The 288358-nt window shown below is 37.7% G+C and overlaps 15 protein-coding genes across 23 annotated transcripts; 6 read left to right on the top strand and 9 right to left on the bottom strand.

Annotated features, from left to right (window-relative positions):
* Positions 1-25994: 25994 nt before the first annotated feature.
* Positions 25995-48211, bottom strand: LOC131979820 (SUN domain-containing ossification factor-like). Of its 2 annotated transcripts, XM_059343860.1 has the most exons (24): positions 47987-48211; positions 43748-43862; positions 43290-43403; positions 42760-42992; positions 42413-42526; positions 40434-40581; positions 40227-40344; positions 38588-38712; positions 38426-38493; positions 38229-38336; positions 37076-37181; positions 36630-36650; positions 35371-35426; positions 34781-34863; positions 33652-33717; positions 33474-33539; positions 33266-33350; positions 30711-32048; positions 29775-29862; positions 28851-28955; positions 27973-28130; positions 27517-27593; positions 27317-27372; positions 25995-26685 (listed from the first exon to the last, which is right to left on the bottom strand). In XM_059343860.1, exons 1-24 carry the CDS (start codon positions 48049-48051, stop codon positions 26218-26220), a joined length of 3981 nt encoding a protein of 1326 aa, XP_059199843.1. In that variant the 5' UTR covers positions 48052-48211; the 3' UTR covers positions 25995-26217. The 2 variants fall into 2 exon arrangements, with proteins under 2 accessions (XP_059199843.1, XP_059199844.1); XM_059343861.1 differs by lacking the exon at positions 36630-36650.
* Positions 48212-51208: 2997 nt separating this feature from the next.
* Positions 51209-81160, bottom strand: dnm3b (dynamin 3b). Its single transcript, XM_059343862.1, has 21 exons — positions 80885-81160; positions 80155-80487; positions 77800-77873; positions 77449-77598; positions 75773-75976; positions 71916-72014; positions 70827-70987; positions 69739-69881; positions 69429-69564; positions 68292-68359; positions 67239-67377; positions 66928-67014; positions 65733-65803; positions 65473-65527; positions 63839-63952; positions 59573-59682; positions 58684-58798; positions 56319-56483; positions 55912-56144; positions 53860-54033; positions 51209-52875 (listed from the first exon to the last, which is right to left on the bottom strand). Exons 2-21 carry the CDS (start codon positions 80313-80315, stop codon positions 52833-52835), a joined length of 2502 nt encoding a protein of 833 aa, XP_059199845.1. The 5' UTR covers positions 80316-80487; positions 80885-81160; the 3' UTR covers positions 51209-52832.
* Positions 81161-96747: 15587 nt separating this feature from the next.
* On the top strand, positions 96748-101236 carry LOC131979822 (myocilin-like). Its single transcript, XM_059343863.1, has 3 exons — positions 96748-97355; positions 99613-99714; positions 100440-101236. Exons 1-3 carry the CDS (start codon positions 96869-96871, stop codon positions 101234-101236), a joined length of 1386 nt encoding a protein of 461 aa, XP_059199846.1. The 5' UTR covers positions 96748-96868.
* A 6573-nt stretch (positions 101237-107809) lies between these two features.
* On the bottom strand, positions 107810-112410 carry LOC131979741 (polyisoprenoid diphosphate/phosphate phosphohydrolase PLPP6-like). The gene is made up of 2 exons (XM_059343740.1): positions 111738-112410; positions 107810-108688 (listed from the first exon to the last, which is right to left on the bottom strand). The coding sequence occupies exons 1-2, from the start codon at positions 112114-112116 to the stop codon at positions 108267-108269; spliced, it is 801 nt and encodes a 266-aa protein (XP_059199723.1). The 5' UTR covers positions 112117-112410; the 3' UTR covers positions 107810-108266.
* A 179-nt stretch (positions 112411-112589) lies between these two features.
* LOC131979742 (peroxiredoxin-6-like) lies at positions 112590-119902 on the top strand. 2 transcript variants are annotated; one of them, XM_059343742.1, is made up of 5 exons: positions 112590-112833; positions 115208-115364; positions 116534-116683; positions 118507-118653; positions 118788-119902. In XM_059343742.1, exons 1-5 carry the CDS (start codon positions 112742-112744, stop codon positions 118926-118928), a joined length of 687 nt encoding a protein of 228 aa, XP_059199725.1. In that variant the 5' UTR covers positions 112590-112741; the 3' UTR covers positions 118929-119902. The 2 variants fall into 2 exon arrangements, with proteins under 2 accessions (XP_059199725.1, XP_059199724.1); XM_059343741.1 differs by having other exon boundaries at positions 112596-112833; positions 118507-118921.
* Positions 119903-123903: 4001 nt separating this feature from the next.
* Positions 123904-151527, bottom strand: fggy (FGGY carbohydrate kinase domain containing). Of its 4 annotated transcripts, none has more exons than XM_059345233.1 (16): positions 151401-151527; positions 150837-151030; positions 148269-148380; positions 144838-144989; positions 142524-142612; positions 140197-140312; positions 139950-140078; positions 136711-136814; positions 135366-135473; positions 132864-132925; positions 131194-131356; positions 130135-130209; positions 129252-129372; positions 128455-128549; positions 126111-126172; positions 123904-124389 (listed from the first exon to the last, which is right to left on the bottom strand). In XM_059345233.1, exons 1-16 carry the CDS (start codon positions 151501-151503, stop codon positions 124308-124310), a joined length of 1767 nt encoding a protein of 588 aa, XP_059201216.1. In that variant the 5' UTR covers positions 151504-151527; the 3' UTR covers positions 123904-124307. The 4 variants fall into 4 exon arrangements, with proteins under 4 accessions (XP_059201216.1, XP_059201217.1, XP_059201218.1 ...); XM_059345234.1 differs by having other exon boundaries at positions 151332-151450; XM_059345235.1 differs by having other exon boundaries at positions 150837-151087; positions 151332-151428.
* A 6589-nt stretch (positions 151528-158116) lies between these two features.
* LOC131981055 (transcription factor Jun-like) lies at positions 158117-160516 on the top strand. The gene has a single exon (XM_059345344.1). The coding sequence runs from the start codon at positions 158783-158785 to the stop codon at positions 159743-159745; it is 963 nt and encodes a 320-aa protein (XP_059201327.1). The 5' UTR covers positions 158117-158782; the 3' UTR covers positions 159746-160516.
* Positions 160517-161496: 980 nt separating this feature from the next.
* tada1 (transcriptional adaptor 1) lies at positions 161497-173731 on the bottom strand. Of its 2 annotated transcripts, none has more exons than XM_059345126.1 (8): positions 173609-173731; positions 171240-171331; positions 170509-170574; positions 169368-169462; positions 168967-169179; positions 166477-166628; positions 165374-165530; positions 161497-164193 (listed from the first exon to the last, which is right to left on the bottom strand). In XM_059345126.1, exons 1-8 carry the CDS (start codon positions 173680-173682, stop codon positions 164041-164043), a joined length of 1002 nt encoding a protein of 333 aa, XP_059201109.1. In that variant the 5' UTR covers positions 173683-173731; the 3' UTR covers positions 161497-164040. The 2 variants fall into 2 exon arrangements, with proteins under 2 accessions (XP_059201109.1, XP_059201110.1); XM_059345127.1 differs by lacking the exon at positions 173609-173731 and adding an exon at positions 171974-172075.
* A 7572-nt stretch (positions 173732-181303) lies between these two features.
* Positions 181304-192252, bottom strand: LOC131980557 (angiopoietin-related protein 1-like). Its single transcript, XM_059344812.1, has 5 exons — positions 192111-192252; positions 187502-188340; positions 184859-185052; positions 183477-183747; positions 181304-182453 (listed from the first exon to the last, which is right to left on the bottom strand). The coding sequence occupies exons 2-5, from the start codon at positions 188301-188303 to the stop codon at positions 182266-182268; spliced, it is 1455 nt and encodes a 484-aa protein (XP_059200795.1). The 5' UTR covers positions 188304-188340; positions 192111-192252; the 3' UTR covers positions 181304-182265.
* A 4694-nt stretch (positions 192253-196946) lies between these two features.
* LOC131979772 (protein zyg-11 homolog) lies at positions 196947-212591 on the top strand. The gene is made up of 14 exons (XM_059343787.1): positions 196947-197168; positions 198230-198395; positions 199296-200095; positions 200282-200422; positions 204227-204403; positions 205420-205484; positions 205765-205864; positions 206122-206172; positions 206916-207077; positions 207178-207225; positions 209213-209413; positions 209518-209570; positions 210444-210541; positions 211901-212591. Exons 1-14 carry the CDS (start codon positions 197166-197168, stop codon positions 212074-212076), a joined length of 2241 nt encoding a protein of 746 aa, XP_059199770.1. The 5' UTR covers positions 196947-197165; the 3' UTR covers positions 212077-212591.
* A 10470-nt stretch (positions 212592-223061) lies between these two features.
* LOC131981081 (leucine-rich repeat-containing protein 52-like) lies at positions 223062-232867 on the bottom strand. The gene is made up of 2 exons (XM_059345378.1): positions 231874-232867; positions 223062-224506 (listed from the first exon to the last, which is right to left on the bottom strand). The coding sequence occupies exons 1-2, from the start codon at positions 232520-232522 to the stop codon at positions 224178-224180; spliced, it is 978 nt and encodes a 325-aa protein (XP_059201361.1). The 5' UTR covers positions 232523-232867; the 3' UTR covers positions 223062-224177.
* Positions 232868-237014: 4147 nt separating this feature from the next.
* Positions 237015-244750, top strand: mgst3a (microsomal glutathione S-transferase 3a). Of its 3 annotated transcripts, none has more exons than XM_059345407.1 (6): positions 237015-237119; positions 241911-242037; positions 242814-242887; positions 243020-243077; positions 243855-243927; positions 244018-244750. In XM_059345407.1, the coding sequence occupies exons 2-6, from the start codon at positions 241921-241923 to the stop codon at positions 244158-244160; spliced, it is 465 nt and encodes a 154-aa protein (XP_059201390.1). In that variant the 5' UTR covers positions 237015-237119; positions 241911-241920; the 3' UTR covers positions 244161-244750. The 3 variants fall into 3 exon arrangements, with proteins under 3 accessions (XP_059201390.1, XP_059201391.1, XP_059201389.1); XM_059345408.1 differs by lacking the exon at positions 237015-237119 and adding an exon at positions 241159-241475 and having other exon boundaries at positions 241921-242037; XM_059345406.1 differs by lacking the exon at positions 237015-237119 and adding an exon at positions 241165-241475.
* A 3568-nt stretch (positions 244751-248318) lies between these two features.
* On the bottom strand, positions 248319-258418 carry LOC131980487 (polycystin-1-like protein 3). Its single transcript, XM_059344732.1, has 5 exons — positions 258250-258418; positions 256411-256713; positions 253449-253760; positions 250468-250631; positions 248319-248474 (listed from the first exon to the last, which is right to left on the bottom strand). The coding sequence occupies exons 1-5, from the start codon at positions 258320-258322 to the stop codon at positions 248430-248432; spliced, it is 897 nt and encodes a 298-aa protein (XP_059200715.1). The 5' UTR covers positions 258323-258418; the 3' UTR covers positions 248319-248429.
* A 163-nt stretch (positions 258419-258581) lies between these two features.
* On the top strand, positions 258582-275086 carry LOC131980805 (importin-13-like). Its single transcript, XM_059345110.1, has 21 exons — positions 258582-259164; positions 259745-259870; positions 260795-261435; positions 262862-263002; positions 263098-263239; positions 263923-264089; positions 264734-264854; positions 265486-265633; positions 267355-267536; positions 268213-268239; positions 268365-268499; positions 269839-269985; positions 270238-270318; positions 270929-271066; positions 271161-271257; positions 272084-272136; positions 272216-272282; positions 272854-272912; positions 273012-273101; positions 274048-274229; positions 274663-275086. Exons 1-21 carry the CDS (start codon positions 259096-259098, stop codon positions 274754-274756), a joined length of 2907 nt encoding a protein of 968 aa, XP_059201093.1. The 5' UTR covers positions 258582-259095; the 3' UTR covers positions 274757-275086.
* Positions 275087-275153: 67 nt separating this feature from the next.
* Positions 275154-287915, bottom strand: fzr1b (fizzy/cell division cycle 20 related 1b). The gene is made up of 14 exons (XM_059345109.1): positions 287725-287915; positions 284819-285001; positions 283889-283990; positions 283730-283793; positions 282634-282761; positions 281563-281645; positions 281280-281463; positions 280133-280198; positions 279945-280047; positions 279062-279243; positions 278034-278267; positions 277308-277412; positions 276422-276514; positions 275154-275652 (listed from the first exon to the last, which is right to left on the bottom strand). Exons 2-14 carry the CDS (start codon positions 284894-284896, stop codon positions 275611-275613), a joined length of 1464 nt encoding a protein of 487 aa, XP_059201092.1. The 5' UTR covers positions 284897-285001; positions 287725-287915; the 3' UTR covers positions 275154-275610.
* Between the last annotated feature and the right edge of the window lie 443 nt (positions 287916-288358).

Genomic DNA, 288358 nt, shown 5'->3' with positions numbered 1-288358 from the left:
GAGAAACTGCAGGCATTCAGGAACACAGAAAACGGTTAAGATCAAACAGCAAGGAAGATTTTACAATATCTCTCTGACTTCTAAAGGAAACTTGGCTGGTATGATTTTTGACAGAGCAAGTCTTTTGCTGTGGGGCTTGAATCACACAATATACGTTGACATACACATCATGAACTACACGGTAATTAATTACACTGAACTGTTCGTCTTATATAACCTCCAGACCTCCTCACAACCTATTTAACACCCTGTCAGCGCCGAGCACCACCCCGTCTGCTCGCCCGGGCAGCCATCGTACGGTCGAGACTAAAGAGAAAATAAATAGTCTAAAAAATGAAGGGCGACTTAAGAGACGTGGAGGCTTTTCTCTCATATGTACAGCTCATGTAATGAGGGTCATAGTGCCCTGGGCTACTCAACTGTACAGACAGGAAAAATAATTTAATTCATGAAGGAGGGAGGGAGGAGTAGTAGCTTTCCATATCAAAGAGGGTTGGCAGCATTTTGTTTGAGAGGCACATTTTGAAATTCTACAAACTCAATATTCTCTTTTTGATTAAAATTCCAAGCGTCTGCCCTGCCTCTTTGCCTGATTGGTGTGTCAAGGGGGTTTCCAGACAAAGGTACTGGATTCAACTCCTTGAGGCAATTGCCGGCTTCGAGTGTTAAGTGCAGTGGGAATCTGTGGGGGTGCACTGTGCAACAAAAAAAAATCTTCAGACAGCAAATCCCAAATGCATTGTGGGGTTCGTGTTCCTTGTACGGCAGAGAGACATAACGGTGTTAGACAGAAGGCTTGTGTTTCAAGTTTGATCCTTTTTGTGTCACGATGCCAGCTTCATAGGCTGTAACGGCCTTAGCGTGGCAGCGCTCACTCCTCCACAGGATTTCCACTCACCAGAGCAAACGTCTATCAGATCAGACACATTAAGAAGCTAATTGTCCCCCTTGGGTTGGACTGTTCATTATCTGAGCCAGTGCACAGAATTCAGTGAAGCAGGAGCAGGAATAGAGGCCACGGCAGGCTGACACATACAAGCATGGTCAGTGGCTGCGTAAACCACAAACAGGCAACAACATAGACAGCCTGTGGTTGTATTGAGCCTCCACTCTGCGCCTTGTATCACTCTGTAAACAGGAAATCACTCTGTGAAATGACCGACCACAGTTTGTTTCTCTGAGCACAGGAAATATTTGTTCCTCTTGAATATTATAATCCACTTTTTGTCCGTCTCTTCAATAATACATTTTGAAAAAGGCATAGATTTAAAGATATAAAGCTACTTCACCCAGCAATGGAGGTTCTAAAGGGGGGCCATTGCTCCTAAGTCTGAACCGTAGCAGACTCAGTTTAAACACTATAGAGTGAATATACTGTCATATGAAACCAGAGGACTTATTGAACTGAGTTCAATATTTTATGTTTTAGCCCCCAAGAGGCCTGAAGTTAGTTTTCACAGTAATCTTCATATTTAAGTGTGTTTTGTGTTTAAATAAGTTTTGGATCAAATTAAACCTAGTAATTCATGCAAGCAAGGTTTGACACATAAGCTAGTTTTGCTCAAATAAATACTGTTTTATAATTGTTATTGCAACTTTCAGTTTCAGCAACTTAATTCTCAGCTCATTGGCTTATTGACGTACGGCCACAGAACTGAACGATCGGCCGTGTTTCAGTTCAGTGATACTGATACGCAGTCATAGTTAAAATTCAAAAATACACAGATCGATTAAAAATTCCACGTGATCGATGAAATTCTTAACGACCATTAATCGATCATTGATTATTATTCCCATCCCTAGTCCAAAGTTAGGATAAATTTTACCTCTGAATGAAATGAAATTCAAAAAGTATTTGAGAGCTTATACCTGTGGCTTTCATGAGAAGTTGAGTTTATTTGTCCAAACCTTCAAAAAGTTTTTTTTTTTTTTTTTTTTAAATCAACATGATGCATTGCGACACTCCCACATGTATTCTGATGCATTTCATTGGCCTAGAGACCGAAAATAGGTGGAAAAAACAACAAAATGACATATCCGCTTTCACAGGTTTAATGGTAGAATAACGCAATTGCGCCCCCGATTTTAATGGTAGAAATGCGGTAATGCTTTCCCGGGCTAAATGGGTTAATGTTGTAGGCTACTTTGGGAGGATTTTGACCATTTTTTATAGACTCTCTTGGTGCTCAAACAGTAAAATTATTTACAAAAAATGGAGGAATGGCCATCATGTTTGTCTATCATAATTTTTTTAATAGGCTTAACGTTCAACATTTGAGTTGGCGGATATTTGGTTCCCCTAAAATTGCATGTGGCCCCAGCCTGGCCCATTTGAAATAGTCTCGAAGCGCCTGAGGAACGACATGTGAGGTGTATTGTTAACCCTACACCATGTGCATTAGTCTGTATTATCCAGCAACACAAGTTCCTTGAAAAGAATGACATCCTCTTTTCATGAGGAAAAAGCCTTTCCTACTCCTCTGGGTAGCAGCAGGAGCCACACTGGACCCCATCCAAGTAGAGTCATATTGGCAGGTGAACATTTAATACCGTTCACCCTTCCCCGGTGAACGAACAACAACAGTCCCTGCCCCCTTTGAGCTCTAACAAATAACTCCTCTTCATGGCCAACGTGTGTCTTTATTTCCGCACACAATTGAGTCATGATGGGATTACCCATTGTGTGTACAGCTGCAGTCACAGGATTAGGGATGACTAGGGATGATGGCAGAGAGAACACCGTTCTAACCAACTGCACAACACCAGGCACTGGCTCCACAAATGCCAGCTTAGAAAGCCTCCCCAAGACCTGAGATCGCACCAATCACAGACCTGCAAGCTGTAGAGGAGTGAAATAAGTGACAAGACACGTAATGTGTGTAATATGGATTAATATGTGAATAATTTTTTGTTTTGTTTTATTTATTTTTTTTATTATGTTTTGTGTTTTTAATTGTATATTTGATACTGTTGGACCCCAGGAAGAATAGCTGTGGCTTTGCTGCAGCTAATGGGGATCTTAATAATAAACTAAGCTAAACTAAACTAAACACTAAATTAAAATCAGTTAAAAAAAAATGTTTAGTGATTTAAAAGTACAAATTATACCTTCTGGAGCATTTTGAGATTAGAATTAAATGAGGAAATGTAGTATTTCGATAAATAGGTTTACCTGCATAATAATATATTTATAGTATTTGGATAGATTTAGTGATGCATTAATGTGTTTATTGTTACTCTGCCCGGGATAGCATTTAAGTGATATGATTGGCCAGGTATTGGTACCTGAAACCAGCTAATGCATGCTAGATTAGCTAGCTAACATTATATATTAGGATGGTGACTTTAATCAGTCTGCAATGTTATTAACATTGCATTGTTGCTCGCTTTTATTTGCTCAGGCTGCGGGTAATCAACCGTGACTCACAGCAATAGACAATAATTTCGGTGTAATACATTTTAGTCACCCTGTAGCTTCCAAACATAACAACAGATTCAATGTCACACAGATGAATGGTTGACACTAAAGATGACAATTGTTGCAGGAAGGCGACAATAGACGATAACATTTCATTCTGTCCTGTGAAAGACGTACTCAACTTTTTTCATGCCAAGGACCCCTGAATTGATACAGATTAGGTCACTGACCCACATTTGATAGTATTTTTCTTCAGGGATCTTTTCATCTGAAAAGATTTTGGTTGGATTCTATAGCTGTCTGCTTCAGTTGAGGAGATGATCAGAAGAATTAATGTTAAGACTCTTGCTCAAATTGTGAACTATTATAAACTAGGGATGGGATGATACCACTTTTTGAGGTTTGATACCGATACAGCAACCTTAAGTATCTGATATCCGATGCAGTCTTTTTCCCTTTAACAACTAAGCTGTTAAAATAAAAAATAAAAAATCAGAATCCACTTTAAACCTGACCATCTAAAAACATTATACTCAAAATATGAAAGAACTACTCCCCTAAAGGAAGAAATACATTTCCCACAACAATACCTGTGTTCATGTAACACATGCTGCTCCCCTCGCTCTACGGCAGGTCACCCAAAGTTGAGTGATGTGTCTACGTAATAGTTTAGGCTTATGGATTGGATTATAACTTTTTTTTCTTCCAATATTCGATTTAGTGATTTTGGCCAATATCGGCCAAATACTGCAACAAGTTCAACATAAAAGGCAGAAGAGGTCAAGTGTACTACAAATTACAGTATATAGGTATGTATCGCGGCTCGCAGTACAACGGCGCATTCTAAATATAGCACACACGTATGGTCGGCGGTTGTAAAAAAGGCTGCAGTTTCTGTGGATTCATGTTGTCAAACCACTGACTTAGGTTTAGGCCAAAAAACTTCTGGTAAGGCGTGATAAAAGACAGTTTAAACAGTAAATAAATGTATGTAAATGCCGGAAGAGAAGTAGTTACAAGGGTCACGCGACTACCGCAAGTTACGTTGTTTATGTAAGTTACGTTAAAAACGGTAAACAAAGTAACTTAAGTTAAAAATTGTTTGGTTATGTTTGGTTATGAAAGTCCGCCACCTGTTCGACCCATCCCAAACTTCGCTTGGCTCTTAATTAATACTAGGTCAGCAGGACGATGGCGGATGCATAGCAGCGGAAGGTGAAATACGCAGATATAGCTTGTTTTTTGCTGCATGGTCACAAGATCTATATTGACGTTTTTTACGGGAGAACAGGCTGGATACCGATACTGAATATTGGATTGGCGCATTTCTATTAGAAACTATTCCCCATTCTTTGGGGAACCCCCTGGAAATTCCTAAATGGGACCCTGCTCTAATGATATCAGGCTAGAAAAGAGACATAAACATTTTTTCTGAATGTGGCTACAATATGTTCCAGATACTCCTAAATATCTGAACAGCATGTGCCTGTGAGTTTTGTGGCTTGTGTGAGAAGACACATTTCCTCATCACAACCTGTCAGCCTCCTCCTTTCTGTTGTTCATACCTTTGTGACAACAATCACATATTTGTGACGCTGGGTGCATGTATGTCTCTGTGTGCCAGCAGAGGAGGCGAGCAATGACTGTCAGAAGTGACACGTGATGACTGGGTTTGCAAGACACACCATTATCACGACTCTCACACCTCAGGCAAGTGTGTGTGTGTGTGTGTGTGTGAGCGAGGCGTGATAACAGGGTACACCTCATGTTCACGTGTGCCTTGTAAGACAGAGCTGCACATCTCTGCAGGCAGGCAGATGGGCCTCATATGAGTGGAGCAGCGCAGACAGCGTCATGGGAACAATGACTAGCAATGCTGTTATTACACCTCACTACAAACTGGTAATTTACTGTAATTCTAGTCAGTGTCACAACAAAGACGATGTGCATTTCAAGCGCTGTCATATATTTTTTTTTTTTTCAGAGGCTGCAAGCTGGAGGATCTACAGCTGAGGAGACACTCCGTTTTTGGGTGATGCGCTCGTATGACACCCCCCCGACCCCTGTGAGCTCGATTCCCGCTGAGAGGCAGAGATGTCAGACGTGGTGGGTGATCAGCGGGGACAGTGTCCAGCCGTCCCGTGCCAGCACAAAACTGTCATTGGTACGTGTGTGTGTATGTGTGTGTGTGTGTCTACATCCTCTCTGGAGAGTGGACAGGGGGCGCCAAGGGAGACACAATGACTCACACTGTAGATGGGAAGGGGAGTGAGGGAGAGAGAAGGATTGAAAGTCACTCATCATCACACATGTGCCCACATCCTCCCCCTCCTTCATTACAGCCCACACCACCCACAGCACTAAGAGCGTGTTCATACCGAGTTTACGCGCACACACACACACACACATACACACGCACACATGACAGAATATGAAAGAAGTAGCCTCTACATCAGTGTGTCAGAGGAGCTTATCCATAATGGGCAAAGCAGGCTGTAGCAGAGAATCAAGCACTTATTCAGAGCAGCCATCCTGTATAATACAGTGCTCACAATTAGAGCAGACATTTAGAGAAAGTGGTTAAAAGCTTGTGCAAATTATCATGTTTCAGTGTCGACATACTGATTCCTGCTTTCTCGCTGCGACAGATCACAGCGCACAATATTCTACAATCTGGATTTCACATGATGAATAGAAAATGCCTGATTTTTCATTGGGTCATTTAGTGATTTGCCCATGCATGAGGTGTTATCAGCGGGCTACTGTAATATTGATGCCAAAACCGTAATAATTAGCCTGTGTTGCAGAGTGAACATAACCGCAGTTTTTCCAAACATCTAACCTTTCTGCAGTATAGCAGCAGTGTGATGCAACTCATCTTCCACACAGACAGAAAAAAAAAAGCTTTGGCGTGCAATTACTAAATTAGTCGAGAAATTAATTTCAACCCAGTGAACTGACACAGAAACGCACTGAACTGCTAATCTGGGAGCAGGAGGGCTAAAAATCCTCTGGAATTTAAAGTTTAATGGATTAATGATGTCAAGGCTCTCAAGTGGATAGGACTGTAGCACAAAGTAACTCTGGAGGAATTAAATTGCTTATGGTGTATGTCAGAAAGGAAGCCTAAGGAGTCTGTTCATACAGTGGCTGCTTCAGTGTGGAGCAAACCCACTTCTATGAAGCCTTAACTACCCATGATGCATCAGCGCTATTCACTCGCCTGGCTTTCTCTTCCACACAGGGTCAGTGCAATGTGTTTTTCATCAACCTATGACACGGCCTATTGTTTTCTAATAGCCCACCCAGGGACACAGCATCATGTAAGGGTGCATACAACATTACTGATCACCCAGTCAGCGCGCAGTGATTAGTCATAGCAAAAGAGTCTAAATCCAAAATAAGTCATATGCTTATTTCTGATTGGCCCCCACACAAGAAGATTAACGCAGCGTTTTAATGAACTTGGACCCGAAGGCAAAAGAGTGAATTAATCATTTTGGCAGCAGAAAGTTTATTAGACAGCCCATTGTCTTTTTCTTCAAGCACAGTTCACATGTAAACTTTAGCATAAATGTCTCTTTGTGCAAACGGCTGTAAAGTATAAGGCCTGAATGTGGGATAAAAAAAACCAAGAGCACTTGGCCCTATGGACTAAAGTTCTCTGTGGGAGCAAATGCATGCACATGTGTATTCAGACACATACACACACACATACCAATGTTAATATCCATACTGTTACATGCACAAAGAGGAGACCATGTGGTTCTCTACAGTATGCGTCTCCAGAGACCAGATAAGAGTTTATCAAATGGCATAGGTTCAGATGCATGCATACTGAGGGACTTTCATAGGCTAGAGAACAAGAATGAATTAAGAGTTTAAATGCTAGAAAGTCTGTGTTCATGTTATCTAACTACAATGGAAGAAGTCTGTATGTCCTTCGATATTATTAGCAACCATCTGATCGGTTTCTCACTTGGCGAGTGTTTTGCTGAGGACCCAAGGAAGTAAGCTCTTGAGTTCTAGGGGACATATTTGTAATGTTTCTGTGTGGGAATGGGATAATTTGCAACGAAGACAATATATTTCATTTTGGGGTTTTTTTGTAAATATGTATTATTTAAATATGTATGTTTAGGGGGGGGGGGGGGGAGTGTTAATTGAGTAGTGGAGAAGGGGTAGGTTTAAATCAACCTGGTCTCACAGAAATCCGTGAAATAGCCACCGATTTCGCTTAACTCAAAATCCGTGGAATAGCCACGGAATCACTCAAATTTCCGTGAAACTGACACGGATTTCGCTACAATGCAAGTTAAAGACAGTCATATCCCGTGGCTATTCCATGGATATTTTTTCCTATTGGTTTGTTCCAAGTCACGTGACTTTCAAGGTTCCGGAGGTCAGAACAAAAAACATGGCGGACAGTTCTCTCATTTTTAGTGAAAAAATTAATATTTTGACTTAGTTTCTGCATAAAAATGGATTTTGATCACATTTCTAGCGAGAAATATATGTTTTATTTTCTAAATATTCACTCAGTGAATGTTCATAATCACTTTGTGGTGAAGATCTCGCCAGAAAAATATGACTGTCATTAATTGCATTGTAGCGAAATCCGTGTCAGTTTCAAGGAAATTTGAGTTATTCCGTGGCTATTCCACGGATTTTGAGTTAAGCGAAATCCGTGGCTATTTCACGGATTTCTGTGAGACCATGTTGGTTTAAATAAGCATATGCTTCATCCTACTCCTTTTTGGACATGTTGCGTTCACATTACAGCGTTTGTTTTGACTATTGCTATTTTTTTTTTTTTTATTATTCTCATTGGATGTATTTGTTTTTGTGTTTACTTTGTTGTGTTACTCGCACATGTTCGAAATAAAAGCTGAACTGAACATTGTCCCAACTTTTTTGGAATCAGGGTTGTAGAGCTGTATCAGTCTGGACCAAAGGTGAGCCTGCAGGGACTAATTCTCCTCTACCTCCGTCTTGTTATAGCCTTAAACCAAATAACTACCCTTCATTACACTATGTATGAGCCGGGGGCCGACATGGCATCAACATGACCCGATACAAGACTAGTGGATATGAACCTGAGTAACAACATCCTTTTGCATATCCCAAAACTAAAGAGGAAGGGAGAGAGGTTTAATTAAGACGGTCTCAGCCAGCACTGAGGGGCTGTTTCACTCTAGATACATATCAATTAAGGTATTTTTTTTGTCAGATTGCTGCTTTTCAACACAATTTTCTCTCTTTTGTAACCTTGAAAGAGGAAAAAAGGATTCATTCGGTGTGTTTTTGTGATCCTGAAAATTTTACTTCTAATATATGCACATTAACATCTCTCACTCAAAGACAGAAAATAGCGAGCCAGAATGGTGATGGGCCATCACAGGAAAGTCTTGGACTTGTTCCACCAATATGGGAGTCTGCCAGCACGGATATGAGGTGTTCCAAGGTGACTTCCTGAGCAAGTTTTCTGGTTCATAACAATTAGTACTAGGATAATATATTCTTTGGTTAGAGAAACTCGACAGGTTTTTCCAAAGTGGAGTTGAAAAAGGTTTAATAAAAAAACCCTTTAATCTTAACAATGAGTCAAATGACAACAAAGATGTTGCTTGTAGTGATGTACCCTTGGATAATTATAACCCAACTGTGTGGTTAACCTCACATTTTCCAGCATCTTTCAGCTTTTTATTTTGGTTTTACAGAATGTAGCTTAACTGTTTTGGTTCACTCATACAGCTTTCACCCACCTCATTTCCTCGATCTTGCTCTCATTGGGATCCAACAGCCATACTGGCTCACATTGTTTGGACTTCAGCGAGGCGTGGACAGTAGGGATGGGCGTTCGGAAGAAACCTCAATTAATCAACTAATCACTATGTTTTAAAAACATGCATACATGGGCAAAATAAAAGACATATATAAAGTATTACGCAAAAGCCTATTTTGATAACATACGCTTTTATTTTGAAACTCAAGTGAGATTAAACTGTAAAGATAACGTCAAGGAGTTCAATGTTTTATGTTTTAGCCCCCGAAGAGGCATGAGGTAGTTTTCACAGTAATCTTCATATTTAAGTGTGTTTTGTGTTTAAATAAGTTTTGGAGGAAAATTAAACCTAGTAATTCATGCTAGCAAGGTTTGATACAGTAAGCTAGTTTTGCTCAAATTAACACTCCTGTATTTCTGTGTGTATTATAATTGTTTTTGCAACTCTCAGTTTGCAAACTGAAGCTTTATCCAACTTAATTCTCAGCTCATTGGCTTATTGATGTACGGCCGCAGAACTGAATGTTCGGCCGTGTTTCAGTTCAGTGAGCACTAAAGTGAGTATTAAAATTAGAAAATGCACAGATCGATTAAAAATTCCACGTGATCGACCAAATTCTTAACGACCAACAATCGATTCATTATTTTCATTATTCCCATCCCTGGTGGACAGCATGTCGGCAAAATCCGGACAATTTATGAAACATAGTTCTTGCACCATTTTCCCGCCACATTTGAGTTCCTTTGCTAAACGAGAGTAAAGGGGAGAGATTCAGGAGAAGCAGGGCTGGAAGACAGCTGAGACCATGGATGTATTATAGAATAGTTCTCATAATACATCCATGGCTGAGTCCTGCTGTCGTATACCACTGTGGTCTGACAGCACTGTGTGTGCAAGCTAAACTCGACAGAAGTAGCATCGTTAATGGCTCGTCTCCACCGCTCTCTCCAAAGATTGTATCCTGTAGGGGCCTGCTATTACAAAATGAAACGACTTATCAAGAAAAGACGAAGGCTCTCACTTGTACCAGTGCTATTTTTGATGCACTTATTGCGCCGGGATATATATCCAGTCACTTTCCTATCAGGCAGTGTCATATGTGGACACACATGAGTTCTGATCTGGTGCATCCGACCACAAAAACCGCAGACAGCTGCTCCATCTCCGGAGCTGCTGTCTGCTCTCCTCACGATGAAGTCGTCTACCAGCGAGAGAAGAGGTGGATCACACAACAATTCTATACTGCCACTACTGGAATCTACTTTATGAAATGTGCAGAAATAGTTGTCTTAAACAGAATGAACAGATCTCCATCCATCCATCCAGAATGCTTGGAGTGAACAGATCTGCAAATCTGAAAAAAATTGGAGTGACATTTACTTAAAAAAAAAAAGCTTTTTTTTTCCACACAGAAAGTGTTTGTAATCTTTACTCCGGCTGTTTCTAAGTAATATTTTTTTAATAGAACCACTTTTTTTTTTTCTGAAAATGCACAAGTAAATTGCAGATTCACTGATGTCACTCAATTACATTTCACTTGGAAATATCAACTCATTAAGCCAATGAACTGGTTTAGTGAATATTACTTGGAATGAATGATTCAATTTACATACAAAACTGAGGACACATAATAACAAACAATCACTAAGTAATGCACTACATGAAAAACTGCTATTTTAAAGTAAAAGCACTGAATTCGTATTACTTTGTAGAATTTATATAGATGATTGAAATAATAATTACAGGGTCAAAAAATCTTTTTTTTTCTGTGTAGAATTAAGTGGATTTAGAATTTGAATGGCAATGTTATGAATGAAGCTTCAAACTATTTGACACAGCCAATTAAAATCAATGGCAAACAGCTGAGATGTCTTCAGAACTATTTCAATTAAACTAATTAAATTTAGATTTGAGTCCCTGAAAACTGAAAAAAAGGTACTTTTCTATAATATTAAAAAGTCATGAATAAGCTAGGATGAGCTTTAGGTATTATTACTAAAAGTTTACTTGAACACTTGATAGAGACGCCAATTCATATGTTGGTCAAACCAGATTTGTGCACATAAGTATGATGATTGCTGTGCAGCAACCTGAAGTCAAGACAAGAACTTAACAAGATCCACCTCACTCAAAACAGAGCTGCTCGCTTTCCTCTTCACTGGTGGGTGGAAGAAAGGCTAGCATACAGTCTCGTAGTCCAGTAAGAAATATATGTGTGAGAAAGTCTATATTTATAGGCTTTATTTTTCACAGTTAACACACACACATTTTTGACATTACCATGACACCAGACAAGCCTTCATCAGCGATAATCAAAGCTTGTAAGAAAGCTGCAATTTATAGAGAAATGTTAAACTGGAACAAACTACCTCTGTATGTAACCCAGACATCCAGTAAAATCTGTTTAAAAAGAAAGAAAGAACAGCAATTACTCATAGAACTATTTGTTTTAGGCTAAATATGACTTTAAGGGCTCCCAAGGACAGAAAAAAAGGTATCGTTTGCTTTATTATTTTAGGCTTGCCTGTTTAGTTTACAAAAATGTGAGAGAACTACTTAGTTTCTACTAGTTTAATTTCTGATTATATTTATTTTGCTGTGGTTTGTATTAAATGTGATGCAATATGTTAATTGAATGTCTTGTCTTGTGTTTTGAAGACCCCAGGAAGAATAGTTGTTACTGAGGTAATAACTAACAGGGAATTCAAAATAAAGAACAAAGAATAAAAGTATGTGATGTGATTTTTTTTTTTTACCACAAGCCCCGTCCACTTGAACTGAGTGAGAGGAGCACAGAGGAAAAGAGAAGAAATACAGAAATCTGTATTGGATACCATCACTCATAGTAAAAAAACTGATTGAGAAAACAACTTTTCAGGGCCATGAAAGTTATTGGACTGTGATAAATGTGAGTGTTCCCTTGTAAATAGTGTAAAAACTGTCTCATACAATCACTAAAACAAATGCATCACTCCCTGAAAACAACAAAATAAGCTTGAAATTGAAGTTTACTCAAGATGAGACAGTAAAATCTCATCACTCAGAGCGACTCTGCTAGTTTCATATCAGCTAGTGTACCCTCTTTCCTGGTTTTGTTGGAAGAAAATAACCTGCCTTGTTTGTATAAAATAAGCGAAAAGGACAGACATATCAGCCAAACACAACCTTGCTCGGGGGAGCGCACATACAGTCGACCCGGTCCTTCTAATTCCTGTTGCGTGCTTTTCTCACCTGGCAAGTGTCTCCCCAGGGTAGGTGACAGAGGTCATGATGCAGAGGATGGTGGGCCTAATGCGAAAGCAGAGGCCCTGGGGACAAACTGTGACAACTTATACCATCATCACCATCTTCATAATCATCCCATCTTCATCTGTACGACCCCCCCCGCCCCCTGTTGTGTATAACCATGGCGACAATCTGAACGAGGGAGGGGCTTCACTAGCCCTCGAGGTTTGTGCAGTGTCAGGGTCAGCACGGTGGTCTTAAAACTACCTCTATTCACCGCTGTGTAAGGACAGATTTTGCTCATCCTTTTCCACATTGTGTGTTTTTCACAGCTATTTACCACTTGTAGAATGAATCATCAGTCTAGGATTGAATGACATACATGACACACAGACGCTTCTGTGTAGGAAGCTTTGCATTTCTATTCTCGAGTGGAAAAGAATGATTATAGATGGTCCATTTAGATCTACAAAAGGTGAAAAAACATCAGAAAAGCACACGATTTCTTTGCAAGTGCAGTTTTTTTCTGCCTTGACACACAGTATGTGTCACTGTACATGCCATTTTTTAGGCTGTTCCCCCAGGCACGTTACATAATATTGCAGTGTTTGTTCAAAGCACTATAAATCACAATTTCAAAAGGCAGCTACACGAGAGACTCATATTAATTTAAATACTAATTAGCACATTACAGAGACACATGAGACTATGCAGTCATTGTCTATATTTCTGGTGAATTGGGTTTGCCTAGCAACAATGCAATGTCAAGAATGATAATGTAGTTGAATCAGTTTCAACACAGAGCAATGATTTGTGCTTCAATAAAATTGCATTTGCTGCAGGGCTTTTTACTGTATATTGTTTTGTGAGGTGTTGTTTTATCAACATTGTTTTGTCCTATGTGTACTTTTCATTTTACTCAAGTCTGTGGTCCCTGAACAACTCTGGAACAAGGATTACGCTGTAGACTAAGGTAACTAAAGATTATTTATATGATATCCATGCATCTACAAACAAACCTAATCTTTAGTGCTAGTGATGTACTTTACTGTGGAAATGGAGAACTGGACTTTCCAACAGGTCATTAGCCACCCAGCTGAGTGGACCCTTCCAGTTTTTATACTCCGTTTCCTCACTTCCGCCTTAACTTCCATCATAGTAACTATGGCCACTAGAGGGCGATGCCTAACAATTTATATTCAGGGTCCGTACACTTTAGCAGCGGTCAAATTCAAGCATTTTTCAAGGACTATCAAGGTCAATTTTCAAGCTTTTCCAGTATCTTACACCTGTTGTAAATTGCATGTTTTAGATGACTACTTGCACACTAAAAGTGGGAGATTTCATTTAACCATACCAACAGCGATGGTTTTACACTTTTAGGAGGAACGGTCTTCATTTCAGATAGGCTACTCATTATTTTTAACATTGAACATGTGATTATCTATAGTCTATAGATGGATATAGTCAGATTGCAAGAGAAATACAGTAAGAATTTCAAGCATTTACAAGCACTTTATCCAAAATCCAAGCACTTTTTAAACCTTGAAAATACAACATTTAAATTCAAGCATTTTCAAGGATTTCAAGCACCCGTACGAACCCTGAATATAAATATGGGTCGTAATAAGCTGTACAGTAAGACAGGCCTTATAGCGGTTGTGTAGCACTAGAGCCACCTGCAAGTTACATGAAAACTAATCAATTATGTATTACTCTATCAATTAGTAGAAACAGCAAAGTGTTATGTTACTGGTTAGTAGTTACATTTGTTACTCAGGCGAGCTCCGCTCCAAATCCTCCACACCCACACTTCACATCACAGAAGCCCAGACCTGAGCTGTGCTGTTCACACTCACTCAAATAAAATTAGGTGAGGTCTGAATTAGGGATAGGAATAACTAATCGATTATCAAATAATGGTCGTTAAGAATTTGGTCGATCATGTGGAATTTTTAATCAATCTGTGTTTTGTTTTTGTTTTTTGATCTCAGACTGTGTATCAGTATCACTGAACTGGAACACGGCCGAGCGTTCAGTTCTGCGGTCGTACGTCAATAAGCAAATGAGCTGAGAATTAAGTTGGATAAAGCTACAGTTTGAAAACTGAAAGTTGCAATAACAATTATAAATCACACAGAAATACAAGAGTATTAATTTGAGCAAAACTACAACTTGAACTCACTTAAATATGAAGATTACTGTGAAAACTGCCTCTTCGTGGGCTAAAACATAAAACATTGAACTCCTTGACGTTGAGTTTCAGTTCAGTTGAGTTTTACGATTGACAGGACCAAGTCTCTTTTTTGTCCTTTTAAAATAAAAGCATCCGTTATCAAAAACAGCCTCTTGCATAGTTCTGTATACATATCTTTTATTTTGGCCATGTATGCATGCAGCGATTAATCGATTAATTGATCGTCAACTTTATAGTAGGGATGCAAATTATCGAGTAATTCATTAATCGATAGTTGTTTCATCTTATCGATCGATGATCGATTAATTGATAAGCGGCAATTTTTCTGAGAACCTGAATTTCCCTACTGTATACATGACATAAAATGCTATCTTCCTTATGATATAAAGAAAAATGCAAATCATATTCCTTAATCAAAGATTTATTCTGGGCTCACTTGAGGGCAGGGAATAACATTTTGATAGAATATCAAACATATTCTGAATAGAAAATATCAGAATCATCAATATCAGAAAAGTAAATACAGTGTCACATGTGGACGACTAGCAGCATTTATAATCCCCCTTAAACTGGGAAATGTGACAATATCACAATAACATTAGTAGACCAGGACTGGATTGTCGTAGCTCTATTTAACTGGCGCCATATCCTCCATCAATTGCCAATATTCATCTCGCAGCTCCAGCGTCCTCGCGTCTGTGAGTTTGGTCACTGTGCAGTCTGAGAGTACGGCAGACGCGGCCCACCGCTGCTCCGTCAGTCTGTTAAACATGTCGCTGACTGAATTCCACCTGTTTTACAGGATTGGATGAGTTTATGAGACGGCAGCTGCATTTGTAACTGTTTTGCTGCGAGCGCTTTGTTTGCTGGATTGCTGTGATTGAAGTGTTGTACGAGTCTGCTAGCAGCTACAATGACACGGTTAATGTAGGTAACGAAGCCGTCGTTAATGGCCGGCTGCAGTGTGTAGGCGAAACATGGAACTGAGTGCCAGTTGACTCGCGTAGGACTGTTTGCCGAGACGATGTTCCGTGCATTGTCGTGTACACAAGCAACCACACCCCATGTTTCCACAGCCTGTTTTAACTTCTCAGCTAAATTGTTAGCCGTATGCCTCACTGACATGCTCTCTGTGAGTAGGACTGCTGACAAGTACGTCTAGCGTCAAGCGCGCACTCACACGGACTAGCGGGGAATTACGGGTTCAAAACGCAATTAATTGCAAGTAATTTATTTTAATCGAGTAATTTCTTATCAATAATTAATCGATAATCGATTAATTGTTTGCACCCCTACTTTATAGATCATTGAGTTGGCAGTTTTCTTCCAAACAACAATCCCTAATCTGAATGCAAGCGTACCCGTGGCTAACGGACACAAAAACAATCCTGTATGTAGTTTGTACAGCAGCTTATTACAATCCATTTTTACATTTATTGCTAGGCGGCATCCTCTTGTGGTCGTAGTAATTATGAATTAATTTTCATAAAGTGAAAGGGTCCATTAAAGGCGGATGGTATGGAGACACACTCACTGTTTGTCTACAAAAATTTCCCCATACATGAAGTGTCATTTATTTACTTTTAAAGATTAATATTTATCTTGCATGTTGAGGACATAGTCTAGAATTGTTACAAGCAATGAATCTTTATTTCATGATTACTTTAACATTACCTAATGTTTTTTCACCTTCATGTTAAGTGGAACAGTATTTTAAACTTTGGCTCCACTATTAATTCATGAATGACATAAGGCATTAACATTAATATTTAATTCTATATTGCGTTATATAATTAGAAAACACTCACTGGGAAGTGTGTTAAATGTTGCAGTTGACATATGGAGATTGAGTGTGCTCCAATACGTACACTTTTCTTTCTTTCTTTCTTTTCTCTTATCTTTTTTAAAAATGTAACAAATTGGTTTAAAAGTGCCTACATGAATGGGATTGGCAAACAATAATGTGAGATTACGGTTTAAAAGTCTGGAGACGTGGTGCTGAAGACAGGTTTCAGCTACAGTCTGAGGAACACGCAACTCACATAAACTGAGTAAGGTCACCTTTGGCATCTGGGTTGTGATTCATTCATCAGCAGAGGAAAGGTTAGGCTACACGCTTCTGTGAAAGTGCACGTCATGCATGATCATTCTTTACTCTAGGCTGAATGGTGTGCATCCTATCCTGTATTTAGTCAACATGTCACATCTCATCTGTGTGTGTGTGTGTGTCTCAGCTGTGTCTCACCCATGTGGGCTTCGCATGAGAACACAGTGTGACCCAGTGAATGTGGACTCAATATTGTATGTCCACGTCTGCAGTCGTGCCGCATGAACGCAGGACGTACGGGTGTGTATGTGAAAGTATATCCATTATTAAACCTCGCGCACCTCGGGCTTTTGTGTCAGATGATCATGGGGTACACCTCATGTTTCTGTGTGTCGCATCAGACAGCAGCAAATCTCAGATGACAGAGAGGCGCAGGGGAAATAAGTCCATGAAACATTAAGCAGAAGCTTCCCTGGAGGAGACTGTTATTCATATACATACATCTTCAACCAAAGGCTTATCCAATGTGGCATGTCTGCTGCAGCTTTTTGAATGTCTACTTCAGCCCTACGTACGGGGCTTAATCACAAGCACATGGGAATGGGACTCCTGCGACAGTGGGCTTACTGAGGGTAAGGCATGGCCGAATTGATTCCAAGTGGCTGCCAACGTCTTATCGGCCCTCTTGCTAAGCACCCTGCTAAACGGCCCTGTCAGAATGCCATTGTAGCTCAACCATGAAGAAGATTTAACTGCTCCTAAATCACAACTACAAGTGTGTTTATTGTGATGTCCGACACTGGAAAGGAAGTGCGGGAAATTGGGTCGTAGAAATATAATGAGCCGGGGCAATTTAGAGAAAAAAGAAGGAAATGAGCAATAACACTCATGAAGACGGCGAAGGGAATGGATGGGAGAATCTATGACAGAAGTTGTAAATCCGCATTTAATGCCGCGGTCTCAAATGGTATCCGCAGAACATCAAAGAACCCCCCACCCCACTCTCTTCTCACAAAAAAACCTAAGAAAGCAAAGCACTCAGAGGATTATTCTCCTCCAATCGCATACGTTCACACTGACGGGATCCTCCACTCCTCACTAACACACCCCCTCCCTCCCACACCGAGAGAGAGAAGAAAAGGAGAGCTAAAGGACGGTAAGAGCATTGGGATAAGATATATCTAAAAGGTGCATCGATCCATACAGGGATGTAAGGATATGTGGAGAAGAAGTAAAGCAATGAGGAAAATAGATACATGGAAAAAGAAAGTGAGGGTTAGAGTGTTGCCCTTTTAAAGGACAGATGAGCATTCAGGCCCAATGAAAAGTGGCTCTTGAAAAGCTTTACCTACCTACACATACTACACATACACACACACACACTCACACACTCACACACTCACGTGGGTGAACCTTACACAAGTAGGTGAACCTTATAGTCTTATCTTCATGGTGACCAGTTCTGTCTTACATCATCAGAAAAAATGTTTCATTGTTAAGATTCAGTTAAGCAGAAAAGGAAGGTAAGAGCTTTACGAAACCATGGCCATCTATACAATATTTCATGGCAATACAACAATAGATGTTGAGTTCTTTTAATCTGGATCACAGTGGTGGAGCAAACGACAAGCTGACATTGCCGTCCTTGGCAAACATCCCTGGCAAAAATGATCATATAAGCACTGATTTAAGGCATGCTCCAACATTTTACTTTTGCACCATAATGTAAAAGGAACTCATGAGATACAGATTTTCTAAAAGAAAGCAACATAAATCAAAGCAGAGGCCAAGATATCCTGAATTTTAGTCCAGGTCAAGCTTTAAAAACACTAAATTCCCATGGTGCAACAAACAAAATAATTTTGTTTCCTGTCTGGTTAAGGCCCACATATTTCCATGCCCTTATGGTCCCAGTTCCTACTGTTGGTTCTCTGATGGTTATATAGAAGTATAGATTTGAGCCCAAACAACACATCCCCTAACGCAGTGGTTTTCAAACTGGGGGGCGTGCGCCCTAGGGGGGCCTGGAGTCATGACAGGGATGGCACGGTGAGGCTAAATATAAATGATGCATTTTTCTTCTTCACTGCCAGCTAGCAAATTACGAAAAAGTTTGTGTAGGACTGCCAGGTAAACGTAAAGCAGAAGATGAATCCACACCAAATGTCACAACTATCAAAACAAAGACAAGAAAATATGATGAGGCATATCTCACCCCTTGGCTTCACCAGTACAACGATGGGTAATGAAGAGAGACCGCAGTGTGTTGTGTGTCTCAAAATATTAGCTTCTGACAGGATGAAGCAGAACAAGTTAAGACGCCACTTAGAGAGTTCACGTCCCGAACACAAAGACACAAAGACAAGCCCATTGATTTCCTCAGAAAAAAATAGTCAACTGTCATGCACAACAGAGTTGCTGAACTAAAGCAACTTCTGTGCCTGCAAATGTTCAACTCACCTCCTACAAGGTAGCGTACAGAGTTGCTTACTGTAAAAAGCAGCACACAATAGCATAGGAATTAATACTACTTTCAGTTATTGATATGGTTCCAACTATGATAGATGAAGCAACAGCCAGCAAACTAAAGACTATTCCGCTGTCAGACAATACTATCGTGAGGTGCATTTATAACATGTCAAAAGACATAGAGGTTTTTTTATGGTTCACTCTAAAAGGTGACTTGTTCCTATTTCAATTTTTTTAATAACATGTCACATACTGAAGTTGTGGTTCTGTATTTACAGACAATGTTGGGCTGGGGGGGCCTTGATATTTTTTTATCTACAAAAGTGGGGCCCAGCTGAAAAAGTTTGGGAACCACTGCCCTAACCTAACCAAAAGAATATGGTAAACCTTGTACAACTGGACTACTGAGTTAGGTTTCGGGAAGAAAGGTACTTGGTTAGGTTTCGGAAAATATCATGGTTTGGATTAAACTTAGTATTTAACAACGTAAAGTAACCTACGTTACTACGTCAAGTAAGTTACGAGTGGTGGGTGAAAGTCAGGAGATTGAGTGACCCATCCATCCATCACCTGCTTGTGTCATAACTACCATGGCCACCAGAGGTCATCACTAAACAACTAACAGAAATATGGGTTGTTATATGTGGACGATCTACAGTATATGACAATTTTTGGGGGGGCAAGGACTAGAACTGGGGGATTTGATAATATATGCTATCAAAATGATATAAAACATCCATTATATATTTTTGGTCTATATTGTTTCCATCATGACGTCGAAAATCCACTCATTTTGACGACGCTTTGTTCTCTGCACCATCCTCACTCCCTTGTGCAAGGATCAAACCTTAGAGTTGTTGTCTTACTATGGAGTATGGTATATATAAACATAATCTTAACTATGTGGTTATTTCATATAGACTAGTTATTCACTGAATTACAAGATATATGTGTATAGTTCATATCAGGATGTAAAATTCTGGCCCTTCTGCCCACCACTGCTGAGGACGATCTGAGCCCAAAAGAAGGTTATTTTCTTTTGCCATGTTCAGACAGAACACAAGGAGAATTTAGAAGACTGTGTCTGTGTAACTGAGTAGGCGCGAAAAGACCACAATTTGCCCACAGAAGTTAAAACTCAGGCAAAGATGTGTTAGTGCCAGCTGAAATTGACTTGAGAAAAACAACTGCACTTTTGCTGGGGCTATGTGAATGCAGTGTTACATCATAAATGTACAGACTCTATAGAGAATAGAGAAAAGGAGACCGGTGAATATGACAGCATGAGTCAGTTCAGAGCTAATAAACACAGACTGGAGAAATGGTCCAGTGGACGAATTTGAAGCAAATAACCTAAGGCGAAATTTTGCTTCACTTTCTGTCTGAACACACCTTCAGCCTTTCAAAGCTCTGTTCAGAGAAACCGGAGATATTACACAACTGTTTTTATGGGTTAAGTAGCATTTCTCACGACATTAAAGTCACTTTTATGTGTAAAATTGGCAGGATATCTTTTAAATAAGTATTTAGAGTGTTATTAAGCCAGTATCAGGACTTAATTTCTTCAATATCTGGCAGGAATCAGGTACAAAAGAGAGCAAGCTAACAAAATATAAAGCAGACACCTGTATGCCAAAATAAAAAACATACAGATACAACAGCACACTGAGGATATTCAGTCCATAACAGACCTTAGGATAAAGTGCCCGGGAAAAGAGGATTGCAGCCCTGCATTTACAGATAATCTTTGGAACGAGGCAGGGCAAAGAGAAACCTAGGAATTCTGTTAACAAAATGACGGGGGGAAAAAAGAGCATCAGGCACGCTTATCTCTGAAAGGCTCCTGCTACCCAACCGGGTCAGATGAATAAAGAGGTTTTAACCTAATTTCTCACATCCACCACCGCTCTGACCGTGCCTGACCGCAGCGAGCAAGAGACAGTGTGTGTAAAAGTAATGGAATTAATCTAGTTTTTCGACTTGAAATACACAGCTGGAGCCATACCAGGAATGCTTTTGGTTGAGGCTGCACATCAAAAGATGGTGTCTTCAAACACGGTTTCAGCCAGTGTTCTGCTTTCCACGAAACACTTCAAAATGTACACTACAAAACAGAGGGAACATCTAGTCTGGATAGTCCTTGTTTCAGAGTCTAGCAAGTACATTTTAATAAAAGAACACAAGTATGAGAATAAGGAGAGCCGTTTTTAGTGGCTCCATGGTGGAAAAGACAAAAGCAAATGAATATGCATGGCAGAGAGCACTATAAGCCCTTGAACTAATTTACTTCCATCCTGAGTAATGACTCATCACATGGAAAATGATGGTGATGGTAGGATCAGAAATCATACACAGAAGGTTTATCAAAAGATTACACTGCCCCCTGCTGGAAAAAGCAACAAAACACTTACATAAGAGAGGTTATAGTCGTTCAGTTTCCTGTTACCTACAGGCCTGGGTCAAATAAATATATAATATTATTATTTATTTGTTTGCTTTAATTGTTTTTTTTATCAAAACAGCTTTCTGATTAATAAATAAGCTCCCAATGATGCAACCAGGTCCAAATATATATGTGTGTTTTTTATTTTTGTTAGAGGTCATACAGTATGTTCGGTTTTGTAAAAACAGTGCACTGTGTTATATGAGCATGTTGTCTACCTGTGTATGTGTGTGTGTGTGTGTGTGTGTGTGTGTGTGTGTTTTCTCAGTGTGTATAGCTTCAACTGTAAGACATTTTAACCTCTTTAAAGAACGAGAGGATCAGCTTAAAAACTAAAATTTGTGCAATGTCACTTTTTATGTCAGTACAATATAAAAAGATGCAACAATTTATGTGACCCATTAAATAATTTCATATTTCTTGTCTTTTTGTCTACATGGTTGACCCTGTGGTAAAGGCTGGCCAATTAATCAGCATCACCGGCACTCAGCCATAAATGCACAGCAGTCATTTTTCTATTGAGACTACATCAGAGATTTCTTTTCAGAAAGCATTTTCCACGTCATGAAAAATGTTAAACCCACTATAACCTGTAGTGTCCCAGAGTTTTATGTAACGCCTCTCCCTCTCCCTTTACTTTGCTGCTCATATTCCTGTAAACTAAACCTAAATGCATCTGCTATTAAACTACACACAAACAGCACAAGCACAAAATATCAGGAAAACACTTTGTGACTCACACTCGCAAGCAACAAGCACAAGCTGTTACCTCTCAGTAACACTGTGTTATCTCAATGAGGAAATTGTCTCTGGGAACTGAAAGGAGAGCATTATTCTCCTCCAGTGCTCAGGGCTCAGGGTCAGCTGCAGAACATTGGCTGGGAGGGGGGGCTCATTCACCTGTTCACAGCACCTCAGTGAGGTGAATGCTCACAGCTACTGAAAGAGGCCTCATTTGTAATTTTCCCTTGGTAGAATCTGATAGATTTAAGCTTCATTCTTCTGCAGAAAACAGTCAGATTTCGTGTGTGTAAATTTCTAGTACAATGACTGTCATTGTCCCTGACCAATCATGCTTCAGAATATTGAGCAAAGCAACAACTTGAGACAGGAATTTGGATCTCAAAGACAATGCAGAGAAGCAGAAATAACGTTTTTTTTTGCTGACACACAACTTTAAACTTCTAAAGCCCCGAAACCAGTTCTCAGGTTTTAATGACCATAATTTGAGCACATAAGGTGCAAAGCAGCTCACTGTAAACTAACATTTTGATCCATAACTTGGATGATGGATAGATGTACAGTTTGCTGTCTCTTAGCCACCACAAAAAGGGTTTCACTTTAATCCAACACGATGCAAAAACAGTGTATTATTATATTGCATAAAACCATTTCATTTGGCCGTACGGCAATCAACAACATCTTAAAACCTCACAAATTTGCAGGGACCATGGCGTAGTATTCATCCCAACTACCCAGCCTTACGTTCACACAATTTTTTTAGAACATGGGTCAGTGACGTGATCTAATCCATTGTCAGTTGGTGTAAGCAGTATTTCTTTTTTTTTTTTTGCATAAAAATCTGATATCTATATACAGGAAAACAAAAGTGAACTAAAATGAGAAAAAATATAACCCACGTTTACACTGCAACATTATGGTATAACAAATTTTACATAATTTGTCAAAACTTTAGAAAAAAAATGGTTGTTTTAAGAATATATTCTGCTCAATATTGATGAAATGTGTAAATGTAGAAATAGTAAAAAATTCATGAATTCATTATATGTATAAGTCCATTTAAATACACTGTAGGTGGAAAAAGTTTAATATATATATTTTTAAAATTGTTTTTAAATTATTTTGTGGTTACACCATTTGCCATCTTCCCAATCCCTATTTGTCACTGACCCACATACATTACTGTGTAACCTGCAGTGGTGTTGAGGGGTGAACAAAAAAGGCAGGAAAACAACTGGACAGACAAAAAAACAACAACCAAATGACACAATTGTAGAATTTGTCAGAATGAGGCATTTCAAACTTCCCATACAGTTTAAAAATATATATCCAGCTAGCTAGCACATACCTGTTTCTACTCTACTTGCTGCTGTTTGCGCTTTCTGTTTGGATGACACTAGTTTTCCTGCTGCTTCCATGTTTGGTAATCCTCTCAGAAACATTCTGGAAAAGCTAAAAGTTTTTACCTCACCAGGCAGGTACCAGACGCTCCGACTAACACGTAACGGAAACCAAGAAACGTCTTCTCTGTCAAGCTAGCAGTTAGCCTTTTGGATTTTTTTTTTTTTTTAAACCAGCGGGTTAGTTTATATGGAAGAGGATTAGGGCCACACAAGAAAAAATATTTGAGTTCTGACCGACTTTATTCTCAGAATTCTGACTTTAAACCATGCTTTAAACTCAGAATTCTGAGAAAGTCAGAATTCTGAGTTTAACGTCAAAATTCTGAGAATAAAGTCGGAACCTATTTTATACAGTCTATGGTCAGAACTCAAATATTTTTTTTCTTGTGTGGTCCTTATCCTCTTCCGTAAGTTTAAGTCGCGGCTGGTAGGTTTTCTTCCAGAGCAAGACTTCTACAATCATTTTCTGTTGTAAAAGATAATACACACCGTTCAGTGACAGCATTTACGTTACCTCTTGTTTAAAAGAAAGACAACTACGAACTGATGACGTACTTGGCGAACACCCAATCAAGTTGGATGGGACGGCTGTGGCTCAGTTGGTAGAGTGGTCGCCCACTGATCAGAAGGTCGGTGGTTCGATCCCAGACCATGGCAGCCTACATGTCGAAGTATCCTTGGGCAAGATACTGAACCCCAAAGGCCCACCGATGCTGCGTCCATCGATGTATTAATGAATTCCGGTTTGGATTTTACCAAATTGCAGAAAGGCAACAGGCAGTTAGCTCCATGTGGTATTTATTACATTTGTGGTGTTTTTCATTCACTGCCAAAGGTTTTTTGCTATCTTACACCTGCTGTTGCCGTACATTGTGCACATATTGTCTTGTTATAGTATTATTTATTTATTTATTTATTTATTTATTTAGGTACTGACATTTATATTTTTATATATAGAAAACATATATATTTATTTTCTATTTCAATCTTAGTAACTGAGACCTGGGAAACTATATTTGGTTCTTCAATGCTGTGTTTTGGTTTGAATGACAATAAAACTGTCTGAGTCTGTAGTTTTGCCACACTCTGGGCACTTGACATGTGAGCAGTTGCTATCCCCACATAGCAGCCTCCCAAGGCCATTTAAAAATATATATATATTTTACTCCACAGCATCTGACACTGACTGGTCGAATCATGGTAAATAACAGCAGCAACACATAAAAGAAATAAAAGAATGATTTATGTCATGCAATCACAAATAGCATTCGTTTCTAAATTACTTAACACAAATCCACTTTTCTGCTGCCAGCAGGTACGCCTTGCTGCAAATGATAGTAGGCGCAAATTTGTAAAAAAAAAATTACAAAAAGTGTCAAAATACCATTCTTATTCATTCCAATGCAAATGATGACTTAGTTGCACAAATGATCCTTCAATCCTTGCAACTGCAATATCAGTTAAAAAAATATCAGTAGACATTTTTTTCCTCATAATGGAGCCCTAGTCATAAATGTTCATTTACTCACAGCTTGCCTCCTGTGATTTTGCCCCTGAGCAAAGCAAGTCGAGTATCCCTGCCAAAGACTGCATGCTAATATCCTGCACTAGTGTTGTGGTCTGCATTGTGTAAACACACCAATGAAATATATCTTGAATATTTTCACTTTAGGAAACCACAAGAATGCACTAAGACTTCCTGTTTTTCTTTTCTCTCCAACAACTACATGACTCACTTTGCAGTAGTAGCTTTTTAGAAATATTTGAAGAATGGTTTTGTAGTAGAATGTACCATGCATTTAAGCTCACTCCAGCAACAGTTTCTGTATACAATATCACTAAAATAGTTGTACTTTTATGTTGTGTGCAAAACCAGTTCACTGAATCAAAAACATGACAGTTTCTTCCCTTATTTTGTGTTTTGTAGCTCCATTTTACCAATATAAAAAAATCCCAAATATGATGTCACATGTGATGTCTTCTGTGCTTAATGCCCATACTACATTTTCACTTCTTTTATTTTGAAGAACTGAATACAGAAACCCCCTGTACTTGTTTGAGGCAATGTCCCGACCGCAGATTTATTGAGAAGTCTGAACTGAATTCTTATTAAATAAAAAGGTACTGATGGGAAACTGAGATTGGTTTTTGAAAAACAAAAACAAAACAGTAACTTCTTCAAAATAGAGGTCAGGGTGCAGCATGTCGACAATAAAACTTGATTGAATCTTTCCGTTAGTGTGTAGGGTCAACAGTCACAGTCGATTGTTCCAAACAAAAGAGAAAAGCTTTAATGGAAAGCTGGGAAGACATTTCTTGATTTGAAGAATAACAAATATAAACATCTGACACGAACATGAACAGAAAAGAAAAATAAGAGTGAAGGGATTGTCTCATATCGAAGCTTCAAGCTGCCTGTGGCTACAGAAATGAATGACCATCCTCTTTTTTAAGAGTTAAGCAGTCTGTGTGAAGGAGTGGAGTCCTGTCAAACAGGACCTGAGAGGGCAACATTTACCCCAAATGTCCCAGAGCTTTGCTCCGATTTCCTGTTCATCAAGTCCTGTATGGTAGAGATGGGCAACGGTTGGCTCCTGTCCCTCCGTGGGGCCTGATGCAAGTCCACCACTGCACAACTGGGCTTGGGACGCCTGCGTCTTAATGCCCGTTTCTCCGCCCGGGTCTTGGGCTGGGGGAGCCCCTCACAGATTCGGCTGCAGGCTGTGGTGATGCCGCAGAAGGAGGGGTCATCTGAGTGTGAAGATGCCTCAGAGCTGCCCTCTGACGGAGAGTCTCTAAACAGAGGCTGAAGAAACCTTTTTGTAAAGGGCATGGGGTTTGTGGTGACAGGTACACCGTTCATTATAATGGCTCCATTACACAGTTCTGGAGCAGAATTAAAAGAGGGTTTCAGAGTCTCCACTTTCTCCATGGGTTTCATCTTACGACGTCTCCTCTGTGTGGGGAAAGGTAAGGGGAAAAGACAGTTAACACTACTTGCAACCAGTATTTTAAACTTCAAACTGCACTGCAATAAACGAACCTGGTCTCACAGAAATCCGTGAAATAGCCACGGATTTCGCTTAACTCAAAATCCGTGGAATAGCCACGGAATCGCTGAAAATTTTGTGAAACTGACACGGATTTCGCTACAATGCAAGTTAATGACAGTCATATCCCGTGGCTATTCCATGGATATTTGTTCCTATTGGTTTGTTCCAAGTCACGTGACTTTCAAGGTCCCGGCGGTCAGAACAAAAAACATGGCGGACAGTTTTCTCATTTTTAGTGAAAAATCAATATTTTGACTTAATTTCTGCATAAAAATGGATTTTGATCACATTTCTAGCAAGAAATATATGTTTTATTTTCTAAATATTCACTCAGTGAATGTACATAATCACTTTGTATGTTGGAATAGCCACGGGATATGACTGTCATTAACTTGCATTGTAGCGAAATCCGTGTCAGTTTCACGGAAATTTGAGCGATTCCGTGGCTATTCCACGGATTTTGAGTTAAGCGAAATCCGTGGCTATTTCACGGATTTCTGTGAAACCATGTTGAATAAACTCATCTGAACTCACCTTTCTGTTAGCTTGACAAAGACTCTGTGTCTCCTCTAAGTGCAGCATTTCTGGGCCTGTGAGCCAAGAATTGAGGTTAATTTCTACCAAGACAAGGAATGGTGCAATCCTGGATTGATTAGCTATTCAAGATATACGAGAAAGCACTTGAAACAGATTAGTATTATTACCCTGATAGCACTTATGTAGTGGAACCGTACCTTCAGTGGTGGCGAGTGAGTGTATGAGTGGATAGGATGCACTCCTCTTCAAGCCCGTCTCATCACAGGAGAACTGCCTATTAAAGTAACAGTAATGGTTGAGCAAAAACACTGCATGTAGCACCTTTATTAAGACATGAGTCACGGATGTGTCATCGCTTAAGATTCCAGCTGCGATGCTCTTGATGATTAATTGTATCAATAAACTGGCGTAATGAGTAGAAGCCGTTCAAGGCACAGTAACCTCTGCCCATTAGCTGTTATAGCCTATTTGGAGGTGGCACTCAGTGCTAATTAACACTTACCCTCTCCACTAGAGCTTTCTCTTTGCAACATCTGAGCATTTTCATATTTACTCCACTGAATCTTGTTACTAAGATAGTATTTGTGCACGGTAGTTTCTGTCATTCTACATATTTTTCAGCAGAAAGTGAAACTGTACGGTTGTCTTGCTACCTCTCAGGACAGCAGTAGGTGTAGCTCTTAGGGATAGGTGGTTCTGGTTCTGTGTTTGGAGGAATACTGGAGATGCGGCAGTGGTTGGCACAATACAGCACACCGAGACACAGACACATCACCAGAGACAACAGCAGGTAGTTCTGCCTGTCTGACACCTAGGAGACACATCATTGATTACATCATTAGAAAAACAGCAGCAATGTGACAATGAGACAAAAAAAATACATTGAAGAAAAACTAACAATTCCATGTGTACAAGTTTAAAAATTGTTTCTTCCTCCTTCCTATTCACATTGGCTCAGAGACATGATATCCTGCATGAATTTAGAAAAGATTAGATACACTATTCGGGGATCAGAGAATAAATTCTACAAAATATGGTGCCCCTTTTTGGTATTTTATGAGAAACCTTCAACAATAATTTCTGAGTAGATTTATTTTTAGTATTATTATTTATTTATTCTCCTCAATTACTATTTTTTATTAATCCTTTATATATTTCTCCTTTCTCTCTAAGCATTGTTGTTAATTAATTTGTTATCTTTATTCTGTCTATTTACAATCTTTTGCCAGTGGCTGTATATGTATGTCTATGTTCGGATGTTTGGTCAAGTTGTGTCATGGGTATATGTTGTACAAAAAAATCAAAAATCTTCTCCCTGTACAGTGATTGTTTTATACATACTTTGTCATCAATAAAAAGACCATTGAAAAAAAAAAAATAATAAATTGTTTCTTAAATGATTTGTCTGGACCCATGTGTCATCCTAATAACTTGGTCCCAGACAAAGACTGCATTTATTTCATTTGATATGAGGCTGAAAAAAACCTCCTGATTACAGATGAAGGCTTTGTGCCTGGAGCGTTGGATCTACCTCATTCTGCAGCTGGCTGACTCTGACAGACAGGTTGAGAACCAGCTGAGTCACATTCTCCAGCTGGCCCTGCAGCAGCTGAATGGACTCAGTCTGACGCTGGTCCTGTGGGAGGAAAAGGACAGCAAATCAAGCAATCACAATCATAGAATTAACGAGGTGTGTGGAAGCAAATATTCAAAGGTACAGTGTTGTTTTTGCCTGTGAGTTTTGCCTTCGAGTGACCCTTTTCACGCTACAGATTGACTAATAGAAAAATATTTTGTGATTGGTGCAGGACCTTTTAAATAAAATCAATAATAAAAAAAGATTTGGGGAAAACTCAAGCATTTCTACAGGCATGGAAAAGAATATTAGACCACCCTTTTACTTAAATTTCCTCAACAAAAAAAGGTGACATCTAGCCATTTTCCATGGTTTTCTTGATTTTTTTGTAAATTTTTCTTTCCCAGTTTGTATTTTTGTGTTCTATTTTTCTAGACATTTTCCATGGTTTTCTTGATAATGATTTTGGTTATTATCAAGAAAACCATGGAAAATGTCTAGATATCAGCTCTTAAATTAAACTCTTATGAGCTATTTTTGTTGTTATCATTATATTTGCCCAAACAAATGTACTTTTAGTTGTACCAGGCATTAAAATGAACAAGAAATTGAAGAAAACTCGGGTGGTCCAATCATTTTTTCCATGACTGTACATGGTGACTGTCTGGACTAATGTTTGTGTTCCATTCAAGCGGCTTAAAGTTATGCATAATTAAGGATATGGCCATTTGGAGTGACAAGCAGGTGGCATGTTTCGGCCACCAGGTTTTATTCAGCCCGCCTCAGCACCACCCACGCTCCACCTTTTTGCCAAGATGGTGACAGCCGGAGCCGCCACACCTCAGAAACCTAATTAAGGTCTCTGGTTTCATTGCTCACCTGCTCCTCTGCTATTCTAGAGGTGTTCTGGAGTTTAATGATGGTTTTGTTGAAAGCCTTCTGCATCTCCTCCATCTGCTTTCGATACCTTCAACCAAAACATAGAAGAAAAACACTTAATATCAGCCACTACTTCCTTTCTGTTCAAAACAATAGTGTGTGTCCCCGTTCCTCACCTCTGACTAGGGTTGTCAGAAGTATCGAAACTCAAAAAAGTATTGATACTAAAACTTTGTATCCGGATACGATACTCATTTTCAAAAGTATCGATACCCCCCAAACAGCAACACACACAGCCAAAAATATTGTTCCAATTGTTATTGTTTATCGTATTTATTTATTTTTTGCACTACCTCAGACCTGAAGCTTGTTTTCATTGTTGCAGTTTCTTTTTGCACAACTGTTTTTTATTATAAATAAACCTGTGGTTCTGTTAATTTTTACATGTTGCATTTTTCTTGTTAATAAAAATATTTCTGTTAAATTTTGGGGTCTTTGTTTTTATCCTGGTGGTATCGAAAATGGTATAGAGCAGGGGTGTCAAACTCTGGCCCACGGGCCAAATTTGGCCCGCAGTGTAATTTTATTTGGCCCGCGAGGCAATCACAAATTATTATATTATTATTGTAAATGAATGACATTGATGTGTTTTTTATTTGAAATAAAAGCACGTGCACTATAAAAATAGTGCATGTCTGCACTATTTAGTTATATATTGTATGTTTATAAGCGTTGCTGGTTCCATATTTAATGTTAAAGCAAAACATGTTTGGTATATATTAAAAGGTTTATTTATTCAATATGGCCCGCGATTTTATTCAAGTTTTAAATTTTGGCCCATTGTGTATTTGAGTTTGAGACCCCTGATATAGAGTATCAAATATTTTCCTGAGTATCGGTATCGAGTTGAAAATTTTAGTATGGTGACAACCCTACCTCTGGCTTAGCTGTTCCAGGTAGCGTCCGCTGAGTGACATGTTCATCTCCAGGGCCTTGATGCGGTTGTTGAGCCTCATGAACACGGACTCCTTCTGGCTGGAGCCGTGCACCAGGTTCCCGTTCTGCTCTGTGCCATTGGGTGGATCTGCATAGATATCTGAGAGGGACGGTGAGGTAGGAGAGGAAGGCTTGCCGCCTGACGACGCAGAGATGTCTTCTGGGAAATCCTCCGTTTTAGTTTCTGTGATGACTGAGTGGCCGCCGGAGGGCTCGAGCTCTGTGATGGAGTCTGGAGCCGGGTGGGGCGGCTCAGTGGGAGCAGAACCGCTGTCAGGAGCAGCTGATGGGTCAGGCTGAGGTTCTAGATGAGGGGAGGCGGTTAGATGGATGACTTCGGATTCGTCTGTCTTATCTGGGGTTTGGATGGGGGCGTTTAATTCTGGTTTAAAAACTGCAATGTCAGACTTTTCTTCTGTTGGTGCCACTGAGGCATCATCCACTGTGGCACTTACGCTGGGTTTCACATAGACGGAGCTACTAAGAGAGACTGAAGGCTCAATGTGTTTCTCTTCAAACTGCACGTCCTGGCTCTTTTCTGGCTTCATCTCCCTGGCTGATTCCACAGAAGACAGCTGTGGCGTCTCCACAATAGGGGTAGGTTTGGCAGGGGATGAGTCAGCTGCACTGGGTGCGGGGAGGTTGGAGGTTTGACTGGGCTCCAGCAGAGGAGGTTCGGACATCGACTCTTTATGAGACTCTGCCGCGTTCCCTGGAGGCGGAGGCTCTTCTGACGGGCTGGCTCCGCTCTCTGGCTCCTGTTCAGAAGCTTGTTCCTGTTCATGGGGCTGATGTACCTCTCCGTGGTGCTGCGGAGGTTCAGGGCAAGCAGAGGGCAGCAGGGGAGGTTGCCAAGCGGGTGTTTGGATGGGAGGAATCATTTGCTTTCTGCTCATCGTTTGGCATTTTCGTTTTTTGGACAGCAGGGCTGAACACTGCCAAAGGAGATACTCCTGGAGGGAAGCTGCGCAAGAGCAGGAGGAAGAAACTGAAGGAAGTAATGAACAGTAGTGCTGGATGTCTTGTTGTAGCTCATGCTGAAAGCTTTTCTCTTTCTCTTCATCCAGCTCCTCCTCCTTATCCAAAAGAATGATTGTAGAGCCGATTGGTTCTTCCTCATCTTTCTCTAAAGGAGTGATAATTCTTTCCTCCACTGGGGGGAGCTCTTGTCTGCTTGTATCAGTGGTGGCTGTTTCTGACTCAGAGGACTCTGAGGAGGGAGCTACAGCTGCAGGGATATTGGGCTCTGGTAAAATTTCTTCCACTTCAGAGTCTGGACTAGAGAGGGAGAAGAACATAGAGCATATTGAAGTATAGTCAGAAAAAGACAAAAAAAGTGCTTCAGGCTCATTACAAAAGATCTAAAGAGAGTCGAGTACAGCAACCTTATCCATTATTTCACAAAGAACTAGCTAATGAAGAAGCAGATTTCCAGTTATGAGAAACTAATAAAAGCTTTTTTTATATACCATAATGTACTAGCATTGGTTTTTTGGGCAGTATTACTCAATTTACATCAATTTGGGTGAAATCTGGCCTGAGACAGAGTGCTGGGTGGCCTGCCAACCATTTTCTAATTCACAATCAAAATAAATTGATTCACACTGGGAATGTTGTTTGTACTTCTAATCTAAATAAGGTGCCAGGGTGTATTAAAAAAGCATCGTAACAGATTTGGTTTATCGGAAAATAAAATAAGAGCCAGGGAAGGTTCCCCTGGACGCCCTGACAGAGGTCTGATGGTCTGATCCCATAAATAAAAGAGCTTAAATAAACTATTCATCCTGTCCCTGGTGTATTTTTATGAATCATACAAACATTTGAGTGATTTCATGATGGAAGAGGTTATTGTTTTGTCTAATAACTGGCCCCTAGCTTCCTGTCATTTTGCAAAAGTGGTTCCTCTGCAATGCAAGTCAAGCATCCCTGTTGTACAGTTTGTACAGTAGGGGATTTTACTGGATTTTTCGAGGACTTTCCAGCGCCCAATTCCCTCAAATTCAAGGACCCAACACAACATAGTCTGCAACAGTTTAAGGTTAATTACTTTTACAACACTAAGAACTTTTATAATGAGGACAAGCAGGCTTTAAAGAAGCTCAAAGATAAATAAATGAATAAATATCCAAACAACTTCAAATTCTGATTTTGCACAAAAGATATCCATTCAAGCCCTTTCAATGACCCATGGCTATTTATGTCTATTTTCAAAAGCTTTCAAGGCCTAGAGGAATAAAGGAAAGTCTAATTATACTTCAGTAAAAACACATTTAAAACAATTTTTCATGGGTTTTCATGTGAAGTCATATAGGTCAAAAGGCATTCATAACGCCAACACTTTTCCTCCATTCAATCAATATAAATAACATTTCAAATCAGGCAATAACCTGCATTTAAGTTGTTGGGGTTTTTTTGTTGTTTTTTTTACTCTGAAAGACAATACCAGCATTTAAGTTTTGTTGAATCAATATTAACGACTCATGACATGTACTCACACTGAAGTGAGCTCCGTAGTTTGAGAGGCGGTTTCGAGTTGGTCTGATGACTCAGTCATGTTCACTTCCTGTAATGAAAGGTTGCCTACAAAACAAGAAAAACAACACTGAGAATAAACACACAAATAATTATATTTTTTTAAAAACAGATGTGAGACTGAACTGGAGCTACAGGGCAGAACTGTGAACCTGACTGTGATGGTCGTACCTTGCATCTCTGGGCCTCCGCCGAGAACGTTGACAGCGATATTATTTACCATGTTCAAAATGACATCTGAAGAGAAAATGTAAACAACACAGTGATAAGTCAATGTAGCACTGTAATCCAGGTTTGGGATCATAGTTGTCATTTTTAGGAAGTAGAAATCCATGTTTGCTACACTTACCCTTTGCTGATCCAATCAGATTCTTGGATAACTTGACTTCACCAGGTGCATAACCAGGAGGATAATCTGTAGGAGAAGTGCACTTAATAAACCACATCACTCTCATGAGCAAACATTAAAAGAGCAACGATAAATGTGACTGTAAAACCACTTTGACTTTGATGCAGTAGCTTAAAACATAATGTCTAAACCCACAGATGAATGGGGGAATTTCAATGTAATAAGTTGACAATATACAGGGTTCGTACACTTTAGCAGTGGTCAAATTCAAGCATTTTTCAAGGTCAATTTTTACGCTTTTCCAGTATCTTACACCTGTTGTAAATTGCATGTTTTAGATGAGTACTTACATACTAAAAGGGGGAGATTTCACTGAACCATACCAACAGTGATGGTATTACACTTTTAGGAGTACTAAACTATTACTAAAAAAAGACACAAAATGACCCAAAAAAAAAGACACAAAAATACTAAAAATAAGACACAAAATGACCAAAGAAGACAAAAAATTACCAAAAAAAAAAAAAAAGACACAAAATGACCAAAAAATACACAGAATTACTAAAAAGACACAAAAAAAAGGGATGAGTTCTTACATACTAAAAGGGGGAGATTTCACTGAACCATTCCAACAGCGATGGTATTACACTTTTAGGAGTACTAAACTATTACTAAAAAAAGACACAAAATGACAAAAAAAAACCCCACAAAATTACTTTAAAAAGAAACAAAATGACCAAAAAAGACACAAAATTATTTTTAAAAAAAAGACACAAAATGACCCAAAAAAACCCACAAAATGACCCCCCAAAAAAAAGATGGTATTACACTTTTAGGAGGAACGGTCTTCATTTCAGAAAGGCTACTCATTATTTTTTACATTGAACATGTGATTATCTATAGTCTATAGATGGATATAGTCAGATTGCAAGAGAAATACAGTAAGAATTTCAAGCATTTACAAGCACTTTCTCCAAAAGCACTTTTTAAACCTTGAAAATACAACATTTAAATTCAAGCATTTTCAAGGATTTCAAGCACCCTTACGAACCCTGAATATTATCCTCAGAAGTGATATGCTGAGATAATTTTCAACTTTATTAAAAAACATGATGTTCTCAGTTCTTACCCAAGTCATCATCCTGATCATCTGGTCTTTCTGCAGGATCGGCTATCTCCTCGTACTCTTCCACCATGCTCGTCCCAAACACCCTGGCAAAACAAGTACATCAAAATAATTCCAAACGCAAGTTCAGTGCAATCTAATCTGTCTTTTCTAGCCAATTTAAAGTTGTCCATTGTCACATATTTGACAGCCTGTAGGAGGCAGAAAACTACACTAAAAGCCTCCAAAACACACACATCATATATGTAATATAGTCATGTATGAGTCCTCCAACAGTTGGTCCTGTTATCTCAACGTAAGACCGTTTCAGTTTGTACAACATGTTTTGTGTGCAAGCTTTAGCCACATTTATCGACATGTTGCAGAAGTGGAAATAACAGCTGCAATAGCTCTCCTTGTTCCCACCACAGGTTTGATAGTGTGCTAAGAGGTGGGGGTGAGCTGACCATAACCACATGCTAAATATTACATAATATCACTTGACACCACGAGAGGCTCACACAGTATCCAACAGTCTATTATTGATTGGAAAATGCATTATCAACTAAAAAGTATGCTAAAAAATGTCACATACATACATGAATATAACATACCTTATGAGACTGAGGGGACAGAAGTGCTCCGAGCCAAAGTGAGAGACCAGCTCTACCTAAAATAGATGAAGAATTACTCAGATATTATCATGGAAATGTTGGCTGTATTGTTCCCTGCGCAAATAAACACTTTCAGCACTGGTTGTATTACTTGCAACAGCAAAGCCATGATTGTATTTTGTTGTAAAATCAATATGAAATGCTGCAATGTGAGTAATTCAAAGGAACAATTCAGATGATAGGTACATTTGATCATTTTACACACTATGTTTTATTTTTTAAATGACAGCTGGTGGGTTTAGTGGGTTATCAAATGTTCATTATTATGTGCCATGATTGTAGTAGTATTTATTCAAGTTACAATGGGTTAGCAGCTAGCATAGCCAGTTTGATTTAGGGCTGTACCAAATGTCTTTTTCTTTTTTTACATTAGAAGCTTTTACTGAGGTTTTGAATGAAGCTTTGAATGTTCGTCATCAATTAACCCTCCTGTTATGTTTTTTTCAGGAACAGTGTTAGAAACTTTTTTTTAAACAACAAACATTGTTTATATTTCATTGATAACTCCATCATTAACCATTTAAATCAATATTTAGTGCAATGGTGTTCTTTACCTCTCACAGATCATGGTTCAATGAGGATAATTCTCTTTTTTCAGAAAAAAAAGCATGTTAAACCTTTTTTTATGTACATAGGAAATACTAATATATAAAATACAATGGATTAACATGACATTGATTTTTTTTCCTTTTATGAAAAAATACTTTTAACAATTTTATTTTATTTTTTTAAACTTTGAACTAAAATGAATATAACTCATCAGTTTTTGACTGCAGTGAAAATGTTGTTTTCATATGATTACATTTTCTGCTTCAATCCGTAGTTGTTGGCCTTTAGCCTTTAAAAAACATCTTGTGAAATTATTACATCCACTTGTATTCAATGCATTTTGACTTTCAGACTTTTCAGTCTTTATTAGTTATTGTGGCCTAGTCTTTATCTGCAACTGCACAGACGCTCTTACTATAAACAAAATAAAATGGACATGAAAAGGAAAAAATTAAAATGTTGATTTAGAAAACGAATGTCAACATCATGAGCGAAGCTTCAGACTATTCAGTACAGCCCTAGTTAGATCTGAATGTGTGTTTAGAGTTGATCACAGCACTTTGACAAAAGAAAGCCACAAAATACATCCCCCTCCACGTTTACTATTCAGCTCACATCACCACAGACCTCTACAAGAAAAGCAGGCTAACCTTTATGTACTTGGTGAACATCTGAAGCATGAGAGAAAGAAAAAAGAGAAAAGAATTAAAGAGACGTATACATGCATTTAAAACAGGACCAACGAGTGTTTGTTGGTTTTCATTTGAGTCACTGCAGACGCAAAATGGCCAAACGTCCGAAGTCTAGAATGTAAATCACTGTCCAAAACGTGCCTGGTTACATTTTACATTTCAGAAATTTACTTCTTCTCTTATCCAGAATGATGTATGTATATTATAGACTGGATGTATAACACTGAATGTTAAATAAAGAAGGTCAAGACTTAATCATTCCACAGACAAAAACTTCCATTCAAAGAGATTCAGAGAGAGTGTAGAGAAACAGATACAGTTAAATGCTCTCCTACAGTAAGAGGTGACAGCAACTCCTCTGCACTACTTCACAACAGAACAGAGAACAGACGCAAAAAACTCACCTTCACATATTTAGCATAAAGATGCTCATCTAATGGGAAGCTCTGGACTGTGCGTTCATCCCTGGCGTGAAAGGTCCCCAGCTTTAGCCACTTGTTTGTTGGATATCTACAAAGAAGATTTGCACAATAGATTTGGAGTTTATGATTAGAGTTTGGAGTCACTGAAAGTTATGATATTTACAAGGTTCATACACTTTTTGAGTGGCCAAATTCAAGCACTTTTCAAGGACTTTCAAGGTCCATTTTCAAGCTTTTCCAGTATCTTACACCTGTTGTAAATTGCATGTTTTAGATGAGTACTTACATGCTAAAAGGGGGAGATTTCACTGAACCAACAGTGTTAAGTGTAATACCAACAGCGATGGGATTACACTCTTAGGAGGAACGGTCTCATTTTAGATAGGCTACTCATTATTTTTTACATTGAACATGTGATTATCTATAGCAGGGATGGGCAACTGGAGGCCCGGGGGCTTCAAACGGCCCGCACTCTCACTTGAAGTGGCCCTCAGTCCAACTACATGCATTTGAGCATTAAATCTTAAAAGTGCAGTGTAAAAATGCACAAAATGACTTCTTGCAATTAATGTTGGTTATTTTTTTATTTGCTTCAAACCTTTTGTATTCCTATGTATACTGTTATACACTGCAAGTTATTTGGTTCTTTAGATAAATCAAACTTAGATTTAGAAGTGTTAGATAATTGATCTTGTTTTAAGAGTTAATTTCTTATTTTAAGTGTTCAACAATGCTTATTTCTAGATTTAACAACCTTAATTCAAGACATGCTGTCAAGTGAAATTATCTGTCCATGCAGCAAGATCATTTCACTCATATTTAGTGTTTTTACACACACCTTTTTTGCAGTGTATATGCATTTGAGCATGAAATATGGCCCCCTCCAGCATTTAAGTTGCCCATCTCTGATCTAAAGTCTATAGATGGATATAGTCAGATTGCAAGAGAAATACAGTAAGAATTTCAAGCATTTACAAGCACTTTATCCAAAATCCAAACACTTTTTAAACCTTGAAATTCAACATTAAAATTCAAGAATTTTAAGGATCTCAAGCACCCGTACGAACCCTGAATTTAAAGAATTCAGGTGTTCTAGTATGGTAGGTGCTGTATGTGTGGTAGCTGCGCTGCATACCTGTCACTGATGGAGACAAGAAAGTCTTTGGGAGTGGAAGAGAAAAGCTCAAAGTTAGCGATGTCCAGCTGCTTCACCTGGATGGGCTCACAGAGCTCGATGATGAACCTGGGAATGAGAAACGAGGCTTGAAAAATGTTTGGTTAAGGTGGAGGTGAAGGTGGATAAAAAGCAGCAGGTGCATGCCTACTACATACCAGATTTTATTACTGCAGGGGTTCAGCATGTACAGGTCCATGTTCTCCTTCAGTATGGCTGAAGTGCTCTGTACGGAACACATTCACAAATCAATACGTGTGCTTTTTAAATATTTATCTAACAGAATATTCTTCAGTAGGATCGTATCATATTTACAGTACCTTTGCCTCGGAGTTAGCGCCAAGAATCTTGGCTCCACACTCCACTGAGGCGTAGTTATTGAAGTTCTTCTGCACCTTCTTCACCGTATGAGCTGCCCCGTTGTTAGTAGTGTGAGTAGACTGAGCTGTTGACGACAAACTATGAATTATGGAGGAATTTTGAAATTCAGTCTTTGGTTTCCCACATACGTTGTGTTCTGGATCATCAATCTTAACACAGTTTATACGGATAGTTTGGATTTGTTTAAAGTGGGTTTTTAGGAGGTACCGCTGTGTAAAGCATAAAAAAGCCCAAATGCAACAAATCCAGAATGAGTTTTCCAGTTTGAACATAAAGTATCTTGTCTATGTACGTGTAGGTCGCAAAGGATTTCGCAAATCACTGCATTCAGTTTTTATTATGTTCAGGCACAGAAGCTAAGCAATACACTGCTGTGTACAGAGGAGCAGCAAATCACAGCAACTTAACAAAAAATCAAGTTTAAGTGTATGCTATTTTTTAGAAAACTTTAACTGATTTACTGTTTTCTAAAGAAATTCCATCCATGTATGCTATCTCCAACACCACCAGACTCCATTGAAAAAAATAATTTAACCTTTCAGAGAGTGTCTGGTCTACTTCTGCCTCAATTGGACAGTTTTTTGTGTTATTAATCAGAATTATTAATTCCCTGTGTTCTGCAAGAAAAAAAATACTGGAGGTCTGGTGGCTTTGTAAAGAGCATAGAACAGCCTCAGTTCCCCCTGGATGAACTTTAACAGGTTACCTGACTGCAAGGCAAAGCAGCAAATATATTAGAATTAAAGCATCATTTAAAACTGCTATTTTTGTGCATGTGTACAATACATTGTGCGGCTGCCACCGTCCTCACAGTGGTGAATGCTTAGCTTCTGTGTCTGTACTCCTGCCTGCCTCTCCAAACTGGAAGTGTCTCCTGTAGGCAATACACTGACTATAGATAAATACCTCATACAACTCCACAAATTAGGGATGCACGATATTGGATTTTTTGCCGATATCCGATATGCCGAATTTTTGCAACTCATTTAGCCGATTATCAATATCGATACAGATATTTTTTCCCACACAACTAATTGCAGAGATCTTCATCTCTCTTCTGTAGTGGAATTAACATACAGTATTATGGTGCGTACTCTTATCACATTTGTTATGTAATATTCATTCCTTGTGCAAAATAAGAACAATACTTGATGCTTAAAACTGCATACTTATTCTTGACAACTGCTTTCAAATAAAATACAAAAAGATAAATCCTTCTTAAAACTTGGATGATGCTCTCCCTGAGATAATCAATAACAATACCCACAGTCAGGGCAAATTTGGCCAATTTCATAATTGACATAATAAGTAAACATGTGGTGAAGGTGCAACAGAGAGGTGATGTGCAAACAATAAAAAATTTCCGAACATATGACAGACATAGGCGCCGAGGTTGTGCATTTAATCAAGTAAGCAGCACCACATTATTTAATCGGTTTATTATATCGGCATGTTGGCAGATGTCTGATAGTTAATTTTTAAGCCAATATCAGCTGATACCGATAACGTGCCAATAATATCGTGCATCTCTACCACAAATCCAAACTATCCCTTCAAAAGATACACTTTTTATCTTACTCTTTTCATTCTCGACTTCCATCATCTTCCGCGTCCACTCATCAAAAGTGGGGATGTCCTCGGGGTCTTTGCTGCTCACGCTGGAATCTGTGCCTGTGGTAGCAGGGGAGCTCGGGTCCTGTCGAAAAGATAATGAGAAAATGAGAGCTGGGGCACCTCCTTTGGTAGAGAGAGGAAAATAGTTCACAGGGTATCCGAGTTCCTTACTTTCTCTTTCTCTTTCAGCATCTGTGATGTGTTGGTCTCCAGATGCGGTGTGCTGTGGTCAGGTTGAGAGCTCAGAGGAGGGTCAGTGAGGGGTTTAGTACCTGCAGTGTGAACGTTGGAAGTGTTCTCCAGAACAATTGGAGGATTGCTGTGGAAACAAAAAATGTTCAGAGTCCTGTTTATTTGTGCTTGAAGTTGAACTACAGTATAACCTGATTCTGTGGTGGTCACACATACAGTACAGGCCAAAAGTTTGGACACACCTTCTCATTCAATGTGTTTCCTTTATTTTCATGACTATTGACATTGTAAATTCATCAAAACTATTAATGAACACATATGGAATTATGTACTTAACAAAAAAGTGTGAAATAACTGAAAACATGTCTTATATTCTAGTAAGCAAAGGGTGGTTACTTTGAGGAATCTAAAATACAAGACATGTTTTCAGTTATTTCACATTTTTTTTGTTAAGTACATAATTCCATATGTGTTCATTCATAGTTTTGATGCCTTCAGTGAGAATCTACAATGTAAATAGTCATGAAAATAAAGAAAAACGCATTGAATGAGAAGGTGTGTCCAAACGTTTGGCCTGTACTGTACAACTAACTGCCAAAGCCAAATAGACAATTCAGTAGAGATATTGTAGTAGTTAAAGCCCAGAAGACCTTGGTTTTACATGTGTTAAGTTACTTGACGAGGAAAAAACTTCCACAGTATACAATAACAAAAAGCTTTATTCCACAGTTCTGTTCTTATAAGAGTTTTTAATGTTTATTTTCCCTAATCAATAACTATAACTGAGGTAAGGAAATCATGTGAGCCTCAACAAATAGAACTTCAAAGCCCATGGCCCAAAAAAACAAACAAACAAACAACTTTTTCTCTTAAAGTCACAGTAACCTGCCTTACTGCTCATAACAAAAGGTACAAAAATAACATCTCTATACAAATATTATTCTTATAGTAACATGAATTCACTGTGGCGTATGTTGTTGTCATGGTCATGATGTGTTGGTTTATGTTGGGTTGATTATGTGTATGATCTTGCACTATATTATTGTGTAAGATGTTGTGCTGTATCGCATCAAGCTATATTGCATGATGATGTCTCCTGTCCCCTTGTGTTATTATATTATATATTGTTTATTTTTTATATCTTTTAATTTTTAATATTTATTTACTTTTTTTTTATTTTATTATCTTTTTATTTATTTACTTTATTTATTTTCATTGTGTTATACATACAGTACAGGCCAAAAGTTTGGACACACCTTCTCATTCAATGCGTTTCCTTTATTTTCATGACTATTGACATTGTAAATTCATCAAAACTATTAATGAACACATGTGGAATTATGTACTTAACAAAAAAGTGTGAAATAACTGAAAACATGTCTTATATTCTAGTAAGCAAAGGGTGGTTACTTTGAGGAATCTAAAATACAAGACATGTTTTCAGTTATTTCACACTTTTTTTGTTAAGTACATAATTCCATATGTGTTCATTCATAGTTTTGATGCCTTCAGTGAGAATCTACAATGTAAATAGTCATGAAAATAAAGAAAAACGCATTGAATGAGAAGGTGTGTCCAAACTTTTGGCCTGTACTGTATATGTGAGCCATGTTATACATATTTATATATGTTATATCATCTGCCTCTCATCCACATACACACACACACACACTCGTGATGCCTCTGTGCACATCATTGTACATTTGTGTTTTTCTTTGTTGTTGTCGGCGCTGAATGTCTGCTGTCTTTACTTGTGTTCCACATGGTGTAGCATATTTGTCCCTCATGTCACCTTGAATTATATTTATTATGTTTATCTGGCTGATTTTAACTTAACATAAAACACACTGAAATTGTTCCTATTTATTAACTTATACTTCTACAAATATAACTTGGCTCCCACAGATATGTAGATATTTTTAGCTCACTATGTAGGGCACAAGATTCGCTGTACCCACCTATCATTGTCATATGGGTTCTTCTCTTCTTGTTCTTCTTCTTCACAGTCAGCTGGAGGAAGGTCAGAATCGATGACCTCAGGTGCAGCTACGTCAGCTGCATCATCCGAAACACTGCAATTAAACAACAACCATGTTACCCTTTTGCAGGCCTTTCATTTGCAGAGAAATATCAAAGAAAAAAAATCTGTATTTTGCTTGCTTTCATGCAACACTGTAACCTGAAGCAATATACATTTTCTAAAACACCAAAAGAAGATACAGCGAAGCAAGCATCTTTCTAGATAACTGACGGATTAAATTAACAGTACAGCTCTTTTGGAGAGAAAAAAGTGATGATATCTTGCCTCTCTGGGATGTTGTCTTGAAGCTTAATGATGTTGGAGTTGTCTTCAAGTTCAGCAGCAATATAAGAGACAGGGTCAGAGACAGGCAGCAGGGAGGCTGAGTCCTGGTCTTGAGTGATGGAGGTTTCAGGGTGATGATTTTCTAAGTTTTGCTCAGGTTCTGGCTCAGTTTGTGAAATGTCTTTGTCTGCCTCCAACTCTTCCTCCACAGCAGGCTCCTCTGCTTCAAAGGCCTAATGGATAAACAGAAGAGATATTTGAGCGGTGGAGGGAAATGTTAAAACGGCTGGACCATTAGCCAGAGTTAGATCTATCAACCAAACACTTAGAGCTTCAGATGTGCCAGGCAGAAGGATCAATAAAAAAGGACTGGATGGTACGCTGCATATAAATGCTTATCCAGGTCTAAAACCAGGTCTGTTGTGCTGCTCTGGAGGAAACCAAACAGTAAATCCTTTGGAGGGCTTAGTTTAAACGTGTATTTGGAAAATGATGTTGTTATTTACAGAAATAATAAATCTATACTGTACCTTTAAATATTGCTTTGTGTCCACTTCTTGTGTTGTCTGCTCCTGTTTTTGCCAATCATCCTCTATCACTTGCTCAGTTTCAGATAGGGCAGATAATGCCCCGCTTTCCTCAACCTAGAGAAGAAAAAAAATCACACACAAATCAATATACACAGATATCTCTGACACTATGAAAGGCTCAGTTCAGTCACAGAAGCCAAATGATCCTGATATCTGCAGCATAATGTTTTTTTTACTAGTTCATCTACTCAGATACTGTTGCTATTACTAATATTCTGACAGGAGTCACATTTAGCTTTGACTTTGACTTAACATTTGCTTCACTTTGCGATAAAAATATCGGGATATATATCGTACATCAATATTCAGCCTAAATATAACAGAATATGACTTTTGGTCCACATCGCACAGACCTACGTGAGGTGCATTATACTATGGTAGTATACAGCTGATGCTACCTTGTGATGATGATTCTGTTCCCCCGACTCTTCCTCCGAACCGACGTCCTGTGAGGACACGGGCCTCTGGGCCTCTTGGAGCGACTCTTGGCAACCGACATAGTAACTAGGGTACCTGTGAAAAAAGGGAGAGAATAACAGTGTCATAATTTGTCTGAATGTAGGTCATTTGTTAATGCATTAGAGAACAATGTCCTGGTATCTGGGAAGGAAGTAAAAGTACTGTATAGGGGTACTCATAAACTCTTACTAAACATTTTATTTGACTGCAGTGAGTGAGTCATAATACACAGTGGGAGCTGCAGCCCAATGTCACAGTGTGATGCACTGACAAAGTCCCGGCGGACTGTTGTACCCCAATGCAGACAGTTTATCTTATCTGTATGCAGTCAGGGGAAGAGACACACCACAAACAAGCTGCTCAGCCCGACTGTAGGGCCATGGAAGATAAAAGCAATATTTAAAATGTTATTTATATTTCATTATGTCGTTGTTGTCTGAAACCGATTGTATCTGTCACCTGTTTAGTGAAAAAGAAAAATATAAATAAAAAATAAAAATAAAAAAATAACCTTTTTTTTTTTAACTTTTATATTTTTCTAACTAGAGTTAGGTTTCAGTGTAAATGCGTATTAAACCCGTATGTTTGTTTTAAACACCACCTTTCTGTTAATTAAGTTACTTGACGAGGAAAAAACTTCCACAGTACTCCGATGTAAAAACAATAACAAAAAGCTTTATTCCACAGTTCTGTTATTGTAAGAGTTTTCAATGTTGATTTTCCCTAATCAATAACTATAACTGCGGTAAGGAAATAATGTAAGCCTCAACAAATAGAATTTGAAAGCTTTTTTTTTTACTTTTATATTTTTTCTAACTAGAGTTAGGTTTCAGTGTAAAGGCGTATTAAACCTGTATACGTTTGTTTTAAACACCACCTTTCTGTTGGGTGACACTGTGCCAGAACCAGTGTTCAGGTTCACAGTGAGTGTGCACACTCCAGACAGGAAAACAACAGTAATTAACAGTAACAAGGCTTTTAATAGTTGCAATAACAAGGGAACCTTCCTGTTGGGGGGAAAGGTCCTCCTCACACAGTCTCAAAGGCCACACCAACAGTGACTGAAAACTTGTCAACAATCCAAAGCCGCTATCTGGGTTTTATTCTGGATTCCAGGTCAAGTACTTAACTTGGCCACTGGGCCGGCTGTCGAAACCCTTTTGTTGGTCTGACTTGAGGGGCTAGACCAGTGACGGCTGTTAACAACAGAGCATTTGTTTTCTAATTGAAAGCCCCCGAAGAGGCAAAGAGTGGTGTTAAGACATGACTTGCTCAATAATTAACTAAGTGGTTAGAGCAGTTGACAGGAAATGGTAGGAAGTTAAAGAGGTTTTTAGGTGCCATGATGAAGTGGATATTCTCTCTGTGGGTGAGCCTAATGTGCTGTACATACAGTAACAAGTTTTTCAACATACAAGAGTGACTGGTAAAAATAAATTCAGGAAATGGCAGGAATAGAAGATTGTGTCTAAGGGATAGCAGACTCAGCAGTTATTAAAAACAGAGTTGGATATGAAAAGAAAAATAAATGAGCTGCCCACAATGCAACTAATGAAAGATAAACGTGTCTCCCAAGTGCAAAGATCATTATAATGTGTGCATTATCATCAAGATTTTCTCTGAGACACACCTTTGACTGTCAAGTGGCCTGTGAGTCAACTTGTCACTATGTCATCTATGTCACGTGAGGTGACACATCATTGATTACTACAATTGATAACCTGCATAATAATCTGAGAAGATTAGTTCATGACCATATGACATGATACGTGTCGACATTTAGAGGAAGAATAAATAATTTATATTCTGGCATACAGTTACACATGACAAGCATAGATATTGTGGCGCAAGCATATCAAATAATTTAAAAGTTGCCCCACAAAAATCCAACACTGCCATAAAATCAACCTTATAATGTCATAACAACCAGATACCTAGAAGGATTTGACAGTAACTGTTGCCAGGTTGCTGTTGGGAAAACATTTTGAGAAAATGGCAACTAATTCTTGGCCTTTTCAAACTAAAAAAAAAATAGGGACAGCATGCACCAAATAATGCACCACATAATAAGTAATATATGATATTTGTTGCAATGGTGGTATTTCAACATTTCTGAGGGATCTGTGAATAACATGACAACAACTGCACTGCTGGTATTTTGTATAGCAGTGATTGAGGGTGGACACATTAACTAATCACACTTTTGATCCAATTAGGTAAAAGATCAGATAAAACACAAACTACAAAGAAATTGTACTGTACTGCGATAACATTTTCAGGATTGAGTGTATGTATAACTGCATAGTGTCTTATTCAACATATAAATTATTGCGTATTTTAGTGTATAAGGGATATTTGACATGGTATGACAACTAGTGAACAATCTCTGAGAGCAACAATTTGAAAAGGCCTTTGCCGAGTTTATTTTTTTAAGAAATTCACGAAGGCTCAGCTCCTCCATTCCTCCCATTCCTCAATGAAATGTCTCAGTGTGCCATTCCAGTTATGCAGCACACACAATACCAGTGCCCTGGGGCTGGTCAACCTGAATGCAATTCACCGGGTAGTCATGTTAGTAATTTAACCTTTGTTTTTCATACCAGACATAGAGTCAATCACCATCTATGAACTGTCATGTTTTTACGTTATTGAATTGTGCTGGGTTAAGCGCATACAAAACAGACAACAAAAAGGTCAACAGGATGATCTCACACATGGCTTTACTCTAAAATGAGAGCCAAAGCAATGCTCTGAAAGTAGGCCAGGTCAACATCACTAACATAGTTAGGATTTAATACCATATTGCATCATATCCCTCCCTCCCTTCTTTCTCCATCTCAAGTAGAGTGCTTGTTTTGCTTTTTTACCATCCTCTAACATGATGGCTACGTCCCATAATCATCCTACATAATCTCCCTCTCTGCTGGCTTTACTGTGTTCTGGCAGATGTACACAGACTTTACAACCTCCAGCTTTCAAGGGGACTGACTGACTGACGTGACTGACGTGACTGACCAATAATCCTGTCAAGAGCTGAAGAGCCAAATCTGTGTAACGTCGGCTAACGTTTAGCTCTGTGGGAATCAACAGCTACTGATGTAGACTCAGCAGATTCATCTGTGTGTAGTATACATCTTATGGTTGCTTCAATCTCAAGCCTTGCATACACTGAATGCTTGTCAGCTAATGCTTAAATTAGACCTGAGCGTGTCAAAAACATGACATGGGATGTGTCATGAACATTAATGACACTTTGAAGTAACATTAATGCTCATGATACATGTCATGTTTCTGACAGGCTTGTGTGACTCTTATGTAGACACCTTCAAAATAAAGTGTTACCATATCTTGCTTAAGTCACAAAGGCATGTTCAAAAAAATTGCCAAGTCATATATTTCTCATACATAATTTACACACAGTGTTATTACTATGCCAATAGCCATCCTTTGTTACATCCTTTTTGAGTGAAATGATCAATAAATGTCACATCTGTTTAAAACTGCTTATTCCCTCTGATCACAATTACCCTGTCCAAATCTATCTTTTGTATTGTATTGTTATTAATTCTGTGTATTTTATTGTATTTTATTGCTGAATCTTTTCTATCTTTTTTGTACGGTGTCCTTGAGTGCCAAGAAAGGCGCCTCCAAATAAAATGTATTATTATTATTATTATATGTTACACTTTTGGTGAAGTTTTTTGTGTTTCCTGCAAAACTTGAAAAAATGAGTGAGGCGATTATTTCAACAGGGTGATACACTGAATGCTTGTCAGCCAATGCTTCAATTAGATTCATACATGACAGACTTGTAGCGGCTGACTAAACTAAATCTGCTAAATCGCTTGGTAGTAACGTTTGAATGTCATGAGGAGGAGGGTTAACGTTACAACAGTATATGTTAGATAGCTAACTATCATTTTGTCAGCTAGCTGTATTAAGCCTAGCTAACAAGCGAGTACTTAGTTCAGCAACTAAAGCTAAACTCAGTGACAACAAGTCAGAAGTCAGCCAGGTGCCACATCACAGCATCATGTTAACGCTAGCTAGTAGCTAATACAATGCGCTGTAGCGGGTTTTAAACCTTGGCTACCGTTTGTCAGACAGTTAATTACTTTTCACAGTCAATGACATGATAACAACACTTAGTTAAAAGGGTGAAAATGTCATCAACTTACCAACAGACTACAGCCACACAGAGCAACACTGACACAAGTCGCCATAACAGTGGTATCATCTTCATCCCTCTCCTGCCGGGACACACATCCTCGCCGTACTCAGTACTCAGAAATGGCGTTTTATCCTTTCAGCAGGCTCTCTTGAGCTGTGGAGAACATAAATTCACACGCGGTTTCCTGCTAGCTTAGCTGCCGTTCGCTGTTTGACGGGTGGAGTGTGATGCTAGCCGCTGTCACACACTCACGCGCACACAACTTGCTGCCGACTGTCAGCTCGTGTCGGCGGTCAACCGTCCAATCAGAAGGCAGAGAAACCGTTGCGCAGTTCAAACTGAGTGTCTGTTGGGAGCGCTCGGTTCTTGGAATGTGGATGCGCCAGTGGGCGGTGCTTCCTGTGAGTGAGGTATTGAAGCAGGGTAAGAGAGGCTACTGTGCTTTCAAGTGTTACTATACTCATGATATTTACGAGTCATGATGAAACAATGGCTTTATAATCAGGTACACCTGAATGATACGCGAGTCACCGAGATGTAGTGTCTAGAAGTTGGATAACACGGAAGCTGTTTCAGCAGCTATTGCCTTTTTTTTTTATTTTGAAACTTTATTAAAGCAACATGGTGCAAAACAAGACAATACACCAACAAAACAGAGGCAAGCTTTCATACAAAAAAAAAGAAATGTTCTGACTCCAAACCCAGTTTTGTTCACTTTCTATAGGAACTGGAGCAATACTGCACTTCTGTTAAATGACTTAAGAGCAAGAAGGCTCTGAAAACTGACTTTGTTTTGGACAAATACTTTATTGATCGATGAATCATACATCATGTTTTTATTTATTTATTTTTTGTTTTGAATCTCTGTTTTGGAATTGATGTCTGATTTTGTGTGTGTTTTTATTTCTGTAACCCCCTGCCAAATACTGTATGTATTGTAAATTGTTATTGTGAATAAAAAAATAAAAAAAAAACATTATTTTTTTTTAAAAAGGTACAGCTCTGCAGCATCCGGGAAGAAAAAAAAGCCACACATTGTGCAAATTAAAGCGTTGTTGCAACGGCATCAGCCTGCAACAGTGTTGCATTAAAACAAGCATCCTGAGCTAATCGGGCCGTTGGGGTTCACTTTCCACTTTTCAGAACAGAACATGCAGTACCGGCTAGAAACCCTGCCTCCAGAGATAATAAATGCATGTTTATGTTAAGGTCACTAGAGGGAGCCATCTATGCAACATTCAAAAAAATATTTTGAAACTCTTGTGAGGGAAAGGGACATAATATAATTTAATAATAGATAGGCCTTTACCTTTTTATCAATATGCCACCTGTTGTTAATCATTTTAGTTCCTGTTTTCTACTTGATTGGGCTCCACTGAAAACAAAGTGGTTGTTTGTGCAAAAAAAAATGTATGCTTTATGACAGATTTGCTATATTACTAAAATAACTGTACATTCAACTACACCTCTGCTGCCATCATGTGGCTGAAAATGGAATTTAATTCCTCAGTAATCCCATTGGTTTATGAGAGGGGTTTCTTTGTCTTCCACAGTATGCATAGTAGTGTAGTCTATACACATGACAAAAAAAACATTGCATAAACTGGTTTAGATATCTTTTGATTTCTAAAGCAGAAAAAAACATTAATATTTACTCTGTTAACACCTGCAGTAGGGGTTTGATCCTCACTACATCAAATCCTGTGTTCAAATGGTTTAAGGAGAAGTTTGGCTGTTTTAGTGTCACTTTATTTACTTTTTTATTACATAGTTTTTGAGCCATTTTTCTATATATGTATAGACTACATTAAAATTAATTATGTTACTGCTGTTTTGTGGTTGCTGACTTTGCTTTAGCCCCACAGTTATGGTCCTTTATCAACCATTCAGGTTTTTGGACATTGGTAAAAGTTTTATTTGTGTGTTTGTTTTATATGTTATAATTATATTTTGGGTTAACCATATATATCTGTCTGGTTTAACATATTGTACATGATTGGACCAGTGGCAGAGGGTGCAAGATGTTAGCATTGTTTTACTAATCCAGATATTTGTGATGAGGGAGCTCAGAGGTTCATTAAAGTTACAAGTTCTACATTATTAACTATTGTTTCATCTTTGAAATCAATGTTATAGATGTGTTATGTATTTGTACAACACTGCCTCACACCCATGGAAATTAGTGCCATCTCCTGGATAAAATAATTTCCTAGCAAGTGAAAATACCAATAAAAATGTATTAATAGTCTTCAGATTCATTATTAGACATGTGATGTAAATAATTCATTTGGTACTTTATGTGATTATAATACAACTTAAGTTTATTTTCTGCCCAGAATTCACTTACAAATAGCAGTAATTGTACTTTGCAGAACATGTGAGTTGCTGTCTCGATCAGTTACTTTGCTTGTATTATTGTGTGACTTTGGTGAATCTCAATTAACACTTAAAACAAGTCTCACAATAACACAAACAAACTAAATAATCGAAACAGCGATAGACAAGGAATTCCCTTGTTCTGGAAGGTTAAATTACTTTAGACCAGGGGTCTCAAACTTGCGGCCCACGGGCCAGTTGCGGCCCTCGTGACGATATTTTGTGGCCCTCACTCTGATATGAAAGTTAAATGTGAGTTTTATATGAATGGCACTTTACCATTTTGTGTGTGGAAGGTCCCTTTATTTAGCGCAAGCTGGAGCTTTGTTTCACTGGTTTCTATGACGACATTAACAAAAGCTGCTACCGGACCGTTTGTCTAATAATTCTGTGTACTTTTTGGGTCATTTTGTGTCTTTTTTTGGGTCATTTTGTGTCTTTTTTTTGTAATTTTGTGTCTTTTTGGTCATTTTTTGTCTTTTTTTTTTGGTCATTTTGTGTCTTTTTTTTTAATTTTGTGCCTTTTTTGGTCATTTTGTGTCTCTTTTTAAGTAATTTAGTTTTTTTCTGCCATTTTGTGTCATTCTTTTTAGTAATTTTGTGTCATTTTTTTGGTCATTTTGTGTCTTTTTTTTAGTCATTTTGGTCATTTTGATACTGCCTCCAGTGGCCCTCAGGTAATTTGAGTTTGAGATCCCTGCTTTAGACTTTAGAGAGAGCGAAGATGTCAAGGCAAAATATTGTAAATATAGCATAAACTCAAACTGATATATATACTTGGGGCATACCGACTGCCATCTCCTGTAGGTGATACTCAGTGGCTTCAACAATAAAGACTCTGTTGACAAAGTGAGACATTATGAGGAAGAAGTTTATTGAGGAGCGATACAGAGACACAGAAAATAACAACTGATGCAATTCCCCAGTTTAATATTACGCCCTCTGCTAAATAATACCATCTCACTACAACTGGAATCATTATCGTTGTTGGTCTTCAGCAGATTTGTATTTTTTTTTTTTTTTCAACTTTCCAATTCTCTTTCTACATTTAGCTTTGGCAATATAGAATTGTAATTCATGCCGGTAAGGCAGTCTAAATTAGAGAGAAGAGAGCATTTAGAGACACAGAGAACGATTAAAGCGCTAGGATCCTTGATGAGGTCTTAATAGTCCACAGGTACAGTATCTCCTTATCATTACCTATATACATCAGAACACAGTTTAGGCCCACATACACAATAACAAAGTGACAGAGAAGCACTTGAACATTGACAACACCACCTTAAGCTCTGATGGAGACGCTGACTGACTGACTGACTGACTGACTGACTGGCCTGGATGAGTGAGAGTGAGAGAAATAGGACAGGCTAGAAGAGTTGAGAAAAGAGAAAGAGTGCTAGTTTGTGATGTGCATGGAGTTGCATGTTTCAAACCTGAGAAAAAGGCTAAATGGAAACATGTGAATGCATCATTGCTGTTTGCCACTTTTTTTTTTTTATTCCTTCTCATGAGTCAGCATCTGAATCTGAGCTTAAGGCTGCAAGGGTCACAACTTGACCACTGATACAGCACAGGTGGACACCTATGACGAGGTTAAATGCATTATTGAGGCTGTTTCCATATAGAGAATACTGAAGGTGCTCCTCAGCCTTGCTATGTGTGTATGGCTGCTACTACAACACAGGAACAACTCACAAAAGTCCAACATTAAATTTGACCCCCGAGGGTTTTTATGATTCATCATTAACAGCTTTGACCATGAAAACAAATACAACTGAAACGTCAACAAACGTGCAGACGGACAGCACATGCACACACGTCCTCACACACTCGTACACAGAGTTACTCGCGCACAAACACCCACGTACACACACATACTAAGATACAACTTCTGTTCCTAAGAGAACGTTAAGCTGATAATTAACACTGAAGGGGGCATTATACAATAAATTAATACAATACTAAATCAAACCCAGCCTACATATAGGCAAATTAGTCCCTCCCCCGTATACATACACACACAACACACGCACACACACTCTACACACACACACTCCCATGCAATAAAAGCAGCTTATGTGCCATGCTGCATTTTGGAATGAGTAGGGCAGTACGACTGCTGAGCGTATTTTCATGTAGAAGCAGCAAGTGGCTGACCTGGTGAGGGGTTTGTGAGGAGGAGGAAGGGGGGGCAGAGGATCCAGGGACTGATACCGGGTAGTGGATCTGCTAAGCAAACCTGGACCACAGGCGAGCAACAAGCGCACATACACATACACCACAAGACAAGTACCATACTGTACATAGATATATGGACATCGTCACCTGGCAGGAAATTGAGGGTCGAGGGGTCAAAGACTTCAGTGTCTGCACTAAGGAGAGACCAGGACGGCAGAGCCATGGCTAAGAGAGGAGGGATGGAGTGGATGAGGGGGCGGGCGGGGGGAGATAAGTGGATGAGGAACCCATTTAGATGTTTATGGAGGGGCTTGTCTTGTAGGAGATGGCGGGGGCCGCCGGCTTGGGTCGAGAATGAGTGATAATGTGTAAGGAAAAGTGTCAGGATAAGGAATTCCCAAAGAACGGGAAAGGAGAAATGAGAAGAGGGAAAAAAGCACATAAGAGATAAAAGTAGACATGAAAAGTGATTAGTATTCAGTCTTCACAAACTTTTACAATAACAGAGTCAAAATTATTGATGTAAGGATCATTTAAAACAACAATGAGCTGTTAGACGTGAGGCTCCACACGACTGTCACATATGTGTGCTAAAGATGAAGCTATTGCCAGCAGCCGGTTAGCTTAGCTTAGCATCAGAGATGGGCAGTATTTCAATTAAATGTATTTAAAATATGTGTTTAATAACTTTTGAGTATTTTGTAATTTGTATTTTGCTAGACAGAAAAAATGCAATATGTAACAAAAGACTAATTGTAGTATTTTCAAATGACAAAATACTAGTATTTTTTAGTAATTAAATATATGTTCTCATACCGGTAAAATGTATTTTATATTGATACAAGTATCTACTTGCAATTTACAAGAAGACACTTTTGTGCCTATCTAAAGCATAAAGACTAAAGCAGCATTTTGTTGAGTATTTTATTATTTTATGAACAAAACACCTATAGTTTCATTTTTGGATCGATATTGTTACACAACTTAGAGAAGAATAAGTGCTGATATTATAAGTCATCATGGTCACCTGCTCAACTGTTGTTAGCTGGCTTACAATAGAAAAGTAGATTATATTTGAAGGCTGAGTGACAGTTATGGAGCAGTTAATAAGAGCAGCTGAAATTTAATTCCACAATTCCTGTCTTCTTCAGTTTATCAATAATAGTCTTATATTTCCAGTTACATGTAAAAAGATTTTTTTTCTTGATAAATGAGCAAAATATGAGATGTGATTTGGAGATTATTTTCACGTTGGTCTTAATCATCCCCCAAACACTCATAAAGACACCACAAGAGACAGATAAGTTATGTGAAGGTTTTATTTACCTGGGGATGCTAGGAGGGGCCCTGTTAGGGCGGCTGGGAGCTTGAGGGCTGTCAGCACTGTTATTAAAGGGCCCCAGGGGTCCTGGGCGGTTTGGTGGCGGCGGGGCCCCTCGGGGAGCCGGGCGCTGGCCTGAAGACATCCTCCTGGGGGCAGTGGGGCTGGCTGGAGGAGACCTGGAGAAGAGAAGGGATGCCGTATTGAACAGAGAACTAAACTAAAACTAAAAAATAGTTAGGTAACACTTTACAATAACCATCATTTATAAATGATAAATAGATAGTTTATTAATGTTAAATCATCATTTATAAATGGTAAATAGATAGTTTATTAATGTAAGTTAATAGTTACTTTTCCATTAACAAACAATTTAATTCTAATTAAGGCAACACTTTACAATAACCATCATTTATAAATGGTAAATAGATAGTTTATTAATGTTAAATCATCATTTATAAATGGTAAATAGATAGTTTATTAATGTAAGTTAATAGTAACTTTACCATTAACAAACAATTTAATTCTAATTAAGGTAACACTTTACAATAACCATCATTTATAAATGGTAAATAGATAGTTTATTAATGTAAGTTAATAGTTACTTTACCATTAACAAACAATTTAATTCTAATTAAGGCAACACTTTACAATAACCATCATTTATAAATGGTAAATAGATAGTTTATTAATGTTAAATCATCATTTATAAATGGTAAATAGATAGTTTATTAATGTAAGTTAATAGTAACTTTGCCATTAACAAACAATTGAATTCTAATTAAGGTAACACTTTACAATAACCATCATTTATAAATGGTAAATAGATTATTACAGTTTATTAATGTTAAATCATCATTTATAAATGGTAAATAGATAGTTTATTAATGTAAGTTAATAGTAACTTTACCATTAACAAACTATTGAATTCTAATTAAAGTAACACTTTACAATAACCATCATTTATAAATGGTAAATAGATAGTTTATTAATGTAAGTTAATAGTTACTTTACCATTAACAAACAATTTAATTCTAATTAAGGTAACACTTTACAATAACCATCATTTATAAATGGTAAACAGATTATTACAGTTTATTAATGTTAAATCATCATTTATAAACCGTATATAAACAATTTACAATGGTAAATACATAATTTATTAATGTTTAACTAGCTGCATCATTTATAAATGACAAATACATGGTATATTAATGTAAGTTTATAGTTACTTTACCATTAATAAACAATTAAATTATAATTAATAGTTTATTAATAGTTTTAGTTGCACTCATTTTAACATTTTTAACGCCATATTAAGTATGTTAATGATTTTGAAATGATTCATATTTAAGAAATTGGTTGAAAACATTTAAAGATTAAATATTTATAGCACTTTGTAAATGGTTAATAATTGGTCTATAAACCATCTATAAATATTACTTAGTTGGTTATTGTAAAGTGTTACCAATAGTTACAGGATGCATGTATAGTATATGATATGTTTAACCCTGTAGAGTCTCCAAAAGCTCCAAATCATGACTTCTTCATGACATCCAGACTAGAAAACAAAGCAGCGTGGAGCCCTACTGTAAATTTACCTCTAAAGTTCTGGCTGTAAACTCCATGAGGCCAGTTTCAGTTTGATGATGATATACCAAGTAAAACTGGAGACAAGCTCAAATATATTTAGTATAAAATGATAGAACTGGATGTAACCCTCTTATATGTTAGATTTGCAAACTTTGTTCACATTTGAAACATTTAAAATTCTTCATTGAGCATGGTAGTGTTTTGAAAGTTAAAAACAAAAAACCTGATTCAAAATCACATTTTATGTTGTTTTTTTTCTTTGTTTCTTTTGGATTTAAACTGTTGCTCCAGTAAGTCAGGATGAACAAATAATTATCAGGTCATATAGGTGAGGTTGTGCTGAAAAAAAAAAGACCAACATGGCATTTAAACATTTTTTAAGTGGTGTATACAGGCAGGATGAAAAGGATTTAAAAAAGGACAAAATAGCCCAAGACTCCATTGAGTTAATTTAGTAACTTTACCTGCGACCACCTTTGTCTCCGCACCAGGAGTTGTCGACAGGCGGAGGCAGGGGGACAGTGATGGTGGAGGTGGAGATATCACCAATAATGGCCAGGGCCTCCTTCAGGGCCTGGTGGGTCCTCAGAACCTCGTCCCTCCTCTGGGCCTGCTCCTGGGACTCGTCCATCAGGGCGTTCTGGTCACCTGCAGAGTACAGCTGAGCCAACAGCTCTGCATTGATGAAGTCCTTCACCTAGTGGCAGGAAGAGGTGGTGCAGGATGATACATCAGGATGGTGAAAATTAACAAAAGCACATTTAATCACTCAAAGCTTATCGAGTCACTATGAGTACTATTTATAATAACAACTTTTATACAGTAACAGCATATAAAAGCTGTTTTCAACATCAGAGTAATCTTTTCTTACATTGTTGATCATGAGATGCATGATGGTCTTGGGCATGAGGTCACGGATGCACTTGTTGACAATAGCCATGTAGGAGTCCACCAGGTTACGGATGGTTTCCACTTTACGCTCCAGCTGAGGGTCCATGGAGAAGTTCTCTTGGGTGGTGGTGCTCTCACTCTCAACCTACAGACAGGGAGACAATAAGAAGTTTTCTTTTATACAAATAAACACAAGAGAGAGAGAGGGGCATGAGCAAAGAGAGGCCCATATTTGCAAAAGATTTAAAGTATTGCTCTGCAGAAATAAATGTATTTTATGTATTAAATAATGTATTTATTTTAATGCTTTGAGCACCACAAGCTGTGTTCCATCTAGTTCCATTAGATTTGAAAGAAGGCAGGCATCTCTGCAGTGGACATCTCCGACACCCTGCAACTCACATCAAACAGTCTAGATCAGACCTGAGCAGCGTGAAGTTACCCAGAAGTTAGAAATCAATACAACCGCAGTGCTTTTATTTTGAAGGTGATTTACATATGTGCATGCATGCATACGCACCTGCACAGAAACACGGAGTTAACTTGTGAAAATCACTTATTGCTTTTTGCATAAAGTGAATAAATTGCTGGTTTACCGCATAACGTACATATTGCTCTATATTGTTTTTGTGGTTTGAATGTATGTTGTGTTTAAAATAAATGGAAAAGTGAGATAATGATTGGAGTTTTTACTATTTTTTACTGCTATATTTGACTTATTCCACATTAACATAGTCTTATTATAACATGTATTCTTACCAGCAGCAGCTCAAAACCAGATCATTTACTGCATTTTTATAAAGTGATGAAATTTAACATTGAGCAGAATTAACTTCAGAGTTTTGGTCCGGCAGTTTGCAACCTTCGCAGTATCTCATGTGGCCCCTTGGGAACATAAATTGCCCACCCCTGGTCTAGATTGATAAATAGCACTTAAGGTAAGAGGAAAAATATGTTTGGTTTTTTTTGGGGGGGGAAAGAACTGTCCCTTTAGAATCTGGAAAGTTTATAAAAATATTAAATATTAAAAAAATTAGCAGTAGCATATGAGGTGTAAATTAAAATAATTATAATGTAAAAGAGGACTAATAACTAGTAACTTTTTTAAAATCACTTCTTAAAAGCCACTTTTATAGACTTATTTATTTCTATTTCATTACTTCTTTTTACTTTTTTACTCCTTTGACCTTTCATTTTCTGTGTATCTGAGAATGTCTTGTGATTGTTCCTGCTCTGTCTCTTATTGTTTTTCTATAAATGGAAGAATTGTTTTTAGCCTCATAGCATCATTCTTGTGTGATTTACTTTGTAAGCTGCTGTTTTTAAAAGGTGCTATATAAATAAGTTATTATCATTATTATATTATTATTAGTATTATTATTATTATTAGGGACCGAGCACCGAGGTGTGAGGACCCTATTGTAATTGGTCCATCTATTATTCTTATTCTTCTGGAAAATGAATTGCCTTTTTGGGGGCTTTATCATATTCCAAATCTCACCATGTTTGGAATATAAATCAATCTCCGGTTAAATATACGCATTCTAGTGGTCCCGGGAATGGCCGTGGCAAAATGACTCAACAGCGCCCCCTGGAAAGTCAAGAAAATTAAGCCCCCCGCACAGGAATGTCATACAGACAAGAAATTTGGTACATACGTGTATCATGGGAAGACGCACCAAATTGTAACAAGAACCCATACCCTAAAACGTACAGGAAGTCGGCCATTTTGAATCGAAAATGGCTTTTCCTGCTGTTTTTTGCCGTTTCCACACCACATATTTTAACAAACTCCTCCTACAGATTTAATTATTATTATTATTGTTGTTGTTGTTGTTCTTATTATAAACACAGTAAGTAATAATAATAATAATAATAATAATGGAAGTAGATGGCTGGAATGATGAGCTGAACTGAAGATTTATTTATCTTTTTATTTTATCTTGATTTAGCATACACATTTAGAGCTTTACGGACATGTATACATATCTGTGTGTGTGTATAGATATATGTATGTATATATTTATTTACTTATTATTTTTCATTTATTTATTTTGTGGTTATAAAGCCCCCCCCCCCTTTTCCCCCTCCCTCTCTCTTTCTTTCCCCAGTTATTTATTTATTAATTTTATTTTTTATCATAATTATTGCTATCATTATTGTTATTTTTCATGTATGTGCCTTCTTGTTCTATGTTGTTCACCGTTTGTCAATTAACAAAATGTGCAATAAACATATGTTTTAAAAAAAATAATAATAATAATAATGCATTAGGATAAGCAATGAAACGGTCACACAGGGGGAAGGACAACTTGAATAGATGAAGAAGAAAAGAGTTTTCTAACCGCCATGACTTTCTCAGGATAGACCCCGGCACGTAGGAGAGAAGACTTCCAGCTGTCCACATCATCCTGAGAGTCGCAGGCCAGCTCCAGAGTGCGATTGTCCTTGTACACATTCCTTTCAACACAATGACACACAAGAGTTCATTTTACACCTCATAAAGTTTTGCATTTAATTCCATAAACATCATCATTTAATCAAATTAATCTATGAGGGATTCATTATCTAAAACATGTAGACAATGTTCCCTATTGTTACAAAGTGTTCTACGAAAAGATATAAACTCTGACATCTGGAAGTATTGATAGTATTAGGTTATGTGCCTCTTTCCATGTGGGATATTTTGTTGTTTAACCCTTTCTTAGGTTTCCGAGCCAAGATGGGATGAAGAAACTGAATAACCATAAAAGTTTTTACAGGGCGTTCTGCAGCAGTGACTTAAAGTTCAGGCCTGATAGTAAACATTTTATACACATTAGTCATGTTATGGATAGGCTACAGTCATTTCAGGGCATGGTACTATATTATTATCATCAGATTACAATGTCAAGGCAACTCTGTATTTATAATAATAATTCACTATCAAAAGTGAATTATTGATAACAATTATTTTCACTTCTTTGTGAGTTTTGAACACATGAGACATAAAAGGCGAATTTCTTAAACGAAGCTGCAGATTTTCCAGTTTTGTCTTATGCATACATGCATGCATACATACTGTACAAAACACATAATCTAAAACATATTTCAGCCACCGCACCAGCACACAGGCCTTGAACTCTCTAACTCCATCTACTGCATGGGGTTGCTGTCAAAAGTCTCATTTTTGCAGTTTTATTTGCAGCCACATAAAAGTAAAAGATATCTAAATGTTAAGATCTCACAGCTGACCTTGACTCTGTGTTGAAAATACAGAATATGTGCTTGCTGGACATGAAACTCTTCTCCACATCGCGGACCTTCAGGTTGTCCAGAGGGAGCATGTACTTCTTCTCCTTCTCCTGTGAATGAGGAAAACAGAAGGTATGGATCATGAGCTTCAGCTTCTATGACTAATGCAGCTTGTATTTTTTTTATATATTTTTTTTAATTCTTGTGCAATGAAATTGGCGCAAATTGGCGCAAACAATATGTGCATAATAGAAAGGTGAAACCAGGTTTTTGAAGACGGAGAGAGAGGGGGTAAGGGGAGAGAAAAGGGGGTGACAGGAGGGAGGAGGAATGGGGGAGAAAGGAGAGTGGGTGGAGAGGAGGGGGGGGGGAGCAGAAACAGAGAAAGAAAAGGGAGAAGGAGAAGGAGAGCACATGTGGAAGTCATTACAGTGTGGGTCAAGACACAGTCGTTCTTCACGGTGAGTTTTGCAGGGGAGAGCTGGTAGCTAAAGGCTGCGTAAACTGAGTTAGAAGGGGAAAACGCACAGAAATGTGAGCACTGGAGGTCCGGCCCTCAAACATCTTCCTCTGAGGTAGAAGCTCAAGCACGGCCACGACACATTAAAGGAGGCCTGTGACGGATGCTTCGGCTGGAAGTTCTTCATTTCTACACTCAATCCGAACCTCCATCTTTCTTAACTCTGTCTTTTTTCTTTTATCCCTCCCCCTCTATATTTTCTCAATATTTTTTCTTTCCATTCCAGAGGGGCCCACTTCCTGCCTGATTTTTTTTTTTTTTTGAAGAAGGAGGGAGAGAGAGCGAGAGAGGGAGAGATTAAATGACAGCCTGGCGTTAAAACTCAACATCTGGTAGTGCTTAGCAGCACACAGAGAACCAGGGAAGGAGGGAGAAGTTAAAGAGACGGCGGGTGAAGGAGGAGGAGAGTCCCGAGGAGGAGAAGAAGAAGAAGAAACGCTAAAGTGGATTTGCAAAAGATTTGCAGAAGAGAGCCAACATCTGGAGCGAAGGTCCGGGAAGAGGTGGTAGATGGTCGCAGGTAAGAATTAAAGAGGATGAGCGGAGACGGAAAAAAAAAAAGACTGCAGACCTTTCTGGGTTGTATTCCCCAAGGGGTCACTACAGCCCATATATGGTCACACAGGTCCCCTCCCTCTTCCTCTCTCTTCCTCTCCCTTTCTCACTCGCTCACTCCCCCCCTTCGTCTCTCTCTTTCCCTCTTTTTTGTAATATCCCCTCCCTGAACGTGCAGCCAGTCTGTCCCAGTCGTCTGAGCGAATATGCCACGTCAAGGCTGGATACTCTTCATGGCCGGCGTGACCAAAACGGACCGCGAGGGGACCCAGAGCTCAAACGTCTACCAAAACAAATAAACACGCCAAGAGACGTGCACCAGAAAGGCTGGGCGAAGGCGGCGGATGAGGCGAATCGCAGTTTTTCTGAGGGTTTTCGATAGATGGGATCCTTGCTGCCAAAATGGAGATGGGGGCGAAAGGGAGGGCACAGACGCATCTGGAATGGCAGAAAACAGCACACAAGGCCTGGCTCTTAACTCCGGCTCCGTCCACCCAGTGTTCAGACTACCTGTTCATTATCATACTGGTGTACAGTAGTCTGCACATTGGTTAGACTGGGCATGGACCCTCTTCTGTCTGCTGTCTTTCTGTGTCGCTCTCTCTGTCTCTCTGTTGGCATTTCAGGTCTCCAAGATGTGTTTTTTTTTTCATCTGTTCCTTCCTTCTCACTCTTTTAATCTACATTATAATCTGTATGTGATCTGTATTTTGTCCTAAATGCATTCTAACACCCACCACTTCCTTTTCACGTCTTTTTTGGAATAAACATACATCACCGATTTTCAACACTAACTGCAGATTTGACAACTTGCTGTGAAAACTGAGATGTAAAGAATTCAAAATTTTAATCCACGATGAAAAAAACTCAACAAAATGGCGAGCTCACATAATTTATAGCATGAATGAGTAAGTGTGCAGGCTGCTAGCCTGGTGCTCTGATGAAGATGTGGTCCATTGGAAGGAGGGGGGGGAGGAGCGAGTGTGGCTGCAAAGCATCTAACGCAGGCCAAAGGAGAGAGGGCCAATCAATCAAGTGGAGTTTGAAAATACAGCCAGACACCTCCAGTGAAGTTATTATAGTGGGTGGCCAAAATGGAGTTGGGAGACTCAAGGCAAAGGACACTAAACTAGATTGCTGTGGTGTCAAATAACTGCAAAAAGCTGGTAGGAAAAGTGTTCTGCAGATGGTGCAGGGAATACATCAGTGCACAAAGAATATATGTACACAGGATATGTTATATTCTATTGGTCACTTAAATGAGATTCTATTTAGGTTAACAATTGTGTTGTTGGATTGTTGTGAAAGTCAAAGACTGGACATTGGAATAATATGCTTTAAATTGAGCCAAAAGAGTGACTCAGTGTCATGAAGTGATAGCTGCTTACGGAGTTTAGGGTCAGACACAGAAACAGAGTGGGGGGGTATTGATATTTAATAGAGGGGTTTCTCTCTGCCCAAACATTGGCGGCTGATGTTTGGATTTAAATCTTGTGATTTTCCTGCCAAGAATGTGAGCAGTTCCAAAGTAACTGCCAACCACACCAACAGAGGGAGGGAGGGAGGGAGGGAGGGTGTGTGTGTGTGTGTGTGTGTGTGTGCACGTGCATGTGACTATAGAAAGTTCACGGGGTGTAAAAACAGAAATATACAAGGCGAAGCCAGCGGAGTCTATAATTTCCTACATTACCACACTAACGTATCAAATGACATTCTGTAGACCCGGAGCTGAGCGGCCCATGTGCTGTCTGAGGGCTGAGTATGCGTCCATATATTTTGGGTGTCTGTGAGTGAACATTTGGTTGAGATTGGGACGCTTCCAAATTTGCAAAGAAGAAGCGAATGCCTGAACTCCCAGTGGAAAGAGGTGGGGAAGGAAGAAAGAGAAAAACTGAGAGACAAAGGGAAAGATGAATGGAAAGAAGGAGTAAATGACAACAATCAGGGCCAAACTCTTCATAGGCTTAAGACTGACTCTTCAACAAAGGCTAAATGATTACAAATAGTAAGTTAAGTTGACCACATATAAAAATCCAGGCTGGAGAGCACACTATTGAGTTTTTGCACAAAATCTTTACAAAATCTACTCTGTCGATCTCTCTTGGAACTGCATCCTGGCATGAGACTAAACAAGGTCTGATAAACAAACAACAATGCAGCATCAACACCAACTGGCAGAAGGAGTTGCAGTGTGTCTGCCTATCTACACTTGCTGTGCAGAATATCCTCCAACCTGTACAGCAGGCACAGACAGGCAGGTAGACATCAGCCCGCCAAGTGAGCCAGCAGGACGGATCACATGCTGCATCCTGGCGACGCAGAGCTCTGTGTGCTTTCCCTCAAACCAGTATGTCATTGTTGGTCTTTGTCATGTTTATGACGCAAATAAAAATGATACATTTCCTTGAAATCCTTGTCATTTGTTTACCATATATGAAGTTTATTGCCATTCTGCACAACATTAAAAAGTCGTCAGGGGCTTTTTAAAGATGAAATTAACTACATAATGAGCAATTCTGCAAAGAATATTTGTACTTTTATCAACAATTTAAGAAATTTCGTTCCCACCAAGAGACATTAAAATTGGGGCTGGGTGATGTATATCGATAACTTTATCTATATCCATATCTATATTTATATTTAAATTATTATCTATTATTAAAATCTATTTTTTAAGAGTGGCCTGAGTACAGACTAAGCAAGTGTATAGAAATACAAACACTACAAATAAGTTAGCACAAAGCAAAATGCAATGAAAAAAGAAAATAATATAATTTCCTATATCATTTCTATTGCAATGTCAAAAAATAAAAATAAAAAAGCCATAGAGGCCTTGTTTACATGGAGTATTCAAAAATATGTTTTACCATGTGGTTGTTTCTTTTAGACTATTTATATATTGAATTACCAGAGAACATGATCTATTGTGAAATATGTATGTACTATATGGAGCTTCTTTCTAGCTATGTATAGTAAAGATGTCAAATTCACAACCTTAAAAGTCCCGACAGCTCGTTTAAAGGCAGTTTCTGAACATGAGCTGTGTGAATTTCTCTACGGATTGAGTGCTTTGACACTTTCACAGTCTTTATATAGCACCTAGACCTGCTTTAAAAAAACAATCCATAGGGGACCTTTCACAGTGATTTGATCCCTTGTTATAATAAAAAATATTGCTGCTTTAAACTCACTTCATCATCCTTGAACCAGGAGAGGCTCTCTGCAGTCAGCACAAACCAGTACTCTTTGGCTCCTCCCTTCATGATGCTGATGTTGTTGATGGTCAGCCAGCCTTTGCGAATAACCTGAGGGGAGGGTAAGGTAAAACAGTCAGAAATTGCTTTAATGTAAAAACATATATATATACAAAATAAAATAAAATAAAATAAGAACAAGAGGATAACAGAAGCTCTTCATCCGTGATTATTTAGATTAAAATACCAACTCACCCACCTCTAAAACAACAACACATCATGGCTAAAGCTAGCCCAAATCAATCTGTGCAGGTAATCGATGCATGAACTGCGATGAAATGTGTGTGAAGGTCGGGTTAGGTGTGTCCTTGTGCCTCTGTGACTCACTCCGAGCCGAGCATGTGACTGTGTGTCAGTGCAGTCTCATTCAAGGAACTGTGTTCACAACACCACAAGCACAGGCCAGTGTTAGCTTGTTAAGTGACCATTGTGTTAAGTGCTTCAAGCACACAATAAGGCACGTGTGTGTCAACTGTGTTAGGTGTATTAACCCTACAAGCCCTACAAAAACAGGCCTGTGGGCACAGTGCCAAGTGATTATTAGGTTAGATTACTGTCAGTCTTGCACCGCCTAAGACTTACTAAGGAGGTTACCCAAATCACTACAAAGCCTTTCTGTCATAGGCATCATTATATGGCTGTTTGTGCCTGGATCCATGGCAGGATATGAAAATAAATCATATTTCTAACACTTTTTTGTCTTAGAGATGATATTTTAACAGCCAAAACAAGAAGATTTATAATTTCTATTTGTCTAGCTGGCAACCCCCTGTAGTCTGCAGACGCTGGTGGGTGGAGGGGGTGTTAGAGAGTAAACGGTTAGAGAGTAAACTCTTACAATCAGGCCTGAAGCGGGAGGAGAGGAGGCCTGCAACAGGAAGGAATGTGGGGCGGGCGTTTAGAAACCATGTGGCACTAAAAAAAAAGGGTAACTTTTCTAGTGCAACTTGTCTTAAAGAAAATCACTTTCGGTTACACGGCCAATTTGCCATTCTTGACCCATCAAGAGTAGAAAACGGGACAAATGACAGGTTCAGGTGCTGGAGAGCACCACACAATGGGCAGAAGTGTTACTGCAGGCACAAATGACATTGCAAACCATAACCCACAATGAGCGATACTCACCAACAGACACCCATAAGAGGGCAGCTGAGATTCTCACTAAGGGATGGGGATGAAATGCAAAGTGGCACCTTGATGACACAGGAAGGGTTCAAACAAAGGGAAATGTCTCAACAACAACACCAGTGATGATGGTGGCATAAAGTAATAGAACCCAATGTGATTCTTTTACTGAGATAAAATCATAAAAGAAGCAAACAAACCACTGTACACAACTGGTGCCCAACTAAACATAATCCACCATGCATAACTCAAATATAAAATAATAATAATAAAATGTAAAAAACACAAGGCTAAAATGTTTTTACATAAAATAAGTGCAATGCAAAAGATTTCTGATCAGATCTCTGTCTGCAGTAGCCGTCCTGCTGCTGTGTGGGTGTGCAGTACTCCCTTGACCTTGTGCTCCACTGTTTATGTGTGACATAGAAGACGTGACAAATGCTCACCTGGTTTGTTGCTGAACTCTGGCTCTTATTAGTCTGACTGCTCCTCTGCTGCGCACTGCGGTGGAGGAACAACAAAAGGAGACACGGGATCGTGGGGAGGGAAAGGTGAATGTAGAGGAGAGAAAGAAGGAGATAAAAAAAATATGACAGGGGTAAAAGGAGATCTTTTAAATATTTGTTTTCACCAGCCTGACATGTTTATTCATAAATAATTCATCATGCTGACTGAGGCCAAGCTAATAGATAGATGGAGTCTTTACTTAGCAAAGCCAATGAAGTCTTCGTGGTTAGTGTTGATGTACGAGAGCTGGATGTCTATCAACAGCAGAACCTGAAAAACACATTTACCATGAAGTGAGTCACTCTCAATGGAACATCGTGGTTTGATATTATGGGAAAGACTTATTTATTTACTTGACAAAAGTTAGCTGAGAAAATTGATACCACTCTCTTGTTTGCTGGTTATCTTAGCTCATATAAAGCTACTGCTAGCAGCTGGTTAGCATAGCTTAGCACAAAAACCTGGAAACACATAGCAGCTAGCCGATCTCTGTCCAAAGGTATTAAAAACATGTTGTTTGCATGTTTACACACACTGTAAATTTGTGAGATAACTAGCTTTTTCCAGTTGTTATGCTATGCTTAGCTGACCAGCTGCTAGCTGTAACATCATGTGTAGCTACTGTGCACAAGTTCGTAAGGTCAACATGTAGCAGCTGGTTAGCTTAGCTTAGCATAAAGCTAGCTTGTTCCCGTCCGGCACATAATAACCAAAACGTGCTATTTATATACTTAACTTTCATAAAATGTTAGTGAGCTTTGGAGATGGTGGCATGTTTTCGTTACTTTTGGACAGACCCAGACTGGCTGTTTCCAGTCTTTATGCTATGCTAAGCTAACCAGCTGCTAGCTGTAACATCATGTGTAGCAACTGTGCACAAGTTCGTAAGGTATACATGTAGTTGGTTGCAGCTGGTTAGCTTAGCTTAGCATAAAAACTGTGAGCCTGTCTGGCACATAATAACCACAACATGCTATTTTTAAAGTTCGCTTTTGTACAGATTAAACAAACAAGATATAACATGTTAGTTAGTGAGCTTTAGAGATGTTGGCATGTTGATTTTTACTTTTGGACGCAGCCAGACTAGCTGTTTACCCTGTTTCCTAAGCTGAGCTAAGCTAACTAGCTGCTGGCCATAGTTTTATATTTACTGTTCGCTTGCTCTACAGACATTAGAGTGGCATTGATCTTCTTCAAATAGGCTTGTTTAACAGTATGTGAACTAGTTAATAGTTATCTATTTGGTTAATTGGTACCTTCTTTGTAATTGCATAACAATTACAGTGACAGATATGGATACAGAAGTGGCTCCTAACACATGTGTGCATCCAAGTCACAGACCTTCCCTCACAAACAAATGCTTATGGCCATAATATCAAACTAATGAGTGTTACCTGGTCTTTGGCCCGACTCTCTCTGTCTCGGATATGAGAAGTCACAATTCTTTCAGTTTCTTCGCGCAGCATGGGGAAGATTTCCAGCTGAAAACACATCACACAGCTTATCACTCATTCACATAATGAGGAATGTGTAATAATGAATAATAAAAGTCAACCTCAGAAACAAACTTTCACCACTGAGCTCATCTTTCTTTTTATAGTTGAAGTTTCTTTCATTCATCCATCCTTTATCAACTTTGCTTTCTTTGTTTTTTCTCCCCACTTTCATTCAAACTCACCACACTCCTATAAACCAAATAATTTACCTTGTTGGAGCACTGGCGTACGGTGTTAATCAGTTCCTGGATGACCATGTCCACACACTTGACGCAGGGCCCCTTCAGCTTTATGACCTGCTTCTTCACAATCGCCTCAAACGCCATGTCTGGGGTGAAAAGTCCAGTCCTAAAGCCCACCGAGGAAGAGGAAAAGAGTACAATTTTGATTAAAGGTGATTTCCCTTTTGAATAACATCTACTCAAACATTATTGACTCTGGTTTGACATACATCAGTGACTTTGATCTGTATTTTGTTTCAATCAGTAGTCATAGATTTTTAAATTGTTTATAGTAAATATTGGATCTGGTGTTGTTTTTGGAGGGAATTCGGGCTAAAATGTGGTGCTTCTTTAAATGTCTGATGATTTCTCGCTTGGGTGGCAATTCTTTTGGTTGTGGTGGCTAACCGCTGCTGAGCCAATATAGAAACACAGACAGAGGCTGAGCTGAACTTAAAAAAAGAAAGACAACATGTTCCTGCTTTGTTCATAAAATCCCGTCCAAACCATGTATTTTTAGGCTTTGGCCAAATTCAGACGTCTATTTTTTACATGTTGTGATGTTTCCCACATCAACATTAATGTACAGTACCTGTCTTCAGGCTGTGAATAAATTATGTATACTTTTATAATGCAAAAAGTGGCTGGCATATTGTGCAACTTTTGAGTGAAAACGGATGAAGCTGTGGTACAACCACAGACTGCTTAAAAGAACATCACCATGACGTCAACAACTGGCTTGTTGACTACGGTTTTGAAGACTTGAGTTTGGCATTTATGTTGTGGTCTTCTTTTTTTGTTTTTTGGAGCCAGAAATTATCATATTTGGACGATAGGGAGGAACTGTTGGGAGGATGCTAATTTAATAATGTGAACTGAAGTAATAAATCAAGTGAGAAGTAGGGTCATTTTCTCATAGATTTCTGAAGATCTTTTTGCAACTGGTTTAGTCACCCCCTACTGGTCATTAGAGAAAAATGCATGTGTAAAGCACTCAAGAAGGTGTAGAAGAATGTTTTAGTTAGACAGGTGAATTCCTACCTGATACCATGGATGTTCTTGATGGCATAACTGATCTCACGACGCATCTCCTTCTCATCACACTCCATCTGAGGGGAACAGAGAGGAGGTATTAGACAGAGAACAGAGAGAAAGGATGACTGACATGAAAAAGGATAATTATAAGATTAAAAAAAGAAAGGGAAAACAGTACCAAAAGCTGTATTTGTAGCATGAGTCTGAACATGTATTGATAATAGAAGCTATTTAGAGATCATGCAAGAGAAAACCACTCAAGAGAGAATATAAGAGGCTATTACACAGAGGAAACAGTACAAAGAACAAAGAAAACAAAGGAGGAAATAGACAGAAAAGTCTAGAAAGTGCCATTTAGTTTTATATTCAGACTGAAAAAAGGCTACTGGGGTTGCCATTATTTCATTTGTTCCCTGTGCTTTTGTTCCAGGAGTTCAGTAGCGATGAGCGTCACTATCTTCAAGCGAGACAACATAGGGCAGATGCTGTAGCTGTCATTGAGGACAATGAACTCTGTATTTTTCTGGGAATTTGAAAGTTTTAGCAACCTGTTGGGAGTATAAACTCTACAATTAAAAAAATGAATTACACGGTTCCAGCAGAGTTTCAATATATTTAACTTTGACTACTTTAAGCTAACAAATTGGGGGAAAAAAGCCATTTGCATTTGAAACCAGTCAAATATCAAAAATTGCACGAGTTTGCGAGTAAAATATGGATGTTGCTGCAAAGAAGCTACAAATTCTTGGAAATTGGATGCTTCACACACATCTATAGGAATCTATCACCTATTTAAGTGGGTTTGCCCATGTTTAAAAAGCCCACACGGTATTCTTATTTCTATTATTTATTATTTTATTATTCTTTTTTATTTACTTATGTAGTATTTGTATCGTTTTTAAAAGAAAACTTTGTTATTGTGTATTTAAGTTTCCTTCTTTCGTTAGTTATTTATATTTACTATTTGTGTTGTTTTACATGGTTTGGGGCATATGTTTGGAGTCCCAGTAGTTATATGTATGTGTTATTATGTCTGAAAATAAATAAAGATAGTGTTGGAAAAAAAAAAAAAAGCCCACACGGGTGGAAAAAGGGTATTGTTTTTTTTACAGTTCCATCATCTTCTATGTGCGACATTATCACCTTGACCAGCTCAAAGGGGAAACGCTCATGGAAGATGCGGTTGATTTTCGCTCCACCCGACAGCTCCACTGTGTCCACCTGATCCCCTGAGCCCTCGATCCTTTTCTCAAAGTCCACAGAGAACTGCTGCACCATCCTGAAACAACAACAAAGAAAATATGATAAATAAAAGATCAGCAATGACATCTGTCAACGAATATAGTACCAACGGATGCCATGGGGGAGGTCACATATTTTTGCAGAATGCAGAGTTTTTAATGACGTAAATCGAATGTAAAGGCTGTTGTTGTGAGAAAAACGGAGCACTGACTGCAGCAGCTGCTTGGTTTTGCGGGATGGGTCATCGGGTCGGTATCCCCGGTATTCCTCGGCCTCCTTGTCCAGAGCCAACAGCTGGGACTGCAGCTTGCTGCGGAAAGCTGGCAGGGTGTCCCGGATGTGGTTGGTCAATTGCTGTGGAGACACAAACCAGCAGAATTAAGCAACTTATAATCACATAGGAGCATTGTAGAACCTGATAATGTAATAAATTCCCGATAATGTAATAACCCCGGTAATGTAATAACCCCGATAATGTAATAAAAATCTGCACTTGAGTCCATTGAAAATAATGTAATAAAGTGCATTTCCCAATAATGTTATACACTTTTTTTTTATCAATAATGTAATAAAGTATAACATTAATGGGAGGTTATTACATTATTAGGTTAGCCTTCATTTCGCAAGTCCTGATAATGTAATAATTCCCCAATATTGTAATAATTTAATAGCAGAATGTTTATTAACTTTTGACCCGTTCATCCGTTTTTCACAAACGAGGTATCCATGACGACACACGAATGCATTCAACAGCTTCTTGAAATCAAAAGGTGCTTGGTGTTATACTTTATTACATTATTGGTAAAAAAAAAAAAAGTGTATTACATTATTGGGAAATGCACTTTATTATATTATCGGGAAGTTATTACATTAGCAGATTTTATTACATTTTCAATGGACTCAAGTGCAGATTTTTATTACTTTATCAGGGTTATTACATTATCGGGAATTTATTACATTATCAGGTTCTACAAGCATCATTAGGTGTTTTATGTTATTGGCCTTTTGGCTGTACAACAAATGACCAATTAAGACTTCACGTTTCCTTGTAATCACAGATAATGTAACATTCCTATAGGAACAAAGCAGATAAATGTGGAATGCCTGCCTGAGTGAAAACCTAAATTATTAGTAGCTGAACTAGAAAGAGCGAGTGCATTTTCCACCCACTTTCCAGTCTTGTATCACCCACAGTGATGTGCAGTACAATGGAAGTGGAAAAAAGAAAACAAGGCCGCCCTCTTGTTAATTATGTAAAGTGCACTGTGGGAAAGCACCACAGAGTAAATCTATGATCACCTCGTTGAGCACTCTCTGCAGTCGCGGGGTGCCCATTTTTTCCGCCATGTGCCTGTACGATGGGTGAGAAAAGAAGAACTTCCTCTCAGCCTCCATAGCCATCTTGATATCTTTCTTCCCCTCGATGTCTTTCTGACTGCGATTCACCACTCCGATATAACCTGGGAATGAATAAACCAAGACACAAATTGTGAGAAATAATGAATGATAATCCTAGGAGACAAAGGCAGAGGCAGCACAAGTAAAAGAAAACACAGAAAAATAAGCAGTTGAAGTGAAAGAGGGAGTGTGAGGAAAGTTATTGGACAGTCAGATAAAAAAGACGAGAGAGAATTTAAAGGTGAAAAGAGAAAGAAGTACAAAAGCCAAAGTGAATCTGAATGACACAGCTCACTTTATTGTATGCCACACGCACACGCGCACACACACACACACACACACACACACACACACACACACACACACACACACCACACACACACACTCTTGTACTTCTATCTTTGTGAGGACCCTCATTGTAATAGTGAATTCCCTTGCAAGGTTATACTAGTTTTGGATTTTTCATCAGTTTTAGTTTTAATTTCGTTGTGAATTTTTGTTTTCAAATTCAGTTAGTTTTAATGAGTTTTTAGAGTGAGTTTGCTAGTTTTTTTTGTTTGTTTTTTTAAATGCTTTAGTTTTAGTGTAGTTTTTGTTAGTTTTAGTTTTTTGTAATGGGGTATTTGTTGGGTGGGGGATTAAAAGAGGTCACAGTAAATTTTGCCTTCAATTCCTTTGCCTGATCCATCTTCATTATGTATGAAAAAAAAGGTTGACAAAGACGAAAATGAAGGACATTTTCACTATAATTGTGATTGTGTTAGTTTTGTAACCACACAATGCAGTTTCAGTTAATTATCATTATCATTTGACCTTTAACCCTTAAAACAAAGTCTGAAATCTCAAAAAAGGCCTTTAAAGAAGTGAGGACCGGCCGAAATGTCCTCACTTTGCAAAAATGTCCTCACTCTGTTGGTTAAAAACGTGTTCTGGTCCTCACTATGTAGGAAGTACAAGAACACACACACACACACACACACACACACACACCTCTTCGCAGTGGCAGCAGCTTGTTCTCCAGAACGTCTCGAGCATCTGTGCCCTCGTCCATCAAATCCAGCTTAGTGATTACTCCAATTGTCCTCAGACCTAGAAAAGGGATCAAAAAAGAGGGACGAAGTATGATATAGAAATGTAGAAATACTTCTTGGGAGTTTAACGGCACTATTCTTATAATCCATTAACAGTTTTTTGGATCCAAGAAAAATGCAACACTTGTCGTGCCAGCTTTTTAAATGTGCTTGTTTTCAGCTTTTTTCCTGTTATTTATCATTGTAACTTGAATATGTTTAGGTTTTGGAAGAACACTTTGAATATCTCATCTAAGTTACTTTTTGTTGTTCTTGTCCTCATTGCTGTTGTTATTTAAACATTTTTATTGAGAGTGGAGAACATATACAAGTTATTGGTGAAAATAGAAATGCAATATGAAGAAAATTAGTGAATATCCAAAGCTAATACGGACACCATTCACTTTTAAAGACTTGCAGAAAATAACAAAAGAAAAGCAACAAAGAGAAAGAAAGAGCCCACCTGGAACCAACCACACCACCCACCTGAGACACCCAAAAACAAAACAAAGCATCCTACATTATGGTGGTAACAACAATCTGTAAATAGCATTATTGAATGAAAGGTTGCCAAATGGTATCAAATAAGAGTTCCTGATTTCCACCTCACTTGTTTGTTTGTTTGTTTGTTTGTTTGTTTGTTTTGTTGTTTTTTACATATCGTTACACTGTTAAAATAATCGCCTATGTCATTTTTTGTCAAAAATGTTTTTTTTGCCTAAATCATCTCCTCATTGCCACCTATGGTAAAATCACCTACATCCTCAGTTGATCAGATCATGTGATTTTAGCCCTTTAAGATAATGGTCTATGTCAAGTGTGTGACTTAAGCAAATTTATTATGCCTAAGTCAAAATAAAATGTGACTTAAGCAATTTTTTTAACATGCCTTTGTGACTTAAGCAAGATATGATAACACTTTATTTTGAAGGTGTCTACATAAGAGTGACATGTCATAAACATGACATGGGATGTTTCATGAACATTAATGACACTTTGAAGTAACATTAATGCTCATGATACTGTGTGTGTGTTTCCTGCAAAACTTGAAAAAATGTCTAAAGGCTATTATTTTAACAGGGTGACGACATATGCTATATTTCATTGTCTAAATTTTGTTTTTGAACATACTAATGTATCAATACATGTCTCAGATGTTTCTGGATAAATGTCAGTTTGAGAGAGATTTTGTGTTGCCAAAATGAGTATGAATAAATTTACAAGCAAAACCAGCAGCATAAGATTTTCTTTTATTTTTTGAAATCACGTTAAAATAATTTATGACTTGTTACATAAATACTGCAAGATATTTTCCGTTTAACTTTTAACCCAAAGTCCACAATGGTGTTGTCTTTGCAAAAATGCATTTAAAAAGGTAGTGCCCGAACGTGGGAATGAAAATCACTTTCTAGCCACTTTTTCATAGTTCACCTTATGACCTACTAGTATTGACCATCAGTTACATTGTAACATTAGGAATGGCTTTACCCTTTTTATAACATCAACAAGTATTTCTTAGCTGTCATAAATAATAGTTGATGAGGCTGTTTAATGTCTCTGAAGTATTAAAAATAATAGTTTGTAGAAAAAAATATTAGACCATTGTTTTCTCTAATTTCTTGTTCATTTTAATGCCTGGTACAACTAAATGTACATTTGTGTGGACAAATGTAATGATAACAACAACAATAGCTGAAAAGAGTTTAATTTAAGAGCTGATATTTAGACATATTACATGGTTTTCTTGATCATGATTTTTGGTTATTATCACCAGGCATTAAAATGAACAAGAAATTGAAGAAAACAACAGTCTAATAATTTTTTCCATGACTGTATATGGTAAATTTTGCACCAGTCCAGCTCAGTCTTAGTCTTAGTGGCTTCATTCACATAGAGAAGAAACAGAGAGGAACCAGTTCTTACTGCAGCTTTACATCTATCTTTCCTTTCCTTTATTCCTTCCCTACTTTTTTCTCTCTACTGCGATGCCATCCTCTCCGAGCATCTTTGGATGTTATCGTCCCATCTCCCTGTTCCCACCTGTAATCTTCAACCTCACTCTGCCTGTCTGATATAATTCATCCCTCCCACAAGGTTACTTTGTCCAAGTCCTCCTCCTCTTCGGAGCTAATTCATCCTCCTCTCCTGTGTCCTTCTCTCCTGTCTGAAGATCAAAGTCTTTGGACATTGAATTATTTTACTCATTATCCCATTTTAAGCATATCTCTTCCCTGTTTCTTTCAAGTGTGTCAGATTTTCTGTTTCCTCTCTGTCCTTGCTGCTCCTCTTTTATTTCTCAATGCCCTCCACTATCCTCCATTTTCCCCTTCTCCCAGCCACTTGTTTCTAATAATAATCTGACACTTGATCGATCCCTGTAGGGAAATTCTGTTTCCACATTCAGAGAGGTCAGAGAACAAGGGCAGACAGCGAGCAGCATCCCTGCAGCTGATGGAGATTCGATGTCTTGTTAGTCAGGTCAGTCTCATTAACCACAAGAGCACCTTTTTTTACACTGCAAAAGAGCCAATTATATATTTGTATTTTTTGGCCTAAAACAGTGATTTAAGTTGGTAAAACTTGGAAATATAAATTATTGACATTTAGGGCAATAATGTAAGTTAGCACAACAAAGGAAGCCAGTTGTCTGCTCAAAACAAAAGTTGGTGAGTAGTTGTTACTTAAATCTTTACGTTGGGGTTCAAAACAAGAGACAATAGTTCTGCTAACTCTTATTTCTTTGTTGTGAAAGGTGGGAAAGCGGTGAAATTCGGTCATTAGCGAAAGCTAGCGGCTAACTGATGCTAGAGGCGCTGCTTGTTACAGCTACAAGAGTAGCCATTAACGTATCAATGCTAACTCAAAATTGTGGTCGCAACATTAGCTGACATTTCATAGTGGTGTTACAATCGTGCCAATTCAGCACATTGCAGAAGTTAGCAGAAGTAAGGATTAAAAGTTATTACAGTGAAAATTATAAAATTATAAATTCGTACAATTTACAGTTGAGTGGACAAAAATCTGAATTCAGAGTTGAGCAAACTCAAAAACAAAACTTAAAATATTTAGTTTAATTGTCTAACTTGAAATTTTATCGAAGTTTGTTGCCTTGAAATTTTGAGTTCATCAAACTTTTCTTTTTTTGCAGTGTAATGTCTGTAACATCTCTCCTATTCTTTCCATTAGGGGTTTGCCATATCGTATCATTCACAATAATATTGGTTTATTTTTTTTATGGTTAAAAAAAATGCATATCATGATATTGGCAACATTCGTACTTCTTGATGTAGTGGTGTAAGGCTAACAATTAAAGTTGTTTTAATCGCAAATAGCTACTTACTCTCTGTCCCTAAACACATGCAGCTTTCAAAATAAGAGCACTGTGTGTTAACAGAATCCACCACAGAACTTACAAGAAGACTGTCAAAATAAGATGGCTTAAATAAAACATACAAGAACCTTTATTCTCCTTTACAAAATGTCATTAAAATACGCCCCCGGAACCCCTAAATGGTTATTTTTATTATTTTCTCATAAGAGTCAAGTCAAGAGTAAATTTTTTTCGTATTTGGCAACTGTTGAGATTTGCACTTCACACTACATTTTAGATTTTTATTTATTTATACAGACTAATAAAAAAATCATATTTTCTATATCTTTTTAAGTATTTTGTAATATCGTGAAGAATAATCGTTATCGCAAAAATAGCCTGAAATACATTGTGATTCTCTTTTAGGGCCTTATCGCCCACCCTTACTTTCCATGCCCTCTCCTTACCCTGCGGATCGACGTCCTTCGCCAGTTTCAGAGCGTCAGAGTTGGCCAGGTCAGTGTTGGCCGGAGTGACGGCCAGGATCAAGCAGCTCTCTCTGCAGATGAACTGCATGATCATTTCCCTGATCTGCTGCTCGATGTCCGCGGGCTGATCTCCAACCGGCACCTTAGTGATCCCCGGCAGGTCGATGAGAGTCAGGTTCAGCACTGCACAGACAGAGGAATGCAATATAAGAAGAACTGGAACATTTCTGTACCCTTCTGTTAATGAAAGGGAACTTTTGGTTGTTATCAGCATTTCTATTCTCTACAGCAGGAATACCATCGATGGAATATAGAAATATTTTTAAAAATCTGCTATTTTTACAGTCATGGAAAACAATATTCCATAGACCACCCTTGTTTTCTCCTTGCTTTCTTGTTCATTTAATGCCTAGTGCAACTAAAGGTACATTTGTTTGGACAAATATGATTATAACAACAAAAATAGCTGATAAGAATTTAATTTAAGAGCTGATATCCAGCCATTTTCCACATTTTTCTTGATAATAACCAAAGTCATTTTCAAGAAAACCATGGAAAATGGCTAAATTGGAGCCATCACTTAACTAGCTACATTATACCCACATTTGAGCTAACTGCTAACAGCTGCTAGCTGCTAACTGCTAACAGCTGATTAACTGCTGGGAACTCTGCATCAACAACTAGAGAACTCACTTTTAATTTTACATTATATATCATATATTCTGTTTCATTAGTGTTTCATCAATTAAAACGACTTCCTCCCAGAACTTTCAAACATTTAGACATAGGCATGCAAGCTAAGTTTTTATCATAAAAAAATGACTTAGCTATGGCTAATAGCTTTAAAACAATTCCAAGCGATTCACTTTATCATTTATATTCTGATTGGAGCTCTTCAAGTGGCTGAAATTAATAAGTATTTTTCAAATTCACTGTATTTCAAGGCTCTGGTTAGAAAGTACAGTATTCAAAGTTAAAGTATAAACAATCTAAGGACTTCAGTGGAGTGTCAGTACAGGATCAGAATAGCACTGACTGAATATGAATAAGCTGTATTCAGCTTATTAGCTTTAGCTTTCAAGGACCTGTTGGTGCCTCCTTTTAAAGAAACAGTGTGTACAATTTAGTGGCACATTGCAGGGAGGTTGCAGATTGTAGTCACCCCTCCCTTTCCAAGCATGTCAGAGAACTATGGTGGTCTTCAGGTAATGTAAAAGCCTGAATCACCACATCTTAAGAGTCACTGTTTGGTTTGGGCTACTCTAGAATCGTGTGATACACATGATAGATAGATATGAAGGGCTCATTCATTTTAAGCTAACAAAAACAACAATTGTTAGATTTGACTAATAAAAAGCATACATTTGAATACTATATTCCAATTCTGCCAATAGATTTCTGTAAATCCTGCAAACTGGCGTATTAACTCCTCAATGACATAGAAGTTTGTTCACAGACTAAAGAATTATTTTACTATAAAAAACACATTTTTGTTTCCAACAACCCAGTTTCTAAGAACCTTTTCTGCCAGCTAATAATTAAAAGAGGGAGAGTATGATGACTCACAGCTTATCACAGTCTATCTTGATGCACAAGTGTTATTGTGTGCTGTTACTTGACAGTGAAAGAAAGAAAACTGGTTAATGTGTTCGCACCGTGAGGGGAGTAAACCCGCAGGTTGATGGGGACAGGAGATATGCCTTTGTTGGCCCCCGTGAGACGGTCCGTCTCTGCTTCGATCTCTCCACGAACCTCATCGAAGTCTGTGAACTTCTTCCCTTTGCAATGGAGGAACTCAGCCCATTCTGAGAGGATGAAAATAAAGATATATAACTGGGATTAGTGGTAGCAGTGCTGCATGTGTCTGAGAGAAAAAATAATGCCAGTGGGAGAGGGAAAAACGCCAGGAGAGAAAAAAAACCAACAGAATTTTAAAAAAGGGTCTGTATTTGTGTGTATGTGTGCATGCTAGTGTGTGTGGGTGTGTAAAATGTGTGTGCGCCCACCTGCAGAGGCACTGATAAGCTGCAGAACCAGGGGCCTGCGGGTGACAATACCAGATCCACGGGGCAGAAAGTCCCTGAGGAAAACAGCCAATCACAAGCACAGTCAATGTGAACATTTATCAAAGAGTGTAGGCATGGATATCGGTGTCATAATGATATCTTCATCTTAAAGCCTTTTTCTTTTGAACTCTTGAAGCGCAGATTTATTATAATTATACCCTATATAATGGCATGCCAGCTACTGTAGACGCTTTAATGTCACTAATCTGGCTTGCTTTACACCAGTTTAATGTGAGTGGAATGGGGCCCATTTTAAAACACAGCAGCAACAACAACTGCTTGCTGCAACTAAGTGCTACAACAGTACAAAACCGTCTGACCTGACGATCAACAGGTTAAAATAAGAAGCTGCACCGCTGAGAAGCAGCTCTCTCATTTAAAAAAACATGACTTCACCATTTCCTGAGGGGCTCCACACCAACTTGTTTTTTGCATGCATGCCACAAACCTGACAGCCATCACATTCACCTCCCATGCTACAGGTCTGATCCGAGAAAACCTTATTAACACATATCGACCACCGGAGCTCCCTCAAGTGGCATGAGTTTAAAAAAAAAAAGAAAAAAAAAAAGACAAGCCCACTACTTGGCCATTCAGCGTTGTGCAGAGCCAGTGCTGGACAGATGGACCATTACTCAGCATCACGACTCTCAATGAGGGAACAGGACAAAATCAATGCATCCATCTGGGACTGCACACATGCATGATAAAACACCACAAGAAAGGAAGTATTTGGTCACAGTAGCCATGTTCCATTCAATTGTAAAGCCAATTTTAAGAGAACTTTTGAAATATCACAAATAGAAAAGCGAAATAAGGCCCATTTCCATCACCTGGTTTGGGGTGAACAAACTAGTTTTATTAGAAGATGGTGATTTAGGCGACACAAGGCTGTGATCAACCAGTAAAAAGAGAAGAAGAAGGAGAGAATGTGAATTGGAAACCTATCCCATCTACAAGAGAAACACTGAGATTGGGCCAGTTTTAATCTTTTCTGCATCTCGGCTAGTATTGACCATGTTTTCATGCGATACAAAGGCAAAACCCACCTCAAACAAGCATAAAAACGTTATTCATCTATCTGTATCTATTCAGCTTTTCTAATGTGATACTTTAAAAGGCGCATAAAAACATGTCCGGAAGAATGGCTACTAAAGACAATTTGTCAGGGACAGACTGAATCATGGTGACAAACAGAGGTCAAAATTTAAGCAGCAGAGGCCGAGACATTCTAACTATCCTCAGTTTATAATGTCTGTTTTCTAACAAATATTTAGAGTCATAAGCCTTGCTCACACAACCCTGGTGACATCATTATAAATAACCCTGAAGACATTATGAGGGCTTCTTAATCAGATGTTACAAAGCTCCCTCCCGAGCCACAGAAGAGCAAACTGACCTTTAAGTCTAAAATTGGTGGTGACACTTCAACTTATAACATTATATAAACTGGCATAGACGCTGCAGCAGCAACTGGAATGCTTTTATAAGGGAATCACTTACAGAACATTTTATAGCAATTTCTGACATTAAACCAGCCCCCATTAAAACAAAATCGTCCACCTCTTTGAAATGCACGGCTATAAAACAGAATGGAATCATATTATTGAGCAGACAAAAGCAGCTACTGGGCAGTTGTTGTGGGATGTGTGGGACTTGTGATCCTTTTTCTTTTTTCTTTTTTTTTTTAGAAGAATTGATGCTAACAACAAAATCACACTCCTGGTTGAATTACTTGATTGTTCACTCTTTAAAAAAATATCATCTGCTCATAATTTATTTGTTGAAAGTGACCAGAATCCAGGGCGAGATGATGAATATTCATGTGTGCTTCCAGGAGTGGGAGCTGACATGTATTACCGTAGGAGGGTGTTTTTAAAATGGTTACATGCGGCGATGCGGCTCTGCTATCTGTATTTTATATAACACAGAACATGACTATCATATTTATGGGGTCAACCGCATATTAATGTCTTCCAAAGGATGCTTGGGAACTATAAAAGGATGGATATTTCTAGGACTGTGAAGAAGCCAGGCTGCAGTCGGTGCTGATTGGGCTGAAATCCCCACGGTGCTGCTGTAACCCAAATACCGCTTCTCTCCTCTGTCAGTAGCCACGAGACAAATACACTGAACATAACATAGGTGAAGGTCTCTGCTCATCCCAAGGTGCAACAGCAGTGACTTTAAGCTGGCGAGAGATGGTTTGAGCTCTGCACAGAGAGATAGGCCTCTTATGTCATCCTCAAGGTTAACCAGAGTAGGGATTATCCTATTTGTGGTGGTCAATTTTACCTGCCTACAAAGTTCTCCAGCACGGAGCTCTTCCCTGCACTCTGACCGCCGACCACTGCGATCTGCGGCAGGTCCAGGTTGCAGGCCTGACCGATGGAGCTGAAGGCATCCTGCAGCTTGTTGACCAGCGGGATTAGGTCCTCCATGCCACGGTTTCCCATGGTGCCTTTAGACGGGTGGACTCGGGATCAGCGAATGGAAATGGAGAGAGAGGAGAGGGGGGTGGGGTGGGGGTGTGGCGCTGCTATATTAGTCCAGGATACCGCGGTGCTTGTTGATGTAGTGAAGTCATCTAGCCGCGCATTGCCCCGAGCCAAGCGAGGGTCGGACCGACTGTGGAAGCAGAGGAGAGAGAGAGAGAGAAAGAGAGAGAGAGCGAGAGAGAGAAAAGAGATGTGAACAGACAGGGACAGACAATTGCGCAGTTGCTTACCACACAACCACCATAACCTCTCTCTCTATTGCACACACACAAACACACATATACACAGCGAGCAGCACGAAGCCTATACTTTCAAGGGCATTTGGTGAGTGGAGCCCTACACGGTCCATATAGGATCACTGAGCGGACCTTTGCGCGCGAGGCTCCACAAATCACACGCGAATAACACTTAATAAAGGCAAAACAAAGCATCGATCGCACCATGCAGATACACGATGATAACCAATAGAACACAGTGTCCACTGATGTTATATCATTATAATAATCTGTGCGTTATTGTGCGCTTACCCCGCCTCAGGATTCCCTCAGTGTTTTCAGTGTCCGACGGTCGCTGTCCAGTGCTGAAACGACGCGCAGATCAGGCAGCAAAGACAAGTGACAAGACCCCGGACGATTATACAAGCACCACCTGCTATGGCGGTGCATCAGCTTGATCTCAAATTCCTGTGCATTAATTGTGTTCGCCTGTGGGCTTCGTTCCGGTCGGCTGAATGTCAGAGCGGTCTCATCCCGAACACAAATTCGCCTTTGACAGATTAATCATTTTTTCCCCCCTCTCCTCCGTTCCGCGGTGTAATTGCGAAGCTGCGCCTCGCTCTCGCACGATACCGACGCGGCGGAGGACCAATGAAAACCGCGGGATTGGAGAGGAGGCAGAGGAACACGGCGCTCCGATTGGCCGGACGGGTGCAGGTTAGGTCTACCTGAACCCGCCCCCTGTTTACATCCGTGCCATTTCTGCCGTTGTGAGTCATGCGGCACGGCTGCGCATCGCTGCAACAGAAGAGGTGGATGCGCTCCTTCAGATCCCTGCAGTAGGAGCTGAAACCAGCTGTCGTAAATTCCGTACAACACTACTGTTTCATACATGGTACAGGCCATGGCAGTCTTTTAATGTCGCCTTGCTTTGCGCATTTGGTGATGAGCTGCATCCTTTGTGACTGTGACCTTACGTTTGAAAACATAAAGCCCAGAAGGGTTTTTTTGCTTAAACTGGACACAAAAGTGAGATGCTCGGTCCCAGATTGTCACTGCAGGCCGAGGCTGGCGGAGGCGGTCATGCGGAAAGGACGCTGCCATTCTGCCTTAACCTCTGTCAGGACAACCTCTGTGCCGGATCACAAGTGTCTCTCATCCACATCCACTATCATTACATGATCTGTGAGGAGAGATCTAATTAGCTCATCAAGCCCCTCTGCAAGGAGGTTGGAAAGCGGCCTGATATGCATCGAGGACATAACAGGCAGAGCTCTGTGCCCCCCCCCCTCTCCATCTGCCCGTGTCAGTCAAATCTGATCGATTTAGTGAGTATTTGGCCTTTTCATTATGGTCAGGCCTCTGGAGATGGGTCTAGTCATGTTGCAGTGGGCTGGAGGACCACTAGGTGGCAGTAACGGCCTTACCACTGCAGCTTTGCTTTCAGGACAGATTTAGGCCCATTTGATAAATGCCACGAAAAGACCAGAATACCCGTTAGAAAATGAAAAGAAATGGGTAGTAGAATATTTAATATTTAATTTCAATACAATCACAATAAGGGAAAAGTAGGCCTATGTAAATTTTGCTTTGAAGTGCCCCTTACTTTAATAAAAGTACTAATACCACACTGCGACTTTACCCCACTACAAGGAAAAGTCCTGCATTTAAAACTAACTGAAGTAAAAGTACAAAAGTATCAGCATCAAAAAGTACTGAAAGTATCAAAAGTAAAAGTACTCATTATGCAGAATGAACCCACTCAGATTGTTTTATATATTCTAAATATAATATTAGATTATTTGTATTGAATCATTTACGTAGGCAGCTTTTAATTTTGTAAAGATAGGGCTCATTTTAACTACTTAATATACTGTTATGAGTTTAATAAAGAAAATAAAAGGATGTCTAATCACTTTAAATAGGTCATATTTGTTATGATCTATTTAACTGAAAGTAACTAAAGCTGGCAGCTAAATGTAGTGAAGTAAAAAGTACAGTATTTACCCCAAAATGTAGAGGAGTAAGTAAAAAGTTACTTAAAATTGTACTTAAATACAGTACTTGAGTATATGTACTTATTTACATTCTACCACTGGTAACCATATCCATGGTCAGGATATTATGAAGAGTTATACTGACGTTAAAACAGTCTGACGGGACAACTCAACCCCTGTGACCTTACCTGACAGAGACAGGATGTGTGAGCAGAAGTATCCAGTAACATCAACATCAATCCAACTCTCCAACTCTCTCTCTCTCTCTCTCTCTCTCTCTCTCTCTCTCTCTCTCTCTCTCTCTCTCTCTCTCTCTCCCTTTCATCTGCTGCCAAAGATCCTGTTTCCTGAGGTATCTGAGGTAACAGGAGAGTTGGTGTCCAGGTCAGTATTTAAGGCTCAAAAATATAGGTGGGCCTGTTTTAGACCAGGAGCTGGCAGTCACTTCAACGATGACCTGTCCACCCACAGCTGGGACATCGTTAAAATGAGGCCTTGGATGATTCAGGGGGCCTCAGAGCTGCTGGACAGGGTCCCCGGGTCATCCCACAAATTACACTTTATATTTATTGTGTCAGAAGTGTCTGTGGGATGTTTTCAGGGAGGCCAAATATTCTAGGGATGTCCCTGCTACTCGCACAGGGGGCCTAACTGAAGCCTACATTTAATAAAGAAGAAGAAAAATGAACAGTAACAGTTTGGCAGGTGACAGAATATAATATATCATACTCTATAATGACTCTATGTCAGGGATGGGCAACTTAAATGCTGGAGGGGGCCACAATTTTTCATGGACACTACCACAGGGCCACATATAGGACCGTGCACTTCACCAGATATGATGAAACTGCAATTTTAAATATATTTACAGTGCATTAACTTAACATATTTCATGCTAAAATGCATGTACACTGCAAAAAAGGTGTGTCTAAAAACAAGATAAAAACACTAAATCTGAGGGAAATGATCTTGCTGCATCGACAGATAATTTCACTTGACAAGATTTCTTGAATTAAGATTATTAAATCTAGAAATAAGCATGTTGAATGCTTAAAAGAAGAAATTAACTCTTAAAACAAGATAAATTATCTAACACTTCTAAATCTAAGTTTGTTTTATCTTAAGAACCAAATAATTCGCAGTGTATAACAGTGTAAATAGGAATACAAAAGGTTTGAAGCAAATAAAAAATAACCAATTACTGTGATTTCTTTTTTTTTCAGTGCAAGAACAGCAGACCAACATTAATTGCAGTAATTTTGTGCATTTTTACACTGCACTGCACAGATTTCATGCTCAAATGCATGTAGTTGTACTGAGGGCCACTTCAAGTGAGAGTGAGGGTGCGGGCTGTATGCGGCCCCCGGGCCTCCAGTTGCCCATCCCTGCTCGATGATATTAAATCCTAAAGCCCGCAGGTCACATACAGTCCGTCAAAGCTTCCTGCAGAATAACAGAAAAAAATGCATTCTGGCATATTTACAATGATGTCTTTATAATCATAGTTCTTTACCATCACTCCTCAGTGAAATGCCTCATTGGCTAAAAGCATTTGCGAAAGCATTTTCTTGTTAAGTATCCAGTTATCATATTGGATTTCCCATGTTTTTTTATAGTCTGCTGACACTGATATAGGCAAATAATTACTTTCACTTTATTTGACACTTTGTTTTTATTTTTATATTGTTATATGTATATTATATATTGTTGTTGTTATCTATTTTGTTCATTTTTTAAATTATATTATCCTATAGTGTGATTGATTTGATTGATTGAAATTGTTTTTTTTTTTTACTTTGAAGCAATCTGGAACCCGAATTTCCTTCAGAATTAATAAAGTTCTGTCTTATCTTGTCTTAAGTAAAAAAAAGCACACCTTTATTAGGAGAGTGCAAATATCAAACAATGAGAGGCTAACTAGGCTCAGGTACATTATATTTTCTTTATTTGAAAGTCGGGCTCCCCACAGTGTCTGCCGAGAAAAAGTCTGGCCCTTGGACAATTGTAGATGATGGTTTACAGCGATTTTAAAACAGCTATAAGGAATTCTAAAATAACTATAAACCAAACGGCCTCTCGTGTCTTATTGCTTTTACAAAACAGTGACTACATAAAGCTACCTGGCGAGGTTAGGTAAAAAATAATCACACAGCAACTTAAAAGTGCAATATTTAATTAACAACTATTAATTCTTCTGCCAACAATGTTGTTCTGCAGTGACACTTAGCAGGATGGTTGCCAGGCAACACACAGATGCAGCAACACAGAAGCAGCAAATATCATGCTTAAAGATTAACATATATCATATATCTGGATATCACCATTAATTGTGCAATGTTTACGTTTGATTATATAAAGTTAGAGCTGACCAAGACCAGAACTTTCTGTTTTATAATTAGGATGTTTCAACAGAGATCCACCAATCAGATTGTTATAACTGATGCAGCTCTGTATCAGCAGTATTTAGATGTGGAATGTGGTCTTCTTGTCCAGTTGGATCTAATTTGAGCTACTTCCCAATGTTGTAGTTAAATATACTGTAGTAAACCAGTGGATCATATTTTAAACACTCATGATTTAGTATGGCAAAATGTACTACCTCTGAAATATGGTGAAGTACATATACAGCCATGGAAAAAAATATTAGACCAATGTTTTCTTCATTTTAATGCCTGGACAAATATAACAATAACAACAAAAATAGCTTACAAGAGTTTAATTTAAGAGCTGATATCTAGACATTTTCCATGGTTTTCTTGATAATAACCAAAATCATTATCAAGAAAACCATGGAAAATGGCTAGATATCAGCCATAGATATATTTGTCCAAACAAATGTACCTTTAGTTGTACCAGGCATTAAAATAAACAAGAAATTGAAGAAAACAAGTGCGTTCTAATGTTTTCTTTACATGACTGTATTTGTACTACTATACCTGTGAGGACACAGTCTTTTCGGTAACACTTTACAATAACCAACTTGTTTATGAATGGTTTATATACTAATTATTAACCATTTAATAAGTGCTATACATATTTAATGTTTAAATGTTTTCAACCAATTTCTTAAAGGTATATAAATCATTTTGAAATCATTAACATACTTAATATGGTGTTAAAAATGTTATAATGAGTGCAACTAAAACTATTTATAAACTATTAATTATAATGTATTAGTTTGTTAATGGTAAAGTAACAGAGTGTAGATTGTACAGTACTGTAGGTTTCCTCAGGTGGATGGATAAAGGTAAAAAAAAAATATAAACATCCACCAAAAAACATAGTGGAATCATTCAAGACATTGTGCTTGTGGGTGTGTGGGTGTGTTTTAAGACAGATGGTGGAGTTCTGTCGGAAAACACATTATTGGCATCAGGTTTAAAGGAAGGCCGCCAGGAAGAGTAGTTATCAACATGTTGGTCTCAATGCACCACTCCATCACTGCCCTGAATCATCCATTACCCATGCTCCGGTGCAGCAGTGTGTTTGGACAGGACGGTGCTGTCTGTCTAAATTCTTTATTGAGCATGATAGTGTTTTGAAAGTAAAAAAAGATTCAAAATCACATTTTATCTTGGACTAAGGGACTAAAAAAGACACAAAATGACCAAAAAAGACACAAAATGACTAAAAAAAGACACAAAAAGACATAAAATGACTAAAAAAAGACACAAAATGACAAAAAAGACACAAAAAGGCACCAAATGACTAAAAAAAGACACCAAATGACTAAAAAAAGACACCAAATGACTAAAAAAAGATACAAAATGACTAAAATAAGACACAAAAAGACATACAATGACTAAAAAATGACACGAAAAGACACCAAATGACTAAAAAAAGACACAAAATGAATTACAAAGACATGAAAAGACATGAAAAAGATTAAAATTGGACAAAATAGCCCAAGACTCCATAGGTTTAAAGGAAGGCCGCCAGGAAGAGTAGTTATCAACATGTTGGCCTCAATGCACCACTCCATCACTGCCCTGAATCATCCATTACCCATACTCCGGTGCAGCAGTGTGTTTGGACAGGACGGTGCTGTCTGTCTAAATTCTTTATTGACCATGATAGTGTTTTGAAAGTAAAAAAAAGATTCAAAATGACATTTTATGTTGGACTAAAGGACTAAAAAAGACACAAAATGACCAAAAAAAGACACAAAATGACTAAAAAAAGACACAAAAAGACATAAAATTACTAAAAAAAGACACAAAAAGACACCAAATGACTAAAAAAAAGACACAAAATGACCAAAAAGAGACACAAAATAACTAAAAAAAGACACAAAAGACACCAAATGACTAAAAAAAGACACAAAAAGACACAAAATGACTAAAAAAAGACACAAAATGACTAAAAAAAGACACAAAAAGACATAAAATGACTAAAAAAAAGACACAAAAAGACACCAAATGACTAAAAAAAGACACAAAATGAATTACAAAGACATGAAAAGACAATAAAAAGATTAAAAATGGACAAAAGACTCCATAGGGTTAAAGGAAGGCCGCCAGGAAGAGTAGTTATCAACATGTTTGTCTCAATGCACCACTCCATCACTGCCCTGAATCATCCATTACCCATGCTCCGGTGCAGCAGTGTGTTTGGACAGGACGTGCTGTCTGAGCCCAGTAAAGGACTGACTGTGTCCGGTCTGAGCGCTACCACAACATGAGCTGCTGCTGCTGCCAATAAGGTCACTGTTTTCTTTTCAGCAGAGCACAAGAAGAAGTCACAGACAGTCCTGCAGACACAGCTGTTGAATTTAATATAGCTATAGATTTAAATCTGCTTACAGGGAAGGAATTCACCTGACCTCGCCCTTTCTTCCTTTCTTAAATGAGATTACAAGGCCACTGAGATGAGCTACAGAGGAATATGTGGACTTCTGTCATCTAAAGATTAAAACAGACCAGTGTTTGAGTTGTGCAAGGTTTCAAAGTATTTATGGCTTGACTGTTTTAGGGAAATATTGGAGTCTTGGGCTATTTTGTCCATTTTTGAATCCTTTTCATCCTGCCTGTATACACCACTTAAAAAAGTTTAAATGCCATGTTGGTTTTTCTTTTTTCCAGCGCAACCTCACCTATATGACCTAATAATAATTTATTTTTTATTCTGATTTACTGGATCAACATTTTGAACCAAAAAGAAACAAAGAAAAACCAACATAAATGTCATCTTGTGATTGTGTGTCATCCAACTCTGGTTTTTATTCTAGTGTGACTCTATTTTAGTTGTGTCTTGTTTAGTGTAACAATATTGGTCATTTTGGGAATTTTTTAGTCATTTTGTGTCTTTTTTTGGTCATTTTGTGTCTTTTTGTGTCTTTTTTTGTGTCATTTTGTGTCTTTTTTAGTCCTTTAGTCCAACATAAAATGTGATTTTGAATCTTTTTTTTTACTTTCAAAACACTATCATGCTCAATAAAGAATTTTAAATGTTGCAAATGTGAACAAATGTGTCAAATATAACACATAAGAGGGTTACATCCAGTTCTATCATTTTATACTAAATATATTTAACCTTGTCTCCAGTTTTACTTGGTATATCATCATCAAACTGAAACTGGCCTCATGGAGTTTACAGCCAGAACTTAAGAGGTAAATTTACAGTAGGGCTCCACGCTGCTTTGTTTTCTAGTCTGGATGTGATGAAGGAGTCATGATTTGGAGCTTTTGGAGACTCCAGAGGGTTAATGAACCTACTCACTTTATTTCTTTTTCCTCTTTTTAGATAGTTTGGTGGCAGAGTTGCTAAATCTTAGCTTGGCTTGCACCACAGTGGAAAGGCCCTGTTGTTAACTGTCATCGATGAGGGAAAAACAGTGGCCCCATTACGTAACACACACCTTTAAACAGCCAAGTCACTCACACACACTCACACACAGATGGAATGATGGAATGTGTTGTTGGTAGGAAAAACAGAGGAATTTTCTGAAACTGCCGAATGTGCGTATTAGAACCAGAGGAATCCTATAAACCCATACTTATAAAAACAACATTCCTGGAGGGTGATGCTCTGACAAATATTACTGGAATTACAATGTGCAGGAGTTTCATGATTTTGCGGCTACACTGTGTAATTAGATGACACAATGTCACAAAAGACAGACACGAACATCAGCTATGGGAGGCAATTCTCAGGGGATACAAGCCTTGAGTTTGGGATTTTCGCTGTGTTTTTTGGAACAGGAAGTGACCATATGTGGCTGAGAGAGGGTGGAGCTAACTGACAACCTGAGTCAAGTCAAGTCAAGTACACTGTAATACATTTATTCTGAAGTCATTTTATTTTACTTAATATATTTGATAAAATGTATGAAATATAAATGCGTCCTTGATGTTGAGGCAGTTGTTTAACTAACTTTAATATAAAAATGTTTGAGATGGAATCTACTTATTTTGATCACATTAAATATAATCTTTAAGTATATGTAATTCTAAATCAAGACAATTTTGAATGAATCCAACTCAATAGAATTACTGGTAGTCAGTTTTTAATTGACACACACTTCCTTTTAAGTTGTTATTAACTGAACTTGTAATGTAGTTAGATTTAATCAAAATTATTGCTTGCAATCTGTTGCCTCAATTTTATTGAGTAGCTATTGTTTATCTTTTTTTACAGTGTAAGTTTTTATTGTTATAGCGTATTTACAGACGGCCGAGCCACACCAAAGTGCTTCACATAAAAGTGCATTAAGAGCAATAAAAATACAGGATTGGATTAGAGAAATGGCAATGTGTGTTACATTAGAAAAGCTAACCTATGTAATTAGGGGTAAAGTGCAAGAATTTAAAGAGGTGTGGACACCTGTAATGGACTTTCTCAAGCAACAGTAGATTATATTTATCTGTAAGCCTATTGAGTGTAACAATTATTATTTTTTATTATTTGTTGTAATTGTTATTTCATATTTATGTACGTTTATGTATGTTAACTTTTTATTTTAATTTTTATTTATTTCATTTTATTTTGTGTGTATATGTGTACAGCGGGGTTTGCCTGCTTTTCATTATTATTATTATCAAAATAGATAAGAAAATGTCACTTTGATCTAACGTAGCTCTGGTAGATAAAAATCCCAACAATAAAATCATCAAAGATTATTTTCTGCTGTCCAGTCAAATTAAACCTTATAGTCCATTAGTTAGTGCTTTGGACTGATTTTTATCAAATTACACCACACACAAAACAAGTGACATTAATCAAGTGATGAAACCATTTCATGAGACCTTTAAGAGCAGCATCACTTCCTGCGAGGCCGATTGTTCCTCGGAAAGACTTATAACAGACACTAAGTGTTAAATACGTAGGTTGCATCACTGCCATGCTTTGTCAGTTGCATCTGATCTGTTTGTGTGACTGTCTGTGTTTTCCACAAAGGACACTGTGGTGCCATGTCTGTATCAGTAATGAGACGCTCTGGTGTAACACCTGTATTGAGCTGTCAGAGACCAAACAACACCCACTGAGCCGCTGTGAGGCTGAGGTTTCGTGTGTGTAGGCGTGTGATCCACTGTGATTATACCCCCACAGTCACAGCACACAGCACGCCATTTTAATGCTTTTCTCAGAAACACTTCACACTGACCCCCCCACACTTGTTTTCATTCTATGCCATTAGAATGAATCAAACCCAATGACCCACTTGAGTTCGGTAGCTCTCAACATGTGAAAAGACTGTTTCACTTTCCTTCCCATTGTGTCTCATAAACTTTAACTCAGGCTCAAGCTTCTAGTCTGACCATTGAGGCTTGTTTGTAAAAATACAAACATATATTGAGGTAGGAGGTTGTGCTAAAGCAGGGGTCTCAAACTCCAATTACCCGGGGGCCGCTGGAGGCAGTATCTAAATGACCAAAAAAGACACAAAATTACTTTTAAAAAAGACACAAAATGACAGAAAAAAACTAAATTACTTAAAAAAGACACAAAATGACCAAAAAAGACACAAAATTACTAAAGAAAGATACAAAATGTCCAAAAAAGACACAAAATGACCCACAAAATACACAAAATTACTAAAAAGGACACAAAATGACCAAAAAAAGGACAAAAATTACTCAAAAAAGACACAAAATGACATAAAAAAACTAAATTACTTAAAAAAGACACAAAATGACCAAAAAAGACACAAAATGACCAAAGAAAGACACAAAATGAACAAAAAAAGACACAAAATGACTGAAAAACACTAAATTAGTTTAAAAAGACACAAAATGACCAAAAAATACACAAAATGACCCAAAAAATACATAAAATGACCCAAAAAATACACAAAATTACAAAAAAAGACACAAAATTACATTAGATAACATTTCCACTTCTTGCGGTAACAACAACACGGCAGATAATAAACGCTCCGGTAGCAGCTGCCTTTCTTTTTGTTATCGTCGTCATAGAAACAAGTGAAACAAAGCTCCAGCTGGAGCAATAAAGGGACCTTCCACACACAACACGGTAAAGTGCCATTTACTTTCATATCAAGGTGAGGGCCACAAAATATCGTCACGAGGGTCGCAATTGGCCCGTGGGCCGCAACTTTGAGACCCATGTGCTAAAGGGTGTTAAACCACTAAGCGCTCACTGCTTCATGTCTAAATGGCAAATCTACAAGCCAGACAGACACCCACCTAAAAGCACATTACGCAACACCTCACACCTGTAAATGCACGTCTGGAGAGCCAATGATTGTTCTGTGTTGGCGTTGCTCAAATTTGTTTTCATTGGCCAACGGAAACTTATGTTGTCAGTGTCTTTATGACTCAGTGTGAGACAACGAGCACGTCATCTAAACAGCCACCGAACCCACTTCCCTGCCCTATAAATCCATTCTGCCTGACTCCTACCAAATCACTGATCAGATTGTAGCTGCTGCTGTGTAAACAGTTCTGATGCTGAGCATTTCATTTTTCACGTCTGTTCCTCTCATCGGTTTTGTTTCTCTGCTGTGATGCCGATGGCCCCCTCCTCACTGTTTCCTGTTGCATAACATGATGGAATTCATAATCAAACAAATACAGCAGTAAAAGACCCTTCAGAACTTAAAAGTGGATATCAAGAGCAGCCAATAAATGTGGGATTTTACTTTGAAATAACTGCAAAAATAACTATGATTTCATGTTTAGTACTGATTTGTTATTTATTACAAACAGCTAAAATTTTTCTGAGAACTTGATGCATGCTACAGTGTATTATGTTTGATATTAGGGATGGGCTTTTGGAAGAAACCTGACAACTTGATTATCTATAATGTTAATGATCAATTAATCGATTAATCGCTGCATGCATAGGTGGGCAAAATAAAAGATATATATGCAGTACTGTGCAAAAGCCTGTTTTGATTGCGGACACTTTTATTTTGAAAGGACGAAAAGAGACTTCCTGTCAATCCTAAAACTAAATCAACTGAGATTAAACTGTAAAGATAACGTCAAGGAGTTCAATGATTTATGTTTTAGCCCCCGAAGAGGCATGAGGTTAGTTTTCACACTAATCTTGCATATTTAAGTGTGTTTAAATAAGTTATGGATCAAATTAAAACTAGTAATTCATGCTAGCAAGGTTTGATACAGTAAGCTAGTTTTTCTCAAATGAATACTCTTGTATTACTGTGTGTTTTATAATTGTTATTGCAACTTTCAGGTTGCAAACTGTAGCTTTATCCAACTTAATTCTCAGCTCGTTGGCTTATTGACGTACGACCGCAGAACTGAACGCTCGGCCTTGTTTCAGTTCAGTGATACTGATACGCAGTGAGAGATAAAATTAAAATTAAAAAATACACAGATCGATTAAAAATTCCACATGAACGACCAAATTCTTAACGACCAAATTCTTAACGACTGTTAATCGATCATCGATTAATTCTTCCTATCCCTATTAGTTATCAGTATCAGAAAGGTGAGTCATGAGGTTTGTGAGCTTGTAACTGGCCATGGTGGACACAGCGTTGTGGAAAATGTTCAATTTCTGTTACTTTGTTGTAGTTTTGCTTTCTGTACTGACAAATCTGCTCAGCACTGGAGCACTCTCTAGTGTCATTGTGACATTTTAGGAGACATAAACATAAAACATACTGTTGATTAATGTAGCCATACAGAGTCCCAGTATCCTTAGCTCAAAGCATGTTGAGTACTTTAGCAGACAAACATTGAGTCGGGCTCCCAGTAGAGCTTCTGTATATAGAGAGAACTTCTGTGAAAGAGGTTGTGTGCATGTTATGGCCCCCTGTTCTCTTTTCACAGGTTGTCTGAGTCGTTATGTTACATAAGAGTAACACGCCTCTGTGGTAAAAACATTGGGGAATACACTGGTGACTTTCCATGGGCTGTAAAAAGGTACAGGTCAACTATGCAGCAGTTTGATCTTGTGGAACCAAACACAGATGTGCACTGCAAGCTGCTTTTTAGGGTAAACTGGTTCATTACTGTTGGTATTTATATGGAATATGTTGTTACACAGGGCAGTCAAAGCAAAGAAAAGACAAAAGCAAAGGACAGTGAAGAGGATCAGGTTAAAATTTTACCTGCTCAAAGACCAAAAAGCTTTTTGCACACTTACAATGGATACACATGTGTAGCCATCCAGTGGTGATGTTTTTGCTTTTTGCCTTCTGTTCAGCACAGAACCAGACCAAGTCCCAGACCACATGGAGACAGTTAGAACACAGGTGGGCCGCTTGCCTCCTGTAAATAGAGAAAAGAAAGCCTGAGGGGATGGGTTTCATTATAAAAAAGGGTTTCGTTTCCACTATAATGTGTCCAGTCAAATAAAAATCCGGGGCTTTTATGCTTAGCCTTTTAATCCAGGTTTTAAGCCGTGCTCGCGGCGTGGCTCCAGGGGTTTGGCAATGTCAGTCAATGTGTTTGTCGGTTGGACAAACAGTCCAAAACTCATCTCATATCTCAACTACTTTTGGCCAAATTGCTATGACATTTTGTCATGGAGACCTGCTTTTTACAAATGCTCCTGATCAGTTTTTAAAGAAACTAGTGCAGTGCCTGTAGGAAGTATGTATTCGTATAGTGGGAGATTAAGTAGCGAATCGCTAACAATAGAATTTGCACATTACATGTAGACCACTACAACGTCTGCAACTCCATAAAACACTTACTTTTCATAAGGTACCACACCATCCAGCACATACACATCGAACACTGATATTCACTGGAAACTATTTGAATGTTATTGGAAAATAAAACCTTGTAGCGCGCTTTAAAACTCCTAAAGATAGGTAGGCTAAATAGACTGAGATGAGTCAGGGTGGAAATCCAGAGTGAATTGTGTTACTGACCAGGTGTGGGCCTATCACACAATGGGGCGGAGCTCCTCTAAAAGGCGTCCGATCGGAAACAGTGCAACACGTCCTACGTAAATAATGATATTTTGTTTTAAAAATGAATTCAAAAATCTTCAAAATCGAGGATGCACACCTTCGTGCCATGCGCAAGACACACACACAGACGCTTCTTGCTTTAATAGATAGATTGGATACTGTATACCATTATGCTTTGTGTTTTATTACTGGTTGCAGCTATCGTGTACATCACTGTTCCTTATATGCTGTCACACATTGTCCATCTTTGTCTGTAGACTCTCTCACTGGCTGACTTTTATTTATAAATCTATTCTTGGACTTCTGCCTACATATTTGTGTTTACACATGTGTAGAAACCTCAGACAATATGGCCTGCGCTCTCAGGACTTCATTCAGATGCAGGTCAGAACTGAATTGGGCAAAAAGGCTTTTTTTTTTCATTTTAAAAGACAGAGAAATAAGCTCAATTAGATATTGTGATTGCTCTGTGTAATCATGTCATCCAATTCTTGTTTTTCTTGTAGTGTGTGACTGTATTTTATTTGTGTCTTGTGTGTTTGGCGTAACCGTTAAGTTTTTGTGCTGCCGTCTTGGACAGGTCAGAGACCATTTCGCATATATCGATATAGTTGTTGTTTTTTAAAATCCTTTCTATATATATAAATGCTGCCCTTACCAGGGTTTGTCATATTTAGTTATTTTGTAATGTTCATTATTCTTTTCTCCTATAAATATATTTATTTGAGGAAAAGATTGGCCTATTTTATTTCATAGGGTATTTTTATTAAAGATATTTTTAATTTAAATGTGCACTTAAAAAGGTACTCCTGTTGTTATACAGTATTTATGTTCACTTAAATAAATGTTTTCAATAAAACTACTTGTGACATGTCATATTTAGCTTTGACTTTGACTGAACATTTGCTCTCACTCTGTGATAAAAATATCGGGACATATATCGAATATATCAGGATATGACTTTTGGTCCATATGGCCCAGCCCTGATATCAATTTTTTTTTTTTTTTTACCTGGTTAAATAAAGGATATTGATTATTGATCATGTGTTGATACTCAGACATTTCTTGTACCGACATTTTGGTTCTTTGGTGAAACGCCTCAACAACCGTCCGATCGACTGCCATGAAACGTGCTACAGATATCTATGATGTCATGAAAGCAGCACCAGCAGTTTTTTTTATCCTGAGAAATATCTCTACTATCTACTTGATGGATTGGCACAAACATTTTGTTGAGACATTCATGATAAATAGGTTTGTGTTTCTGAGTAAAACGCTGGATGGATTGCCATGAAACTTGGCACACATATTCATTCATGTGCACCTCAGGATGAATTGTAGCTCTTTTTTTCCCTATTTCCCAAGAGAATTGAACACCCAAATAAAATGGCATGCAGTAAACAAAACAGTATAACAAAATAAATATTCCCATGTGGGGATGTGCCTATCCTCCTGTGCCAAACATCCTGCCCAGCTGTGGAGGGGAGAGATGTGTACCAGTGTGTACTCTGGTCCTTTGAGGGACCATGTGGCCTTTCTGTTGAGCCTGGTTGGAGAATGGTGGCTTCAGATTCCTAGATTCACTGTAACAGATTGCTGTAAGAAAACAGCCAAATTATGACAGTAACATCAACATTAAAAAGGTATTATACTGTAGAAAACAATGCATTCTGGGCAATATTTGTAGGGAGCTTGCCATTTCCCATAAAATATATCATATATATATATATATATATATATATATATATATATATATATATGATATATTTTTTAAGTGTCTTCTTGTATACATTTTTTTTATACTTTATTGCAAGGCTTCTTACTTTCACAAACATAATGAGTCATTTCGTTTTCTTTACAATATTGTACCTTGCACCCCCCCCCCACCCCCCTTTTTTTTTTCAAGGTATATATTCACAAAGTAAATAACAAAAACATAGGGTAAACAGACAAACATATATTGTACACATTTTTAATGGCTGTATTTTACTTAACTAACTCATTCAGTATATATATTAAAATTACTGAGGTCACAGAGAAAACAGCGCTTAATTCGTAGTAATTGGCTTTCAGACAGTAATAAGCTCTATTTACAAAAAATGACTGCATTGTATACTGCAACAAAATTGCAACTAGCTTCAGCACAATACTGTGTTTTAGTCTACTGTAAAAAAAAAAAAAAAATCAATGAAATGCAGGATTGTACTGTAATTCAGTATGTGGTTTTATCACAGTACCATACTGTAAATAACAGTAGAGGAACTGAAAAATTAACAGTAGAATTCTGGCAACCCTGCTGCCAGTATTCTACTGTTAATGTACAAGACAATTGTTTACAGTGTTGCTACACATTTGCCTGGAACCAATATTTCACCCCATACCGAGGTCATTAACTAAGTTTGTGGTTAATGAAATGGTGGTTTTAATAGCAAAACTATCAGTTACAGAGGAAGAAAACAGCACAGCAGCTGACAGCCAGTAGACACATAAAGACAAGCTGTCTAGTCAAAACAACCTGCAGAGACACAATTAAAGAAGCTCGACAGGAAAAAACAAACATCAGATCGCATACTTTTCCTCTGATACTGTGTGATTATCATGTAGTTTGTCGCTTTTAGTATACCTTTCTCCACGACCACCAAAAAGAAGACACACATGGGTCTTTACACACAAACTCCACAACCCCCCCTCGGCTATTTCCCTCCCTGTCACACTCCTAGTCCCCTCCCACTCTCTGACAGTTCACTGTATATATATCCTACTCTCAGCATTGCTGGGATTCAGACACTGACCTGCACTGACCACGGACACTCAGGTGAACAAGACCAGCTGAAGAAAGAAAACAAATAAATAAATCAATTGGAAACCCTTTCTACTGAACAGAAGAGGATAAACAATTACAAAAGTTCCCAAAATCAGAAGATCATCAACTCAGTCTGACCCTCCAAAATGTGGCTCCAGGTGTTGTTCTTGAGTCTGTCCTGCTTTAGTTCCGTCACACTGAGTCAGGCCCAAGACCGAGCCTCCCTCCGCCATAGCAACGACCACGCCGGGCGCTGCCACTACACCTTCACCGTGGCCAGCCCTCAGGAGTCCAGCTGCCCTGAGAGAAGCATGAAACCAGAGATGGATGGAGTCCTGTCCCGGGTCACCCTACTGGAGGCTTTGGTCAGCCGTCTAATAGCGGGCATGGATGGAGGCGCCAGGACTGGGGTCGGTTCTAACGGTGGAGAGGGTCTCCAAGAAGCTTATTCCCAGGTGACGAGGGAAAGAAACCAGCTTCAGAAGGACAAGGAGCATCTGAGCGGCCAGGCCCAGGAGCTGCAGAGGAGGCTGGCCGAGCTGAGCCGGGAGGCAGAGAGCCTCAGAGAGACACCCTGCCAGCACACACACACCTCAGGAGGGACCCAGCATGAAAAAAACACACCTGCTAGTGGTATGTACATCAGCAAGTGTAGAAACACAAAGACATTTGGTAACGCTTTATATTAACCCATAAGAACCCATGGTGACACCTGTGTAACAAACACGTTAAATCTTCTATTTTTTGTTACTAGGCTAAGTTTAAACCCATTTAACAATTCTAATCCATTAATAGGGTGTCCTGTATTGCATTTAACTTGTTTTGACCATATTTCCTGAACAAATTAAAGTCACAATTTTGATAAACAAAAAGACACATGGTTATTTGTATGTATTTATTATCGATTTATTATTATTATTATTATGCTACTTTAAAACAAATCTAAAAAATAATTTGTTAAACAGAACTAATAATGTCACAAATTTGATAGATGTTGTGGAGATGCTGAGAAAAAGGCAAATTTGTGTCTAGTTTTTTTTTATTTTAAAATACGAAATATTATAAACATAAATATTATAAACATAAATACTATAAGCGCCCAATGTAATGTTTATGTCACATCACAGATCTTTGACATTTAGGGATAGTGTTTTTGAAAACACATCAGAAATGGTGGTATATCCCCCATAACTTTCCTTTAAGGATAACTGGGTCTGGGTTCTTATGGGTTAAGGTCCTTGTAATAACCATTAATTAACAAGTAACAAGGCCCTTGTAAGTCCTTACAAGATGCTTATTATCATTATTGTGTGTTTATAAGCTTATATAAGTGTTAATAATGGCATTACAAACACCCATGACCCACCCATTATGTCTTTGCCATGCCTTTATTAATCTTATTTTGTTTGCTTATTGATATTAAAATATACTTTATTGCTCATCTATTATAAGTTAACTATAAGTTAACTATGCTTTTTGCAACTACCGGATCTAAAGCGAGAAAAATGCCTTATTACTTGTTAATTAATGGTTATTAAGGACCTTATTATAAAGCGTTACCAGATATTCTGCTGCTCTTCTTCGTTGATGCTTTTTGTTTTTCTGATGAATGTGTTTGTGGCTAACCCTCTGGAGTCCATCTATTTATTGAAAATCAACATGTTTTATTTACAGTAATAACTTTATTTTTATATGATATGTAGACAAGCTGAGAAAGCCAGTTGAAAGTTCAATCATAGGAGCTTTCACAGTGTGCCATTTATGTTTCTAGACCATTTTTACAATGTGAATTTTCTTTCTGCAATGAAAACTACTACTATTTTTAATTTACATGCAAATAGACTGTTTTGTAGTTTTATTATGTATTTATTTTTCTGCTGCTTTTCTGTGTATTAATGGTAAAAAAAAAAGAAAAAAAAAAAGGTACATTTCCATAGAAACCTGTCTTTTGTTTGTATTTTGGGTTCCTGGCAGCTTTATACTTTGTTAATTAAAATAAAATGAAAAATCTGACTGATAGCCAAGTTTGTGTGGAGAAAAAAGGAGCCATGCATGTGATGTAAGGACAGACTGAAAGATGCTGAACAGAGACAGAAACAAATGCATAGGAAGTTGACAAATTTCAACCAAAATCTCCTGGACTTCAGAGGTTTAACTGAGGTCTATGAAAAGTCTCCAGGGGTAACAGGTCAGGTTGCAGTTAGCTGTACCACGTTAAGTAAGGGGACTGGAATTTACAACACAGACTCTTCTTTTATGACTTTGCCACTCATGCATGTCTGTTTATGTGCGTCTGATCATTTTCAGGAGAGCAATAGCAGAGTTACAGAGGGAACCTGCTGTGCTCCCAGCAAAATAAACCAGACACTCAGACTTTGAAGTTGACTTTGTGTGTTGGGTCTACAGTTTAACTGTTGATTACCAATATATCCATAATTTGGCATTTTTCTTTCCCAGTCTGTATTTTTGTGTTCTATGTTTCTTCCTTACACATACAGTCATGGAAAAAAATATTAGACCACCCTTGTTTTCTTTCATTTTTTTGCTAATTTTAATGCCTGGTACAATTAAAGGTACATTTCTTTGGACAAATATAATGATTACAACAAAACAGCTGATAAGAGTTTAATTTAAGAGCTGATATCTAGCCATTTTCTATGTTTTTCTTGATAATGGTTTTGGTTATTGCCAAGAAAACCATGGAAAATGTCTAGATAACAGCTCTCAAATTAAACTCTTATCAGCTGTTTTGTTGTTATCATTATATTTGTCCAAAGAAATGTACCTTTAATTGTACCAGGCATTAAAATGAACAAGAAAATGAAGAAAACAATGGATGCTCTAATACTTTTTTCCATGACTGTATTTCTCTTCACTCTGTCTCTTGCAGACCCTACAGATTTGGGGAATGGTGCATATCAGGAGATGAAGGCAGAGGTTACTGAGGTTCCAGCATCCCATCTCATTCCTAATGGAAATCACACTTTCACAGGTGAAGTTTGGGCTTTTACTGATGCCAATGTAGCTAATTTGGCCTAGTGATGGTGGTTGGGCATTGGTGCAAATTAGTATCATCAGAAGCACTGTAAATGTATAAAACATACCATGAACTTTAGCGGCACTTTCTACCATGAAAAATAAAAGCTACAAAACAAAAACTACACAATCAAAGGTGTGACAGTAGGAATATAATCTGAAACTGGGGAGAAATGAACAACATTAGCAACCAAGATTACAGGTTGTCCTGACATTAGCATGTAGCTACATGTAGCAGTGTATGTAATGTAAACACTGCAGTAACGTGCCCGGAGCAGATGACTATATATAGAAATCTGTCACGAGCTGATGTCAGCTTGAGCCGAGAGTAAAAAAACTGTTTGAAATTAAGCGTTAATTGCACTGCAAATTATTTGTTTCTTACCAAGATAAAAAACAAACAAACTTAGATTTAGAAGTGTTAGATAATTTATCTTGTTTTAAGAGTTAATTTCTTATTTTAAGTGTTCAACATGCTTATTTCTAGATTTAACAATCAAGAAATCTTGTCAAGTGAAATTATCTGTCCATGCAGCAAGATAATTTCCCTCAGATTTAGTGTTTTTATCTTGTTTTTAGACACACCTTTTTTCCATTGTTGAGGTTTTTGCATGCAAGGATTTCGGACACAGAAAATAAGAACAAGCATAATTGGTCACTGTCTTTTTTTTTAACCTCCAGGCTGTGGGGAGCTGCAGTCAGTGGGAGATCCTGTGTTGCACAGGAAGGCCGACACTATGACAGGGAAGTATGGAGTGTGGATGCAGGATCCGGAGCCTCAGGGCCCCCACTACGACAACAAGACTGTGTGGCGTATGGACACAGTGGGTAAAGATGTCCGTCAGCTCTTTGCATATGAAGACATGGAGCAGTTATCCCAAGGCTTCCCTATGAAGGTCCTGGTCCTGCCTGACCCTATGGAGAGCACGGGGGCAACCATCTACCGTGGCTCTCTTTACTACCAACGAAAACGCAGCCGCACCCTGATCCGCTACGACCTGACCTCTGAGAGCCTCGCTTCACGCCGGGAGCTGCCTCACGCCGGCTTCCACGGCCAGCACCCTTACTCCTGGGGCGGCTACACCGACATCGACCTGGCGGCGGACGAACAGGGACTGTGGGCAATCTACAGCACCAGCAAGGCCAAGGGTGCGATTGTGATTTCCCAGCTGGACCCCAAGAGCCTGGAGGTGAAGAAGAGCTGGGAGACCAACATCAGGAAGAACACGGTGGCCAACGCTTTCATGGTGTGTGGACGGTTGTACACGGTGGCCAGCTACACTGCAGCCAACACCACCGTCAACTATGTGTTTGACACAGCCACCGGGGCGGGGCGGGCTGTTGCTGTGCCTTTCAAGAACAAGTACCGCTACAACAGCATGGTGGACTACAACCACGCCCAGAGGAAGCTGTTCGCCTGGGACAACTTCCACATGGTCACCTATGACGTCAGACTGGGCAGGGCGAGCCGCAGCTAAAGAGCTAACCAGAGAAACTGATGTTTACAGGACTGGGGTGATGCAAGAGCAAGTGCATAAGATATATATTAGGGCCGGGACTTGATAAAAAAAAAATCGGTAACGCTTTATATTAAGGTCCTTGTAATAACCATTAATTAACAAGTAATAAGGCCCTTGTAAGTCCTTTCAAGAGGCTTATTAACATTATTGTGTGTTTATAAGCTTATATAAGTGTTAATAATGGCATTACAAACACCCATGACCTACCCATTATGTCTTTGCCATGCCTTTATTAATCTTATTTTGTTTGCTTATTGATATTAAAATATACTTTATTGCTCATCTATTATAAGTTAACTATAAGTTAGCTATGCTTTTTGCAACTACCGGATCTAAAGCGAGAACAATGCCTTATTATTCATTAAGGACCTTATTATAAAGCGTTACCAAATAATCTAATTAATTAGAGGCTTTGTAATGAATTAATCAAAATTAATTGCATTTTAATCACATATAAATATTTGACCTGAGAACAGTGAGAAGTAATTTTTTTCATGTGGATTTTTAGTATACCATTGAATAATGACTGAATACATAAGCTTAAGCAACAAAAATATTGTTTATTTTTCTTCAAGTCCAACAGACCAGTGCAATTTTTGCCATAAAGTGTAGCAATAGCATATTTAGAAATATAGTACATTTCATAAATTCAGGTAGCCTAAAGGTAGGTAGACTTTTTAGGTTTTTTAATTAAAACACAATCCACGCTAGCTACCACACTAGCCGCTAGCTGTTATATGTTTAGCATTGAGGTGATACTTGAGGCTGGATGTGCTGGGTGATATGTGAATACCTTGTTGCATAGCAACACAACCATGCTCTTATCGACGCTTCCATCCGTTGGTTTTTAGTAACTAAATGTCCCATCATCCACGGGGCCAACCAAAGGTCTCATCAGCTTCTTCCTTCATGTTCACTGTGGTTTGTTGTTGTCTGAACTCATCAACGCTAGTTGGTGCTCCAGTATAATCGGTCCGCCTGAAACTCATCCAATGAGAAACGTTCCGCGGTGCAAAAATAAGTGCGATTAAAATGCGTCAATTTTTTTAATGAGTTAATTTTTGTGTAATTAATTAATCTTTATTAACGGGTTAAAGTCCCGACCCTAATATATATATAACATATTGTCATTGCATTGTACTAAGGTTATTGCAAGGCTTGGTCAACTATAAGTTTCTGCAACGTTAAAATCTATTTTTTCTATGACTATTGTAAATAAGAAATATTATGGCAACAGAAATATATTCATAAAGTAGATAAATGTAGCTGATGATCTCAGTGGTCATTACAAACAGTAATCATGTTATAAAAATTGTGAAATATTTTTGTTATGCGTTTATAAATGTTGTAAATGTATTTATGTTCTCAATAAAATAAAATAAAATTACACATTTGCTTGTTTGTGTCATACTTTGCATATTTTTTTACTGATGATGAAAGTAATTATTAAACAGAAATAGCAGTGTAGAAATTCTCTATTATAACTTAAAGACCTGCATTCAAAACATTACTTTTGGTAGGTCACATAAAAATATACTTAAAGTACCAGGAATAAAAATAGGTCAATATTTATCATTGATAATTAATTATATTTTAACATTATATACTGTTGGGTAGCTTATACATATCTAATATAATACACCGCCATATAAAGATTGACTTAATGTTTATGTTATTTATTATTTTCTAAAAGTAACTAAATTACCAATTAAATGAAGTGAAGTAAAAAGTACAATATTGGCTTCCAAAATGAAGTGTAATAGAGATATAAAATCAAATAAAATATAGTACAGTACTAGAGTAAATGTACTTATTTATATTACACCACTGAAAGTATGCTAGTAGGCTATATATATCAAATGTGTCAAATATGTGTGCAACATATACTTTGTAGCCTATGTTTTCTGTAACTGCTAAATAAGTATTGTAATGTTTTATGTATGTTTAATATATTGTCCAATATAGCCTCAATTGGCTACATGAGGGCATCAAATGCAGCAGTTGTATCTAAAAAAAAAATATCGGTAAAGAGATACTTAAGTCAAAACATGTGAACAACTGAACCAGAGGCCTACTGTAAGTGACCAATAGATTCAGTAATTAATAATCCTAATATAATAATATTTCACCAAAACCTGTCTTCGCTTGTTTTGTGTGGAGGCATTAGCTTATCTATATTTTCAGATTCAACCACAGGCGGCGACATAAACAAAACTACTTTACTTAAGTAGCCTATTTCAATTTATGTAACTTTATACTTCTACTTGACTACATTTTAGAGGCAAATGTTGTACTTTTTACTCCAATACATTTAGCTGACAGCTTTAGTTACCTTTCAGACTGAGATTTAACATGAAAAACATGATCAATTTAAAGTGATTAGACTTTTTAAAAATTGTATTAAACCTCATAACAGTATATTAAGTAGTTAAAAATGAGCCCTACCTTTACAAAGTTAAAACACTGCATAGATACAAATAATCTAATGACATATTTTGAACATATTTAACAATCTGAGTGGGTTCATTCTGCATAACGAATACTTTTACTATTGATACTTAAGTACTTTGATGTTGATACATTTGTACTTTTACTTAAGTAAAGGATTCTGAATACTTTTCCACCACTGATACACATCCCCTCCTTACCTGCATTGTAGCTGATAGATGAATTACATTTAACAACTGTGAGCAATTTTTTCCTCTGTACCCGAGGCACACTGTGTGCTTTTCATTAATTATGCTTTCTCACGTCCTCTTCCTTCCAGTGACCTGGAAATCTTTTGCCCTCACACCCCATATTTGTGAACACCCCATGAAACACCCTTATGCACAAGCCCCCATGTTTGCCATTGACAACCATATTGCTGTTATCCACTGCCCTCTGTGGACAACTGTCTGCATCTGCATCATGCATACACTCCTACCAGCTGTAGTAACTAACTTAACTAGTTCATTTCACTTCAATCATGCTCCTGCTTAACCCTTAATAGGGCACTCATTGAAATACTTGCAAATTCCAAATTTCGACCCTTGAGAATATTGGAGGATATTACATACTGCCAGAATGTGTAAAAAACATACGGACCCGGGGGGGGGGGTCATATTTTGAGAAAAAAGTTACAAATTTATGACAAAAATATCTCAAATTAATGGTAAAAAAGTTACAAATTTATGAGAAAAAAATCTCAAATTAACAGTAAAAAGAAGTTACAAATATGTGAGAAAAAAATCTCAAATGAATGGTAAAAAAAGTTGATTAGATTAAAGTGGCTAATCTATGAGAAAAAAATGCACAGATTTATGAGATTTAAAATGGTGAATCTGCGAGAAAAAAAGTAGTTTTTTCCCACATGTAAATCTGTGACTTTTTCACACAGATTTGCCACTTTAAATCTCTTAAATCTGCAACTTTTTTTCTTGCAGATTTGCCACTTAAATCTAGTAACGTAGCCTGATCTTTGCTGATTAGCTGGAAGAAATCCATGTGGTTCTACGACCTCACAGAGAGACATGGGGACTCCATTTTGATATCCACTGAAGTTACCAAATATAGTTCTTCGCCCGATAAAGGGTTAAACTGCTGTCAAAGTTTCAAAGTAAAAGCACTAAAATCAGCAGAAAAAAGTGCGTAGTTTAGTTTGAAAATGAATCGTATGTTAAAGGTGGCGGTTGGCAGCACAGTTTACCAACACTGTAAGAGGAGATGGGATGTATTATAATGACAGTCAGGAGACTCAGCAGCAGCTGATGGAAACTTGGATGAGTGTGAGTTGACTTCCCCCCACCGGTGTTCACACAAATACAGTGTGGATTGTTTCAGCTAGACACAAAACCACATACCACCTTGTGCAACATGCAATTGCAACCACATACTGAGAGGAAATGTCTCACTTTACCAGAAGGCGGTGTGCCAGTGTCATTTTCATACAGTAGCTTTTAAGCTTTCATACTCAGCCACAAACCTTCTCACTGTACAAACATGATACAAAGCCACAACTGGAAATGGTGCACAGATTGCTTGGATTTTGCTTTTTATTAAAAAAACAAAACAAAGGCTCAAATTAATCTCAGCTTTGGTTTCAGCATTGTAAGATGAAGTCCATGCATCATCAACACCATTGTATGACCAGTGACTCTGTTTCAATATGTTCACTTCTTCTTCTTTTTTTAACAAATTAGACAAAACCAACCTGGTCTCACAGGAATCTGTGAAATAGCCACGGATTCGCTTAACTCAAAATCCGTGGAATAGCCACGGAATCACTCAAATTTCCGTGAAACTGACACGGATTTCGCTACAATGCAAGTTAATGACAGTCATAAAGTGATTATGTACATTCACTGAGTGAATATTTAGAAAATAAAACATATATTTCTCGTTAGAAATGTGATCAAAATCCATTTTTATCAAAATATAGATTTTTTCACTAAAAATGAGAGAACTGTCCACCATATTTTTTGTTCTGGCCGCCGGGACCTTGAAAGTCACGTGACTTGGAACAAACCAATAGGAAAAAATATCCATGGAATAGCCACGGGATATGACTGTCTTTAACTTGCATTGTAGCAAAATCCGTGTCAGTTTCACGGAAATTTGAGTGATTCCGTGGCTATTCCACGGATTTTGAGTTAAGCGAATCCGTGGCTATTTCACGGATTCCTGTGAGACCAGGTTTGACAAAACACATGTACACATAAAAACAGATATAGATAAACAAAATAAAAGTATATGAAGTATTTTCATATATTCTAGCAAATAATAAAGATAACGGCAGGGATTTTTTTATTACACACACTCATGCTACACATTTTCCCCACATATCAGATCATCCTCACCCAAAAAAACAGCCATATGGGCCATTTGTGCAAGCAGCTTATTAGGATCCATATTTACATATTCAGTTTATTTTTAGGCAGCGACCTATAGTGGCCGCAGAAACTATGAGGGAAGGAAGTCAGGTGAGTATAAAGAGCGACAAAGTCTGTTTAAGGAGGAGGGTGTGAATGGGCCAAACATGGGACAGGAGACCTGTGGTTGTGTTCTGAAAAGCAACATTGGTTTTGTTGCACATATAACAACGTCACGGTGTCTTTCCTAAACCTAAAGGGGCTTTCACATTGCTGCGCAGTAACTCACCACCTCCAGTCATTTCAATGAGGAGAGGAAGTGGTTTCGGCTGTAGGGGAATGCTGGGGCGGCTGTGGCTCAGTTGGGAGAGTTGGTTGGCCCCCAACCGAAGGGTTGGTGGTTCGATCCCCGACCATGGCAGCCTACATGTCGAAGTATCCTTGAGCAAGATACTGAACCCCAAATTGCTCCCGATGTGCTGTGTTCATCGGTGTGTGAATGAATTCCCAATGGTGGCAGGTGGCACCGTTTAGGGTAGCCTCTGCCACCAGTATGAATGTGTGTGTGAAAGGGTGAATGAGCGCAGTCTGTAGTGTAAAGCGCTTTGAGTGTTTGAAAAGCGCTATATAAGTGCAGGTCCATTACCATTTACCAATGAGGCGATAAGCAGCCACATGAGCGTCTTCAGACTTCACTTTATAGTTAAAGTTAGCTACAGTCATGGGAAAAAATATTAAATCACCCTTGTTTTCTTCCATTTCTTGTTCATTTTAATGCCTGGTACAACTAAAGGTACATTTGTTTAGACAAATATAATGATAACAACAAAAATAGCTTATAAGAGTTTAATTTAAGAGCTGATATCTAAACATTTTCCATGGTTTTCTTGATAATGATTTTAGTTATTAATTAATTTTTATTTTCCTTTGTATGATGAAGTTGTGAAAACAAGAAGGCACCAGTTCCTGTCCTTTCAGTCAGGCAAAAGGAGAAAGTCTTACTGTGTACATGCTTGGAAATGATCTTACCTGACAAAAACTTTTATTTAATTTTAGTTAATTTGAGAGCTAATATCTAGCCATTTTCCATGGTTTTCTTGAGAATGATTTTGATAACTATCAAGAAAACCATTGAAAATGTCTAGATATCAGCTCTTAAATTAAACTCTTATGAGCTATTTTTGTCGTTATCATTATATTTGTCCAGACAAGTGTACCTTCAGTTGTACCAGGCATTAAAATGGAACAAGAAATGGAAGAAAACAAGGGTGGTCTAATAATTTTTTCCATGACTGTATATACTGCTTGAAACAGTTTTAAAAGTTTTTTTTGCTTTTTTGGGGAATGCTCTTGCAGGTAGTTGGGACAGTAGCCGCACAGCGGTGTGAAAGCAGCTCAACTTTGTAGCTTTGTTGCCTAAATATAACCAAGTCGTTCTGTTTCAACATGACCTTAGTAGTCACTTGGCTAAAACGGTGACTGTGTTAACCCATAAGAACCCAGACCCAGTTATCCTAAAGAAAAGTTATGGGGGATATACCACCATTTCTGATGTGTTTTCAAAAACACTATCCCTAAATGTCAAAGATCTGTGAGGTGACATAAACATTACATTGGGCGCTTATAGTAGGCCTATTTATGTTTATAATATTTATGTTTATAATATTTCATATTTTAAAATTTAAAAAAACTAGACACAAATTTGCCTTTTTCTCTGCATCTCCACAACATCTATCAAAATTGTGACATTATTAGTTCTGTTTAACAACAAATTATTTTTTAGATTTGTTTTTAAGTAGCATAATAATAATAATAATAAATCGATAATAAATAAATACAAATAACCATGTGTCTTTTTGTTTATCAAAATTGTGACTTTAATTTGTTCAGGAAATATAGTCAAAACAAGTTAAATGCAATACAGGATACCCTATTAATGGATTAGAACTGTTAAATGGGTTTAAACTTAGCCTAGTAACAAAAAATAGAAAACGTGTTTGTTACACGGGTGTCACCATGGGTTCTTATGGGTTAAATAGAATGGTTGATATATTTTGTTTTGAGAGTTATTGGCTTAACAGCTTAGTCATTTAGGATATGAGGACACATGAAGGCTGACACACGCAGTTTCTCTGAATCTAATGTTTCCAGCCTGCCAGCCAGAGTCCATCATAAGCCCTGTTGAGTCTCTCTGTCAGCCGCATGAGCAGCAGGTCCTGCAGGCAGTCCCACGTCACCCACAACCTTTCCACAAGACTGTACTGGCAGTAGCCCATAGCCAAGCCAAAGCCCACATCTGTCACATAGTGCCTGGCGAGCAGCAGCCGGGACAGGCTAGCGAGAGCGGCCCAGCCCACTACGAGGACCCGCATGGACGCCGTGTCCACCAGCTGGGCTAGAAGGAAGCGGGCACACATGGCGGCCCGTGTGGCGTGGCCTGAGGGGAAGGAGTAGCGCTCCACAAAGAAGGTGGAGAGGATGTCAGAGCGGTTCTGAGCCGGTCTGCGACGCCTGACGAGAGTCTTCACAACTCGGACCAACGCCAGGTCCAACATCAGAGCTGCAGGGGGAGAGAGACACGACACTGGTTTCAGTTTGCATTGAAGGCTGAAAACTCTCTATTCAAAGTGCGACTCAGCTCACTTTCTATTGTTCACAGCAGATTGCTATTTATAATAACACATGCTGGGCCATCACTCTGCAGCTACGTTTCTTCTCTACATCAGTAGAGTGTGTGTTGTCCTTCAGCAGCGGTGCAATGTAACTAAGTACTTTTCCTAATGTACTGTAGGCCTACTTAAGTACAATTTTGAGGTGCTTGTACTTAACTTGAGTATTTCAATTTTATGTAATTCCATTTTTACTCCACTACATTTATCTGACAGCTTTAGTTACTTTTGAGGTCAAGAATTTTTTTTATTTTATTTCTTAATTTAGCCTAATAACAGTATGTTAAGTAGTTAAATCAGCCCTATTTTGAGAAAATTAAAATGTTATTTAAATAAATGCATCAATATTAATAATACAATAATATATTTGGAATATATAAACTTAAGTTACATTTTGAGGTACTTGTACTTTACTTGAGTAATTCTATTTAAGGTAACTTTATACTTCTACTTCACTACATTTTAGAGGCAAATATTGAACTTTTTACTCCGCTACATTTAGCTGACAGCTTTAGTTACTTTTCAGGTTGAGATTTAACATGAAAAACATGATCAATTTAATGTGAATAGACTTTTTTAAAAATGTTATTAAACCTTATAACAGTATATTAAGTAGTTAAAATGAACCCTACCTTTACAAAGTTAAAACACTGCATGAATACAAATAATCTAATAACATATTTTGAACATATTTAACAATCTGAGTGGGTCCATTCTGCATAACGAGTACTTTTACTTAACTTTATACTTCTACTTCACTACATTTTAGAGGCAAATACTGTACTTTTTAGTCCACTACAGTTAGCTGACAGCTTTAGTTACTTTTCAGGTTGAGATTTAATATTAAAAAAAAGATTTAAGTTACTTTATAACAGTATATTAAGAAGTTTAAATGAGCCCTACCTTGAGAAAATTAAAACTTTACATAAATAATAATAATAATGTAATAATATATTTAGAATATATTAAACAACTTGTGTGTCAAGTCTGCATAACGAGTACTTTTACTTAAGATACTTTAAGGCCATTTTGATGCTGATATTTTTGTACTTTACTTAAGTATGTTTTGAATGCAGGACTTTCACTTGTTGTGGAGTAATTTCACAGTGTGGTGTTAGTACTTTTACTTAAGTAAAGGATCTGAATACTTCTTCCACCACTGTCATCCAGTGTCTCATCCTCTGACCCCACAGGATGGAGACAAGCTGCAGGAACTACACTAGACATATCTCCTGTTGTAAAGTCATATCTATGGTTTGTCCTATTTACTGAAGTAGTGAACAACATTCTCATTGCATAAAAATCTTGTGGGATGGTAAAGACAATTCCAGACTATAGTCAAACCCTTGTGGTTGGTGAAAAAATTGTTAGAATTTGATTATAAAACGTGTAAAAGTATAAGTGAATATTCTTTTTAAGGGGTTAAGTGCCCTTCAAGGTGACAATTGTCAGGAAATAGTTGAGGCAACCATCCTCCAGGCCTCCCCACTGTCCATTTATTCACCTCTTTGGGCATTTTCTTTCGGTAAATCACTTACTAATGCTTTCAAAACATTTTTTTTATTTAAATCCCCTTGGCTGGTGTCTATCCTTTGTATTTGGAAATAATGCAGTTAGAAATGTTGTTAATCCTTTTAATAGGTGCTCATGAGTTTTTAAGTTTCAAATAACCAATCAAATCTGCAGTTATAAATGTTGATAAGTAATTAATACAATTACTTTTAATTAAAGAGCAAAAGTTAAAAAAAAAAAAAGTTCAACATCTGGCAACCCTTAAATCTGTCGAGCATTTATAAATCATTTTAGCACTGATTAAAAAAAGTAGTAGTAGTAGAAGTACTTCAAGACATTTATAAAGTAGCACCAAACTTTAATGAAGGATCTTTAAGTTATTGAAGAACTTTTGTTCATATGTCACTTTAATTTCTCTACCTTTTAACCTTTTAACAGCCGTCCTTTTCCATTCTTTAAACTGCTGCCCCGTTTTTGTTTTTGCCTTGATGTACTCTAGAAAGTCTCTTATAACAGATGTAAATTTTTTTGGGCTTCTCATTTAAATTTATACTGACCCTACTCTTAAATAAACCAAATTAAATAACCTTTGCACCACAGTAGTACAATAAATGTAAATTGTAACAATACAACACTCTTCAGTTGTCTAAAAAGCTCTCTCCTATTGAATTATATTAAATGAAACCTTTGACCTCATTAATTTCTCATTTCCCAGCCCCAGTATTTCCAACTCACAGTGGCGGCCTATAGGCTATAATGTGCCAAAAATAGCTCTGGTATTTGACCACAGCACAATACTGTATAGTAACCGTCTTGATCTTAAAGCTGTCAGTCAACGTGTATAATCTACCCATGCGAATAAAGCATCAACATAGAAATAGTATATAGTCTATAAGCATCAAGCATGTCACGTGCATGTCTCTCAGTGGCAACAGATGCTATCAGCTGCGGCTCAAAGGAGAAAACTTTCCATGGCTGCGCTGATGCTGTTGGGGACGCACACACCGCCTGCAGCTCTACTGATGCATTATTAGACACTTGTGTGGATTGATGCAGCTTTGGCCTCTTATATTGAGCTATTTTAATATCCGTTTACATTACTCAGCTCAATAAAAAAACACTTATGACTAGCAAAGGCTTCGTTTTGGAGTCTGCACAGCTGTGCGTAATAACGCAAATGCGCAAAATATCCAAACGGGCGTGCCAAATGCGCAGTAAAAATGAGTTTTTGTTCAAACCTAAATGTGAATATTAAATAAATAAACAAAAAATGCTACCTGTTGGTTATGTGTGGTAGTTTTAAGAAGTGCTATTTAAAGCAAACAATGTATTTATAATTGGATTGCAGCAATCCAAACTATCAATGATAAGCCCATGGAGTCATTCCTGATGATCCAAAATCCAGACAATCGACACACATTGACTCACCCAGGGCCAGGTTCAGCATGATCTCCTGTTCCGCCACACTCTCTCCCCGGAGCAGAGTGTACACGGTGCCGACGAGCCACGGGATGACATGGCCAGAGAACTCCACCAGGCGCACCAGGGGCCGTATGCCGCCCCATGAAGACTCCTCGCAGGCGCACACTCCGAGCCGCTTGGACAGCCACAGATCTATCGCCAGCAAGAACCGCAGCGTTATAGTGAATATCGGCTGGCTCAGACTGACGGAGAAGTGCTCAGGTTGAGCTCCGGAGGAAAAGTAAGAACAGCTGGAGCCCCGGCGGCGGACATGGCACTCAGATGATGCCCGGTTTCCACACGCAACTCCACGGCAACTATTCCGTCTGGACGCTGGCAAGGACATTTTCGTTTTGACAAAGTGTTCACAGAAATATCCGCCCTTCTGTATCGACCACCTGTGACCAGTAAACTCCTTAATCCTGCTGCGCTCCGACGCAAAACATCCTTCAAACTGGGAAGTCCAAACACAGGGGTTAAATGTGACCAGTTCAGAACTGGACTGCTCTGGTCACGTGGCTACAGTAGCCTTCAAATTAACATGCAATAAAACTATCATGGAGTTTTAAATGTGTGGCTTCATTTTTCCTTTTCTTTAAGTATCCTCTGAAACAAATACACCTCCTGCATGAAAATAATGTAAATTATTTTAAGACTAAATTGCTTAATAATACATGAGCATATTCTTGTGGAGAAGTTCAGTGCTGCACTTTAATAAAACTTCTAAATCGTTGATAGGAAACCTGTCCATACGCATGCGTAAATTGCTCATTTGGAAACCTGCGCAAATCAATCAAAACGCGACCTGAATGAGTCAGAAGGTGGATTACTATGTGCTGCCCTGTGCAGTTCACGGTTGGTGCTTATGTCAACAGAGTAGTAGCCTGTTCAAAGGGGAAGTTTCCGCCTCTTAACACACGATTCTGCCGTCAGAGCTGAACAGACGCAACACCTACACGGCCACACTGAATATGCCCGGACTGCTGCTCGGAGATGTATTTCCTGATTTCGAGGCGGAAACTACCTATGGCAAAATTAAACTGCACGAATTTCTTGGAGACTCGTAAGTAGGCATCATGAATTTGGGTATTTATGGTTATTGATTCGTAATATTATCAAGTTCACATGAGGGAGGGACAGATAGAGAGAGAGAGAGAAAGGGAACTTTCGTCCAGTTCCTGTTACTCTTCTCTGACTTCTGCTTTATTGAACTTTGCGTGAAATATAAATGCCATCTAAAACTTTAAACCTATCATAGTGGCACTCCGGCTTGTTAGTCAATATGCTGTTATAAAATAATAATCTGTGGTGCACAAATAGACAAATTAATCAAACGAATGAAGCCTTTTTGGGGCCGGGTTATAGGGCTACTGACCACCAGAAAGCAAAATAAAAGCATCTGTAAGCTGAAAAGGTCAAAGGTTAAACCTGAAATCCCTATTGTCACCTATAGTATTCGCTGATGACACAAATCTCTTTGTTACTGACAAGAACTTTGATTCCGTTATTGTTAAAGCAAATGCTGGACTCATCCATTTTTCTTATTGGGTCAAGTTAAATAAGTTATCAATCAATGTCAAGAAATCTAACTTTATTATTTTTAGAAATAAGAACAAGATTTATAATGCAGAGAGAGCCAAAATATATATCAATGACAGTGCACTTGCACAAGTTTCATCAGTAAAATTCTTAGGTGTCTACATTGATGAAAAACTCTGTTTTAAGAACCATTGTGAACTTGTCTGTAAAAAGGTCTCAAAATCGTTGGGCATTATAAAAAGGGTTAAACACCATTTGAAAAAGAGCACACTTCTAACATTGTATTACAGTTTAATTTATCCTTACATATCTTACTGTAATATAATTTGGGCGAGCACTTACCATTCTTATTTACAGGCAATTCATAGATTTCAGAAATCCTTTGTAAGAATTGCCACTAACTCTTCTTATTTAGCCCCAACTAAACCATTATTTAATCAATTGCAACTACTTACAATTTATGAGGTCAATAAGTATCAAACAGGGGTTCTTATGTATAAAGTAATTTGCCTTCCTGCATCTTCACCTAACTTTTTTCATAGTTACTTTGAGTTTAATTCTCATTATCTTGCACATCTTACAAGAAGAAAGAATGATTTACATATTCCTTTCTGTAGGACCTCTGTTGCCAAATTCTCATTTGTTTATCAAGGTGCAGTGCTGTGGAATGACATAAAACATCTAACAGAATCATGTTCCTCTTTAAATACTTTTAAGACCAAGCGCAAAAAATCCCTATAGATGTTTAACACCTTTGTATTTGTTTTGTTTATATTTTGTTTGTATTTTTTATTTTCATCTAGCTATGTAATTTAAGTAAAGTATAGTTATTTATAGGTTTAAGAGGGAGGGTCGCGTATAAGCCCTTTGGGCTTTTTGATCTTTCCTGCATTTTCTTTTACTGTTTCTTGTACTGTTATTTCCTAACAATTGTATGTTTTTTTAAGTGCAAACAACAATAAATAAAAAAAAAATAAAAAAACCCAAAATGGTGCACAATCACATCGCTGACCTCATGAAAAAAGCCCCTTCTGTCATCTATTCTGAAACATTAGTGTCACCCAGAGGACATCCTGTCAGTTTGGTGTCAGATGCATCATTCAGTGTCAGTGTGTATTGTGCAAACTAACAATAAGCAGCAACAGGAACCACAATATTAGAGGTTTATGTCAGATTGAGTCACACTGAAACCTCAGGTTGAGTCTCCTCTTTACAGACTCACTGATCCTGACATACACCTGACACAAACTCACCCATCTCTCACTCTTTTTATTCCAGCTGGAATTTTAGCATTGATTAAAAAAAATAGTACTTCAAGACATTTATAAAGTAGCACCAAACTTTAATTAAGGATCTTTAAGTTATTGAAGAACTTTTGTTCATATGTTATTTTTATTTCTCTACCTTTTAACCTTTTGACTGCCGTCCTTTTCCATTCTTTAAACTGCTGCCCTGTTTTTGTTTTGCCTTGATGTATTTTAGTCTCTTATAAGTCTCTTATAACAGATGTACATTTGGGCTTCTTATTTAAATTCATACTGACCCTTCTCTTAAATAAACCAAACTAAATAACCTTTGCATCTTAGTAGTACAATAAATGTAAATTGTAACAATACAACACTCTTCAATTGTCTAAAAAGCTCTCTCCTATTGATTTATATTAAATTAAACCTTTGACCTCATTAATTTCTCATTTCCCAGCCCCAGTATTTCCAACTCACAGTGGCGGCCTATAGGCTATAATGTGCCAAAAATAGCTCTGGTATTTGACCACAGCACAATACTGTATAGTAACCGTCTTGATCTTAAAGCTGTAGATAGATAGAGTCTCCTCAGAGTCACTGATCCTGACATACACCTGACACAAACTCACCCATCTCTCACTCTTTTTATTCCAGCTGGGGGATCCTGTTCTCCCACCCCAGAGACTACACCCCAGTGTGCACCACAGAGCTGGGCCGAGCTGCCAGAATGAGCAGTGAGTTCAGTAAACGCAACGTCAAAATGATCGCCCTGTCCATCGACTGCCTGGAGGATCACCACGGCTGGACCAAGGTGTGACAGTTACAGCATCATCACATACAGAAAGAAGGCTGTTTATCACTTAGTGAGCATCACAGTTTGGATTTCCCACCGGGTGAAACTGTTAATGTACTGAGCTCTGTTTCCATGGTGAACAATCAAATAAGCATGGTTTTTGCAGGCTAAAAGAAGTTTAGACTATTCTAATGTTTTTTAAAGGAAAATAACACATACTCCTTGTTTTAACCCTTTGATGCACAACATATTGACCCCCCTTCTAATGCTCAAAAATGATCCGCATTCATTTCCCATGTTATTTAATGCTGCTGTGTGTTTATCTTTTGATATCAACTTATTTTAAGATTGAATATTCCAAGTATTCTTTAACTATCTTGGTTGTGATAACAACAGATCATTATTTTCATTTTGCTTCTCATACTTTATGTAGAAAAAAAGTTTTTGTATTATTACATAGCTAACTACTTGGCTAAGTAGCTTGCTAAGCTAACTATTTAGCCAAGAAGTTAACTAAGTAGTTAGCTTAGCAAGCTACTTAGCTCAAAAATGGATATGGGTAATTTTTGACCCATGTTGTGCATTAGAAATGTAGGGAAGGGATTTTATTAAAAAAAAAAATAAAGCAAGACATAAAATTAGGATGTATGATGATCAAAAACAAACTAATAGAGGAAAAACCTGGAATACTATTAAACAAACATGAAACAGATCAATAAGTTTACTAAGTCATAAAACCAGATAGATAAAAATAGATTTCATATCAACCAAAAAGGTTTACGTATGAAAACGAAGGTCATTTTCACTATAATTTTAGTTAGTTTTATAACCACAAAATACAGTTTCAGTTAGTAGTCATTTTTAAAAAAAACTCTGGTTTTCATTTTTATTTCAGTTAACGAAAATGTTTTTCAATTCTAGTTTTTGTTATTTTGTTAGTTTTCGTTAACTGTAATAACCTTGGTGCCCTTTGCATAACATGTATTTTTATTTTTGATACATTTTGACGTCGATACTTTTGTACTTTTACTTCAGTAAGTCTTGAATGCAGGACTTTTACTGTGTGGTATTAATACTTTTACTTCAGTAAGAGATCTGAATACTTCTTCCACCACTGAGCTCCAACTGTGTGCTACTGATTTGATTTAAATAGCTAAGGTCTTGTCTTGTGTCTCTGTACTAACTAGGACATCCTGGCATACAACTGTGAGGAGTCTTCCTGCACCTCGCTGCCCTTCCCCATCATAGCAGACAGTAAGAGGGAGCTGGCAGTGGCCCTGGGCATGCTGGACCCAGTGGAGAAAGACCAAGACGGCCTGCCGCTCACTGCCCGCTGTGTACGTCTTCACAATCAAAATCAAAATGTCCCTGTTTTATGGCCAGCATGCAACCTCAATATCCAACATGGTCTCACAGAAATCCGTGAAATAGCCACGGATTTCGCTTAACTCAAAATCCGTGGAATAGCCACGGAATCGCTCAAATTTCCGTGAAACTGACACGGATTTCGCTACAATGCAAGTTAATGACAGTCATCTTTTTCTGGCGAGATCTTCACCACAAAGTGATTATGTACATTCACTGAGTGAATATTTAGAAAATAAAACATATATTTCTCGCTAGAAATGTGATCAAAATCCATTTTTATGCAGAAACAAAGTCAAAATATTAATTTTTTCACTAAAAATGAGAGAACTGTCCGCCATGTTTTTTGTTCTGACCGCCGGAACCTTGAAAGTCACGTGACTTGGAACAAACCAATAGGAACAAATATCCATGGAATAACCACGGGATATGACTGTCATTAACTTGCATTGTAGCGAAATCCGTGTCAGTTTCACGGAAATTTGAGCGATTCCGTGGCTATTCCACGGATTTTGAGTTAAGCGAAATCCGTGGCTATTTCACGGATTTCTGTGAGACCAGGTTGCAATATCTTATACACTGTAACGAAAAGCTGTGTATTTACGGTGAATTACAACAGTATACTACTATATTTTATAGCAATTGTAAAATACTGTTAAATATTCATCCCTCACATGTAAATTAACAGTTAAATTGGTCAATTAACAATAAAAGTAGATAACTATAAATTAAAAGCATTAAACACTATTTGTAAAGAATTGCTGTAAAATACCACACACCATTATCCTAAGATCATACTGTAAGCCAAAATACAGTAATATATTCAGGGTTCGTACGGGTGCTTGAAATCGTTGAAAATGCTTGAATTTAAATGTTGTTTAAAGAGTGATTGGATTTTGGATAAAGTGCTTGTAAATGCTTGAAATTCTTACTGTATTTCTCTTGCAATCTGACTATATCCATCTATAGACTATAGATAATCACATGTTCAATGTAAAAATAATGAGTAGCCTATCTGAAATGAAGACCGTTCCTCCTAAAAGTGTAACACCATCACTGTTGGTATGGTTCAGTGAAATCTCCCCCTTTAAGTATGCAAGTAGTCATCTTTTTTCTTTTTTGGTCATTTTGTGTCTTTTTTGGTAATTTTGTGTCTTTTTTGGGTAATTTTTTTTTTTAAAGTAATTTTGTTTTTTTTCTGTCATTTTGTGTCTTTTTGGGTCATTTTGTGTCTTTTTGTGACTTTTGTGTGTCATTTTGTGTCTTTTTTAGAATTTTGTGTCTTTTTTTTTGGTCATTTTGTTTCTTTTTTTCTTTCTTTTTTTCAAATAATGAGTGAGAGAATAATGTGTCTTTTTTTGGCAATTCTGTGTATTTTTTGGTCATTTTTTTTTTTTTTTTTAGTAATTTTGTATCTTTTTTTTGGTCATTTTATGTCCTTTTTTAGTAATAGTTTAGTACTCCTAAAAGTGTAATACCATCGCTGTTGGTATGGTTCAGTGAAATCTCCCCCTTTTAGTATGTAAGTAATTCATCTAAAACATGCAATTTACAACAGGTGTAAGATACTGGAAAAGCTTGAAAATGGACCTTAAAAGTCCTTGAAAAATGCTTGAATTTGACCACTGCTAAAGTGTACGAACCCTGTGTACTGTTAAACAAATTACAGTATGTGGACTGTAAAATAACAGTAAAATACTGGCGTCCCTGCTGCCAGTATTTTACTGTTATTTTTACAGTTACAGTGTAATAATTAACCCCGTGAGGCTCCGTCCCTCCCTCTGTTTGCGTGCAGGTGTTCATCATCGGTCCTGACAAAACGCTCAAGCTGTCTCTCCTCTACCCGGCAACCACCGGACGCAACTTTGATGAGATTCTGCGAGTGGTGGACTCGCTCCAGCTCACGGCGGGGAGACGACTGGCCACGCCTGCCGACTGGAGGGTATGTCACACCTCTGAAAGTGACCTCAGCTTGTACCGATCATTGCAGCAGCTGACTGCAGAGATAATAGAAACAGGAACCTACTTGGTGCCATGCAGAATAACCTCGTTTTTCTTTCATGTCCCGTCCTGCAGCCTGGAGACTGTGTGATGGTCCCTCCCAGCATGTCGGAGGAGGAGGCGGCCTCTTTGTTCCCAGGCGGCATCTACACCAAAGAGCTGCCCTCTGGCAAGAAGTACCTGCGCTACACACCCCTGGAAGAAACACAGCAGTGATATTCAACATGTCACACTTAATCCAGCAGCTCTTCACGTGGGACCTTAAGAACCTTGAGTACTACCTTTCTCGATTTTGTGCCTCCTCGATCTTCTGGCTTGTGATTCGGAAATCGATCTCAGCGCTCCATCCTGAAGGAAGTCTTCACATGCACCTTGAGGAACGAGCAGGGCAACCGGAGGAGCTGTTACTTTTTATTTTCATTTTTTTACTTCTTTGTTGAGACAGGTTTATATCAAGTCATAAACACTGTATTCAGGTGCATCTCAATACATTAGAACAGGGATGGGCAACTTAAATGCTGCAGGGGGCCACAACTTTTCATGTTCACTACCACAGGGCCACATATAGGACCGTGCACTTCACCAGATATGATGAAACTGCAATTTTAAATATGTTTACAGTGCAGTAACTTAACATATTTCATGCTCAAATGCATGTTAGCATTCCTGCATGTTGTTGTAGGAATACAAAAGGTTTGAAGCAAATAAAAAATAACCACTTACTGTGATTTTTTTTTTTTTTTTTTTTTTGCAAGAACAGCAGACCAACATTAACTGCAAGAAGTGATTTTGTGCATTTTTACACTGCACTTTTAAGATTTCATGCTCAAATGCATGTAGTTGTACTGAGGGCCACTTCAAGTGAGGGTGCGGGCCGTATGCGGCCCCTGGGCCTCCAGTTGCCCATCCCTGCGCTAGAATATGATAGAAAAGTCAATTTCCAGTAGTTCAAGTCAAACAGCCCCAACCAAGTATTGAGTCATATAGATGGACATTTTTTTGAGACACAGAATTTTAGGTCTTCATTAAATGTAAGGCATAATAATTATAATTAGAAGAAATTACATAAATGAATACATGAAATGTTTCATTCTGTGTGTAATGGATCTATATAATGTGTTATTTCTACTTTTTGAATTGAATTACTGACATAAATAAACATTTCTATGATATTCTAATTTATTGCAAACAGTTTAATATTTAACAGTCTGCAGGAAACTTCTATTTTGCAGCACTGCTGTTATCAGGATTAATATTGTGGCAATGCAAGAGGAAGTGGTTTATGGTGCTGGCTTCCTAGTGACAGCAAACACTGCTATTGTTGTCAGTGGTGAAAGAAGTTATCAGACCATTTACTTAAATAAAAGTACTAATACCACACTGTGAAACTACTCCACTACAAGTAAAAGTCCTGCATTCAAAACTTACTGAAGTAAAGGTACAAAAGTATCAGCAGCAAAATGTACTTAAAGTATCTAAAGTAAAAGTACTCGTTATGCAGAATGGACCCACTCTGATTGTTTAATATATTTGAAATATATTATTAGAGTATTTGTATTAATGCATTTATGCAAGCAGTGTTTTAATTTTGTAAAGACAGGGCTCATTTAATAACTTAATATGCTGTTATAAGATTTAATAAACAAAGTCGAATCACTTCAAATTGATGTTGAGGTTTATTTTAAAAATGTTAAATCTGGACCTGAAAAGTAACTAAAGCTGGCAGCTAAATGTAGTAAAGTTATTCTAAACACATTTTTAGATTATTGTTATTGATGCATTGATGTCATTTAATTTCATAAAGGTAGGGTTCATTTTAACTACTCAATATACTCATAAGGTTTAATAAAAAAAAAAAAAGTCAAATCACTTTAAATTGATCATGTTTTTTATGTTAAAAGTAGCTAAAGCTGTCAGCTAAATGTAGTGGCGTAAAAAGTACAATATTTGCCCTTAAAATTTAGTGAAGTAGAAGTATAAAATTACATAAAATGGAAATACTCAAGTAAAGTACAAGTACCTCAAATTTGTACTTAAGTACAGTACTTGAGTAAATGTACTTAGTTACTTTCCACCACTGATTAACAAGCCTGTGTTCTGTGTACTTCATTACAGTTACAACTTTTTTTAAAATGTGGGATTATCTACTTTCACAGTAGTTTTGCACGGTGAATCTATAAAGTTCTATAAAGTCTTATGGATTTACTGTGTCTACACTCTAATGATTGATATGCATTTGTACACATTTCACCTGTTTGAGACAATAAAAGCATGCATGTTCATATTGAGTCTGCAAAAAAACCCAAATTTGCTGTGTAATGACTTCTGGGCGCTACCGTGCAGCAGCAGCTCTCCCTCCTCTCTTCTCTCTATTACACCGTAGTTCTGTTTGTAGGCGGCTGGCTGTTAGCTCAGCTGTGTAGGATTTGGCGTTCCCCCTCACCGTGTCCACAGCATCAGTGAAGAGCTTATCAACTTTGATCCTGCGTGCTGCTGGCAACAGGCTCCTCTCTCTGAGGCCAGCAGACAGAGGTAAGGACAGTGGAACAGGAAATGGGAGATAAAAAAATACAGTAAATACTACTCTTCTTGCAAGAAGACTCAGTCTGCTTAGTGGAAATCTCCCTCTCCTCCTTCCTTTGTTCATTGGATCAGAGATGTTCTGGTAACACTTTACAATAAACATCTAAGTGATGTTTATAGATGGTTTATAAACCAATTATTATTAACCATTTACAAAATTCTATACATATTTAATCTTTAAATGGTTTCAAGCAATTTCTTAAAGGTATAAGAATAATTTTGAAATCATTTGCATACTTAATATGGTGTTAAAAATGTTATAATGAGTGTAAAGCTATTAATAAACTAATAATTATGTTTGTTTATGGTAAAGTAATCTATTTGGCATTTATAAATTATAGTTCAACCGTATAACATTTTCTATTCACCATTCTAAATGGCCTATATATGGTTTATAAATGATGATTAAACATTAATAAACTATCTGTTTACCATTTATAAATGGTCTATTTACCATCTATAAATGATGGTTATTGTAAAGTGTTACCAATGTTCTTTAAAAAAAAAAGATCAGGGTCCGGATTCACAAACATGTTCCTAAGATAAAACTTAAGAGAATTCTTAAGAAAAAAGATGTTCCTGAGAATGTTCTTAAATGCTATTCACCATTTTTTTTCTTAAGAATTGTCGTATGTTTTAGGAACTTCTTAGTTTTCTCACTTAGAACTTAAGTTCTTAGATTTTTAACTTAAGATCACTAGATCATTAACGAGGTAGTATCAAATACAACAACTGCCTCTGTGATTTACTAAGAGAACATTGTAGTGTAATAAGGAATAGGCCGACATGTCACACAGACTGAAAGGACATTTCAGTTATATGTCAACTGCCAGAATAATATTTATGTGATACATTCACAAAAAAACTACTCTGACCAAGTTAAGAGAAAGTTAAGAAAAAAATCAAGAAAAGATAAGGATTTCTTTATGAATACCAAATCTTCTTAAATTGTGTCTTATGAGCAAAGTTAAGAAAAAAAGTGGCACTTAAGATGCATATTTTTCTTAAGAATGCTTTGTGAATCCGGCCCCTGGTTTTCTTTAAGAGGCTCTTCAAACAAATTTGGGAAACTTTGGGGGCCTTTCTTTCATTTGGTTGAGAAGCTTAGTTTTGTTGATATTCCGGACTGATTTAATGTATATATTTTTTGTTTTAATCCGTTTTTTTAAATTATTATTTTTTACTACTAACTGGTGTTGCATGTGTGCGGTTGTTTTTACTGTATTTATTTTCTTAATACTACTACTTTATTACTACTTAATAATACTTTCTTAATGTTATTTTGTCTTTTTTAGTTTTGTTACCTGTATGGTCTTTTTTGTTGTCTGTTTTTGTTAAGAAAAGCAGAAAACCGAGTTGGGGAAAAAAAATACAGTCAAGACAGAACAAAGGTGATTAAAAATGAATCACTTTGGTGATATTCTGGACTGATTTAATGTATTTTTTTGTGTGTTTTTGTCCTGTTTTTTTTTTACTACTGACTGGTGTTGCATGTGTGCTGTTGTTTTACTCTATTTATTTTCTTAATGAATTACTTATTCTACTTTCTTAATGTTATTTTGTCTTTTTATTTATTTATTTTTTATACACATATATATTTATATATTGCTCTTGATTACCATTCAATGTCTGCATATATTGCGTCACAAAATTGTTTCACTGAAACTATTCTCAGTTTTGTCACCTGTATGGTCTTTTTTGTTGTCTGTTTTTGTTAAGAAAAGCAAAAAACAAAGTTGGGGAAAAAAAAATTCAGTCAAGACAGAACAAAGGTGATTAAAAATGAATCACTTGGTTGAGAAACAAAGTTTTGTTGATATTCCGGACTGATTTAATGTATTTTTTTTGTGTGTTTTTGTCCTGTTTCTTTTTTTACTACTGACTGGTGTTGCATGTGTGCTGTTGTTTATGCTCTATTTATTTTCTTAATTACTTATTCTATTTTCTTAATGTTACTTTGTCTTTTATATTCATTTTTTATACATATATATGTATATATTGCTCTTGATTACCATTCAGTGTCTGCATATATTGCATCACAAAATTGTTTCACTGTAACTATTCTCAGTTTTGTCACCTGTATGGTCTTTTTTGTTGTCTGTTTTTGTTGAGAAAAGCAAAAAACAAAGTTGGGGAAAAAAATACAGTGACGACAGAACAAAGGTGATTAAAAATGAATCACTTGGTTGAGAAACAAAGTTTTGTTGATATTCCAGACTGATTTAATGTATTTTTTTTGTGTTTTTATCCTGGTTTTTTGTTGTTGTTTTTTTTTTACTACTGACTGGTGTTGCATGTGTGCTGTTGTTCATGCTCTATTTATTTTCTTAATTACTTATTCTACTTTCTTAATGTTACTTTGCCTTTTATATTTATTTATTTTTTATACATATATATTTATATATTGCTCTTGATTACCATTCAATGTCTGCATATATTGCGTCACAAAATTGTTTCACTCTAACTATTCTCAGTTTTGTCACCTGTATGGTCTTTTTTGTTGTCTGTTTTTGTTGAGAAAAGCAATAAATACAGTGAAGACAGAACAAAGGTGATTAAAAATGAATGAGTGTCACTATTGAATTGGAGCACACTAAATTATATATCGAAACACATTCAGTTGGAGTGACAGTAAAAGGCTTGAGCACTATGATTTTAATTATTTATTAAGAATTGAAGGTGACAGTGTCTGACTGTGGATGGGGGTGAAGGGGCACTTGTAAGTCAGTCACTGTGTTATCTGTTCATCTCACATCTTCTTCCTTTAGGTAGAACAGCAGCAGTGGATTAAAAAGGCACACAGACACAGAAAGCCCCAACAGGTCTGCAAGGTGATTAGAAACCCTACATCCACCATCCAGGAGCAACTAAAACCTCCTGATAGAGATTCAAGCAGCAAGGTTAGGACTCCTGTTCTGGTTTCCTGTATGTGGATTTGTCATCGTCATGGTTACGTCAGAGAGAGAGTCACTTCCAGCTCGGCCGGCCGGCTGCCCCCCGTCAGCAGTGGCGTCATCTCTGGCTCATGAGGAGCTGGTACTCCCTCTGGTGGGCAAACAGCCGCAGGAACACTTTGTACTTTCTCTCATAGAAGCTGAAATGAGGATGAAATGCAGAGAATGATGACACACACACGCATGTGGTTTTCATGGCAATGAAACATGCAGACATTGTAGAGTTAACACTTATACTATACTATACTGCCCTACAAAGCAAAAAGGCAGTAACTACACAGAGTGCAGAACTGAAAAACGACTTTATAGTTATCCTGTAATCCAGCCTAAGTAGTTGTAGGTAGATTATTGGACATGTGGCTGTTTTGTTACTTTATATTAGCTTATTTTTTTGACCATATCAATGCTCATATTTAATTTTATATGTTACCCCTATTTTGCAGTTACTGTATTCTTGCTTTGTATTACTTACCAAAAACGTGGCACTATACCAAGGAAAAAGGCAGTATAGATTCTCCAAAAACTATTTTGCCACAACTTGGGCTCTGGGTGTGTTAGATACACTGTATTTGAAATAATTGGAACCATTTGTTTTCCTGAACATGGATATACCAAACCCAAACTCATTTGAGCATTTTAGGTCAATATTTTCCACCCGGAAGCTGTTCTGGTGCTGAAACGGCTGCAAGGCTTTTGCAGTTACTGTACAAACGACTACCATTTTTCTCCAAAACGACACACATCTGAAATAAGATGTTTTGTCACATAACAAAGGATGCCTTGAATGTCATGAAAATGATAATAACTAATTTTTGACCAAAAATGCAGTTACTGCCTTTTTGCTTTGTAGGGCAGTATACAGGGTTCGTACACTTTTTCAGTGGTCAAATTCAAGCACTTTTCAAGGACTTTCAAGGTTCATTTTCAAGCTTTTCCAGTACTTTGATACTAAAAGGGGTAATTTCACTTAACCATACCACCAGTAATGGTATTAGACTTTTAACAACTAAAAGTAGTTTGCTAATCTCATAAAACATACTGGTATGGGAATCTAGGGGCTAGGAGCAAAAGTAAGCTCACAAAAATCATCAACCGGCAGCTGGTGGAACTAAACACGACCCAAACTAGGAGGAAAGACCCACAAATACTTCAGGAGCCCTCACATCCACTAGGAATTAGAAAAACTCCCTTCAGTAAGGAGATACAGGGCAGAGCAACAAGAAACATCTCAGGAACAAGAAGACGCAGGCGGAGCGGTCTTCATTTCAGATAAGCTATAGACTATTCAATTTATATATTTTCTTCCATTGAAAATGCAGTTATCTATAGTCAGTTTGCAAGAGAAATACAGTAAGAATTCCAAGCATTTACAAGCACTTAATCCAAAACCCAAGAACTTTTAAATTACATTTTTTGCATGTTTTTAAAAATAAAAGGAAAAAGGTAGAAAAATAATAAAAAAAGCGTTCCTATAAAAAGGCAAAGTGCTAAAGAAGCCTCTTTATTTGTATAAATTATTTTGAAATGTTGCATCTGCATTTAATTGGGCATCATAGATATTAAATCCATTTCTATTATTCTCCAACTGACCATCACTAAGTAAGTGTGTATGTGGTGAATATGGCATAGCTTGTCTACCTGCACTCTTCAATTAATTTGTAATTGATTTTTTCTAATTGTTTGTTTTCTGTTGTTTTGTTTTGTTTTTTAACTGTAATTATGTATATCCTTTGTGAAGCACATTGAGTCTGCCTTGTGCATGAAATGCGCTCTATAAATAAAGTTGAATTGAACTGAATTGAATCACAGCAACCAACCAAATATATATATATATATATTTTAATCTCTTTATGTGTCTCACCTCTGGAGTTCACGGTCAGGCTGCACAACTTTCCCCACTTTAGCCATTCTCTCCATCGCCTCCTAAAACATTTGCAAAGACAAACATCACTCAATAAATCATGTTAAGCACATTCACTGTGACCCAGTTATAGCATTAACACGAGCCAACTGCAGCGGTTTCTCTGTGGCTGAGTTTATGACTAATGCAGTGCAGGGCCTCTCTCTGCTGTCTGAATCTACAAAAATCCAGCCAGTTGACTGTGTGCAGCTCAGAGGATCAGACACAACAACTGCCTGCTGTAGTTAAGGCTGAAAATGGGTTGACAGGTGCAGCCTAGTCCAAACAATAACGTCTTATTTTTAGCATATCTGGCTTAAAGGCTTGCCATTCTCTTGTGCTCCGAGCTCTGGGGACCGAGACACCGAGGGATGATAAGTTGACCTTGCAAAAGATTAAATCATCACTTTATATCTTAAATGCATCATGCACGCTCTTTGTGTTTCAGTTGCACCCAGCAGATGGAGCCAGTGAGTCGGCGAAAATGAGATCTGTGCTGTGTGCTTAAGGCTTAGCATTTAATGTTCAATTTTATTAGACTACAAAATAAGATTGGATTGCAAACTGCTAAATATATTGTGAAATAAACCCTTCTTAAAGGGCCACGCCACCAATTTCACCCATGGAGTTCAGTTTACTACAGACTGTGGAAACAACTGTATAATGTCTGCTGTGGCTTGGGAAAAAATAATTGTTCTTTCAGCTTCTGCTTCAGACATATTAACCTTCTGGAGTCCATCTATTCATTAAAAATATACTGAGCATGTTTTTTTTTTACAGTAATAACTTTATTTATATAACAGACAAGCTGAGAAAGCCAGTTGAAAGTGCAATCATAGGTTTTGTTTCTAGACCGTTTTTAAAATGTGAATTTTCTTTCTACAATGAAAACTATCACTATTCTTAATTTACATGCAAGAAGACTGTTTTATAGTTGTATTTATCTGTTATTTTTTCTGCTGTTTTTGTGTGTATAAATAGTAAAAAAAAATGTTAAATTTCCATAGAAACCGGTGTCTTTTGTTTGTATTTTGGGTTCCTGGCAGCTTTATACTATACTGAAAGATGCTAAACACAGACAGAAATTAATTCATAGGAAGTTGACAAATTTGAACCAAGATCTCCTGGACTTCAGAGATTAAACAGTAAGGCTGCTTCTCACAGTGGAGGTACGTGGTTTGGATAATAAAAGATGCTGTCCAGTTGGGAAATGTGGGATTTAGTGTTTTTGAACATTTACAAACATTTTATGCTTTTTGGAACCAAGCTATTGAAGGGAACACACAAAGGAGCGCCATCACAAGTACCTTGCTATATTCAGTATGAGGATGGTGGTTTAAACTGCTCTATTCACTACTTCTGCATGAAATATCCAATGCTAATTCCCACTGCGACAGTTTTTCTTGTCTCACAATATTTCCATCAGAAAATCTAAATGTACGGAACAGGATTGGGGCCAGGTAGGAGGAAAAAATAGTGAGAGGAGGAGAAAATAACTCATTATGCACTTTGAGAAAAAAGTTAAAATGTTGAGAAAAAAGTTGAGACGTCAAGAATAAAGTCAACTTTTTGAGTTTGGTAAAAGTAGACTGTAAGCTATAACTTGATTTTCCTCAATATGTCTAATATATGTCTAAAAATTGCACATAAATCACAGAAAAGCAGATTTTACTACCAAGAAATATCTTTTATATGTGTACGGTGATTTTAGAACTACTACACCCTTAAATATTGTGGTTTATTGTTTTTGATTCTTCAAAGTTTCCACTTTTTTGCTTTAATGGTCTCAAAACACATTAAGAAGGCAAAAAAAATCCACAAATTAACTCTTGACAAGTCGCACCTGTTGACTAAAAACCAGCCAGCTGACTTATGAATGAATCTGACTGAGAGAATAACAGAAGTGTGCAAAGCTGTCATCGAAACAAAAGGTGAATAATCTAAAATATAAAACATGATTCTGGTTTGTTTTTACTACATAATTGTGTTCCATCCATCTTCAGTATCAATATTAACTTTTGACTGGTACTGTATGTTTATATATTATATGCAGTGAAGATTTGATTGATCTCTCTCTCTCTCTCTATCTCTCTCTCTCTATCTCTCTCTCTCTCTCTCCCTCCCTCCCTCCCTCCATGTGTGTTTGTAATAAAAGCCAAAAAGCCTATAAAACCAATGTGTTTGATAATTAGATTAGATAATTAGATCCTTATGTGCTTTCAGAGCCAATTTTAACCCCAAAATATGAATTCTCAAAGCCATTTTGTGTGTGTGTGTGTGTGTGTGTGTGTGTGTGTCACTCCACCTGTATGCTGCTGTAGTCCTGTGACGCACACGCTCCCAGCACTGATGCTCCGATCAGCACAGCCTCCATCTGGTCCGGCAACACCACAGGCAGTCCTGAAAAGAACGATAGGAAAAGATTTCAGTTCAGTTCAGCTTTTTTATTTCGAACATGTGCGAGTAACACAACAAAGTACGCTCAAATACAAACAAATCCAATGAGAATAATCAAAACAAAAATAGCAACAGTCAAAACAAAAAGCTGTAATGTGAACGCAACATGTCCGAAAAGGAGAAGGATGAAGCATATGCTTATCTAAACCTACCCCTTACATAATACATATTTACAAAAAAAATAGAAAATAAATAGATTAAATAAACAAATACATGAATCATTTATCATCAAAACACCCGGTGAAGATGCTGTCTGACAAAGTTTTCTTAACCCTTTATCAGGCAAAGAACTATATTTTGTAACTTCAGGTAATATTTCAAGAAAAAAGTTGCAAATTTACTAGATTAAAGTGGCAAATCTACAAGAAAAAAAGTCGCAGATTTATGAGATTTAAAGTGGTGAATCTGGGAGAAAAAAAGTCGTTTTTTTCCCACTTTTTTCTCGTAAATCTGCAACTTTTTTTCGCGCAGATTTGCCACTTTAAATCTCTTAAATCTGCGACTTTTTTTCTTGTAGGTTTGCCACTTTAATCTAGTAAATTTGCAACTTTTTTCTCAAAATATTACCTGACTCTAACTACCAAATATAGTTCTTTGCCTGATAAAAAATTGTCATTTCTAATATCAAAGCTGTGTTTTATATACCTGTAGCGTTGGAATGAATCTGGACAAACAGGGCGTTTTTGCTCAAGCCGCCACACAGGAAGAGAGTTGTGATGTCATGTCCTGCTTCTTTCATAGCGTCCAGAATATGAAGCGTACCAAGCTGAAAGCAGGAAGATACAAAGGGAGTCAGGGCCAAAGAAACCTTCCTTCACACTATAAGGTTTAGTCAGGCGGCTTAGCTAAATAAAGGGGACACGCTGGACAAAAGCACCAAATTTTTTCCACGTGCTCTCTATCACCATAGGTTTCAATTTTTGTAGGAGCCACTTCATCAAGATGGCCAATCCGAGATGGCACCGATATAAAGTCTATGAGAACTAATACATCTTCCAAGCCATTCAGAAGGTCAATCTTGGTGTCAAAATCTACATTTTCTGGGTCAAGGAATCATTTAAAGCTGTTGAGAATATCACTAGATGATTATTTGAGTTCAATTATAGTTCATTTTCACCCAGACTGGTAGGCAACTCACTTCAAGTGCTGCAGCAGAGAATCCTGAGCTAAAAATGTTTGGAATCTAATAATTATGTAAATACATGGCCAAAATGAACATATCTGGAGTAGCTTTAAATTATTCTTTGACCCAGAAAATGTAGATTTTGACACTAAGATTGACCTTCTAAGTGGCTTAGAAGATATATTGGTTCTCATAGATTTTATATGGCTGCCATCTCCGATCTGCAATCTTGATGAAGTGGCTCCTACCAAAAATTGAAACCTATAGTGATAGAGAGCATATGGAAAAAATGTGGTGCTTTTGTCCAACGTGTCCCCTTTCTTCCCAAATCTGGTCCTAAGCCGCCGGACTAGTTGTAGTATGAGGCTCAGAGGAAGTCATTAGGAGCAAATAAAGCCGACTCACAGCGAGGGCTTGTATTGTGGCCAAATAGAGCAGAGCCAAGTCATCCAAGGTTTGGGAGAGCTGCAGTCCGATCACCTGAGAAACAGTAATGAGTCATTCATGCAAAAAGTGACTCAGTGCTGAATAATAAGAGTCATTAGAGGGGTGTATTCTGCAGCAGAGAGCAGACAGTCAGTGAGGCTCTGCTATCTCAGATCACCAGTCATTCACTCTGAACAATACTGAACAGTTCTCTGCTTCATGGAGCTCCAGATACGGTCTGGATACAATAATTAACTTACTGAACACAGGAATAATTTCACTGGCTCGACTGTGACGCACTTGGACAAAATGATAATACTACTGTGACAAGTGGATCTAAACTGTCACTGCAATGTGAAAACCACCGAAGTAAAACAACTTAAAGGAGGGTCTGCAATAACCACGTACAGTGGCAAGAAAAAGTATGTGAACCCTTTAAAATAACCTAGATTTCTGCATTAATTTGTCATAAAATGTGCTCTGATCTGCATCTAAGTCCCAAGTATAGACAAACACAATGTGCTTAAGAAGTTTTGGGTTGATAAATATTAAGAAGTTTAGGCTTGATAAATATTAAGAAGTTTATGGTGAGGGCTGATTCATATTAACCTAATACCACTGAAACAATTATACTATTTCATGTTTTTATTGAAATCATCCCTTAAACATTCATAATAGCCTCAAACAAACGCTTCTGATAGCTGCTGATCAGACCTGAACAATGTTCAGGAGGAGTTTTGGACCATTCTTCCTGACAAAACTGCTTCAGCTCAACCATATTCAATAAATACATACAATATTATAAGTGTTAGTTTGGTATTAGGTTAAGCACATTGTGTTTGTCTATACTTGGGACTTAGAGGCAGATCAGATCACATTTTATGACAAATTAATTCAGAAATCTAGGTAATTTCAAAGGGTTCTCCTTTTCTTGGTACAGTAACACTCTGGCAGGGCAGAAAATAAACTTAACCAATGCTTTGATCAGCTATGTTTCATGTCACAAGTGACAGAAAGCCTGGGCTGGTGTCCCCTCACCATGCCCTTCAGGGTGGGGTCTGCCAGGGGAGACCTGTTCCCGTGGAAGTCTGGCCAGACGTGGAGGCCGGAGGCCAGCAGGTCGACAGCAGGACAGGAGCTCGCCATCGAGCTCAGGTGGCTGTTCAGGTAGCTGTAGATGTTCTCACCAGTAAAGGGAAGTCTGGAAAATAACAGAAGCATCTTCAATGCTATTTCAGTCTGAAATTACATTATCAAGATGTTGTTGTACTGCAGGTCTTTTATTTTAACTGGAGATATTTTGACATGAGAGCCAGTGGTGGAATAAATACATTTACTTAAGTACTGTACTTAAGTTCAATTTTGAGGTACTTGTACTTCACTTGGGTTTTTCCATTTTATGTAACTTAATACTTCAACTCCACTACATTTTGAGGCAATTGTACTTTGTTGAACTGTATTGTACTTTTTACTGCACTGCATTTATCTGACAGCTTTAGTTCATATTCAGGTAAAGATTTTTAATTTTTAATTTTGCCTGATAACAGTATATTGAGTAGAATATACTGAATGTTGTTTAGATAAATGCATCAATATTAATAATACAAAAATATATTTGTAATATATAAAACAATCTGAGTGGATCCATTCTGCATAAAGAGTACATTTACTTAAGTTCTGTACCTAAGTTACATTTTGAGGTACTTGTACTTCACTTGAGTATTTCCATTTTATGCAACTTTATACTTCTACTCCACTACATTTATCTGACAGCTTTAGTTACTTTTCAGGTCAAGATTTTTTAATTTTTTAATTTAGCCTAATAACAGTAAATTAAGTAGTTAAATGAGTCCTATTTTGAGAAAATTAAAATGCTGTTTAAATAAATGCATCAATATTAATAATACAATAATATATTTGGAATATATAAAACAATCTGAGTGGATCCATTCTGCATAATGAGTACATTTAATTAAGTACTGTACTTAAGTTAAATTTTGAGGTATTTGTACTTTACTTGAGTAATTCTATTTAAGTTAACTTTATACTTCTACTTCACTACATTTTTAAAGTAAATATTGTACTTTTTACTCCACTACATTTAGCCGACAGCTTTAGTTACTTTGACATCAAAATCAAGATAAATTTAAAGTTGTTTTTTAAAAAAATTAAACCTCATAACATGAGGGTTAAGTAGTTAAAATGAGCCCTGTCTCTACAAAACTAAAACACTGCTTACATAAATGCATCAATACAAATAACCCAATAATATATTTAGAAAACATAAAACAATTTGAGTGTCTCCATTCTGCATAACAAGTACTTTTACTTTTGATACTTTAAGTACATTTTGATGCTGATACCTTTGTACTTTACTTAAGTAACTTTCTGGACTTCTACTGTTTTACTGAGTATTTTCACAGTGTGGTATTAGTACTTCTACTTCAGTAAGAGATCTGAATACTTCTTCCGCCGCTGATGACAGCAGAAAAAGCACAGTCGTTACTAATAACATTAATAATGGCTTTCCAGTAAGCCAGAGAGGACATTTTAATTTAATTCTAAGTAAATGTCAGGACAGTGAAACAATTACCTCATTGCATCTGTATAGAGTAAAATGTTTTACTAAGCTTCTAATCTTTCCAGACAGTATGATCTGAACAGGGATGACAGCTGTTACAATGGTTTTGGGAGGAGCATCAGCTGACCTCTGGCGGGCCCCGTCCTGGAGCTGCATGTAGGCGGCGTGGCCCTTCACCATGTGGTCGATCTGAGGGAGGAGCCAGCAGAGAAGAGGACGGATGACACAGCTGATGACATCACGGATTATGGAGCTGCAACCAGTGGTGGATGTAACTAAGTACATTTACTCAAGAACTGTACTTTAGTACAATTTTGAGGTACTTGTATTTTAATTGAGCATTTCCATTTTATGTCATTTTATACTTCTACTTCACTACATTTTGATGTAAATATTGCACTTCAAATATTGTACTTTTTACTGCACTGCATTTATCTGACAGCTTTAGTTCATTTTCAGGTTGAGATTTTTTATTTTTTTATTTAGCCTAATAACAGTATATTAAGTAGAATATACTGAATGTTGTTTAAATAAATGAATCAAGGTTAATAATACAATAATATATTTGGAATATATAAAATAATCTGAGTGGATCCATTCTGTATAATGACTACATTTACTTAAGTACTGTACTTAAGTTCAATTTTGAGGTACTTGTACTTCACGTGAGTTTTTCCATTTTATGTAACTTTATACTTCTACTTCACTACATTTTGAAGTAAATATTGTACTTTTTACTCCACTACATTTAGCTGACATCTTTAGTTACTTTTCAGGAGATTTAACATAAAAAAACATGATACATTTAAAGTGATTATGCATATTTTCTCGTAATTAAACTACATAACAGTATATTAAGTAGTCTGATGACATACTGTAACATTGAAGATGCTGTTGTACTGCAGATCTTTTTTTTTAACTGGAGACATTCTGACCTGACAGCCACGACTAAGTACATTTACTCAAGTACTGCACTTCAGTTCAATTTTGAGGTACTTGTTCTTTACTTGAGTATTTCTATTTTATGTAACTTTATTCTTCTACTTCACTACATTTTTAATAAATATTTAATATTTAATAAATTTCCTTGTGTTGTTGTTTCTTTTCCTTTCATATGTATATGTGCGTGTGTTTGGGTATGTATGCAAATGTGGGCGCGTGTATGTATGTATGTCTGTATAATTTCGCTGTATAGGTAAATTATATTTATGTTTTTGTAATACAAGACATGTTTAGACAAGGATGTTTACTTGTGATATTTAAGGAGAGGGGGTGGGAGTTTATAAGTTTGACTTCTTCTCACTCCTTTTCGAATATGTATTCTGTCATGTTAAATGTTTTGTCTGACTCTTTTTTTTATTTATTATTATTTGTTTTCATATTCGAAATAAACTTAAATCAAATCAAAAAAACATTGATGTATGATGATTTAATAGCAGTTTTTGTGTGCGTGGCCTCCTTTGTCCACGAACATCACGAGAGGGAATATCTGGCACTACATAAAAATACTAATACAATCAAATCAATTTTGTTGCTAATCTTTGACATATCCAAGACTCTAATCACCACCAAAGCCCCAGCCCCCTACTATTTATTATTTGTTTGTTTTTTGTTGGGTTTTTTTGGGAAGAAATTATGGAATAATTCAAATATATAAACTGGCTTATAAAGGGTAAAAAAATCTGAAAATTATTTAATGTTTAGTAGTTTTGAATATGAGATTTATGAAAAAAATCTGAATCTTTTTTGACCACGGACGTCACGAGAGGGAGCATCTGGCACTACATGAAAAATACTATTGCAATCAAATCAATTTTGTTGTTTACAGTGATGTTTAACAGCAAACAGACTGCATTTAAACACTGTTTATGTGTCCAGATGAGTTGATCATATTTAGGGGACTTTTGGTTGCTTTTCCACATGGATTGTTTACATTTGATTGTTTATTTTACACTCATCACTGTATCATGTATAACACACTCAAATGACCCACACTCAATATAAGAAGACATATTCACTGGCTACAGTTTATTTTTAAATGTATACATTGCAATTATCCTGTCTATTTACAACAATTTTTGATTCCATATTCCTCAACATATGAATTACGACACTCATCTCAGTATTTCTTTTCCATTCCTACAGTGAACAAAACAATTGGTAAAAAAGCATTTAAGTTCAAAGCGCCATCGGACTGGAATAATCTTCCTTTAAACATACGATCATTGACGTCTTTTCATAGTTTTAAATATGCCCTGTCTTCTTATTTTGAGTTAAACTGCACAAGTTTCAGATAATATGTCATATTTTTTTATTTATTTTTTTAAATGCAATTTCAATTTACAATAATATTATGTTACTTCTTTCAGTTTTACTAGGCTAATGTTATGGCCAACTTGTGGCCATTGAGAGGTTGTGATTATTCTTGTGTTCATTCTTGTGTTCATTTTTTCTATGTTTGTGTTGATGCCTGTTGTCTTTGTTGTTGTATGTCTGTAAATTGTTGAGTGTTTTGTTTTGTAATGTACTTTAGGACCCCCTCGAAAACGAGAGGATTCCTCTCAAGGGGTTTATCCTACTCAATAAAATTTCTGATAATGATGATGATTTGACTGTAGAGAGGACTGACCAGCCTTCCTGTAGCACTCTGTCCTCCCTCGTTGAGCCACAGGCCCGGCACCATGGCAGACAGGCAGGGCCCCCACACTCCTGGCACGAACAGAGGCCGCTCGCTGATCTGAAAAATATCATGTTTTAGTTATTGTATATATATCACACTAACAATCTAGAGAAAAACGGGTTGGATGTGGTAAAAAAGCGAACAGAAACCACCAAAGTCAGTCTCAATTTTAGAAGAATTAAAGAAGACGTGCAAAAAATTAGACATCTTTTATGTCCTGTTCCGTATTTGTCATAGCCTAGGAGCGGGGTTATGACAAAATCTATATGATATTAAAGAGCATTTTTCAAAAATTGGCACGGAAAGTTAGCCTGGGTATTCCCATACTGCCATGCACGCTCGATTTCATTTCGTACTGCGAGACCGTCTGGAATATGTGGATGTTTCTTAGGCCTGTTTTAGGGATCCAATCACAGAACGGGCAGGGACGGCAAGATGATGACGCGTACTATTGGACAGATGGAAGCTTGAAGTTTTGTAGTTTTCTTACAGAACCAACATGGCTGCAGCTGACGGGAAGCTCTCTTTGGATCTATTTGTAGACAGTGTTCTAGATAGTTTAGAGTCAAAGTTTATTTTAAAAGAAGAACAACGCTTGACTTAACACTCTTGTTTCACCATGAAACAGGATGTTTTAGCCTTGCTTCCGACAGGATTTGGCCAAAGCCTAATCTACCAACTAGCCCCACTACCGCTCACTGCTGAAACGCCGGTGATCTGGCTACGAGCCGGGGGACAGCGGAGCCCCCAGAGACCCCCAGCAGCTCGTCTATTGACCATAAAATCAGTGGATGTGTGTGGCTGAATGACATGAGGGGGAATAAGGCATAAAAATAAATACTCTTGCAGAAAGCGAGAACTGGAGAAGCAAAGCAGCAAGCAACACTCTCTCAAAGACACGCATGCACGCACGCGCACACACACACACACACACACACAAACTGAAACTACAGAGCAGCCAGAGCCAGAACATGCTGCAGAAAAACGTTGCAGAAGCAGAATTGAGCATTTTAGTCCCAAAGTAGAGATGGGCTAGTCTGGCTATGTAAACATCAATTTCTGTCGCTCTACATACGTCATCTGATATAACTGATACGATTGGCTCAGAGCTACCTACAGACGCTTTTGATAGACATTCGTAGCACCCAATAAACGGCTCTGGAGGATCGTAAACCACACCTCCTCTACGGAGAAATGAATTGGTGGAATCCAGACTATATCTCATTTGTGATATAGTCTGGTGTTAGCCAGGCTAACGGACAGTGAGATGTAGCTGTAAATAAGAGCTGCTCACCGCCATGTGACAAGTCGACGTCCCGCAGATCATCGCCATCCGGGAGGTGATCGGCTCGTCCTCGCAGGGCAAATTAAAGCCTTTTACATCTGCACCTATCACCCCTAGCAAGAGCAAAAACACACACTTTCATCATATTTCATCAACTTCTGATTTTTTATTTTACTGGGTAAAAACACACATGAATATTTCTTCGTGTATCCTAATAAAGAAGTTTAAAACAAACCCCAGTTAGAGCCCATTCAGGGACAAATCACAATGACTTGCAGATGAACAGCTTTAAAATCTTTTGAAGTGCTCCTATAACCTTCACATGGAGTTCAGCAGTGACACTAACTGCTGGAATAATGTTTGTCAAGCTGGTTTGAGTTTAAGGTGGAAGGTTCATCCACGTGCAGAGAAGGGGGGAGGCAGCGTACATCACTGTGACATGCAGGACAACTAAAAGTGCAGAGTGTGTTAGCCTCTGACTGATACAACAGTGTGATAGGCAGAGGCCACAGCCAGGGGTCAGAGGTCAGAGTTCATGAGCAGTTTATCTCCCTGAACAAACCCAGATGGTCTGAAGCAGAGGCTGCAGCCCTGGAGCTAACAAAGAAAAAAAATTATTAGATCACCATTGTTTTCTTCAATTCCTTGTTCATTTTAATGCCTGGTACAACTAAAGGTACATTTGTTTGGACAAATATAATGATGACAACAAAAATAGCTCATAAGAGTTTCATTTAAGAGCTGATATCTAGACATTTTCCATGGTTTTCTTGATAAGGATTTTGTTTATTATCAAGGAAAAACAGAACAGGAAACAGAAAAGCAAAAATAAAACTTTGGCGTGACAGAGTTTGTAATCTTACATATAAAATGAAAGTTGTAGTTATGACTGTTGTGGTGAGGTTATTGGTTGAAAATATCTGCATGAGTATTCATTATAGATATACATTTCTAATTAGTAATTAAATAAAGAGACTTAAAATAAGCTGATATCTAGACATTTTCCATGGTTTTCTTGATAACGATTTTGGTTATTATCAAGAAAACCATGGAAAATGTCTAGATATCAGCTCTTAAATTAAACTCTTATGATCTATTTTTGTTGTTATCATTATATTTGTCCAAACAAATGTACCTTTAGTTTTACCAGAGATTAAAATGAACAAGAAATTGAAGATACTGCATCAAGTATACTGCAGCATTAATTAGTAGCTTTTCTGACAGACACCTTTTTGTTGCATCTTGTTTAATTTTTGCCAAAAACAGTTAAAGCTGGGAGAGTTTGGGTGCATCTAGAATACATATCAGTTACTGCAACATCCCTTAATAACATGTCATCCAGGGTCTCTGCGGGTTTCAACAAGTCAAATTTAATACCTTTTTAAGAACATAATTAATACAATTTAAGAGCAATTTCTAATCCATACTGGAAAAACAGTACAAAAGACATGAAGGAAAATCGGGGGCCCGGAATTACTTGCAAAGTATTTTAATTTATTCACAGCTGCACAGGATCTTAGCTCCGTTTTGTAGTTATGTTATAGCATCTTCAAAAATTGAAACATTTAAAAGCGAGTCTGAAGTTTATGCAACTTTTATACATTTTTAATACCTTTCAAAATCGTATTTAAGACATTTTATGAGATTTTATGATAATTTTAGACATTTTAAGGCCTTAAATTCAAATTATTGGATTTCAGACCATGTTCCATGTTCCCTGGCCTTTCATCTGGCACCACCAACAGGCCAAAATGCTAATTTGAGCAAAAGAAATCCCAAAAATCTCATGACAGATTGCTTTGAAATTCACCAATATTTACCTCAGAGAATGAGCCCTTTGTTTTTAGGACAATTCATTATCTTTCCTCAGTTGCCAAACTCTACTTTGTGCACAAGATACTGCTCTAACTATTCAATGAATGTGCTGCGGATATTTACATTCCCCCTCAGATTGAACTTTTTTTTTGACTCGTCTTTTTTGACTCTTTTTATTGCTGACAAGCCCCTGGAGCTTCTCTAGAACCACACTTATGCTAAACTTTAGCATAAAAAAACTAACAAAAACTCAACTTAAACAAAGCATTTTCAAAAAATAAAGACTTATAAAAACGAGCAAACTCACTCTAAAAACAAATTAAAACTAACTGAATTTGAAAACAAAAATTCACAAGGAAATTAAAACTAATATTAATAAAACAATCCCAAACTATTATAACCTTGGTCAGGACAATCCTGCACATTCCTGTCTGCACAGCTTCCTTCCCTCATTTACAGAATTCAATATTTGTGCATATTGTTTCTACTGTTTTTAAATATTTTGTGTATGTTGACTTTTCTATTCTCCATATTTTCTATTTAGGCTGCTGTCTTTTGACTTAAGGACTTACCATAATCTATATTTTAGTACTTTATTTTGCACCACAGCAAATTTCGTGCAGGTCAAAACCTTATTGGCAATAAAAACATTTCTGCTTCTGCTTCTGATTATTTATGCTCCCTAGTGGATGGACATCTTCAATTCTGACACTCAGGACTCATCTTAAACCCACCATAGATCAAAATGTCAACTTTAGACATACACAATAAATCCTCTGCCTCCCGGCTCTTTAGTGTCTCATGAAGTCTGAAGATCTGGCAAGTTCAGAAAAACATGAATTTCCCTGCACACCTTACTAATGACAAATTTGAAGTTTTTACAGTTATAATAGTTTTGTTTAACCCTCCTGTAATATTGCGGTTATATTGTTATTCACCCAGTTCAAAGTTTAAAAATAAAAATAAAATAGTTAAAAGTATTTTTTCACAAAAAGAAAAAAAAAATGATATTTGATTTGACTCCACCTGGATTTGCTTTTATTTTTCTACCATCATTCTGTTCTTTCATGTTGATTTCAAGCATAAATTAACATGTACCTTCTTGATTTTTGTATGTTAACCCATTGAGGCCTGAAAAACCGCTGGGCCATTTTAAAATAAGCCTCTAATTTTCTGGAAATTCTGGAAAAATTCTGGAAAAAAAAGTGTCAACTCTTCTACTAAATAATAGATTTTTCAGCCTCTGTAGCAGATAGAAATGAAATTCAAAAAGTATTTGAGAGCTTATACAAATACTACAAAACGACGTATCCGTTTTCCAGGCTTCAATGGGTTAACAAAAGAAGAAAAAAAAACCCCAATAAATAGAAGTTAAAAAAAAAAAAAAAAAAAAGAATGTATTTGGAGGATAATGATGTTTAGGACGTAAATACCGAGGCCTCCAGCGTGAGCATCGATGAGAGAAGCGCCCACTGCGGTTCCTGGCTCCAGACCGAACTCTGCTGCTGCCTCCAGGGTCAGACCGTCTCCCAGCGCGCTCCCTGGAGAACACGTCACGCTGCCTGGAGGACAGAAAACAGCACAGCTCAAACAGTGACAGGAGAGCTCTCGTGTTGATGATGTGTTTGAAAAGATCATACCATGAACTCTCTGTGAACATAAAAGAAATCAGAAGCTTACCTATTTTGGAAAAGTTGTTTTCCAGGAGGTCCTCCAGTCCAATGCTGGTCCAAAAACCAGCATCCCATCCTTCTGGAGGGCAATAAGTCCATTTACACACCAGAGTACATAAAGACCTGTGAAACATGACCAAAAAGTTCAGAAAAATGTCTCATTAACATATTCAAGTGCACATTAACAGTATCTGGTGAAGGCCACAGTGTCAAAAAATGTTTATAATAAAATAACACTCTCTCACAGACACACACACAACAAACATCCATTTCTGTTGCTCTACTACGTCATCTGGTATAACTGATCTGATTGGCTAAGAGCTACCTACAGACGCTTTAATAGACATTCTAAGCGCCCAATAAACGGCTCTGGAGGATCGTAAACCACACCTCCTCTACGGAGAAATGAATGGCTAGTGTCCAGACCAAATCTCAAATGAGATTTGGTCTGGTGTTAGCCAGGCTAACAGTGAGCGGTAGCGGGGCTAGTTGGTAGAATAGGCTTTGGCCAAATCCTGTCGGAAGCATTAGGGCTAAAATATCCTTTTTGGTGGTGAAACAAGAGTGTAAAGTCAATTGTTGTTCTTCTTTTAAAATAAACTTTTGCTCTAAACAATTTAAAACACCATCTACAGCTAAACAGAGTTTCGCGTCTGCAGCAGCCATGTTGGATCTGTAAGAAAACTACAAAACTACAAGCTTCCATCTGTCCAGTAGTACGCGTCATCGTCTTACCGTCCCTCCCCGTTCTGTGATTGGAACCCTAAAAAAACAGGGTTAAGAAACGGCCAAGGTTTCCAGACTGCCTGGAGGTTCGAAATGAAATCAAGCGTGCAAGGCAGAATGGGTATACCCAGGCTATTATTTGAGTATTTCCACATTTTTAACTTTATACTTCTACTCCACAACATTTTAAGGGCAAACATTTTACTTACTACACTACTACTACTTACTACTAAATTTACGTAATTACGCATGTTTATAAATTAAACCACATAAAGTATGTTAAATAGTTAAAAAGAGCCCTATATTGACAGCAGTTAAACACTGCTTACATAAATGCACCAATAATAATAACCTAATAGAATATTTGGAATATATAAAACAATCTGTGAAGGTCCATTTTGCATAAAGAGTACTTTTACTTTTGATACTTTAAGTACATTTTGATGCTGATACTTTTGTACTTTTACTTCAGTAAGTTTTGAATGCAGTAATTTTACTTGAAGTGGAGTAATTTCACAGTGTGGTATTAGTACTTTTTCTTAAGTAAAGGATCTGAATACTCTTCCACCACTGTAAAATAAACATTTCTTAGACTTCACTTGCGTCAGAGGACAACCCAGTTCTGTCTTTAAACAGACATCTGATACCAGGATCATGTTTCAGCAGCTTAGTCGCCTTATTTAATAATGCAGACACGAACAACAATTTGTAGGTCACCGTTAATGCTTGACCCCTTTCTGAAATGTATATATTAAACACATATTCCACATGTAAATAATTAACAGATGAGGGCTTAAAACTTTTTCATCATTATTGGGTTTTTATTATTTTATTATATAGAAAATATGTATATATTCTTTATATAACCAGGTAAAAGCCTCATAAGGATTAAAAATCTCTTTTCAAGAGACACCTGGCCAAGAATGCAGCATAAAAATAAAATAAAGAAAATAATAATAAAAATAATTAAATAATTAAATAAATAAATACATACATACATACATAAATAAATAAATAAATAAATAAATAAATAAATAAAATAAATAAGATTTATTTAAGAAGTAATATATGTAAATAATAACATTTTGGGGGGAGGTTAAAAAGGTCACTTAGTGAAAGAGTAAATTAATAATAATATACAGTATTTTATGGGTGAAGGTCACTTTTTTTTCTGACACTGCAAAAAAAGCAACAAAATCATTGTTGTAATATATTTAAAATCTATTTTTGTTTTAATTGTTAATACTATTTATATTTCCATTTATTTATTGTAAATTGTCAATACTTTTTTTAACTATATTTTTACTATACTTTTTTACTTACTTTACTTAGTTTATTTACCATTATATTTCTTATATTTCTAGTTTATGCTGCTGCTTACAATTTATTGTTATTTTGCTATCCACTCTGGAAATTTCCCCATTGTGGAACTAATAAAGAAAATCTTAATCCTAATCTTAAAAACAGTAGTGTTTATGTAAACAAATTGGCATTTATAGGGTGAAAAATTCAGAGTTTTTTATGACACAGACATTTTTGTACTCCAAGGACAATAGAGCAACAGCTGAAGCACGTCGGTCACGATAACGAGTAAATAACGGAGCTCACCGTGTCAGAGAGCCGGTCGCCTTCCAGGACAGGAAGTCTGGAAGGTCGAAGAAGTGAGCAGCTTCATTCCAGCAGCTTTCTCTCAGATTCTGATTCAAAAGACAAGACAAGTGTGATGCTGATGAAGCCTTGATATGTGAGCAATGACACATTAACAACAAAGTAGGGCTGGGCGATATGGACCAAAAGTCATATCCCGATACAGTACAGGCCAAAAGTTTGGACACACACCTTCTCATTCAATACGTTTTTCTTAATTTTCATGACTATTTACATTGTAGAAAAAAATTGGCGTATTTTTTATCGAGCTTTGATTTTAAAAAAAGGTCCTCCTGTTGTTATACAGTATTTATGTTCACTTAAATGAACGGCTTCAATAAAACTACTTGTGACATGTCATATTTGGCTTTGACTGAACATTTGCTCTCACTTTGTGATAAAAATATCAGGATATATATCATATATCGATATTCAGCCTAAATATACAGTACAGGCCAAAAGTTTGGACACACACCTTCTTATTCAATGTGTTTCCTTTATTTTCATGACAATTGACATTTAAATGCATCAAAACTATGAATGAACACATATGGAATTATGTACTTAACAAAAAAAGTGTGAAATAACTGAAAACATGTCTTGTATTTTAGATTCCTCAAAGTAACCACCCTTTGCTTACTAGAATATAAGACATGTTTTCAGTTATTTCACACTTTTTTGTTAAGTACATAATTCCACATGTGTTCATTAATAGTTTTGATGAATTTAAATGTAAATAGTCATGAAAATAAAGGAAACGCATTGAATAAGAAGGTGTGTCCAAACTTTTGGCCTGTACTGTACATTTATGCTGAATATCGATATATGATATATATCCTGATATTTTTATCACAAAGTGAGAGCAAATGTTCAGTCAAAGCCAAATATGACATGTCACAAGTAGTTTTATTGAAGCCGTTCATTTAAGTGAACATAAATACTGTATAACAACAGGAGGACCTTTTTTTAAAATCAAAGCTCGATAAAAAATATCTTAAATAAAAACAGCCTATGGAAAAAAATACGCCAATTTTTTTCTGAAATAAATATATTTATATGACAAAAGAATACAAAAGAACTCAATGTGACAAACCCTAGTAAGGGCAGCATTTACAGGTGCATCTCAATAAATGAGAATATCATAGAAAAGTTTATTTATGTCAGTAATTCAATTCAAAAAGTGGAAATAACACATTATATAGATCCATTACACATTCATTTATTTAATTTCTTCTAGTTATAATGATTATGGCTTACATTTAATGAAGACCTAAAATTCAGTGTCTCAAAAAAATGTGAATATTACAGATGACCAATTTTAAAAAGTATGTTTAATATGGAAATGTTGGCCTCTGAAAAGTATGTCCATCTATATGACTTGGTTGGGGCTATTTGACTTGATATACTGGAAATGGACTTTTCCATCATATTCTAATTTATTGAGATGCACCTATATATATATATATATATATATATATATATATATATATAATATACACTACCGGTCAAAAGTTTTAGAACACCCCAATTTTTCCAGTTTTTTATTCAAATTCAAGCAGTTCAAGTCAAATGAACAGCTTGAAAGGGTACAAAGGTAGGTGGTGAACTGCCAGAGGTAAATAAAAAAAGGTAAGGTTAACCAAAACTGAAAGATAATGTACATTTCAGAATTATACAAGTAGGCCTTTTTCAGGGAACAAGAAATGGATTAACAACTTAACTCTATGGAGTCTTGGGCTATTTTGTCCATTTTTGAATTCTTTTCATGTCTTTGTAAGTCATTTTGTGTCTTTTTTTGGTCATTTTGCGTCTTTTTTTAGTCATTTTGTGTCTTTTGGTGTCTATTTTTGTCATTTTGTGTCTTTTTTGGTCATTTTGTGGTTTTTTTTTTAATCCTTTAGTCCAACATAAAATGTGATTTTCAATCTTTTTTTACTTTCAAAACACTATCATGCTCAATAAATAATTTTAAATGTTGCAAATGTGCATTAATTTCAGAGTACACTGAGACATTAAACTGCATTATTTTCAATTAAATTCTAGAAAAGTTGGTGTGTTCTAAAACTTTTGACCAGTAGTGTATTTTTTATATCGATCTATCGCCCAGCCCTACAACAAAACACTTTCAGGAAGCTTCCTCCCCCAGAAAACAGGCCGAAATACTAAGACAACACCACACACATGCTGCTGCTGTTGCTGACCACCGGCCAGGACACAGAGCGATAATAAAACATCAGAGATCAGTGATCCTGTGGTGACCTCGCTCACCTCTCACCTCTTTGAGCCAGAGCAGCTTCGGGGGTTGCATCTCCGGTGACATCACCCCTCCCACCCTGCTCAGCACCCTGTGGCCGCCGCTGGTTATACGAGCCGCCTGCTCCTCAGCGCGGTGGTCCATCCACATCACCACGTTCCTCTGGCGGTCACCTGCCACAGACAGGAAGACCGTGTTTAGTTGTTATACTGGATTAACTCTATGGAGTCTTTTTGGGCTATTTAGTCCATTTTTGAATCCTTTTCATCCTGCCTGTATACACCACTTAAAAATGTTTAAATGCCATGTTGGTATTTTTTTTCAGCACAACCTCACCTATATGACCTAATAATAATTGATTTTTTATTCTGACTTACTGGATCAACATTTTGAACCAAAAAGAAACAAAGAAAAACCAAGGGGGGGGGGTTTGGTCATTTTGTGTCTTTTTTTGGTCATTTTGTGTCTTTTTTGTCATTTTGTGTCTTTTCTTGGTCATTTTGTGTCTTTTTTTTTGTCCTTTTGTATCTTTTTTTTGTCATTTTGTATCTTTTTTAGTCCTTTAGTCCAACATAAAATGTGATTTTGAATATTTTTTTTACTTTCAAAACACCATCATGCTCAATAAAGAATTTAAAATGTTGCAAATGTGAACAAAGGTTGCAAATATCACATATAAGAGGGTTCCATCCAGTTCTATCATTTTATACTAAATATATTTGAGCTTGTCTCCAGTTTTACTTGGTATATCATCATCAAACTGAAACTGGCCTCATGGAGTTTACAGCCAGAACTTTAGAGGTAAATGTACAGTAGGGCTCCACGCTGCTTTGTTTTCTAGTCTGGATGTGATGAAGAAGTCTGGATTTGGTGCTTTTGGAGACTCCAGAGGGTTAACTATGAGAAGGCCGATAGCTCAGATAACTAATGTGTTGCTCCATTATTACTTCTCTTGTACTCTGGGTGAGGACCACTGACTCTATGCACAACTGGACCTTAACCCCTCGAGCCCCACCCTTCCTCCCCAATCCCTCCCTTATGTTGATGTATGAGATTTAAAAGAAGCCACTTATAATATCGTATCGTGAGTCAAGTATCGGGATAAAATCATATCGTGGGGCCGATACGCTGATTCACGCCTCCACTGTCCACGTCATTGGTAGCTGGCCAATAGAACTCGGTGAAATGTGAATTATTACAAAAATAAGCGCTCATTCTGACTGGGATTCAGCGCTGCATAACTTTACCTGTGACCTAAAAAAGCCTGCTGCATTGAGACCAGACTTTTTCCTCCGGTTGTGTTTACTCTTGGGCTTCCAATCAATGAACCTGAGGACCTTTAAAAACTAAATGTAAACAAAATATACCAAATATCTCACACTGCATGATCCCAGAGGTGATACAGAAATAAACTGGTATATGAGGAGATGATAAACAAAACTCTGAATGCGATATATCTCGGCAGCATATAATCATTAATTTAACCTGAGTACCTGGTCCTGACCCCTGTGTCCATCTTACTTGATTGAAAAAAACAACTCCAGGCCTTCTGTTCTGTAGCCGACCCTGACCTCTAACCTCCCTGTGGAGGAGGGTTTTACCTTCAGGGATCAATAAAGAGTCTTATTACATTAGAGTAAAACAAACGGTCCGACCATAACTCAACAACTGAAAGGTTTAAAGAAACTCTAATCAAGTAAATCTCACAATCGGCACATTAAAAACATTATTAATACCCTTTGTTAACAAATAGTGTTTACCCTTAACCCTCTGGAGTCTCCAAAAGCGCCAAATCATGACTTCTATATCACATCCAGACTAGAAAACAAAGCAGCGTGGAGCCCTACTGTAAATTTACCTCTAAAGTTCTGGCTGTAAACTCCATGAGGCCAGTTTCAGTTTGATGATGATATACCAAGTAAAACTGGAGACAAGGTTAAATATATTTTGTATAAAAATATAGAACTGGATGTAACCCTCTTACGGTATATGTTATATTTGCAACCTTTGTTCACATTTGCAACATTTCAAATTCTTCATTGAGCATGATGGTGTTTTGGAAGTTAAAAAAAAACTGATTCAAAATTCATGACATTTCATGTTAATTTTTCTTTGTTTCTTTTGGGTTCAAAATGTTGATCCAGTAAGTCAGGATGAAATAATTATTATCAGCTCGTATAGGTGAGGTTGTGCTGAAAAAACATTTTTTAAAAGTGGTGTATACAGGCAGGATGAAAAGGATTAAAAAATGGACAAAATAGCCCAAGACTTCATAGTGTTAAGCAAAATATCTGAATGTGTGTGGTACAAACAGCATATAATCATTCTTTTTTTCTTCTTCTTCTTTTTTAAGGAAGATGGAAGAAAGGAGGAAGAAGGGAAGGGAAAGGAAGAAGAAAGGGGGACAAAATCAAGCAGCTTCTCTCTTTTGTGACTGCTTATTTCTTTTATTAATAAATAACAGATTGCACATTTTTAATTTTTAAATTAACTTGACTTGTAACAGAGTAGTAGCCTGGCTAACACCAGACCAAATCTCATTGGAGATTAGGTCTGGACACGTTCAATGCTTTTCTCCGTAGAGGAGGTGTGGTTTACGATCCTCCGGAGCCGTTTATTGGACGCTTAGAATGTCTATCAAAGCGTCTGTAGGTAGCTCTTAGCCAATCAGATCAGTTATACCAGATGACGTAGTAGAGCAACAGAAATGGATGTTTGTTGTGTGTGTGTGTCTGTGAGAGAGTGTTGCTTGCTGCTTTGCTCCTCCAGTTCTCGCTTTCTGCAAGATTATTTATTTTCACGCTTTATTCCCCCTCATGTCATTCAGCCACACACATCCACTGATTTTATGGGCAACAAACAAGCTGCTGCGGGTCTCTCGGCAGCTCCGCTGTCCCCCGGCTGGTAGCGAGATAACCGGTAGCGGGGCTATTAGCGGTCTCGGCGGCTTGTTGTGCCGAGCCGCCGAGACCGCTAATAGCCCCGCTACCGGTGATCTGGCTACGAGCCGGGAGACAGCGGAGCCGCCGAGAGACCTTTCGCCTTTCAACTTTCGCTCTAAACTATTTAAAACACCATCTACAGCTAAAGAGAGTTTCGCGTCTGCAGCAGCCATGTTGGATCCGGAAAGCTTCCAAGTGCCGAGTAGTACGCGTCATCGTCTTGCCGTCCCTCCCCGCTCTGTGATTGGATCCCTAAAACAGGGCTAAGATCTCTCTCTAGTTTCCAGACTGGATGGAGGTTCGAAATTAAATTCGAGCGCGCAAGGCAGTCTGGGTATACCCAGGCTAACAGAGTAGGGTAATAAGCTATGCTTCAGCCTTCTCGGTCCAAATGTCAAATGTTTTTTTCTGGTTTGTTACTTCTCCTTTAATGACATGTATTGACTGAAATAAACGGAAACGGAAACGAAACAAACATCAGGCTGTGAGGTAAAGAAATGTGTCTCTTACCACCCTGACTGACTGGAACAGGCTGGAAGCTTTGGTCTAAAACCACCAGTGAGCAGGTGGCGTCAAAGCCGATCCCTCGTACCTGACTCCTCTCCACACCTTGAGTGACTTTCTGTAACACAAAGTTAACACAAATTATAGTTTGAGACATTTTGAACATAGCTAATATCTGTGGCGTGACTCTAAGAGTGAATGTATGATACATTAGCCAACATATGTTGTATGTTACAGGGAGATTATTACAATAACTTCAGTGATTTTCACAAATCAGGTATAATTGTACTCAGTGGTGGAAGTACATTTACTGCCCTACAAAGCCTAACTGCAGTAACTACATTTTTGGTCAAAATTGAGTTATAACTAAAAATGAACTCCTTGATGTCTGTTTTATCTTGTGACAAAGTTTTAGATTTCAATTTTGCTTTATTTCAGAGAAATAATTACATAAACACCACAACATCCAACTCAAAACCAAAGCAGTAATTGCACTTACCACGGTCTGATTTGGATATATATACTAATTTAAACATAAAAATAAAAGAAATTATAAGTTTATTTGAAAACGAAATTATTATCTAGATAGTGGTGAAGTAAAAAGTGAGATAAAATTATATTAAGTCTAAAATATTAATTTTCTTTATAATATTAAGTCTAAAATACGCACATCTTTGAATAGAGTTGTTAAACACTTTTAAATACATTTATAACAAAATCAATTTGAAAATGTTTATTCACTGAAAACAAAATATAAAAGCTGAAAGAAGACGACAACATTGTTGTTACTGCATTCTGTTTTTGCATTACCATTAGAACCTTTTACAGCAAAACCAGAGTGCAGTAACTACGTTTTTGGGGTCAAAGGTCAAATAGATCGTCATGATTTTTGAGCATAAGAATTACATCACCAACACAATTAGACATAAGCGTCATATCACTTATCTACATATAACCAATTTGGCTGGCCAGTTAAAAAACGTTAAAAAACCTTAAAGCAGTTTTTATAAGTTTTACCTTTTGCATAGTTACTGCAGTTAGACTTTGTATGTCAGAGTACTTGAATAATGTACTTAATTACATTCCACCACTGATTCTTTATAACTCTGGCCTGTACAAAAGTTGCTGTTTATTGCTGCTGTAAATAAAAAAAAGTTTAACAATCTTGAGTTTATCTGACAGGATAAGGGGGTTAGTGTTAATACCAGGTAGGGCTGCAACTAACGATTATTTTCATTATCGATTAATCTTTCAATTATTTAAACGATTAATCGATTAGTTGTTTGGTCAATAAGATGTTGAAAAATATCAATCAGTGTTTCCCAAACCACAAGATGACGTCCTCAAATCTCTTGTTTTGTCCACAAACCAAAGTTAAATTATATATGCATTTGTTTATTTAATCTTTTTTGTTGTTGTTGAAAATATGTATTATGTAAATATGTATGTTTAGGGAAAAAAATTGTTAATTGGGTAGTGTAGAAGGGGTAGGTTTAAATAAGCATATGATTCATCCTGCTCCTTTTCGGACATGTTGCGTTCACATTATAGCTTTTGTTTGACTATTGCTATTTTTGTTTTGATTATTCTCATTGGATTTGTTTGTTTTTGAGTTTACTTTGTTGTGTTACTTGCACATATTTGAAATAAAAAAGCTGAAGTGAACTGAAAGAGATATTCAGTTTATTGTCATAAAGGAACAAAGAAACCAGAAATATTCACATTGAAGAAGCTGAAATCAGAAATTTGGACTTATTGTCTATAAAAAAACTGCTCAAACTAATTATTCGATTATCAAAATAGTCAAAGTCAAATTTATTTATATAGCGCATTTACAGACGGCTGAGCCGCACCAAAGTGCTTCACATAAAAGTGCAAAAAGTGCAATAAAATACAGAATTGACAAAGGTAAAAAAAGAAACAAACAAAACAAAATTAAATTTAAAATAAATTAAAAGAAGATGGGATAATTTTAAAAGCACTGTGGGGGTTTAATCGATTATTGTTCGATTAATCGAATAACAGTTGCAGCCAGTGGCGGTTCTACACAGGGGCCTACAGGGGCCACTGCCCCTGTGAAGAAGCCCTTGGCCCCTGCTGTGGCCCCTGTGTCAAATTAATAATAAAATGATCAATTTATAATGATGAGCGATGGAACAATTCTTACCTATTTTTTGTTTAAATAATATCTCATTGTACACAAAAGGAACCCATAATGTGTACATTGTATAATAGTTTAATTGTGCAATAAAAACTAAATATAAAGATCATTCTCACTGTACTGCACTTTCAAAATAAAAATAAAAGTAATTGTGCACAAAAATGAGAAATGTCATTGTCGTACAAAAATAATTGATAACGTTGGTAAGTCTTATCGCTTCAATCAATGTAGTTCTTCCAAATATGAGACTTTTAGCTAAAATAAAGGTTTTGAATGCTTAAATATCATTTTTGACGATTTTCAATGTGCCCCTGTGATTAAACACTGGCCCCTCCTTGGCCCCCACAGTAAAACTGGTCTAGAACCGCCACTGGTTGCAGCTCTAATAACAGGGCTGAGCTGGGCTTCCTTACCTTGACGACTGTGCAGCATTTCTCCCAGATCTCAGTGGAGGACTGGACATAGTGGTCGGACTGGGGCTCCCAGATGCTGATGGGCTCCTCTGCAGTGCTGTGGAGCAGACCAGTCCTGGTCACCAGTGCAGCCCTCACACTGGAAGTACCCACGTCCACCCCAACATAATAGACCTCAGCCATGAGGAGAACAGCTGCAGGTAGAGGAGGGGGAGCAGGAGGTCCGGGGGTTGATTATTAACCAGGTTGCACTGTCAAAGTCAACATTTAACGCAGGAATCGAAATGCATAAAGTTAACATAGATCAACACGTTTATATAGCACTTTTTCTTTAGTTTTGGTGCATCAGACTGAACTGAATGATGTCGCTACAGTCAAAAAGAGTGATTTTCTACCAAAGATTTGCACAGAATTTACTTTAAATATAGCCACATCAGACGTTATTAAACATAGATGAGATTCGTAGCCCAGCTAGAACAACATCTTCGAACTTACCGGCGCATCAATATCTTATTTCAGAGAACAACACATCTGTTTTTGTTTTTGAGTTGCTGATAAACGTACTTTGTGCTGGAGTCCCTGGCTGGCTGCGACGGATCGCGAAAATGGACAAAAAGGGTAAAGTCGCTTTTTGTTTCAACCCCGAAGCAAGTCCAGCCAGGAGCATTTAAATGTTATTATCACAACTTCTCCCTTTGTCTCTGCCTTGAAATGTTCTTTTTACTGTACTGGCCGTGCTTTTTGAAGACTACTGGGTTGTAAAAAAAAAAAAAAAGCATTGTGTAGAAGTGTAGAGTATGCGTTTTAAAAGACATGGTTCATTTCGGACCCCCATGGGAGTTGTAGTCCAATCTGACTATCACGGATCAAAGGAATTGGCTATTCAATGAGATTTAGAAGAGCATAGATAGCAGCATTTTGATTTTGTTTTTCATCGTTCTTTAATGATTCATATTCTGAAATAAAGCTGTGCTGTCTGCAAACAACAGGGTGCAATTTCCATATCCGGTCTGTAAACAACTTAATTTAGGATAATGCACCATGTAAGCACACCACAAACTTAAATAATTCATATAAAACTAGTTTTCGACCAGACAAGACAGCAGGACTAACCAATAATGTAAATGTGATCAAATCAAATTTACTTTATTTATCCCCGAGGGGAAATCCAGTTAGTCTGGTAGAATATATATATATATATATATATATATATATATATATATATATATATATATATAAATAACCACATATACATAAAAAAAAGATGTTCCTGAGATGTAACATAAAGGTACCTACATAACTACGAACTTATATATAACTATAATCTTTAATTCTTACTCTCAAGAATACCCTGTATGGATAAATAATGTTAATTGTTTTGAAATTTGATACCAAGTAATTTTGTTTCTGTCCAAAGCAGGTAACTTTTCATGAGCAGAACAAAAATGCTATTTGACAATAAGCTACATAACAAGTAATGTAAGCATGTATAGTATAGCCGAATAATGTATAGCTTTTATTTTTTATCGTCTTGATCTGTATTTGTATTTTTCATTCAAGCTACTACTTTGTTCTGTATTTTATATTTACACCTTTGGCTTCTGTTTTTGCTGCTTCGACAAGTGAATTTCCCCGTTGTGGGATCAATAATGTATAATTTAATCTACACTAATTTCAGTGGATATGCAACATAATTTGCACCTTTTTTGCACAAATTCCTGCAAACCAAACACACAGTGAACCTTTCCAGGGCTGTCTGATCTCCTGGTGGTCTGGGATCCCCTTGGTAATCCCTATTTGAGAAATGTTACTTTTGCTGTTGCAGTTTACATGAATTACTAACCATTATATATGGTATATGCAGTGGCGGTTCTACACAGGGGCCTACAGGGGCCACTGCCCCTGTGAAGAAGCCTTTGGCCCCTGCTGTGGCCCCTGTGTCAAATTGTTCAAACAATATCTCATTGTACACAAAAAGAACCCAGAATGTGTACAATGTATAATAGTTTAACTCTATGGAGTCTCATAGGGCTATTTTGTCCATTTTTGAATCCTTTTCATGTCTTTACGTGTCTTTGTAAGTCATTTTGTGTCTTTTTTGGTCATTTGTCTCCTTTTTGTGTCTTTTTTTTGGTCATTTTGTGTCTTTTTTAGTCATTTTTATGTCTTCTGTGGGTTTTTTTTTGTTATTCTGTCCTCTCATTTTGTGTCTTTTTTGGTCATTTTGTGTCTTTTTTGTCATTTTTATGTCTTTTTCAAGACATTCAAAGATTTTGAATGCTAATGTGCCCCTCTGATTAAACACTGGCCCCCCCTTGGCCCCCACAGTAAAACTGGTCTAGAACCGCCACTGGGTATATGGTTTATATATATTTACTGCAAAAGGTAATAATCTGTTAGTAGTTAAGTGTTAGGGCTGCAAGAAGGGCTTTGTTTCAAAAAGGCAGCAACATGAACCTGCCGTCACAAACACTGACGCTCACTAAGAACTGTTAAACTTTCTAGTTGCATCCCGCCTGGTCACTTTCCTCTATTGTGTTATTTTCTTAAAGGAGATCAACAGCTGTCCAAAGGAAGCGCTGCCGGCTGTGATCAGCATGTTAGGTCCAGGAATGATCGGCAGAGATGGAGGCCGGAGAAAAACCAAGCAGCAGGACAGGAAGAAACAGATGGTCTTCAACAAACACTGCACGGACAGTGTTTGAAATCTCATCTGTCTCTCTCACTGCTCGGTGTGTGTCCCTCTGGTCCACGCCTGAAGCTAATCAAAACTTTGCTCTGTTGATACATCAACACATACATATATAGTCTTTCTCTGTGTTATGCTCTCATGAAAAGGGGGCCGGGGGTGTTTCCATGGAGTGTCCCACCGCTGTACAACAAAGCAGGCCTGTTGGGAGGCAGGCAGGACCAGCTCCTGATTAGAAAACTGCATGCAGTGGAAACAGCTGGCCCGGGCAGGGAGGAGGAAACGCTGTTATCTAAAAAAGCGACCCCATCAGGCCAGCAGAGGGGAAAAGCTGACTGAGAAACAGGAAGCACAGCCGGGGCACAGTGGTTGTTTGATTGGAAAATAGTCCTCAGTGGGGCTTAACCCTTAATAGGGCACTCAATGAAATACTTGCAAATTCCAAATTTCAACCCTAGAATATTACATACTGCCAGAATGTGGACTGTGGAATGTGTAGAGGGGGGTAATATATTGAGAAAAAAGTTTACGAGATTTAAGTGGCAAATCTACGAGAAAAAAAATGCACAGATTTATGAGATTTTAAACGGTAAATCTGCGAGAAAAAAGTTGCTTTTCCCCACACTTTTTTCTCGTAAATCTGCATTTTTTTTCTCGTAGATTTGCCACTTCACAAGAAAAAAAGTAGCAGATTTTAAGAGATTTAAAGTGGCAAATCTGCGCGAAAAAAGTCACAGATTTACAAGAAAAAAGTGGGGGGGAAAGCAACTTTTTTTCTCACAGATTTACCACTTTAAATCTCATAAATCTGCATTTTTTTTTTCTCGTAGATTTGCCACTTCACAAGAAAAAAAGTCGCAGATTTTAAGAGATTTAAAGTGGCAAATCTGCACGAAAAAGTCAGATTTACGAGAAAAAAGTGGGGGGAAAAGCAACTTTTTTCTCGCTGATTTACCGTTTTAAATCTCATAAATCTGCATTTTTTTTCTCGTAGATTTGCCACTTCACAAGAAAAAAAGTTGCAGATTTTAAGAGATTTAAAGTGGCAAATCTGCACGAAAAAAGTCACAGATTTATGAGAAAAAAGTGGGGGGAAAAGCAACTTTTTTCTCGCTGATTTACCGTTTTAAATCTCATAAATCTGCATTTTTTTTCTCGTAGATTTGCCACTTTACAAGAAAAAAAGTCACAGATTTTAAGAGATATAAAGTGGCAAATCTGCACGAAAAAGTCACAGATTTACGAGAAAAAAGTGGGGGGAAAAGCAACTTTTTTTTCTCGCAGACTTACCACTTTAAAGCTCATAAATCTGTGCATTTTTTTCACGTAGATTTGCCACTTTAATCTAGTAAATTTGCAACTTTTTTCTCGAAATATTACCATTTTGGATATCCACTGAAAATACCAAATACGGTTCTTAGCCTGATAAAGGGTTAACGCAGGTGTTCAGAGAGAGAAACAGAGAGAGTTATAGTGGCTCAGGAAGTTATTGCTGCTCTATTGTGTTATGAGAGGAGAGAAGAAGGGAAACAATGCTGAGGTTTGCCTCGTTTGCCTTCATTACCACTCTGGTATTAGGCAGAAAAGTTTCTGAGGCATTCCAGCGCTGGGTTTCTACTTCAGGGTGTCAAATAGTTCCAAATGGGTGTTACACAGCCGTGTTGGGAGGACAACATGTCATCTCAAGAGTGTTGACCTCAGGCAGCTCTGGTTCTCTCAGGCTGTCTGGGGCTGTTAACTTATTTATAGTTGGCTTGAGGAGAACATGTTGAATAATACAATGGGGGAGGCCAGACAGACTGGACTGCAGCTGTACAGAGTCTTGAGTCATTAGTGCAGCTTCATATTTACCTACGAGAGTCAGACACACAATGTAATGAATACATTTACTTCACAGGAAGGTTGGCGTGCAACTAAAATATATGCAGGAGCAAAGATCAAGTGGTCAAAATTTGTCATTAGTATAGGATTTATTGTGTATGTCTAAAGTTGGTTTTTTTTTAATGTATATTGGAAATACCTACATATAAAATACAATGGTTTTACATGACATTGATTTTTAGAGAAAATTATTTTACATTTTCACTTTTTTTTCTTTAAAAAAAAAAATACTTTTAACTATTTTGTTTTTATTTTTAAACTTTGAAATAGGTCAATTTGACCAGCAACATAACAGGAGAGTTAAACAAAACTCTTATAAATTTAAAAACATGAATTAATAATTTCATTATAACCTGGCACGCACACACATGCACAAACATAGATCTTTTAGTTAAGTTAACTCTCCTGTTATGTTTGTTTCTCAGGAACAGCAGTCATGTTTGTGGGTCAATTTGACCCGGGGCATGTTTAATTATCAAAAAGTGCCAATAAACATTGTTTATATTTCATTATTAACTCCATCACTAGCAATTTCAATCAGCATTTAGTGCAATGGTGTTCTTTACCTCTCACAGATCATGGTTCAATGGTTTTACATGACATTGATTTTTAGAGAAAATTATTTTACATTTTCACAATTTAAAAACATGAAATTTGTCATTGGTAAGGTGTACAGGGAAATTCATGTTTTATTGAACTTGCCAGATCTCGAGTATTCATGAGACACTAAAGAGCAGGGAGGCACAGAATTTATTGTGTATGTCTAAATTTTTTGTCGACATACACTGTATGTCTTACATTTGGCAAGACCTACATATAAAATACAATGGTTTTACATGACATTGATTTTTACAGAAAATTATTTTACATTTTCACTTTTTTTTCTTTAAAAAAATACTTTTGTTTTTAATTTTAAACTTTGAAATGGGTCAATTTGACCAGCAACATAACCGGAGATTTAAACAAAACTCTTATAAACGTATATATTGGAAAGACCTACATATAAAATACAATGTGTTTACATGACATTGATTTTTTTTTTAAAAGTTTATTTTACAATTTAAAATTTTTGCAAATATGTGAAATGAACCATTTTATTTTTTTTTATGTCGATTACGCTTATTAAGCAAATCAGAAGTTTCATCCCGAAAAAATACTTTTTTTTACTTACTTACTTTACTTTTTAATCTTTTTTTAAATTTAGAAATGGGTCAGTTTGACCTGCAACATAACAGGACAATGCTACAGTATAAACTCTGTTGCAAGTAAAAAAAAACACACATTCTAAATGTTACTTAAGGAAAAGTACTTAAGTATTAGTATCATAATATACGTAAAGTACCAAAAATAAAAATCATACATTTTAAATCACTGGATTATGATGCATCAATGGTTTGATGTGTCTAATTCTGATTATATTATTTATATACTATTGGGTAGCTTTACTTGTAGAATACATCAAAACATTTATTTGTCACTGTTGATTTTTTATTAATATTCTGAATCTACAAAGTAACTTATTTTTTTTAAATAAAAGTAGAGCAGTAAAAAGTACATTATTTGCCTCAAAATTGTAGAAGTATAAAGTAGCATCAGATGGAATTAATTAATTAAAGTACAAGAATCTCAAAATTTTGCTTAAATACAGTACTTGACTAAATGTAATTACCGGTATTTTGTGTTTGTGTTGTGATTGTGTGTACTGCATTGTTTTTAGTAGTTGCACATATGGATTCTGTTGTACTACTGGTATAATGACATTAAATATTCTATTCTATTCTATTACTTTCTACATGATTATCTTTTTAAAAAATTATATATTCACTAAACAAGCTAAATTTGGCAGTGCTTTATTTGGACCTATTGTCTCCTAAGTACATGTTTAAATGTATTAATTAATTAGTTTACTATGGCACTTACATGATGCTACAAATGACAAGCATATAAGATACTGATTGTTGGAAATATTAACACTTAAATCATAATATATTTGACCAATCTATTGGAATCTGCTATGTAATTCAAATCAATTGAAGGCAGTAAGAGACTTATGTGTGTAGGTATGTAGATTCAGCTACTCATTTTGCCTGAAAAGTCATTACAAATGAATTGCACTTCTTATAGCATTAAGTAGGCCACACAACCTGATATATACAATACAGTTTATAGTAACAATTTGACTTACACAGGTTATAGACAAAGGAGAGTATGTTAGTTGTTGTCTTATGTCACATATATTTCTGTGCGCTGTGTGCTTGGTACTGTGTTTAAGTATGCGGACAGCTAGTGAAAACCACAGCCATAGACAGAGCTTGTATGTGTCATACTTGGCTAATAAAATTGATTGTATTTCTGAGAACACATATCCTCCTCCTCCTCCTCCTCCTCCTCCTCTGGCTGAAAGAACTAAGAAAGGCGCTTCAAAATGTGGAAAAAAAGTAATTTTTTAAAAATGTGGTGTTTACAACAAAAGAGCTCATGGTGCAGGTGTGACCTCATTTTCTTTCTTCTATCTTTAACCCTTGACTACTTTCCCAGCCATCAGCACTTCTGAATGTATAACTAGATTTAGCTCAATACAATTCAATCACACTTGATTTTAATAATAAAGTAATAATTTGAAATGTGCTCTTATTTTGTGATCTGGGAAATGTATAGGTTAAACACTGTATTTTCCTTTAAAATAAAATACATCTTAAAGATCTTATTTGAAAGAATATGGATTTTCTTTTATGTGTTAATCAATGTTAAACCCCACAAAGCATGTGGAGCAGCCCCCTCACTTCAGGATGGGTAACTAATAATTGAGCGGGTAACTAAATATTCAAAAACACTACGTAATCCCAGAGTACATTGCTCCACCGTCTGCATTACCTAATCCCATAAGCCATCGCGGGGGGGCGTGGTTATGGCTAGTTGTCAGAGCAACCTGCATGTCATTAGACATACCCCACCCACGAAACCGTCTCCAGCCAATCAGAGGCCGTAGAAATGACATCATTGTTATTTTCAGTAGAGCTGCAGCTTAGAGGTGGATAAAGTTCGTCTCCACGTTGGAAGTGATAGAAAGTATTATCCCTATTCAGACTCTGTTTGTGCTTTTTGGGAAGGAGGGTCAATCAAAGAGGATACCTGAGGAGTGAAAACACGGAGGCTCGGCGGCGGCGGAACAAAGGTTTTTGTTGATGATCTCGCGCTTCACAAGGGAAAAGTTTTCTCAGGACACGAAGTTGTCAAGTGAGTTGAACTTCAACAATAGGCGGACTCTATCACAAGACAGTCGAGAGACAGGGAGTCACAGGACACATGTAAACAGTCTTTGACTTTAAAAAAAAAAGGAGAATAGAGCTCCCTCAAGGTGATTTAAAGAAACTTTATGTCCAGAAAAATGGAAGCGACGTTTTACGACGAAGCCGTGAATGCCTCCAGCTCTCAGCATGACGGGCCGACGGTGTATGGCTTCAACCCCAAAACCCTCAAACAGACCATGACGCTAAACCTAAACGACCCGAAAAACTTCAAACCCCAGCTGAGCGCCAAGGCCCTGGACATCCTGACGTCCCCTGATGTGGGCTTGCTGAAGCTGGCCTCGCCCGAACTGGAGAGACTAATCATCCAGTCCTGCACGGGGCTGACGACTCCCACCCCGACCCAGTTCGTCTGTCCCAAGAACATCACCGACGAGCAGGAGGGGTTCGCGGAAGGCTTCGTGAGGGCTCTGGCTGAGCTCCACTACCACCAGCAGACACCCGCCGTCCACCCTGACGCACAGACCGGCGCGTCCAGCGGCATGGCATCCGGCTCCGCTGCGTCCGAGAGCGGCGGGATTCCCTACAGCTGCACGGTGCGCTCCGACCCGCCTGAGTACACAAACTTGGGGGCTTTCAGCCGGGCTGTGGGCTCCGCGTCTGCACCTGCCACCGAGAGGCACCCACCTGTAAGTTACCCAGCCGCCCCACAGCCGTCCCACAACCACATGGACCTGGCGGCGGCGCAGCACCCGCGGCTACACGCGCTCAAAGAGGAGCCGCAGATCGTGCCCGAGATGTCCGGCGACACCCCGCCGCTCTCCCCCATCGACATGGAGAGCCAGGAGCGCATCAAAGCGGAGAGGAAGCGCATGAGGAACAGAGTGGCCGCGTCTAAATGCCGGAAAAGGAAGCTGGAGAGGATCTCCCGGCTGGAGGACAGGGTCAAAAACCTGAAGAACCAAAACACGGAATTGGTTTCCTCCGCCAACGTCCTCCGGGACGAGCTGGCTCTGCTCAAGCAAAAGGTCATGGACCACGTTAACAGCGGCTGCCAGCTCATTCTGACGCAGCAGCTCCAGGCTTTCTAGACTGCCAAGGGAAAATAACCAAGGGACATTTCTTGGGGACCAAATGCAGCTTAAAGTGGCCTGCTCAGCCATGCGGGGGAGCTCCCTGCGTCTGGCAGAAAATTTCCACCAAAAAAAAAATCCGCTCAGGCTGAATCCACTAAGTTTCTGCAGACAAAGAGACTGACAAGACACTCTTAATGAAATATTACAGAGCAGAGGTCACCAAACCTATTGCACAGAGGGACAGAACTGTTTCAAATAGCCCTCTGATATTTCTGGCAATTTTGTCTTTTTTTTTTTTCCTTCTTCCGACTCAAAACTACAATTTGCATTAAGTCAAGCCAAGGTAGTATGGCAAGGGGCAATACTCAAAGCTAATTTTAAATGAAGTCCCCTGCAGCTTTGCATCCTGACAGACACCCAGAGCCTGCGTGGGATCAGATTGCAAATGGACAAGAAACACAATGTGAACGAGCTCCCACTATGTCAAGTAACAATGTATGCATATAGACTTGAGTCAAGCACTGAGTATCCCACCAGCGACTATACAGTATGTACAGAGTAACACTAACAAACAAAAAAAAGTCACACCATTACGCAGGACTCTTATGGGTGTGTGTGTAGCGTTTACTGACAAAACTGCCTTACTTTCTTAACCTTTATGTTCATACAACTTTGTGATATAGGTGTAACTCATGTTAGACCTGAAATAACACTTTGTAATATTTGTACGCTGTATTTTAAGCACTTCAGAACTGTAAATATGACAAAATAAAATGTTGGACACGCGTAATGTGTGAGTACTTTTGTGTGTGCTTAATAATTAATCATTAAATAGAGTCCCTACGTGCATTTACATGAAGTGTTTGTTATTGAAGGAACTGGGGCAGACGGGATATTGAGTCACCAGTGCAGTGTGTGGCGCTCGTAATGGTTGGTGTAGCTACACGGCCGCTCATTGGACAGCGAGGTGTCGGAAGTGAGCAGCAGGCGGCCAAATATGGCAAGAGGCGCTCAGTGCGCACTGGGACGGGCGTGTGTGTGTGTGAATCACCGTCCTCCCACTACAGCTGGTGACTCCGACAGGAACCTATGAAGCATAAGCAGATTTGTTTACACACTTTGAGGTACTGGAGACATATTTCAATGTTAGGAATATTCTCCATCTATAAGGCTGCCATTTATTATTATTTTAATCATTGATTAATATGTAGATTATTTTCCAGATTTATTGTTTTGTCTTAAAAAATGTCAGAAAACTGTAAAAAAAAAAAAAAAAAAAAAAAATCCCCTCCCAATTTTTCAAACCCAAAAGTGATGTCTTTAAATATAATGAGTACAAACCCCAAAAGTATTTAGTTTGATGTGATATATAAAACAAGCTGGAAATATTAGAGAATAAAAGAGCATTTTCTGCCATTTCTGTCTGGAAAAATGATTAAAATGATCAAAATAGGAAGAACTGCACGTCATTGAAAAATTCCTCCATGCACGCAACAATCTACATGCTATGAAAAAAGGGAAAACTGTTTTTAAAAAACCCACCATAATAGAGATAAAGAGATTAGACTATAAAAAGGAAAATAAGTGGATTATTGTTTGTTGACACCAAGCTTTGTATTCTGTGTTAAGCTGTTGTACTTCCTTGAAAAAAATAAAACATAAATTAAAAAAATCTGAATATAGTTCAATATTACTTTTCTGTTAAGTGACAAACGAATCATTGCAGCTCTAGCCATCTACAAACAAGTCAACAATTGTACAAAAAATGATTTTTTAAATTTATTTTCTGAACTACTACCTGTAATATAAATTACAAAACAAGGTTTGTGTAGAAAAAAGGTACAAATGTATACACATTTCAACTCAAACTAAATGCTGCACACAAAGGTGCACTGAGAAATAAAAAACATTAGATTAATCTGTACACACATTGTGGACCACCAACACTGATGGATGCTCGCTGGCCTTTAAACCAGACACCAGTAAATGTTTTAGGAATACTTCAGAGACAATTTCAAGGTATGTTCATGAGAGGGGGGGCTGACAGCTGTCTGGCACGGTTTAAAGACCCTCCACACCCACAGTAAAGCCACGCAGGTGTTTTTTACTTATTGCTTGATGGGACCTCTCAGGATCCTGTGCCGACAGTGCCTGATTGACATTCTGTTGCATCAGATAAAAGGAAAATTCCATTTGCCTAATTTGTATCTTATCTCTAGTGATTTTTATCGATCTAGATCAGAGGTCGGCAACTTTTACTAACAAAAGAGCCACTGTTGGCCAAAATAAGAGAAAAAATCTCAGAATGGAGTTACAATATTGAGACTTACAATGAAGATAAAACAGCCTTAATTTCAGCCTAATAAGCCTACCAACATTACTAACAGGTCACAATGAGCAGTTATTAACATGGCTGTCAGAATGCAGTGAGGACCCAAGTGCAAATAAGAAGCTAGAATCCTGAGAAATATCTCAGGAAACTCAAAACAATACTTGGATTTGACAAAATTTTGAGGTAAAGGTGCCGATCGTAGACTTTCATAAGCTATGGTGCACATTTTAGTTGACAAAAATGTTTGTTTTACTGCCATTTATAAACCACACACAATTTTACAATTGAGGAATACAAATTGATTTGGGCCTACACCAATGATGAATTAAAATGAAAATGGAAATAAATAACTTATTATTTTGTATAAATATTTATTATATTTTTTGGTCAAAGCCACAGGGAGCTGCTGTAGACGGCCTGAAGAGTCACATGTGGCTCCAGAGCTGCAGGTTTCCTACCACTGATCTAGATTGTTTTGGTGTGAGTTGCCAGATATTGGAGATGTCTGTCTTCTCTTGAATATAATGAAATGTTTGGCTCTCGGCTTGTGATGCTCAAAGCGCTTACAACATTTTTTTTTGCAAAAACTCAATAATGGGCCTCATGCATGCAGTGTTATGACTTACCATCCTTTGACCAGAAAACCAACAATATATTAAAAGGTAAGTGTCAAGCTTTTTTCCCACCTGGAGTAAGTGTGCAAAAATATTAATGGAGTTCTGCGCAATTTTGGGAAATGGTTTCATGGGACCTGGCCACAGATGTGGCATTGTAAACTGGCAGAAACTCATTTCTCTATAATGTACACAGATCATGTTTTGTTAAACTGTGAAATGCCCCAACGCCTGCACTCAAGGTAAAGTGGAAGTGGATGAGATGACATATGCTGAAAAGTTTCTTCTTAACGAAACGTCAATAAGTTCCCTTTTCTGCAGAAGAAAAGTTTTTCTTTCCATTCGGTGGCATTTCCCTTTCTCTTTCCTTATTATCTCAGTTTAGCATTCATTTATTAATTTCTGCTGCCTTTATATGGCATTATCGGAGCGTTACTTTATGTTAATGCCTGGCGTGAACGGCACATTTAAGATCAAACGCGATTCATGAACATACTCAGGTGGTTAAGAGCAGACTTTGCTGTCAGTGCACAACATGAATCCCACTTATAATTGTCTTATTTTCCCCTTATTGCTTTGTGCAATACAGGAGAAAAATCTGAAGAAAAAAAAAATATCTCCAACACTCAACAACTCACACCAAAACAATTTAGATTAATAAGTAGCACTACAGGCACGAGGAAAAATGTGCTTCTGATTTCGGGTGAACTGTCCCTTTAAGGCAGAACAACTTTGATCCTTATCATTCTTATTTGTGTGTCGAGTCAGACGGCCTTACTCATCATAACGCTGCCCCTAAATTCAACCTGACATGAGGTCCATGCAAGCCAGATTAAGAGAAAACACCAGTGTGTAATGTAAAGGGCCTTTGAGACTGTTCTATATGTTTCTGTATGTTGTGACCTGGTCATGTACACAATGCTGCCGGATTAGATACTGACTGTTCTGTGTTCTTAGGACATATTTTAACAGGTGTGGTACATATCTGACAACTCCCACCTGGCCTGATAAGAACCTTATTTTCCTGTCCAGTAGCTGCCTGTTTATCCTAAAACTGAATACTTTCCATATTTTGCTACCAAATCCATTTCTCTCTCTACAACAGAACTTCCAAATGATGGTTGGTTGACTGCCATAACGGCCAGTTGGACAGATGAAAACAATTTGCCAGCTATTGGTGGTTTCAATCATTTGGTTTCATCTTGCTCCACTCATGCTTTATCTCTCTCTGCAACATGTTATTTTGAACGTATTATAAAACTGTATTCAGTCCCCCCTCTTCCATTTCCATGTGGGGATTATGTTTTGTTTGGTTCCTGATCATATCCGCAGTTCATTCACATACAGTCCTGCATCAGTGGTTCTCAACTGGCGAGCACGCCCTCCTTGGCGGCGAGGCGCTGCCGGTGTACGTGGTCCTGCTCTAGTTCTTCGTGGCTGGGGTGCCAGAGCCGGGACAGGATGCGCTCCATGTTCAGGGCGTACATAGTGTGGGAGGGCATCACACCGTGGTGAACCTGCACCAGACAAATGTTTCACAAAGACATTTACGCTAGTTAATTGAACAAATATAGTCAAATATACAGTACAGGCCAAAAGTTTGGACACGCCCATCTCATTCAATGCGTTTTTCTTTATTTTCATGACTATTTACATTGTAGATTCTCACTGAAGGCATCAAAACTATGAATAAACACATATGGAATTATGTACTTAACAAAAAAAGTGTGAAATAACTGAAAACATGTCTTGTATTTTAGATTCCTCAAAGTAGCCACCCTTTGCTTACTAGAATATAAGACATGTTTTCAGTTATTTCACACTTTTTTGTTAAGTACATAATTCCACATGTGTTCATTCATAGTTTTGATGAATTTACAATGTCAATAGTCATGAAAATGGGGGGGCTGGGTCTGTATATTATTAGTATTGAGGGAAGCATTGAACGTAATAAGACAGATGAAATTCTGAAGTAACTTTGATTTTGATGAAATACTATGAAACTCTGATATTGATGAAATTCTGAAATTGCTATTCTTTTTAAATTTGTGTTGTTTTGATGTACTTCCTGGTACCTAATACGATGACCCACAGAAATTAATAAAATAAAATTCTAAAAAAAATAAAAATAAAAAATAAAGTGACAGACTGAAACAATATGGTAAGATATGGTAAATTTTCCTGACACAATTCATTCAAGGACCATCTGGAATGTAAAAATACAACAGTATTTTCTGTTCTTACAGTTTCCGGCTATGATAAAAAGTGTAATTTAGGCAATTCTTTAAACAAAACATACCTTTGAAGGTTGCTGCCTGGTTGTGGAGTTCAGAGAATAAAAGCTCACTGACTCACAAACATTCCGATTATAAATAATGAGGTTGTTTGTCAAAAGTTTATGTTTCTAGATAAGGTAACTCGATTTATTCATTCATAGACGAAGGTTGCTACCAACAATTATTTTCTTGATTAATTATTTAATCTATAAATTGACCTACACGTACTTAAGAATAGACGGTAAAAATGTTACTTAAATTAAGCAGCAAGACTTAACACATACAAAGAAAAGAGGATGTAAGAACAACTTTGAAAACAGACTTGTCCAAATTAAAAATCAATGTTTTAACTTCTATTTGGGTTGTTTTAAAAACTAAGTGCTAAATGAATGAAAGGAAATTCTGTGAACATGTCTCTGACCTGTAAAGCCTCCAGGAGATCAAACATGCTGATTGGAGGGAGCGGTGCAGGGAGACTGTCAGCAGAACAAGCCAGTAAGTGAACAGCTTGTTGCTCCGCCTCGTCCGGTGACACTTGAGGTGGTGGGCCTGCAGGGAGAGAAGCACTGGGAGGGGGACTGAGAGGAGAAAAACACAATCATTATTGGTTGAAAATCAATTAATACTGCCCTTTAATTCAGGGTTCGTACACTTTAGCAGTGGTCAAATTCAAGCATTTTTCAAAGACTTTCAAGGTAAATTTTCAAGCTTTTCCAGTATTTTACACCTGTTGTAAATTGCATGTTTTAGATGAGTACTTACATACTAAAAGGGGGAGATTTCACTGAACCATACAAACAGCGATGGTATTACACTTTTAGGAGTACTAAACTATTACTAAAAAAAAAAAGACACAAAATGACAAAAAAAGACACAAAATTGCTATTAAAAAAAAGACACAAAATAACCCAAAAAAGAAAAAAAGATGAGTTCTTACATACCAACAGTGATGGTATTACACTTTTAGGAGTACTAAACTATTACTAACAAAAAAATTGACAGAAAAAAAACTAAATTACTTAAAAAAGAAACAAAATGACCAAAAAGACACAGAATTATTTTAAAAAGACACAAAATGACCCAAAAAAAGACACAAAATGACCAAAAAAGAAAAAAAGATGAGTTCTTACATACTAAAAGGGGGAGATTTCACTGAACCATACCAACAGCGATGGTATTACACTTTTAGGAGGAACGGTCTTCATTTCAGATAGGCTACTCATTATTTTTACATTGAACATGTGATTATCTATAGTCTATAGATGGATATAGTCAGATTGCAAGAGAAATACAGTAAGAATTTCAAGCATTTACAAGCACTTTATCCAAAATCCAAGCACTTTTTAAACCTTGAAAATACAACATTTAATTAAAGCATTTTCAAGGATTTCAAGCACCCGTACGGACCCTGTTAATTACAGCAAGTTGGTTTAAGAGTATTTATGTCTGTAGTAACTTTTAGCTCAATCTATAAATCCTGCACACGGTTCATCAGCTAGAAAGAGTTAAAACAGTTGTCCTTACCATTCAGTAACACTGTGGTAAGCAGCAAGGCTGTTTTTCAGATAAGGCTGCGGTGTGACATCACTGCCAAAAGCGTAGAGGAAGTGTCCATCTCGCAACCTGTACGCCTTCCTCCGGGTGATGACAGCCGTCAGGACGTCTTTCAAGTGGTGCTGAAAGAAATCAGAGCAGTACAGCTGCATCTCAATACATTAGAATGGAAAAGACTATTTCCAGTAGTTCAAGTCAAACAGCCCCAACCAAGTATTGAGTCATATAGATGGACATACTTTTCAGAGGTCTACATTTCCATATTAAACATACTTTTTTAAATTGTTCTTTTGTAATATTACATTTTTTTTGAGACACTGAATTTTAGGTATTCATTAAATGTAAGCCATAATCATTATTAAATACATTAAATAATAATAATAATAATAATAATACATTTAATTTATAGGCGCCTTTCATGTCACCCAAGGTCACCTTACAAAGTCTAAAATCATAAACATCTTTAAAAACAAGACAATATGGTAAAAACATCACGGCATGGTAAAAACAAGACAATATGATAAAAGCAAGTGAATTAGTGTCCAGTTACAGAGCGTATGCCAGTTTGAACAGGTGAGTGTGTTATGTGTGGGGGGAGGGAGTTCCGTGTGTAATGGATCTATATAATGTGTTATTTCCACTTTTTGAATTGAATTACTGACATAAATAAACTTTTCTATGATATTGCATTCCCAGATGCATTCATTTTATGCCTCTGCATGGATGTTGAATAGAGAATGCCAATGAAAAGTTGAATTGTAGGAGTTTGTAGTGAAGTTAGAGACATTTGCTGACAAAATTATTCACTTCTTGAGGACAGAATTAATGACAATGATAGGAATTTCAAGAACAAAATACATTTTGTAAAGAACCTGTCAAATTGCCCTATGAGTGTACAGTATAGTCCTGTATAGAGTCAAGTCAAGTCAATTTTATTTATATAGCCCAAAATCACAAATCACAGATTTGCCTCAAAAGGGCTTTACAGACTGTACATGTACTCTGTCCTTAGACACTCACATCAGCCAGGGAGAACTCCTAAAAAAAACCCTTTAAACAGTGGGAAAAAGAAGAAACCTCAGGGAGAGCGACAGGAGGGACAGATGTGCAATAGATGTCGTTGTATAGATCAACTTTTAAGTAATAAATACATACATAGAAATACAGATACTACTTCTTGGAACTTCTAAATTCAGTGTATCTTTTGTTTTACTGTTAGCATATCATAAGCCTGCAAATATGAATCGTCTCCAATACAAAATAATAAAAAGGTTTTGATTGAATGATTAAATTCATGTTTTTGTGTGTAATGATATTTTCATTTTTTGACAAACCTATATTTTTTCACCATATAAAATGAGTCTAAACGTTTATGCTTTTTATTAGGAAATTTATATCATTTTAGGTATAAAATAAAATTATTCAACTTGTTCCAATGATGTACATAGTACAGCCAGAGACGCTTCAGATTTTTAAGAACAAACTTAAGATTTATCTTTTTAATTTGGCTTTTACCTGAACCATTTTTAGAGATTTTTCTGCTCATGCATCTTAGTGTTATAATATCTTCTCTTTTATTTATTTATGTGCTACTATTTATTAGTCTATTTCTATGTATATATATTTTTTATTATGCTCCATTTCTTAATTATTTATTTATTGTTTTATCTTTTTTATTTTGCTTTTTTTATTTATTTATTTTAAACTTTCTATTGTTATTATTGACCAAGACTTTTACTTATATTATTTATTATCATTATATACATATATTTTTTTATTTATCTTATTTTATCTTGTCTTACTTTATTTTTTATCTAATTCATTTCTAACCTGCCTCCAGTGTTTCCTCACTGTTCCATGTTGAGATGGAGCTTCCTCAGTTTGTGCTTTGTTTTTAATAGGATGGGTGGGGTGAAGGTGGGTGGGGTGGAGGGTGTTTGCTTGTTTCTATGTTTCGTAATTTTTTTAATTATTATTATTTTCTCCTTTTTTATGTAAAGCGCTTTGTGTTGCATCTCTCTTGTATGAAAAGTGCTATACAAGGCAAGGCAAGTTTATTTGTATAGCACAATTCAACACAAGGTAATTCAAAGTGCTTTACATACACATTAAAAACAGCAAGACACAATTGAAAACAGTAAAAACAGTCAATTAAAACAGGGAAGATACAGCAGGATAAAAAAAAGAGATAAAATAATAAAAAGCACAAGTCAAACATTGTGTAGTTAAAAAGTAAGGGCAGTAGAGTAGAGCAGATAAGTGTTAAAGTTAAGAGTACGCTGCAGTAAACAATAGTGTTTTTAGTCCTGATTTAAAGGAGCTGAGCGTTTGGGCAGACCTCAGATCTACAGATAGTTTGTTCCACAGGTGAGGAGCAGAATGACTGAAAGCTGCCTCACCCCGCTTAGTACAAATAAAGTCTGATTGACTGAACACTGCTGACAGACAGTTGCTACGAACCTCAACAGCGTAGATCATGCTGCCGACAGTGTCTTCTGTGATGTTGTCCAGGCCGAGCTCAAAGGCCGTCACCATCATGCGAGCCTCCAGCTGGCCCCTGGTGGGCAGCAGCAGCGTGTGGGCACTGAGACGCAGCTCCTCCTCCTCACCTCCCACCTCCCTCGGGCTGAAAGGCTGGGCGGCGCTCAGAGGGTTCTGTGGCTGGAAACGATGCTAAAAGGCACAAACAGGACATGCAAACATCACAATTGATGAATTATACGCCACTACCCTTTAAAGAAAACATTCACACCCAGTCATTATTTAGGCAATTACCTCATTAAAAGTTTCTCCATTTGGCAGAGCTGCTGTTATAACTCACTCTGCCTCTGCATTGATGAATATTGAGGAGGAGTACTTACATCAAATTTCTGTCTCGAGGAACATTTCTTCTTCCCTTTTGGTTTTCCAGGCTTTGAAGCAGAGCCACCTTGCCACTGTAACGGCCCGGCGCCATCTACAGGACGGTAGAAGAACACAAGATGCATTGAAAAAACATGAATGCAACCTCAGATTGGACTATCGGAATACTTTCTTCTTTGTACCTTTCCCTTTTTCTTTATTTTGGGGTGTTTTCCAATCCCCTTTTGTACGCTTCTACTTTTCCCTTGATATTTTCTGTATTTGTCTATAGGTCTTCTTGTTGTTTGTCTGTTCATTTACATGTAAAATCAAAAACCAATAAAAAGTAAATGACAAAAAAGAAAAAAACATGAATGCAGATTACATTTAAAATAGTTCACTGCAGTATATGTAACAACTTTTGAATGTTGATAGCCTCTAATTGGCTTTTGAAAAAAAAAAAAAAATGAGCAGCACTGTGCAACCAGGAACGTCTGAAAACGACACTGCTCTAATACACCCTGTGTTAAACAGAGCTATGCAGGTTTCAACCATAAGACTGTATGAAATACAGGTTTCAACAAGTCAAATTTAAGACTTTTTTAAGACCATAATGAATACAATTTAAGACCCATTTCACATCCATACTGGAAAAAAGTAGAAAGACATGAAGGAAAATCGGAGGCGCAGAATTACTTGCTAAGTATATGAATATATTCACAGCTCTTTCACATTGGAATAAAAAATGCTTAACCTAACTGAAAAACACCAGAAGCCTCTCTATTGTGAACTAATATTTGTTTAGAATTTTAAATTCTGACTGTTTAAATTCTGACCAGGCTGCACAGGTACTTTATTCAGTTTTGTAGTTATGTTATAGCGTCCTCAAAAATCGAAACATTTAAAAGCGAGACTGACGTTTATGCATTTGTTTTAAATAAAAGTAACGTTAATACATTTTCAAGACCTTTCAAAATCATATTTAAATTCAAATTATTGGATTTTAGACTTTTTAAGACCCTGCTGATACCCTGTAATACTTAAAATCAAAGTAAAAATCCAAGTTACAACACATGATAAATTTCAATAAAGCATAGCTTTAACTTAAAAACTAGCTCACCTGAAGTTTCAAACATTACTAATTACAGAAAAATGTCTTACCTGGTGTGGAGACAATGATCTGGCAGCGAGTCAGAATGGCCAGGAGGAAATCATTGTGGACATGGACTGCAGAGGAAGGAGAGAAATACAAAATAAGCAACACTATTTTCAGACGGCATGAATTTTTCAATATAAACTGTAAAGCAGTGGTGGAAAGTAACGAAGTACATTTATTCTAGTACTGTACCTAAGTACGATTTTGATAGAGTTGTACTTTACTGGGGAGTATTCCCACTGTATGTAACTTGATATTTCTACTCTACTACATTTTGAGGTAAATATTGTACTTTTTACTCCACTACATTTAGCTGGCAGCTTTAGTTACTTTTCAGGTCGAGATTTCACATGAAAAACATGATCAATTTAAAGTGACTAGACATTTGTTAAAAATAAACCTCATAACAGTATATTAAGAAGATAAAATTAGCCCTACCTTGATAAAATTCAAATGCTGCTTACATAAAAACATCAATAATAATAATCAATATTATTTTTGGAATATGTAAAACAATCTCAGTGGGTTCATTCTGCATAATTAGTACTTTTACTTTAGATACTTTAAGTACATTTTGATGCTGATACTTTTGTATTTTTACTTCAGTAAGTTTTGAATGCAGTACTTTTACTTGTAGTGGAGTATTTTCCACAGTGTGGTATTAGTACTTTTACTTGACTAGAATCTGAATTCTTTTTCCACCACTGCTGTAAAGCATGTTTCTCTGCTTGCTTACCATTCTCCTGTGCCAACAGCCGACGTGCCTCGATGTCAAACTCCTCTTTGCTGATCTTTTGTTTGAACCATAACTTCAGGTTTGCCCAGTAGCTGCATGGAGAGGCAACAAACGTAAACATTTAACAAGATCAACACTTCTCTAAGAGTTAGGTGCAATTACAATATTAATTTATCTAATAAGCAAATCTGTGTTAGAAATAATGTAGTCCCTTATGTTAGCATGTGAAAATAAATGATGCATTTTAGCTTTTTTTTAGAATCCTCCTTTCCTTTTAACTTTTAACCCTTGTGTTGTCTTAACTTTCTGTATGCACCAATTGTCCTTCACTAAACCCCTTCAATAAAGCAACTTGAATTTTAAAACCAAAATCTATTTTTGCATGAAGAAACAACCTGTCATTTATCATAAAACTGTGTGGATATTGTAAAGGTTTTCAGGTTCATAGATTGGAAGCCCAAGAGTAAACACAACCGAAGAAAAAAAAAAACTGGTCTCAATGTAGGCCTTAAATTTGGGTCAAAGGTAAAGTTATGCAGCGCTGGACTCAGACTGACATCGCTCTTGCAGGATCCCAGTAAGAATGGGCCCCGATTTCTATAATAATTCACATTTAATCCTCTACAGAAGTTGAACGTTTTATTGGCCAGTTACCAATAACGTGGACAGGCCAACAGCTGTCCAACTCTCGTTCGAAGATTGTGATACACAATGTGTGTGTGTGTTGTTCTTACAGGCACATATCTATGAGTTACAAAGCCCAAACGTGACAACTTCTGTGGGAACACAAACCTCGGTCTGTGGGAAAGCGGAAAGCTACAGTGGAGCAAAACATTATTGAGGCTTTTCCCTATTACAGTGCAGAAAAACTTTTATTTAATCATTGGAATCCACTCGTTTTTACTACAACACACCTGCTAAATGTACTGTATAGGTGTAAACTGTCTTTTAGCATGGTGTATGGTTATTATGGTGGTCAAAAATGACCCCTAAAACAAGATTTGTACCCTGTTACTATACAGCTTTCATGGAAATATAAATATCAATGTCATTTTTTCTCATGTTGGGGTCATTTAAGAAAAAGTCATCGAATTTCAAGTTGAAAAAAGATCATATTGGGGGGTTTAAACATTGTAGACCCCTACTTTGACTGATGATGATGATGATGATGATAAGGTGAGCTGGTTTCTGACCTCACCAGACAGAACAGATATTGGGATTACATTGATAAGGATCAGGACTACAGCTGTTAGAATTTCAAATAGGTAACCTGTACATACTCACTCACTTTACTTTGCTCTTCATTTTGTTGGCAGCTGCACTCAATAATACATTGTGCTCAGCAGAAATCTTCCACCAAGCTAAACTTAACTTTAGTCATTCATTTGTAAGCAAAACTACAGAAAATGTTGCAGAGCTTTGGAAAAAAGATGACGTTATTCCTGCAGGATGTTTGACAAAGAGTGGAGATCTGACTGTGTTTTTAGACAGTGATGTCCCATGAAGAAGAAAAATATCACTTATTAATTTAACGGTTAACTTAACCCTATAAAGCCTGAACCGTGAAATAATTGCCAGAAAATTCTAAATTTTCAAAACTGGAGTGTTTGTTGAACCGGCTAACATTTTTTAAAATTCAATATCAATTTTCATATATGAATTTAATTTGGATCATATTTGATACATCAGGTCTTTTTGTGCAATATGTTGCTCACAATTTGCTTTTCTTGAACTAACATAATCACATAAAACCTAATATTGTAACCAAATAAAACTTTGACTTTCCTTTTAGCATTTTCCTCAAACATACAAAATATTTTTTTCCATATAAAACAACATCATACATCTGCTGATATGAAGTTTTCATGCAGTAATGACAGAGCCACCAGTGGAACCAGCAAATCATTTTTGTTACATCTGGTATTTTTGTGAAATTTGTTGCTCAGTTTTTTTAATCATCAATTCATGTATTCATCAGGTTTTTCGGGAAAAGAAAATATCACACTGATGATGTAGAGGTCTCAAAAACATATGTATCAAATATGATAAACTTGGCTTTATAGGGTTAAGCGAATTTATACATCCACAGATTACAGATAATAGCACGTAATACGTCTCGTTCATAATGTGTCCCTCTTCCTTCTTAAAGAACATAATAAAAACGGAATAACAATAAAAACATAGTGGCTCATTGATAACTGTTGCTGAGCAGAAATGCTGCAAACATTAGCAAGTGCTAGCAGGATGCTAATTTCCAGGTAGCTAACAAATAGCAACGTTACTTTGCATTTCCGCGGCTAAAACCAAGGTAAAAAAGGACGGAAAACAAACACCACAGACAGAAAACACACAAAGAGCGTTTTACTTACTGCTTTACATTATCGCCAATTGCATCCGTTAAATTTTTCTTTGCAATCTCCAGCTCGCTAGCATGAGCTGCCATGGCGATCAGAGAGTCCTACAGGACGTCATCATCCGGCGACACCAAGTCAAGTAGCGTTATTATTCTTTTTAAAACTTTATTTAAGATCTTTGCATAACAAACAGGTAAGTTATTCAAAACTTACTATTATTTTATTTATTCATTTATCTACTTATGCACCTTATTGATTATTTAACTTTAAACTTGTAAGTTACTCACTATAAAAAAAATAATAAACTTGCAGGAATGCTACAAATATGAAGTATTTAAAAAAGGTATAACAAACAGGCATTATCATTGTTAAACCTATACAGGTGCATCTGAATTAATAAGAATGTCATAGAAAGCTTATTTATGTTAGTAATTCAATTCAAAAAGTGGAAATAACACATTATATAGATCATTACACACAGAATGAAACATTTCACATCTTCATTTATTTAGTTTCTTGTAATTATAATGATTATGGCTTAAATTTAATGAATTCAGTGTCTCAAAACATTGCAAAAAAAGAATCATGTTGCAGCTATTTCAGCATCCTTTAGATCCATTTATTGTAATTAAATCACTTTATTTTAGGTTCACAGTTTCTAAAATATCACTATACAAATATTCAATATAGTGGTTTTTCATGAAAACACCAAACATATCAATATGATATTCCGAAAATTATTAGTATTTTTTCTATATAATATATGTTGTATACCACTTATACTATACTGTGTATATCTCTGCATATATTTGAATATATTTATTCATTTTTGTTGTTTTGTCAAATAGCAGAAATGTATGAATATAATTTGTATAGAATGTATGTATATGTCTTTTTTTTTATACTCTTATTCTGTCTTCTATATCTATGTGTCTGTATCTTGAGCTGCTGTGACGACAACATTTCCCCACTGTCGGATAAATAAAGTCATATTCAATCTATCTTTATCTCTAACAAAAATGCTATTTGACAATAAACTACATAACAACAAGTCATGTAACAATACCTACATTTTACTTTAAGACATAAATGAGAGATTTATGTATACAATCAAACAAATGAGGCTTCTTCCTTCCCCTTTATAGATTTTTCTTTATTTTTCAAATCTTGACCCAACTCTCAGATGCATAGCAGATAGTTGCTACTTTCATAACAACAAACATGAATTTGTATTTGAGCTTGACTATCTATCCTGAGATGCTTAGTTTTATATAAACTACTTGTTCCTCTCAGATCAGAACACATTTGTCTGTGAGATTGAAATGCTTTTAAAGGATGTCCGGCATGTGTACAAGAGCTTTTCATCACTGACTAACCACTTATCCAAAGTACTGCCTGTTTTACTTTACGTTCTGCCCTGGCCACCACAGAGTGGAGACAGTGGTGTGGTTAAATCGGCAAGTAAAGGTATTTTACCACTAGGTGGCATCATAGTATGATCTAATTTCTACAAAGTCCAGTCAAATTCCATCCTGGTGCAGATGAGCAGAGCTAAAGGAGGAATTAGACCAGCACATTTCAAATTGGACATGCTTTGTCAAAGTGTCAACTCAATTCAAAGTAACATGATCAAGATGCTTTGGATCACAAAATATTGTGCAGTAACAAGTTTTATCAAGGACAGACAGACAGATAGATAGACAGATAGATAGATAGATAGATAGATAGATAGATAGATAGATAGATAGATAGATAGATAGATAGATAGATAGATAGATAGATACTTTATTTATCCTGAGGGAAATTCAAGCATCAAGTAGCAGCATTAAAATATACATTGAACATATACACTATACATAACACATTAAAAATCCACTTAACCAATAAATAATTAACCTTTGGTTGGATGATGGATGGATGGATGGATGGATGGATGGATGGATGGATGGATGGATGGATGGATGGATGGATAGATAGATAGATAGATAGATAGATAGATAGATAGATAGATAGATAGATAGATAGATAGATAGATAGATAGATAGATAGATAGATAGATACTTTGTTTATTCAAGCACCTTTCGTAAATTATATTAAACATTTGTAGAGAAATTGGACGTTACTGGGAAATTAAACATTTGCAGGAAATAAAATAAAATAATGTGCATAGTGTTCTTTGGAAAGCAACTCAGCCCGTATTTTGTAGCCCATTATTTTTAAGATTGAGCTTGTTTAGTGCACGATGCACTGACCAATGCCAAGAATGCCACTAGAGGAAAAAAGGACGATTTCATGGGTATAAACAGTGTTGCAACTGTTTGCAACAAAGTAAATCTACATAAAAGTTTAACATTTCCCGCTTCCGAGCTCTAGGAATGTATCATTTTTAATGATCTTCAAACTTTTTACTGCTCAGTAAAGTTGTTTTGGTCCACTCACTACAGAAATACCAGTTGTTGTTTTTTTTAACTTTCAACAAAAAAGCCAGCAGCCAGAATCTGAGTTTTAACAAAATTGGAGAAAGCTGTCATTTGAAAAAAAAATCACATCCCATTTTAACCACTTAAATTCCTGTCCCATTAAAAACTCCCTCACATCTGCAGCTACTTTAGAATGCAGCAGCTAAATGTGAACTACTAATAAATGAAGAGATCAGACAGCATATTTCCTCTTCTATCGTCTTAACTTAATAGCAGTTAAAGTCAGAACTGGTGGAAAAAAATGTAGTAATCACATTTAAAGCACATCCGAGGTTGGCAATGGCCAGACTTTAATTTCATTTAGTTTGGGCTCAGTTAATCTAGAGACACCAAGTCCTGAATATCTCTCTTTAATTCATGTTAAGGCATTCTGTGTTATTTTTTGTGCTATTATTTCTTTTTCCAATATGACTTTTTATAGACTTTATTGTAGAAATTGTCAGCAGTTAAAAGTAAAGAGCAGACTGGTACTATAGCTGTAACAACCTTTTTTTTTTACATTCTCCACTGGACTGGATGTAAAACATTTCTGTGGTTCCTTCTGTTGAGCTTTGTGGCTCTTTGGCTCATGCCTCTTGAGCCAGTTTAGACTGGGAGGCCCTTTTGTTTTTCACTGTTTCAACCATGGTGTAAAAACAGTTGTGTAGTCAGGGCGATCGCTCCTTTGGCTCTGTCTCCCCAGGCGGTCGTGGAGCCTTAAAAAGACCTCCATGACTCACGCCATTTATCACAATAAGTGAAATCGTATATCCAGAGACGCAGAGCTAACAGTCATACTAGTTAGCGGGTCCTCCAGTTCAGTGACTAATGCTGACTCCACACTGTTCTGAGGTCATGCGTCTTCACAAAGGAGATCCATTTGATAAGGGGTTTCAAGGTCTGACTCTAGAATAAACAAGCTCTCCGTGCCAACCACATGAACAATGAAAACCATCTGACTTTTTGCTCACTAATAGATGTATTTAGCAGACTACATATCTGTTAGTAGGCAGATGAAACTCAAGGAGCGCTCACTTCTCGTGGCTCAAACGCTCCTTTGTTTGTTATCTCTGGGCTGCGATCGGCGCTTAGTTTGACTTCTCTCTGTCAAAAAAAAACTAATTAAAATAAATCTCATTTTCACGATCTCAGCACTCTCACTGCTAAATGAAATATCACTCTACTGTATGTTTTAGACTAATAAGGCAGAGTGGAAACTGCTGCTGTCTGCAGCTCGCTGAGCCTTGCCAGGTCCCTCCAAATGATCATCCATCTTAAACAAGTGTCTGTTAAGCTTTAAATCAAAAGGGCACTTAGGAACGGACTTAGCCATGGAGTTGTTTAACTGTCCCAGCAAGGGCAAAAATTACTCATGGTGCTTATTTTCAAAGAAAACAGCTCCACATCCTGTCTGTTGATTTGCTGGTTGACACTAACTGAGCTTTTGAGTGCCAGTGAGTCACTCTCACGGACATTCCCCCAACAGCAGATGTCTTTCAGCAAACAGCAGACGAGCCAGCTTCTTCCACAAATCTTCCGAGCCCGGTGCCATCTCGGTGGTGAAATTTGTAGACAGCGACGCTTCACTCAGTCACAAAGAGGGCTTTTTACCCCCGAAACCTGCAGCAGTTCTCTGAGGACCACACTGCAGCAGCTCTGGGCCATCCCCGGTCTGGGAGCCAGGTATTCGAGGTGGTACAGGCCTGAGTGTGGTCCCCTCACCGGAGCCAAGGATGTCACCTTCTCGGTATAGCGTCTGACTGTGCAGGGGTTTGGTTTTTGTGGTCTAATCATGCATTTCCATAACCCCAAGGGGCTGTTTAAAATGTAAGGGTTCAGTGTGTGGTGGGCAGAGTTATTGGAAGTTTTCAGTTACAGCTCCTGAAGTAATGAAGCATCCCACACTGGCAGTCTCGGGGGTGGTTATAGGCGCGATGTCTAAGAGGCACACTTGTAATACGAAGGTGTTGGAGTCAAGGAACAAGTGTGCACTAATGTCTAACTGTTCAATAAAACTCTGGGATTAGAGCGTCAGAGCCTGCACTTGACCTTTACAGCTGTGTACACCCTTGAAAAAAGACTTGTGTGGGTTAATGGGACGTAGATTGTAGTTTGATACTTTGATACAGTGGTGGAAGAAGTATTCAGATCCCTTACTTAAGTAAAAGTACTAGTATCACATTGGGGAAATACTCCACTACAAGTAAAAGTCTTGCATTCACAACTTAAGTAAAAGTACAAAAGTATCACCATCAAAACGACTTAAATTATCAAAAGTAAAAGTACTCAATATGTAGAATGGACCCACTCAGATTGATTTATATATTCTAAATATATTTTTACATTATTTGTATTGATGCTTTTATGTAAGCAATGTTTTAATTTTGTAAAGAAATGGCTCTCTCAGGGCTGCAAGAACACAATTGTTCTTGAACACAATTGTTCTTGCAGCCCTGGGAGAAAGAACAAGTTTCTCTGTTCTTGACACATCACCTGGGCAGAACTTTGTTCTTGTGTGGTGTCCAACAACTGTTGTTTGATTGGTCAGAAATGTGAATTTTAATGAGACGTGTGCTGCAGTGGGAGGGCCCTGTGACGACTTCCCAGGAGTTCTGTGGTGGAGTTTCCCGTGAAGTATGAATTGTCCTGGCCTTTCACTATTTCTATGTCATTTCTGTGTCATTAATATCTTGTTCAGAACCTCTCTTTATATTGGAATTAGCCTTTTGCCTGAATTATTGACAGACAGATGATAAGACCAGGGACAGATACAGATACGTACGCTAACGTCCAGAAATGGTGATACTGCCCCAGAATGCTCCACGATTCCCATTCCCTATTTAGTGGGGAAGCTTAGCTAGAAATGATATAAGTATTGTGCATTTTATGATAAAAGCATCAAATTTGGTACACTTGTAGCCAAAGATATATAGAACAAAATTAGACTAATTTTCAATATGGCGGCCATTTTCAAGATGGACAAACTCTGGACAAAAGTCAGTGACCGCCTGTTTTGAGATTAAATTTCACATTAACAATAGATAATAGGTGATAGAAACATGACATTTGGTACAATTATAGCCAGAGAAATGGGGAACATGTAGAGGGATGATCAAGACTTTTCAATATGGCCAATTACAGCCAATTTGGAAAATAAACCGCCATATTGATCATTTATGAGAGTCCATATCTGTATTTTTTGTGTATTTGGCCATAATGGTACCAAATTTGATGCTTATATTACATATTATCCATTGTTAATATGAAATCTATTATATGTTATCAATCTATAAACAACTGTCATTGGCAGCCATCTTGAAAAATGGCCACCCTTCACATCTAATTTTTTCTATATGCCTTTGGCTACAAGCATACCAAATTTGACGCTTTTATCATAAAATGCACAATCCTTCTGGTTATCTGCCCCACTAATTGGGAGTTTTAGTGCCACTGGTAGAGGGATTTTTCTTACTTTTAAAAAGTCAGGCTGCTCCAGTCTTTAATCTATAACGTAAGCTAACCGCCTTGCTGGCTCTACCTTCTTATTTGTAGTTAGCTGCCATTGTTTTAATACCCCCGAGACCTGGAATGATCTTCAACTTACACTGAGGATCAATATGCCCATAACATTTTTTCTATTTCGTAGTTTGATTGCAAACTGTTTTTAACTTTGGTCATTTTAAATAGTATTCTACTTATTTATTTTTCTCGTCTATTATCTGTATTTTGAATTTGTATTTCTGTACTGTTTGTAAATGTACTCGCCGTCACAAGTTTAAATAAAGTAAAGGATTATATACAGACATAAGATCTAATCCAATTCTATTGTAAGTGTATGTAGATCTTGCAGTTTTTGCTGACTGTAGCTTCATATTTATCATATATGAAAATGGTATCAATCTTCTTGTCAAACTCTGGAGAAAAATCAGTTAGCGTATTTCTCAAAATGATGTAAAACTTTTCTCAAAAATAACACGGTAGCCACAAACTATTAATTAAGACGCGTACCCAATGGAAACAAAAATGTGATGGTTATGATGTGAGAAATTTAAAGAAAAGAAAAGACAGTGAAAACGATTCATGTGGTTCAGGTTGAGAGCCAGACTTGAACTGATGACTTGCCCTTACCCAGTCATCCACAGATATGTGTCACCACTTAAAACAAGATGTCTCTGAGATGTATTCATCGGACTTGTTCACGCCAACACGAGGCACACACCCATGCACATTTAAGAGAACTGTTAAACACAATTATGCTAACTTCCGTAACGGCTTTGTGGTGGAAGTTGAGAATCTGTTTGAAAAACAATGACGTTTTATCTGCGTGACTCACAGCCACAAGACAAGTTCAGAATGTGCATCTTAACGAAGGCTAAAAACGAAGTCAGGCGCTAATGAGGACTTGGTTAACAGTATAAATCAGCGTGACACATAAAAGGAGTTCCTTCCTAAAGAACAAGAATGTACCCTGAAGTGACCCTAAATATTCTCCATTTATTGACTGTTAGTTGTGTAACATTGTTCTGCCAAGAACTGTGACTCATAGGTTCAAGCTTTTATTGCTGTTTAATTTTAACATTATAATGCCGTTTTTTATTAGACGCTGCTTTTTTAAATGTTCATAAACATGTTTCCATGTCCAGCTGGGTTTGCCTTCTAGCTTTATAAAAGTCTGTTAAAGTGATGGGTGTGAGGGCCACTGTGGTCAAACACAGCACAATATGAGGATCTATTTTCAGCTCAGAGACCAAAGACTGTTGGATGCAACGCTGTTGTTCAAAGCAGACCCACCAGTCAAAAAAAAAAAAAAAAAAAATCCCGGCTCCCCTCTCCTCTGGGATGGTTTCCCCAAAAGGATGCCGCTTTCCTTCCATCCCGGTGATTACAGAGCGCAGGCACCCGTGACTTTGTCAATGAAAGATATTTTTTACGAAAACATACAGTTCAAGCACTTTTGTGTGGAAAGAATGTAAATTTCACTGTATTTAAAAGGAAGAGGGGAGGGGGGTAACTTGGAAATTTGGACCGATTCCATCCCAGTTCATCCCACTCCCCTCCCTCCTCTCTCCTCTCTTTTTCTTTCTTCATCCTGTCTGGCTTTCAGCAATGTGTTTCTCGTTGTCTGTCCCATTGCCTATAACTCTCAACACGCTTGGTCGGCATATTTTTCGTGCTCGAAAACCACTCAAAACAAAACGTAATTCCAACCCCCCTCTTTTTTTTTTTTTTTCTCAGACGATGCTTGTTTTTCCCAGAGTCATACTGAAATTTAATCAACAGCCCAATGAGAAAAACATATAACAGCAATTTCCATACGTGCAAGCACACTTTTAGAATGATTGTCATTTGTACAGTGGAGGAAATTAGTTCTTTTTTTTCTGTTGGATCATTTACTGTTCCCTCAGGACACCTGGCCCTTTTTCACTGTTATGATAAGTTAATTGTACTCATAAATTATACTTTCTGGTCATCTGAACTTGGACAAAGCAGTTTAACATACAGTATAAGAGTCATTTTAAGTGTAGGGAGTGCACATACGTGTACATAGAACATTTAAACCACTTTCCTTTCTGTCCAACTCCTTAAGATGTTGGTCTTTTCAGATCTGGAAGTGGATACAGAGTCTATATAGGTATTAACAAAATGTATTTTCCAGCTCCTAACAGCTATAGCACAAGTAAAATACCATGTATGAGTGTTTCCCCCACATGTTTATCTTGGCGAGGTAGGAAGAGCTGCGTTTAGATCCTGTTATGCTAAAGCTTATGAACGACATCAATACCAATGAAGTTCTGTTGGCGCCTCGTCTCCACGGGGTGACATAGTAATGAGGAAAACACTGTGGTCTCCTAATCAGATATAAAGTTTGCATTATTTAGCTGCAAAATATAACTTAATTATTTTTAATTTCCCTTCACCATCATATGTATTTGCTGGTTGAAGGGGCTGTATGGCTTACTTTAAATATCCCTTAAATCCCTCTATGTGTGCATGTATTATCATATAAAAACAACAACGTTCACACAGAGTCCATGTCTGTTACAGGAGGCAGTTCAAGTCACTACATGATGGTTGGTAATCTCCATTGGTGTAGTTTTTTATATCTAGGATCAACCAGTTGCTGACATATACAGTCACAATAAAGAGTGAGGTTCAAGTTTGCCCTGGCCTCCACAGTTGCCCCTGGACCGGCCTGGCTTTCAGTCTCTCTCCTCAGTCTATGGGCCTGATCAGCATACGGACAGCCTTCATAGAGTAAAAGCCTCCACCATAGTCGGCCCAGAAGATCCCATCTTGGAATTTGCTGCGGTAAACACCTCCGGTGTACCAGATACCGTTAAGATTGGTTTGGCCGCAAGCGTTGTACCACCAGCCTCCTTTATGGAAATGGGCACAGTTACCTGTTGGCGGGACAGAAAGAGTGATTAGCTCTATGATGAAGTACTATGATGTTGTTGTTGCAGTGCATTTTTATTTTTTGAGGAATTACCTGGCTTCTGGTTTCTGGTATAGTATATGCTTTAAATTTGCTTTTCTGCTTGCTGTGGTATTGCTGTATTTGTCTTCTTTAACATAAAGCACTCCTGTAGCAATGACAGTTGGCTCTTAAAGTTATGTACATACTTGATTCCTGTGGTCTAAGTCTAGTACCATCAGGTTGAATGCACTTATTGTAAGTCGCTTTGGACAAAATCGTCAGCTAAATGACATGTAATGTAATGTTATGTAAGTACAGTTGGTATTGTCCTAAGAAAACATCTTCTTATTGACAGAAATTTGAACAAAAGTCATTGCTTTCTGTTTTGCCTCTCATGAGAGAGACCCAGTGGATGATCTCTTTGCCTCTGCCACTTTTTCTTGCTGCTAGCAAAAAAGATACTGTCTTGCTCAAGAGTGTTAAATGGAAAACTGGCAGAGGTGATGTCATGCAATGGGTTTGCTCCTGGTTGGTCATCATATCTATTTTACATGGAATGCATGGGAATTGCTTAATAATCCACTGTGGGATTCCAAGCAAGCTATGTGTTAATTCTGCTATATTGAATGTGAAAACCCTGAAGGTATACTATGCATACTTTTCAAAATAAACTATGTATAGAGTCAAAAGAGTAATGACTACAAATGATAAAACTTCAAAAACTAGTCAAAGTTAAAGTGAGATTGGAACCAAAAGGTAATACTGCATAATACAACGTTATAATATTAATACAACATTATAATTCAGGGTCAAAACATTAAAAGATATAATAATAATAATAATAATAATAATACATTTAATTTGTATATTTTTTGCACCCAAAGACGCTTAACGCACAATAACATATACATAAACATACATACAACAGACTTCAGATGGAGATTATGATGTGCTTTAAAGGAAAATATATGCTACAGAGGTACAGTATGAACCCATGTTGATCTACCTGAGAATGCATCCTTGTCTCGATCCAGAGTGGTGAACTGTTTGCCGTTGTGGCTGCTCAGGGAGTCCCCGGCGTTGCCCTGGTAGGTGCCCAGCCGCAGGCGGAAACCCTCGCTTTCAGGCTCTAGATGAAAGCTGCTGTACTGAGCATACACCTTCTTGTTCATCCAGTCCTCCAGCTCCACCAGCAGCTTGTAGTCCCCCTGCCTCCCCAGGTTGTAGATGCCTTCCAGACCGAGCCAGTATTCCCCATCTATGTTGCCAAAGCCGCTCTGAGTCAAAGGAAGATTAAAAGGAAGGTTATAGAAAGATTGCAGAAAATAATGAGCATTGTTTTTCAAGTGGTAGCCTGAGGAGTTTAGAAACATGAGAATTGTTTTGGAACATAATCCCCTTGTGGATGCGGCTGTAGAATTTTAACAGAACAAATGAGAATTTTCTTTTTGATGACGTTCTGGTTGTTATCCTGTAGTTAACTACAAAACTTCAAAAGGAAGAAAGCTGTGGCAAAAGAATGCCACCCTAACCCTGTCCTTTAAATTACTAAGAAAGACATGTTGTTGAGTTTATGCAGGAAAATAAGCATCCATCTTCAGAATGCTGGTACGTCGCTCGAACCCCACTGAGCTCTTGGATCATGGCTGCTGGTGAAACTGGCCTGGGCTCTTGTGTTGAATAACCGCGAGCAATCTACGTCTGGCCATGTGCCTCAAGAACACTTCACTTGGTAGAGGAGGTTGAGGTTTGTGATTGTGGATTAGCAGGGTGAGCCAGCAGATGATGAATGATGTAGGGTTTCAGTCCAGGGCCTCCTCTCTGGTTGTGTGTGTGTGTACATGTGGTGGCTTTGTGGGAGAGCGCAGAGGCAAATCAATGTTGAAGAGAGCAATTTAGCTTCCAGTTACACATGCACAAGCCTGGCCCGGCTGAATGGAACACTGGATCGCCACGGCTGCCAGCAGCGATATACTCCATCTCATTCTCACAGAGCTTTGATGAGAGGGTCTATATTGTGTGGTGGAGCGAGCCAACCAGCCATTCATCCAGGAAGGCACCATAGTAGTAGCGGTTTTGGAAAGAAACGCCTGCAGATTGAGCTGTGGAACATACCTTCCTAGTGGGCCATCTAATATTTCATAATGGGAATCTCAAACCATATGACCTCGGACGAATGGTGCTGCTGACGGGGCGTTATATTTTACAGTAAGTGAAAACACAAGGATTCGGGGCAGGAAATAGTCCTAAAGACCCTCAAAGGTTCCTCTAGATGGGTCAAATAACAGCACCCTGTTGTCTCTGGATGACCCAAATGTTCAGGTTGGCTCAGGAGAGGTGAGAGAAAAATAAGACAGACAGGGCAGGGGAAGTGTCACATGTCATCACCTTGTAGTTATCCCAGTTCCTAAAGAAGTTAACGGACCCGTCTCGCCTGCTCTGGATGACAGTCCAGCCCCCGTTGTCTATATCCTGTTCACACCAGGCCTGAACTGGCCTCTCTGCTTCATCTGGTTTGATCAAGTACATGCCGCTGGTGCTGTGGCCAGCTTCCTGCGCCGCGAGACAGTCTCTGAACGGGCCTGAAGGAAAGAACAACAAGCGAGAGAAGCAGGTGGTGAGAAAGACAGGGAAGTCTAATAATGGTAAAACCATGACTTGATGTTTTTTTTAGGATAATTAACACCAACCCCCATCCATAAACAACAAGAAATATAAGCTTGGCTAGTTAGCCTTTAGCAGGAGTACTTCATTCAGTGTTAATTTTCTCTCCATTATAATTACATTTAGCTCCGGCCTTATTTATCTGTTAGAACAAATTAAATTACATCAAACTTGGGAAAAAAGTTGGTGAATTTTGCTTTAGTTGAGGCTAGCTAGCCTGCTACTGCCCTCACGCTAGCCTAGCTTGGGTGCAGTCACTGCTGCTTGGTTTTGGTTTCTATCTTCATAAAAACGTTTCATGTTGGGTTCATGTTCAAAAATTACACATTCTTATGGCATAAACAATTTATATGGTTAAACATGCTTAAAAGTCTGATTCTGTTCACAACTTAGGTTTGACCACGTATGTAGCAACTGTGTTTTAGCCTAAATAGAGTAGAAAATTAGTAGAAAAAACATTGAACTGTTTGCTGTGGTCATTATTTGGCTGATACATAACAAAATTGCGATTATTTCCCGAACATCAGCGAGGCTGTTAAATGTCTCAGCAGCTTGGGAGACAGACAGCTGGCCTGTTCGTTAGTTATTCCACCATGCTTTAATACTACACTGGTCACAGAAAATTGCAATAACAAAGTTGTCAATCATCGGGAGATGGCAGTATGCTTTCCTACGCTGTGAAAAGAGTGTGTGAATGAAGCATTAAGTTGTAAAAATGTTCTCATTTAGCTGCTGGCTCTCAGTGTTTTGTGCAACTCCACTGCTTGTTTGGTCATTACTGTAAAACCACACCCCAATGGGTCTGCGACTTGCTGCAAGTCAGTTTATAGGGGAAGTTTATATAGAAGTTTGTCTGTTACAATGGTAGCAACAGTTAAAAAAAGGTCGCCGCCCTGACCATTCTGCTAAGTTGATTTGAATAGGAAAGCCCATTCAACTCTTATTCCTTTTCTATGATTTTGGCATTGTGGGGCAATTTTAGCCACTTTTGGCACAAGAGCACTGAAAATGCAACACGAGGGGATTGAGTTTACATGATGAAGAGGCATTGAAGTCAATGTCTAACAAAGGGCTAAATAAGAAGGACAAACCAGTAAACAAGAGCAGGATAACACAAGGCAGGCAGAGTAATACAAAACACATTTATCTAGGTCCACAAAGATGCTTACTATGTACTGCCAGAACAGTAGAAGGGAGTGGGGGAAAATAAAGTCACTTTAATAAGAAATTACTTGCCTTCATTTGAGGTAAAACAACAACAACATACAAACAAACAAAATAGATATCTTGTTAATCCAGTTCACAAGCTTTCAAGGTAACTTAACGGCCTTATTACAAGATCTTTAATTAATAGCACATGTAGAAGTGAGTTTATTTAAAGGTTGAGTAACCCGCTCCCGGCTAATAATAATATAATAATAATATTGTAAAGGTATAGTCCATTCACTTTATGATGTATACCAGAAGTGCCTCTACTTTGTGGTTTGCAAGAGCCTATCATGCCAGCCTGGGTTTTGTCTACATCTCACATGCAATGGAACAGTCGTGTAAGGGATTTTCATGCACAGCTGCACTGAAATCCTACACACTTTATTATTCTTGGGTGAGGGGAATCTAAATGTGTCAGGAATTTCTGTTGATGAGCAGATCACACCGGTTAGGTCTTTCTTTGCTTTGCTTTAAGTCCCCAGCCTCAATTGAGACGTTACAACATTTTTATTTCCATCCTGGTTTGTGTTCTTTCTGCAGAGCGGGGAGCAGAGTTCCAGCTGAATCTGCAAAATATTTAACCTCTGAAAATGGGGCCACTGGCCCACCTGCAGCTATATTCAAAGTCAGTGATTATTATTTTGTTATGGTTGGCCTGCAAAGTCTTGACTCCTCTACATTTTACCATGACTTGTTTTGGATTTTCATAACTGAATCAATGAATAAATGAATGAAAATAAATGAATGGATAGATAGATGGATGGATGGAAGGATGGATGGATGGATGGATGGATGGGTGTTTGGATGGATGGATGGATGGATGGATGGGTGTTTGGATGGATGGATGAATGGATGGATGGGTGGATGGATGGATGGATGGATGGATGGATGGGTGGATGGATGGATGGGTGGATGGATGGATGGATGGATGGATGGATGGATGGATGGATGGGTGTTTGGATGTATGGATGGATAGATGGATGGGTGTTTGGGTGGATGGATGGATGATGGATGGATGGATGGATGGATGGTTGGATGGCCGGATGGATGGATGGATGGATGGATGTTTAGATGGATGGATGGGTGTAAGGTTGGATGGATGGATGGATGGATGGATGGATGGATGGATAGATGGATGGACATAACTCATTCACTCACCTTCAGCACTGAAGTTTCTTTGTGGAGGTTTCTGAACTTCCAGGGTGCCACTAGTGGGTGGCGGCCCAGAGCGAGAGCCCCTTTCTCGGGCAAAGCCTCTTGTGTTGTCCCTCTGGATCTCATTGGTAAAACGTGGCACATTAACAGGAATGTTCTCAGGCACCACCTGCACAAGTGGAGGTCCCAAGTGTATTTGGTCATGTCTGCCGCTGTACACCTGCATACAACGCTCCTCCAGTGCTCCAATCAGAACTGATTGATTGTTCACCACTGCAGACAGGGCTGCGTATTTGGTCTCCAGTTCCCTGTATCGTGATGCCAGGCGCAGTGATTCAGTGGTGGCATTAAGGATGCGTGTCTCCAGCTGCGCCAGCTCCAGTGAGTTATCCCTCTTCCTGATGATCTCGTGCAGCAGCTGCATGTACAGCTGGGTCACTCTGGAGTTCATGTTCCTGCTCTCCTTCCTCAACAGCTTCATCTCATTCACCAGATTTCCGTCCACATCCACCACCAGCTTCAAAGTCTCCATCTCCCTACGCTGCTTCGACAGGAGGTCGCGCACCGAAGCCACATCCAGGCGAGTCACTCGGTCCTTGTCAGTTGAATAACCGCGGGCGGCACAAATGGGTCCTGTGATCTTCTGCTCAGGGACCAGGAAGGTGTAGGAGCACTTCTTGCTTTCTCCACTGGCCTCTGGAGCCCTTCGTATCCGGGAGAGAATAGGGTTCTCTGTGAGGGCTTGGCTGTGGCCCCAGAAAGACAGACTAAGCAAAATAAATATGCTCCATGTTCCAGGTCCCATGGTTCCTCCTCTCTTTATCAGCAAACAAGCTAAAGATCTATAAAAAGGAAAGAGAGACCATTTTACTTAAAAAGTAAAAGAAAGTTAAGTGTTATTCTAGATCACACTTATTGCCAATAAATCCAATAAAAAGACAAAAAACAATAAATACTTTACAACTTCCCAACCCAGCCCAAAGTTCATTGGTACCAACTGGATACGTAAATGTTTTAGAACAGTAAAAAAAAAAAAAAAAGAAATAGCCACGGTGGACAAATGTCATACAGGGTTATACTTTGTCAAAATCCACAGAATGATGAATTACATTTTGTCTTCACTGGATTTTTTGAGAATAGGGAAAATAAAATATCACAAGACTTCATAACGAGGCTTCCTTTTTATTTCCATCCATTTTGTACTTTTGTGCAACGTCCCACCAGATGTTTTCTTTTCTCGTCTAATCCCATATAATCCAAAATAACCACTGTGCATCTGTTGGCCTGACACAGGAGAGAGTTTCCAGTCAAAACTCAACACAGGACTCTTGCATAATTATGAACTAAGTGAGCATTAAAGTGTAAAGCGAAAAAAGACACAGCTGGTTTCACATGATACTGCAGACAGTCCTGCCCCTGGCGAGATGTGCCTTCTGGTACATTTGTGGTGGAGTAAGAGCAGCAGTACCACCCACCCACCACAAATCTGTTATCGTAACTCCAATCTTCAATACATTCCCTCATGGGTTCTCTTTCATTACAGCCCTTACCACATCTGTATCAGGTGTCTGGGTGTGGGCAAGTGCTGGGATCTGTTTTTCATAATTCTGTAGATCTACTAGCTCAGGTCTTTCATGAAGCCTTCACTTTACCTGCACTGTGAACTATTAGCATTTTAAAACTTCTGAATCTGACAAAAGATTTGACAGAAAATGAAAATATGTGATAGTAAATTGAGTAAATGTGGCCATGAATGACATTGAATATATCACTTTAATGAGGTAGCATGTGGTGCCAGGTTGATGAAAGGGTATATATCAAAGAAAATGGTTATCATTGGGCCTCACTGACTCATTTTAACTTCTGCCATTTCTGCCTGGCTGGTACAAACAGATACATTTGCATTTGGGGAGGAATAAAAGAAATGGATGTGTTTGAGGAGCAGCAGGGGGAGCAGGAATCCCTGATTTATGAGTAATGTTTTCTGGAGTCTATTTTTGGAAGGAAGGCATGTGTTTTGATCTTATTGGTTTTGACAGCACAACGAAAGGAGCAGGGGAGGGTGACGTTCAAAAAATGCATGCTAAGTGAAAGATCCCTCCCTCCATATTCAATAGCGAGGCTTGGCTCTGGAAGTGGAGCTAATAGTGAGCCAACTTTAGGCTGATTTAGGGCCAAATCCAACCAGAAGGCAGTCTGGTGGATATGGCCAAGGAGGTTAAGTAACCTTCATCTAACACCTCTGACAGGCGCACGATATGACCCACGTCACTTCGGAGCTCATCAAAACAAATCTGCTGAGGACTTTTACAGATGCCAAAGAAGCAGAATTAAATGAGTCTAAGACAGAGACAGCAGGGGCTTTGAATCATTTCTGTGGTCTCCTCTTGATGTTTAGTTGCACTGAAGAGTCCTGACCACAGTAAACGGGACAGATCCCAGAGCATTACCTAAGCTCAAACTGCTGCCGTAGCAGAATAGTCCCCTTTTATCATTGTTGAAGGAAAAAAAAACACGCCTCAGGGGAAATATATAGCATCAAGTTTTTGTGTTTTCACAAAGCACAATGACTTATTGACAAAAAGAAAGTGCAGGAGCCAACATTAATTTCTAAAAGCTTAAAAGTTCCTCTGCATAAGAAAGCGCCCTAAAGCCTGGACTTTAGTTTTAATGGATTTTATGGAATAGCCTGTTGTGTCATCGATTAACCATCTGAGGGCAAAGGAAAAGGGCACTTGAAGGAAAACGGGCCATGTGTCAGAGCTCAGGAACACCTTGGCACTGTCAGGTAGTTATTATTACCCGGGGAGTTCTTTTTCTTGTCTTCCAGTAATCACAGGTCATCCCCTTCAATAGCTCCGTCTCAGCAATTGGCCCGTCTGCACGTCTCCATCCCCACAATATGAATCTCACAGCCCCGGCCTGACAGGAGTGACAGTGTTTACACAGAGGCTCCTCAGCCAGGGCTGTGAATCTCATCGGCAGTTAGTTATTACCACCAGGTTTCTCTCTCTCTCTCTGTCGTTCACACCCTGCTGGTCTTCATCAAGTCGGCCGCAGCAGACGTGTTTTTTTGTTGACTTATTAAAGGCGCAGTTTCTCTCCAACTCCTCGCTCTGTGCCAGACCTGACCAAATCCAGCCACCTCATCTATATTAATGCAATCCCTGCAACCAGACGGGTCAAACTTTGCGGTGGCGGGTTTTCCCAGCCCGGAGGAACATGAGGACACTGCCAGTCGGAACACTCTGACTCTAAGTGGTGCCACTGAGCTCTGACTGTCTACTGGTGCAGGAAGATCCTCAATTGAAAGATTTTCTCTTCCATTTAAACTACCAGTGACTGGTCAAACCTGCTTTTCATAGCCAAAAGCTGATCATTTCATATTTTTGTGTTTTAAAAAAGAAGTTCAACCTGTAGTTTATGCACATTTAAGTATGGATTTAAGGAAATGCTAAGATTTAAAGATGATTTAATGTTACATACCAAATCTAACTGATATCACGATTGTTAACACAACAAAAAACAACTTAGATTATTTATTTTTTCAAACAAAATCATTCAAAAATCTTCACAAACATACTTATTTCTTACTTGGTATTAAATACGCCAAATCACCAACTAGCTACCGCCACCTACTGTATCAGAGTGTGTAAAAGCTGCACTTGTTTAGTCAATGAAAGCAATTTGGCTTCCTCTAATGGCCTTATTTTATTATTGGAATTATACATAATTTGTACCAACATTTATTGGTACCAATGCATCCATCCAATTAAAACCCTTTAAAAAGCCATTGGAATACCACATTTGCATCCCCTAATTTCTCTCCAACTTCATTTCAACACACAGCATGGATATTTTACACATCAGAAAGTCCAGTTTTTCCACTTTAACTTTGTTGTGGCTTTCGCTTTGAGCCAGCAGATTTTAAGGACGGTGCCAATTAGCCCACAACTCACTCTGATGGTGCCACTGATTAAGTCCGTCTGCTGAGGGGATGACATGAGCTTTGTACTGTACACAGTGAATAGGATCATGGGGTGTACTTTACAGACTTAAAAACAAAGAATAAATTACTTTAAAAAGCTCAAATGGTTGCTTACATTTCAGCATTTTGAACTCACTCCACATTTGTTATGAAGACTAATATGTCTAGAACAATCGTTCTCAACCTTTGTTGTGTCAAGGACCCCTAAATCAGGTCACAGACCCCCATCTGATAAGATTTTGCTTCAGGGACCTCCATGTGAAAAGATCTGGGTTGTTGGATATCTGCTTAAGTTTAGGCTTCTATAGTTGTCATGATCAGAATAACTCATGACTCTCTTACTGACATCGGACTCACTTAAATAGTGAAAATAAACTATCTAGGACCCACTGGAACTTCCTCAAGGACCCTTGGGGGTCCCTGGACCGCTGGTCTAAGTCACTCGACTTTTATCCAAAATGTAAATCTAGATTCATTAGTGCACATTAACTTTACTTATCCGAAAATGCATTCTTTAAAAATCACTGTGAAATTCTTAAGTTTGAATACTTTTCCATAGCATTAAAAACATACAGATGTCCTATTAAATTCATAAACAACCTGATGATAAAATAAAGATCCTACCTGTGTCAGTGAGTTCAGTCGGCAGTCCGGGAGGTGCAGGTTTAACACCCAGCTTGGTGTCTCAGTTGTGTTTCCTACACAGGTTCATGCTCTCCATTCTCCTCCTCTCACTCTCAGTCTCTCTCTGCCTTTGCTCTCATTGAGAATGAAGGCCTGCACACGGCAAACAGCGCCCGCTAGGAGAACAGTAGAGGGTGGTCCATATGCAGAAAGAGGGAGGCTGATGGTGTGAGTTTCTCTGTAGTTTGAGCATAGGGGGAAGTCTTGGCCCTGCCTTCTTCCTCCTAATGTTGCATAAAGTTTAGAAAAGAAAAAGAAAGACTCCCCTGATATAAGCTTTCACCACAAAACAAAGTGATGAATCCGATTGGCTGGAAATCACACACAAAAATCAGTCTAGCTGTCATCATGTATTTCCCATCAGATCTTGTTTACAATGTTAGATCGTCTCCTACACACGCTATTTTTCTGTAAAAGTTGATGACATGCACCTAAAATCACTTTTTCTCCCATCTGTCAGCTTCATTCATACAACTACAATTCCTCATATTCTCCCCCCCTCCTCCTCAAAGCTGTTTCCCATCAACTCTAATCTAATGACTGAGTGATTCTGGCGATCCAGTAGCTTTATCATATTAAATAGAGAGGTCTGTTTCTCCTGTGTTTGCTCCGTATATGGGGTGTCTCTTGTGGCGCTCCAAAGAGCTTTTGGCAGCTGTGTTTATTTGGTTATGAGGACAATATGCAGAGGGGCTTTGCAGACAAAAAAAGAACGCCCCTCAGCTAAATGTTTTGGATTGAGGAGGAAGCACAGGCTTTGATGCATGGGGATTCTCTGCGTAGGGAGACATACTTCAGCATGTGGGAGGACAGATTTGCTCATGAGCAAACGCGGCAGGACATTCATAATGTATCAGTGTGTGGGTGCTCGCATGTGACCCATGCACGCATGAGAACATATGTTTGTGCATGCGTGACTGAGAGCGTGTGTCTCCCCGGTGGTCGGTTGTGTATAATAGAGGTCGTCCAATTTAAATAAATTATACATAGAAGAACATGTGTTTGGAGGAAGCTGTTACTGAAAGAAGCCTGAAAATACATTTGGGTTAATTGGAACCATGCCTGGAAATCTTTATCTGTATCTGCTTTACATTTAACTAGGTCCTGCTTTTGTGTAGTCTGGGTCAGTGTTTCCCAACCTGGGGGTCAGGCCCCCCTAATCGGTGCCAAGATTAAGAAAGGGATAAGAAAGAACTGGTTATAATTCATGTCGCACCAGTATAGACTGTGTACAAAGATGGACGACGCGTCTCTGTTTCTCCCACTGTACAAAAATAGCCAAAATATCCCAGTTACTTGCACTGGTGATGTCATTTGGAGCCAGAGTCTGCGCAGAAGTGATCAGCCAGTGGAGCTGTGGCGTAGATATCCCGCCCATACACCTGGCCAACCGATCGTGAGGCAATCATAGCTGCCAATCATGATGTTATGCTCATGTTTTATAGCAGGGGTCTCAAACTCGCGGGCCAATTGCGGCCCTCGTGACGATATTTTGTGGCCCTCACCTTGATATGAAAGTTTAATGTGAGTTTTATATTAATTACCGTGTTGTGTGTGGAAGGTCCCTTTATTGCTCCAGCTGGAGCTTTGTTTCACTTGTTTCTATGACGGCGTTAACAAAAAGAAAGGCAGCTGCTACCGGACCGTTTTTTTGGTAATTTTGTGTCTTTTTAAATAATTTTTTGTCTTTTTTTTTGTAATTTTGTGTCTTTTTCTAATAATTTTGTGTCTTTTTTAGTAATGTTTTGTGAATTTTTTTGGGTCATTTTGTGTCTTTTTTGGTCATTTTGTGTATTTTTTAGTCATTTTGTGTCTTTTCTTTGGGTCATTTTTCTGTCATTTTTAAGTAGTTTAGTTTTTTCTGTCATTTTGTGTCTTTTTAGTAATTTTGTGCCTTTTTTTAGTAATTTTGTGTCTTTTTTTGGTCATTTTGATACTGCCTCCAGCGGCTCCAAGGTAATTTGAGTTTGAGATCCCTGTTTTATAGCATCAAATAACAAAATGTTGTCTCTGTTGTGCAGACTGAACTTGGGAAGTCAGCCTTTTGTTTTAAACCCCCCGCGACCTGGAATGATCTTCAACTCACACTGAGGATCAATACGCCCATAACATTTTTTCAATTTCGTAGCTTGATTAATTCCTGCAACTGTCTGCAACTGTTTTTAGCTTTGGTCATTTTAAATAGCGGGAATAGGGAATACTGGGACCCTGTAACGTCTCCCAGACTTCAGGAGCTCGAATTGGTAGAATTATTGTATCTAACTTAAAACTTCATTCAAACAGGACTATGCTTTATTTATGCCCAAATGTCACATTGTACAGATATTTCAGTAAGGCAGTCTTCTTGACTTCATTGAGACTAAGCATACACAGATGAGGTGCCCCCTTCTCAATTGTGCCCCTGCCTTTAGGAAGTCCTTTGGACTGTTTTATTTTGGGATTATTTGTTTAATATATAAAAACACATTTCACTATAACATAAACTGTTAAAGTTTAAATCTCTCTCTCTCTCTCTCTCTCTCTCTCTCTCTCTCTCTCTCTCTCTCTGTGAGCCCCTCCTTGTGGCTAAATAAGTTTATTACCACCTCCACCTTCACAGTTGTTGCATGTCTCTTGCTCTAATCCTGAATAGAACCACTACCTGTAAAAGTGGTGGAAGAAGTTTTCCTATCCTCACTTAAATTTAAGAACAACATCAAGTAAAAGTACTCATTAAGTAGAGAAAGGGTCCCATGTTTACTATCATATATATGATGTTTGGTTTTTTTTCAAAATTATTTTTATTGGATTTTCCTTGGATGCATAATTATGTCAGCTGTCAGAGCACACATCAGTTTATCCAATACATCCATAGACTAGGCAAGTACAAATTAAATGTAAACACCAAAATTACATAGTCAAAATATACAAAAACAAAACAAATAGAAAATAAACAAATAAATGAATGAAGATAACCATACATGAGAAAATAATAAAAGAAGAAAAGAAAAATAAATAAATAAATAATAATAATAAAATGGAATCAAAGGAAGATAAGATACACATGCAAACAGAGAGGAAGGGACAACATGAGAGGGAAGGTAATAATGGATCAGATGGAGGTTTATCACTCTAAATTATATGTGTGTGTGTGTATGTGTGTGTGTGTGTGTGTGTGTGCCTGTGTGTGTGTGTGTGTGTTTTAGGTTAACGAAACTGGTGCATTAATGTACATGTTGCATTTTCTGCTGCAGATGGATATCCAAATTTGTAGCAATGCATCATATTCTATAAGATCATCATATGTTTATAGCATTGCTGTCCTGTGACCACAAAGTCAACTTTTCATGCAAGAAGAAACACAGCTCTCTTTTCAGCTTTGTAAAAGAAAAAGAAAAAGAAAAGCATTTTCCAGCTGGTCCAAGAGGATTTCCAATAGTTTATTTAATTTTAGAAGTAGGAACATTTCCCCAACCCATAAAAGAACACTTAATCCTCCACTTTATTGGGACAAATCAAATTAAAAATTACCAAATTTGGAGATTCAGTGTTTTCACAGAGTATGAAATCTTGTAACACGCACGCTCGCTCTCTCTCTCTCTCTCTCTCACACACACACACACACACACACAGACACACACACACACACACACACACACACACACTTTTAATTAATTAAACATTTTTTAAACATATTATTGACTTATATATTATTACATATTATTAGTATATATTACATATTTTTTCTTTATAATATTGCTATTGGACTCATGAATTGAGGTTTACATTGTGGTATGTCTTTTTTTAATTTATTGATATTGCATCATTAAAAGCCCTGTAAATAGGGATTTGAATTGTATTAGCATGCATTTTTTATTTATTTATATCAAACAGCAATAGATTGCACAGTTACAAAGAAGAAATTAGTTCCAGAAAAATAAACAATGCAAAAAATTTAATAGAAATAAATAATTTACATTTTTTTTTTAAATGAAGCAAAGACAAATAAATAAATAAATAATAAAATAAATAGACGCAAGATTACATGTTAGTAAAAGACATTAAACGCAGTGCATATGTTGGTAGTCTTCACAGCTTTTTTGTTTTGTAGACAGGAGAGAGTTGAGATATACTGTTCAAACTCTGACTTCAACAAAAAGAAGTTTGGTTTTTTACTTGAAAATTTGCATTTGTGTATATGGTATTTGGCAAAAAGAAAAATTAAATTCATAAGAAAATATGCATCATCATCCTTCTTTTTGTGATCAAAACAGCCAAATATGACGTCTTGATAATGCAAAGTAAAACCAGTGTGAATATTTCTGTTAACATAGGAGGCAATGTCCTTCCAGAGTTTTTATGTGGGTATTAGCATGAATAAACAAGACAACATAAAAATTCTAAAAATTCTAACAATAACAAAGGCACAAAATTATATGATATCTTGAAAAATTTTCCCACTGACATGAACAGTTGAAACTAATTCGAATCCCCCTTATTGAAAACAACATTTAGACTGTTTTATATGTATTTTATTTTTGTCTATTTATTATTTATTATTATTATATTTTTATTTTATTTCAACTGCTCTGAATTTACAATATTGATGTTATTATTATAAGTTTTACTGTTGATTGATGTTCACCTAGCATTATTTCTACACTTATGCAAGGTATGTACTGTTAAAAAACGTGCCAGAAATGTTTATTTTTGTAATTCTCAATAAAGCACTGAAAAAAAAAAGAAGAAAAAAAACAAGACAACATAAACACGCATGACGTCACTTGATGACGCCATGCGTATTGACCAATCGGAGGCGTGGAGCTGGTGACAGTTGGTAGTACTCGACGCTCAGCAGGAAAGACTGTAAACAGCCACTTTTCTCTTATTTAAATGGAAGAAATAGATTGAAATAATGGCGTTTTTCAATTTAAAACTTTTCTGAACGACGTGTAACCTGTTATTTATTTTTTTTAATTTATTTTTATTTTCCTGTCGACTGTTTAATTTTCAAGCATGGTGAGTTTGACCCCGTCCCCCTCCTGTAAACTGTTGCCAGAGTTTAACTGTCGTGTACTTTCGTGTCCGTGACCAACCTGTAGCCTTTACACCGCTCTGTAGGGCCAAATGCTTTTGTCCACGGTTCCCTACAGAGACCAGTTGGATTAGGTGATTTAAACAGGCTTTACTTGTGTGCAGTGTGGTGGATAAAATTAGACTCCTGCAGTGTAGAGATCCTGTGTCACTGTTGAGCCCCTGAGGAGGAAGCCTGAGAGACAACTGTCAGGGCATATTTACCCATACAAATGTATGTAATATGAACTAAAAACAACATCTAAAACATATTTGATGGTAGACATTTTCCACTCTGTACAACACAAAATAACACCCTACTTTTAATGGGTCCTCACGCATAAATTGATTTTTCACTAATTTGTCTAAATGGACCCTTAAAGATCATTACACTTATCAGTGGTGGGAAAAGTATCCAGATCCCTTACTTAAGTAAAATTATTAATACCACACTGTGAAAATACTCCACTACAAGTAAAAGTCTTGCATTCAAAACTTACTTAGGTAAAAGTAAAGAGAATCAGCATCAAAATGTACTTAAAGTATCAAAAGTAAATGTACTTGTTATGCAGAATGAACCCACTCACATTGTTAGTTATAAAGTTATTCTAAACACATTATTAGATTATTGTTATTGATGCATTGATGTAATTTAATTTTATAAAGGTAGGGTTCATTTAACTACTCAATATACTCATATGGTTTAATTAAAAAAAAAAGAAGTCAAATCACTTTAAATTTATCATGTTTTTTTATGTTAAATCTCGACCTGAAAAGTAACTAAAGCCGTCCGCTACATGTAGTGGAGTAAAAAGTAAAATATTTGCCTGAAAATGAAGTGGAGTAGAAGTATAAAGTAACATAAAATGAAAATACTCAAGTAAAGTACAAGTACCTCAAAAATTAACTTAGTTACATTCCACCACTGGCACTTATCCTTATGCTGTATTATGATATGTAATCACGCAGCAGTACGACCCTTCTTATTACCTGCTCATGTGTTGCAGGATGCGGAAGGCCCCCAGGTCCTGTGCGACCTCTGTCTGGCTCAGGTGTGCCACAGCCTGGACGCTCTGTGCAGCAAGCGAGCAGACGGCTCCATGTGCCTCAGCTGGGCCCCAATCTTCCCACAGGAGATGGCAGACCAGTTATTGTGTAAGATGGCAACTAAAGGTAGGTCAGGAGAAGAAGAAAAATGCGACAACATCAAAATCAACAACTTGATATAGTGTTAGAACGATACTACAATACTTTGGAGATACAGTCATGGAAAAAATTATTAGACCACCCTTGTTTTCTCCTTGCATTCTTCACATTTGTTTAGACAAATATAACGATAACAACAAAAATAGCTCATAAGAGTCTAATTTAAGAGCTGATATCTAGACATTTCCCATGGTTTTCTCGATAATGATCATGGTTATTATCAAGAAATTAAACTTTTATGAGCGATTTTTGTTGTTATCATTATATTTGTCCAAACAAATGTACCTTTAGTTGTACCAGGCATTAAAATGAACAAGAAATTGATTCATATTTTTTTCCATGACTGTAGAGCTTCAGTTTGTTGCTGTAGTAACTTGAACTCAGACCCCTACCACTGGGCTTTTGTGCTAGCTGAATTCAAGTTGCTACAGTCGCTGCTGAAGGTCCGGCTGTTGGACTTGTCACCATTTTCCGCATTTGCCTCAGCTTTGTTTTGTTTCTTGAAATGGATATAAAGCCACACTGCTCACAGATTACAGCAATACAACTTCTTTCCACCTTTGCATAGATTACATTGAAGTAAATTTATTATGTGAATCGATTTTTTTTCCCCCCAACCCCTAGTAGTTCTGTGGCAAGTTGTAGAAAAAGAGACAGATGATCTCACACCACGACAAATTTTACTTACCCATGATTTTCACAGCTTCCTGACTAAACAAAAGATAATTACATAGTCAGAACAGCATTATCCTTAACTTACCCCACCACCATGTGATTTATGAGTTCATTATGCCAGGCTGAAATGGTGGGAAACAAAAATGTGGCTACTTTCCCTCCAACACCCCTCTGTTTCCTTCTCCCTACAAGGGATTCTGAATGACACAACTATTGGGATTTTCCGAAACTGCAAAGAGCTCCGCCTGCGCCGGGCCTCCATCCGCTGCTGTCCAGTGTCTGCAGAAGCTTTCCGCCTGGCGCTCTGCCCTCACCGGCTCCAGGAACTAGACGCGTCCTGGGTCTCTAGCGGCCTCACCGGGGCCGACATCGTCTCAGGCCTGGTCGCCAACTCAGAGTGCAGATCCAGCCTGCAGAGGTTGTCCCTCACTGGGCTGCATTTGGACTGGGAGTCTTTAAAGTGGGATGGAGGGGCCCATGTTGGCTTCAGCTTCCTGCAGGGCTTGAGGACGCTCAACCTTGCCAACACAGACCTGACTGATGCTGCCCTTGAGGATGTCTGCAGCCTCCCTCAGCTGGAGAGTCTGGATATCTCCTGCAGCACCGTCTCTACTCTCACTGCACTCCTGACTTGCAAAAACACGCTGAGATCTTTGATCGCCCATCAGCTACGGCTACTAGACATGTCAGCCGCCAGGTTGCTCTTTGTCCTTAGTCAGCTTCACGCTCTCAGGCATCTAGACTTCTCAGAGGACCATTTTGCTGCGGATAACAGCGACGGGAGAGACGGGGATGAGACAGTGCGGCAGCTGTTGGAGGGGAGTCCCCAGGTCCTCCCTAACCTTGTTTCTCTCGATATCTCCGGACGGAAGAGAATCACTGAAACGGCAGTCCGAGCGTTTGTGGAAGCCAGAGGTGGTCTGGTCTTCTTGGGCCTGACAGCCACCGAGGCTAGCTCCTGTGACGTCCTGTCTTCACAGAAAAACCTCAAAGTAAGGAGCTAGTGCTAGAGTTAAAATCATCAGGACATCAGGAAATGTTCTGGGCAGACACATGAGCTTGACTCTCACATACGTTTCTTATTTGGCTGTGATTTGAGGCTTTGTTTGTATATGTACAGAAAATGCCCGCTGCATTTCCTGTCTGCCTGACAATGCTGCTCTGCTGTGTATGTTCAGGTAACCGGAGAGGCTAACGAGAACCAGGTGTGTGAGGCCCTGAGAAGGTACAGAGACCGGGAGTGTTTCATACGAGAGGCCCTCGTCCATCTCTACAATCTAACCACTGACGTTGACAAACCACGAGCAGATATGCTAAAGGTACTAGCGCTGTGTTTGAAAGCATAATATTATATTAGGGGTCTTATTTTTTGTCATTGCGGCCATCATTTCTATTGATTAGAGTTACATTCTACTCACAAAAGTATCAGCTAAAAGAACTTCCAATGAGTAAAGGTGGTAAACAAGTTAATAGTTTGGAATAGATCATCTAAGCTACTTTATTTCAAGGTTAAACTGAAGGTTTAGCACAGGGGTCTCAAACTCAAATTACCTGGGGGCCACTTTACGCCGTATAAAAATGACCAAAAAAAGACACAAAATGACCAAAAAAGACACAAAATGAACAAAAGAAGACACAAAATGACCAAAAGAAGACACAAAATGACCAAAAGAAGACACAAAATTACCGAAAAAAGGCACAAAATTACAAAAAAAAACACAAAATGACTGAAAAAACACTAAATTACTTTAAAAAGACACAAAATTACAAAAAAAAAGACACAAAATAACCAAAAATACACAGAATTACCAAAAAATACACAAAATTATAAAAAAAAGACACAAAATTATTATAAAGACACAAAATTACCAAAGAAAGCTGGCGCACAAAGGGTTACGCTAGGGTTCAGTCTGTAAACTGTGATGGGTGTTTTTTTTTATTTTAAACAAACATAGCAGATTGTTAGAAGCCTAAATGATCATGTGACCTGTTTTAAAAAAAAAAGACAGGAATGACACCCAGAACCATGATCATAAGACCCAGATTGTAAGTAGAGGTGGGGGAAAAAATCGATACAGCGTAGTATTGTGATATTTTGTGTGGCAATATTATATCGATTCATGGCCGCCAAGTATTTCCGGAGGCCGTAGCGGGCTCACTTTTAGGAATATACTGGAGATACTAGAAGGAAACTAGAAGATCTAAAGAATCTATAGGCACCATGTGCGTCAGGATATCGTGTTGGGACGCTGCAAAGTTCGGCTTTTTTATGTTTCATTCAAAAAAAATTCAGAGCAGTGAAGCTTAAAGTTGAGGAAAGTTTGATAAAATGCTGCAGTTGTTGTCGTCCATACATGTTTGATATCAGTTCAGTTCAGTTTGACTGAATACTTTGTTGGTCAGTCTGTGGGTTTGACTCTCATTATGGAGAAATAAAAAGACTGAAGTGAGATGAATAGACTGAGAATTTTCTCTTATTTGACAAAACAATTCTTGATTGAATTTAATTTTGTGGACACAAAATGCAGTGAAACAGTTAAATCGCAGTGTAGTGTACCACAATAGTCACCATATCGATAAATGCTTAAAATCGCAGTAATATCATATCGTGACTCAAGTATCAGGATAAAATCATATTGTGGGGCAGATATGCTGATTCCCACCTCTAGTTGTAAGAAACAAGAATTATGCTTTAAAGAATTGTATCGTGTGTATTTGTAGTGAATTGAATATGATTTTTATCATTCTGCAGGGCTTAGAGTTATCGGGCACCACACCTGATTTTAGGTATAGAGCGGTTTTAATTCATATCCTCATACATTACACACTCAGGCATGTGTGTATCTCGTATGCCACTGGACCCATCAGCCTAATATTTGTGCACATTTATTACTGCATGCTCAAGGACCTCTCATGGTCACGGTGATTTACATATTTTGGGAGAAAAAATGTGTTGACTGCTCTGTTTTATACTGTGGCAGACTGCTGACACCTTTTTTTTAAACATTTTTTTTTTTCATTTTGTGAGAGCATTAAAATACAGTGCTTAATTTCAGACAATATACAATAGTATTTCTGACACTCAAAATCAAGGTTTTTTTGTTTACAAAACAAGAAACAAGATACCTACAGTTAAGTGTATTACATTTGAGAATTTTGAACAAGCTGGGAAAGGTAGGCATATGTAAAAGAGCAAATAGAAGAAAAGAAAAGTAGAAAGAAATTATCCACCAGGGAGTTTCGAAATGAAATATAAGTAATACAAACTAATCATTAGACCCAATAAAACATTAAATAATAAATCACAAAACAGCATTACAGGGTCATCATTACAGTTCTTCTGTCTGTTCCAGATTAACATATTTGCAGATGAATTTTATACCCAATATGTTTTTATCCACTAAAGCTAGGCATGATACGAGATAAAAAGATGTTTTTGTTATCTTTGACTTGTCTAGTTTTATGATGCTTACTCAAGTGTTCCACATTATCTTCTCTAGTTGGTCAGTTAATCCTTTGATTAAACAGGAAGTGTCACTGGGATCAAGATTTCCTTTTCGAGAGATAGCTTTCCAAAAATAAACATCTAAAATATAAGTACAGGAAGCTAAATTCACAACAACACACATTTCTTCTACAAAAAAGGACATAATTTCAAAATACATTCAAAAGGCTCAAGTATAATGTTTTAAAGATAATAAAAAAGAAAGGAGCTTAGCATTTACAAGCCAGTTTTTCAAGCTAAACAAACCGTACAGCTAGAGTTAACATCTCCTCTGACCTGACTTTATAATTACTGTATTTAGTTGTGATCATGAAGAGGTAGTTTCTAGTGGAGCCTTAGGAATAAATAGTAAAATACAACCTCACATCTGTGTTGGTGAGTAGTTTTAGGAGGTGGGAGTGTTGCATGCTAAAGATATCTGTAGATGTTCCATCACTGTCCTCTACTGATACTGTTTTAGTAAAGCAGCAGATACAAACAACTTAAAAATACACACAACACTGCAAAAAGGTGTGTCTAAAAACAAGATAAAAACACTAAATCTGAGGGAAATGATCTTGCTGCATGGACAGATAATTTCACTTGACAATATTTCTTAAATTAAGATTGTAAAATCTAGAAATAAGCATGTTGAATGCTTCAAATAAGAAATTTACACTTAAAACAAGATAAATTATCTAACACTTCTAAATCTAATCTTGGTATCTATCTATCTTGGTATGAAACAAATAATTTGCAGTGCACTCTGCTCGTGACAGTTTTGCATTGTCTTGCACTTTTAATTTTTCTTGTTTTGAAATTATCTGTCCATGCAGCAAGATAATTTCCCTCAGATTTAGTGTTTTTATTTTGTTTATAGACACACCTTTTTTGCAGTGAAGTTGTAGTTTTTTAAAATGTAATTTATTCTATTAATTCTTATTTTCGAACCGAAAAAATAAACAACAACATAAACTACAACAGCGTAGGCTAGATGCATATACATACACATACTCACATAGGCACCATTAAACAGATGTACATAAGCATATAACATTTACACACATACAGTATATATAGCCCTATACATATACACACATACAGTATATATAGTCCTATACATTTACACACATACAGTATAGTCCTATACATATACACACATACAGTATATATGGTCCTATACATTTATACACATACAGTATATATAGCCCTATACATATACACACATACAGTATATATAGCCCTATACATATAACCACATACAGTATATATAGCCCTATACATATACACACATACAGTATATATAGTCCTATACATATACACACATACAATAACCCTATACATATACATGCATCTGCCCCGTCTAAGTAATAAGATAGAAATAAGAACCAGTTAACTTAATATTCATTACGCATTTCCTTCCTTCATCATTTTGGTCCGAAAAAAAAGGGAGTAGGCTGAAGTAAAAAATACTTATCTAGGCCTATCCCCTGATACTCAAACTTAAAACAAGAAAAATTAAACTTAGTTGAAGAGGAAAGAAAGGGGATTAATCACACACCTCACAGCCCACATCCAGCCTTTTCTGTCTCACTCTGAATTCATGTGATGTAAAATAAAGCCCTTTCTCTTCCTGTAGCTGGTGCTGAGTGGGATGCAGAGCCACCCTAACTCCCTGCACGTCCACCTGGTGGCCACGGCGTGTGTGTTCAACCTGACCACTCAGGACCAGGCGGAGGCCATGCCCGTCAGCCTGCTCAGCACCACCGTCACACAGCTGTTGTACTCCATGAAGACCTTCCCCAACCACCAACAGGTCAGGGGACGTGCTCACTGTTTCAGATTACAGATCCATAATGATATCACGGAGTTACACAACAGCAATGTGGCAAAGAATGGCTCTGCTGCTACCAGCTGGCATGTCATTCAACAGATTCTTACCTAATACTTGCTGCACATGGCTGCAGCGCCCATTCTGTCACCTTCAGACAGTATTTGTAGTTACTCCATCATACCTCATACCTCAAGGGCCGAGGGATTCATTTAATTTAATTTCCAATTTTGGCTTCCTATGATTATGTTAACAAGTTAATTAAGATAAAGCTGTTATTGTGCCACATTCTGTTTCACAATGATGCTCTTATAAATCCAGAGCACTTTTCTTTTCAGCGACATGCTTTCTGTTACTGAGTGGAATATGTTGAATATATATTTAATTGTTTTTAGTAAGTAGTGTCAGTGCACTATAACATTGTTGACCCTATTTGTTTTGATCTAATTTTATCTATTTGTTATTTTTATATTATTAACTTCTGCATATATATATATGTGTATGTGTGTGTTTATATATATGTATATAATTATGATTATAATTATTTATTTACTTCTCTTTTTGTTTTGCAATTATTTTTCAATTGAACAATTTCAATCTCACAATTTTTGCTATAATGGAATAATGTGGAATTGAACTAAATTTACAACATACTATATTTTTATTGTATTTTTTTATTAATGTTTTTATATACAATTTTTATTTCATATATTATCATTTTCTTTTGCATTTAAACTTCTTTTTTTACATTTATTATATTATTTATTTTTCTTCAAGTTCAAGAAAAGTTTTGAATGTTTATTAAATGCATGATGTTTCCAAAGTTAACCAGTAATCACATTAAATAACTGTGATCTCAGTGTTGACCTAAAAAACCTTGATTTATGATTTTTTTTTGCCATAATAGAGCAGCCCGACCACATACACACATATAGCCATATATATATATTTTCTTAAACCTGTGTGATTCTTCAGTTAATAACCTGTTTCCATCTCTCCAGGTGCAGAAGAACTGCCTGCTGGCTCTCTGCAGTGACTACATCCTCCAGGATGTCCCCTTTGACAAGTTAGTTCATTCTCCCATCTATAACATGATATATGAGTCCACGTTTACGCCAGAGCCAAGATAATCAGTGCACTCATAGAGTGGCGCTGTAGTGTTTTTCCAACAAATTGTGATCCAGCTAAAATATATTTTTTCTTGAACTGTAAGCGCCAAAAGAAATAGTTCCTCCAGATGTAAAAGTACAGACCTGAAGTCAGATTTTCCCAAGGCGTCTCTGTGCATCACTGGTATATTATTGTAATACTGTGTTCCTTACATCCATAATGTGATCATGGTTCAGGTATTTAGCAGCCACGCTGGTGATTAACTGGCTGCGCAGCCACGAGGATCCTACCCTTCAGAGGATGGCTGTGGCCGTCATCTCCATTCTGGTGGCCAAGGTCAAGACACTGCTCACTTACTGTGCATTAGTGTGCTGCAGGGGAATAGTATGGCACCTGTTAGTCCCACCTGTTAACAGCTCTGTGCTTCTGTACCTCTGTGACACTAGTTTCAGCCGCCAGCTTAATGCTTTCATTGAGTCCGGTTAAATGGGGCAATTTCTTTGTGCGATAAATGTACCATTTGTTCTAGTTTGACATTTAGGAAAATATGCAGAATTCAAAGAAAAGCACTCATCTGTTTATTTTACTTGCAGTTGTCCACAGAGGAGACCGCTCAGCTGGGCAAGGACGTCTTCATCATGAAGGTACATTAACACTTTCAGGGTGTTTAGTTTCAAACTTACACAACGTCCCCGGCTTAGCACTAGATATGCATGAGTGTATTTCTAGTTCTCCCTCTCCCCTTCTCTCTCTCTCTCTCTCTTCTTCACCCGCTATGTTTTCCATTACCTCGTCTGTGTAGATACTCATTTAGTCACTGTCACCTCATTGCTCCGTGCACTCGTCCTTCACGGTTTACTCTTACTCCATTAGTCAATTTCGTCTCTCCATTTCTCACTTTGTGAATATAATCAGGCTTCTCTCTACACTTCAGTTCTTCAGCCACTGATTAACTCTCGCGCCTCACTAGGGACATTTTCAGCTTTTTCAGTTCTAATTTTTCAGGCTGCGTTTATTTATTTTACTATTTCCTTTCTTCAAACAATTTTATAGGTCTATCACATTCAAATCCCAGCCTAGACCTTATTTTTTGTGTTAGGGTTAGTTGTTATTTTTTCTTGTTTTTTATGTTTAATTTTATATATCATTTAAAATAATCAGAATCCACATTTTAATTATCCTACGTATGCAAAACAAAATGTAAAACACATTCTCAAATTTGTGTGTGTATATTTTCTGAAATGCAGGAGAAACACAGACGAGCTCATTAATGCTGCCAAAAGCTCTTTCGTGTAAATCTACAAATTGATTTTCTCACATGTCTCCTCGTCCCTCTCTAATAGTCCCTTCTGTCTCAAGTTCTCTCCTCATGTGCTCCGTCTCACAGCAGCTGCTGGCTATCGTGCAGCAGAAAGCCATGGTGGGAGTGGTGGACTCCACTCTGAAGTTTGCCCTGAGTGCTCTGTGGAACCTGACTGATGAGATGCCCACCGCTGCTCGCAATTTCATCGAGTGCCAGGGCCTGGAGCTGTACGAGGAGGTTCTTGAGGTAGAAGAGCCCGAGGAAGACACTGATGGAAGCATTAATAGAGAAGTGCACCCACACACACAAACATTGTCTCATGCTGGCCCCTCTTTTTGTATTGCAGACGTACTACACTGAACCTTCAGTCCAGCAGAAAGTTCTTGGCCTCTTGGTGGGTTCAGTGTGTGTGTGTGTGTGTGTGTGTGTGTTCTTGTACTTCCTACATAGTGAGGACCGGAACACGTTTTTAACCAACAGAGTGAGGACATTTTTGCAAAGTGAGGACATTTCGGCCGGTCCTCACTTTAAAGGCGTTTTTGAGATTTCAGATTTAATTTTAGGGTTAAAGGTTGCAATCAGGTTTATGTTAGGATTAGGGTTGGGCATTTAGTTGTGATGGTGTAGGTTAGGTTAAGGGTTACGGGCTAGGGGACAACAAAAAGAAATAACGAAAACTAAAATTGAAAAAACAGTTTTTGTTAACTGAAATAAAAATAAAAATGAGAGTTTTAAAAAAAAACGATAATTAACTGAAACTGTATTGTGAGGTTACAAAACTAACTCAAATTATAGTGAAAATGTCTTTTGTTTTCATCTTTCTCAACTTTTTTCATACGTAATGAAGATGGATAAGACAAAGGAAATAAAGGCAAAATTTACTGTGACCTCTTTTAATCTCCAACCTAAACTAAAACTAATAAAAACTAAACTAAAACTAGCAAACACACTCTAAGAACTAATTAAAACTAACTGAATTTGAAAACAAAAACCTAACCTAATCAAAACTAAAACTAATGAAAAGATTAGGTGTTATTAGTTGAGATCCTGTTTTTAGATCATGTGCCACAGTGCTGTATGCTCTTGTTTTTATAGTTTTTTTTTAACCCTCCTGCTATGTTCGTTTTTTCAGGAACAGCAATAATCCGTGGCATGTTGAGTTATCCCAAAGTGTCAGAAACTAAAAAATCCTAATAAACATTGTTTATATTTCATCATTAACTCCATTACTAACCATTTCAATCAATATTTAGTGCAGTGGTGTTCTTTACACTGCAATTTTTTTGGTTCTTACCAAGATAAAAAAGCTTATATTTAGAAGTGTTTGATCATTTATCTTGTTTTTAAGAGTTAATTTCTCATTTTAAGTGTTCAACATGCTTATTTCTAGATTAACAATCTTATTTCAAGACATATTGTCAAGTGAAATTATCTGTCCATGCAGCAAGATAATTTCAGACTTAGTGTTTTTATCTTGTTTTTAGACACCCCTTTTTTGCAGTGTACCTCTCACAGATCCTGGTTCAATGAGGATAATTCACTCTTTTTTCATTTAAAAAAATGCACGTTAAAACTTTTTTATATATACAAAAATATACATTGAAAGACCTACATAAAAAAATGATGGTTTTACATGACATTATTTTTTTTTATTTTAAATTTTAAATTTTCTTATTAAAATACTTTTAACTACATTTTTGTAGATTTTTATACTCTGAAATGGGTCAGTTTGACCCGCAACATAAAAGTAGGGTTAAAGTAAAAAGTCATATTCAGTACAATGGATGGAAGATGAAAAATCAAGGGTGGTCTAATATTTTTTCCATGATTTTATGTAATTTAAGTAAAGGATATTTATTTATAGGTTTAAGAGGGAGGGTAGCTTATAACCCCTTTGGGCTTTTTGATCTTTCCTGCACATTTGAACTGTTTCTTGTACTTTTCTTTCTTTATGATGTCATCCAAAAATAGCAAAATAATTCTGTTTTACATGACATTAATTTTTTTAATTTTTAATTTTTAATTTATTTTTATTTAAAAAATCATTTTAACTACTTTTTTTTTCTTTTTAGATTTTTAAACTTTGAAATGGGTCCGTTTGACCCGCAACATAAAAGTAGGGTTAAAGTAAAAAGTAATTCAGTACAATGGATGGAAGATGAAAAATAAAATTAAAAAAGTTTTACTTGAACATGAATTTTGCATTTGACTTGGATCGACTCACAATCCATCTGTTTCGACAGCTTATGCTCATTTTCTTTTTGCAATCATGCCCACATTCAAGGCTTCAGCATGTGAATGTTTAAAATCAATTTAGCAACAGGAATAAAATCCAATTTTTGGCGATCTGACGTAAACAGTCCCTGTGTCCCCTCCGGCAGAACAACATAGCAGAGGTGGAGGTGCTACAGGCGGAGCTGATGGAGGAGGGCCTGCTGGAGCACATCCTCACCCTGCTGCAGGACTCCCAGGTGGAGGTGGGGGTGCGTTACTTTGCAGGAGGGACTCTGGCACAGCTCACCTCCAGACCCCAGGCCTGGACCCTGGGAGACGAGCTGCTCAGCAACATACACAATGAGCTGGTGTGTGTGTGTGTGTGTGTGTGTGTGTGTGTGTGTGTGTGGCAAAGGATTGCAGAGTAAAATTCATCTCTGGCTCTTTTCATAGTGTCTTTCTTTCTTTGCAGCATGCATCCATAATGACATGGGCCCAACTGGACAGAGAAATGGTCTCTTACAGGTGAGAGAAACACAAACTGGAAAAATATATATTACATATGGTATATATATTTTAGATTTACTTAAGTGTCCCAGGTGAAGACGTTCATTCAGAATTCAATTCCACAGTGTTTAAAGCTGTAGGTGTTCCTTTCACTTCTAGGCTTATACTGCATAATACTCAGCTGAGTCGCTGTTTTGTATGTTACATCTTATTCTGCAGTAAGAAACTTTTAATATCTGTTGTCTGATAAATAAGCAGAATGAAGTGTGCAGCATTTTGCTCTGAAATGTAGAGGGGTAAAAGCAAGTCTCATGCAATTACTTGTGTAAATATATAGTTTATTATACAGTATATAAATATATTTTATGAATTTATATAAATGCACCTCTATTTTTTGTGTTACATCATGTTAAATCTGCTGCATTTTATTTTACTTTATTTTTTAGAAGTAGAGTCATTTTTAATGCATGTACATATTCTGTCCAATTTAACATTAAATGCAAGCTGCATGCTGCATAATTTGTTTCCCATCAATAACACATCCTACATTCTGTCTTAACACTCTTACATAAAAATGTAGCCCAGCTGCAGATTTGGTGTATGTAATGGTTCATTTATTTGGATATTCACTGAGGTGTCGTGTAGGGATTTGTGACACAGAAAACTACCAGCACTGTGAGAGAAAGCTCTGATAATCACAAGAAAGCATTTTAAAATCTATTGAAGAGAATTTTCTGTGAGTAACACCTCCATTTACATTCCCCTTGGTTGCCTTGATGCCAAAGACAATTTGCTGTCTGTAACTGAAGCACAAAACAAACCAAAGAAAATGTTCAGAAATACAATGTTTTTTTAATCCCAGTCTTCTGTCTCATTGCATTCACATTTCAGGTCGTTCCGTCCATTTTGCCCTCTGCTTGAGACTTGGCAGCCCTCAGGAGTGCAGCTGTGGGCAGTCTGGGCCATACATCTGGTGTGCAGTCAAAACAGTAAGACACACAAACACACTACTGTGGGACTATGGAGAGGAAGGGGAGCATATGGTTGGATTTATAGGGGCCAACACATTTAGATCAGTTTGTCAAACAGAACTGTGCATGTATTATTATACCAGAGCTGCAATTATTAGTTGACTATTTAATAAGTCGATCTACAGTGATGGAAAAAATTATTAGACTTCCCTTGTTTTCTCTAAGTTCTTGTTCATTTTAATGCCTGGTACAGCTAAAGGTACATTTGACAAATTTAATGATAACAACAAAAATAGCTCATAAGAGTTTAATTTAAGAGCTGATATCTAGTCATTTTCAAGGTTTTCTTGATAATCACCAAAATCATTATCATTATTATAAGAAACTGAATAAAAACAAGGGTGGTCTAATATTTTTTTCCATGATTGTATGTAATTTAAGCAAAGGATATTTATTTATAGGTTTAAGAGGGAGGCTAGCTTATAAGCCCTTTGGGCTTTTTGATCTTTCCTGCACATTTTAACTGTTTCTTGTACTTTTCTTTCTTTATGATATCATCCAAAAATAGCAAAAATAATGCTGTTTTAGATTGTTTATATCCTATTAAACTGAATGTGTTTGGCTTTTGGACTGACAAAACAAGACATTTAAAGAGGTCACAGACTTTCAGAAAAATGGGCTAGACATTTTTCTCTATTTTCTGACATTATATGGACTTTTTTTGCTCCTGTTATATGTAACACACACTTCCGGCCAAATCAGTTGTATTAGATCAATTTTAAGAAAGCAAGTTGAATTTACTTTACAAAAACAGAAAAAAAGGAATATACGTATATGTATATATATATATATATATATATATATATATATATGTATATATATATATATGTATATATATATATATATATTCCAAAAAAAGTGGGTTTACATATAAATAATTACATTTTTACAGCCTCAACTTGCAACCTCTCTTGTCCCCTCCTCTCGAATCTGTGTAACAGCCTGCAGCTTTAATTTCTGTCACAGGATTGTTGGTTTCAGCCGAATCATTCACGGTTTCCCAGTTTATTCTTATTTTTTTTTACAAGATCTGTTTAGTGCAAATTATTTATTGTTGGTGATTTTAAGCTTACATTTGATTATTTTTCCTTATGGAATGATGACTCATACAATTTGTTCAAGAATCATCTGGAAAAAAAATGTAAAAACTGATGATATAATATGCCTTTCAACTACGCATGCGGGTTGTGAAGTGCAGAGAGTTAAATATATATATGTAGACTTCTGAGCATTAATATTCAAGTGGTGGTGGGCTCGATCACTGTAAGCCTCAGTTCCTCTCTCATGTTCTTATCACGTCTTCTCTCTATCCTGTAGCTTCACATTACAGCAACATGATGGAGCGTGAGGGCGTGACTGAACTTCTGAGGGCTTTGGCTGCACATCCGGACACACACAGCGACATTAAAGGACCGTTAGACAGCATCCTGCGTATGGTGGAGCAACGCCACTCAGGGTCCTCCAACAACCAGATGAAACCTCGAAACTCTTGACAAAAGTGCAAAGAGATTGATATAATTTATTTTTTAAGCTGTATCTAAAATATGCTAGATATGAGGTCACAGATACAGTATTAAAGAACTGACAGTTGATGTAAACCATATTGAAATTAATGTTAAATTTAATAAATTATGTTCTGTATATTTTATATAGACAGTTTTGAATCCTTTGGAGAGAAAAAACTGTTTACAGACAATGAAAAGAAGACATAATTAATATTTACACTCTTCTGAGGTCAAATTTGTGTTGAAAATGTTAATAAAATATTCTAAATAAACTGAAGTTGTGCTGTAAATCATAGAACCAACACCTGTCACTAGAGGGTGCTTTGGTACTGTAGCTTCAGGGCTGTTTTGCCCTTAGTTTGTGTAAAATATTCAGTCATCAGATGTTTGGATTTCTGATTATACATGATAAGTAGCGAGAAACCAAAACAGCCTGAATGTGCTGTGTTTATGTCTGTACTGAGGGCCTCATTATAAAGCAGTCATGCTGGAAAATAAGTTATCTCTCCCTCTGTCTCCGTCTCTCTCTCCCCCCCGGTATACTCGATGCTGAATTCATTATATTTTATGTAACACAGCGAGAAGAGAGAATTGCTCGTAGGCATCTACCGAGTCTATTCTAAGTTAGCCTATTAATAAATCCTTTTGAAAAGTGGATTAACAGCCTTTTCGTGAATATCTGAGTTGTACCACCATGTTCAACTTTTAAGTAAGTGTCAGATCCCCTTAATTCACATTTTCAAATCCCCCAGAGGAATTCAAAGGGATCCACTAAACAGACTAGCTTTGCATGCTTGTGATTCAGCCAGGTTAGTCATTTTGCTTGCCAGTGGTGGGCTGTATGTCAGAAAAAAAACTACGTAAACTGATCCAGGGTCAGCATTTAACAACCGCTGCAACCCCTAAACATTAATGCCACAGTGGCAGTCTTGTGGGATCAAAGGTCGAGCTCCTTATACTGAACATGGTGTGATGTTACCGTGAGAAGTTCAAGGCAAGAAAAGTGTGGGAATATACCACCACTTCCCCAGGGCTGTAGGTTGAACTGTAGCGTGCATGGTGACTCTGCACTGGTGTCGGGTGTGTATGTGGAAAACACAACACGTGAGGAGATACTATAAGGTAAACAGAAGGAACAAAGGGTAACAGTGGTGTGCATTGCCTTAATCAGGTTTAAAGTTTGCCTATCAATATTCAAGTGGCACATGATACGGAAACTGACACAAAGATCCGATAGATAGAGGCAAGGAAAAAAGGAGGAAGAATAATGTAAGTACAACCCTGATTCAGAATTCAGTGTTTATTTCCAAAAACAGTTTGAATGTAAAATATATCCTCCTGTGAATGTACTGTAAAATATAATACAAGTTTTCAATTATATAAATGTTTTAAAGGATCAGCTAATTATTTAATTCTCGATTTGGACGACATCCACCCTTTTTTGAATCAGGGTTATACGTAAACATGTTACAAATGAAATGTATTCACTTTCTTGTGGAGAGTTTGAACAGAAAATTGACACCATTCTAATGTCTGAACGCTAAATACAAGAGGTGGGAATCAGCAGAGGCCACTACTTGAGAGGGGATGTTCTTGCAATTTTCAACATTTTGCGATACAATATATTGCGATTTAACTGTTTAACTGTCAAACCCACAGACTGATCAACAAAGTATTCAGTCAGACTGAACTGAACTGATATCAAACATGTATGGACGACAACAACTGCAGCATTTTATCAAACTTTCCTCAACTTTTAGCTTCACTGCACAGAATTTTTTTGAATGAAACATAAAAAATAGCCTAAATTTGCAGCCTTATATCCATATCTATAAATTCCTTAGATCTTCTAGTTTCATATGATACCAGTATCTTCAGTATATTCCTAAAAGTGAGTCCGCTACCGCCTCTGGAAAAAACAGAAAGGGTGAAAATACTGATGGCGCCAGAACGCTAAATATCGATACTTGGAGGCCATGAATCGATATAATATTGCCACACAAAATATCACGATACTATGCTGTATCAATATTTTCTCCCACCTCTACCTAATACGAAATAATAGCCAGCAGATGGTTAGCTTAGCTTAGTTTAGCTTAGCATAAAGACTGGAAACGCAAGGAAACAGTTAGCCTATTTCTGTCGAAGGGGAACCAAATCCAGCTACCAGCACATTTAAAGCTCATTGAAAAAACATGTTTAATATGTACAAAGAACAAATGTAAAAACTATAGCTTGGGAGGTTATGGGACTTAATCAAAAAGCCGTCAGCTGCGACGCCATAGCAACATGGATCCACTAAGGCTAACAATTTAGTAAGCTAGCCTGTGTTTCTAGTCTTTACACAGTTAATCTGCTGGCTCTAGCTTCATATTTATCATACAGATGTGAGTGGTGTCAAGCACTTCATCTCACTTAAGAAGCAAATAAACACATTTCCTAAAATGTCAAACTATTCTATTAAGAGAACAGAAGGATAAGCCATGACATAAAAAGATAGAAATAGAAATTAATTTTGGGACTGACAGGTGCAAAAATAGGAATTATACCCAAAAATAACTCCAGACAAGATAAGTAAAGCATGGGAGGGATAAAGAGAGACGTGCAGGAGATAAAAGGAACAGAGTGACTCAAAGGAAGTTAAAGACCCTTTCATGCTCCGATAGTTTGTGCAGAAATACCCCAGACCAATTTGCAGACTCCCTGTCTCAGTTTGAAATATCATTGTGCTGCTTTTGAGTTGGAGCTTAGTGTGAGTAAGCATCTCGTTATCTCACTTTTGCAGCCAGCTCCATTGGATTAACATAATCGTGAACCAGTCTGGGCACCCAGAATACACTAATGTACAATGCAACACATCTCCAGCTGTGAGTTTGCAGCTGCCAATTCACTTGTTGGGCAGACTTTACTGTTCATATGTGTATCTGTGCTGCTGTGTCTGTGAGTGAGCTAGCAAGGGCCCAGTGTAAAGTAAACCACAAGGCAGCCACACAGGTTTTGACTTGGATGCTAATTAGACTAACCTTCTAATTATCAAGGGAGCAAAAGGGGTGAAAAGTACACTAAAAGAGTAGGAGGAGAGGTCGAACAACAAGACAAAGCATTAAAAAAATAAAAAATAAAAAACACTTCTCCAGGCAGAACTGTGACGCACAAAAGGACACACCATCTCCTCTCAAATGACCTTTTATTGCTGGGGAAGGATACAGAGTTGGCAGGCCCCTGAGCCTCTGTGCAGATATGTAACAGCAGTAGGGACCATCCTTCTCTCTGCCAAGGGAAGGCAGCGGCTCACTCTTCACCTTCAATCAATAGCCATTTTCACCGCAGAGAAGGGCTAAGCAGAGCATGTCAATATCGAGTCCAATAGAAAGCATACAGCATGTAACATAGGATCGAACACAATATTTTTCATTAAGTTGAAATAAATCCAGCTGACAAACCATTTCTGATAATAATGCAAGGTTATAATGATGGAGAAAGTGAGGGAGATGAAACTCTGGAATAGTCACTTTTGGCCTGTAGTAAATACCAGGCATTCTGCTTGTTCCAGTCCCCCTTTCTGTGCTTTACTGCAAAATCTGAAAAGACAAATAATTAAAGCAAAGTACAAAACAGAAGTACTTATTTTACACTGTTTACAAATGTAAGCATAGGATATATTTAACTTAATATAAGTTGCAGCAGTTCCTTTATGTTCACAGCAGTATGTATGGGAGGTTGCATTTGGCTGACAGTATTTTGGTGCTGTCATCCATATGTGCCAGTGCTTAATGATGAAATTTTCTTGAAATAACGGAAACACAGGCACCCATTTTGCAAGCAGCCGTCTCTGGAAATATATCCCACATTTCTAACTTTGGTGTAAGTAATACCACTGCTCCGTGACGAAAGGATTTTCTTTCTATTTTGTGTGTGTTTGTGTGTGAGTGAGCATGTTTGTAAGTAGATGTGTCAGAGGGCTATTACGGTCGGTTAGAGCCGCTCTTACTTGATGTCACATCTCCCATCTGCGGGCGTTTTACAGTGGCCGCTTTGCCTTCAGTTCACTAGATGAACACAATGGTGCAAACAACCACGGGCAGGAAACACGCCTGCAGGAGCTTCTGCATCCAATAGCTGTGTGCGTTGTCTCGTCTATTCGTTGAACTGGCTCGCAGTCACAGCTGTGCTATTGATGTGACCGTAAACAGCTGAGTGCATCTCTGTCCTGAAGCACATCCTGACCACTATATACCTCAGCCTGGCTGCTGAATGATGTCATGCAGAGATGAAACAAATATCCATTCTCAAGCACAATGAAATCCCAATTAGTACCACTGTACGTCAACTTAAAGCAATAGTTCAACATTTGTGGAAATACACTTATTTTCTTTTTTGCAAAGAGCGAGATGGGAAGATTCTCTCTATATGTCTGCACACTGAAGCTACAGCTAGTAGCCCGTTAGCTTAGCATAAAGACAAGCAGGAGAAAGCAGTCCTGACCCTTTTCGCTCATGCTTCAATAAGTTGAGCAGGCTTGGTATTAGCAGAACCTTGGTCAACTTTACTCTTTTCCTATCATAGCCAACTTAGAATATTGAAGAGGGTTAAGAAGATTTAACACATTACTTTGCACTATATAGAAAACACTAACTAGCTAACTAGCTAGCTAACGTGTAGCTACATCAAGAGGAGTTAGCCTGATGTTCACAATGTCAGCCAGGTTTCCTTCTTATTTCTGTAATAACTTCAAAGAGTTTTGGAAAAGGACATCTTTGGAGATGACATGAATTATTGTTAGCCAGAAAATATCAAGGCCAATGTCCCTCTGTATTTCTGCAAGTATTTCTATATTTCTTCGTGCCACCCCAAAGTAACCTTTTTTCTTATTAATTTGGATATAATTTGGCGTCTAGCAACCCAGCAGCAAAAGTACACAGTCATGGAAAAAATTATTAGACCACCCTTGTTTTCTTAATTTTCTTGTTAATTTTAATGCCTGGTACAACTAAAGGTACATTTGTTTGGACAAATATAATAACAACAAAAATAGCTCATGAGAGTTTAATTTAAGAGCTGATATCTAGCCTTTTATATGGTTTTCTTCATAATAACCAAAATCTTTATCAAGAAAACCATGGAAAATGTGTAGATATCAGCTCTTAAATTAAATTATGAGCTATTTTTGTAGTTATCATTATATGTATAAACAAATGTACCTGTAGTTGTACCACGCCTTAAAATTAACAAAAAAATGAAGAAAAATAAGGGTGGTCTAATAATTTGCTGTGGGCTTCTTTAAGCTATATGGCGCTGAGAAACTAATACACACTGCAGCAACCAGCTAAAAATAATTAGCATTGTGTTGTCAGCTTTTCTGGCCTAGCCACAGTAACTGTTTCTAGAGGGGTGGGACTTTGGATTGGTCCATTTAAATGTTTGGGTATTGCAAAGTAGTTTGGACAATGTTGACCAAGTAGGGCAGATGCCAGTTTATAAGAATTGGTCACTTGGTACAGTGGACAGGCACCATGACCATTACAGCTCAACTCGCATTGTGTCTGGAAGGACCTAAGCAAGCGTATTTCCCAAAACGAAGAACTATATGAGTAGATTTTAGATGTGTAGTTTGGATGATGTGGGCAGGTGCTGTTCTGGTTAGTGTCAGTACTGCAGCATTAGAGCAGAGCACTTCTTCGGAGCTTTCACACAGCACATTCTGCTCAGAGGTGATTCATATTGGAGTCGATTATGGAGGCAGAGCTGATGCTTTTGTCTCTGTGTGTCTGAACACATGCATACATGTGCCTAAATATGGTCAGGGTTTGCAGTGTGGGGGTGTAAGAAGTGCAGAATATTGAAATTCAGGTCATCCGTTTAGTATATTATAGAAGCTCAGTATGTTCAGCTGCTATACAGTGTCTCCAAGTGTCCATATGGAGCATAAACTGTCAATACTGAGAGTTTTCAGAGCCAGGTGTTTGCCTTGTGCGTCCAGAACAGCAACTATGTAGGCCTACATGTTTGCTACTTGTCATGTCATCTGTGTCACTGTGCTGACATGTATTAGGGCAGCCAGCTATCCTATTTCTAGGCCACATCCTCACCCTTGCCTGTGGCATCACATGGCCTAATCAGTGTGCTTAGCAGAATGTAATACACCCTCACAGTTGAAACTAACCCATATATGCATGTAATGTATGTAGATATAAATGAGATTTTACTACACCGACCTCAATAAGCATGCACATTATGCAATGCATTTTGTATATACCGAAGGAACCCATGCAAATATTACACCCAAAGCCACAAGAGGAACCAGCAACCAAATGTTTAGAGGCAGCTCATCATACTGCTTTAGTAGGCAACTTACAGGTACAGTACACAGGTCACTATGTTGGATTGACACTTTTGGCATACACTTGCCATGCCAGTGAGTAGGTTTAGGTTGGTACATGCATAGTTATGCATACTGCAAGATCACTCCCTTATATGATGAGGGAGTGCAAGCAAACACATGGACACACGCCAGTCATTCCTGACGCTCTTATATCAGTGGTGGAATGGAAAAATACACGTTCACCATCTGCAACAGTAAATACCTCACAGTAGACATTTTCCCAGCAAACATTTTACCTTTTCATTGCAGTAAACAACACAGGTGTAATGCCTTTAATGATGCATGAGAACACGGCCCTGAAACCTGAGCAGCTAAATAGAATGCAGCCATCATTAATGTTATCAATAACAAATGGTTTGAAAAAGGTTTATAATGGTCAAAGCAGAAAATTGATACAAGCAGCATGTTTAAACTGTGTAGTCAACTGTTAATATACTGTCAGTTCTGTAGTTAAAACAATATGCACATATATGTTCTCAGTTCAATGCTACTTTAGCATGTTTGCGCTACTAGTTTTTTTAGTTTGGTCTTAGTTTTTTGTTTGTTTGTATTTTTATTTTATAAAATTTTTTAAACCTTATTTCTATTTCATTTTTATTATTCTATTCTAATATTTTGGTTGTACTCTGCACTTATGCTGCTGCAACACCTGAATTTCCCCCATGTGGGATCAATAAAGGAATATCTTATTTTATCTTAACTTTGTATTTGTAGTTAATTGTGGACAAATTCCAACAATATGCGCACGTGCATGCCAGGAAATGTGTGAAGAAAGGTTTCTCAGTGGTAGCGCAGATCATATTACAGAAAGACAACAGATTGTGTGGAGCCAGAGTGCAGAGTAACTGCTCTATCTCCACCACACTTTATAATGAGTAAAAGCTGCACAATGCCAAATTAACAAGTGTTGGTCACATAGACATTTTGACTTGTTATTGTAAAAGAAAGAAAAGGTGTTAGATAGTATTAGTGATGGCTCCATCTTATTCAAGTGTCCCAGCAGGCCCTGACAGTGTGACATTGAGCCAGCTGCAAAATACCTGGACCCTGAAATTGAAGCATTTAAATGGAATTCAGCCATCATTAATTTTATTGGCTACACATGTTTTTTTTATAACTCTGACATCCAAAAGCCTTCCGTTGTTGGTGCAAGATATCAATATTAGTAGTACAAGTAACTAGGACTTGCATACATCCAAACATCTGATAACTTTCATAATAAAATCTGTATAAAGTCAAATCTGCACAACATAAAATGAGGGGAAAAACAGCTGGTCCAAACATTGTGAGAGGATGCCCTTCCTCTTATACCCCTTTCCACCAAATAATCCCCGGTTCTTGAACTGGTTCCGTTCAGGATTTGTGAAATCTTGGTGCTATCCAGCAAACCAGGCCGAGTTTCCACCATTTTTGAGCGGAACCATTGTAATCAGTAGTAGTAATAATAACATTGATATTATTTTTGTTCTCTTATTACAGAACCAGAACTGAACCTGTTCTATGTTGGTGCAAAAGGGGTATCAGAGCCCTTAAAAGTGTATTTTGTTCTTAAATTAAGTCTCATAATAATAATAATAATAATAATTGTGTGACAACTAAATGTACAGATACAGTAGACACACAGAGGACAGCACATTGGACCCATTGGTTTCCCTGGTCCAACAAGGATTTTTCTTCCTGCTCCTTCCTTAGTTCATAACAGTCAGTGTCAGGGGGAATGAAGTGGTACAGCCAGATGATAAACCAAAATATGGAAGTGGTCATTCTGGGGTTAGATTGTGATTTGAGAAGTCACTTGCCACATTTGAGGCAAAGCTTATAACCTTCTTAAAACCCACCAGCATGGGTAGGGTTCATGTAAAGGGCAAGGGTTGGATAAGACCAGCACGTTTTTTAAGCCAAAGCTTCTAACAGAAGAGGTGTGAGGCCAACATGCATGTACAGCCTGTTCTCCCATCAAAAACGCCAATGCGTACAGGCAGCGAAAAGCAAGTGAAATTCACGTATTTCACCGACCGCTGCAATGCGTCTGCCACCATCTTGCTGACGTAGTAGCAATGGACAGTGAAGCAAATTCTAAACTGTGGATGTCCGCCTTTAGTTCGAGGACTGGTTTAACACGGCGGACTTTCACCCAGGAGTGCCGGATTTTGCAACTTATGTTTAAACAAAAGTAAACCATTTTTAACTTAAGTTACGTGAATCACGTCTTTGAACATAATTTACATTTTTTATGTAATTTGCAGTAATCACATGACCCTTGTAACTATTTCACTCTGGCATTTACGTACATTTATTTACCGTTTAAACTTTCTTTTATAACGCCTTACCAGAAGTTTTTTTTTGCCTTAAACCTAGGTCAGTGGTTGTACAACATAAATCCATAAAAACTTCAGCCTTTTTTACAACTGCGGACCGTACGTGTGTGCTATTTTTTACCGCAAGCTGCGATACATACCTACGTGCTGTAATTTGTGGCACTGACACACAACCTCCCGTGCGGTTTATGAACTTGTTGGCATGTATGAGGCTTCATTTCAAAGGTAACATCTTGGAATTTCTAAAAATGTGCCTGTTTAGTGTAGCTGAGCCAATTTGTTTTTCATTTTATTTCTATTTCTATTTATTTTGTGAACATTCTCAAAACCTGTGTGTGATATTTGTTGTTTGTATAGTTATTTAGCTGAATGTCTGTATGGTTCCATTTCACCTGTAGCATAGGGGGACCTTAATTAGGGGTGCACGTAAACATGAGTGAGGTAGGCACAGATTCCCGGCAAAACTCCTGAAGCTGTTGTAATGGTAAGACGTGTGTTGGTGCTCTTATCATATTATTTAAGCTAGCTTGCTTAAAAATGATTCGTTGTGGCTTAAACTGTGAAAATGCAACTGTTAACATGCCCTGGAGTTTTACTCATAGACTGTATAAAATAAAATAAAAAATAAAAAAAGTTTTACTGTTGGTCTTTTAAACTGAAAAACGTCCAGTATTTGTGTTCAAATATGTTGGAGATTTCGCCTCATTTGCATATCCTTTGACTCGCTTCAGGAGACACTGTGAGAGAGCCTGCAGCTCCGTGTGCATGTACTGACTGTCCCCTGTGCTACTGTTTATAGGTGCGTCAAGGTTTTTCATCTGTTTTGTGATAGTTTTGTGTATTTTTATATAAGGACTGCATTAGCCAGTAGCCTGACAGATGAAAATATTTTATTTGAGAATGTATTTTTATTTCTTCTTCTGAAAAAGTGCTTTTATTAATTTGTAAATTAGACAAAAATATATTTATTGCAGTGGATATCAGTTTTGTTTTTTATTGTAACTGCTGCTATGTGCAACCACTATGAGGGTATACATTTTAGTAGACACACTTTTTGTTCATATTAATATTTTGTTTGTTTATTTGAGAGAAAAAAAACTCCTGAAGCTGTTGTAATGGAGACACTGTGAGAGAGCCTGCAGCTCCGTGTGCATGTACTGACTGTCCCCTGTGCTACTGTTTATAGAATAAATGTGCAGATCCTGACTTCCTGGCGACTGGTGTCCTTCTCTCTGTGAGCAACCATCTTAAAGCTGCGACATTAGCGTATTGGTCAAACACAACCTAAACATATATCAGTTTAAACAAATGAAAAGTTTTATTGGTCTAACCCGGCCCTTACCCCTTCCCACCACCTGTTGGGTTTTAAGACGTTAAACACTTCTTAAGGTTAAAGAACTCAGGTGCATGGATACTTTTAAAGACAGAATCTCAAATGATTGCACTTAAGATCTTTTATATGTAAATCCTGTTTCCTCCTTTAATTAATTGAATTAGCTTGTACACACCTAATGGCTAAGGCTTTTTGGTGCATCAACAGTGCATGCAGAAACAGATAGGACACTGCACTCAAACCAGATACCCAACAAAGAGAGGATGAAGTAGAAATCAATTATCACACTCTCCTGTTCACTTGCCACCCTGCAGGGCCCGCTGCCAAACAGACCTCAGCAGTTGGCACATGCTGGCTCTCAACTTCACAAACACATCTTCAAACAAGTGCCTCCACTGCAGTTTGTTTCTGGGCTTATAGATGAGCGATGTTCTCTATCAGTACAAAACCACACACCACTAGACCAACACACATTTATTCATCAACACTGACATAAATGCATTGTATAAATGCATTTAATCCTCTCCTCCCATATCTATGAGTAGAATGACCTCACCACTTTACTCACATAGTCTTATTCCTACTATGCTTGTTGCCATTGTGGAGGTCCACTGGTGATTTGTTTGTGTGCAAACAATGCTTTTGAGAGTCTAGAGATAGACTAATTAGTGGTGGGTGTATCTATCCAATTTGTGACATTATAGGTTAGTAATAAAATGTATAATGTCAATGTCAATTGCTCAAAATATGATGGTCTAAACTGGACTTGGTTGAGTATTGCTACTCATTTATTGGTTGTAGCTGCACCCAGTTGGTGGTTAAAATAACACTTTGACATTTTAGGAAATTTGATTTCTTGCCAACAGTTAGATGAGAAATATTGATACCACTTTCTTATTTGTTATTTAAATATTACTGGAATCAGGAATTCTTATCTAACTCTTGGCAACACGGAAGTTAGGAATAATCCTTGACCATTGATGGTACCCAACCAAAATCAGCTGATTACTAGCTAAAACATTCTTTTCGGTTACCAGCATGGCTAATGTAGGCTCCTCTGTCAGCCACTATGAAACCCTGTCTCCATACGTTCCTTTACAACAAAGCTGCACTCTCAATCACATTTTGAGGAAAACACATTTTCTCCTTCATAACGGTTGCAGTTTTTAATTTGGTGAGCATGGTTAACATTGTGAAACGGTCACAGTTTGGTTAATTGTAGGCAACAAAACTACTTTGTTAGGTTTTGGGAAAGATCATGATGTCTGTGTCCCATTGGAAACATTACTCATATTTTATGTTATGATGTATGTAACTCCGATAATTCTTTATTATAACGTAACCAACGTGTTTACAACAGTGGCCGTTATTTTGTTGGATTGTAAACGAACCACATTGAAAAAAAGATCCGTACAAAAATAAACAAACCTGTTCATAAGAATTTGTTGCGTCAGTTAAGAACATTATGTAAGTAATAAGTAAAAAATATGTTTAATAATAAGTCGACTAGATAACTTAGTATTGACTTTTAGTTTAACAGCAGTCTCCTGTGTGAAAGTCTGGTGTTTGTTTGACATCCTCCTTACGCAGACATCCATGGACTTTGATTGGAAACGTATTTGTGCAAAGTCAAACACAAACATAATCCATAATAATCTCATGATCTCAAGCTAATTGAGAATGCAGTTTAGTTATATGGAAGCATATTTTTTAGGATACCACACACACACAGTACAGTATGACCACATCCTAGTCAAATATTCCAAAATAATAATAAACTATAAAGCATGGTGATACATATCTCACATAGTCAGTAACCCAAGGGCTGTGGACCTCCACAATAGCAGCCAGAGTGTGTTACATCACCTGAAAGCCCACTACAAATGAGAAAAATGGCATTTTACATTTGTGTTGAATCCTCGCTTTTCTCTTTCAGAGCCGAGCCCGTTAAACCGACTCAGTTTGACTGGACTGTAATTAGACTTCTCAGATAGTCCTAGAAGTTGACAGGAGGCACTGTGGGAATTCTTGACGGGCAGAGAGGGATTTAACGTTTTTAAACAGTATGTGACGTTTTTAAATTCCCGTTGCCATGGTCACTCCTGGCCCGTGAGGTACGACCTGTCTCGCTAGATTCTTCCTCGTCGTCTGGATCCACCTGTTCGTCTTTCTTCTTGATGTAGCGCTCATAGAGCACCATAATGACGCCCATCACCCAGGCCGACACGGTGCCGGCAGCGAAGATCACAAAGCCGATGGCGACAAAGAAAAGGTAGTCCCATGAGCCCAGAGTCTGGTGACATAACGTCCGTAGCTGGATGCCCACCTCCCCCAGACGACGGCCCTGCATGTCGGCAGGTGAGCCACACACCGTCTGGCCCTCATCTGTCACACAGACACACATCAAGAAGAATGATTCAGGATTAGTCATAGCTCAAAAGAATGCATCAACATATTTGGTTTGGAAAAATAATGTACAACAGTGAAGTGCAAAAATGCATTTCCCTCTTTTCTCATACGTAAACATTTCAGCCATAAACAGGTCAGCTGTCCTGGAGTGAGATGGATGGATGGATGGATGGATGGATGGATGGATGGATGATAGAGGGATGGATGGATGATGGATGGATAATAGATGGATGGATAGAGAGATAGATAGATGGATGGATGATTGATGGATGGATGATGGGTGAATGGATGATGGATGGATGGATAGATAGATGATAGATGGATGGTTGGATGGATGGATGATAGATGGATGGATGATAGGTGAATGGATGGATGGATGGATGGATAGATAGATGGATAGATAGATAGATAGATAGATAGATAGATAGATAGATAGATAGATAGATAGATAGATAGATAGATAGATAGATAGATAGATGATAGATAATGGATGGATGGATAGATAGATGATAGATGGATGGATTGATGATGGATGGATGGATAGATAGATGATAGATAGATGATAGATGAATAGATAGATAGATGGATGGATGGATGATAGATGAATAGATAGATAGATGGATGATGGATGGATGATAGATCATCATGATTTTAATCTCATAATTATGACTTCTAGTAATATATTTTCAGTTTCTTTAGAGTGCATACTGCTGATCTCCTTTGAATATATCAAATAACTTTGCTCACATACAGCAAACATACACAGTCTTGGCATATCATTTTCATAAATCTATATAATTATTTAAAGGACCCTTTGATGTTGTGAGAGTTGTGACAAAACACACCAGTAACTTAGCAAGGAAAATATTAAGCATTAAACAGCAGCCTACTGAATAATTCATATATTACTTTATATCTTTTGCATTTTTAAGTGGCAGAAAAAAAGAGAGCTGAAGATATCCATGACATATTCAGGCTCATAGGAAACTGTAATAGCATAACAATGTAGCCTCCTACGAGGATTATTAGGAGCTTCACGTGTACTAGAGTTGGGTCGATTTGGTGCAAAAAAATCACGGATGAATTATTCAAAAACTCCTTTCTCCCCCACTGGATTAGAGAGTGACTTGGGCCTTTGTGTCTGCCTGAAACCACAGATAATAAGGTTTCTCATCACCAGGCACCGGGTATGACTGCGACTAAGACCTTGCTGAAATCCACCAAATCCTAATAAAATGTTGAGCTCCTTCTCTTTCAGAAAACTACAGTAGATGGATACAAGTTTAAAAAGGCCCATCCGTCATATACACCACATGATTGATGTTGAGCTCGGCAGCAGCTGATGAGAGGCATTTCTCAGAAAATAATCCTGAAGCCTGGCTGAGTCTTTTGTTAATGCCGGCGGAAACCAGCACAACACAACAGAATGTTTCCATCTCCATACGGCCACTGTTTTTAATTGGCTTCTGGTTTTTCAAAGCTTTTGTGCAAGGGGGAAGTCCCGCTGGGAGAGATCAAAAGACTTGGAAGTTTTTGCACAGGGAACAGTTTTCTGTAACCCTGTTTCTACACCAACATCCCTAAAATATGCATCGTTCTTTTGCTGGCATATGTCGCTGTGGAATAAACGTGGTTTGTGCGTACATGTAGACATAATGAATACAGGAGCATCTGCAGAATCTGCATTATGATGTGCTGCTTAACTTGCACCCTGTAAGATACTTTTGGAAAAGGTTAACCATGACAGAATAATTATGTATTTTGTAGTGCATATTTAATATCTTAGAAAAATAATGCATCAATATTTTGTTATAGATATGTTGTTGTTGTTGTTGTTGTTGTTGTTTTTCTCACTATCTGAGAGTTTGATGAGTTACTGGTAAGAATTATTTTAATTTTGACAAATTTCTTGTTTCATGCATTGTCTGCGGAGGCCCACACTCTCATTACACTTTTAAGTGGCCCTCAAACTTCTCAAGCTCAAGTAGCCCTCCAATGACTCCCCGTCATGTTCCAAATGTGTCCATTTAAAATGATTTCAATGACAATGAGAAGTGCATAGTACATATTGTTATAAAACAACTAAATTGTCATTGTTTGGTTTGGTCAACTACCACTTGAAGTGGAACTATTTAGCCATTACTTTTAGCTAACCATTTATGTATTATTTTACTGAACACCTTTTTATCCACTAAACTAATCATTTTAACTATGTCCTCACTTCTTTTTGCTAAATTAACTATTTAAACCATACTCACGATTAACACCCTTATTTATCCATTAATCTTAGCTAACTATTTCACCTGTTTGTTCATTAATTTAGGTCGTTTCACATGCTGATCCATTCATTCTAGCTAATAAGTTCATGTTAGCTTGTCTTAGCTAATCCCTTTAGCCATTTATCTCTCACTTTTAGCTAACTATTTAAACTGTTTATCCTGTTTTAGCTAATCATTTTCACGGTAATCTTTATTACACCTGTACTTTAAGATAACTATTTAATCAGTTTATCCTGTCTTGGCTTATCATTGTACAGCTGATCTTAATTTGCTTTTAGCTAACAAAAGCAATTTCTATTTCTTGAAGATCTTAATTTGATTCTCTTTGGTGGCACCTTTGCAATAAACTGTAATGGCAGCTGTGTTTTTGGATCTTAACTTCACCTTCACTTGTTTTAAAGTTTCCTTGGTATTCATCGCTCTTTCCTTTGTTTGTTTCAGCCATAAGGCTGAATCCCATTACCACCCGTTCCCCCACCGCCTTGTTTTTGCACGTTCATGTGAGTGGTAGGGCTGTCTTAATTCTCATTTGGGTTAAGGGCTAGGGCCAAGGCGTAGAGCTACGTAGCCCTTGAAATGAAGCCTTCGAAAGACCACACTTTAAAGGGATGGCTTTGAGGAATTTCCCAGCATCCCCAAGTAACCTCTCAGCGAAGTTTAAAACTGGCAAACTTTTAGGCAGCGATGACTCAAGCCAAGGAGACACACAAATGTAAGCATTTTCAACATTTTGATCATGCTTGGTCATGTAATGATACTATGTTCAAGCGATTTCTAATTGACAAGTTTGTTTTGAATCACTAGTCAAGTCTGTTTGTTTTGAATCACTAGTCAAATCTGTTTGTTTTGAATCACTAGTCAAGTCTGTTTGTTTTGAATCACTAGTCAAGTCTGTTTTGAATCGCTAGTCATGTCTGTTTTGAATCACTAATCAAGTTTTTTTGAATCACTAGTCAAGTTTGTTTTGAATCACTAATCAAGTTTTTTTTAATCACTAGCCAAGTTTGTTTTGAATCACTAGTCAAGTTTTTTTTAATCGCTAGTCAAGTCTGTTTTGAATCACTAGTCAAGTTTGTTTTGAATCACTAGTCAAGTCTGTTTTGAATCACTAGTCAAGTTTGTTTTGAATCACTAGTCGTTAGTCGTAGCCGATGCTAATATTCTGGTGCTCCTTTCGTGTAGGTGTCTAGCTAGCTGCTATCACTATTTGTTGAGATAACATATCCGATAACTCTTGACATGACAAGTTGAGATTTTAAGTTAGTATGCAGTGAATTTGTTATTACTTTCCCTCAGTTGATTATACCGGCGCTCTGCTATTGTTAGAACTAGTATACTGCGATGCTACGTGATTCGCTTGTCAAGCTGGCTTAGCTGTGTTCCTTTCCCCTTTTTCTTGTGTGGACGGTATTTTGGTTTGTGTTGATGCAACTTAAATTGCCGCCTCTGTTGACGAAACAGCCCGCGAGTGTCAAGTGATGATGATGGAGGGGTGTCTAATTTTTTAGAGGAAGGTTCTTACCCCTACCAACATCAACTCTGTATTGAGGGGCAAGGGGAAGACTCAGACAGAGGGGTAGAGGAAGCGGTGGTAATGGGATTCAGCCTTCCTTTAAACCACCACTTTGATATAACTTTGTCCAACTTCTCTGCCTGCTTGCTAAATAGTTTCTATCAGTAGCAACACATGGTGTTAAGGTGTTATAACTGACTCAGGCTGGTGGGAGGTGTGATTTGACGGAGGGTGAGAGGGATCATGCCGTAGCTTTCAATCAAATCACTTGATAAGTTAATTTCATTGGCTGACAGAGATGTACTCTTTCCTAATATTTTATTCATTCAGTGCATAAATCTCCGCTCTTATCCTCAGACAAGCTCTTCTGCGGCTCACAGATCTGAAAACGAGCGTGCAACTGAAGAACACGAGGACAGTCAGCCTCTCTAAGCTCTATCTACCACAGAGAATTCAAAGCGTACTCTGATCCTCTCAACGGCTGCTGTTCTGTTGTGCACTCTTCACACAATATGCTGTTAGACTATAACAAACACACACAACCATGCATGCACACATGCACACTCCCTCTTTCACACACTGTAAATACATGCACAAACCCCATCCACGAGACTTAACTTCCCATTTCCTATCTCTGTCCTTGCAGAGTCTGTTAATGTGTGTGTGCACGTGTCCTTGTGTGTGTGTACGTGCCTGACAGCTAGGAAGGAAACCCTTCTGGCTTCTCCCCCACTCTCCCTCCCTCCCCCCTAAAGGGACTGGCATCAAAGAAGAGGGCTTTCCCTCCTTCCTTCCCCCATCCACACTCTGCTCTATTTCTAGACACTCTCCTTATATAACAGCTGAGAGAGTGCTAATCTAGCCAGGAAGGCGAGACAGAAGAGAATCTGTTGGTTCCTTCCTGAAGCTTTCTGTCTCTTGTGCACGCTCACTCGCTTGCAATTGATGCGTTTCCCTAAATCGAGGAGACAAGCGAGCCGTGTTGCATGAACCAGGTGAGACCCAGACGAGAGTTAACAAGGCTTTGGAGACAGAGCTTGCAGCTGAAAGCACAGCCGTCTCCAGGATGTTATCCTTCTGTTTTCCCCCCTCGAGCACCAAAAGTGTGCGTTATCTGCGTTTGTGTGTCTAAATGCATGAATGAGTGAATGTGTGTTGCTGAATTTGAGTGTGTGTGTGGCTCTCCACATGCTCTGGGAGTTTAAACGAGAATGAGGTATTGCCTGTGCTGTCTGCTTGAAAAAGATGGGCAGACTGTGTGTATACATAACAGAGGTAGAGAATGTGTGAGTATCTGTCCGCCTTCTCCCTTGCTGGCAGCTGTCACTGGAAGAGGCTCTACTCCAAATTAAGCGAGACAAAAGGCAATGAGCTGCAGGAAAATAGGACAGCTCTTGCAGGACTTGTTTTGGACTCGGCCTAAGCTGCACAGGGACCATGGTGAACTATAATGTGTGTGTGTGTGTGTGTGTGTGTGCGTGTGTGTGGGAGAGGGAAGCAGGGGATGCCTTTTTAGTAAGCGTGGCGGGTGTATTATAGCAATGGTGTTAGAATTATGACTGGCTTCTTCCTCAGTAAGACGCACTATAAATAGCAGCTGCCCTTTTGCATAGTGACACATCCACACCAAAGCATAAGCATAAAGTAAGAAAGATTGTTGAATATCAGACACATCTGTCAGCTTGACAGTAATAAAACAAAGGAGTGGATCAATATTTGATGGTGCAACTATGAGCCATTAATCACATCTGCAGCACAGTACGGATGGCTGGTTAAAATAGAGATTGATTACTCATTTCGAGATAAAAGACTCTTGTTTTCCCATCCCAAACTGCAGAAAGCAGAGCTGAATTAATCACCACAGTTTCCAAGAAGAGAAATCTAATGGCTCCGTGCCTCTTTAACCCTCTCACTGATGTTTCTGTGGTGCTGGAGTATAAGAACTCAGGCTGGTCTCTGTAAAAATTACATTCCCATACAACAAAACTGAATTTTAACGTTTGTTTTTGATGTATCACCAATATGTTTCTAATCAAAGTCTGCATATGGAGGAGGTCAGGTTTGATGGGACCAACCATCAAAGCTACCTAAGATAAGTATTTCATGCACGAAACATACTTTACTTAGATACAGTAACATTTAATAAGTAATGTAACAAACGTGCATCTTAACTCAAACTATGATGTTTCCCTAAATCTAACCAAGTTGATTTGTTTCAATTCACAACATTAACCATGTATAACACTGCAAACATGATCTTGGAGGAAAAAAGTGTCAGAATTCAGAAAAGAATTCAGTGTTATCTGGAAACTTCATTTTTAGGAGACAGGGTTGCGACACCAGAACGGTTCTATTGTCAGCCAGTACCAGACTACCCCTTGGACCCCAACATCTTCACTCTTACTGTGTTTTCACTGGTTACTGCTGATTTCACTAAAACTGTATTTGGGTATTTACAGCACTACACTAACTGACAGGATGAGGGCCTTAAAGTGGTTCCTGCCCAGGCTGATCTCATGAACAGTTAGTTATATAATGATTATTCATACCAAAAGCAATGCTCTGAATTTTGTAGCTACCAAAAGAAAATGTGTCTGTTTATGTTGCAAACAGACAGCAAACACATTTAGGGCTCTGAACCAGGACAAAGATGTTCCTGTCCCATCTTAACTGCATTCAATGGTTCTATATAAATGTAGTTATTTTAAGCCAAATTGCACTTTTTCCTAAGTTTAAACGAGTGGTTTTATTGCCTAACCTTAAGTACATCCATATGCCAATGTGGCCCACATGTTTAAAACATTAACTGTTATTTTGTATGATATATCAAACGATATTATATTGCCTTACATAAATTTTCAAAATATATCAAACAAACCCATTCATAAGAACATGTCCTGCTGTCTTGTAAAGGGCGTCTGTATATCAAAATCTAATTTAAAAATTTTTAGGATTTCAGATTTTTCTCTTATTCTGAATTGAAGGGTTTAATGAAATTACCACTAAACCATCCACATTCCAGAAGGAGTAGAAGGGATTGGGGTCATAGGCTGCAACACCTTAATCTGGCAGGAAGGATTTTTTTCAACAATCTGCCACTCAAAAAGTTGGTCTTATTAATTTTTTATAACTGATATAATGAGCACTAATAAATTATTTATTTACCACTCATAACACCATTAAATACAACTTAATAACATGCATAAAGGTTGCATTATCAGGAAGTGGATCTATTCTATTTTATTTACTATTTAAATGTAACTTTCATGACTAATAATGCACTGTGCAGGCTATGGAAAGTGCTAAGTAAACTTTGATCTTTTGGTGGTATGCAGGCCGATTATTGAGGGCAACCACCAGCGAAAGGCCAATAGTTTACATAAGCAGGTCTTATCTAATAATTAATAACTGGAGCAGCAGCCCTTATATGATTGGCTCCCTGGGGCCAATCCACTTAATACTCAGGAAACAGCAACAGTAAAAGGTCAAGTTGTAATTATGTCACCTTTTATGACATTAGAATAAAATATAATGCAAAATGGATAAAAAACCTTGGAACTTGAAGCCCTCCAGATGGACCCACAGGCACAGGTCCTCGTTGTCGCACTCGCAGCTCCACGGGTTCCCGCTGAGCCCCACGGAGCGCAGGGCTGGCAGCGCGATCAGGGAGGTGATGTTGACGACTGTCAGGTTGTTCCGACTCACGTCCAGCACCTGGAGGGCTGCGTTTTCCGCAAAGGCGTCCTGGTGAATCTCCGAGAGCCCCGGGTTGTCGGTCATCCTCAGCATCACCAGGCTCGCCAAGGGACCGAACGTTCTGTCCTCGATCCGGGTCAAGGTGTTGAAGGAGAGGTCCAGGTAGGCCAGCTTCCGTAGATTCCCAAACGTGGACTCGGATATCTCCGTCAGCGAGTTGTTGCTGCAGTCCAGGTACACCAGATCGGAGAGGTAGTTGAGCGCTAGCGGCGGCAGCTCCACAATACGGTTGTTGGAGATGATGAGCTGCCGCGTGGCCAGCGGCAAGTTGACCGGGAAGGTGGTCAGGTGCTGCCCGGCACATTGAACCACCAGCTGGTCATCACACACGCACCTGTCCGGGCAGCCCGAAGCGAGCACCGGGGATGAGGTCACCCCCGCGGTGAGGAGGAGCAGGACTAAGAGCCGCAAGGGTTGCGCGCTTGGCTGCGGGGCAAGACGCATGACACCGCCGAGGGCTTCATCCACCCCGTTTGGAGAGAGTCAGACGCGGTCACATTCTTCATTGATACATCCACACCAAGTTGTTTGTCTCAGAAATGATTTCCACAGAGGTCAAACCTAACGCTTGCCCGTGGCAACCTCTTGCGCGTAAATGTCTCAGTTCATCCTGTCGTTGGTTTCTGGGTCCAGCGCGCCTGGAACTTGACAACCAGATGCCTTCATGCTGTTTCAAAGTTCATTAATTTATCGGCTTTCCTCCAGCACAACACGGATATTCACACATTAGAAACACTCACAACGTCCTCTCCTGCTGCGCTGCTTGCACCGATCACGGTCAGTGGTTCCACTACATGTTTGCCATCCTCTCGCTCTCCGAAACTGAATCCAAATGAGGGGGGCGCGCTGAGCTGCGCGCGGGTAGGGGTGGGGGGTGCGCTGTGGAGTGATCTCGCGCTTTGGAGTGAGCTGGAGCGAGAGGTGAAGCTCCAGGATGCAAAGCTAATGGAAGTTATTTGTATTTATGTGTTTTTAAATGTATTTTATTTGAATGCATTTTATTTTATTTATGGAAAATTGAATCCATATATATTTGAAACTTAATATTTGATAATAATAGAAAATATAATAAAGGTGACCTACAGTGCCACAGCTGCAGGCACAGGGATCACCATGTACACATGCCTCAGGTGTGTTTGTGTGTGTGTGCGTGTGTGTGTGTGTGTAAAAACATGTGTCTGAGCATGTAAACATCCAGAAAACATCTGTTTGTTGGCATTTGCGCTGGTGTGTGTGTGTGTGTGTGGAGGCAGAACAAAAAGCAGGTGCACCCGACACCTGGGGAGCATATTGTATGTGCTGTGAGATGAGATCACATGGGTTTTTAAGGCTTTAGTAACCAGAGAGCGGGTCAGTGATAACAATGTGTTGAGAGGGGGGATCCCTATCAGCCCATCTACACCTCTCAGACCTATTTGTGCAATGAGGCTTTTACAATAATGTCAGACATATCAGCCACAGGCACCCGATTCAAACCATACTCAGCACACAGCCAGCCAGCCAGCAGATGGGACGAGATGAGATGGGACAGGGTGGTCTCAGGCAGCAGTTGTTTTCCTCCTCGCTCCAGTCTCAGTATGAGTCCTGAGTCTATTCTTGGTTCTCTGTGTAGGTGTTGAAGTGCTGAATCAGACTCAGCATGATGGAGGAGGAGGAGGACAGATGTGCCGCTGACAGTCCGTGAAAGAAACTACCCCGAGTCGACAGTCAGCAACCCGCCGCGCACTGACCTCGCTCTTCTGCTCTCTCACACACATCCCCAGAATGCACCATTCCCCCTGAATGTATCCCCCAGCGCCAGAAAATAGAGCGCGAGGCCTGTAGGCATATATAACCTAATGCTTTTTCACACTTGCCATCCTGTGGACTGAACTAATCCACACAGCTGTTTTGTGTCAAGGATATTCAGTGACTTTATGAGGACATCTAGTGACGAATGCCTGGTAATGTTTTACACAGTGAGCAGACACCATGCAACAGTCTTCTTTCCTCATGCATGGTGTGCAGCTTGATTGGTAATGACCCTAAAATAAGCAGTAGCCCACTCATCACTTATGCTGTTCAGGCAAAAATGTATTTTAAATTCTGGAGATGCTAAAGTTTCCAAATATAAAATGTTTAGCAATCAAAACTTGTCTTTGGTAGAGTCTTAGACTTCCTTGTATACACTTTGTAGCTCCATTGGGGAGTTAGAAAAATATGACAAAAAAATTCTGCAAGACTTGGTAGAAGAAGATGATTCAAACAGACTAAACTAGGATATGTCCTTGCGGTCTACATACAAACAAACTACACTAAGACAAGCCAGTAGAATAGTAACAGACCCATCCCATGTTCTACAGTACCAGCTCCTGTCTTATGGTCGGAGATTCTGATTACATTTTTAAATAAAACTTTTAAATAGTGGCAGATAAGGAATACACATTGCATGATCCTTGTTTTTAATTAGTTGGATTTTTTGTTTTTATTTTTGGAAAGTGGGATTAACTTTATGTCTTTATTTGGATTCACAATTCCTCCAAGAATCATAGCAACTTGATCATTTCATCATATGTACATACATGCATAGTCTTTTATAATAAACCATAAATAAACCATTCAGAATCAGAAAGGCCTTTTTATCATCCTGTGTCTTCAAACATTACATTCCAAGAAATAGGGCACTCAAACATTTCCCATACTCAATTTTCACAAGGTTTACCTTCCAGTTTGAGTTTGTTATTTATGGTAATATGTTTCAATGTTCTGTTTGATACAATATTTATTTATTAACACCTTTGTCTGTATCATTTGGGGTTTCTTTGTATGTTGAAGGTGGTCTTTTATAGCTGCAGCATCGGTGAGACGGCCAGGACAAATCTGCCACCCTATGGGACAACAACAATAGTCTTGATCTTGACCCTCTGGAGTCACAGATCACACTGGCATTATCAAATTACATGACTTTTTCATGATGTCACAATATAAAGAGGGAGCCCTGCCACCAACTTCCCATTTAAAATACTGGCTTGAAACTCCATGCCAGTTTTTGTTTGATGATGATATGCCAAGTAAAACCGGAGATAAGGTCAAATATATTTAGTATAAAAATATAGAACTAGATGTTATCCTCATTTTATGTCTCATATGTTGTATTTACCACCTTTTTGTTCACATTTGCAACATTTAAAATTCTTCATTGAGCATGGTTGTGCTTTGAAAGTTTAAAAAAAACATTTTCAAAATCAGATCTTCTTTGTGTGTTTTTTGCGGTTTAAAATGTCGATCCAGTAAGTCAAAGTGAAAAAATAATTATCAGGTCATATAGATGAGGTTGTGCTGAAAAATGGATACCAACATGGCATTATAAACATTTTTAAGTTGTATTAACAGGCAGAATGAAAAGGATTCAAAAGTGGACAAAATAGCCCAAGACTCTAAAGGGTTACACAAAAGAGGAAACATTTATTTGAGTCAAAGAAAAGACCAGAAAAACAGGCTAATTCATCTACATCATTAACCAACAAGGTTGGTCCTGACAGCAACCACAACTTTAACTGCAAGTAGCAGTAAAACCCTTTCTGGCTGAGTGGCACATCCACTTGTTGCCATCACACAAAACTGATCTGTCCAATATACTGGCTGCTTTTTTTCTTCATGAAAACATAAACACTGCCATATCTTCATCTATATTCTCATAATTTCATTCTTATCCTAAACACGCATGAAAACTTAAAAGTGCAGTGTAAAAATGCACAAAATTACTTATTGCAATTAATTTTGGTCTGCTGTTCTTGCACTGAAAAAAATAGAAATCACAGTAAGTGGTTATTTTTTATTTGCTTCAAACCTTTTGTATTCCTATTTATACTGTTATACATGGATTTGAGCGTGAAATATGTGAAGTTACTGCACTGTAAACATATTTAAAATCGCAGTTTCATCATATCTGGTTAAGTGCACGGTCTTACATGTGGCCCTGTGATGTGTCCATGAAAAATTATGGCCCGCTCCAGCATTTAAATTGCCCATCCCTGTTCTACATCAACAAATGAATCACTAAATGTAAAGAAAAAGCTGAGCACACTGTGAGACGAGGGTGTAGATTTCTTTGTTTTTGATAATCTCTTAGTAAAGCGTGCCACCCACGTTTTAACCTTTGCACAGACTTGTTTTACGCATTAATTTTTGTGGTTTACTCGCATTCATAAAACCTGTTTTTGTTATAACAACATGACATGTCATGTGGGTTGATCTCCTTCCAAGTATAGGTGCGTTATAGGTTAAACAGGGACAAAAAGGACACCATCAGAATGACATGGCAAAATATAATCTAATATGGTATAACATATTATATGAGACCTATTTTTATTCCTTGGCTTTTTAACACTGCGTGAATTTTGTGGTCCTCTGTGTCTTTTATTTATTTTATTTATTTTACTACTTTTAACTACGTCTTTTATTTTATTTTACTATGTTTATCTGTTTGATTGTATTGTTTTATTTATGGCATCATTTTAGATTTATACACTTATTTTTTATTGCTGATTGGTATATGGAATTGTTTGTTTTATTGTTGATTTTATGTACAGCACTTTGGAGACGTTTGTGTTGTTTAAATGTGCTATACAAATAAAGGGGATTGGATTGATTGGATTGGATATAGAATATAACACTATAACATTATGCAGTGGTGAGTCTGTGTCTGCTGAACAAGAGACGGTCCTAACAGTGACTTTAACCTGACCTGATATGTGATACAGGAAACTCCTTGCTGTCAGATCTCTGGTCACCTCAATGGAGGGCAAATGTTTTGGCTGCCTTCCAGTTAGGTTTACTGGGATCAGGGCACTGGTATTGCACACTTGCTCACTGGCACTGTGCTTACTGCACTTCAAAAGGATGGAGCCACAATTAATGTTATTACTTTCACCTGTGCTCTTCCTGTTGTGCCAAGTCAAAATGTCAGTCATAAAAAAGGCAGTAAAAGCTGACACTGGCAGATTATTGGACGCCTTGTTGAATATCTCTATCAGTCATGCACGGAACAAATTTTTTCCAGGTAACTGGACTCTTAGACCCATCATTTTGTAAATGCAATATCTGATAATTATTAACCATAGTGAAAAATCTATTCCATAAATCTTTTAAAACAATGATAAATGTAGAGTAGGAGGTGACAATCTGTGAGACAATCTGTCTTACAACTTGCTGGGTGAGATAAGTTTTTTCACTTTGTAAAGGAAATGAATGGATGTTTTGTGGAAGGGAAACCAAGCCCTCTGCTTGGCAGACACGCTGTACTTTAGAGCAGCCATTCTCAACCTTGGGGTCGGGACCCCAATTGGGGTCGCGAGATGATATCTGGGGGTCGCCAAATCATTTTGGAAGTCAGCTCTGTCTTCTTTGGTCATTTAATGTCTTTTTTTGGTCATTTTGTGGGGGTTTTTTAGTCATTTTGTGTCTTTTTTTGATAATTTTGTGGTCAATTTGTGTCTTTTTTTGGACATTTTGTTTCCTTTTTTGGGCCTTTTTGTGTCTTTTTTGGTAATTCTGTGTCTTTTTTTGGTAATTTTGTGTCTTTTTTAAATAATTTTGTCTTTTTAGTAATTTAGTGTCATTTTTTTGGTAATTTTGTGTCTTTTTTTAATAATTTTGTGTCTTTTTTGGTCATTTTGTTTCTTTTTTAAGTATTTTAGTTTTCTTCTATCATTTTGTGTCTTTTTTGGTAATTCTGTTTATTTTTTTGGTTGATCGGGGGTCGCGGACAACATGCATGTTAAATTGGGGGTCGCGACTCAAAAAGGTTGAGAACTACTGCTTTAGAGCACTGGGGCCAGATTCACAAAGCATTCTTAAGAAAAAAATGCTTCTTAAGTGCCACTTTTTGCTTAACTTTGCTCTTTAGACAAAATGTATTAAGATTTAACAAATGAGATTCTTGAAAACAAAGTTCTTAGATTTCTTCTCATATTTCTTCACAACTTTAAGAGAAGCCCTCAGCGGTCTGAAAACAGCTACAGTGAAAAGAAAAGTCTTGATATGTATTTACTTGAAACTTCCAAATTTCAACCCTAGAGAATGTTGGAGGATATTACATACTGCCAGAATGTATAAATGTGAAAAAAGTTGCTTTTTTTCTCGTAAATCTGTGACTTTTTTCCACGCAGATTTGCCACTTTAAATCTCTTAAATCTGCGACTTTTTTTCTTGTAGATCTGCCACTTTAATATAGTAAATTTGCAACTTTTTTCTCGAAATATCTTTATTTTTTATTTTGGATATCCACTGAAGTTACCAAATACGGTTCTTCGCCCGATAAAGGGTTAATATTGAGTTTAGCCCTAGACAATGTGTTAGCAAATTTTGTTCATTGAAGTTGGTCAGAGTAGATTTTTTGTGAATGTATCACATAAATCTTATTCTGGCAGTTGACATATAATTGACATGTCCTTTCAGTCTGTGTGACATGTGACACTATTCCTAGATTACACTACAATGTACTCTTAGTAAATCACAGAGGCAGTTGTTGTATTTGATACTACTTAATTAATCATTATGAACATATTATTTAAGTAGGCCAAGTTACTGAAACCATGCAAGTGATCTTGAGTTAAAAATCTAAGAACTTCCTAAGTGAGAAAACTAAGAAGTTCCTAAGAAATAAAACAATTCTTAAGAAAAAAATGGTGAATAACATTTAAGAACATTCTTAGGAACATCCTATTTTTTATCCTAAGTTTTATTTTAAGAACAATTTTGTGAATCCGGCCCCAGGTTCTCAGCCTTTTCAGCTTGGGATGTCTTAAACATAAGAAGTGTCTACTTGTGTTAATTGACAGTTTTCACATTCATATCTGAATCTGAATGGAAGGGAGCACCAGGTGAACACAATCGGTAATTAGGGGAGACAATCAGACAGATGACACATGGGGAAGGGCAAGTGACCTGAAACGAGAGGAGAGTTACTATTTCAAAATAAAACAGGAAATAACAAGACCAGAACACAAAATAAAACACCACCTCACTGCGGTGTGACAGTTTATGAGATTTATGTCCGAGGTGTTTAGAGTCAGGATTCCCTTCTGTGCAATTCATTTAATTATAATAATTTATCCCAAGGATTTTAAACATACAAAGAAACAGACAAAAGTGTTGGACTTCAGACTTTTGCATGCCAGGAGAACTATCACCTTGAATTAGAAGAGCATGGAGGCTCCTTCTATAAAACAGTGGAAAAAAGAACTATCAGAGTGCATCTGACTGACTTACATTACCAAAAGAAAGCTGAAGGAATTTGTACAATTGTGGGAACCATATGTGAACATTATAGCATCTGGAAAATAGGGTCATGAAATTCAAATTATCTTTATTATTATTATGTGTATATGTTTGTATATGGGTGTGTTTATTAGAAAATATGTATGTACATGTTGTTTAGGTATGCATACCTGTGCATGCATGTGTATCTATGTGTGCGTGTATGTATACATACATCAGGGATGGGCAACTGGAGGCCCAGGGGCCACATACGGCCCGCACCCTCACTTGAAGTGGCCCTCAGTACAACTACATGCATTTGAGCATGAAATCTTAAAAGTGCAGTGTAAAATGCACAAAATTACTTCTTGCAATTAATGTTGGTCTGCTGTTCTTGCACAGATAAAAAAGAAATCACAGTAAGTGGTTATTTTTTATTTGCTTCAAACCTTTTGTATTCCTATTTATACTCTTATACATGCATTTCAGCATGAAATATGTTAAGTTACTGCACTGTAAACATATTTAAAATTGCAGTTTATCATATCTGGTGAAGTGCACTGTCCTATATGTGGCCCTGTGGTAGTGTCAATGAGAAATTGTGTCCCCCTCCAGCATTTAAGTTGCCCATGTGGTACATTGATGAGTTGATGAGAAGAAAGGATCACCACCAACTCGTCTTCACTTGTAGTTAAAAAGAATTTATTACAAGAAGAAAGACAGTGTACAAAAAAGCCGAATTTGACAACACCTCTGGAGCCGATGTGAGATGTGTGTCTCTTGGCTCAAAACCCCAACCTTATATCTGTTTCTTTATCAAATGCTCCACATTTCCAAATTGAAAGAATTTGAGAGTTCATCAAAATCACATCTATCAGTATGCTTTACATACAATGGAACCAATGGACTGATTGTTTAATCAACAATGGTCAGCTGTCACACTGAGTGGGCATTACTCTGTTTATCCTGTTGTAACCATCTTGTTCAAAGTCCTTAACACATAGCAGTAAAGAATTTAAAGCTGATAATACACTACACCCATCCCGTACATACACTGGCGGTTCTAGACCAATTTTACTGTGGGGGCCAAGGAGGGGCCAGTGTTTAATCAGAGGGGCACATTAGCACATGAAAAAAATGGCAAAGATGATATTTGAGCATTCAAAATCTTTGAATGTCTTGAAAAAGACACAAAATGACCAAAAAAGACACAAAATGACCAAAAAAAAGACAAAATAACTAAAACAGACACAAAAAAGACACATAAATGACACCAATGACAAAAAAAAGACACAAAATGACCTACAAAGACTAAAAGATGGACAAAATAGCCCTATAAGACTCCATAGAGTTAAACTATTATACAATGTACACATTCTGGGTTCCTTTTGTGTGCAATGAGATATTGTTTGAACAAAAAAAAAGGTTAGAATTGTTCCATTGTTCATTGTTATACATTGACCATTTTATTATTAATTTGACACAGGGGCCACAGCAGGGGCCAAAGGCTTCTTCACAGGGGCAGTGGCCCCTGTAGGCCCCTGTGTAGAACCGCCACTGCGTACATACATCATTTCGTGCAAATCTACCGTTTGTGAATGGGTGTGTGTGTATGAAGGTTTGGGTTCTGCTCTGCATTCTTTATGTATGTTATCATTTACTTTTGTTTGTTCGAATTTTATTGTAAAACTTGAAAACTAATAAAAAATATTGTTTAAAATAAAATAAATAAACGTGTAACTCCTAATAATAATAAAAAACTCTGTTGGGGAAGTGGCTCGGTTTAGCCGGTTACCAAGGTAACGCGCTTACATGACGCAGCAGCACAGCTCACCTGCGGTCCAGGGCGCATGTCAGCAAAGAGGAACTGATTATTTGAGTAAACGTTTCTGTGGAGCACTGAACCGGAAAGCCTCCGTGACATTTAGCACGTATTAGCCGAATATAAGTGATTTAGTAAATAATTCTCTAAAGACAATTGCTGTAGTGCAGGCGGAGGCGGACACCACGCCCTCTGTTTCTCTCTCTGTGTGTATGTTACGTAAGCCTTTACGCACACGGACACATTTGAGCAGCAAACTTCAGTGCGCTCGGTTGTTAGTCGCTGTGTTTGCACCTGAGCGTTACATCTATCAACCTCGTACACTACACCTCTAAGGTAAACTTTAAGCGTTGTATTTTGTGTGTTCTGTGATTTTTTTCCTATGTGCTTCCTCCTAAACTTATTTGTCTAACATTAATGGCGTCGCTAGTCCTCATTTGACCTTTCGTTTAAGGCGTCCTCTCTCTCTGTTGTTGGTTTCACAGCCTCTTTTCTTCTGTCTGACAGATATGTGAAGCATTTTTGTGATATAGGGCAAGGAAGCACATAAGCAGGCGAAAGTTATGCATTCATATGCGTTGAAAACAGCATTTTCTGTCATGTTTTAAGTACAAGTCCTTTCAAAATAAAATGAGCTAGGCTAAAATCACAATTTAAGAGGCATTCCTTTCAAAATGAGTCAAAAGCCGATATGTTGACACTATTTATGTGTATGCACTTTTATTTGGAGTAACCAAAACTAATTCGGCTGTGTTATTTTTCCACTTACAGGTTTGCCAAGATGGTGGTGCTCTCCAAAGAGTATGGCTATGTGGTGTTGACTGGCGTTGCCAGCATTATCATGGTTGGACATCTGGCCATTAAAGTTGGCAAAGCCCGCAAGAAGTACAACATAGAGGTGAGCAGAAGTTTTGGAGTTCAAATAGTCACCCTGTTAAAATAATCGGCTAACTAATTTTTTCAAGTTTTGCAGGAAACACAAAAAACTTCACCAAAAGTGTAACATATGACATTTATTGATCATTTCACTCTAAAAGGATGTAACAAAGGATGGCTACTGGCATAGTAATAACACTGTGTGTTAATTATGCAACTTAAGAGAAATAAATGACTTAGGGAATTTTTTGAACATGCCTTTGTGACTTAAGATAGATATGGTAACACTTTATTTTGAAGGTCACACAAGTCTGTCAGAAACATGACATGACAAGTATCATGAGCATTAATGTTACTTCAAAGTGTCATTAATGTTCATGACACATCCCATGTCACTCTTATGTAGGCACCTTCAAAATAAAGTGTTACAATATCTTGCTTAAGTCACAAAGGCATGTTCAAAAAATTGCCTAAGTCACATTTTATTTTGACTTGGGCATAATAAATCTGCTTAAGTCACACACTTGACATAGGTCATGAGGAGATGATTTAGGCAAAAAAAAATATTTTGTCAAAAAATGATTTAGGCGATTATTTTAAGTGTGACAAAATATTAAGCAGATTAAGCATAGTCCGTTCTTTGTCATTCATCCTGTTTAAGATCTCTACCCACCCATTCAAACGCCACCATGAGAGTCTACAGTTTGTTGACATAGTTTCATGCTTGGGCTGTGCCTTTTTTGGCTCACGTGAAGCGCTTTTAATTGCCTATACAAATAAACTTGTCCTGTCTTGCAGTATCCTCAAATGTACAGTGACGACCCAGAGACTGGAAACATTTTCAACTGCATCCAGCGTGCACACCAGAACACGTGAGCTGAAATATGAACAATACAACTTACATTTGCACACACTTGACTTGATGTTGCATCACGCTGTCATGATTCATAGTAACAATGTTAAAAAGAGGTGAAAGTTAACATGCTGTTATCACCTCTTACCAGCCTGGAGATCTACCCCGCCTTTCTTTTCTGCCTGACAGTTGGCGGCCTGCATTGTCCTGTAAGTTTATTTTTGCACTGTCATACTACTGTAGCACCAACATACAGGTGCATCCCAATACATTAGAATATGATGGAAAAGTCCATTTCCAGTAGTTCAAGTCAAGTAAGTACATTTACTCAAGTATGGTATTTAAGTACAATTTTGAGGTACATGTACTTGAGTATTTCCAAGTTCTATAACTTTATACTTCTATTTCACTACATTTTAAGCAAAATATTGAACTTTTTACTCCACTACATTTAGCTGCCAGTTGTAGTTACTTTTCAGGTCGAGATTTAACATAAAAACATGATCAATTTAAAATGATTAATTTATCTAACTAAAGCTAATATAATTGACCGAGCTTTATATTCCAGTAGTTCAAGTCAAATAGCCCCAACCAAGTATTGAGATTGAGAGATTGCATATAGATGGACATACTTTTCAGAGACCAACATTTTCATATTAAACATACTTTTTTAAAGTTGGTCTTTTGTAATATTCAAATTTTTTGAGACACTGAATTGTAGGTCTTCTTTTAAATGTAAGCCATAATCATTATAATTAGAAGAAATTCAATAAGTTAAGACATGAAATGTTTCATTCTGTGTGTAATGGATCTATATAATGTGTTATTTCCACTTTTGAATTGAATTACTGACATAAATAAAAGTTTCTATGATATTCTAATTTACTGAGATGCACCTGTACATACATAGTTCAAATTATGTGCTTTAATGCCTGAATATTTACTGATTCTGGTAATAATGTATACTCATAAAATCCTTCCCACAGCGCGCTGCCAGTGGTCTTGGACTTGTATGGATCATAGGCAGATTGGTGTATGCACATGGCTACTCTACAGGAGGTAAGAAAATGTTAAGCAGTCTTATGATTTTCATTGTATGCATTTGTACCATAAAACCGGGTTGCTCCTAATATTATTTATCTCAACCAGATCCTAAAAAAAGAATGCGGGGAGCGTTCGGGAACGTGGCTCTGCTCGGGCTGATGTTGACCACCGCCTCCTTCGGCCGCAGCCTGCTGGGCTGGACGGGGCCACGGATGGGCCCCTGGCGTAATGCACACACATGTTGCTAGTCTTCAGGATGGGCTCACTCAGTCATTCACCTTTTATAATCAAAGCAGCTCTATATAACCCCTATGCATTGCACCAGGTTTGCTAACCTCAGACCAAGGTGAAGTTCATGTTGTCAGGTGACCTGACCGGTTCTTCAGGTAGGAAATTCCTCATTTAGTCTAACGGACGGGGTGTAGAAACTGGTCGGCACTCCCACAACGTGCAAGATATGTCGGTTTGTCTTGATAGCTACTTCACCTGCGCCCTGGTTTAGACATGCTTTGTTATCTGGCCTCATAACATGAATTATATTTTACATATTTAGCAACTGACAAATGAACATGCTGTAATAAAACAGGGACACTTCAGAGGGAATTTGACTTTACATGTTTGATGGACTTTGTTCTAGAATAGCATTATATCATGTTGCTGAAAATGTCTGATTTTGCACATTAAGGAATAACTGAAAGTTTGTCAAAAATATTGCTGTTGTTCAGTTAAAAAAACTCTAATCATAATTTTCTTTTTATATAGATGTTTTTCATACTGAAAACATGGTATTGACTGGTCATGCTGATGACATTAAATATTACACATTGGTTATAAATTATCTTGTGCTTTTTTTTATTATTGGGGGGGGTTGAATGGTTTGTTAGCATTGGTATGTGTTTAAAGGAGTGGCTTTCTCTTTTACACTAAGTAATTGTTCAAAGTCCACATTACTTGTCGAGGCAGGTGGATTTATATCTCTGCAGAGTTGTCGGGCTCAGAAGCAGCAGCAGTCGTCACACAGGTTACAATGACACAGCATAACACCCACATGCTGCAGCTGTAAGAGCCTAGACCAGGATACTTAACTACCACTTATGCAAATTGACAGTAATTATTGTCTGGTTCTACTGCACTTTGAACACACTCAAAGAAATGTGCGCACTTCAATTACAAATAACCAGCGGTGGAATGTAACATTTACTCAGGTATGGTACTTAAGTACAATTTTGAGGTACATGTACTTGAGTATTTCCATTTATGTAACTTTATACTTCTACTTCACGTCATTTTAAGCACAATATTGTACTTTTTACTCCACTACATTTAGCTGCCGGCTGTAGTTAGTCGAGATTTAACATAAAAAACATGATCAATTTAGAATGATTCAACTTTTTTTTTCACCCAATTAAACCACATAACAGTGTATTAAGTAGTTAAATGAGCCCTGTCTTTACTAAATTAAAACGCTGCTTACACAAATGCATCAATACAAATAATATAATATATTTGGACTATATAAAACAGGGGTCTCAAACTCAAATGACCTGGAGGCAGTATCAAAATGACCAACAAAAGACACAAATTACTAAAAAAAAGACACAAAATGACAGAAAAAAACTAAATTATTTTAAAAAGACACAAAATGACAAAAAAAGACATAAAATTACAAAAAAAAAATGACACAAAATTACCAAAAAAGACACAGAATTACCAAAAGAGACAAAATTATTAAAAAAGACACAATTATTTTAAAAAGAGACAAAATTACCAAAAAAAGACACAAAATTACCAAAAAACCCCACAATTTTACCCAAAAAAGTAATTAAAGGGACCTTCCACACACAACACGGTAAAGTGCCATTCATATAAAACTCACATTAAACTTTCATATCAAGTTGAGGGCCACAAAATATCGTCATGAGGGCCACAGTTGGCCCGCGAGCCATGAGTTTGAGACCCATGATTTAAAACAATCTGAGGTCCATTCTGCATAATGAGTACTTTTACTTTGATGCTTTAAGTACATTTTGATACTGATACTTTTGTACGTTTACTTCAGTAAGTTTTGAATGCAGTACTTTTACTTGTAGTGGAGTCATTTCATAGTGTGGTGTTAGTACTTTTACTTAAGTAAGGGATCTGAATACTTCTTCCACCACTGCAAATAACATTATCCTCCAATTGAGACAAGTAATTCTAACCTAAACTTTAAAAAAAAAGTACAATTCATGTAATTAAATTAAACTGAGATGAAAAGACTGATACATATTAGATTGAGATATTTATCTATCTAAAGCTAATGGAGTTGACCTAACTTTATGTAGTAAATGCAATTTTCTGTTCATGTTTTCTGTATGCATGTGACCAAGTAAATAAAGTAAAATGATTCCAATTGGCTAGAAACTTGTAATTGGAACTAAAAACTAACTTTAAATAGACAGTATGTATTTACGGTGATTGTATCAGTGTAAATTAGGTGAATTCTTTTAGCTATAGAGAAATGTCTTATCTATTTGTATCAGTTATATTTGATTTAATTACATAAACGATTATTTTTCAATTATGTTAGAAATGCTGGACTAAATTGGATAGAAATTTGGGATGTAATAAGTAAAATAAGTAAACCCTAGTGTCCAGCTTGAAAGGACATCATGCAAAGATTGGCCTTCTCTCTGTTACTAATTAATTTACCCCACCTTATTTACAATCAAAGTAAAAAAAAAAAAATCCTAGTTCACATTCAGAAAATCCATCCAGCACAGTTCTGTTTGTTTTCTGTTTTATTATCAAAAAGGAAATCTTCATATCAATAAATTCTTACACTCCACATTTCAATGACATATTATCATACATCACTGTTGGCACTTAACAGTAAAGTAATTCAGAACACACTAGGCAAAAACTGAGATACAACAGCTTAGTTCCAGCATGATACTCCAGCTACTACAGATACAGGTAACAACAATCTAACCTCGTGCCTCTTCTCATAAAGCATCTGAACAAACACCTGGTGCAGAAACAAATACATTCTTTATAAATATGTATTTTACAGCACTTTAAACAATAGTAGGATTTTTACTAGGGATGCACGATATTGGATTTTTTGCCGATATCCGATATGCCGATTTTTTACAACTCATTTAGCCGATTACTGATACCGATATTTTTTTCCCCGCACAACTAATACCCACAATCAGGGGAAATTTGACATTATGACATAATAATTATGACATAATAAGTAAACATAACCTGTGTTCACTGGGAACATGTGAAAAGTGCAACTGTACAGCAATTAAACCCAAATTGAATAAAACTACATGTACCTTACAGACTGCTGCTTGAATTCAAATTTAACTTAAAACAGGAGCCCAATATGTGACGACTCAATCTGCACTGTGCAAACAAAATCACAAAAAGTACAAAAAATAGAAGCAGCTTCAGTCCCTAATCAGAACATAAATAAATAGGTGGGCTCAGACTACACTGCACAATTCTCTGAGCTACAAATAAGGTGCAACAGAGAGGTGATGTGCACCCCATTATTTAATCTGTTTATTATATCGGCGGATATCGGCGTGATGTCATTTTCAATATCTGCTGATACCGATAACGTGGCGATAACATCGTGCATCCCTAATTTTTGCCTTTACAATTTGCTCATATTAAGGTTAATTTAGTTTAGTGTGCACTGGTGGATTAATCATATATCATCGAAAACAGGATAAGTAAATTCAAGTTTTATATGTGGACATCAGATCACGATGATAAAAGTTCCGTAACACTTGTAACGGCACATTAAAAGGCTGCAACATTTCATATTTTCCACATATAATTTGGCAAACAATTTAATGATGAGTTGCTTTTACTACCAAATATTTTCTGTCTGTTTTTCTTCCAAACATATGGCTTTTGAATTGTGAAATTTCTTCTGATTTTTGTGTATTTTCTGCAAGACCTCAGCTTTAAGACAACACGTACAACCTGGCAATTTGGTTTGAAAGTGCACTTTGTTGATATTTGGTCACCTAGGTGATCATAATTTCTATTTCTTAATCATTTGAGCCATGTTGGCAACTTTCCCATGTATCCATCACTCTCTTATTTCTCTCTGGTTAACCTGAGGTTGTCTATTATTTACATTAGAGGTCTTCATGCAACCTTGATCCACATTACCTCAGACGTCCCCTAGGGGGCACTGCGACCATTTGTGCCACATTAAAGTGCTGTGCATACATGGGGAGTCAGTCAGGTCAACACATACTTTCCACTAGACTGAAGATCTCCAGAAATTTAAAGGGAATGTGGAGAAAAGTACTTCTGAAATGCCCATTTAAAAGACTTTAGGGATCCTTCTCATGGAACAACAACATTTTTTTTAAAACATTTTTTATCACTGACCCAAAACTCATCTGCAGAGATGTAGGTACATCCAGGAAAAGGCTTTTCTCAGACCCACGCTGCTCTTCCTTTGGTGTCTGTTTGCTTAAGTAGTGGAAGTGAGTGACAGGATGCTTCCATCAGTAGGTGTATCTGGAGAGAGGTGTGTCCTCCATCAAATCATCCTGGAGGAGATTATAAAAAAAAGGAAGATTAAGATTATTACAGTTGTTAAGAATTAGTTTTGTGAGACATTTTTTTGTAGGTCACTTTAATGTCATTGATAGGATGCAGTTTGTGGTTTATTAGAGCAGGGATTCCCAAAGTGTGGTGCGTGGACCCCCTGGGGGTGCGCAAGATGAAAAATGTAATGGCGGTCTGATAATTACACAATTACATTTTTTCTCCCCACACAATAAAGATGTGTAAATAAACATTTCCTTTGTAAAATGTAAAACATTTAACACATAAAACACAAAGTCTGTAATATTAATTAATTAATCAATGCAAGCTATTCAAAATGCACTTCATCTTAAAATGAAGTGCAGAAGAAGTTATCTTCTTCCATTTTTCCAACCTGTGTTATGATGACGGGGTTTTGTTTTTTAGCTCCACGGTCATTTAAACTTGCTGCAATTTTTGTTCAATGCGCCTCAAAATATTATAACTTTCTGCCTCTGATCCTGAGCCTGTCATCATCCTCTTTGCTCTGTGGAAGCTTGCGCATAACTTTGTTGAATTATATTGAAACTGATTGAATTAATTCAAATGCGAGAGCGCATTGTTGTGATCGGTGATTATTTTATTATATGTGTGTTCTCATTTGAGCATGATTAAACATGCCGCCTTTAATATGGTGATAAAAAAGCTTATTGCATTTTTTTTTTTGAGGGTGTGGGGGATTGGGGGTGCGTCAACCCGTGGGACATAGAAGGGGGTGCGCGGCTAAAAAAGTTTGGGAACGGCTGTATTAGAGGAAGAGAACAAGTGGAAAAGTGATTGTATTTTGCGCATTTATTACCTCTGACGTCAGTCTCATCTCTGACATGCTGACAGTAAATGAATGAATGTGACAGAGACTGGACACTTTATATAGTTGTCATGGCATGGTGCCAGTTATTTTTGTACACTGCAGGTTGCTGAACATTACATACATAGACAACGTGTCACACAGATGAAACATATGTATCAGGTGTAGTCAAACTGGTCAGACTGGTCACAGCTTATATGGTCAGGTTGGATGATCAGTGTGTTGTCAGTTTATCAATATTTTACTCAAATGTTCAGTGGAGACCAAGTCTGTTCTTCAAATAAACACATTTTTTAAGTATCAAATGAGCTGAATTTATGAATACATGCTGTGGAGAATTACTAAGAAATACATTCTAACAGTCATGTTATGTATAAACAGGAGTTTATATGTATTTATATGTCCTGGGGGCAGGTTCAGGGCGTTTGGTCATGTGGGGTAACCTGTTTTAGAAGTGCTTTGATCTCCTTCCACCTGGTGTTTGGCTTTGTCACTGTAAATGTTAATGTTTGTTCCTTGAGAGACTACTTAAGTGCAAGGTTTTTTTCTTTCTGGTCAGACAGTAACTGCTGGGTTGCTGTCTCCATGGGACAATGTAAGTAAAGGATTTCTGATTCATAACACTGGCACTGTGTTTCTTCAGAGAATTAGCAACTCTCAACATAAGATAAGATATACATTTATCAATCATGAAGGAAATTCTGGTTCCAGATTGCTCCAAAACCACCAAAACAATTACAGAAACAATCACAATATAGGATAATATGAGAAAAACAATGAACAAAAAAGGTAACAATTACAATATATGATATAAATATAACAAAATAGAAATTAAAAATTAAAATATAGTGTCTAAGGAGTACAGTGAGTAAAGTTCAGATGACTTGGCAGGATGTAATACACAGATATATTGCACATGATAATGAACATAATATAGTCTGGTGTTGAAAATTGTATTGCACATGATGTTAATATTAATATTAGATGTTGGAAGAAGAAACTTCTTTCACAGTTTGCAAAGATGAGAATGCTTGTATCAGTTTTACAATTTTCAAATGCTCTTTAACGCAGTTTTGCAGTCTCAGTATTACTCCCCGGGACAGGTAAACTAAACTTTATGTGTAAAAAAAAAAATGTCTGTTTCCTACCATGGGTAAATCCTGCAGCCGGTGGAATTCTGGGTGGTTTGTCCGCTGGCGGAACTTGAGGAAGAGTACGACAAATACGATAGCAGTGGTGACGATGAACACTGACAGCAGGCCGGCCAGCAGGGGGTCCAGAGGGGAGCTTGAGCGGCGCGGCCCCTTGAGGTCTATATGACACATAAATGGACAAATATAATAAAACAGTTAACATGTTGATATATATCAGGGATGGGCAACTTAAATGCTGGAGGGGGCCACAATTTTTCATGGACACTACCACAGGGCCACATATAGGACCGTGCACTTAACCAGATGTGATGAAACTGCAATTTTTAATATGTTTACAGTGCACTAACTTAACATATTTCATGCTCAAATGCATGTATAACAGTTTAAATAGGAATATAAAAGGTTTGAAGCAAATAAAAAATAACCACTTACTGTGATTTTTTTTTCAGTGCAAGAACAGCAGACCAACATAAATTGCAAGAAGTAATTTTTATGCATTTTTACACTGCACCTTTAAGATTTCATGCTCAAATGCATGTAGTTGTACTGAGGGCCACTTCAAGTGAGGGTGCGGGCCGTATGCGGCCCCCAGGCCTCCAGTTGCCCATCCCTGATATAGATTAATACAGTCACAGAAAAAAATAACAGAATTATCAGCCCTTCTTCTTCAATATCTTAGCTGAAAATTCCTATTCTTTACTTGTGTGAAAGTTTGGCTGCAAAACTTGCAATGGATATTTTTCTTGTTGTATAATTTTCTTTATTTAAAGGTATATTTTGAAGGAATTTTGGAATATTCCTTAACTGCTTGCTACACGTCGTATGCGGCCCCCGAGCCTCCAGTTGCCCATCCCTGATATATATTAATTAATCTTTGAATGATCCAATTGCATCAATGCAAAATGTCGTCTTTAATATATGCTTTTATTTTGACAGTATCCTTGTTTCGTTTTGAGAAGTGAGCTAAGCACACAGATAAGATGTGAAGAATGTTGGGTATGGTCTATGTGGTGACACTTTATGCTCAACAGAAGGTCTGTTTTTATTCTTTGTATTAAAAAGATGGATTTTTTTTCATTTAAATATCTGCAAGAGCTCAAAAATAAAATCATATTTAGTTGTCAGGCCATCTGCAGGGGCTCCCTGTGGCTGTGACAAACAAATTATATGGTTATTTCTGCCCAAAGCAATTTGTATTCTTAAATTGTTAGAATGTCTAGCTTATATATAGCATTGAAAAAACATTTTAGTCAACTAAAATGTGCAACATAGCTTATAAAAGTCTACGGCCCAGCACCTTAACCTCTAAATTTTTCTAGTTTATCTAGTCTAGTCTAGTTTTGTCTAGTCAAGTATACTTTCTCCATGACCTATTAGTCATGTTGGAAGGCTATTTAAGACTTAATAGGCTGCGTTCTTCTTTATTCCAAGGCTCAAAATAAGGTTTGTGTCACACCGTGGTGAGGTCTTGGGTTTTTTATGTTTGGTCTTGTCACTGCTTTTATTTTGAAAAGTAACTCTCCTCTCGTTTCAGATCACCTGCCCCTCCCTGTGTGTGTCACCTGCCTGAGTGTCTCCCCTAATTACCAATTGTGTTCACCTGGTGCTCCCTCCCTCATCTGTTAAATAGTCTGTGTCTCCCTTGTCCTGTGCCAGTGTGTCGTTTTTCGTCTCGCCAGCATTTCCACAGTTCTTGTCATCGCCACAGTCATCTGCCTTGCTTCGTTTTCAAGTTGTTCTCCTCGTAAGAGTGATTTTCTTTTGTAAATTTTCACAGCTTAGCTGCTCCCTTAGTTTGTTAGTTGTTTAGATTGCCTTTTGTTTTTCCTCTTTATGAGTGATTTTGTGTTATCTAGTTTTTGCCCTTAGATCGTTCCTCCATTTTACGGAGAGATTTTTAGTTTAGTCATTTTCCCTGTTTAGGTTATTTCCTCCCTTTTGGAGCGCCTTTTGTTTATTAGTATTTTAGTTTGTCCCTTTTTCCCCCTTTCCCTAGTCTAGTTGTTTGTTCATTACCCCATAGGATAGTTTGCCCTGAGTTTCAGGAGTTTTGTGTTTTTCCCTCTTTGTAGGGATTATTATTGTTAGGTCTTTTAGACTGTTAATGTTTATAGCCTTTTTGTTTCCTCTGTTCGGGGAGTTCCTCTTGCTGACTAAGTACCTAAATAAAGTGCTTTTGATATTCTCTGATATATCTCTGCGCCTGAGTCCTGCTTCGAGCCCGGCCTGACAGTTTGCGGCTCCATTCCGCCAGTTTTTACTCTTTTTTTTGGCCAACAATGGCTCTTTGGTTAGAAAAGGTTGCAGACCCCTGGGTTAGGGTAAGGGTTATCGAAGTCATACCACAGCAGACTTTGTGATATTTTCAAATATCATATCATTGTCCAATGAATCAATCTAATATTGTATCATGATGAAACCCACAATTTACACCCCTAATGTTCTTTAACCCTCTGGAGACCACAAAAGCAGGAGCATCATTTCTTCCTGATGTCCTAACTTAAAAAAGAAGCAGTGTCGTGCCCTGCCGTCAACATCCCTTGAAACTACATACCAGTTTTTGTTTGATGATAATAAGTAAAATGAGATAATGTCAAACATATTTAGTATAAAAATATAGAACTAGATATTATCCTAATTTTATCTCTTATATGTTGCATATGCTGCAACCTGTGTTCACATTTGCAACATTAAAAATTGAGCATGATTATGTTTTGAAGGTAAAAAAATGTTTTAGATTTCCGATTTTATGTTTTTTGTGTTTCTTTTGAGTTCAAAATGTTGATCCAGTAAATTTAAGTTTAAAAAAAAAGAATATTTATCAGGTCATATAGGTAAAGTGGGTAAATAGGTTAGTAAAGAAAAAAAAATATTAAGAAACTGACTGAACAGCCCAAGTCTCCTAAGTCTAGGGTTAAAAAGTGATAAACTAAAGCTAATCTAGGAGACTTATAATAAATCTCTCCTCAGCTTACCTTCATCTCCAACATTAAGCTCCGATGCGACCTCCCGGTGTGTAGGCCCAGCGGGCCCCCGGCCTGGAGCTGAGGTCAGAGGGTATCCCGTGGTTGTGGGCTGTGTGATGGCTGTGGCCGGTGATTCAGACTGTGACTGGATGGTGGAGGCGTGGGCTGTGGAGCTTGTATCCTGCACTGTGTGGGCTGGCTGAGATGAAAAGGTGGTGAGGGGATCTGTGGTCAGAGTGGCTCTGCCGTCAGAGGCTGAGATGTGCTGCGGAGGGGTGGCGCTCTGTACAGTCGGAGTAGATAAAAGCCCGTCTGCAGCAGCTGAAAGTGAAGGCAGTGCTGTATCAGTTTAAAACAGTACAGAGGATTCTTCAAAGGAAACGAACCGCACACACAGCAGACGGAGTTAACTCCACACCACCCTGCTCACAACAATGGATCCCTCCCACTGACATTAAAGCTCATTATGTTTTTGTTGTCATCTATCCTGATGCCAGTGCCAAGAAACCTTGTTAAAAAAAACAGAGCCAGCACAGTTAACAATCTGTTTCACACCCTGTTTGTATTTTCATGCATCATAACGACATAATAATGATAGTGGTTGATATCACACTTTGTTTACGACTGGATCTTTCCAGTTATTTCATCAGCGGCTGATTCAACATGTCCTCATACCTACTCATATTTTTCTGGCGAGATCTTCGCCACAAAGTGATTATGTGCATTCACTGAGTGAATATTTAGAAAATAAAACATATATTTCTCGCCAGAAATGTAATCAAAATCCATTTTTATGCAGAAAAGTCAAAATATTGATTTTTTTCACAAAAAATTAGAAAACTGTCCGCCATGTTTTTTGTTCTGACCACCGGGACCTTAAAAGTCACGTGACTTGGAACAAACCAATAGGAAAAAATATCCATGGAATAGCCACGGGATATGACTGTTATTAACTTGCATTGTAGCGTAAACCGTGTCAGTTTCACGGAAATTTAAGTGATTCCGTGGCTATTCCACGGATTCCTGTGAGACCATGTTGCTCTCAAAACAACATTTATGAATGTTCTCTTTTTCACTGTTAAATTGGAAAACTTGGTTATGTTTAGGTCACGAAACCCTTGTTAGGTTTAGGAAAAGATGTCGAGAAGTCGTTACATTTGGGGCATCACAAGCCAATGGTTAAAGTAACTCTGCCTTTTCTAGCCTTTGCACACGGGACCCTGCCATTCCATCTAAAAACTGACTTTGTCGCCCTTTATACTCACTCATCTCACTTCCTCCTTTGCTCCTGTCATATTTGCTGCAGCCACTAGAGGTCACTGCCTAAAAAAAGTAAATATAGATCATAATAAGCTCCTTGTACAGATGATGGTGACAGTTTGCTAAATTCTCAGCTTCTAATCACAGCACTAAGATTAAAGTCAAATCAAAGTATTGTGGTGTTGCTTGATTTAACATTAGTATATCTAAAACTTGATGTAGTTGCTCGACAGAAAATGTATCAGCAACAATTTTGTTAATTGATTTGTTGTTTTTTTAAGCAAAAAAGACAACTGTTATATGAGGTTCTACCTCAATAAACATTCTCATAATGAGTTTATAGTTGCAATTGTTGATTTCAAATCGTCTTGTGACTTTTATGGTCCCATTTAGAGCAAAATAGATGATAATATGGTGTTACTGCAGTATGATTGACAGGTGGCTACCATAGTGTACTGTGTGTTTTAGTCTGAGAACTTTTACCCTTTCACAGTTTCACAGTTTTCACTTGATCAAAGTTGACTGTTACATTTGTCTTATTCATGTGTCTTTGCACTCAAAGACACTTCAAGGAGTCAGCTGTTTATTTAGAAGACCGATTGTCCCTTGCTAACCAAGCTAGCTAGCTAGCTCTAGCGTTAGTTGTTGACGTAGCATCATTCCAGTTTCAAATCCGTTCGGCTTATCCAGTGGTTTCCAAAAAACAATAAATTGACAAGTCCGCAGACCAATCAGTGACATCACAGTGATTATACTTCCACTATAACTATACAGTCTACAGTGAATACAAGTTTATTGAAACAGACAGAAATGTTTTTGAGCATTAAAGTATGCAAACTAAGACTAATCTAGTAGAAACCCAAGAGAATCTGAAAAAAAGATCACAATATGTTCCTTTCAGACAAAACATACATTTCACTGCCTTTTCCCTCTTTCGACACCAGTATATTCTTACTCCACTTAAAGCACATGTGTCTGTTTACATCACATTTGACTGCTCATGCTGACAGCTGGGGAGGGGGCTGTGAACGTGGTGTGTTCAAGGAACTTTGCGGGCTGTGTAATTACGAGTCAGACTACTGTTTACATGTAGAATGAAGGGACCAGTGGTTATTTGTGCTGCTGTGGGCTGTCTCGATTATAAGTAAGGGGACAGAGAGTGCATATTCTGCATTAGGTAACTCAGCACCTAAAAGTCATTAGTAATGTAATTTTTTGCTCTTGAAGTCCAACAGCAGCTTCTCTACAGGGACAGACGGAGGATAAAAGGGGGGCAGAGAGTGATCTGGAGGGTGTTATGTCATAATGTTGTTGTTTTTTCTGAGCTGCTTAAAGAGGCAACAAGCATCAGCAGAGAGTTCTATATTTATCTGGTCTATAAAAGGGAATCTCTTCGATGAGGTTGCGACACACATTCCCAGTCTCGGTGCAGTCATGTGGGGGTCAGGGGACCGATATGTTCCTGGAACGCTGCTGGCGGCGGAGCTCAGTCTGAGGAGGGAGTCTGTGTTTGCAAACAGGCAGTTTTTAATGTGTGGGATGTTTTTATTTTAAGAATCGGGGCAAAGTAAACCGGACTGGAAAATTATAGATGCACAATTATAGATTTATGGATGAAATGATGACCATAATTTCTATGTCTCTTAACGAACAGCCTATGATTTTAAAAAGGAACATATAAACAGTCCATGCAGGTTTTTGTCTTGGTTACCTGAAGGTGAAGGAGCAGCAGGGTGAGTAGTCATGACAACAGGTACATCCATGTGTTGAGATGTAGGCACGGCAGAGGTCAACAAGTGTGTTTTATATTCTGCATTGGTTGCATTCTCTGAATGGATGGTTACTTTGGTCTTGGTAATGGTGGTGGTTTCAGTTGAGGTTTCATGCCCGCCTGCAGGGCTGTATGTCCGCTGTGAGACCTCATTCGCAGGATTCTCAGTCAGGTCAGGAGAGGCTCCAGCATGACTCGGGATGGCAGTCGGAGTGAGGATAGGAGGCAAAGCACTGCTCTGACCTGTGAATTAAAAGATAAATCATACTAAAGGCATGAAAAATAATTAATCTAGAGTTTGTCGATAAAGCATGAAGTGAAATATTAAATTGTTTTGGCTGACCAACAGTCCAAAAGCAAAAGATATTCAGTTCACAAATAAAAGAAAAAGAAATTATTGACATGTGAGGAATTGGAACCAGGGAAGTTTGACATTTTTCTTTAATTTAAAAAAAGTACTTATTAATTGCTTTTTGATGACAGAAAGACTGGAAAAATCAATAAACTCTCATATTGGAGAAACTTGGATCCAGAGAGTTTTTTGCTTTTTTTTTTTTTTTTTTCCAATCAACCAGTACTGAGAATTCTGAATTAATGAGATAATTACATCAGAATTTTAAAAAAATTAATTGATTGAAAAAAGTCTGCTGTTTTATTAAAAAACAACAACAAAATAATTGTTTTTCATGGGAAAGCTGTTTAAAAAAAACAAAAAAACAAGATCATGAAAAAACGGTCATGAAAAAAAAATCGGTTTCATTTTTCTAAATAATTGAGATGATTATCTAGGAATTATGAAAAATATTTCCATGGGCAAAATTGCTTGTTTTTCTGAATTAATTAGATAATTAAGATAAATTCACATAGCTATCTGATCTATTTTTTAATTAAAACTTTTCTCAGAATTCTGATATACATTTCTTATTATTTCAGAAAGAGGGCATTTTTCTTTCTTTCAGTTGAATGCATTATATCATCCTAATGATTAATTATGTGTCATAAGTAATCAGGGAACCAATTGCAGTCTTCCATAGCAGTGTAAAGCAATTGCAATTTTGATAGCAGTTTTGAGGGTTGCATTAAATGAGAATAATTATGAAAATGAAGCACAATGAAAAGTCAATATGAAGTATGGAAATATTAAAAGTTCTGATAAATAAATCAGAAACATCAGAATAAAAAGCTTCTTCACGTCTTGGGAAAAAAAAGGAAATAAAATGTATCTTAACTTAACTTAACCCTCTGGAGTCCACAAAACCAGTGGAGCATCATTTCTTCCTGATGTCATAACTTAAAAAAGATACCAGTTTTTGTTTGATGATAATAAGTAAAATGAGATAACGTCAAACATATTTATTTATTTACAACATTTTAGATATCCGACTTTTTGTTTTTTGTGTGTTTCTTTTGTGTTCAAAATGTTGATCCAGTAAATTTAAGTAAAAAAAATAATAGTTATCAGGTCATAGGTGAGGTTGTGTTGAAAAAAATGATACCAACATGGCTTAGTAAACATTAGTAAAGTGGCAGAATGAAATATATTAAGAAACTGACCGAACAACCCAAGTCTCCGTAGGGTTAATAAAATAACTTAACATAATTTAATAATGATGAAATGCAGCCAAAAGCCTGCAGCTCTGTGTGAACTTTCTATAAGCTCAACAGACTGTGGGAGCATCATGTGAGGAATCGATAACGGCTCCAAGTCGCGTCAGCAGGATGTCAACTCGGTCCACATCAAACACAAAGACACGCACACACCGGGGGATGACACCTTACCTCCAGTCTGCGATGAACCGGTAAGCACCACCAACACGCAAAACGCCAATTTCATCTCAAATCTCATCTCCATCGCGGCCTTCAGCTACAGATCACAATATATAAAAACGGAGCGCGGCGGGCTCTCCACACAGCGGCTCTGCTTCTCAGCTCTGAGGTTGTTTCCGTTACGTGATTTGACAGGGCACATCATCGGCGCTAAAAATATCCTGAGGGAGTCGGGCAGAAGAGGAGCAGGGGTGGGGCTGCACGCCGGGCCGGCTGCATGCGGGGCGGCGGCGGGAGCAGGAAACACCGCACGCGTTTTTTTTTTTATTGTGAACAGCAACAAGGCGTCACCGACCTCACTGCACATTCACGTTTCACTCTCCGGCTCATTGTTCAAGCCTGTCAGAGTCACTCATCTCTGCATCTATTCCTCCGACATGCATCAGTTTGCATCCAATCAGGTGTCAGTGCGTCAGCGGCGCGGTGGCGTGCGTCAGGAGCGCCTGTTGTAGCGCGCGTGTTTTTACTATATTCGCGATTATTCTAGTTATTGTGTTGCTGTTTGGGTATTAAACGGTGATCAATGAGAAGCTGTCAGTGTGTAGTGGCGGTAATGTGACACAACAACTTTTCAGAGGTCAGTGTGTCGTCATGCCTGAGCGCACTGCCCACATGTGTACTGTATGGACAGCTGAATGACCCGCTGCGTCCTCTGACAGCGTGCTTTGACACACTTTAGAGGACAGTCTCTCCTCGTTTTTAATCACTTCTTCTTTTTCCTTTTTACGCCGATCAGGCTTTAATTTTTTTGGAGGGATTTCCACCGACAGCAGGGAGACACCTTTCACGTTGCGCCAGATGGATCCTCCAGCCAATCCGGGAGAGAGCCCGGTGGAGTTGGAGTTAACGGTGGAGAATGTGGAGTCGGTAAGTTACTTGTCTATAAACTGTTACATACTGAGCTGTGGCCACTGCAGATGGAGCTTCTTTAACACCATTCAGGACACGAACTTGAATAAATTCACTTGTCAAAAAAGGAATCCCAGCAGCACCATCTCATGTGGATATATTTAATTTGATTAAATTATTTAAGTGATAGTAAAATAACAGCAGTTTGGTCAATTAAAAACGGTTCTTTGTTAATTGTAGTTCAACATAGGGAGATGAGACACACTGGGCATTTTGTAACATGATACCAGCTATAAGCATATGCTGTCCTAATAATAACTAACACCATGTGCCTCGGATTAGTTGCCATGACAACACATTTTCTTTTACTCAATTCAAACAAATGGACATGACTATTAATGCTTACTGTAAATGCAACACAGCAACTCAACCTGTTACACAAGATAAAACAGATATGTCATTATTATACCTCCTCAGTCAGGAAATATGAAGATTGTGATGTTTTTTTATAGTTATCATTTTTATCCTCTATGGCAGCATCATGTATCTTTAATTATCTGTTATTTTGAAATGAATTGGTTCTTCTCTCCTCCTGCAGGCTCTCTACCAGCTGTACTTTGACCCGGACATGGAGCGTAAGAATATGGCCCAGAAGTGGCTGACCCAGGCCCAGGCCTCTGCACAGGCATGGCAGTTCTGCTGGGCCCTGCTTGGTCCCGACAAGGTTTGTTATTATGCTTCCGCTCAGACATCATTATGACTGCGTGGGCTAGTTGCAGCTGTTTCACTTTGCAAGAACATCCTGCAGCATCATGCAGTCAAGAGAGACTGGTTGCATGCCAGTGCTGATTAGAGCTACAAGGCGTAAATATTTAGTTCATGTAGACAGCAGCTGTTTCATCTGTTACGGTTATAGATGGATTACTGAATGGGCATAGGCAAGGGCCCAAAGTGTCAGGGCCCCACAGGCTTTACCTACATACATGTTACTCAAAGAGACACGTACCAGACAGGAAGAAACTCAAAATGACCTACAAAGAGACACAAAAGACTACAAAGAGACAAAAACAACTACAGAGACACAAAACCAATTCTAAGAGACAAAAACAACTACAAAGATACACAAAAAGACTACAAAGACACACAAAACAACTACAAAGAGACACAAAACAACTAAAAAAGAGATACAACACAACTAAAAAGAGACACAAAATAACTACAAAGAGTCCCAAAACAACTACAAAGAGACACAAAAAGACGACAAAGAGACACAAAACAACTACAAAGAGACACAAAATAACTACAGACACACAACACACACAAAGAGTCACAAAACAACTACAAAGAGACAAAAAAGACTACAAAGAGATGCACAATGACTACAAAAGGAGGAAAAACCACAGACAAAAGGACCAAACCAATTATAGTGTGATCCAAAATGACCAGAAAAACCACAAATGATGCATAAACACTACAATGAGACACAAAACAACACCAAAAAGAGGCTTAACAACTTTGTAATCTGTGCATCTTGCTACTATGTAGGAGAATTGCTGGGGTCTTTTGCATATCTGTGCTCAGGGGTCCATTGTCTCATAATCCACTCATGGTTACAGGACCTCCATAATGTGAGTCTGTGTCTCTGCAGCTCCCGGAGGTTCAGTTTTTTGGCGCCAGTACCCTCCACACCAAGATCTCCCATCACTGGAGCGACCTCCCCCCAGAGCAGCACGAGAGCCTGAGGATGCAGCTCTTCTCCCACATCCTGCACTTCTCCTCGGGGCCCAAAATGGTGCTAACCAGGCTGTGTGTGGCCCTGGCCTCTATGGCTCTTAACTTAATCCCACAGGCTTGGTCCCATCCGGTGGCGGACATGGTGAGGGCCTTCCAGCCGCAGAAGCCCGTCTCTGAAGGTGGCTCTGGCGCCGAGGCCACCCAGGACCCTCACACGCACTGCCTGGCTCTGCTGGAGCTCCTCACCGTACTTCCAGAGGAGTTCCAGAGCGGCCGGCTGGCTCAAGCTCGCCGTGCCCAGCTGAGGGAGGCCCTGGCCGGGGAGTGGGCGGTGGTGTGTCCTCTGCTGCGACAGCTGCTCCAAAGCCAGGACTCCTTGAACCTGGTGAAGGAGAAGGTGCTCCGCTGCCTGTCCAGCTGGGTGGGGCTGGACGTGCCATTAGGGGAGAGCCATGAACTGGTCCAGGACTGTTTCACTGCACTGTCCAACCCAGAGCTGTTTGACACGGCCGTGGAGACGATAGTCAATGCAATCTCACAACCTGACAGCCAGAGGTGAGAAACACACATAAAGTCATTCAGGTCCCGTTCAATATCCAGGGGCCGGATTCACAAAAGTGTTCTTAACCCATAAGAACCCAGACCTATTTATCCTTAAAGGAAAATCATGGGGGATATACCACACACCAAGTGGACCACATAGAACACATTTATGATGTTTTAAAAAAAAAAAATACTACCCCTAAATGTCAAAGATCTGTGATATGACATATACGATACATTGGGAGTATTGTATTTACGTTTATGATATTTCTTGTTTTAAAATTTTAAAAAAACTAGACACATTTTCTGCTTACAGAAACACAAATTTGACTTTTTGTTTGCATCGCCATAACATATATCAAAATTGTGAGTTTAATTTGTTCGGTTCCCTATTAACAGATTAGAATTGTTAAATGGCTTTAAACTTAGCCTTGTAACAAAAGTAAGCTTTTAGAAATTAGCTACTTTTTCACATTTCTGTTTCCAGTCACACCCACATGTTGGAGAAGTCACTTCTTGTCACAGTCACATGACCACCACAGCAGGGTGTTGAGTATGTGTCACTTAGGGATTTAATGAGTTAAGGTAAAGCACAAAGCTGAATATGGGAGATTATAGAAGATTTAAAGGATTTGTTACACGGGTGTCACCATGGGTTCTTATGGGTTAAGATAAACTTAAGAAAATTCTTAAGAAAAAAAATAGGATGTTCCTAAGAATGTTCTTAAATGCTATTCACCATTTTTTTTCTTAAGAATTGCCGTATGTCTTAGGAACTTCTTAGTTTTCTCATTTAGGACGTTCTTAGATTTTTAACTTAAGATCTCTTGCATGGTTTTAGTAACTTGCCTTACTTAAATAATATGTTCATAGTGATTAATTAAGTAGTATCAAATACAAAAACTGCCTCCATGATTTACTAAGAGAACATTGTAGTGTAATCTAGGAATAGGTCTACATGTCACACAGACTGAAAGGACATTTCAATTAACAGCCAAAATAAGATTTATGTGATACATTCACAAAAAACTACCCTGGCCAACTTCAATGAACAAAATTTGTTAACACATTGTCTAGGGCTAAACTAAATATTAAAGAAGTCAAATAATTATCATACAAATTTGTTCAAGTAAATACAAATCAAGACTTTTCTTTTCACTGTAGCTGTTTTCAGACTGCTCTCTTAAAGTTGCGAAGAATTTTGAGAAGAAATCTAAAAACTTTGTTGTCAAGAATCTCATTTCAAGTTCTATCTTAGGAAAAAAAATAAGAAGAAAATTAAGAATAAAAACTAAAAGATACGAATTTCATCATGAATACCAAATCTTCTTAAATTTTGTCTTAAGAGCAAAATTAAGAAAAAAGTGGCACTTAAGAACTCTTAAGAATGCTTTGTGAATCCGGGCCCAGGTGTGTGAATCCCAACATGTTTGTGCAGGTACGTTGATGCTCTGGTGAACCTGATGCCTCTGGTGCTGGGACTGCATGACCAGCTGAAGGCAGCGGCTCAGGATGGGGACATGGAAACCTCACACGGCATCTGTCGTATTGCTGTCGCTATCGGTGAAACACACTCCAGGTACACACACATACACACACGCCACCATCTTATAACCTGGCTTTAATAAATTGCTTTTATTTCTTAATTTGGATCCATGTGTTTGTGTATGACAGGGTTTTGTTGGAACAGGTGGAGCACTGGCAAGAGTATCTGGCTTTGGTTAACATGATTCTTTTCTGTACCGGCATCCCCGGACACTACCCGGTCAGTGAGACCACCAGCTCCCTGACACTCACCTTCTGGTACACTCTGCAGGTAAAATAAGTAGTGGTTTACTAATACATGCATTAACCCTTTGATGCACAACATGGGTCTAAAGTGACCCGACAGAGTTTTTATGTTCTATATCTTTACAATAAATTATTTTCATCATTCAGTATTCCAGGTTTTCCTTAATTAGTTTGTTTTTGATCATCATACATCCTAATTTTTATGTTTTCCTTTATTAATTTTTGAATAAAATCCCTTTTTGTGTCACTACCCTTCTAATGCACAACATGGGTCAAAAATGACCCATATCTATTTTTTAGCTAAGTAGCTTGTTAAGCTAACTACTTAGCTAACTTCTTGGCTAAGTATTTAGCTAAATAGTTTGCTAAGCTAAATGCTTAGCTAAATAAGAAGTTAGCTAAGTAGTTTAGCAAGCTACTTAGCCAAGTAGTTAGCTATGTAATAATACAAAAACTTTTTTTCTTCATAAAGTATAAGAAGCAAAATGGAAATAATGATCTGTCAAGATATTTAAAGAATACTTGGAATATTCAATCATAAAATAAGTTGATATCAAAAGATAGAGCACAGAAACACACAGCAGCATTAAATAACATGGGGAATGAATGTGGGTCATTTTTGACCCATGTTGTGCATCAAAGGGTTGAATTGGAAAGTGTCTCATACTGTCTACCAAAGGCTTCTTTTTTCTTTTCTTGCATGTTCAGGATGACATCTTGTCATTTGAGGAGGAGAAGCAGGCAGTTTACCTGCAGGTCTACAGGCCTGTTTACTTTCAGCTGGTGGACGTGCTACTACATAAATCCCACTATCCCTCTCAGGAGGAGTATGTCTCCTGGTCTTCTGATGATAAGGAGCAGTTCAGAATTTACAGGTAAGACTATGGAAAACCTTAGGGGACTTTAATAAAATGTATAATGTAAACTTGAAAGGGAAAATACAACAGTTCAATTAGCATTTCCAATTTCACATAGCCTACTCATATATGGGCGTTCAATGAGCACATTAAAATAAAAATGGAAAAGCAGTTTGACATTTAATTTTCAAAAGCAAATTAGATTATTGCATTTTATGTCACATAAATATATGTTAAAAAAAAATATAATGCTTATGTAGAATTACATTCTCAATTTCAAGTCTTTTTTTGGTAATTTTATGTCTTTTTTAATAATTTTGTGTCTTTTCTATAATCATTTTGTGTCTTTTTTTGGTAATTTTGTGTCTTTTTTTTGGTAATTTTGTGTCTTTTTTTGTAATTTTGTGTCTTTTTTTTTTGGTCATTTTGTGTCTTTTTTTGTTCATTTTCTGTCTTTTTTAATAATTTTGTGGTTTTTGGTCATTTTGTTTCTTTTTTAAGTAATTTAGTTTTTTCCCATCATTTTGTGGCTTTTTTTTGTAATTTTGTGTCCTTTTTTGATCATTTTGATACTGCCTCCAGCGGCCCCTAGGTAATATGAGTTTGAGATCCCTGCTGTAGATTATCCCCAACTATGTTCCCATATCACTTTTGCATTTCAGAGTGGATATTTCCGACACTCTGATGTATGTGTATGAAATGTTGGGGGCGGAGCTGCTCAGTAACCTCTACGACCGGCTGGGCAGACAGCTGATGGACCCGCAGCAGTCAGCAGTATGGCAGGTAATGTCATTACTCAATAACTCACATTCCTGCATGCCTGCACGGTATTCCACAAAGCAAGTTTTTCTTTTTTAAATTATTATTATTATTTTTTGCATTGCTTCCTCACTGTGTGTAACTCTGTTTACCTACCACCTCCTGACTGTTTCCCTCTATCGAACAGAACATGACATGGAATGCCATTTAAGTCAATACAAAATAAATAAATAAATAAATAAAATCCCCAATAAATAAATAAATCTCCACAAAAAATGCTGTATGGTTGTTAAATTATTTCTGAAAAATACAAATAGATAAATAAATGTAAATATATAAATGGGTCAACTTAGATCAAAAAATAAATAGGTTTTAAAATGATATTTTTCCCAACATCTGCTTTAATGTTATTCAGGGGAATTTCATTTCATAACTGGTGGAATTAAGAAACAAAAGGTCCTTTGACACCTATTTATTTACTTGTTGAACTATCCTGACTCATTTCAGATTTACATTTGTTTACCTATATTTATTGCCTCATTTATTTATTTCAGAATTTATTTCATAGGAGTATTTATTCATTTATTTATTTATGTATATTATATTTATTTAGATAGCATTCCATAACATCACACTTGTTTTATTTGCTCTTCAGGACACAGAGGCCCTGTTGTTTGGCTTCCAGTCCATAGCTGAGACGATAGATGTGAACTACTCTGACGTTATCCCGGGTCTTATTGGTCTCATCCCAAGAATCAACATCAGCAATGTTATGTTGGCTGACACTGTCATGTACACTATAGGTACACAGCTTTTTTTTTTTTTTTTTTTTTTTTTTTTTTTCACACATAGTCAACAGGTTACAGAGGAAATGCACAAAACTCCCACCCCCACAACTCATATTCCCTCACATAGGGTAAATCAAAATAGCTTGAATAATATGCACAGAAACACAAGCTTGCCAAAGTCAAAAACTTATTACAGAAAGCGAGACACCTTCCAATCTTAAGCGGGGGGCTGGTCCCTTTCACACCACTCAGAAAACCAAAATAATATCCAAACCTATACCCTCAACACACAACAGACATTGTTACACAGCATAAATAAGGAACAAATAAAACATATGAGAAAAAAAAAACATATGAGAAAACAAACAGATGAGAAACTAAAAAAAACCTCAAATTAAAAAGAACAGACAAACAAAACAAACAAAAAAACCCCACAACAACACATACTATTACGATCAGGTCTTGCCATTTTTACTATGCCTTATATTGACCAAGAATGCTCTTAAAGTCAAATTCCATATGAGATTGCCAAATTTTTAAAAAGTCTGAGGATCTGCCTTTACTCCTATAATATATATTATCCAGTGTAAGATAGCTTGAAAGTTCATTCCACCAGTGAGCTATAGGTACACAGCTTTTTAACAGTCCCAATACTTTGTTTGTACGATTTACATTAAAGCTAAATTGTAAAGATGACAACCAATATTAGTTATGGCCATAAATGTACATTTTGGTGTAACTAAACTCACTATCCATGACATGTACCACACTGTGAAATTACTCCACTACAAGTAAAAGTCCTGCATTCAAAACTTACTGAAGTAAAAGTACAAAGGTATCAGCATCAAAATGTACTTAAAGTGTCAAAAGTAAAAGTACTCGTTAAGCAGAATGGAGCCACTCAGATTGTTTTATACATTCTAAATATATCATGAGATTTTTTGTATTGATGCTTATATGTTTATGTTTTATGTTTTTCTTCAATTTCTTCTTCATTTTAATACCTGGTACAACTAAAGGTACATTTGTTATAGTTTAATTTAAGAGCTGATGTCTAGCCATTTTCCAAGGTTTTCTTGATAATAACCAAAATCATTATCAAGAAAACCTTGGAAAATGGCTAAATATCATCTCTTAAATTAAACTCTTATGAGCTGTTTGTGTTGTTATCATTATATTTGTCCAAACAAATGTACCTTTAGTTGTACCAGGCATTAAAATGAACAAGAAAGCAAGAAGAAAACAAGGGTGGTCTAATAATCTTTTCCTTGACTGTACTGTTATAAAATTCAACTAAAAGAAAGTCTAATCTCTTCAAATTGATCATGTTTTTTTGTTAAATCTCGACTTGAAAAGTCAGCTTAATGTAGTGGAGTAAAAAGTACAATATTTGCCTAAAAATGTACTGAAGCAGAAGTATAAAGTTACGTAATTGGAAATACTCAAGTAAAGTACAAATACCTTTTCCCTTGTTTTTATATTTTATATTGTATTTTTATTGTCTCTTGAACTCTCTTATTTTGCACATTATGACTAGTTAGTAACAAGTCATAATGTGCATAATATTCTATCTATCTATCTATCTATCTATCTATCTATCTATCTATCTATCTATCTATCTATCTATCTATCTATCTATCTATCTATCTATCTATCTATCTATCTATCTATCTATCTATCTATCTATCTATCTATCTATCTATCTATCTATCATACTGAATGTCCCTGTTGGTCAGGATCCCTGGCTGAGTGGCTGGCTGATCACCCCGTGATGTTAGCTGGCATATTACCCATGGTGCTTCAGGGCCTTTTGAAGCCAGAGCTGTCTGTGTCCAGTGTGTCCACTCTGAAGAGGATCTGCAGGGAGTGCAGACATGACCTCGCCCCCTACGCCCAGGACATCCTGACCATGTCACAGGTCCAACACACACTCTTTTTTTCTTACACTCAAAAAATTACTTGTTCCCAGAACAAAATAAAATTATGGAAATAATTTCCACCTAAATAAAATGCTTTAATTTAGCAAGAAACAATTTTGTTGAGTGAACAAAATGTAAATATGTTGGGTCAACATGATGTATTTGCGTTACTGTTAATTACCAGGGGTCAGTCCAACTAGCATTGTAAGGGTAATTGTAACATACTAACATAATTTTCTTGGGCCATTTAAACGTGTATGACATTATTAAGAGTTACTTTATTTAATAGGGTTGTTACAACTACTTTTTAAAATAGTGCAGGACATGAATTAATTGTGCTGAGCCTACAAAACAAAGTTAGGTTGAAATGGTTTAGCCTAAAAGATTACCTTTATCATATGAAAATGAACATAATAGTAATTATTCAGAAAATTAAAAAATTTTAGACAGAGTATTATATTCAGCAATTTAATTAGGTATTCTACTAAATTTTAAAGTGTTGCATTTTATGCTAAAACTACATGTTTTAAAACTGTTCAACCACAAAACATCATTTTATTTAGTAGAAGCTACATGTTAGACTAAGGAGAAGGTAGCAGACACCCAGTTTGCTTTTTTTGAGTGTATATCAGTGTGATTAAGTGTCTCTGTATTAACTCTTGTGCTCCTCTGCAGGATGTACTGCTAAAAGAAATCCATAAGGTGAGTAAACAGCCTTAAACATTCACAACTTCTTTCTGATTCTGGAAACAAAAATGCACCTCCCTCCTGTCTGAGGACATCATGTATGATGTGTGCTGCGTGTGTTTGTGTGTGTCTGTGTGCAGAGCAGCCAGTGCATGTGGTTGATGCAGGCTCTGGGTTTCCTCCTGTCCGCCCTGCCCGTAGAAGAGATTCTGGGCAGACTTCACTCTCTCATCACCCCTCACGTCCAGCAGCTGGACACACTGGCCCAGCAGGAGGTATGTCCAAAGACACTGATGCAGAAAATCACCAAATATTGAAATAATAGCTGCAGTAGCAATGCTTGTAGCCAGGTACTAATGGGATGTACTCTTTATTATTCTGTGCTACATTTAAATGCAAAACATGTTAATGTTTATGTCAGGTTTTTTTTGTGTTTTTTTTAGCACAGCCCCACCTATATGTCCTGATAATTAATTTTTAACTTTGACTTACTTGATCAAAATGTTGAACCCAAAAGAAACAAAGGAAAACATAAAATCTGATCTTGAAAATTATGTTTCAAAACACAGAATTTTAAATATTGCAAACATGAATACAGGTTGCAAATATAACATTTAACAGGTAAAATGAGCATAATATCTAGTTCAATATTTTATACTAAATATATCTGTAAGTCGCTTTGGATAAAAGCGTCTGCTAAATGACTAAATGTAAATGTAAATGTAATGTTATATTTTACTGCACTACTTTAAAGTGTGTTATTCCTCTGGTACAGAGGTAGGCAACCTGCGGCTCAGGAGCCACATGTGGCTCTTCAGACAGTACGTGACTGTGACAAAATAATTATACAAAATTAATTAGAGATTTATTTACATTTTCATTTATCATTCGTCGTCGGCTTAATATGCTGTTTTATCTTAATTGTAAGGCTCAAAAAAAAGTTTGCTGCTCCATTCTGACATTTTTTTTCTCTTTTTTTGTCCAACAATGACTCCTTTGTTAGTACAGATTGCAGAAACCTCTAGTAGTATGCACTTTACCGTACTTGCTTGTACGTCACAATTTCAAATTATTACCAAAACAGAAGGTTTCTATCAGGTAAACTGTGATTCCACACGACGGAATATGTTGATTATACCTTTCTTTGAGGATTAGTTTTAAAAAAGTACATTGAAATACTTCTTTAAGTTGTTTTCACAAAAGACATTTTAATGTGTGGACATGATAAATCGGGAATAAATGAAGTAATTTTGGTTTGATTTGAATGATTTGATAAGGGCATTGAGGACACGGGTGTCAGGGGCCTCTCTGGCTTTCACCTACAAATTTTCACTAAAAGAGACACGTACAAACTAGTCTATTATGTGATGCACAAGCAATTTATTTTATGTGCTGAGAGACTCAAAATGACAACAAAGAAACATAAAACGACTAAACAGAGACAAAAAAAAGACTACAAAGAGACACTAAATGACAGAGAGATACCACAAAATGGTAACTATAAAAGCGGCAAAACAACCGCAACAAGACACAGAACAACTACAAAGAGACACAAACTATATTTTCTTCAGTTGCCACTGTCATCACAAGTCTACACATTGTCTCCCTTTACAGCCTGATCCCACTAACAAACAGTCTATTATCCACATCCTGGGGATGCTTTCCAGCCTCTTCACCACTCTGGACATCAACAGACCAGCAGACAGCTTGGAGGGAGCATCCAGCCCCAGACTCCCTCCCTCACAGAGCACACCAAATCCAGTGAGTTTAGCCCAAGAAAACTTACAAAATCTGAAAATATTCAGACCTCACTCAAAACACACTTCATTGTCAGGACTCTAAGTAATTCCTAATTCCTGACTCCAAATAGCTCTTAATGGAGTTTACTTAGGATTTAGATGCAGATTAGATCACATTTTATGACAAATTCATGCAGAAAACTAGCTAATTTCAAAGGGTTCATGTACTTTTTCTTGCAACTGTATAAAATATATTCCCAAATGTTGTGTTTAGGTTGTTGTTGTGCTCCAGCAAGTGTTCACGTTGATCCAAACCATCCTCAGCAAGTGGCTGGATGACTCAGAGGTAGTGGAGGTAGGAGGGTTTTTTACTGCTTGAAGAAATATGCATGTGTATGTGTGTGTGTGTGTGTGTGTGTGTGTGTGTGTGTGTGTGTGTGTGTGTTCTTCCCACATAGTGAGGACCGGAACACTTCTTTAAAGGCTTTTTTGAGATTTCAGACTTTGTTTTAAGGGTTCAAGTTACATCAGGTTTATGTTTAAAAAAAGATAATTAATTAACTAACTGAAACTGTATTGTGTGGTTACAAAAATAAGTAAAACTAACTAAAATTATAGTGAAAATGTCCTTCGTTTTCGTCTTTGTCAACTTTTTTCATACATAATGAAGATGGATCAGACAAAGGAAATAAAGGCAAAAATTTACTGTGACCTCTTTTAATCTCCCACCCAACAAATACCCCATTACAAAAAACTAAAACTAATAAAAAATAAACTAAAACTAATGAAAAATTCAAAACTATCATAACCTTGCAAGGGAATTCACTATTCCAATGAGGGCCCTCGCAAAGATAGATGTACAAGAATGTGTGTGTGTGTGTGTGTGTGTGGGTACACTGTGCATGTATGATGTACATGTGTGTGTGTGTTTCCTGACTCACAGCTCTCTTCCTGTCTCTCTGCAGGCAGTGTGTGGGGTATTTGATAAGTCAGTCCGAACCCTCCTCCATGATTTCGGGCCCATGGTGTCTCAGCTGAGTGAGATGCTGGGGCAGATCTATAGCGCCTTCCCACAAGCCTCGGCTCTGGACCTGGCACGGCAGGTACGCACCCGCAGGACACGGTGTGAATAAAAGCATCACCGCTCCAAATTATAGTTCAGACTCTTAACATGCCCTCTCTCTTCTTTTTTTTTAGTTGGTTCACATATTCGCTGGAGAGGAACACCACATTTCTAACATCAGAAGCCTTATTGTGGTGTTGACTTCTGCCACTCTAACTATATTTCATCAAGGTAATAAATACCTGCAATCACTTCCTGTTTACTTTTAGACACGTCTGTCCCATCTGCGTGGCTCTTTGAGGACGTTTTGTGTCAGTTTTGCCTCTGGTTGTTTTGCCCATTTTTAAATCCATCTGCATTTCTCTGTATGGCTGTTTTGTGTCTCTTTGTAGTGCTTTTGTGTCTCGTTGTGGTGATTTTGTGTTTCTTTGTAGTTTCTCTTGTGTCTCTTTACAGTATTTTGTATCTCATCGTGGTTGTTTTGTGTCTCTTGCAGTATGTTGTATGTTGTTGTGGTTGTTTGTGTCTCTTTGCAGTATTTGTGGTTGTTTTGTGTCTCTTTGTTGTTCTTTTGTATCTCTTTGTGGTGGTTTTATGTTTCTTTGTAGTTTCTTTGTGTCTATTTAGTATTTTGTATCTTATGGTTGTTTTGTTTCTCTTTGTAGTCTTTTGTGTCTCGTTGTTGTTGTTTGTGTCTCTTTGCAGTATATAGTATCTTGCTGTGGTTGTTTTGTGTCTCTTTGTGGGTTTTTTTGCATTTTTGTGTAGTTGCTTTCTGACTCTTTGCAGTATTTTGTATCTTGTGGATGTTTTGTGTTTCTTTGTAGTCTGTTTGTGTCTCTTTGGAGCTGTTGGTCATAACTTTGTAGTCATTTTGGTCATTTTTTAGCCTCTTTGAAGTCATATGTTGAATTGTGGTCATTTTGAGTCTCTACTTGCTTGCTAAGTGTCTATCTGAGCTACATTTTGTAGATTGAGGCTCTGACTCTTCTCGTCTCTGAATCTTGGCCTGAGCCCGTTAGGTTCATTTAGTAATATCTTCTCATATTTATATTAGGTCCACGAGATCACCCTGATATTGCAGAATCGTTTATGCACCTTCATGCTCAGGTGGGTTGACTTTTTTTGTTCATTTTTATGCACATCTTCGGTACACAGAAAACTTAGCCTCATCACTTTGTTCCTTTAGATTCTTAAAAGGAAGCCTGATATGTACCTGTCTGACCAGCTGGATGTTAAAGGGCTGTTTTACTGCGGTGAGTATCATAACATACTGTATACAGATCATTCTCACAGATACGATGATATATATTTTTTTTTATTTCAAATGCTTTTATTGTGAAGCATGATTTTGAATGTATATATACATGTATATATACCAACACAATGTCAAATGATATAGGAAGAACAACACTAAAATGAAAAAAATAAATAAATTAAGAAACAATAAAAAAGTATATTGATTTATAAATTGATTTATCGAAAAAACATATTTGTACATCACCTGGAAAATGCCCATACCTACATATCAAGGATTTTTGTTTTTTTGTTGCATATTTTAAGATCAATACATTAAAAAAAAGAAAAAGTATCAAAACCGATTCAAATTGTATGCGATAATTTAACAATTTTTATATGTTTGATTCAGTGCAATCTCAAATTTGCTATGCTTTTTTACAAAATCAAGGTACTGCCTTTTGTATCGGAAGTGTGTTGTTGTTTTTTTGGTAATGATGATTTTGAAATTCTGCCTGAGACAACCAATTTTTATGACTTATTATCTGAAGCATTCGTTATAATAAAACTTTTATGGTGTGTTTTCTCCAGGGATTCTATCACTGAAGTTCCCAGAGACACCCACAGTAAAAGCTGCTGCTGTATTCTTTGTAAGTCGAGGCAGAAATGTTAAGAAAGTCTTAAAAAACCTTTTTGAATCTTCCTTGAACTCATCAGCTCATATTGATGTTTGCCCTGTGTCTCTGCAGACAGAGCTGCTGCCTCGCTGTAAAGACATGCCCTCGCTGGGTGAAGTGCTGCAGAGGGATGGAAAGCTTCTGACAGAAACAATACTCCAGGTGAGCCCGTCATTACACTCCACTAGATACGGAAATATTCATCATAAGGGCCCTGTGTAGTCCCATTTAACTCTATGGAGTCTGGGGCTATTTCGTCCATCATCCAACTCTGTTTTTATTCTAGTGTGACTCTATTTTATTTGTTTCTTGTGTGTTTATGTAACATTTTTAGTCATTTTGTGTCTTTGTAAGTCATTTTGTGTCTGTTTTGGTCATTTTGTGTCTTTTTTTTTAGTTATTTTGTCTTTTTTTGGTCATTTTGTGTCTTTTTTTTGGTCATGTTTTGTATTTTTCTGTCATTTTGCGTCTTTTTGTGGTCATTTTGTCTTTTTTAGTCCATGGTATTAAAATGAACAAGTAATTAATATTTTTTTCCATGACTATATGTATATACACAGTCCCATGCAAAAGCCTGTTTTGATCATTTTATTTTGAAAGGACGAAAGTGAGATCAGTATCATCAAGTGAGATGATACTGTAAAGATAATGTCAAGCAGTTCAATGTTTTATGTTTTAGCCCCCGAAGAGGCATCAGATTAGTTAGTTTTCACATTAATCTTTAAGTGTGTTTTCTGTTTGAATAAGTTTTGGTTAAAATGAACCTATTAAGTCATGCTAGCAAGGTTTCATACAGTAAGCTAGTTTTGCTCCAATTAATCCTCTTGTATTTCTGTGTTTTATAATTGTTATTGCAACTTTCAGTTTGCAAACTGTAGCCTTATCTAACTTAATTCTCAGCTCATTGGCTTATTGACACAGCGTGTTTCAGTTCAGTGATTCTGATACGCAGTCAGAGATTTAAAAAAAATACACAGATTGATTGAAATTTCCACGTGATCGACCAAATTCTTAACGACCATTAATTGATCATCGATTAATTATTCCCACCCCTACTCTAAACAGCCTTCTAATAAAAGCACGCTGCATGTTTTTATTTGTGTCTCAGGCAGTTGGAGGCGAGTCACCTCGCAGTCTGACGGAGCACTTTTCTGAAGTGTTGCTGAGTCTGAACAGACACTGTCCGGCTCTGCTGTCCCAGTGGCTGAAAGAAACATTACAGACCCCTGGATTCCCCTCCAGCCAGGTCTCCACTGAGCAGAAACACACCTTCAGTCAGCAGCTTCTGAGGTAATAATACACACGATGGGCCAGGAAATAAAGTGGGTAACTTTACATGGGTAACGCTTTATATTAAGGTCCTTGTAATAACCATTAATTAACAAGTAATAAGGCCCTTGTAAGTCCTTACAGGATGCTTATTAACATTATTGTGTGTTTTTTGGCTTATATAAGTGTTAATAATGGCATTACAAACACCCATGACCCACCCATTATGTCTTTGCCATGCCTTTATTAATCTTATTTTGTTTGCTTATTGATATTAAAATATACTTTATTGCTCATCTATTGTAAGTTAACTATGCTTTTTGCAACTACCGGATCTAAAGCGAGAACAATGCCTTATTACTTGTTAATTAATGGTTATTAAGGACCTTTTTATAAATCATTACCGTAACATGTTTCAACAAAATCCATTGATATCGTTTTCTCCCTCTTCTAGGGAGCAAAGCAACAAACGGCGCGTTAAGGAGATCGTGAAGGAGTTTTCTCTGCTCTGTCGGGGCCTGCAGGGGTCGGGATACTCAGATTACTAGACTGAGCTGGTAGACTTCAACCAAAAAAAAATCTATTTTAATGCCAAGTAAGACTGTTTCATTTAGGGAGGGGACACTGGATAACAAAAACTGTGATACTTGGACGGAACCAAAGCAAAAACACAGATTAAATGGACTGTTATCAGGATGAGTGGACGTCTGTGCAACATGTTTTTAATACAAAAACTTTGTAAGTACCCAAGCAGGATTAAAAAAAAGTGTCACATTACCCTTAACTTCTCCAGGCCTGGATCCAAACCTCCATCTGACAAACTGACACCAATAAACAGTTCATATTTGCAGCTGCATGAGCAACTGAGTGTGTGTTCTCTTATTTATTGTTTGTTTTCTCTTGTATAGTCCTTGATCATTTGCACACATTATCAAAATATAGAAATCCCCCCCAACACACACACACACACACACACACACACACGAGATCCAGGCTTCTTCTTGTCTCTGTTACAAAGGAGAGCCTTTTAAAAATGTGACGTCGTTACATTATATAGCTTATAACTCTTGTACATGTATACTTCTGCTAATATATAACAAAAACAATTTCACTTCCACAACAGAAAAAGATAACAAGACTGACTTTTTTTTAAAGCAGACAACATGTCCTGACAATAGACTGCTCGTTTGTTTGTTTGTTTGTTTTAATCACTGTGAGGGATGGCAGTTGTTGGAAGTAGAGACTGCATCCTGTGTAGAAAAGGTGGATGTGAGGACGAGCGTCTGTAGTGGTGGTCGGTGCTCTGAGATGAGAAGGTTCCTTTAGTCTGTGAGTGTCGTTGGTGACTGTGCATTTCAACCACAGAGCAGGAGGCTCCTCCTGGAACCAGCCCCGGCCCTCACTATCGTATCCTGGTGAAGAGGTTCAGCACTGACTTTGATTCCTGGGAATAGAAGGAAATTATAGAGTGTAAAAACTAGGGATGGGCATCTATAACGATAACGATCAATTATTCGCTTTGTTTTTATACATACTCCAGTATGTATAAAAACATGCATACATGGGCAAAATAAAACATTTATATCAGGGATGGGCAACTTAAATGCTGCAGGGGCCACAATTTTTCATGGACACTACCACAGGGCCACATATAGGACCGTGCACTTAACCAGATATGATGAAACTGCAATTTTAAATATGTTTACAGTGCAGTAACTTAACATATTTCATGCTCAAATGCATGTTTAACAGTATAAATAGGCTTGTCAGGTGCATGTTCATTTCAAGGAATTTTAATGTAATTTTATGCAACTTTAATTCGGAAACCCTGAGAGGCGTGAGAACAAAATCCTTTTGATCCAAGTTTGATCTAAATAGTTTTCTCTCCTGTGTTAATGAACTAAAGTTAAAAAAAAAAGTTTTGTCAGATCATTTGAGTGTTTGTTGTTGTTATCCAAGCAAAAAAAACGTATTTTTCACCTGTTTTTTAAGTCATAAACACATAAGTGAAAAATGTTTAGATCTGCCTGAGAAAATGGATCACAATAGACTTTTTTCCTCACTTTCCTCTCAGGGCTTCTGTACTTGCAAGATCTTGTTATGTGAATTAATTGAACTATTAGACTAACATCAAGCACTTTTACTGAAACCATTCAGTAACACCAGACCTGTGTAATGGTTATTTGATGCACTAACTGACAGGTAAACTGTACCTTGGTGCAGCGTGTCTTACTAAAGACGTTCCAGAATCGTAGTGTCTCGTCTCCGGCTCCTGTAACGATGGCCTCCCCGTCAGGTGACACAGCCTGAGAAGAGAGGACAAAGAGAGAAGAACTGGTGAGAGGGTGAACATTTCATCGGTCCAGTCCGCCTGTTTAATGGCTTTCAATCATAAACGTGTCAGTCTAGCTTCAAAGGGCGTCTTTGACGAAAGTAATCGATATGAATGAACACCATTTTTTTTTAACTTTTTCTGTTCTGACATCCGTTACCCCTGAAACTCGTCTGTTTTCCACTGTTTCCTTATTGTTTTTATAGATCGTAACTGTTTTCCTCTGAGTTTTATGCCACCAGTCTGCACACGACTGCCAGTGACGAAGCCGTGAGGTTGACTCCAATTTGGTCTACAGTATGACTTTCCCCATATTATGATCTAATATGTATCAACAGAAAATTGATCCATTTTAAGCATTTTTTGACATTTTAAAATTTGACCATTTTTGACAAAAATTAACATACGTATGAGTTTTTGTTGAAAGGGTCATTTTGGGACATCCCATAATATGGTTTTTTTTTACGCTATTTTTGCACAAAATATACTTGACCCATTTTAAGAATTTTTAGGCATTTTAAAAAATGTACCTTGCTGGACAAGGTAAAATTGACATACTATAGTATGACTTTTTTCCTGGTTTTTGGACATCCCATAATATGGTGTTTTTTGTCATTTATGGCCATATTATGCTCTAATATGTTTCAACAGACTATAATTGACCCGTTTGAAGCATTTTTAGGTATTTTAAAATTTGAACATTTTTGACAAAAACATCGTTTGATAAGTGAGGGCCAGTGCGTGAACATGTTGAGCTGCAGTCTTACCAGGTACAACACTCTGTACGAGTGTCCTGTCAGCTTAGCCACCTGAGTCAGTGATGGATACTTCCACACCAGGATCTGGTTCTGGGAGTAGCCGTGAGTGCTCACCTGAAAACAAAAGCAGAAGAGCTGAAAATGCAAACCATCACAATGTCTGCTTAGTCCGGACTTCTGTAGTGCTGCGCATTACAGCAGTACTGTATTATATATTGTATTATATAGACACGAGTCTCAGAATAATTAAGTCCAATACAAAACTGACACTGACAACTACAGCACAGTCCCACTATACGGTTGTATCAGCACTTTTCATATTGTACCAACAAAAACGTAATATCATACAGTTAGCTTTATAAAGCAGATTCCTATTGCAAAAATATTGCATGGAATCATACGTGTTTATACAAAAGTACAAAATAATTGGAAACTAGGGGTTCATTAACTGGTCAAAGTGTTGCAAAATGTCCTTTTTTTGACAAAAACGCAATAAAAATGTTAATTAATTGAGAGATACCATGGTAACATCTTTGTTTTCTGGTATTATTACATGGCTTTGTTGAATTCTTAATTCTGATTGGCCATCTACGGCACTCTGTAGTCAGTTATTATAAGCAGAATAAAAGTGTCCATAATGAGGAATTCACTGGAAATAGCCAATATCTGCAGACAGAGATTACATCTCCAGGGTGGTGTGAACATTCTTGTGTGTGGATGTGTGTGTGGTCTCACCAGTTCGTTGGCGTGTTTGGACCATGCCAGGTTGCAGACCTGGGAGCCCGTGTCTGTGCTCTGCAGAGCCTGACCCGTCAAGGTGTTCCAGAAGCGCAGGCAGCGGTCGGCGGTGCCGCCCCCCGACGCCAGCAGCCCGTGCTGGTGGGGCGACCAGGCGATGGCCTTCACCGCTGCCAGGTGGTCGCTGTACTGCTGCACGGGGAGGAGGCTGGAGCTGTTCCACACCAGCAGCTGGACACGAGAATACAAGGGATGAGACCTCGGAGCTTGAATCTGTTCACTGTCACAGATTGTTCAGGCGTGTCTCAGGAGTCATTCACTCAAAACTCACATGCTGAGCGAGTGGTCGATGTCATGAAGCCCAGTGATTATTAATAGTATCATATCTCTTAACCCATTTAGGCCAACGTGATCTTGATCAACAAATCATTTACAGTGAGTCATCTAGTGATATTCTCAATATCTTTAAATGATTCCTTGACCCAGAAAATGTATATTTTGACACAAAGATTGATTGATTGATTGATTGATTGATTGATTAATATTTCAAGAAAAAAGTTGCAAATTTACTAGATTAAAGTGGCAAATCTACAAGAAAAAAAGTCGCAGATTTAAGAGATTTAAAGTGGCAAATCTGCGCAAAAAAGTCGCGGGATTTACGAGAAAAAAGCAACTTTTTTTCTCGCAGATTCACCACTTTAAATCTCATAAATCTGCAAAAAATTTTCTCGTGGATCTGCCACTTTAATCCCGTAAACTTTTTTCTCAAAATATGACCCCTTCCCCGGGTCCTTATGTTTTTTTACACATTCTGGCATATTTGTAATATCCTCCAATATTCTCTATGGTTGAAATTTGGAATTTGCAAGTATTTCAATGAGTGTCCTATTAAGGGTTAAATCTGGTCCTAAGCCGCCTGAATATTATTAGAGAGTAATCCTTCAACACTAACATGCACCAACGTCAGAATAACACTCTACAATTTGTGAATAATTAAGGGAGAAAGTATGTGACATATTTCCCACCTTGTTGTCGTTGCCCCCCGACGCGAGGTGCTGGTGGTCAGGGGACCATTTCAGACCGCACACTTCCTGTCTGTGGCCTTGCAGCCTCCTCTCGGCTGACGGGGGGGTTCTGACGTCCCGCTGCAGGATCACTCGGTCCCGACTCCCCGACGACAGCTGCTCTCCGTTCCACGCCAGGGCACCTTGAGCACAAAGGGAGGGAGGGAGGGAAAGAGGGACTCGTATTTCACTGTGGCTATCAAGAATCCATCTGTTTCTTGTATAATTACAACACATTTGGTGGTACAAACAGACTCAAACAGCAGCTTTTAACCCTCTGGGGTCTATGATCGAGGTCATATGAAGCGCTGCTATCAACTTCACTCCAAATTACAGACTTGAAACTTTCTCCCAGTTTTTGTTTGACATTCCTAGGTCATGTAAAACCAACGATATGATAGTTTTAATTTGATAGTACAGAAATACTTGAGCGTTGGTGTAGCTCTTGCAGCTAACAAGGAAAAAAGCCTATAAATATACATGTTTTTATGGGACGTTTTTGTATATAGTTTTGTTATATTTTCATTTTTACCTTTTTATATGTTCATATTTGTATCCTACGTTTACATTTTCAAATTCCAAAACAGTTCATTGAGCATATTTGTGGTTTTTATTGGAGTAAATAGTATAATTTTTTAACTCTGATTTCATGATTTTTGGGCTCAATATGTTGATAAAGTAGGTTAAAATGAGAAAATAATTGTCAGATCATATAGGTGAAGAAAAAATGGATACCAAATATGGGTATAGTAAACATTTTTTTAAAGGGCAAAAGCAAAAGTATTAAAAAACGGCCACAATAGGCTCAGACCCCAGAGGGTTAATTCCAGCAGCTATGACTGACCTACACGTGCCGAGTGACCCTCCAGGCTGGTCAGCTTCCTGCCTCCTGCTGCGTCCCAGATCTGGACGTAACCCTTGTGGGTTCCAACAGCAACAAGACTCCCCTGACAGGACCAGAGTCAAAGTCAAACCACACTCTTATATATTAAGTAATGTCTTAAATAAGCAGCAGACTCAGTGTCAGCTCACCCGCTCATTCCAACAAACTGATGTAACAGAGTCTCCATCCACTGAAAGGTCACATAACCTTGTCACCTGTCAAAACAGAAAGAATAGAAATCTTCACTTTATTCCTTTCCTTTCATGCATCAAATAGGAAGAAACTCTACAATAAAAACATGCATACATGGGCAAAATAAAAGATATACATATACAGTACTGTGCAAAAGCCTGTTTTGATAACGGACGCTTTTATTTTGAAAGGACGAAAAGAGACTTCCTGTGGATCTTAAACTAAATCAAGGGAGATTAAACTGTAAAGATAACGTCAAGGAGTTCAATGTTTTATGTTTTAGCCCCCGAAGAGGCATGAGGTTCGTTTTCACAGTAATCTTGCATATTTAAGTGTGATTTGTATTTAAATAAGTTTTGGATCAAATGAAACCTAGTAATTCATGCTAGCAAGGCTTGATACAGTAAGCTAGTTTTGCTCAAATTAATACTCTTGTATTTCTGTGTTTTATAATTGTTTTTGCAACTTTCAATTTGCAAACGGTAGCTTTTCCAACTTAATTCTCAGCTCATTGGCTTATTGATGTACGGCCGCAGAACTGAACGATCAGCGTGTTTCAGTTCAGTGATACTGATACACAGTCAGAGATAAAATTAAAATTAAAAAAATACACAGATCGATAAAAAATTCCATGTCTCGACAAAATTCGTATCAAATTCTTAACGACCATTAATCGATCTTATTAATTATTCCTGTTAGAGCCATTTATATCTGTGTCAAGGCCATTCCCCGATTGCCACAGTAGGTGGCCTATTGGACAACAGCATGTGTAAATGTATAAGTAGAGGAAGAGGTAATTACTCCTCAGGTGTGCTGCTGACCGGGAGAAGCACACAGTTTTTGACCGCCGTTTGACCGCCGGCTAACCTTTAAGCCCTTTTGTTTGTTTTATGCCAGTTACTGATGTAAGTGTGTGTATAGCAAAAGCTGTAGTGATACATGATTGTAAATAAATACGTCTTAAGCACAAGTTTGCAGATGTTTGATTGACTACATGGAGCCGCCGCATGACGACGTGTCAACTACGTATCCCGCTACCAGCCCCTCATTGTGGCTTGGGTTTTTTTTTTTTTCCCATCCCTAGTCTGTGAGTCCTCCTCTGACCTGGCTGGTGCAGGCACTCCACAGGTAGACGCAGGCTCCCAGACCGACGCTGAGCAGGTTGCCTGCCGACCAGTCTACCAGGTTGAGGTAGAAGTCATCCTGCAGCTCCGGAGCATCCAGCACCTTGAAGGGGATCTTGGAGATCTTTCGGGCTGGTTTACGAGGAGAGCGGAGCAGCTTGTGACTACAGAAACATTAAGAACAAGAGAAAGTCACTTTATTCTTCCGGCAGCATAGTTTAAGCAGCATTTAGTTTGGTGCAGCTTGTAAAAAAATGTCATACCTCTTGTTACTAAGCGGAGAAAGGGAGTAGGGTGAGACTTCATTATCACTATCAAAAGGCACTCTCTTAGTGTGGACAGTGTACTATGGAGAATCAACACACAAAGAACAATTATAGTCAGGAATTATTTACAGTTTATTCACTCAAAATTAGTAAATATTATTGTATTTAGAGCCCGACGAGTTGAATCAGTTCGCCGGTATTGGCCTTTCACAGACATATTGTTATCTATCAGCATCCAATATATGTATAATTTCTGATATTATTTATTCATTAAATAGTCAGCAATTGACTCATATTTAACTTTAATTAATATTTAGATATTTATTTCACTATTATTTATTCTTTACTTAAATGCTCATCAATCAATTGATACTGAACATACAGAACTATTCAGGTATTATTTTATTAATTCTTAATTTAAATAGTCACCAATTGACTCATACTGAACTTGCATCATTGCATTGAAAAACTGAATCTGAATCGTAATTTGAAATTTAATTTATTAGTTTGGAACTGAACATTCAGTTCTCACAATTCATATTCAGTTTGCAAAGTTCAATTTCAATTTTCTGTGATGAACATCCGGGTTGTTGAGGCAGAGCAATCGAGCGCAGAAAACGGATGTGCTGATTGGCCGAAGAGGCGCTATGGCAACCGGGTGGCAACAAATGTTACAAAAGAAAACGGAGGTGCTGATTGGCCGAAGAGGCGCTCTGTGTATCTGCGCTCGATTGCTCTGCCTCAACTACCCGGATGTTCGTTGCAGGAAATTGAAATTGAATTTTGCGAACTGAATTTGAATTGTGAGAACTGAATATTCAGTTCCACTAACTAATAAATTAAATTTCAAATTGCGATTCAGATTCAGTTTTTCAATGCAATGATTCAAATTGAACAATACAAATTCAAATTATGTGATTCAAATTCAGTTTTATGCAATTATTCAAGTTAAGCAATTCAAATTCAGTTTCTGGTGGCACATATTTCAGCCCATACAAAAAGTCCTACTTTGGTCGGGCTCTACTAGCTTTACAACTTTCCAAATAGCTGTTTTTTCATGACTCGTACCCTAAAAAGGCTGTGAGAGTCTTGAGAGAGGACAGTGTGCCGCCGGTCGTCTGTGTGAGGGTCTGGCACCGTCTCTATCCCGGCCCCCAGTAACTCGTTCCTCAACAGGGCAGCATACGCCACAGCATCTGGAGAGGAGGCAGGGAAAGCAGTGATGGAAACACAGATGGTGGAGAGATATAGCTCAAGATAAAAACTAAAAATACGACAAGAGGGATGATTAACCCATAAGAACCCAGACACAGTTTGCCTTTTTCTTTGCATGTCCACAACATTTATCAAAATTGTGACATTAATAATGCTATTTAAACAACAAATTATTTTTCAGATTTGTTTTTTAAGTAACAAAATAGTAATAAATCAAAAATAAATAAAAACAAATAACCATTTGCCTTTTGTTTGCATCTCCATATATATCAAAATTGTGACTTTAATTTGTTCAGGAAATATGGTCAGAACACGTTAAATGCAATAAAGGACATCCTATTAACAGATTAGAATTGTTAAATGGGTTTAAACTTAGTCTCGTAACAAAAAATAAGCTTTTTGAAATTAGCTACTTTTTCACATTTCTGTTTCCAGTCACACTCACATTTTGGAGAAGTTAATGTTAGTGTGAAAGTGAAAGTTCATTTGAAGCATAAAGCTGAATATGGGACATTATAGAACATGGGTCTCTCAAATTACCTGGGGGCCACTGGAGGGAGTATCAAAATGACCAAAAAAAGACACAGAATGACCAAAAAAGACACAAAATTACAAAAAAACACACAAAATTATTTAAAAAAGACACAAACTGACCCAAAAAAGACACAAAATTATTTTTAAAAAAGGACACACAATTATTAAAAAAAGACACAAAATTACCAAAAAAAGTAATTAAAGGGACCTTCCACACACAACACGGTAAAGTGCCATTCATATAAAACTCACGTTAAACTTCCATATCAAGGTGGGGGCCACAAAATATTGTCACGAGGGCCGCAATTGGCCCGCGGGCCGCGAGTTTGAGACCCATGGTTTAGAAGATTTAAAGTGTTTGTTACACAGGTGTCACCATAGGTTCTTATGGGTTAATAATGTGTGAGAGTCTGACCTTTGCTTGAGTCTGAACTGGCATCCTTTGCTTTGTGGTTCTGATTTGGGGAGCGACAGTTCTCCTGCAGAGACGAGAGGAAGCACGTCATTATTTTGACTACTGAGTTGTGTTTTTGTGGGAGCAAATGATTGAGAAGATGAAGGACTAACTGCTCACATTGGCGTAGTGGAAGTTGATGCTCCAGTTGCTTCCTGCGCGGGTGGGAATGAAGCGGTCCCCTGACTTTACACTGACAGGACTGCAGGTAGCGCTGACACACTGGGATGGACACAGAGACACAGTGACACCATAAAAATCCAGCAGGGTTATTCCTTAAAGTCCTTAAAGTAGATAAAGAAAACACAGTTAAACAAATGAGACAAAAATATTATACTTGGTCATTCAATGATATGTAATATTGGATCATTTTCCTCAATAATAAGTGACCAAGTATACTATTTTTGTCTCATTTGTTTGCCTTGGTTCTCTTTATTTACTTTTAGGTCCTGAAAATCTGATGATGTTTTAGGTCATATTGATGCAGAAATATAGAATAGAAATAGAGAAATATAGAGACTTAAGAAAATGTACAAACTTAAAAATACACAGACTTAAAAAAAGACGATACTACTATTACAATAAAACACTATTGTTGCAATCATACAGGTGCATCTCAATAAATTAGAATATCATAGAAAAGTTTTTTTATGTCAGCAATTCAATTCAAAAAGTGGAAATAACACATTATATAGATCCATTACACACAGAATGAAACATTTCATGTCTTAATGTATTTAATTTCTTCTAATTATAATAATTATGGCTTACATTTGATGAAGACCTAAAATTCAGTGTCTCCAAAAAATTTGAATATTACAAAAGACCAATTTAAAAAAAAGTATGTTTAATATGGAAATGCTGGCCTCTGAAAATTATGTCCATCTATATGACTCAATACTTGGTTGGGGCTATTTTACTTGAACTACTGGAAATGGACTTTTCCATCATGTTCTAATGTATTGAGATGCACCTGTATACACACATTTACACGTCAGTGTGCTACAATAGACTCAGCATTGTGAAGCAGACAGACAGTGAGTGTCTCACCTTTGACAGGCGGGCCTCTGTCGGCAGGTTCTGGTGGTTGATTTGCCTCAGCAGCCGTCTCTCGTACTCTTGGTCCATCTCCTCAGGGCTGACGAGCAGCAAGGCCCCTTTGCTGCCCTCCCCGCCCCCCTCTTTAAACCTCCTCTCCCTCCGTTTGAGGATATCCACCCTGGATCCTCATCTCTGTGGAGAAACAGGTCAGCTTAATTCAGAGCCAGAAATAGAAGTACTCGGACCACACTGCTATTGTAGTGTGTATCATGAATGGACAGGAATCTGAATATAGGGATCTGATAAAAGCCTTCAGTGACTGGAGTCACAAGAACTATCTCCTACTGAACACCTCAAAGACTAAGGAAATTATTATAGATTTCCGCAGGTTCAAGCCCCCTCTTCAGCCAGTGAATACCTGCGGGGTGGACATTAAGGTGGTGCCAAGTTATAAGTATCTAGGTGTACACCTGGATAATAAGTTGGACTGGTCCTTTAACACAAACGCTCTCTACACAAAGGGGCAGAACATAAAAATAAATAAATAAATAAAAATTTCGATGCCCATTGTCGCCCTCGATTCGTGTTCTCTCTTGAAATAAATAATAATAAATATTAACAAAATAAAGAAACAGACAAACAATGACATTTTGTCACGTGTGGTGCTGAGTCACGTGACGTGTGGTCATTGCCTTGCCCCCCTTTAGACGGTCAGATTGCTGTCACAGAGGTCAGGTCAAGTGACAGACACGTTATGTTTTGATCTCGCAAGATGAAACGGCCGTCAAAGCTCTCCGGTGCGCAGTATCGAAAGAGAAGAAAAGAGGAGGAGGAGAAGAAGTCCTAATATAAAGGTAACGTTATGTCATCTTTTTTTAAATGCCGCTTTGTGTGAAAACGTTTCATTTGTATTAGCTTGCTAGCTAGGTTGAAATAAAGCAACGCTAGCTTAACACAGTTAAAGGAACACTCCACCGTTTTTTCATATTAAAACATGTTATTCGGTCAAGTAAGACGAGTTGATACAGACCTCTTGCGTCTCAATGCGTGCACTCAATCGCCCTGGCGCGCGGCGCCACTTGGCTAGCACTTAGCTTAGCCCAGTTCATTCATTAGGATCCAAACAGATGGACAGTTAGAAGCGACCAAACTCCTCCACGTTTTCCCTATTTAAATACAGCTACATGAGTAGTTAAACGACCAAGTATGGCGACACAAAATAAAACGTGGCGCTTTTCGAAGCGGATAAAAAGTATCATCACTCCTGAGGTGATATTACTGCGCCGAGTCGAAGTGCTCCCAAGTGCTATTCCGCCATACATTATAGTTATCCTTTTTATCCGCTTCGAAAAGCGCCACGTTTTATTTTGTGTCGCCATACTTGGTCGTTTAACTACTCGTGTAGCTCTATTTAAATAGGGAAAACGTGGAGGAGTTTGGTCGCTTCTAACTGTCCATCTGTTTGGATCCTAATGAATGAACTGGGCTAAGCTAAGTGCTAGCCAAGTGGCGCCGCGCGCCAGGGCGATTGAGTGCACGCATTGAGACGCAAGAGGTCTGTATCAACTCGTCTTACTTGACCGAATAACATGTTTTAATATGAAAAAACGGTGGAGTGTTCCTTTAAGCACATCTTTTAAGGGGTTTGCACCTTGTCTCTTAACTTTGTTAGCTGTCTCCAGCTGTGATTCTTTGCGAATTTACTTGTAAGTTAATAATTATATAGACAGACAGTATTATGTATGGTTGACACCATGGGCAAACAAAAACGGGAGTTCCCCCTCCATGAAACAGCAAGCGGAGCTGTTACCACGAATGGATCTCGCCTAGGGCAGCTATTCTCAACCTTGGGGTCGGGACCCCAATTGGGGTCGCGAGATGATTTCTGGGGGTCGCCAAATCATTTTGGAAGTCAGCTCTGTCTCCACTGTGTTAAAGTGTTCATGTGTTAATGTGTTTTAGTCTTTTTGGTCACTTAATGTCTTTTTTTGTTCATTTTGTGTGTTATTTTGTCATTTTGTGTCTTTTTTTTGATAATTTTGTGTCTTTTTTAGTCATTTTGTGTCTTTTTTTGATAATTTTGTGGTCAATTTGTGTCTTTTTTAGTCATTTTGTGTCTTTTTTTGGTCATTTTGTGGTCAATTTGTGTCTTTTTTGGTCATTTTGTTTCTTTTTTGGGTGATCTGAACTGTGCGTGTGAGATTCTGTTCCGTGAGTGGGGGTCACGGACAACATGCATGTTAAATTGGGGGTCACGACTCAAAAAGGTTGAGAACTGCTGGCCTAGGGCACCAAATGGGCTAAACCCTAACCCTAACCCTGGGCTGGAGCTGCTGGACACACTGGAGGAGGTGGTGGAGAGATGCACTGTCAAGATGTTCCAGGCCATCCTGAAATACCCGGATCATCCGCTACACAAAACCTTCATGGACCAAAAAAAACAGCAGTGGACGGCTCCTCTCTCCCCGTTACAGGACGGAGAGATACAAAAGATCCTCCTCTCCTGCAGCCACCAGACTGTCTCATTCTAACAGAGACTCTACCTGGCTGACTGAAACCCCCCTCGGGGATAAATAAAGTAATTTTGATTTGATTTGAAATGGCCTCGTTAGCGCCGTGTCTGAACATGTCAGCGCCAGTCAGGTGGTATTAATGTTGTCCTGACTCGGTTTAAAGACCCAGTCTGAACTGGCCCTCTTTTAACTTGAATAACTGCGGAGAAATATCAGAGTAAAACCGCTGAAAAGCTCCACGGTGCGTTAATGACAGCCGCGTCGTTGTCATGGCATCAACAACCCATTTACAGGCGATGTGACATCAGCTGACGGGCTGCAGCCATAGACTGTATAAATAAGGCTGCAGCTCCACACACACACACACACACACACACACACACACACACACAGCTCTCTTACCGGGCTGACACGGCGGCTCAGGGGACCAAATCGACGGTCATCTTCGGTTGGAGTATTCAGCGCTGCGGCGGGGAGACTGTTGTCGCTTTCTTCCCAGCTGCGGTACATCCAAATGCCAACGCGACTCGCTGGTGTTGTTTATGTTCGCGACAAAGATGGCGACCGAATCAGCTGTAGCAGAAATTCCTTGGTTGACTTCTGCTGTCTGTGCAGTCAACGCAGCGCGCGGCTCAACAGCGACGCCCGCCGGTGACACATGCGCACTGCATGTTATTGTCGCTCAGTGGTTGTTCCGCATGTGGCCACAAGGTGTCGCTACTGCACCGTAAAATAAATCACCATTGTTTATTCACTTTAATCACAGAATGTTTTAACCCTATAAAGCCAAGTGTATCATATTAGATACAGTAATTTTTGAGACCTCTACGTCATCAAAAACCTGATGTATACATGTGTTGAAGATAAACAAACCGAGCAACAAATTGCACAAAAATACCAGATGTAGCAAAAATGATATGCAGGTTCCACGAATGGATCAGTCATTGCTGCATTAAAAAACTTCATATCTGCAGATGTATGATGTTGTGTTATATGGAAAAAATATGTATTTTGCATGGTTGAGGAAAAAGAGGAA

This window comes from Centropristis striata, chromosome 11 (genome assembly GCF_030273125.1).
Source record: "Centropristis striata isolate RG_2023a ecotype Rhode Island chromosome 11, C.striata_1.0, whole genome shotgun sequence".
Taxonomy (NCBI): domain Eukaryota; kingdom Metazoa; phylum Chordata; class Actinopteri; order Perciformes; family Serranidae; genus Centropristis; species Centropristis striata.
Note: the sequence above shows the minus strand (reverse complement) of the source record. Positions and strands in the feature narration are given on the sequence as shown.

Coding starts and splice junctions, on each gene's coding strand:
- LOC131980557 (XM_059344812.1), bottom strand. CDS start 188,303: ATGGGACCTGGAACATGGAGCATATTTATTTTGCTTAGTCTGTCTTTC. Junction 185,053..187,501: donor AAGAAACTTCAGTGCTGAAG/GTGAGTGAATGA, acceptor TCTTTCCTTCAG/GCCCGTTCAGAGACTGTCTC. Junction 182,454..183,476: donor AGACAAGGATGCATTCTCAG/GTAGATCAACAT, acceptor TCCCGCCAACAG/GTAACTGTGCCCATTTCCAT.
- dnm3b (XM_059343862.1), bottom strand. CDS start 80,315: ATGGGAAACCGTGGCATGGAGGACCTAATCCCGCTGGTCAACAAGCTG. Junction 68,360..69,428: donor TCCCCTTTGAGCTGGTCAAG/GTGATAATGTCG, acceptor TGTTCCCCTCAG/ATGGAGTGTGATGAGAAGGA. Junction 56,484..58,683: donor ATCCTGAGAAAGTCATGGCG/GTTAGAAAACTC, acceptor CCCTGTCTGTAG/GTTGAGAGTGAGAGCACCAC.
- fzr1b (XM_059345109.1), bottom strand. CDS start 284,896: ATGGACCAAGAGTACGAGAGACGGCTGCTGAGGCAAATCAACCACCAG. Junction 281,646..282,633: donor ACTCTCACAGCCTTTTTAGG/GTACGAGTCATG, acceptor GATTCTCCATAG/TACACTGTCCACACTAAGAG. Junction 280,199..281,279: donor GGAGTGCCTGCACCAGCCAG/GTCAGAGGAGGA, acceptor CTGTTTTGACAG/GTGACAAGGTTATGTGACCT.
- LOC131979741 (XM_059343740.1), bottom strand. CDS start 112,116: ATGTCCTTGCCAGCGTCCAGACGGAATAGTTGCCGTGGAGTTGCGTGT. Junction 108,689..111,737: donor CATGCTGAACCTGGCCCTGG/GTGAGTCAATGT, acceptor CTCCCCCTGCAG/CTCTGATGTTGGACCTGGCG.
- LOC131979742 (XM_059343741.1), top strand. CDS start 112,742: ATGCCCGGACTGCTGCTCGGAGATGTATTTCCTGATTTCGAGGCGGAA. Junction 115,365..116,533: donor ATCACCACGGCTGGACCAAG/GTGTGACAGTTA, acceptor TGTACTAACTAG/GACATCCTGGCATACAACTG. Junction 116,684..118,506: donor TGCCGCTCACTGCCCGCTGT/GTACGTCTTCAC, acceptor GTTTGCGTGCAG/GTGTTCATCATCGGTCCTGA.
- tada1 (XM_059345126.1), bottom strand. CDS start 173,682: ATGGCAGCTCATGCTAGCGAGCTGGAGATTGCAAAGAAAAATTTAACG. Junction 166,629..168,966: donor GCATGATCTACGCTGTTGAG/GTTCGTAGCAAC, acceptor GATTTCTTTCAG/CACCACTTGAAAGACGTCCT. Junction 164,194..165,373: donor ATCTCCTGGAGGCTTTACAG/GTCAGAGACATG, acceptor TGTCTGGTGCAG/GTTCACCACGGTGTGATGCC.
- LOC131980805 (XM_059345110.1), top strand. CDS start 259,096: ATGGATCCTCCAGCCAATCCGGGAGAGAGCCCGGTGGAGTTGGAGTTA. Junction 271,258..272,083: donor TCTAACTATATTTCATCAAG/GTAATAAATACC, acceptor TATTTATATTAG/GTCCACGAGATCACCCTGAT. Junction 272,283..272,853: donor TAAAGGGCTGTTTTACTGCG/GTGAGTATCATA, acceptor TGTTTTCTCCAG/GGATTCTATCACTGAAGTTC.
- LOC131980487 (XM_059344732.1), bottom strand. CDS start 258,322: ATGGAGATGAGATTTGAGATGAAATTGGCGTTTTGCGTGTTGGTGGTG. Junction 256,714..258,249: donor CGGTTCATCGCAGACTGGAG/GTAAGGTGTCAT, acceptor TTTAATTCACAG/GTCAGAGCAGTGCTTTGCCT. Junction 248,475..250,467: donor GGCTGCAGGATTTACCCATG/GTAGGAAACAGA, acceptor AATCTCCTCCAG/GATGATTTGATGGAGGACAC.
- LOC131981055 (XM_059345344.1), top strand. CDS start 158,783: ATGTCCAGAAAAATGGAAGCGACGTTTTACGACGAAGCCGTGAATGCC.
- fggy (XM_059345233.1), bottom strand. CDS start 151,503: ATGCTCCTGGCTGGACTTGCTTCGGGGTTGAAACAAAAAGCGACTTTA. Junction 140,079..140,196: donor AAACAACTTTTCCAAAATAG/GTAAGCTTCTGA, acceptor TCTGTCCTCCAG/GCAGCGTGACGTGTTCTCCA. Junction 136,815..139,949: donor TGCTCACGCTGGAGGCCTCG/GTATTTACGTCC, acceptor TGCTCTTGCTAG/GGGTGATAGGTGCAGATGTA.
- LOC131979820 (XM_059343860.1), bottom strand. CDS start 48,051: ATGAAGATGATACCACTGTTATGGCGACTTGTGTCAGTGTTGCTCTGT. Junction 32,049..33,265: donor ACTACGGAGCTCACTTCAGT/GTGAGTACATGT, acceptor CTCCCTCTCTAG/TCCAGACTCTGAAGTGGAAG. Junction 28,956..29,774: donor CTAGAATAGCAGAGGAGCAG/GTGAGCAATGAA, acceptor TTCCTCCCACAG/GACCAGCGTCAGACTGAGTC.
- LOC131981081 (XM_059345378.1), bottom strand. CDS start 232,522: ATGCGTCTTGCCCCGCAGCCAAGCGCGCAACCCTTGCGGCTCTTAGTC. Junction 224,507..231,873: donor GGAGGGCTTCAAGTTCCAAG/GTTTTTTATCCA, acceptor TCTGTGTGACAG/ATGAGGGCCAGACGGTGTGT.
- LOC131979772 (XM_059343787.1), top strand. Junction 198,396..199,295: donor GTGTAAGATGGCAACTAAAG/GTAGGTCAGGAG, acceptor TCTCCCTACAAG/GGATTCTGAATGACACAACT. Junction 210,542..211,900: donor TCTGGTGTGCAGTCAAAACA/GTAAGACACACA, acceptor TCTATCCTGTAG/CTTCACATTACAGCAACATG.
- LOC131979822 (XM_059343863.1), top strand. CDS start 96,869: ATGTGGCTCCAGGTGTTGTTCTTGAGTCTGTCCTGCTTTAGTTCCGTC. Junction 97,356..99,612: donor AAAAAACACACCTGCTAGTG/GTATGTACATCA, acceptor TGTCTCTTGCAG/ACCCTACAGATTTGGGGAAT. Junction 99,715..100,439: donor TGGAAATCACACTTTCACAG/GTGAAGTTTGGG, acceptor TTTAACCTCCAG/GCTGTGGGGAGCTGCAGTCA.
- mgst3a (XM_059345407.1), top strand. CDS start 241,921: ATGGTGGTGCTCTCCAAAGAGTATGGCTATGTGGTGTTGACTGGCGTT. Junction 243,078..243,854: donor TTGGCGGCCTGCATTGTCCT/GTAAGTTTATTT, acceptor TCCTTCCCACAG/CGCGCTGCCAGTGGTCTTGG. Junction 243,928..244,017: donor ACATGGCTACTCTACAGGAG/GTAAGAAAATGT, acceptor TATCTCAACCAG/ATCCTAAAAAAAGAATGCGG.